Source organism: Rhamphochromis longiceps, linkage group LG19 (assembly GCF_057381845.1).
Source record: "Rhamphochromis longiceps isolate RC_006_pf linkage group LG19, R_longiceps_female_GT1.1, whole genome shotgun sequence".
In the NCBI taxonomy this organism is placed as follows: domain Eukaryota; kingdom Metazoa; phylum Chordata; class Actinopteri; order Cichliformes; family Cichlidae; genus Rhamphochromis; species Rhamphochromis longiceps.
In genome coordinates this window covers 26,210,048-26,467,557 of record NC_140575.1, presented here as the reverse complement: position 1 = coordinate 26,467,557, position 257,510 = coordinate 26,210,048, and the positions used below count along the sequence as shown (strand labels likewise).

At 40.7% G+C, this 257,510-nt stretch overlaps 16 protein-coding genes across 30 annotated transcripts; 7 read left to right on the top strand and 9 right to left on the bottom strand.

Moving 5' to 3' along the window:
• The first annotated feature begins 38,149 nt into the window (after nt 1-38,149).
• Nucleotides 38,150-40,665, top strand: LOC146646911 (uncharacterized). Its single transcript, XM_085391322.1, has 6 exons — nt 38,150-38,195; nt 38,300-38,347; nt 39,197-39,469; nt 39,908-40,048; nt 40,160-40,187; nt 40,280-40,665. Exons 1-6 carry the CDS (start codon nt 38,150-38,152, stop codon nt 40,392-40,394), a joined length of 651 nt encoding a protein of 216 aa, XP_085247448.1. The 3' UTR covers nt 40,395-40,665.
• On the bottom strand, nt 40,628-44,467 carry LOC146646910 (platelet-activating factor receptor-like). The gene is made up of 2 exons (XM_085391321.1): nt 44,346-44,467; nt 40,628-42,601 (listed from the first exon to the last, which is right to left on the bottom strand). The coding sequence occupies exon 2, from the start codon at nt 42,593-42,595 to the stop codon at nt 41,471-41,473; it is 1,125 nt and encodes a 374-aa protein (XP_085247447.1). The 5' UTR covers nt 42,596-42,601; nt 44,346-44,467; the 3' UTR covers nt 40,628-41,470.
• Nucleotides 44,468-50,250: 5,783 nt separating this feature from the next.
• On the bottom strand, nt 50,251-56,380 carry LOC146646909 (platelet-activating factor receptor-like). Of its 3 annotated transcripts, XM_085391404.1 has the most exons (4): nt 56,048-56,380; nt 55,450-55,654; nt 53,891-53,937; nt 50,251-52,299 (listed from the first exon to the last, which is right to left on the bottom strand). In XM_085391404.1, the coding sequence occupies exon 4, from the start codon at nt 52,291-52,293 to the stop codon at nt 51,067-51,069; it is 1,227 nt and encodes a 408-aa protein (XP_085247530.1). In that variant the 5' UTR covers nt 52,294-52,299; nt 53,891-53,937; nt 55,450-55,654; nt 56,048-56,380; the 3' UTR covers nt 50,251-51,066. The 3 variants fall into 3 exon arrangements, with proteins under 3 accessions (XP_085247530.1, XP_085247533.1, XP_085247531.1); XM_085391407.1 differs by lacking the exon at nt 53,891-53,937; XM_085391405.1 differs by lacking the exon at nt 56,048-56,380 and having other exon boundaries at nt 55,450-55,675.
• A 12,691-nt stretch (nt 56,381-69,071) lies between these two features.
• LOC146646908 (platelet-activating factor receptor-like) lies at nt 69,072-73,918 on the bottom strand. The gene is made up of 2 exons (XM_085392329.1): nt 73,812-73,918; nt 69,072-70,292 (listed from the first exon to the last, which is right to left on the bottom strand). The coding sequence occupies exon 2, from the start codon at nt 70,284-70,286 to the stop codon at nt 69,072-69,074; it is 1,215 nt and encodes a 404-aa protein (XP_085248455.1). The 5' UTR covers nt 70,287-70,292; nt 73,812-73,918.
• A 9,771-nt stretch (nt 73,919-83,689) lies between these two features.
• luzp1 (leucine zipper protein 1) lies at nt 83,690-137,696 on the top strand. Its single transcript, XM_085391232.1, has 7 exons — nt 83,690-84,021; nt 121,901-122,253; nt 122,371-124,597; nt 125,353-125,936; nt 126,021-126,140; nt 131,229-131,498; nt 132,137-137,696. Exons 2-6 carry the CDS (start codon nt 122,122-122,124, stop codon nt 131,460-131,462), a joined length of 3,297 nt encoding a protein of 1,098 aa, XP_085247358.1. The 5' UTR covers nt 83,690-84,021; nt 121,901-122,121; the 3' UTR covers nt 131,463-131,498; nt 132,137-137,696.
• Nucleotides 137,697-140,855: 3,159 nt separating this feature from the next.
• On the bottom strand, nt 140,856-156,368 carry kdm1a (lysine (K)-specific demethylase 1a). Of its 6 annotated transcripts, none has more exons than XM_085390824.1 (22): nt 156,268-156,368; nt 156,008-156,047; nt 154,175-154,459; nt 153,679-153,847; nt 153,407-153,567; nt 153,251-153,329; nt 153,065-153,157; nt 152,840-152,946; nt 152,617-152,698; nt 152,204-152,298; nt 150,644-150,661; nt 149,648-149,790; nt 149,476-149,566; nt 149,250-149,384; nt 147,797-147,870; nt 145,297-145,408; nt 144,981-145,113; nt 144,690-144,877; nt 143,596-143,710; nt 143,291-143,418; nt 142,722-142,868; nt 140,856-142,385 (listed from the first exon to the last, which is right to left on the bottom strand). In XM_085390824.1, the coding sequence occupies exons 3-22, from the start codon at nt 154,433-154,435 to the stop codon at nt 142,185-142,187; spliced, it is 2,532 nt and encodes an 843-aa protein (XP_085246950.1). In that variant the 5' UTR covers nt 154,436-154,459; nt 156,008-156,047; nt 156,268-156,368; the 3' UTR covers nt 140,856-142,184. The 6 variants fall into 6 exon arrangements, with proteins under 6 accessions (XP_085246950.1, XP_085246945.1, XP_085246946.1 ...); XM_085390819.1 differs by lacking the exons at nt 156,008-156,047; nt 156,268-156,368 and adding exons at nt 155,044-155,080; nt 155,759-155,849; XM_085390820.1 differs by lacking the exons at nt 156,008-156,047; nt 156,268-156,368 and adding exons at nt 155,044-155,080; nt 155,759-155,849 and having other exon boundaries at nt 153,679-153,844.
• Nucleotides 156,369-156,463: 95 nt separating this feature from the next.
• Nucleotides 156,464-160,896, top strand: tmem30b (transmembrane protein 30B). The gene is made up of 8 exons (XM_085390825.1): nt 156,464-156,616; nt 157,003-157,201; nt 158,351-158,458; nt 158,582-158,689; nt 158,848-158,938; nt 159,020-159,157; nt 159,270-159,479; nt 160,089-160,896. The coding sequence occupies exons 2-8, from the start codon at nt 157,013-157,015 to the stop codon at nt 160,265-160,267; spliced, it is 1,023 nt and encodes a 340-aa protein (XP_085246951.1). The 5' UTR covers nt 156,464-156,616; nt 157,003-157,012; the 3' UTR covers nt 160,268-160,896.
• A 3,918-nt stretch (nt 160,897-164,814) lies between these two features.
• dync1h1 (dynein, cytoplasmic 1, heavy chain 1) lies at nt 164,815-191,129 on the top strand. Its single transcript, XM_085392221.1, has 78 exons — nt 164,815-165,192; nt 166,278-166,365; nt 166,467-166,640; nt 166,766-167,021; nt 167,174-167,360; nt 167,462-167,733; nt 167,859-168,086; nt 168,190-168,843; nt 168,971-169,393; nt 169,502-169,681; nt 169,822-169,971; nt 170,104-170,250; nt 170,433-170,573; nt 170,743-170,919; nt 171,086-171,196; nt 171,295-171,414; nt 171,504-171,743; nt 171,914-172,069; nt 172,229-172,342; nt 172,448-172,558; nt 172,653-172,862; nt 172,967-173,113; nt 173,245-173,411; nt 173,605-173,778; nt 173,925-174,279; nt 174,381-174,575; nt 174,670-174,952; nt 175,042-175,142; nt 175,259-175,418; nt 175,651-175,891; nt 175,971-176,154; nt 176,299-176,511; nt 176,621-176,859; nt 176,964-177,120; nt 177,229-177,453; nt 177,542-177,772; nt 177,889-178,029; nt 178,124-178,357; nt 178,501-178,707; nt 178,812-178,933; nt 179,038-179,203; nt 179,303-179,466; nt 179,578-179,707; nt 179,852-179,985; nt 180,094-180,208; nt 180,288-180,449; nt 180,608-180,822; nt 180,918-181,122; nt 181,257-181,430; nt 181,540-181,659; nt 181,783-181,903; nt 182,125-182,320; nt 183,033-183,150; nt 183,238-183,453; nt 183,563-183,775; nt 183,934-184,061; nt 184,150-184,303; nt 184,493-184,639; nt 184,768-184,918; nt 185,029-185,282; nt 185,417-185,551; nt 185,641-185,735; nt 185,830-186,004; nt 186,090-186,165; nt 186,281-186,441; nt 186,524-186,635; nt 186,744-186,804; nt 186,889-187,012; nt 187,114-187,227; nt 187,321-187,491; nt 187,641-187,858; nt 187,942-188,045; nt 189,024-189,232; nt 189,497-189,650; nt 189,742-189,884; nt 190,011-190,179; nt 190,467-190,591; nt 190,719-191,129. Exons 1-78 carry the CDS (start codon nt 164,943-164,945, stop codon nt 190,845-190,847), a joined length of 13,923 nt encoding a protein of 4,640 aa, XP_085248347.1. The 5' UTR covers nt 164,815-164,942; the 3' UTR covers nt 190,848-191,129.
• On the bottom strand, nt 190,945-193,867 carry LOC146646903 (uncharacterized). Of its 4 annotated transcripts, none has more exons than XM_085392224.1 (5): nt 193,644-193,867; nt 193,384-193,453; nt 193,212-193,286; nt 192,911-193,003; nt 190,945-192,821 (listed from the first exon to the last, which is right to left on the bottom strand). In XM_085392224.1, the coding sequence occupies exons 2-5, from the start codon at nt 193,408-193,410 to the stop codon at nt 192,183-192,185; spliced, it is 834 nt and encodes a 277-aa protein (XP_085248350.1). In that variant the 5' UTR covers nt 193,411-193,453; nt 193,644-193,867; the 3' UTR covers nt 190,945-192,182. The 4 variants fall into 4 exon arrangements, with proteins under 4 accessions (XP_085248350.1, XP_085248348.1, XP_085248349.1 ...); XM_085392222.1 differs by having other exon boundaries at nt 193,384-193,439; XM_085392223.1 differs by having other exon boundaries at nt 193,212-193,283; nt 193,384-193,439.
• Nucleotides 193,868-195,014: 1,147 nt separating this feature from the next.
• On the top strand, nt 195,015-201,852 carry wdr20a (WD repeat domain 20a). Its single transcript, XM_085391823.1, has 4 exons — nt 195,015-195,287; nt 197,208-197,390; nt 197,825-199,168; nt 200,729-201,852. Exons 1-4 carry the CDS (start codon nt 195,024-195,026, stop codon nt 200,780-200,782), a joined length of 1,845 nt encoding a protein of 614 aa, XP_085247949.1. The 5' UTR covers nt 195,015-195,023; the 3' UTR covers nt 200,783-201,852.
• Nucleotides 201,853-202,888: 1,036 nt separating this feature from the next.
• mok (MOK protein kinase) lies at nt 202,889-208,544 on the bottom strand. 5 transcript variants are annotated; one of them, XM_085391825.1, is made up of 12 exons: nt 208,225-208,544; nt 206,408-206,522; nt 205,971-206,060; nt 205,830-205,900; nt 205,663-205,741; nt 205,530-205,578; nt 205,254-205,432; nt 204,923-205,024; nt 204,364-204,537; nt 204,056-204,215; nt 203,786-203,983; nt 202,889-203,550 (listed from the first exon to the last, which is right to left on the bottom strand). In XM_085391825.1, the coding sequence occupies exons 1-12, from the start codon at nt 208,406-208,408 to the stop codon at nt 203,473-203,475; spliced, it is 1,479 nt and encodes a 492-aa protein (XP_085247951.1). In that variant the 5' UTR covers nt 208,409-208,544; the 3' UTR covers nt 202,889-203,472. The 5 variants fall into 5 exon arrangements, with proteins under 5 accessions (XP_085247951.1, XP_085247955.1, XP_085247954.1 ...); XM_085391829.1 differs by lacking the exon at nt 208,225-208,544 and adding an exon at nt 207,753-207,984; XM_085391828.1 differs by lacking the exon at nt 208,225-208,544 and adding an exon at nt 207,791-207,984.
• A 62-nt stretch (nt 208,545-208,606) lies between these two features.
• On the top strand, nt 208,607-218,503 carry nemf (nuclear export mediator factor). Its single transcript, XM_085391822.1, has 32 exons — nt 208,607-208,799; nt 208,911-208,979; nt 209,809-209,911; nt 210,212-210,337; nt 210,455-210,603; nt 210,722-210,789; nt 210,885-210,974; nt 211,063-211,136; nt 211,208-211,278; nt 211,372-211,447; nt 211,542-211,682; nt 211,793-212,001; nt 212,094-212,267; nt 212,347-212,410; nt 213,309-213,397; nt 213,483-213,586; nt 213,667-213,729; nt 213,843-213,955; nt 214,874-214,931; nt 215,018-215,076; nt 215,162-215,282; nt 215,365-215,608; nt 215,699-215,741; nt 215,829-215,878; nt 215,985-216,132; nt 216,311-216,388; nt 216,499-216,714; nt 216,942-216,977; nt 217,106-217,212; nt 217,289-217,332; nt 217,418-217,497; nt 217,907-218,503. Exons 1-32 carry the CDS (start codon nt 208,741-208,743, stop codon nt 217,982-217,984), a joined length of 3,204 nt encoding a protein of 1,067 aa, XP_085247948.1. The 5' UTR covers nt 208,607-208,740; the 3' UTR covers nt 217,985-218,503.
• klhdc2 (kelch domain containing 2) lies at nt 218,163-223,845 on the bottom strand. The gene is made up of 14 exons (XM_085391831.1): nt 223,707-223,845; nt 222,815-223,096; nt 222,641-222,720; nt 222,372-222,489; nt 222,119-222,231; nt 220,917-221,001; nt 220,643-220,726; nt 220,353-220,433; nt 220,143-220,201; nt 219,846-219,955; nt 219,684-219,756; nt 219,503-219,590; nt 219,365-219,417; nt 218,163-219,286 (listed from the first exon to the last, which is right to left on the bottom strand). The coding sequence occupies exons 2-14, from the start codon at nt 223,076-223,078 to the stop codon at nt 219,163-219,165; spliced, it is 1,332 nt and encodes a 443-aa protein (XP_085247957.1). The 5' UTR covers nt 223,079-223,096; nt 223,707-223,845; the 3' UTR covers nt 218,163-219,162.
• Nucleotides 223,846-224,517: 672 nt separating this feature from the next.
• Nucleotides 224,518-230,399, bottom strand: pole2 (polymerase (DNA directed), epsilon 2). The gene is made up of 19 exons (XM_085391824.1): nt 230,241-230,399; nt 229,829-229,929; nt 229,664-229,739; nt 229,323-229,400; nt 229,075-229,168; nt 228,906-228,980; nt 228,703-228,786; nt 228,488-228,544; nt 228,354-228,402; nt 228,186-228,258; nt 227,431-227,603; nt 227,260-227,349; nt 225,881-225,935; nt 225,733-225,792; nt 225,565-225,642; nt 225,307-225,415; nt 224,954-225,130; nt 224,787-224,854; nt 224,518-224,679 (listed from the first exon to the last, which is right to left on the bottom strand). Exons 1-19 carry the CDS (start codon nt 230,309-230,311, stop codon nt 224,661-224,663), a joined length of 1,587 nt encoding a protein of 528 aa, XP_085247950.1. The 5' UTR covers nt 230,312-230,399; the 3' UTR covers nt 224,518-224,660.
• A 1,220-nt stretch (nt 230,400-231,619) lies between these two features.
• Nucleotides 231,620-238,923, top strand: LOC146646897 (kelch domain-containing protein 1). The gene is made up of 13 exons (XM_085391833.1): nt 231,620-231,843; nt 232,311-232,381; nt 232,619-232,736; nt 233,146-233,258; nt 233,853-233,940; nt 234,057-234,140; nt 235,773-235,853; nt 235,944-236,002; nt 236,118-236,227; nt 236,333-236,405; nt 236,507-236,591; nt 238,335-238,387; nt 238,754-238,923. The coding sequence occupies exons 1-13, from the start codon at nt 231,736-231,738 to the stop codon at nt 238,896-238,898; spliced, it is 1,188 nt and encodes a 395-aa protein (XP_085247959.1). The 5' UTR covers nt 231,620-231,735; the 3' UTR covers nt 238,899-238,923.
• Nucleotides 238,924-238,933: 10 nt separating this feature from the next.
• Nucleotides 238,934-241,450, bottom strand: LOC146646896 (uncharacterized). The gene is made up of 3 exons (XM_085391834.1): nt 240,697-241,450; nt 240,477-240,544; nt 238,934-240,110 (listed from the first exon to the last, which is right to left on the bottom strand). The coding sequence occupies exons 1-3, from the start codon at nt 241,204-241,206 to the stop codon at nt 240,008-240,010; spliced, it is 681 nt and encodes a 226-aa protein (XP_085247960.1). The 5' UTR covers nt 241,207-241,450; the 3' UTR covers nt 238,934-240,007.
• Between the last annotated feature and the right edge of the window lie 16,060 nt (nt 241,451-257,510).

Here is a 257,510-nt window from a genome sequence, read left to right as displayed (position 1 = left end):
CTTCCTTTGTAATTGTTTAAAGGAGCAGCAAACAAGGACTTGTGTATTTACTCATTTTGATTGCAGAGGGACCCACGCTGAAGCCAGTAAACTATACAGGAAGTTAGCTGGAACATTTTTAGAGGTACAAAATGCAACAAAGGCCCATAGAATGACAATCCACTGATAATTCAAATGTTTAATGCTGGAAAAATGTAGTTTTGGGAACAATTTTCAATTATTAGGTGAAATAATGAGGTCAAGTAACTTGTGCAACCATGAATGATGCACATGCAAATTCCCAGAAAACTCCCCACTTGCCTCATCTGTCTTGACAAACACACACACACTTTCACACAAAATAAATTGAGCACTAGAGTGTTTTAATGAGCATAATCCTCCATGTTTGAATCTAACAGCCTAGTAAAAGGTTTGGCCACCCAGTTTCTCTGCTTTCCAGCTGATTCCAATTAGATGCTCCCATTAAATAATATTGTAATGCAGTGGTTTACTGAAAAGAGACCAGGAGCGAGAGGAACAGAGCGCATTAAGAAAGCTTCTCATCTCCAGAGGTTAATCTTCCATTTTCAGCCTAATTTACAGAGCACCGGGAAACATGCATGCAGCGAGAATGCGAAAGAGGGGGAGAAAAACCTAGAGGTAGTGCGATCTCAGAGGGGAAAGCAACAATACAGCAAAAGAGAAGACGAAGAGCAAGAAACTATACAGATATTCGCTGTATTTACAGAGGAAAATAAGGGAAGGGCCTCTGTGCCTACTGGATCCTAACCATGCACAGCACTGCATGTAGCAGAGACATTTCATTTGCTCTCTATTTGAGTGGAAAATGATTGGTTGTGATCCAATCAGACTGCCTGTCACTGCAACGTCTGAGTGAGCGAGGGAATATGAGGAAACATACACGGACCAGCCTACCCTGCTGCAAGCATCAATCTCCACTCTCAGATTAAACACACTGAAATGAATCCAGACCAACTGGTCGATATGCAGATCACACTGCTGTATGTAAATGATGGAGCGGCTGCCTCAAAGGTGGATGGGAAATCTGGCATTTGCTTATGACCTAAACGGCTATCGATAACTGGTACCGTTTGGATATATATGCCTCGGTTGTTATGTCACGGGATCAGATGTTTATTTCTTGTAAGACAAAGAGGATTTGCAGGGTGAAGGCATCATAGAAATGTAAAACGAGTCAACAGTAACATTGTGAATATGCTGAAATGGGTCAAGCTGAATGCGGCTGATCTGAGGTCTTCACGCAGCGTGTTGAATCGCAGCCATGAGGAGACATCGTCTGCTTCAGACACACCAACCAGGATGAGGCTTTGTTTCTGGATACACAGCACCCCCTAGAGGATAATCCAACCAAGGCCCACCCCTTCCCAATCCTCCAACCCCCCTTTTGTGTATGCAAGCGTGTGTGAGACAGATTGAAAAAGGGAAAGCAAGAGTGAGGAGATTTGTGTGTCTGTGTGTGGACGCTAAGCGTTAGACTAGGCTGAGCTGAGAGGGAGACTCGGTGACTTTATACTCCTGATAATCTGGATTAAAACCCTCTGGGACAGCATTAAACACTGCCGGCTGGGCATTACATGCACACAGACACACAGTTACACACACATGCTATATCCCTGTGTGTGTTTTAAGTCCACACTATTTCTCTCCTGCATTTATGTGAATTAAAATGAAACATATTGTGACTCTACATATGCCGTTTGATCTGAGTCTTGTAGTATTGAACCTTCACTCCCATTTCATCCAAACACCTCAAATAAAAAGATGTTATTTTACAGAGCAAAACATTTCCTCAAAAGCTTTTTGACATGGGCGCTACACCCTCCAGTGCCAAATACGTAAATCCTTTCATACACTTACACCGCTTTGACGAGGAGATTCCACCTCTCAGAAGTGCCGAGCGATGTTGGTGTTTGATGAAGCTGATGGGGGGGATGGCGGGTGGGTGGCTCTTGCTTGGCCCAGTGGGAGTATTAGGTTTGATTGGATTGGGGTTGGGGATTTGTGTATTAGACTGAGATTACCATGTGATCCAGTATTTCGCAGGGAAATCCACACAACAGCGGGAGACAGAGCTTGCGGCGGGAGTCGGCTGACCTCCTCTAGGCCGCCTGATTCCATTTCTTCTGTCCTGCCCTGCCGGGCTCTGGCTTTGTTTAGTGTTTACTTATTCTTAACATTTATTTATTCTGTCCTTGGCTTTCTGTTTTCTTCTGTGGCATCCCTGTTTGTATATTTCAGTCCATTTCGCTTTGCTCCGTTTTAATCCGCTGTATGGCGATCTGTTCTGCTCGACAACATACTGTTTTGGTCCTTCCCTTTTGATTCTGCTCTCCTGCCTCTATCCACTCCAGTCTGTTCCATTTCATTATGCTCAGTTTAGTTCAGTTCTGGTCACTTCTCTTCTGTTATATTACATTTTCATTCCATTAATCAGAAAACCAAACGCAATTCAGCCTGATCCAGTTGGTTCGGAAAGTCATTGCCTTTAAAGCCTTCAAAATGATTACAAATCAGCGCTGCAGAAAAAGAGGGAAATGCATTTATTTGCTTTGTGGCAGTGAGTTATTTGATAAGAATGATACCCTCCCGCTCACTTAACTTAGCACAAAGACTGGAAAGTGGCATGTAAGCCCTGCAAAGATGGCAAACAGCAGTCCAGACCTTTATGCTCAGATATGAAAGCGTATAATGAGTTTCTCATGTGACGCCTTACAAGAATGCCAAAATCCATGGGTTTTTTTTTTTGGTTTTTTTTTTTAAATAGCTCGGACATGTCCTTTGAGGTTTAGTGAGAGCATCATAGTTACAGGAAAAACTTCAGGGAGGAAAAATCCAACAAGCATCACAATCTCCGATGTCAGTGCGACATTTGTTCACCCGTCCGGCCACCATGAAGTGTTTCTCTGTGAACTGTCTTGGCTCTGCAACAAAGCCACTACTCTGCCTGTCCTTACTGCAGATAAGCCTTATCATTTCAGGCTTTGTGAACTGCATGTAAAAATGTGATAATTTTAAGAGGCCTTTCTTAAAACAAGTAACGATGTTTCGACCAGTTTCAAACACAGCAGGGAATTCTTATTACAGCTGAGATTCAGAGACATTTCATCTCACATATGCATACTGTATTCAGCACATATTAGCAATGCGATGTACACTCACTAGCCACTTCATTACCAGTACCTGGCTGGACTTCCTTTTGCCTTCTGAACTGCTTCAGCTGGGGAGGGTGCCACCTGCTATGGTCTTCTGCTGCTATAACCCATCTGCTTCAGAGTACTTGTATTAAGAGATGCACTTCTGCATACTTTATTTGTAATGATTGGTCAGCTGGGTTACCAATGCCTTCTTGAGCTCAAAGCAGTTTGGCTATTCTCCTCAGAAACTGTCATCAACACAGCTTTCTCACTCAGAGAACTGTCGTTTGGATCTGGATATTTTCTCTTTTTCAGTCCGTCCCCTAAAAGTGTAGAGATGGTTGTGTGAGAAAGCCACAGCAGGTTCTGAAGTACTCACACCAGCAGCAACAACCATGCCACATTCAAAGTCACATAACTCATCTTTCTTCCCCATGCTGATGCTCTGTTTGAGCTTGTTTTGTCTCCATACCTAAATGCATTGTGTTGCTGCTGTGATTGACTGATTAGATATTTAATAAAGTGTCCAGTGATTGTGAGTCAATACATGTACAGAGGCTCTCCCCACTCGGGTTAAGATATCCCCTATTGTGTGTTTTTTTTCCTTTTCCCCTTTGTTCTGTATAGCCAATTTTGCTGTCGAATCATATTACTTTTGCTGCTGTACCCAACTAATTCCCCCATAGGGATCATTAAAATTTCATTTTATCTTATCTTAAAATTCTAATTTAACTTTGAGTCCTCACACCTTCACTGCAGATTTTCACACAGCTCCCACGTGCCTTGTCTCAGACTCAGCAAGAACCACAGTTGACTGCCAGAATGCAGACAAGACAGTACACAATCTGCACTTTTACTGTTTAACTCCGTGGAACTCTTCTTTCCATTTTCTTTTATTGTTTCTCATCTGTTCTGTTGCCCAAGAAGCGTCTTTAATGACTAAAGTTGTGGGTAATCTGATTAACCTGACCCCAGTGGGGGAACGTTAGACTGCAAGTCTCTAGCTTAATGCTTTTTTAGTAGTGCAAATGGTGTTGTGCATCTGGTGTACTAATTTGTGTGCTCTCAAGGTTGCGTGCAAGCATGAAAGCCCAGGAAGATTAGAGTCCACAATGGAAATCAAGATTCAGAGACAGGAGATGTGTGACAACTCTGTCATAAGCCCTGCACATGAATCCATAGTGTTTACTGTGGGTCAACCTCGCTCTCTCCTCCTCTCTCTCTCACTACATAGAGGTGGAAGTATTGGGCCTACAGAGTGGGTCATTGATTTTCTGTCAGCAACGCGTGGGCTGAGCCCCTATTAGGCCAGGACCAGACAGACGGACAAATGTGCGCACACACGCTCGCACACATTTGATGTGCCACCGCATGCATCCCAATCACGTCTGGGATACAGTTTAAGATTTTCCACCATGCATTTCTCGTGTTGCAGACTTCTGAAGTTTAAAGACTGCCACACCAATTTATTGTAACAGCTTGAGTTCAGGTTGGGTACTTGAAAAGTAACTTCATATCAGACTATATTTCTCATTACGATCTCAAGCTGCAGTTGTTTTTCACCCGGTAAAACACAGATAATGTGCACCTGTAATCTCTTTTTTTTTTTTTTTTTTTTTTTTTTTTTTTCTAAATGACATCAGAAACAGCAGTATGCGACATTACGTGATGGCAGAGCTTCAGTTCATCCTTTGTCATTTTTTTTTTTTTTTTTAATAAATAGGACAGGGGGAATGAATGAGAGAGAGAGGGGGAGAGAAAGAAAGAAAACCAAAGGGGAGAAGAGACGGTGAGAAGGGGGGGGAAGAGAGAGAAAAAAAAAACAAAACTCCTGGGTCACCTGTATGGAGAAAAAACAAAACAAACAAACAAACAAAAACAAACAGAGGAGACAGCAAACAACAAAGAGCAACATAATAATAGAGAAAACAAAGCACCATCACAATAAACTAGCTAGTCATAGATATCAGTATTTACTAAGTAATAAACGATATTGTGCAGCACGCAAGATAGACAGCGCACAGTGTGCTTTGAGGCAGCAGCCAAGAAAGCTTTAGTCCGCGTCTGTGAATACCCATGTGTGCATACCTGTGTGGATCAGCATGCTTGCATTCCAAAGGTTTCTCCATGTAATGATCTGCTAGGGAGTGTGGGGGGGCCACAGCCCCGTCCTCCAGGGTGTGAAGCGGGTATGGAGGAGATCAAAACTCCAGACATCCAGAGGCCCCCAGAACACAAGAGACCATGGAAGACCAACAGAGGGGCAGCCGCGCCACTGTCCCAGTAAGAGCTGAGGAGAGTCCCAGATGAGGGCTCGCCCAGCAGCCGCGGAGCAGAAGTCAGGGGGAGTTGCAGTGACGCGCCCGTGAGCTCCGCCGGCCCCCAGCTGCGCCTGAGTGACCGAGCCCTAGGCCGAGAGGCCGGGGGCACCCCACCTCCAAAGGGGCCCGAGCGAGCCCCAGGCCCCAGGCCCCGACAAGCGGCCGCCAAGGAGTGAGCCGGTGTGCACCCGGACGCCCACCCCCAGACACAAAGAACCACCAACACACCGACACCTGAGGGAGTCCGCCACCGGCAGGGGAAGTGGTGGTGGGTGGAGATAGGCCTCCAAACCTTGGAGGGCCTGAGGTGTCCCCAGAGAGGTGGCGTCTGATACCCAACCTGACATATAGACACAGACATACAGGCACACACAGACACAAACATCCATTCCCACCCTCATGCTCTCATATGCACTCACTCCACACTCAACCAACGTGGAGACAGACATAAAGAGACGCTGTACACACAATCACACTCCCCAAGCGTACTCTACAAACCGGGTCTAGGTACCCTTGCCCCTGGAGGGGGGAATTGCACCCAGACCCAGGTGGTGTTACCCTTTTCCCTGCGGTGGGGAGAGGCAGACCACCCCGACTCCGCAGCAGCAGGGAGGCCCCACACCCCAGACCGCAGTCGGACGGCCAACTCCTCCTACTAGCCCTCCCGCTCCAGCAGGCCGCAGAGAATGCACCTGTAATCTCACCAAAACAGTGACCTCACTGGCACTGACACTGTGAGGTGGGCTACTTTTACTCCACACTTCAGATTTGTAACATGGTTTGAGCTAAAATGAAGACTTTTATTGAGGACCAATCTAGGTCACCCATGGGTTGACCCTTAAATCATTTTCTTAGACCTGAAAAAGCACAATTCAGGATCACAAAAGACCTTTTTGATAGGATGTCTGCAACTAGTAATTTTATGTCACCGGTTGCTAAGTGATAGCATATGAACCCTGCTTATGGGTCCAAACTACTCTGCATTCATTAACTCTGTTGTCTTGTGTTAGTGTTTTAATGCTTTATATCTTGATATATTAAAGCTGAACAAGCCCCTACAAAATACTCAGTGATCACTGTTGGCTTCTCTGGGTTTTTAGTAGCACAATTCATCTGTAGCATGTTTTAAAGTTCAGTTTTTAAAACCTTACGATGTAACTACTGCCTAACAGCTCATGGTTTGATGGTTTGCCAGACACCAAATACTTGATCACATCAGGAAAGAATCACTCTGAGGCTAAAAGAGATTTCAGGAATTTTTCATAATGAGTAATCCAAACCATGCAGCAGTATAATAATGACTAACCTCATATTGTGGATAGATTATCTCAGTTGATCTCCTAACTGAAGTCTGGTCTGTTTAAAGCATCTTTTTCCTGTAATGCGATTGCATTTGTCTCTCTAACCATCGAGAACCCTCATGTTACCTTTTATTGAATGGAAAATAGTAAGCTAACCATGTATCATACGCTAGCTGCTGCAACTTCAGTAACCCTACAAACATCACTGATATTTCGTTTTCTGTCTTCATTTATGTCCGAAGTGATAGCAGAGCTGTACGTTTTTATTTTTTAGAAATCCCTCAGTCAGAACATGGTATATCATCTTTGGATGGGAACTAGCGAGCTAACTCCCTGCTAACTTCTAACTCTGTTCATCTTCACAAGTCCTGTTTTCATGGATGCTTGGATGTTAAATATTATTGTTACACCTGGAAGAGCAGCCAGATCATTTTATTAAAGATGAAAGAATTTAGACAGTTTTTAACTCTCAGTGATCCCACACTGTTTGTTTGACATTGGGAACAGAGGAGTTTGGATCTGATAACAGCGGGCAGACTTAAAGAGCAGATTGATGGAGAGCCCTTTGAAAATGATTGTAAATATGAGCAAAACCCCCCCAAAAAGTTGCATGTATTTCCATCCTCAAATGTTTGACACAGTAATGCCATTTGATACATTGGCATGATTCAAATATAAATGCAAATTACATATATTATGATCTAATTTATTGTTAAAACATTTTCAGAATGTTAAAAAACACTTGTTTTTTTTAAATAGAATTTTGTGGCATTTATTTCATGGTTTAGGCTTTAAAAGGTTAAATTGATAGTCCTGCACTGCATCACGTCATTCTTAATCTCTAAACTTCAAACACTTTCAGTCTCTCTCTCTCTCTCTCTCTCTCTCTCTCTCTCTCTCTCACTCTCTCTCTCTCTGAAGGACATTTGGTTGATTGATGGTGGTCCAGGCGTTTGTTAAGAGGCTCCAGGTGGAACGCTGTTATCAGCTGTAGGCCACAAGATTACCTCCAGCAGCTTTCTGCTCAAACTTCTCCCCTTTAAATCCTCCCATTCACAAGCTGCTCCCAAGATGGCACACAAACATGCGCACGCACACGGCCACAAGGCTCGGCGGACTTTCACTAACTCATACACATAGAGACGCAGATGGCGACATACACCCACAGAACAGATTTTGTCTTTGATATTTTTCCATTATATTTAATACTCTTTTTTTCCCATCATCTTTTTCTGTTCTCCTCCATTACTTTTCCATCCCTTAAGTCAACAGCTTTAAGTCAACACTGCAATGTCGAATGTTGACTTAAAAAAAAAGAAAAGAAAGAAATCCTGAGAGTAGACTACTTTGGCTCAGCTCTCTTCTATGTATTGACAATTGGATTCAATCTGCTTTACCTGTTCCTGTCACTCTGTCTGATCTCTAACCATTAGGGCCGTTAAAATATTAACAAAGGGTATTTTCTATCTTGCTCTTTGAGCACCGCTCTGTGACAGGTCTGACACTAGAATATGAGAAGAGGCTTACGCCTTTAAAGAATTTGGCAGCAGCCGCAGCGAGACCCAGCGTAGTCGCACCTTTCACCTCCAGCCTGCTTTTGGCAGGATTATTCAATGCAGTGGAGGAGAAGGGAAGACTGAATGGCATTTTATAATAGAATAGAATAGAATAGAATTCAACTTTATTGTCATTGCACATGCACAGGTACAGGGCAACGAAATGCAGTTTGCATCCATCCAGAAGTGCTTTAGTGATATAGATATATTACAATATATATTAGCAATAATATAGATATGTGAGTATATTACAGAAATGGGTCTATTATGGTATGTTATAATGTACACGGTATGAAGTATGTTGTGAATATTCTATAACTATAAGTATGTACAGGCTGTAGTGAGTACAAGCTATGTACAGGATATGAACAGGATATAAATATGAAAAACTATACAGAATATGAAATAAATAACTTTACAGAATCTGGGATATACAGCTATACAGAAATGGGAACTATGCAAGTTGTAAACAGTTGTAGGATTAAAGATTATCGAATGTACAGAATGATTATTTACACAGAGCTATACAGTAGTGCAGTTAAGATAAGTGAGGGTGTAGATAGTTTCTACAGAGGCTATATAAAGTGCTAATAATCTATCTATAAAAGCAAAACTGGCATCTTTTTGTCAATTAAGGTCAGATTTCTATTGTCAAATAAGAGCAAGGTTCATTTTTTAAATGTTGTCACTTTGCTTGGGTTGTTGGCGTCACTCAGATTCGTTATTGTCTTGTCTGTGTGCAGGCAGGCAGGGAAAAGGACCCAAAATGCGGACTCACGGAGGCAAGGGTGAAACTGAAAACAAACAGCTTTATTGCCAGTTGCAGATTAAACAGGAGACAACTATACTGGGAAAACATAAACTAACGGGCAGGCAAACAGGTTAACGGATCACATGATGAAGGTTGATTTTACAATGCGACAACGAGCAGGGAAAGACGCGAATACAAGAGGTGAACAGAGCTAAGAGGAAACAGCTGGGAGACACGGCTGACACTGATTACACTGACGAGACAGGGAGAGCACAAACAGAACACACTGACAAAAGACACAGACCTTCAAAATAAAACAGGAAATGCACAGACTGGACTCTGAGATGCGGTACAGACAGAACAGAGGGAACACATGAGCAGACACAAAACAGAGGGAGCGCAAAACCAAACCTCTTAAGAACCAAAGGGTGTAAACCCAAACACATAAACAAATCAACATAAACTAGAACAAAGGATCATAATAACAACAACAAAATAATTTAAAAAATAAATAAACACAAAACACTGGGTCAAATGACCCATGACCATGACAGTTATAAGTATGTCTTATTTGGGACTTATTCTAAGCTCTTCACATAATGTCACTTCCAGCATTGAGGAGTTTCTGTTAGTCAACGCAGTCTGCAAGAGCTGAGTCTGAGAAAGTGAGTCTGACAGCCTGGCGGAGACACAGAGAGACCTTGCAGGCTGCTAAAGGGCAAAATAGAGGGGGCTGCAGAGATTGGCAGCAAGATGGATACACGAGCTATTATGCAGGCAAGGGAGATAAAAGCAGCCAGGTTGAAAGACAAAAGTGCTATGAAGTCAGAGGTACAACTGTATGAAGGTGACTGGCAGGTTATAGACAAAAAAAGACATAAGACGTGTGAATAGCCAAAAAAAAAAAAAAAAGAAAGAAAGAAAAGAAAGGGCTATTTGTTCAGTGTGAAATGGTATTTTTATGAGTATGGGGTTTGGGATTCAAAAAGATTAAAAAAAGATTAGGAACAAAGAGGGCAGAGGAGATGAGAAAGTGAGCATTAAATGGCTTCATGCACCTGTTTTGGAAAATGGAAAAAGTTTGACAGGCATGCATTGTATTTCATATTGAAAAGATGTCAATAGGTAAAGTGCAAAGATCTCAAGGACACAGCTAACCCATTCTTAGTCCACGGTCTGCCGATATCTTTTTAGATAATCACCAGTTTTCTTATTGTTTTGCACCTCTAAACAGCAGCGCTTGGACAAAATAGTTCCAGAGGACTGTCTCAGAGTAAGTACCCACTAGCGAGGGTTCCTCTGGGAACAATATACTGTCTTTTTTTTCTCTTTCTTTTCCATTTCCATTTGCATTGCTAATAGGGACTCAGGAGTTATGTAATAGCCAGCCAGCAGCTGTTAATGCAAGATCACCCCTTGTTGTGGTCTTTTGCGTTCTTGTAATCCTGTTTCAGCATATAGTGTGCGCTGGATGCTTATAGTAGTATTTACATTTTGCTCTGAGAGAGTCAAAATCAAGGTCAGTCTCTGAAAGAGATGCACTTTTCCAGTATAAAACACAGTCGCTTCAGTGGTCAACCATAGAAGTCACAAGGACATTTTTCCCAACCAGTTTTCCCTAGCGACAAGTAGTTGCCAAGGGGGTCACTGGCCAGTCTGGGCCTCTGATTGATGCTTTAGAGATCATTTACCCAGCAATTGCCATAAACCTCTAACAACCACTCGCAACGAGTTTGGAGTACTGATTTTTCCCTCATGCCTGAAAGTTGTCTAAATTGTTGGAGACTGCTCTCTAGGCCTGTGTCACTGAGGCCTTATTCATTTGATCCTTCATCATCACCATGATTATCACTCGTTCCAAATAGCGGACGAGTCAGTGCTGTTAGGTGGTAAGTGGTCACTCGTCTGTGAAACGTCAGTAGTGCAAATTATCTTTGTACAGAGTTGACCTTTTTCTTTATCATGTGCTCATTGAATCAGCCTCAACCCCAGCTGTTAGCTATCCTAGTGGCGTGTCTGTAACAGGAAATGTAGGATGGACTGTCATCCTAAATAGGTATTTGTGGTCAGGTAGGCTACCAGCAAGAGTATTTCTAATAACTGCGACAAAACCTGCAAAAGTCTTTGCAGCAGAAACTCACAATGATTCTATTTTAAATCTTCTACAGCCAGACTTATTTTAGGACGCTAGACCTCAGTAGGCCACATCTCTCAAAGGAGGTGATCCCTAAAATTGGACACAGCATCTGCGTCCGTCCTGCTCTCTCTAATTTGCATGCTCTTCACTGCTCTAACCTTGATTCGGCTTCAGCAGTGACTCAAACCTGGAGGAAGGTTGAGCACGAGTAGGTAACAGACAGGAACAAGAGGGGGAAAAAAAACAAAAGGCGAGAAAAGGGAGACAGAGAGAGGGGGAACTGATGACGAGAGGAGAGGAGACATACGGACAGACACAGTCCAACAGATGGAGAGCTATGGGGATATTTGGAGGATACATGAGGCAGTTATCAACCTATTTGGTTTCTTCTACAGGAGCGCCCAAGTGTCACTAATGGCAAAGTAGGGGCTGGTAAACACATTTCTGTGACAGCACGACACTGCCGAAAAACAAATCAAACTCTCTTCTCGCATTTCACACCCTCTCAACCCTTTTCTCTCTATCTCCCTCAATTACTCATTTCTTGCCGCTCTGCCTTTCTTCCTCTCTCTTTCTCTTTTTCTTCCAGTCTGTCTTTGTCTGGTCATCTCTATCTCCTTCTTCCTTTCTGTTGCTTTCTCCTCTTTACTAGCTTCACCATCTCCTCTCCGCTGTGTACACCCAAAAAAATGAAAAACAAGGCCATATGTGTGGGGACAGCAAGCAGAACTGCACTCCTGATGTTCCTGTGGAGGCAGTAAAGCGTCTCTCTGCAGGCCGCGCCCACTTCAGCCGTGCTCAGGACATGTGGACGGTTGGCAGGCTCGGCAGCGCCGACCGGCACGGTGGCTGCTTTCTGGCTGGGTGTACTGTGATGAGACTGGGAGTATAATGAAGCTGCTGGGTCCTTGTGTAGACTCGCTACCCCGTGTACAATGGCTGTCTGAGCTGCTGGTGCAGAACAGGATGGAAAGTTTGTACGGTTTCACTTGCAAGAGACTAGGATAATTTGAAATTCTAATTGTCAGAGAGTTTTTATGAAGGCCAAATTAAAATGGCCTGACTCGCGACTGATTATTACATGCACAATATGTAGTAATAACATTGTGCTTTTAAGCAGCCCAAAGGTAGCTCTAACTTAGCCCTCAGTAGCCTCAAATATTTTTTAATACCCTATATGTCCGATGGCCTCAAAGTAGTATATCAACATCAGTTGGAAGCATCAAAGCCAGTGTTAGCCGCTCCTGAGACTTCTCCTTTCCTCAAAGCCTTAGCTTGGGTTAAAATCATTTAAAAACAGGGCTCACCTCTTTCTGACCTCTCCTTCAGGAGCTCTTTACACACGTGTGCGTACGTGTCACTTCTTTTCACACTCATTCCCTGTTGTCCTTCAACTTATCGATCTAGGAGTTACATTTTCTTTCTTTTTTTTTCTTTGTGAGGGGTCAGAGCACAAGGGCTAACTTACTCGACGGTCTAAAGAGAGCACTGGTATTAGATTAGGAGGACTTTAGATTAGGTATTAGAGACTTATTAAGGGTGTCACATGACATTGCTTGCATTTTAGATTTCTGTTTTCACAGAGCAGACTGTTTTAGTAGACTGTGCCCTAGTGGCAACACATACAAACAATATTTTTCTATAAAGAAACCACTGGAGCAGCAGATTAATTGGATTCATTCATTAACTGGCCAGAGGTATGTGATATGACTGTATATACAAATTCTGGAACATTCTCAGAATAATGTTGGTTAACGTAAAATTATGAAGACTTCCCACATAATAAATAATATCATCAAAATGTTTAGAGAATCTGGAGAAATCTTCACGCTCAAGGGAGAAGGTAGAAAATCAGTAGTGGATGCCTGAGATCTTCAGGCCCTCAGATGGCACTGCATTAAAAACCGGTATTAATATCTCATGAAATCACTGCATCGGTTCAGGAATCAGTGGGAACACAGTTCACCATGCTATCCACAAATCCACATTAAAGTCCCATCGTGCAAAGAAGGAGTCATATGTGAACATGATCCAGAAACACTGCTATCCAAAGTTTTAAAATAGACTGATGGTGTGGGGCACATTAGTGCCTATGGACTGGCAGCTTCCACATTTGGAATCACTACATCAGTGCTGAAAGGTATAGGACAACATATGCTCCCATCCAGGCAGCGTCTTTTTCATCGAAGGCCTTGCATATTTCAGCAAGATAATGATATCGTGCATACTGCATCCAGTAGAAAAGCACGGCTCCATAGTGGAAGGTGCTGAACTGGCTTGCCCGCAGGTCAGACCTTTCACCAGATGAAAACATTTGGCACATTATTAAATAAAACATGACAAAGAAGACCCAGCTAGAATTTTATATCAGGCCAGAATGGGACAATATTCGTCTCCCAAAAGTTGAACAGCTGGTCTCCTCAGTTCCCAGATGTTTGCAGACTATTGTTAAAGAAGAGGGCTGCTACACATGGCCCTGTCCCAACTGTCAGACACATTGCTATTCAAAATGAGCAAATATTTTTCTTAAAATTGTGCACTGGAAATAATTGATGGGATTCTGAGATTTGAAAAGCGTTCTTTTCTGAACATTTTTTGGGAATTCAGGTTGCATGTGTAATCTATTTAGTTTTATTCACATGGTGCTGCAGACATGACTTTACTGTCAGTTCAAGGTTTTTACTTTTGAATGTAGTCACATTAATAGTATTAGTAGCAGTCCTGGTAATTTGTGCAATTATTACTGGGTTGCCAACAAGGCAAAGAAAGAAACTGCCCGTGGTTCCATCTGGGATCCATGCAGTTTATTCTGTCAGTTCAATATCTTCATATATATTGCACATTTGAAATCATGTTGTTCAGATCCATGAGGTGTGCTAGGGTGTCTCAGCATTCACTGCAGTCTGTGGGAATTTGTATGCGATAGGGCACATCCACATAGAACAAAGGTTGGGAGGTCACAGGTGTGTCAGGTATGGTTTCTCTTTATGATTGGGTGCCTCTAAGTAAGTTATTTTTGCTGTGAGCACCACAGGAGACAAAGTGGGCTCTATTTAGTTGAGTTCTGATGTTTAGTTATGACATTAAAAACATCTTAGAAATTCATCCGCTGTCTCCATCTTCTTTCTTTCTTCTTTAACAATTATCTTTATCTCATACAAACTTTGATGCTGAACTATATTTGTCAAACATCTTCAGTCAAACACACTTTGGGATTTAAGCCCAGAACTGAGCAGTGAACAGAAGGAAGACTCTCAGGCTGGACGTTTCACTAAATATTCAAATCTAATGTACAATTTTGATGCCGTGCTTACCAGAAGAGGCTTAAAAACAGTTGTGAGTTTCATAAAGTATTTAGTCACAGAAAATCTATATTATTGCAGTGGAAATGGAGTTCCAAAGCCACAAGAATGCCAATTTATGGCACACGTTAAAACACAGCTCAAATGCTCAGCTGAGGCCTTGTGCTGGCACTACTTTACTCTAATTCTGACGGCGAGGCACAGTTGCTATTAGCTCCAATCTCTCACATCACACCCTGCATGCATTCTGTTATCAGGAAAGGTGTCAGAGGAATGCGCTTAACACTTCCACCGAGCGGTGTGTATATATGTGCGTGCCCATATTTAGCGAGGTGACACTTTGGATCGACCGTGCGTTACTACTGGGACCGACGCCGGTGTGTGAGGGGTTACATGGGTCACTAAGTCACTAAATACTGCCGAGGGAAAGTCGGTAGGTGGTTGCTGATGTTTACAGGGGCCCTCGGTAACACCTACTCAGCTGACAGCGCGATTGTGCGTATATGAGCTAGTGTGATTGTCCTAACCTCTTCCTGGACTTCCATTCTTCCGAGGAACATTAGTAACAGACCAAAACACTCCCATCTGCCACTGCGCAGTCCTCGGATCTGCCTCCCATCCTTTCTTCTCCCCTTGTTTAATCATCTCAGCTTCTCCTTCTTGTATCGCTTTCCAGTCATCGACTCTTGTTTTCATTTCGCTTTCAAGGTTTCTTTTCTGTCTTTTGAAAAAGGTCCAGTCATGCTTTTTGTTTCTTTTTAATGTCCCCTTTTTACATTTCCTGCTCTCCTCATTCTGTCACTCGCACCACCTGTTCTTGTTGAGTTGTCCCTTTGTAGGCTACTGCCATCCACTCTTGCCTCTCTCATGCACACACTGCTGGCGCTTTCATTTCCTCGCACATTTTAAACTTCCATATCGGATTATAAAACGCCGCCACTTGTGAGTGCTCCCCTCACTTCTGCCTCTGTCTTCACGTCTGAACATCTGTCTCTCTCCCTGTTTCTTTCCCTCTCACCCTCTCGTTCGCATACACAGCAGCGCTGCCAGCGTGGGGAATGGCAAAACCGAAAACAATAAACGTTATCACAACAGCCACTGAATTCAGAGAGATAAGAAATTCATTAGGCGCCAGCTTGCTAATGACGTGCAAAGGGATGAAATTATGGCAAGGACAAAAAGGGTGTAAGGGATGGGGGCTGGAGGAGGAAGGAGGAGAGGAGGTGAAATGAGGAGGAGCGCGGGGTAGAAAATGTTCCTGAGGATGGTACACCATATCGTAATGCGCCAGCTCGATTGGCTTGTGACCTCTGCGAGTCAAACAATGAAACAAGGCTTCACTTGTATGACAACAAGCTTTCTCTTTGTGTTAGTCTCCGTCCATCTTCTTCCCTGCCTCACTGTGCTCATGCTCACATTTACTTACTCTGCTTATGCCTGCTACTCAAGGTCGAGCTAATTGAAGGCCTTCGTTTACCAATAAGAGAAGTTCACAACCCTTTGCCTTGGTTCAGCACGGACAGGGAGACAATGAAAGAGAATCTGGGTGTTTCATTTGAGCACTACTATCCACCTGCGTTTTGTGCTGAGGACAATAAAGTAGAGGTCCATCTGTGGCACATCAAACACAGAAAACCATAATCCCAATGTCAGAACCTCAGCTTGCTTAACATTCCCTCTAAAATGCACACACACACACACACATCATGCACACACATCCACCATCTGGTGCCAGTCCTGCCCCATGTTCAGACCCCCCTCTGTCCTGTGCTGGATTACCCTCCCAGTATTTACATCTTCCAAATCCAGCCAGCAGCCTCTGATAGGGGCCATCTGTAATCTGAAGGTTGTATTTGCTGCATGTGTGTGTGTGTGTGTGTGTGTGTGTGTGTGTGTGTGTGTGTGTGTGTGTGTGTGTGTGTGTGTGTGTGTGTGTCGGCCTGTAATTTGTTCCTGCTCAGCATGGGGACAGTATCAGCGTCCGTGACATCTGTTCAACACAGGGCCTACACGGCAGAACTGAGCATATCATCTATACTGTGCAGCACAGGGATAATGCAGTCTCACACACACACACTTACCCAACATGTGCAGAACTCAACAAAAACTGGAGTGTTTCACAGGTGTTGCATGACCTTTTTAACGTTTTTCCCCCTCTTTGCTTTGCTCGATTCTCCTTGTGTGAATTAGTGTCTACTAGGATATTTACTGGAACTTGATCTGTCCTCTCTTTTCTTCCTTATTCCAATTAAGGATGAAAAAGAAAAGCCAAAATAGATAAAAAGGGATTATTATACTTGTGATTCTAGGAAACATCAAGAAGAAAACTGAATAAATGTGATTTGGTTATGGAAAGATAATTAGACTGCCATTTGCTCTCCTCTTTAAAAAATATATATACATATATATTTTTTGTTGGTTGGTTGGTTTTTGGGGTTTTTTAAAACTCAAGACCCTTCTGGCTAAATGAAGGTCAAATGACATTACACAGATTAGATTTGAGCATAAATTTAGTCATCCATCTGCTTATCCTTCTCAGGGTCGCGGGGAGCAATGGAGCCCGGAGGGAACCCACACGAACACAGGGAGAACATGAAAACCACACAGAAAGCCCCCGGCTTAATGGTGGAATTGAACTCAGGACCTTCTTGCTGTGCAGCAACATTTAATTTACTATTACACTTACAGATGTCTACAGACTAGAAGAGATTCAAAAGAGAATGTTGATGTGCAAAAGATACTTCAGTAAAAGGCTCAAAATAAAATCAGCAGAGGCCAGACTTTTATTTTTTAAACCTACTGAATCCTATATTTCCCAAAATACAGCTAAAAAACATCCTTCATCCTAACCTTTCTGCCTGCATGAAGCTACTTTCGGCTGCAGGTATCTTTCTGACTCAACCCCCAAAGGGATCTATATCTCCTCCCAGAATCAAACCGGGGATCTTTCACTTGTTTGGCAACCATTAAAGTCCCTAATCTTTAAAACTCCATGCCTAAACAAGATATTATACCTCTGCACCATTTTTAGCCTCTACCTATTTGGTAAATTATAATACAGTAGCTTCATATATGCATCTGCCTTGAAAGGCAGGGATTGCAAAAAGATAAGCAAAGGCAGGATAGTCAGGAGTTAAAACGGTGAGGACAAACATGCAAAAATTGTTTTTAAAAATGAATCAGATTTTCTAAATAAAGCTGAAAGAAAAAGCGTTTGAAGAAGTGATTTTTAAAAGAAATCACTTTTTGGACTTCTGCCTGATGGGGGCCCTTTAAAACAGCCAGAAGGGCCTTGTCTGAAGATCAAAGTTCATCATTTCATTTTTCATATTTAACCCCCCCAGAAGTACTTTAAAAGTAATCATCCATCTATCCATCCTGATGCTTGTCTAATTCAGGATCACAGGTGAGCTGGAGCCTATTTCACCTGTCACAGGGTAAGAGGCGGGGTAAACCTTGGACAAAGCCAAAAACTGATCAGTAAATTATTCAAATCAATTCTTAAACAATCAGGAAGCCATGGAAAGTGGTCAGACTGAGGTGATGTTGCTGTCTGCTAAAACCAGCAAGAAGCCTGTCTGAAGCAGGGGGAGACGAGAGAGTGACTTCACCTGTTTTACATCTTTTATTTTCCTGTTAAAGCTCGAGCTGACAGTACTTGCTAACATAAAGAGCTCCTCTGCACCTGCAGAAAACATTTCTTTAGGCATAAAAATAGTGAACTGCTTAAATTACATGTTTACTTGAAATCGTTTTCTTTTTCCTTTTTTAAATATTATTATATTTGCAAGAATGTTTGCAGATCATTCATGTTGCATCCATGTGTATGCAGATGAGTGTGTTTGCATGATAGCCCTGCCACTGTGCACATCTGTGTGTGCTCTGACGGTAAACTCGTTCCCATTCCGTTCAGAGAGAAGCTGCAACAGGCAGGGGAAAGGTTCCGAGACTAAATATTCACGTTTGAAAGTCCGCCGCTCCTCGCTGATGTTGACAACAACTTGAGCAGAATCCATGCAGAGAAGGAGAACAAAAAAACGGGAATAAATTTACAGCTCAGCCGTCGGATGTTTCGGAGATGAAGTGATGTTCTCTGCTGAGATGAAATATGACGGCGAGGGTGCCTAGTTGCATTTCCTGCCTGGCACAGGAAGAGCCCATCTGGAGTTGAGCGCTAGATGTACTCTGTTGTTGTGTTGCATGTTGCTGTAATGGCTCTTCTCACTTCTGCTGGTGTTTTTAATACTGTTTATTATTATTATTAATGAAGCAACATGCAGGCCAGCTTACAAAGACACGTGAGAGGATATCGTTCTCATGATTTAAGATGCTCTGCCAAAGATTAGATGGAGAAATGGAGAAAAGGTAGGGTGTTTATCATGTGTACCGGGGGGCTGAAGAGCAGTGAGACGCTGGCTGGCAGCTGCCCCATATGACTGTCACATCCCACCCACCACCCGCCAGAAAAGCAGAAGGAAGCAACTCGTCATCACTGTGACAACCAACGCGTGACGAGAGGAGGGAGGAAACTTATCCATCAAAGAATGATGCAGGGATGAGTGCACTGATCGAGCTTTCTGCGCGTACACGCACACATGAACACACACATAATGCTTTCATATTTCATTTGGGTCATCAAGAGCAACTGTCTCCGAGAGGAAATCTCTGACTGAATCTCGTGCTTTCTCCACTCAACAATACAGTAATGTATTTCCCTCCTAATAAAGTGACTGTAACCCCCCCATCGGGCAAATGTTCAGAACACAAAGACAAGCAGGGGGAAGCATTAATTCAAGTGCAAGCTAAAAACACCCAAAGCCAGAGACAATTTGAAGGCAAGCGCATGAATTCATTTGAAGAAAATTAACCTAGAAGCTTAAAAACAGCTGTTTTATACATTTGGATTTTTTTTTACTGATAAAACTGCATGGTTACAATTTGATTACTGCTACACTGCCATACAAAAAGATTCTTGTGTTGTTGCAGTCTTCTTCATAGTTGGAAAACCTGCCTGCCAGTATGTAAAAGATAAAAAAAATCAAATGAAGAGGTTTTTTGCTGAGGCTTTAATACATGTAAAAACAAGGTGTATAAACCCTGAGCATTGAGCACCATCCAGTGGAAGCATGTGTGTTTAGCACTCACTGAGAGACTTGAGCTGCACAAGGAAACTGGAAAACATAATGCATGAAGGCACTTAATTATAAAAGGGTCTCAAGGGTTTAGTGTTTTGTAGCCGTAAACTCTGCTTTACTCTTAAAGCTGCTCTAATCCATTATTTTGTAGCACGCAAAACTGTATTTACATAGCACATTTCATTCCACAGAGTGCAGCATAACATATAATGCACGGCTAAATCCACTAACAGACAAGTCGGTGAATTAACAGAACAATTAAGAAACAGTAATCTCTCATAAAAAGCAAACAAAAAAACAAAATAAAGAAATAACACAATTTTTAATCCATCCAATACAAGTTTAACCCATAAAAGAAGTGCGAATTAAATAAGACTCATTAACCTCCTAGGACCTGGCGTCCACATATGTGGACATCACATTTTGGCTTATTTAGACCAAAATACTGAATTTTGCTCAACAAGGGCCTGATATCCACTTACGAGGATGTTATCCTGCTACTGTTCTATCAAAAGTTTAAACGAATATCCTCATATTTGGCTCTTATTTTTCTTAAAAACAAAAATAAGGTTAAAAAAAATCTGGTAATTCTTTGTTTTTACATTCATCGGGCCCCAATATGACCAAATATCAAAGAGAAATTAAAAATGCAGGCCGTGGAAGAGTTCGGGTCTTAGGAGGTTATAACCAACAAAATCTTTTACAAATAAAAATGAAGAAAATTATAATTTTATATCTCTCGGCTGGCCTGGGAACGCCTTGGTGTTTCCCCGGATAAGCTGGAGGAGGTGGCGGGGGAGAGGGAGGTCTGGGCTTCTCTGCTTGGGCTGCGGCCCCGGATAAGAAAATGGATGGATGGATAATTTAAACTAATTAAAAGACCTGTAACATAAACATAAATAAGGTGAAATAATAATAGGTGAGAAATTCATCACTTTAATTTTGTTACTACTCGACTCTGCCGCCGCCAAGTGGCCAAAGATTATTATACCCACATGTTACAGGTATAAGTTCAGACTGTGTGACGTCTGCCATTAATCTGAATATGAAAAAGTGAAAATCAGTTTACTTATATAGCGCCGAATCACAACAACAGTCTCCTCAAGGTGATTTATACTGTATGGTAAAAACTCCACAGTAATATTCTAGGAAATATTTAATCATGCTGTGAGTAAGCACTTTGCAATGGTTTGTTGGGAAAAAAAAACTCCCTTTTAATAAAAAGATATCTTCAACAGGTTCAGGGAGCGGCAGCCATCTGCTGTGAGCGGTTGGTGGGTGAAGGGAAAGAGAAAAGAAACAAGAGCACAGCAAGAAAGACAAAATTTAATGACATGCTATTGTAGAGTGATATATGAACAGAAAGTGCTAAGTGCATCACAGTGTATTACAATAAATCTCACAGCAGTTTGAGCCTATAGCAGTATAAGGGTTCGGGGTAACTTGATCCAGCCCTAAATGTAATCTTTAGCAACCGGGAACATTTTAACCCAATTTCAAAAAAGTAGAGAGGGCGTTGCCTCCCAAGTCCAAAATGGGAGTTGGTTCCACAGTAGAGCGGCCTGAAAGCTGAAGGCTGTGCCTCCCATTTTACTTTTAGATACTCTAAAAGCATAAGTAAGTGCTCCTTTGAGGTGATGTGGTACTATGAGGTCTTTAAGATAAGATGGGGTCTTGTTATTCAAGATTTTGAATGTGTGGAGAAGAATTTTAAATTAAATTCTGGAGTTAACGGGGAGACAATCAAAAGAAGCCAATGTGGGAGCAATATGTTCTCTTTTTCTCTACCCTTTTGGCACTGTCGCTGCAGCGTTGTAGACTATCTAGAGACTTTTTAGGAACAATTTGGAACAACCTGAATAAATAATTACAATAGTTCTGCCGAGAGGTAGTGAACGGGTGAACTAGCTTTTCACCTACACTCTGAGACGGGATAAATAGAGCTCACTGGAGACTTTGGTTTGACTTCCAAAGTGCTTCATGTCCCGATCCCTGGGACTGGGCTGGTTCTGGCCATGGCACAGAGGTGTCAAACTGTTTTGTGTTTGTAGAATGATTAGCGGGGCTAAAACACCTTCTTTAAAGTAGAGTCTCAGGGTCTTCTATTATTCCAGTTTTAGTTTTGATGAGCTTGTGTAAATTGTAGCTTCAGTTTCGCGTTCTTCTGTTGCTTTAGTTCATCTATTGAAGGTTGACCTAGGTTGAACTTGAGCAGGTTGTCTTAATCTTGTCAACATGCCTAAATTACTTGCTGCCATGTGACTAACTGTACAGATGCAAGCAGGTGAATCAGTGTACCTAACAAAGTGGCCATAGTGTACATGGACTGGCTTTAAAATTCTGCTTTTCTTAATGGATCTCTCAATTTTTGTTTTCTGTACACCCAAAGTAGAGAGATGTAAATGCTTTTCCTATTCAGAGAAGATGACTCATTCAATCTTCCAGAGATTCACGTGACACACAGCAACCAGCTTCGTCAACCACTGGGAAGATGCTGCCCTCTGCAGATCAGTGAAATCAGCATAATGAAGTGTTTAAATCTTAGTTTTTTTATGTCCACGAAGATAAAAGAAAACAAACTATGGTTTGCATTAGCGCAAATCACACATGCTTCACTACAATATTTTATCGCTATCCTGTGACAAGAAGACTACAATTATGGATGAAGTGAGAACCAAAAGGTAACGAATGCAGCCAGAATAATGAATGTGTGATGAATAATAGAAGAATAATGAAGATAATGGCTTTGAGGAAAAAAAACAAACACAAACTAATAGGCGCACACATGAGGACAGATCATTTCAGTATCACCATTTGCCTTTTTTCAGAGAGAGACAGCAGTTCAGCTTCATTACAGTTTTTTCTGATTGCTTAAGCACATTTTTTGTAACCATTGGCTAATTTTGCAAAACTCTTCACACAAATAAGAAAACCTGTCACCCAATCATCAAAACATTGTAGTTCTCTTGCAAAAGCAAACACAGCTAGATTAACTCTTCACACCTTCGTAAAAATGGTGTTTCCGTATCAAACAGTACACACAAGCCATCATCTACTAAGCACACAATGCGCCAACTGCACACTGATGGTATGAATACAAAACACATCTGGCTTTTGCTTTCTCTGTGCACAAGGTAGGCTATGTCAGTTTGAGCTCATACTTCTGTCATAGATCCATAAGCATAGAGGGATCCAAACTTCAAGTACTGGTGTACTTGAAACACATCAAAACAAACACAAGTGTTTATTTCCAAGTATAGGATTATTTGCAACCGCCATAATGACTATATGGGTTACTTGGTCTGCAGTGAACATGCTTCCTCTGCCCCAGCATCTGGTCATCTAGCAATTCTGTAAAGTAACAATTTCAGTATTTTTACATCAATGGTATTGGTGTGTTTCTCATTGGCATATGGCAGTGCTACAAATCTTTGTGCGAAGTGACTGTACTAACCGATTCTCATTTCAAGATGTCCTTATGGTACTTGCTACAGTGTAGCGGCTCGAGTTAGGCTGGACCCGTTGGCCAGCTACCCTCAGGGTCATTCCACGGTTGATTACATGGTCCACTATTGTAGCTCTGATGTCATCAGCAATTCTATTTCTTACTCTTCCTACCTTTCCTCTCCCCCCTCCTCGTCTTCCTCTTGCTCCTCCTTGTCCTTGTCGTCCTCTTCATCCTACTTCTTCACCTCCACGTCCTCTTCCTCGGCCTCCTCTACTTCTCACTCTTTCTGCTCCCTCCATTGTACTCCACACACAGAGCTTACCTGTATTATAGTGCTTAGGCTGATTGCAAAGTGAACTAATTATCTAAGAAAGTTTTGACATGTGAAAGTGTGCCAGACAGTTGGCAAATTAGTGTTAATGATAGCCATACATGTGTATACTTTTGCTAGGAGTGTGTTGGAAATTTGGTAATTGAGTGTTGTGCAGTGAATTGTGCCTACAGTTTTGCAAAGTGTGTGTTACAAAATTGCAAACTGAGTGCAAAGCAGTTTTTGTGCTTTTAGTTTTGCAAACTCAGTGAGTGGTTTTGCTATAAGTCTGAATAGTTTTAGAGATAGTGCTACAGGAATCACAGTTAGGGTTTAAGCATTCAGAAAAAACTGTAAGAGGAAGTTGTAGCTGGCCAAAGGGCACGAGTGGATCGCAATCACACATCCGGTCTTTTGTTACATTAGAAACAGAAAAATAGTGTTTAAGTCAGCAAGAACTTGGTTTAACCTCTATTAAAAATAGCACTGCATTGGACTCCTCCATTGGCATGGCATTTGAGCATGGGGGGCTGTTAAGTAATGCACAGTTTAAAAATCACTCAGAATTAAGTGAATGCATACTCACAGTTATAACAGTTTAAGCTATGAGTCTTCTCTTGAAACATGAAGCTTGACTCAAAGGAGTGGCATAACAATAAATTAGAAAGCACATCTAATCATCATCGACTTCTATTTTCTTTGAGTCTGTACTTCTTCAGTAGAATTCAGGGGGAAGTATTGTGCACCGGATAATTTATGTGACAACTTGCAGCTTATCAAAGACTGCTTTTTTATCTGTTACCTAACATCTATCAATTATTTCTAGTAATCCGCTTTTCTTGAACCTTATAGAAAGGAATACTAACGCACCACAAAGTGAGTTTATTAAGTTTGGCTCCTGTTCCTGTTTGAGGTTTGTTTGTTTTTCTTGTGCTTTTAGTTCCCTCTTTATGTTCCCATTTAGCCTCCCTCTGTTCTGTCTACCCTTTAATGCTCCAGTCCCCTCGTGTTCCCTCCATGTTTAGTGTGGTCTCTGTGTCTTAATCTTATTTATATTATGGTTACTTCCTGTTTCACTAATGGATTGTTTTCCTCTTTCTAGTTTTACTTCTTGTTCTTTTTTCACTTTGTACCCTAATTGTCTCAATTCTTGTGCTATTCTTCTCATAATTAGTGTACTTGCATTACATTCACTCTGTCTATCCAGTGTTCCTCATATTGCTTAAGATTTGTGTATTTTTGCATTTTCTCCTATTCAGTTTGTAGACTCTTTGCCTGTTCTTGGAAGTTTCAGTTTCTAAATTGTTTCACTTTACTGAATGCCTTTCTGTGCCCAGGCCCCTGCCAGTATTAAAGATTTGATTTTGGATGTTACTTTTTTCACATTTTTTCTGATCCAAGTAGTGGACTCCATCCATAATTAATAGCCTTAAAAGGTTTGTTTACAGAAAGCTCAGTGACAGACAGTTAGGACAAGGGGCGGGTTTCAGTCACAACTCAAGTATTCTGCGCATTGGAGCAGAGCTTGGGAGGGGGTGTGGTTTAGGAGGTGGCGATTTAAGATGAGCAGTGTCATTACCCCACGGTCCTCCTGTGTGGTCCTTCCCCTGCTCTTGCTCTCTTTATACTAAACGAGAGACACAACCTAAGAACTAATCCCTCACAAAAAATAACTGAAACATAGAATAATACTAATAAACAAAGCATGACAAAAGGATCAGAATACAAACCATAATACAAAGGAATATAAGAACTGAAAATGCTGGGTCAAAATGACCCAGGACCGTGACAGATACACTAATGTAATGCATCAGTCAAACTTTTGGACACACCTCCTAAGTTTATAGGTGTTTCTTTTAAAAATGTAACTGTGGGAAATTTCAAAATTTCAACAACTTCAAAAGTTTCTTCGTGTGCAAAATATTTGAATTCCATTATAAAACTTTAATAAGTCACTTTTACCACAGAGCATACATTTATTAAAGTTACCAGTAACTGGCATATTAACCCTTTATTGACCATGGGCCCACCGGCAGGCCCATTTTACAGGTAAATTTGAAGAGCCGGTCAATAAAGGGTTAAAGGTACTTAAAGGCATCAATGCTTGGGAGAGTTTAATAAGAAGACACATGTTAGCATTAGCAGTTCAGGCTAAATCGACCTTCAAAGTAATCTCTATTGACAGAGACTAATATGAAGAAGAGTTTAAAAGCAGCAACTACTTTGGCAAGAAACATCAAAGGAGTGGACTTTTTCTTTCCTGTGTCTGTCTGAGGTGCAGAGAAGAAGAACTGATAATCTACATGTGGTTTCCCCTCTGACGTTAGTGGGAGGTGGTGGGGTGGCGTGAGGTGAGAAAATATTTTAGTTAGCAGAAATGAAAATAAAACTTACACTTTTATAAAAACAAAAAATCAGTATCAAGGAAAATATCTGCGTTTCTACTGTAATGTAATGTAATTTCCTAGAGGACAGGTTTCAGTCTTTATCACTGCGCTTGCACAACCCACGTCAGTGTTATGATATTTTGATACCACGGTTAGCATTTATAGGATATTGTTTTATACAGGAAAACTGTTACTCAATAAGGTCCATATAATAGTTGTTTTTCTCTTTCTCTGTGACCCAAGAATTAATGTGTAAGACTCACAGGCTGGTACCCCAAGGTCGAAAACACCACAGAGATGAGACCACTTCCTTACTCCCATCCTCCCTTCCTTATCTCTTAGAAAAAGGCTCGTTAAAGGCCAGGTGGTTTGTTTCAGAATTCACTAATGAAAGAACTCTGTATTTTATGTCTAGGAGTGTATTTTGCTGGGATGATCATAAATTATAGCTGAACTGATAAACTACACAAGGGATACTTTGCTCAGAAGGCAGGAAGACGTTTCCTTATTTAGTCTGTACCGGTTTGAACTGGGAAAGCTGACACACGAACCTTTTTTTCCTCTATATAAACTGCTGTGTATCAAATAAACCTTTGAGTTGATTTGGGAAGGCAACCTGAAGCAGTCTGTGTTTCCTTGTTCTCCCAAGCTGCTCCCGGCGCTGTAACTAACCCAGCTGAACGGCATACCTGAGTGTTACTTTAAATAATTAGGAATCTTAGAAGGAAAGGACAAAACTCTGCTTATCGCTCACGCCACGGAGGAAACCCGGGACGGCAATTTCCTTCAGTCAGTATACTTGATTAGTGAGAATTGAGTCAGCTGCTTTCAAAAGTGCTCGGTTTTATTGCAAAGCTCACTATGAACTTCTGAGAAATACACCTCTGATAAAATTCACAATTTAACCGCAAATGATTTCCATATTGTAATAATGAAGAACCCCCTCCACGTTCTTGCAACAATGCGAAGCTTTACTCAGAGAACAAAACGCACTTGATCCATCAACATTCACAACATTTAGCAGTTACACACCACCCAAGCTGTTTTGTGCTTAGTGGGGCCATTATTTGTCTTACAGCAGATTAGGCACCCTAAACGCATCTCCAGATTAGGGCTGGGCCATATTATACCGTTCACGGTAATACCGGTATAATGTTAGGCAACGATAGGAAAATGAAATATCGCGATAGAATGGGAGTAAAACGCGCATGCGCAGTGCCTTTGTTTTCATACACACATGGCCGATTGTTGGTTTGTAAAAATGGTGCAACTTCCGTGATGTGGAACTGGTTTGGTGTTTGTCCGTCAGATACACAACAAAGCACATTTTTTTGCAGAACATGCAAGCGGCCGTTGTTATTGTCGTATTTGTCGGACTAAGATGCTCTTAAATCTGGGAGTAATCTGGGTCCCAAACTCCGTATATTTGACTTCAGGTCAAACAACACTGCAGCATCACTAAGAGTTGAAAACTGTCTAAATTCTTTGATCTTTAATAAAACGATCAGCATTGCTGCTTTACCAGGTGTAACTATAAAGTTTAACTTCCAGGCATCCATGAAAACAAAAGTTATTACATTTAACGGAGTTAGAAGTTAGCAGGAAGCTAGCAGAAGTTAGCTCGCTAGTTTCGCTAGTTACCCAAGCATGATATAGCATGTTCTGACTGAGAGATTTCTGAAAAAATTCAAACGTACAGCTCTGCTATCACTTCCAACATAAATGAAGACAGGAAACTAAACAGCAGTGACGTTTGTAGGGTTACTGAAGTTGGGCTAGCTGGTATATAATGATGTGCTACGTGATCGCTAGCGACACAGCTATGTTAGCATAACATAAACAGTGAAGCTGGAGGAGGAACACTAACACTTTTCCACTTATAAAAGTTAACGTGAAGGTTCCTCATGGTTAGAGACAAATGCAATCGCATGGCAGGATGCTGTAAACGGACCAAACTTCAGTCAGGAGAACAACTGAGATAATCCGTCCACAATACGAGGTTAGTCATTAATATACTGCAACAACATGGGAATAGAGCAGCTGCCAGAGAATTCAACATTAATGAATCAATGGTACAGAAGTGGAGGAAGCAAGAAGAATGAGTTTGATTTATCTGACTGTTTTGTTTCGCTTAATGTGCCTTATAATCCTGTGCACCTTATGGTCCGAAAAATGCGTACTACACACTGCAGTTTAATGTTGCAAAGCACCTCTTTTTAACTTCAGTGGATATAATACATGGTTATGCTCAGGATATGTCAGCCCATTTCTACTGGAAATGCCTTTGGGTTAAACTTTCAGCAAGGAATTTGCATTTGCACTGTTACATTTTTATAAAGCTTTAATGTACATAAAAACCAGCTTCTTGTTTACGTGAAAATAAATGGAAGGTTGTCTTTTTGCGCTAGTAATGTTGTGGAGTTGTATTTTGTCTCGCATCAATTATATCGTCAGTTATATCGTTATCGCAAATTTTCAAATATATCGTGATAAATATTTTTGGCCATATCGCCCTGCTCTACTCCAGATGATCACATGGTTCTGGTCAGCTCATCAGATCACCCATCAGATTAACATGAGATGACTTGAACAAACTACAGCTGGGGGGGTTTTTTTGTTTTGTTTTAGCAACACTTTTAATTTGCAACTGAAGCCACTTCCTCCCACTTAAAACTGCAGGAAAACCTCTGACACCAGAGCTAACCAAAACAATGGCAACGATTACGCACACAAAAAAAAGTTTTAAGTAAAAGTTGTCTATTTTGAATAAAGTAACGTTTCAGGCACATTTCCTCTCTCTTTATTTACCACATACCTCCCAATATGTCCTATTCATGTATTTATTTTCATTTAAACTTTTTCATTCATTTTCTGGGTGACACGGTGGTTAGCACTGTTGCCTCACAGCAAGGCAGTCCCGAGTTCAATTCCACCATCAGGCCAGGTCTTTTGCATGCTTTTGCATCCTCCCAAAGTCCAAAGACATGCAGTTAGTGGGGTTAGGTTAATTGGAAACACTAAATTGCCCATAGGTGTGAATGTGAGTGCGAATGGTTGTCTCTAGCTGTGTCCCAATTCAGGTAAAGGTCTGCATCCTGTACGTGGGCCAGGGCCTCCGAAGACTGAGAAGGCCCGAAGTGCAAGGCTGTGAAATGGGACGGTCTAACCTTCAGATTTGCGTCACCAGCTGTCTCCCTTGCTATCTAAAATATAACAGGACACTGGGACAAATTCTAAATAATAATTTAATTAATAAAGTATTGAAAAGAGAAAGAGTAATAAGAGTAATATTACAACTAAGTAGCTGCTGCCACTTGTTGGAAACTGGAATTGGCTATGAATTCTGGGATAGGTTGAGGCACGAAGGATACACCCAACCCATGCTTTAAATTCAAGGAAATGAATTTGTTGGTCGCATTTGGTGCAGCCGAATTGGAACAGCCTTCATCACCTGGCTGTGCCTGGCTTCAAATGCAGCCCCTGAATTGGGACACAGCTTATGTATTAGCCCTGCGACAGACTGGCAACCTGTCCATGGTGTACCCAGGCTCTCACCCAAAGAAAGCTGGGGTAGCTTTATGAATTTAGAATTATTAAGTCATTCTTTCCACTGATGTGGATTTTAAAAATACTCCATCTGGCTCTTTCGATGTTTTTGTTGTGCAGAAATGATCTGAAGCTCTTGCTTTGTTTTAGCAACAGATAAGTTATGCAAGAGTAACCACTTCCTATTTCAGAAGCTTCACTTTGCAAAAACAATGCATATACATGAACCTGACAGTCAGCTAATTTCTATAGCACTTTGTGTGTAGAACTACACTACCAGTAGGGACAAAGATCAACAACCAGTGATGAGATAATGGATGTGGGCCATTGAAGGTACAAAAACAGCAGTACCCAGATTGAAACGCTTCAAAATACATTTAGAAAATAGCTCATGTGACTCATTATTATGGTATTATAAGTCATGGATTAAAATAAAAGCAACATTTTTGAAGGTGTAAGTCATAAGTAAGTACTATTGATGTCTTTGGTCATCTCTTGTTGTATTTTGCAAGGAACTAGGTGTGATTTATTGAAACAGGTGCAAGCATACAAATAAATACAGTATATGAGGCAAAAACAGCATTTGTTATGACTGCTTTTGCTCTTCATTTCTGTATTCTCTTTCTTCATATTCTATATTATTCTTCATTTCGTCTGAGGTCTCTTAGGCAAGCTTCTTGTAATATATTTCCTTCAGACTTCATGAACAAGCTCTTCTTCAAGAGAGTTAGAGTGGGGCCTCATCTTTCCTCAGCCCTCAGCCTTAACACCGGCTCTCCACAAGGCTGTGTACTGAGTCCCCTACTGTACACTCTGTACACACATGACTGTGTTAGTTCCCACCCAGACAACGCAGTCATCAAGTTTGCAGATGATACCACCGTGGTGGGGCTCATCCCTGGGGGAGATGAGACGGCGTACAGAGCTGAAGTTCCGAGGCTGTCAGATTGGTGTGTAGATAACAACCTGGACCTCAATACCACCAAGACAAAAGAACTGGTAGTTGATTTCAGAAGGAGGAAGTCTGAGCTGCAGCCTGTCAGCATCAACGGGGAGTGTGTGGAAAGAGTCTCCAGTTTCAAGTTTCTGGGTGTGCACATAGACACAGACCTCCAATGGAGCTCTAACACCTCTGTGGTTTTAAAGAAGGCCCAACAGCATCTCCACTTTCTGAGAATCCTCAGAAAACCTGAAGAACGAGCTGCTGACCGTCTTCTACACTGCAAAAACAGCTATACTTGAAACAAGCCAAATATTCTTAAATCTGACAAATTTTTCTTGTTTTGAGCAAAAAAATCTGCCAATGGGGTAAGCAAAAGTTGCTTGACTAGAATTCTTAAAACTAGCAAATTAATCTAACTGCCATATGCCTTTTAACTAGACAAAATTGTCTAAAATGTATGCTTATTTGAAGAAAATGTGACTTATTATAAGTAAAAGACACTTTGATATTTAGAAAATCTGCACCTAAAATGAGTATTATGCTTTCTTGAACAAGCTGTTTTCAAGAATTATTTGCTTACTTTAAGATTCTACACCTTAATTTAGATTTTTCACATTAAAAAAAACACCTTACTATAGGACAAATTTTCTTAAAACTGAATTGTTTCTTTCTTGATTGAGCTAACTATAAGAATTATGTTTCGACTCTGAGAACAATAATCAGCAAAAATTCCTGAGAATAAGACACCATCTCTTCAAAAAGCTACTAAAAATAAGGGAATTCATCTTAAATTAAGACAGCAAAAGCACTCTTAGATTTTGCGCTTTTATTGACACAGCAATGGGTCAGTAACTCACTCAGGTGGGCTGTACCAACTCAGGAGTATGGGGTTGTGTACGGAAATGGTTTAGTTCGCTCTTTTATACCTATAAAATGATATATATTTAAATATTTGACTATTTAGTTAGATTATGTTCTGTAAATACTGACGTGTGGGTGCTGTTACTTACTACAGCTGTTAAGGCACTGAATTAGGATAGCCATTCCTACCCCATAATGGAATAATCCTGGTTATCTTGACTTTATGGGAAAAGTAGTTCACAGACCAGTAAAACAAAATGATTTGGCGCTGTGTTATCTACATCGTTTTTGTGGGTCTGACCCTCAAATCCCTACTGAGTCATATTAATTCTGCACATAGCCATAGTCCAGATTTCCGTGAAGATTGTGGCATAGATGGATGTGTCAAAGAATATCGTGTTTACAGCTAATTTTGGTATCACATTCTTCGAACACACTCCGACCACCTTGCCAATGGACGATGCAGCGGATCGATTAGGACACAAAAATCTGTAAGGTGAGACTGACTATATACTTTAATATCTTTGAAAATAATCATATAAAATATTCATGTTAGATGTCTACTTGTTTTTACAGCTTAACAGTAGATATGTTAATGCTTATTCCTTATAATCCACAACAATGCTATCTATTTATAAAGAATATTCTGATAGTGTTTAATTTCTTCTACTAGAGAAAACAACATTTTGTATTTTTTTAAACTTTTGTTTTAAATAAACCGATTGTCATGGTCCGCAGTCTCCTTGGTTGTTTGTGTTTATTAATATTCATTGTGTCAGTTAGTTTCCTAGTTATTTGTTAATTATTTCCAGTGTTTAGGTGTTCTCTGTACCTCCCTTGTCTTCAGTGTATTGTCCCTGGTTCGATATTCGTGTTTATTCCTGTTTTACTTTGATAGTCCCTGCCCTGCATCGGTGTATTCTGTTTTGCTTCCTCCTGGTCTCTTCTCATCTGATTAGTGTCAGCTGTGTTTCGTGCCTGTCTGCCAATTCCTCGTTTCCTTTTGTGTGTGTATATTTAGTGTGGTCTTTGTCGGATCGTCTGTATTCTCTCCTGTGTTATCATCTGTGTTCCCTCCCTGATGTTTTCATGTCTTATGTTCCTTGTTCAAGGTTGTAAGGTTTTTGCAACATTTTCCATGTTTCCTGTGTTCTTTAGTTTAGCTTTCCCATTTTAGGTTTTTGAGGATTTTTCAAGGCTTTTAAACTACAGTTAAGCTGCCAAATAGCAATGAGCATTAAATGAATATCCATTTATTAAACTCAGCTTGAAAACATGCATATTTTAGAGTAAATTATAAAATGCAGTATATTTCTGACATTAAAATTTTTTAGAAATTATCAGTGTACCTTGTATTTAATTTCCTTATCCGCAACTAGTCAATTAATCAACCAATCTCAATTGCAGTTCTAGGAGGGAACCCTCATCAGCAGTGAACAGAAATCTGAGTAACATGTGGGCATACAGGACTGATTCAGTGGTGGAAAGCCAGCCAACAATGATATGATATGAGATTCCATTCCATATTACAGTTTCACACACAAAGATATGACATGTGCGGTCATGAAATATTACCTGGGTGATGTAATTGGACTACACGTGAGCTCAACATATGTTTTATAAAAGGTACACTGCTTTACATGCATGAACTGTATTTTCAGGTTATTGTTTTGGACAGTTTTGTGACAATTTTTAAAATGAAGTTGTTGTTTTCCTATAAATTCTGACAGTTGAATGCGATTTTAGCATTGCCATAGTATAGATATACTGATGCTGATCTATTATTCTGTTTGACATGGCCTAAAGTGAATGAGTTGTGCTGTTTCTGTTTTTCAAATGGGCCTGTATTTCATGTTTACCATGTGCTTTTAGTTCCTGCCTTTGTTCATATACTGCATATTGTGTCAAACTTGACAGCAATTATATTAAACTTTAGTGTCAATAAATACATTTCTTAAACTGAGCAGCTGTTTAAATGCCCTTACTCTTGAAATGAGAAGAATAATCTTATTTTTATTCTGGAAATTCAACCAAACCATTGTCATGCCTTGTAACTGGTAAATAAAGCTCAAGATGAGCTGAAATATCCTTTTAAGGAAAAGTTAGACATATTTTCCTAGAATAAGCTTTATTTTCTTGTCCAAAACTTGCTTGTTAAGAATATATTTTCTTTTTAGGCAAAAAATAAGAAAAAATGTCCATAAACAAGGTTTTTTTTACTTTCTTGAAAATCGTTTTTTGCAGTGTACCGCTGCTCCATTGAAAGTGTGCTGACATATTGCATCGGTGTGTGGTTCTCCAGCTGCACCACAGCACACAGAAAGGCACTCCAGAGGGTCATCAATATGGCCCAAAAAATCATTGGACATCCTCTTCCCTCCCTGAAGGACCTGTACAGCACTCGCTGTCTCAAGAGGGCACGCAGCATCCTACGGGACTGCACACACCCAGGACACGGGGTGTTTAAGCTGCTGCCGTCTGGCAGGAGGTTCAGGCTGCTGAGGTCCCGAACATAATAGACTCAAGGACAGCTTTTACAACAGGGCAATAGCCCTGATCAATGCAAATAGCTGATCTGACTGGCTACGTACCTGGACTTTTTTTGGGGGGGTTAACAACGGTAAAAACAGTAATAATAATAATATTTATATTTATAACAAGGTGCAATAATAATTAATGTGCAATAATAATGGCGTGCAATACAAATACACTTATTAATCTTTTTTATTACTAAGTTATTATACTGTGTTGTGTTGTTTGTGTTGCGTTGTGATGTGTCGTATCGTGTCGTGTTATGTCGCAAAATCGATCAATGTAGAGCAGTGTCACAAACCACGGAGGCCCCAGAAAAGTGCAATCAAACGTTGAGTTTATTAACAGCCCGGAGATAACATCAAGATATGCCTTCTGACCAAAATACATGTTGTGGATACTTATAAAGCAGTGGGGTACACGCCCCCCCCCCATGGCGTATTAAAATAGGTTCCAGGCATTAGTCACAGTTTATCGTACATCTTTACAGTTTTTACCGAATGCCTAAACACTAACTGTGAATCCTGTAGCACAATTTCTAAAACTAGTCAGACTTATAGCAAAACCACTCACTGAGTGTGCAAAACTAAAAGCACAAAAACTGCTTTGCACTCAGTTTGCAATTTTGTAACACACACTTTGCAAGACTGTAGGCACAATTCACTGCACAACACTCAATTTCCAAATTTCCAACACACTCCTAGCAAAAGTATACACATGTATGGCTATCATTAACACTAATTTGCCAACTGTCTGGCACACTTTCACATGTGAAAACTTTCTTAGATAATTCGTTCACTTTGCAATCAGCCTAAGCACTATAATACAGGTAAGCTGTGTGTGCGGAGTACAATGGTGGGAGCAGAAAGAGTGAGAAGTAGAGGAGGCCGAGGAAGAGGACGTGGAGGTGAAGAAGTAGGATGAAGAGGACGACAAGGACAAGGAGGAGCAAGAGGAAGACGAGGAGGGGGCAGAGGAAGCATGTTCACTGCAGACCACGTAACCCATATAGTCATTATGGCGATTGCAAATAATCCTATACTTGGAAATAAACACTTGTGTTTGTTTTGATGTGTTTGACTAAACACCAGTACTTGAAGTTTGGATCCCTCTATGCTTATGGATCTATGACAGAAGTATGAGCTCAAACTGACATAGCCTACCTTGTGCACAGGGAAGGCAAACGCCAGATGTGTTTTGTATTCATACCATCGGTGTGCAGTTGGCGCATTGTGTGCTTAGTAGATGATGGCTTGTGTGTACTGTTTGATACGGAAACACCATTTTTACGAAGGTGTGAAGAGTTAATCTAGCTGTGTTTGCTTTTGCAAGAGAACTACAATGTTTTGATTATTGGGTGACAGGTTTTCTTATTTGTGTGAAGAGTTTTGCAAAATTAGCCAATAGTTACAAAAAATGTGCTTAAGCAATCAGAAAAAACTGTAATAGCTATAAACAGACATAGAACTTCTCTTTTCTATAACACCTTCCATACAAGGCAATAAACTTCAAGCCCTCAGGGTCTCTGAGGCTAATTATTGACTCTGATCATCTGTTACCAAGTAGAATAAAATATAGTAAGACACCAAATGAGTTAAGGCCTCAGGCCGGACACATTCCTAGATTATATGTATTATATGTACTGTAAGCATGCATTGCAGTTATCCTTCTATGTTCTAGTTTCCCTCAGCATGTATCACCTGGACAGTCACGCCAGTGAAGCTTAAGACCCTTAATGAACCGAACATCAACTCAAAATAAGCACAGATATGCAATGTGTATAAAATATTTCAAATTTTTACTTGTAATAAAAGTTAACATAATGGTAGGATCCTCAAATGGACATCTTCAATAAACAACTGTAATGCAGTATCAATACTGTGAGAAATATTATTAGATGAAATAATGCTGTAAAGAATGTTATTAATGCAATTATAATGATGCAGATTATATGGCAGTGTCACGTCTGACACTGTGGTCAGCAGCACAGGAGCACCACAGGGAACTGTGCTGTCCCCTCTTCTCTTCACCCTCTACACCTCTGACTTCTGCTACAACTCTGAATTATGCCATATTCAGAAGTTTGCAGATGACACGGCCATCATGGGGTGTATCTGGGATGATCAGGAAGAGGAGTACAGAAGTCTGGTGAGGAACTTTGTCGCATGGAGTCACTCAAACCACCTGCAACTCAACACCTCAAAGACTAAGGAACTGGTTGTGGACTTCGGGAGGTCCAGAGAAGGTCCACTGCCGGTTCAGATAGAGGGGGTGGAGGTGGTCAACAAGTACAAGTACCTCGGGCTGTGGGTGGACAATAAACTGGACTGGTCATGCAACACAGAGCACCTGTATAAAAAAGCCCAAAGCCGACTGTACTTCCTCAGGAGGCTGAGGTCTTTTAACATCTGCAGGAAACTCCTGAGGATGTTTTACCAGTCGGTGGTTGCTGGAGTACTTTTCTATGCTGTGGTGTGCTGGGGGAGCAGCACAGCAAAGAAGGACTCATCCAGGCTGGAGAAACTGATCAGGAAGGCTGGCTCTGTGGTCGGCATGAAGCTGGACACTCTGGTGACAGTGGCAGAGAAAAGGACATTAAAGAAACTGCTGGACATTATGAACAATGCTGGGCATCCTCTGCACACGGCCATAAACAATCAGAAGAGTCTGTTCAGTGACAGGTTGCTTCTCCCCAAGACAAGAACTAACAGACTTAAAAACTCCTTTGTCCCACACGCCATCAGACTGTTTAACTCCTCTCTGGAGGGGAGAGGGAGGGGAAACAGGAAACAGGAGGACAAAGGAGGGGGGAACAACTAAGCTGTAGTGCCTCTTCACCTCACTGTACAATACCTTTTGTGCAATACTTTTTGTAAATAGTCAACAGTGCAATAGACTCAATACTTGAAATGTGCAATTCACTTGTATTTTTATTTTTTATTCCTATTTATTCTATTTATCCCCTTTGTATATTTTATTTATATTGTCTCTGTATTTATATATGTGTGTGTGTGTGTGTGTGTGTGTGTGTGTGTGTGTGTGTGTGTGTGTGTGTGTGTGTGTGTGTGTGTGTGTGTGTGTGTGTGTGTGTGTGTGTATATATATATATATATATATATAACAATTCTGTAACTGTAACTTCGGTCGTTGCTGTGCTTTTTTTTGGAAGTCGAATTTCCCAGAGGAACCCACCCGAGGGATTAATAAAGTTCTATCTTATCTCTCTTATCTTATCTTAAAAGAATTTCTGTATCTCCACAGTTACATGTAGTGCCGACGTAGGACAGTTTTCCAATTTCATTGTACTATTGTACTATGTATGACTGCGCAATGACAATAAAGAGTTATCTTATCTTATCTTCTTTCCACCGTGTGATTTTTCTGACACACTGTCACATTGTCAGTGTGTTCGGGATCGTTTTCATGCTGAAAGTGAAGATGTTGTGAATCACGCATTTTCCAGATCTTATTGCATGCTGGTTTCAAATCTTATTTACAGATATTTTGAAAATATCGCAAACACCACTGACACGGCCTACACCGTGTTTCACAGATGGCTGTAGACATTCACTGTTCAAACTCTCTTTCCTGATCTTCTCCGACAATTCGGGCCAGAAATTAAAAATTTGGATTGATCACTCCATTAGACCTCAGACTTTTCTCACTGTTTCCCTTCCTTAAGATCCTCAGCGACCCTTCCACTGAAAACATTTCACTTTCAGTTCCTGTATCAACTCTTTGCTGGATTTTTTGTTGTTTCTTAAGAACATGACTTCTAGAAAGTGTTCATCTTCTGTAAATAGGTTTTTAGGTCTGAAACTTTTTCTTTTGTCCTCCAATATTCCAGTCTCCAGGTTGACCAAGAAGTGCAATGTCTTAAAAATCATAAGTACTCAAAAAGCTGGATTAATGTAACTTGAGTTGAGATGTAACTTCACATTCAGTCAGGAAAAGATTGATGTTGCAGTCTCGGGCAGGGGGCTGCAGCTGCTCTTTATATGGATTTAAGGCTGTTGTGAGTGAGACCTGGGATTTTTTAATCAGTGGCTGCGGCTCAGGTGGTAGAGTGGGTCATCTGGCAGTCAGAAAAGCAGTGGATCAGTCCCTGAATTCTCCAGTCCACATTTCTGATTGGAAGCTCAAGCTTCAGTCCATTTTGTTTATCACTCTTCTCATTTGTGTTTATGTATATATATTTTTTTGTTTGCTTTTTGCTCGTATTGCCAGGCAGTGGAAACACTGCACACAGTTTCCCCTGTATGGAAGATTGAAGAGTCCAATTATTATTTCTCTCTTTTTGTTGATTATTTGTATAAAGGAACTTTAAACTTCCCTTCTCTCAGTTTGCCAGTCTTTTACTTCCCCCCCACTTTCACCTATATTTTAAAGTGCCACAGTGATTCATTTTTCTACCTGTTACCCAGAGGTAACTGCAGTATTTGCTTCTTGTTTATCTCAAACAACATGCTGCCTGTCCTTTTTCTCCTTTTTATTTCCTTTGAGGGTACAGGTAAGCACATTTCTTCCATTTAATTTTAAAACAGAATCTAGAAAGTGGACTTCTAATGCTTTGTCATGAATAATTTTTGCCTCTTATTTTGTCTGCACTTATAGCCCAAAACCAGACTCTGAGTTCCCCGACAGCTCCAGTGACTCACAAAGGTAATACAGACTCTGAACTTTTGGAAGGATAGATCGAATCAAATGATTGAAATTAAGCTGGTGGCTCTGTGAACCTAAACATTGCTGTGTACTGCAGTATTTTGAGCTGTTCAATAACATGTTACACCCTTCTTATGATTTAACATTTGATAATTAAAACTAAACATTAAGTGGAACAGAGGATCTGAACTATCTTTGGCATTGAAGGTAATTAAACCTGACCCAAAATATTCGACAAGACAAACATTTTATGATGACAATGGAAAGTTATTAAAGATCATCCTGTTTTAGGCATGCATATCCAAACTAAATGAGCTGCTTAACAGTTTTTCACATATTCAAATATAAACAACAAAGGGAAAACCCAGGAGGATCACCTAAGTTACTGGAATAAATCCTATGTGATCGTGTGCAGTTGACTTGCCATTCATTTTACCAGATATTACTGACATATTTTACTGAGTTTGGTCAACAGCAATGCTTTACAAATGGCACCACATTAAAAGCTAGAAGATCACTAAAGCAGTTAGGACTTCGTCTTCATCACCATGGCTTGCTTTACCTCTTATGAAGAAGAAGAGTTTTTGAATATTTCACTGGGGGGGAAAAAACTGTACAGTGGCACAAAAAGGAAAAAAAAACCATTCAAGTTCAATGACTTCATTCTCTGAATGAGTAAACCGAGTGACCAACAGACCAACACTGCTATTTCTAGAACTACATCGCTTTTGTGGTCAGCAAATAGTTTATATGTACGCATTCAGCATGCAACATCTATGTCCTGCTTAAAAATCTGATTGGTTACAGCTTTACCTCAACTTCCTGTTATTTCTGCACTCTCCTTCACAGAAACATTTCCTCCTCTATGGGTGGTGGCCACGCCGGACTACCCGGTTGCAGCAGGACAAAAAGTAAGCCTGTACTGCAGCAGTTCCATAATATCAGTGACTGGGACTTGGTCATGGGTACGCCTGCGAAATCAGACCTGGGAAAAAGAGGGAAACAGTAGGGAACTGATCCTGACCAAGCCAGAGCAAAGTGGGGAGTACCGCTGCTGTTCTTCAGTTGTCAACTGCGCAAACCAAACCCACACAGTTTACATCATTTCAACACAAACCACAGGTTGGTTATGTGTTTGTTCACACCCTAAACTTACTAAAATAAGGATGATCGAATCTGCTTATTTAAAAAATAAAAAATAAATATTAGAATTGCATAAATAGGACATAAATATATATTTATGTAGATAAATAAATGAAGAAAAAATAATAATTTGAATGGTACATTTAATTAAATACTCGACAATTTATTAATGTTAATAAATTTTAGGTGTATTTACTTGTGTTTTGAGCAATTTATATTTATTCCATAAAAACCTGGAAAAAATCTTTAAGGCTTTCACTTTTAAACTGAAATAGCGAACTGTAAAATGATTATCATACAATGGATAGCAATCATGACTGACTGGATTCATTAATCTTTTATTTATGCTGTGTGCATCATCTGGCTGTGAAGTTGCAAGTCTTAATGTCTCTTTTCTCTTTCCTCAACTCCCAACAGTGGGAGAGAATTTAGGAATAACAGCCTTCGTCTTTTCTCTTCTGATCTTGATCATCATCATCGCTGCTGTTATTTTTTTCTGGCTGGGCTTCCAAAGGACCAGTGGAACAGTGACCACCTCCAGCACTCCAGCAGTTAAAGGTATCTCTGAGCTCTTCTTGTATAGAGGGCTACAAGTATGGAGGGCAATGAGTGCCATAATCAGTATGAATTAAAATGTTTTGTGACTCTTTTTTTTCCTTTTTCTTTAAGATGTTCCTGGACCTGAAATCACACCAACGTAAGTCTTGAGAGAAGAATCATGCACACTTCAGTCATGCACTTTAACTCTTGCTACAAGCTATTCACAGATAATATTTCTGTTTACACTAGGGGAGATCTTCCACAGCCTGACACAGACGTGTACATAAACTACACTAGCCAAGGCTACGCCGACGTGGAACCCGCCAATGTGACCTGGGAGGGTGTGTACTCAAGTCTCTCGTGAAAGGAGATCGAGACATGCAGTGGAAAGTGGACTGATTAAAACAAGCCTGTTTTTTTTAACTCTATCTCTGGGTTAGTTATATGAAAATTGCCAGTGAGTTTACTTCCTGACTTATCAGATTTTATCTGTTGCGCAGAAGCTATCACACCATAAATGTGGTTAAAACCCAGAGAAGCTGAGTGCATCTACGCAGGCAATAGCGTTTGTACGTTTATATATTAACTGGAAGCTTCTTGTTTTTCTTCTCCTTTTAATCGTGACATTGCAAAACTGAAAAACATACAAAAGATTTTCAAATTTTAGGGAGTATTTTTGTTTTTGTTGTTTTCCACAATATATAATAACAAAAAGGTTCAAGTTAATAGAAAATACAAAATTTGCGACAACAAAAAGTCTCACATTAGAAACAATTCATTTCCACAGATACACATTAAATACACATACGTACGCTACTTCTGTCTGTTTCAGTGAATTATAAGATTTCAACACAAGACATAAATGAAGTGTCCCAACACTGAACACCAGAGAGGAAACGTACCCCAGGCATTACTGCTTTTGTTCCTTGGTGTCACAATACCTGATTTAACTTGCCTGATGAAAAAAAATTAAAGTTGTTCTCAGAGAGGACAGACAGTGCGATTACAACACATGTTGCTGACATAACATCAGACGTGTAGAGATAAGGTGTACCCACACATGTATGTTATTCTGTCATTTTCTCCTGCTTTTGTGTCCTAATGTTGTGTCAAACACCGCCACAGGATTTCTGTGAGAAGATGTCTTGTGTCATCATCGAGTGATGCTATTGTTCTTTAAAGATACATAAAGTTTTGGCTGCTTGCAAAACTTCTGCTTTTCGGTTTGTTCTTCACACAGGAAGTGCAGAAATTCTGGGGCAACTCAGAAGGCGACGTGTTCGAGATCACATGAAGTTAAACAGTTTATTGTCCCAGATGTGCATGCCTCAACGCCTTATTGTATGTAATCTTCGCCATCAGCATGAGAGAGTCACATGAGTTTGATAGTCAGATTTTAGACATGTATTGAACTTGTATGAATCACTCATCTCTGGTCAGCTAGTGCTCGCTTGGGAGTCTCTGACTTGGAATCCTGCTATCCATGGAAATCTGTGTGGTGGCCATTTGAGAGCATCCCTCTCCCTTTGCTAATTTTTTAATGTGGGCTGTGATGAACCTTCTAAACTTCCCTGTGGCAAAATAATAAACTACAGGATCCAAAATGCAGTTGAGGCCCATAAGAACCAGTGTGATCTGATGAGCGTCGTTCAGCAACTGACGAGTGGTCTTGCTGTACTTCACGTGGCCGAAGCCGTCTTCGATCTCCAGCACTGCCAGAGCCCAGGGGCCTTGAACTATATGGTGTGGCAGGAAACACAGGACAAACACTCCTACCACTGCCCACAACATCTGGAGAGCCCTCCGTTTCACCCCTCTGGGCCTTTTTAAAGTCGAGGATGCAGTGGACTTTTTAGAAAGAGCTGCTGAGGACCGAATTTCTGATTCTGGAGGCCTTTGAGAAATTAACACTCGAGCAATAAGGATATTGCATATCACAACGAGCAAAAAGATACCAAAGAACAATCCAATTATTAAAAAATGAGTGACAGCCACTTTTTTCTTCTCATAATTAGTTTCACCCTGGTATCCCTCAAAGCAGCGAAGGATCTTCGTGTTGTTTTTAAAGTGCTCGTTGGTCCCTGGACTCACCAGATAAGGGACAGACATCGCCAGAACAAATGCCCAGATAAAAACACAGACGATGATTCCACGAATTCTGTGGTCCGAAGAGGCTGCGTCTAGAGGCCGAGTCACCGCCCAGTATCTGTTGATGCTGATGGCTGAAAGGAAGAGGATGGTGCCGTAAGTGTTGATGAAAAAGAAGGTGCCTGTCACCCGGCACATGACGTCTCCATAAACCCAGTCTCCCTCACGGATATAGTAATCAATCCAAAAGGGAAGAGCACACACAAACAGAAGATCAGCGATGGTCAAGTTGGTCATGTAGATACGGATTTCTCCCATGGCCTTGGCTTGACGAAGGCAGCGCAGGACAAACAGTACGTAGAGGTTAGAGATGAAGCCCAGGATGAAGAAGATGATGTAGAAAACCGGGATGAACACATAACGAAACTGAGAGTCCAGGAAAGTGGATTCATCGGTATTCCCTATAGTTTCATTCATCTTTGCCTGTGGGAGACAACATATATTATCATCAGTACAATGGTTTACTCAGACTTTTGATGCAGATGACAAAGGTAGGGTATATTAGAAAGTAGAATCTTTGAGAACAACTACTTTTTGTGATATTTCAATTTCAGTATAGAGAAAAAACAAAAAAAGTAAATGAGTAAGAAAGATTTAAAATAAAGAAAGAGGGCACTTTCCTTGCTGCAAGGACTAAGTTATCTATCACCTTTTATTGGCACAAATGTATTTACCAGATAAATAATTAGCCATTCCATACATTTATTGTATTAATTAATTTCTTGTTATCTGAGCACATCTTCTGAAATTGTCAGGTAATTTTAAACAGTCTGAGAAGTCTTAACATTTCTATGTGCTATGAATCATATGTCCCAAATTGATGTAATGGCACAGAAGCATGATAAGTTTTAAACTGGAGACCATCTTGCCAGGAAACAACAGAAGCATGAAATCACTGAGTTGCTGGACCGCACCCATATTTGAACATACGCTTCATGTGAAGTTTTGTGGCCGTGTTTTGCACAGCTGTAGTTTTATCATAGTAATATAATCTGTCTCCAAACAAATACCTCAACACTCTGTATAAAAGGGCCTGTTGGGACTTTATCTGCCATAGACTTCTTATTACTCATCTAAGATCTAACTCTCAGTCAAAGTCTTTATAGGTAGAGTCATTAATCGGCATCTTGCAGTAACACTATACATCATGAAGCCTTTAAAAACTCAGTTGCAGACCACGAGGGAAAGATTGAGGTTGGATTTGTGACTGTTTTATGTTCATTTTATCTTTGGTTTTGCCACTAAGACTAAAATGGTTATAGAACTTGAAGCTGCTGATAGTGATCACTCTGGCATGACTTGAATTCATTCAAAGACAAGCATCAGAATTAAAACTGAAAGTAGTGCAAAAGGTCAAAGATTGAAAAAAGATGTGGTTCTCAGACTTTAATCTGCTGTAAAGGAGCTGACACTGATTGGAGGTGCAAACTCTAAACACCTAAAGATGTTCGAGGAGAATCTGTCACTGAACAATGGGATTTCACTCGGTGGGGCGAATGTGTGAACAACAAATTACAGACAACAAGCTTGACACCCACTTACAATAAAGAACAGTAGTCCAACAGTAAATGAGCTGTGACGCTGTTTGATAAATTGACACACCCTTGTTACTGGGAAATAACTGACACTGCTAAATACTATCAGCTTGTGAACAAATTTAACTGAGTACCATTTTTACAGCACTTTTTTCTGAATAAGTGCCATAGGTGTTTATTTTATAACCTGTTTGGATCTGTCTTATGCAGATCTGTTCAGAGAAACCTGTTTAATGGTTTCCTCTGAACAACCAATAACCTCATAACCAGTCAAGGAGTGTGAAATACAAACATTTCCTTTTGTCAACTATTAATCATCAATTTAATATTGATTTAATTAATCACAGCATTGTAAAGACTGTGGACCCCCCCCCCCCCCCCCCCAAAAAAAAATAAATAAATAAAAGTAAATAAATAAATAAATCCATTTATAGATTTGAGTAGAGCAGCAGTTAATTCACAAACAAATTTTTTCCAAGCAAAATAAAAACTGAACGATTTGTGAAAATAAGGATGCTTTTACCTTTGCTGTCTTCTCTTCTTGACTAAAACATATTATTAGACCGATGATTAATATCCTCACTCACTTTGTCACGTAAAACGAGAAATAACAAGGAAAACTGTACACTTACACAACTGCTTCTTCTGTTTTCAGTCTCCTGATGCGCGTAAACACTTTGAATGGATTTACAGCTTCAGTTCAGCAACAGTGCGACTTCTCTGAGAGAGAGGGGGTTTGTGCGTCTTGTGAGCGTGTGAGTGGGAGTGTTCTCTCTGGGCAGAGCGGAGGAGGTGTCGTTTCAGTCTTCTTAGGAAAGACCCGAGTTGCGCAATACAAGGAACATTAAGCTATACGATTTCACGATTCCCGTGAAAAGGAATAGGAACCCCCGCTTTAATGCAACGCTGGAGTTTTAACATTTTTTTCCATAGAAACATCACGTGTGCGATATGAGTAAAGGAATCAGGAAACTATGTCCTAGGGGCTAATTAAAATCAGCAGAGAAAGAAAAGATTTTTCTGAGTTATAGAAATGAACTGCAGAGGAATTTCGTCATGACTGCGACATGCTGATGAGACATGAAGTGATATACAGTTATTATGTTATTATAAGTCTGCGTATGAAAACTTATATTTTACTCATGTATCCGTTCAAACAATGCAACAATTCCAATTTCAAGAATCACGAACTGGGAAGTCGCGTAGGCTGATGCTGCATTCAATGGATAGTTTATCTTGTTGTGGTTTTTAAATGCTTTAAATGTGCCCCCAATCTGATGTGAACAAGTGAGCAGACAAAAGAAGTTGCCTTTTTGTGTATTTATTTAGAATATTAAAAATGCAAAGTGAACTGATAATACTAGAATCTTGTTCCACATTTTCAACACACACTAGATTCCTCCATCTACATCCATCCATTTTGTCTTGAACATTTTGTACATAGCTACTAACGTTTTTCAATTAGTTTGGGTCGCAAAATGTGGTTGAAACATTATTTATTTTGTTAAAAAGGTTTTGCATTTGCTTTCATTTATCAAAATCACTGGCATCCCCAAACGTGGACATGAGATGTCCTTCAGCAGTGTTCAGTGTGAAAACCACAGCAAGACTAGACCTGTCCAGTAGTTTTGGTGCCTAAGCATGTCCCACCAGCTAGTGTGAAACAACGAAATACTGAGTGGAAGCCTGATTTCTCCATGTTTAGTTCAGCATCACTTTACTAAGAATAGTTATTCCCCTGCAAATCCTGTGAATGTCTTTTTTTGGTGGTGTTTGAGAAATTTGCAGCCTTCTCCTCTATTTGGCATTGTTTCTTTTACGAATTTCTTTAGAAAAGAGAATCTAATAGTTCTCACATTCACAGCCACAAGCCTCACTCTGCTGTACAAGGGCAAACAATGTTATACACTGGTGATTGTGATTGTTTCGTACTCAGAGTGCTCAGAGCTGGAAATATCAAAGTTCAAATACTGTTAGTAGAATTTTAGTAGAATTTTCAGGTATCAATATTGTACTTGAGTATTTATTTTTCTGACAGTTTTTTATATTTATTCCCCACATTTTACCACAAATATCTGTATTTTCTACTCCTTACATCTTCAAAATAGGCTCATTACATAAGTTTAACACGTTTGAGGAAAGTTTTTATTTAACAGAATGATACAGACACAACAGTGCAATATAATGTGCAAAAGACTGAGTATTGTGCAAAAAGTAACTAGTTGTATGAATGTGTGTGTGTATAAGATTCTGCAGATGAGTGCTTGGTAGTGACGTGTATGAAGGTATGCGTGTGTTTTTGTCATTCCCGTCACTGAGTGTTCAGCAGTCTGACGGCCTGGGGGAAGAAGCTGTTTCACAGTCTGGCAGTGAGGGCGCGAATACTCCGGTACCTCTTGCCAGAAGCCAGCAGGGTGAAGAGTGTGTGAGAGGGGTGTGTGGGATCCTCCACAATGCTGATGGCTTTGCGGATGCAGCGAGTCTGATAGGTGTCTGTGATGGCTTCAATAATCTTCTCCGCTGATCTCACCATTTGTTGTGGGGTATTGTGGTTTGATACGCTGCAGTTACCATATCAGACAGTTATGCAGCTGCTTAGAATGCTCTCGATAGTCGCTTTGTAGAAGGGGGTGAGAATGGGTAGTGGGAGATGGGCTTTTCTCAGCTTCCGCAGGAAGTAGAGACGCTGTTGGGCCTTCATTTACCATTACCATTCTTAATTATGCAGCTGGTGCTGAGGGACCGGGAGAGGTTCTCCGCCAAGTGAACATCAAGGAATTTGGTGCTCTTGACGACTTCCACAGAGGATCCATTGATGTTAAGTGGACAGTGATCTCTCCATTCTCTCCTGAAGCCAACAACCATCTATTTTGTTTTGTCCATGTTCAGAGACAGGTTGTTGACTCTACACAGGGGCGATCGTGGCTCAAGAGTTGGGAGTTCGCCTTGTAATCGGAAGGTTGCTGGTTCAAGCCCCAGCTTGGACAGTCTCGATCGTTGTGTCCTTGGGCAAGACACTTCACCCGTTGCCTACTGGTGGTGGTCAGAGGGCCCGGTGGCGCCAGTGTCCGGCAGCCTCGCCTCTGTCAGTGCGCCCCAGGGCAGCTGTGGCTACAATGTAGCTTGCCATCACCAGTGTGTGAATGTGTGTGTGAATGGGTGGATGACTGGATATGTAAAGCGCTTTGGGGTCCTTAGGGACTAGTAAAGCGCTATATAAATACAGGCCATTTACCATTTACAGGTCCGTTAGCTGTTGCACCTCCTCTCTGTATGCTGACTCATCGTCCTTACTGATGAGACCCACCACAGTCGTGTCATCGGCGAACTTGATAATGTGGTTTTAACTGTGCATTGCTGCGCAGTCGTGAGTCAGCAGAGTGAACAGCAGTAGGCTGAGCACACAGCCCTGAGGGGCTCCAGTGCTCAGTGTGGTGGTGTTGGAGATGCTGTTACCGATCTGGGCTCTCTGAGGTTTCTCTGTCAGAAAGTCCAGGATACAGTTTCACAGGGAGGTGTTCAAGCCCAGCAAGCTCAGTTTTCCAATCAGGTGCTGAGGAATGATTGTGCTGAATGCTGAACTGAAGTCTATGAATAGCATTCGTATATATGTGTCTTTATTGTCCAGGTGGGTGACAGCAAGATGTAGGGTGGTGGCGATGGCATCATCTGTTGACTGGTTTGGGCGATATGCAAACTGCTGTGGGTCCAGCGTGGGTGGCAACCTGGTCTTAATGTGAGTCATGACGAGCCTCTCAAAGCACTACATCATGATGGGAATCAGAAAAATAAGACGGCAGTCATTGAGGCAGGACACTGGGGACTTCTTTGGCATAGGAAAGAGGGTGGTGGCCTTGAAGCAAGTTGGGACAGCAGCAGTGCTCAATGAAGCTCTCACCCAGGGATGTTATCTGGACCAGCAGCTTTCTGAGAGTTAACTCTGCAAAGAGACACAGAACCTGACACACCAACACGCCATTCTGAGTGTCAAACTGTTCATAGAAGTTGTTCAGTGCATCTGGTAGGGAGGCGTCACCCTCGTAGGCAGTTGTTGTCTTCCTGTAGTTGGTGATGGCCTTGATGCTGTGCCACATGATGGAGTTACAGTCATGTAAACAGCGCTGTAAAATGGGCCTGCCGGCGGGTCCATGGTAAATGAAGAGTTAAACGGACAATTAAAACACATTTGCATGTATATACATATTAGCCACCTAGCTTAATCGTTTCTGGCTATTAAGGACCCTGGAATGTACTTCATAAATTTATCCGTAAGTTTGATCGTGCTACTTCTATAGCTAGCTAGCTCTACAGAAGAGGAGCAGGAATAAAGGGAGTATAGCTTTTTAAGTAGGAGCCCATTTTAGATGCAATGTTTCTTGAGATTAACAAATAAGAGCAAACACACAAACTGGTTCAATGCAGTTAATCTCCTAGTTTGTCTGATAGCTAAAAGTAGAGCTGCTGTAATTCAAAGTGAGAAAAGAGTGAGCAATAACCTCACTCAAAGATGGAGAGAGATGTAAGTCAGGAGAGGAAGAAGAGAGGTTATATTTAAAAGTAAGGACTGCTCAGTAGCATTTGATAAACTGGAAATTTAAAGCTGTGTTTTGTAAAACAAACTGAGGTATGCTAAATTTGTGTTGTTCAACAGTTGCATGAAAATACAAGGCAGTGTTGTGAAGGATAAACAGGTTAGTTTGCTGTTCTGTGGTGAATATGCAATGATGCATTGTGTTTTGTGACTGTTGCACAGCCATGGTCAGAGTTGATTAACAGATATCTCCCTGTTGATGTTGTACTTGTATCATCAAAATAATGTTGCTCCAGGATCAACACTGAAACTGACCAATCAAGTTGTTGTGATGTAATAGGGGGAAAAAGGACAAAATGCTCTTGTTTCTGAAACAAATGGTAAGCATCTAAAGTGTTTTCTTTATATACTTACGCAATATAACAAACATATTGTGATTCTTTCCCCCATGCTGAGCCACTGCAACCAATCTTAGAGTTGCCAAACTTTGCGTAGATATAGATGTAACACTGTCTGTGAGGCCGGATTTAAGAAATAAGTGCTTAAAATTAACATTTTTAGAACGTGTTTAGCACCATCTTGTGCTAGTACAGAACATCACATCACCAAGTGAAGGTTGGTTGAGGTTACTGAACTTACATAAACTTTGCTAACTAGTGATAGAACCAATAACTCAGTGGAAAACAAGGGGACTAAAACGAACAAGCACTCTGTACCGGCCCTGACTCCATTAGTTTTACGTTAAGAAACTGAGGATATACTGTCTCTTACTAAGTCTCTTACTTTCTTTCAAGATAAAGCAGGTCTTTAATTTGCCCAAATTAAAACCAGAGTCGCTTTAAGTTTCTGGGATGGGTTTTTTTTTGGCTGTTTTTTTTTTAATCTTCTGCATCATACATTTCATTAATGTCTGTGATTAATTTACAAGCTGCCAGGCATCTAATTTCACACGTTTCTGTCTCATCAGTGAGTCATAATTGAAGCTATTAGTCATAATGATGACAGTTAATCAGCTAGTTTAAATAAAGATCCGATTGATGTTTTGTTTGATTTCATTAGCATATTTTCATCACTCCAAATATAACACATCAAAGATGTCCACAGGCATTTTGTGGGACAGTTTTTGTTTCTTTGCCTTCATTTAATGTTGACAAAACATAAAAATGATATAGCAACATATACAAATTCACCCTGTACCTGTACATCTTTTTTACTGAGAGAAGTTCAGGAGGCAATTTATCAGTTCACATTATTTTAGGTAACAATTTAGAGATTCAGGATGCACAACTGTGGAGCTCTCAGTGTCAGGACACAGAGAACTGGAGAACAATTCGTAATTCAAAGCACATATTAGACACATTGAAACAGAAAACATTTGTGGGGAGAGGCCCTGGTTTAGACTTAGCGCTCCCTGATTTGTTCTCCTCGTAGTCCTTCCTCATGGCAATGGTCTTTGACCTCCAGTCAGGGATCCTGTCCTGTGTGACTCCTCCCTACTCTACAGTTGTTATTGTTACTGTAGTTTCATTTCCATGCAGTTGTCAGCTTTACCAACAACTATCATCACTACTGGAACAGGATGTTATCATACACCCACACACGGCTTGTAAGCGTTTAACAGTTTCACTTTCAACACTTCACACTCCTGTGTCTTAGTCAACCCTTCACACTGTGAGGGTAATGCTTTATCCTTCTAACAAGGAGTGTTTCCACAGGTTACCACAAGCATTCAGTTCCATCAAGTAACTCTTTTACACGGGTTGGGAACTCCAGGCCTCAAGGTCCGGTGTCCTGCAGGTTTTAGATATCACCCTGGGTCAACACACCTGAATCAAATGATTAGTTCATTACCAGGCGTCTGCACAAGTTCTCCACCCCTCCTCTATTAAGTGAAGAAAAGGTTAACCCTCATTGTAGGCATTCAATCAGAATGGAAGAAATTAATAAAGGCCGAGGTCATCTGATCAAATTAGATTTCATGTTTTTATTTACAAAAACTTTCAGAGAGAACAACTTCCACAAGATGATGTGTCATAAATGACATATTTCTTGTATTTATATTAAAACCAGTTATTGGTACAGGTCCGTTAGAGGTATAGGTCAATATGTACAACACTGTGAAAAAGTCTTGAGCTACAGCTTGTTTCCTTATATTTTGAAAAAGAAGATGGACAAGGGCAGAGGTTAATTGAAGTATGTGCAAATATGCATGAAAATACAGTATAAAAGGCAAAACACGAGTGTCCATAATTCTAACAACAGCAAAAGTTAATATTTTACAATACCACAATTATTCTTTAATACACCTTAAATACTCTTTAAGTAATCTTCAGGAATAGTTTCCATGTTTCTTCAAAACTTTGGATGTTGACTCTCAGAATGATCCCACATCTTTACGGGATGTTAGTGCAGTTTGAAGATCACACTGCTTTCTTTACAGCCACTGAGATAAGTGAGCAATACTGCATTTAAACCACATGATGGAGGCAGAGACTAATAAAAGCACAGTAGGGGAGTCTTTCAAGAAGGCTCTATACAGTGGATTGTGAACTGCGTGAACCACCGCTCTGACTCACTGTAGATTTAAGCAGCACCAGCCTCCCTCTGTGGTAAATGGTTAACTCCACGTGTACAAGCACACAACACCATATATCCTCCTCTCCCTGATTCCAGAGTATAATTCCTAGAATAAGGCTAACAAGCCTCTCCAACCTTTAATGTGGACATGCTCTCCATTTCATCTCTGTCATGAAATGGAGAGAATCTTATCTGAGATGTGGTTTGGTTCAAAATCCTGGATCAGTGAGATTTTTGAAAATACTTTATAAAATAACCAATGAGTTCCTCCTACCATGTTGACTTTGGTCCTCCACCCCAGCCGTTGTGGGTTTCCTATGAGGCCTCTGATTTGCTACCAGAGTGCAAACAGGTGATGCAGGCTGGTTTAAGTGGTAGCTCCGAGTTTGGGTGAATGTGATTAATTTTGTAATGTGGGCCTTGATTTGTCCTCTAAACTTCCCTGTGGCAAAATAATAAACTACAGGATCCAAAATGCAGTTGAGGCCCATAAGAACCAGGGTGATCTGATGAGCGTCGCTCAGCAACTGACGAGTGGTCTCGCTGTACTTCACGTGGCCGAAGCCGTCTTCGATCTCCAGCACTGCCAGAGCCCAGGGGCCTTGAACTATGTGGTGTGGCAGGAAACACAGAACAAACACTCCCACCACTGCCAGCAACATCTGGAGAGCCCTCCGTTTCACCCCTGTGGGCCATTTAAATATGGATGTCACAGTGAGCTTTTTAGACTGTGTTCCTGAAGACTGACTTTCTGACTGAGGAGAATTTTTACAAACTAAAATTCGAGCAATAAGGACATTGCATATCACAATGAGTAAAAAGACAACAAAAAACAATCCAATTATTAGAAAATGAGTGACAGCCACTTTTTTCTTCTTGTCATTAGTTCCACCCTGGTATCCCTCAAAACAGCGACGTATGTCAGTGTTGTTTTTACGGTGCACGTTGATCCCTGGACTCACCAGAAAAGGAACAGAAATCATCAGAACAAACACCCAGATACAAATACAAACAATAATTCCACGAATTCTGCGGTTTGACGAGGCTGCGTCTAGAGGCCGAGTCACCGCCCAGCATCTGTTGATGCTGATGGCTGAAAGGAAGAGGATGGTGCCGTAGGTGTTGATGAAAAAGAAGGTGCCTGTCACCCGGCACATGACGTCTCCATAAACCCAGTCTCCCTCACGGATATAATAGTCAATCCAAAAGGGAAGAGCACACACAAACAGAAGATCAGCGATGGTCAAGTTGGTCATATAGATGTGAATTTCTCCCATGGCCTTGAATTGACGAAGGCAGCGCAGGACAAACAGCACATAGAGGTTAGAGATGAAGCCCAGGATGAAGAAGATGATGTAGAAAACCGGGATGAACACATAACGAAACTGAGAGTCCAGGAACGGACTCTCAGTGGAATTAATGGTTGTGGACTCCACACTACTCATCGTTGTCATAGTAACTGATTGAGTCATCCTTGTCTGTGGGAAACAAAATACATTACCATAAATACAGTGTCCTGTGACAGATGAGCAGAGTTTTGATGCAGATGACAAAGGTAAAGCGTACAATGGAGGGAAAAGCCTTTGAGAATAACTTATTTTTGTTGTCCTTCCATTGAAGGCAGGTATAATAAATAAAAGCAACAAATAAGTAAAAACAACAGTAAATGACTACAATAGGTTTAAAATAATGAAAGTAACAAGCAACAACATTTCTCCTGCTTCAAGGACTAAGTTGTGTATCAGTATTTATTTGTAAAAATGTATTTACCAGTCAAATATTGTGTCCCTTTCATCACCTTTTTAGCCATTAAATTAATTTAAGATGTATTAATGTATACACCAATCAGGCATAACATTATGCCACCTGCCTAATGTTGTGTTCCTCCCCCTTTTGCTTCTAAAACAGCCATGAACCATCCAGGCATGGAATCCACTAGACCCCCAGAGGTGTGTATCTGGCACCAAGACAGTAACAGATCTTTGAAGTCCTGGATGAAGTCATGGATCTGACTTGTTTGTCCTGGAGAACTCACAAGATGCATGACTGGATTGAGATCTGGTTAATTTTGAAGCCAAGCCAATACTTCAAACTTGTTGTTGTGCCTCTCAAACCACTGCTGAACCATTTTTGTGTTGTGGCAGGGCGCTTTATCCTGTGTTGGGATGGAATTATTTGAAGTGCCTCAGTTCTATGCTTTATATTAACTAAAATGCCATATAACCATATAGCGTGGTATTAAGTGGACACGGCCCTGAAAATAAAGGCAATAGACTACGTGTCCTTGGGGGGTAGAACGCTGTAGACTCTTGCTCACGCTTGGCTGGGAGAGAGTACATAACGGGGACCATCTTCTAGTGGAAAGTTACTGAGACACTGTTGTTCAGACTAGAGAGGGACCAGCAGGCACCTAGTTTTGAGAAAACAAAACTAGGTGTAGTTTAATGTAATTTAAACTACAGTAGCTCACCACTGTTTAGTCTTCTAGTTTCTAATTAGTTGCCTGTTGATTTATGTGTGTCAATGTGCTGCTGGGACTGCCCCAGTATATTTTGAGGTTGGAGGCTGAGCTATGAAAATCCCCAGGTACATGTAATAAAATTAATTGATTGTTTATTTTGAGAAAAATAAGAATGGGATATTACACTGTTTTATGATGCATTATACTACTGATTTATAAGAAATACTGTTTGTGTAGAATCATGACCTTATTTCTCTGATTAGGGAGAACAATACATACTGCACAGGAAGCCAAGGTTGTAACTTAGGCTCACTGAGAGGGAGAAAGAATGTGAATGCTTAGCTATAAGAATGTGAGAAACGGTCAGGCACTTTGAGATTTTGCCGATTTTTCTGTTTCTGTGAAAGGTCTACATGGTCTGCAACAATGTTTAGGTAGGTGGTGCGTGTCAAAGTAACATCCACATGAATAGCAGTACCCAGCAGAACATTGCATATCTAACCATTACACTGCTACCGCCAGCTTCTTCCAGTTCATCCTGGGATTCTTCAGGTAAAGATATAAACTTATCCAGCCATTCATGGGATGTAAAAGAAAATGTGACTAACCAGTCCAGGGCATCTTCTTCCATTGCTCAGTGGTCCAGCTCTGACACCTGTGCATTCAGAGGATACACAACAAATTGACACTTTTCTATTAGGACCAGCACTAACATAATTTAAACTACAGTAGCTCACCACTGTTTAGTCTTCTAGTTTCTAATTAGTTTTTATTTTTAATTCATTTTGACTTTTTGCTTTAAATTCACTCTATTTTCCATTAGTTTCTATAGTGGATTTTGGTTTTTACTGTTTTTAGTTATTATTGTATGGAGGGCATATGTCAGAGGAAGGTCTTAGGAAAAGTAGTACAAGTATCCAAGTGTTTCCTCTATATTTGTATTTTATTTTAGTTACTTTTCCGAGTTCAACAAAATGTTTCAGTTAGTTTACTTTTTTTTTTCAAAAGTTTTCAAAAGTGGTTTTTTTTTCACAGATAATTATAATAGGCTACTGACAGCTGTACACCCCATAAGAGCTGCATTTCTAACTCAGTTGAATAACCATAAAAGGTCATCACTTGTTTAAATCCTTACATTTGCCCATTTTTCCTGCTTCTAACACATCAACTTTGAGGACAAAATGATCATTCGCTCCTTCATGTATCACACCCACTACTTTGTGCCGTAAGGAACAGATAATCATGACAATGTCTGATCTGTGTATATTTCCACTATCTTCTCTCCTTCTCATCTGTTTTCACTTCTTTTATTTACTTTTTAATTTTTTTTCTGTTCTCCCTTCTTCCATTATCTTAAATAATGTAATAAAAGGCTAGTTGAGCAAATTTTCTGGAGACCATCCTGCAATTGGATTCTCGGGCCACACCTATATTCGAACAAAGGCTTTGTGAAGTGTTGTGTTTTATCATGTTTATGTAATCTGTCTCCAAACAAACATCTCAACACTCTTTATAAAAGAGACTGTCAAGACTGTTAGCACTAGGTATCTGCCATAGCCTTTTTATTACTGAATCAATTAACTCTCAGTCAAACACTATAGGTAGACACACAGACTCATTCATCTGCATCTTATAATAACACTATACATCATGAAGCCTCAGTTGTAGACCATGAGGGAAAGACTGGGGTTGGATTTCTGACTTGTTTATGTTCATTTTATTGCTTACGCTAAAGTGATTACAGAACTAGAGATCTCTCTCACGTGGCCTGAATTCAGTCAAAGATAAGCGTCAGAATTAAAACAGAAAGTAGTGCAAAAAGGGTCAAAGGTTGAACCAGGACGTGGTTCTCAGACTATGAACTGCTGTAAAACAGCTGACACTGAATCACAGTGCAAACTCTTACAACCTAAATACATACAAGGAGAATCTGTCACTGAACAAGCTTGAAACCCACTTACGATAAAGAACAACAGTCCAACAGTAAATAAGTAGATAATAATCTCTGTTTGTTGTTAGTTTTACTGTATTTTTTTCTGAATATGTGCCACACTGAAATTACTGTAATTGCTTTATCAATGGTTAGTTGATGTTACATGACCTGCTGTGATAATATATCCTCTGTGTCATTTTAAAAGAAAAATTACAGAAAGAACCGTACACTTACCGTCTGCTTCTTCTGTTGTTTAATGAATTTACAGCTGCAGTTCAGCAACAGCATGACTTCTCTGACAGAGAGGGAATTTATGCATCAGACTGTGTGAGTGGGAGTGTTCTCTCGGGGCAAGACGGAGGAGGTGTCGCTTCAGTCTTCTTAGGAAAGCCCCAAATGGTCCAAAGTACGTAACGTTCACCTCCACAGTTTCATACACCTGACAATAACAAGCACCAAGAAGAACAACAACAAAGAAATAATGTTACCAAGTAAAGAAATGAGCTGCTTACACAGGAAAACTGGCCCTTAAAAAGGAGAATGTCTGGCACATGCTGATACGAGACATAAAAATGTGGGGGTTATAGTTGTTAGTTTGTGTATGAAAAGTCACTGCCACTATTCACAGATCTTGGTTACATGTAATTTTCTTTAAAAAAAAAAATGCTGCAAAATGTGTTACCGATTATTTTAAATCACCCTAAAATAAAACAGGAACCAGAGTAGGAGCAGGCCCTGTGTCGCTGTGCCATCTTCTTCCATCATATACATAAGCATAAACTTACAGAAAGAAGGAGGAATATATTATTTAGAAATAGTGTAAAAACTTTACCGTGAACAGGTGTATCTGCCAAACACTGAGCTTCTCTTGTCTATCAGGCCGTCACCTGCCGAGGGAATTCCCGCAGATCAACGTCACCGTTAATTACGTCCATCCGAAAGCAAATTCGAAGATTGCGACTGACACCCCCGTGTACTCGCTCCAATCCCTCTGTCCCGAGGCCCCTAATGTTATTCTGTTGGACTTTAATTACTGTAATTTGAAGAAAACACTGGGCACTTTCTATAAATATGTCAATTCTCCTACACGCTTCTGGATCTTTGTTATGGTTCCATTAAAGGTGCGTATACATCTGTGGCAGGCCCCGCACTCAGATCCTCTGACCAAAACACGGTGCATCTCCTGCCTGTTTATAGGACTGTGCTACGGAGAGAGAAGGCGAGGAAACACCCCACAAAAGTATGATAACGACGTCTCTTTAGACCTGCAGGGCTGCTTTGCCTGCACTGACTGGTCGGTGTTTACAGAGTCATCCGAAAACATTAATGAACTGATCAACGTTATCTGCAGCTTTTGTAGAGATATGATTATTCCTTTAAAAGTTGTGCATAGTTTTCCCAAATAACAAACCATGGTCTTCGAGGCTGATTCATGAAAGGAAGACAGCTTTTATTGAAGGGAATATCTCTAAGGTAAAAAAAAAATTACAAAGGAGATATGAGTTTGTTTCTTGGTGTTATCAGTCGTTTTTAAATTTCAACACCTTGAAAACTAAGGACATGGTAATTGAATTCAGGAAGCCATCCCCTCATCGTGCAATGAATGGTGCAGCCATTGAACTGGTGGATAGCTATAAGTATTTGTGGGTTATTCTTGTTATTGCTCTGTCCTTTGAGTCACATTTTGCTGCTACATTGAAAAAAAATGTCCAACAACGACTGTATTTTTTTAAGGAGATTGAGAGTTTTTAATGTTTCATCTGCAATGATGACCCTTTTTTATGAAAGTTTTATTGATTTAATATTTTGTATCATTGCTTGGTACCGATATTTGTCTTTAGACCAGACTTGGTCTGGACTCCAGAGCACTGAGATTAAGCTAACTGGTAGCAAGAGCCACCTTTCAAACTGACTCAACAGTGGACATCTAGGCATGGTGTGAGTTGTGTGCGTCGCTAAAGAACTGTAAGATTGATTCCTGCCTGGAAAGGACAGTCTTGAGCCTTTTATGTCATTTAGGAAATCAGCTTATGTAGAAGACATCTGTACTTGTGAATAAGCGAGCAGTGAAAAGAAGTTCTCCATGTGTGCGTCTTAGAATATTAAAAATGAGAAGGAATCTGATAATACTAGAATATGAATCATGTCAGCATAAAAAATGTTAAAAGTGGGAAAGCACAAAGGATACAGAACATCTTCTCATTTGTCAACACCAACCACATTCCTCCATTCATTTTATCTTTCAGAATATTACTATACTTACTCAACTGGCCCTCAGTTATCATCATGTGCTTTCACTGTAGGCATTCAATCAGAATGCAAGGAATTAATAAAGGCAGAGATCCTCTGATCAAATTTGATTTCATGTTTTTATTTACAAAAACCCATATACATTTCAGAGGGAACCCTGCAAATGTTTAAAGGTAAGAAAAAGAAGTCCTTTCTTTAAAAAAAGGTTTCACCAGTGGGTGACCATGACAATAAGATCCTCAGTGATGAGGAAATATTACAAAAAAAACAACATGTGATGCAGGTGAAAGGGAAGAAATGGCAAAGAAGAATGACAGAAAAAGCATGTGCAAATATGCGTGAAAATACATTATAAAAGGCAAAAATAGAGTGCCATAATTCTAACAGTAAAAGTTAATATTTTACAATGCCACATTTATTCTTCAATACACCTTGAATTCCAGGTTTCTTGTAGGCCATTCAAAACATATTTGGATGTTGACTCTCAGAATGATCCCACATCTTTACAGGATGTTAGTGCAGTCTGAAGATCACACTGCTTTCTTTACAGCCACTGAGATAAGTGAGCAATACTGCATTTAAACCACGTGATGGAGGCAGAGACTAATAAAAAATAAAAGCACAGTGTCATTTTAAGCTTCACCAGCGTCCCTCTGTGGTAAATGTTTAATTCCATCTGCATGTACAAGCACACAACACAATGAATGCTCCTTTCGTCTCTCCCTGATTGCAAAGTATAATTCCTAGATTAAGCCTCTCCAACCTTTAATGTGGATATGAAACACTACATGTATAAAGGCAAATTTACACCATGGAGCACTACTCTAAACAACTGTCATATATTTAACTCTGTCTATGGAGCTGGATATTTCTTAAAGGTTGAAGGTTTTAAAGCATGTTTAGTGCCACCTTGTACCAGTTAAGAACATGACATCACTGGGTTGGTTGGTTGCAGATGTGAACAGTGCAGAGGACAACCTGTCTGAGTCACCAGACAGGAAAGCTGGAATCCAACACACCAGCTTTTCACCAGGCTTGGAAAAATGTACTGTCTATTTTCTCTGTCTCTTTAGCGGTAAGTTGTTCTTCATTGCTTTTGTCCAACACTGACATCAATTAATTCCCCCTATGGACATGCTGATGAATCTTAGGATTCCCGATCGTGCATCGATAAGAAACTTAGTTATGTTTGTGGAATGACACAAATATACTAACCTGTTATGTTGTAAACTGTTTGGATGTAATTGAGAAAAAGATAATTTTATTCCATAAAATAGTGCTTATTGCATCTAGCGCACATCTGCGCTTCTATCTGATTGCACCGTTCGGTACACCCAACCCAACAAAAGAAAATCAGTGTCTGACTCTAGCTTGTCGGTTCAGTGAACCACCAGTGCACCTGACTATAACAGCCTCTCCTTCACACAGTCCTCATTTATAAAGTGGTCTACAAACTCTAGCATAACAGCTAACAGCTAGCTACCAATGAAAACTACTGGTAAATTGACAGAGTGAAAGTAGAAAGTACTTTTATTTTATTATCATCAGACTCACTGCTGCAGCCAGGGGCAGTACAAATGTGATTCCCTTAGACTGCTTTTTGATTTTAGTCTCTTTGTTTTCCTCTGAGTTTTTGGTTCTGTCACTAGTTAGCTAACATAACCTAATATAAGTCTGTTAGCGGCAACCAACCTACCTGTAAACATGCTCTACAAAATTTAACTTTAAACTATTATTTCCTAAATCCAGCTTCACAGACGTGCTACCTCATTGTTGGTTTTTTTAGAATAGGGCTCCACTGCATTACAGTTTTTCTCAATTGCTTAAACGCATTTCTTGAAACTATGCCTCGTATTCTCAAACACAGTAAACAACAAATTCCATAACATCTCACCCACTTTCCCAAACATAGTATTTTCAGGTCAAAATAAAGTTCTACTCCCAAAACCATTCACTCTTCCTGAAAAATCAAACTTTGCCCACAGACAGCACACTCAAGGCCTCAAAAATACAGACACTACAAGATAGTGTTACACATTGGTCCAATAAATTAAAAACAATATTTCCAAAACTGGCAAGTTATGTTGCTTGTGGTTCTTCCCCTCAAATACCTTTTCACATGATGAACACAAGATGCGATCAATGTACATACAGTGGCACGATTTTTATTCATGTACCATGCAGTACAACACACGCCAAAAACATTATTCCACCTCAGCATCCTGTCTTTGGTCTGGGTCAGGCCAGGAAATCTCATCCACATCAGAGGCTATATTGGCCCTAGCCAGGCAGCAGGGGGTAAAATCCTCTTGCATGCCTGATCCAACCCTGGCATGCATCTACTGATATGTCCAGGAAGGCTTCTTCAGTGGCCTGGAGGAGGTGAACACGGACATAAGGTTCCCTGTTGTACACTTTCCACCACCACGCTGAAAATAACTCCTTTATCGGGTTAAGAAAGGGAGAGTATGCAGGCAGGTTAGAAAACATTGGGTTATTGGTAAACCAGTCATGAACCAGAGCAGCGCGATGGAAGCTGATGTTGTCCCAAACAACAACATAGTGAGGCTGCTCTGGCTGTGCTGGTTCCCTGTAGTCCACCTGGAACATATGTTGTCTTACACCATCAAGAAAAGCAAGGCGAACCATACTGTTATAGGGTCCTAGAATGGCATGGCGGTGGAGTACCCTCATTGGCTGATGGCTGTGCACATAGTGACATTCCTTCCACGCTGACCAAGGACATTTACAATAGCCCGATGGCCAATTATGTTCCTCCTCCTCCTCAACCTCTTCCTTTGCATGTCTTTGGATCCATTGTTTCAAACCTGAATGAGCTGACTTTTGCCCTTTTATCTATCCATTAAAGTTTCTGATTGGTGTGTGATACATTTTGACTCCTAGTGTTTCCACTTGGTTAATTTGTAATGTTATGTTAATTAAAGTTACAGTTTTTTCTGATTGCTTAAGCACATTTTTTGTAACTATTGGCTAATTTTGCAAAACTCTTCACACAAATAAGAAAACCTGTCACCCAATCATCAAAACATTGTAGTTCTCTTGCAAAAGCAAACACAGCTAGATTAACTCTTCACACCTTCGTAAAAATGGTGTTTCCATATCAAACAGTACACACAAGCCATCATCTACTAAGCACACAATGCGCCAACTGCACACCGATGGTATGAATACAAAACACATCTGGCTTTTGCTTTCTCTGTGCACAAGGTAGGCTATGTCAGTTTGAGCTCATACTTCTGTCATAGATCCATAAGCATAGAGGGATCCAAACTTCAAGTACGGTGTTTATTCAAACACATCAAAACAAACACAAGTGTTTATTTCCAAGTATAGGATTATTTGCAATCGCCATAATGACTATATGGGTTACTTGGTCTGCAGTGAACATGCTTCCTCTGCCCCAGCATCTGGTCATCTAGCAATTCTGTAAAGTAACAATTTCAGTATTTTTACATCAATGATATTGGTGTGTTTCTCATTGGCATATGGCAGTGCTACAAATCTTGCTCCTCCTTCTCCTTGTCGTCCTCTTCATCCTACTTCTTCACCTCTACGTCCTCTTCCTCGACCTCCTCTACTTCTCACTCTTTCTGCTCCCTCCATTGTACTCCGCACACACAGCTTACCTGTATTATAGTGCTTAGGCTGATTGCAAAGTGAACTAATTATCTAAAAAAGTTTTCACATGTGAAAGTGTGCCAGACAGTTGGCAAATTAGTGTTAATGATAGCCATACATGTGTATACTTTTGCTAGGAGTGTGTTGGAAATTTGGTAATTGAGTGTTGTGCAGTGAATTGTGCCTACAGTTTTGCAAAGTGTGTGTTACAAAATTGCAAACTGAGTGCAAAGCAGTTTTTGTGCTTTTAGTTTTGCAAACTCAGTGAGTGGTTTTGCTATAAGTCTGAATAGTTTTAGAGATTGTGCTACAGGAATCACAGTTAGGGTTTAAGCATTCAGAAAAAAACTGTAACATTATTGAATGCTAGTGCTTTACCACATGGAGTAAGCAGTGAAAAATGTAGGGACTTGTGTGCAGAGTTTTGCAGTAACAGTTCGCCAAATCTCACTCATGTGTTAACATAATAATAATAATGGATTGGATTTATATAGCGCTTTTCAAGGCACCCAAAGCGCTTTACAATGGCACTATTCATTCACTCACTGGTGGAGGCAAGCTACGGTTGTAGCCACAGCTGCCCTGGGGCAGACTGACAGAAGCGAGGCTGCCATATCGCGCCATCGGCCCCTCTGGCCAACACCAGTAGGCAAGTAGGGTAAAGTGTCTTGCCCAAGGACACAACGACCAGGCCAGAGAGCCCGGGGATCGAACCGGCGACCTTCCGGTTACAGATGAAATTCCCAACCCCCTGAGCCACGGTCGCCCTATAGTGTTTATAGTTCAGGGAAATGGGTGTGCTTTTTGTAAAATAGTGTTATGGTTTTGAAATTTTAGTTCAAAAGATTGTTTATAATGTTTAAGCAATTGAGAAAAACTGTAATACAAACTGTGGTGTTTCATGGCCACCTTAATAATGTAACTAAGGATTCAAAATTATTCCAAGGTTAGTCACTGAGATTCATCTCAGTCATAAAATAGAGAGAATCTTATTTGAGATGGGGTTTGGTTCAAAATGCTGGATAAGTGAGATTTCTGAGAATACTTTATACAATCACCACTGAACTCCTTTCGATGTGTTGAGTTTCATCCTGCCCCCCGGGCTTTCCTATGAGGCCTCTGATTTACTCCTCGAGTTCAAACAGGTGATGCAGGCTGGTTTAAGTGGTAGCTCCGAGTTTGCGTGCATGGGATTAATTTTTTAATGTGGGCCTTGATGAGTCCTCTAAACTTCCCTGTGGCAAAATAATAAACTACAGGATCCAAAATGCAGTTGAGGCCCATAAGAACCAGGGTGATCTGATGAGCGTCACTCAGCAACTGAGTACCAAAGATTTCTTGCTTTTTTTGACAATATTTGCTGTTTGTGAGACACACGTCTAAAAATATAGAAAGCATGCAGTACTTGGTTGAGACGTAACATTTTGCAGATGTTTGCTGGAGCCACAGCCGTAAAAGCTGCTGGTCATTATGTTGGTTTGTTTATCTGGTGAGAGGGAAACATGAAGATGAAACCAGGAGATGTCCTTACTGAATCATCAGAGCTGAACAGGTGATGGAGAAACAGGTTTACCTTTTAGGTGACATGAATAAGTTAGAGGGAAGTTATGAACTGTCAAATAACATCAGGATCCTTTTCTATGTAGCTGACGGCTGGTAACTGTGCAGGGGTGGATCTAGCAAAGTTTTGCCAGGGGGCCAGGTGGGGCAGGGAAAGAGGGGCACAAAGAAATACTTTCTTATTCTCATTTAAAATGTCTGGCTGTTATTAAATAATTATCTGAAGCTTACAACCAAAGTTTTTATCTGACATAAAATGTATAGAAATCATACATATACCAACAACATTGTACATCACTGTCACAACAGCGTTTGTTTTCATTCAAAGGCTTTATGGCTTTAATACCTGGTGGGCCGGTCTCTAGTCAAAATGCCCGGGCTGTTTTTTTTGTCCCAGTCCAGCCCTGTGCACGACACGCAGTGAATTAATCTGAGAAGGTGCATCAAAAAATAAATGGCCGCACCAGCGGTGCACATCTCAAATCAGCTCGCATAGACACATTAGTTGTTCCTCTTCTTAATGACGGTATCTTAGCTAACAACCCCAACTATCAGATTCAACTTGTAATTGGCTAAAAATAACTTAGCCTACTGGTGAGAGGGACGTTGTTAGCTTTCCACATTCTGACACTTCAAAAGCTTCAGGAGCTTTCCGCTCAGCATCAGCACCACGGAAATACACGGATACATCCGTAGACTCGAGACACAATGCATTTTTGGGACTTTCAGGTGTTTGGACCGATGTTTTCTTTTCTGATCAAACCAGAAATCTTTAATGAGCAGCTAGATTTGTCTCGCATTAACTGGTTGAGTTAATGCCAGTTAATGCAACATCGAAGCAGCTGGAATCCACAGCTGTGTGTGTTCATGGAGGTTGCATTTTCAACTGCTGGACATCACTACCTGACAAGTTTGACTGTCTTCAGAACATTGCAGAGGCCTTATTGGCCTTACTGTCTGAATGCTGGACACTCGGAGACCTGTGTCTGTGAGTGGGAGACCAAAGATTACATTAACATTATTGGCTTAGTTTATTTTTCTTATCATTGTTGTGAGGAGACCATAAATAGCATTTGTATTTTCTGTTGTACAGTTCATTTGCTGTTATGGAGTTCTTGTTATGAATAAAAAGTGTCTTTTTTGTTTCAAAATAGCTGATAACTATTTGCTGATAGCTGCCAACATCTGCAAACAAATATAATTCTATAAAGTGGTTCAGTATATTGTGTAACTGTTAATATAGAGCGTTATTACATTTATTGCTAATGCAATCAAATGGCACACTGACTTCTGAGGAAATTTTAAATGGCATTCGCCATCAGAAAGGTTGCCTACCCCTGGTGTATTGTGATGCACACTCAAGATGCACTGTGTACAGCTCTCCACGGACACCCTTTATTGTGCTCAGAGTTGGAAGTATCAAGGTCCAAATTGTCACGGACCCAGCTCCGGGGACTCAGGGTCCGTGGGCAGTGTGGACTACTGTTATAATTATTGCTGTGATTATGTGATGTGTGTGTTGTCTGCACTGCTGCTGTTCTTGTGATTCCCCGTCCTGGTATGTATAGGCAAGTGGGTGTCTCTGTGAGTGTGGCTGAGTACTGGGTTTCAGGTAGGCCTGGTGGGTGTGTCCTATCTAGAGGATGGCCACACCTGAAGCAGATGATGACTCACACACCTGCAGCTAATGAAGCGTTGTCGGGGAGCTTCTTAAAACGGTGGCCGAGCGCTCCTCGGCGTGGGATCGTTGCGTGAGACTCCACGTTAGTGTTATTAATACCAAGTCCAGCGAGTGCATGCCCGCGGTAGTCGAGTGTCCTGACAAGTTGCTTCTTTGTTTTTTTTCTCCAGGAAGGAGCAGGGAAGACAAGAGCAGCGAGCACGGGGTGCGGGGACACACAGGAGCGGAAGAGCACGGAGCACGGACTTGTGGGTGAAGACACGACACGGAAGTCAAGGGGAGAACACGGGATTGATTCTGTGAACTATTTCCAGTACTGTAAATAAACGCACTGCCTTCATCACAAAGTCCTGCATCTTGGGTCCTCATTCCCCTCATCCGCACGGTCTGCCACACAGACCGTGACACAAATACTTTGTTACAGTGTTTAAGTAGAAGTTTCAGATATCTATATTATACCTGAGTATTTATTTTTCTGACGATTTTTTATATTTACTCGTTACATTTAACCACAAATATCTGTATTTTCTACTCCTTACGTCTTCAAAATAGACTCATTACTTTAAGTTTAACACATTTAAAGGAAAGTTTTTATTTCCCAACACTGTGTTTGCGGCTAATTAAAATCAGCAGAGAAAGAAACGAATGTTATCAGTTATAGAAATGAACTGCAGAGGAATTTCGTTCAAAAAGGAGCGTGACTGCGACACGGAGATAAGACCTAAAGTGTTGTACAGTTATTATACACAGTTATTACATTTGACTTATATATCTCTTCAAACAATGCAAAAGATTCGAGCCTAAGCTGATGCTGCACTCTATGGATAGTTTATCTAGTTGTGGTTTTTAAAATGCTTTAAATTCCGATTCACAAAGAAGCGAGATACCAGAATCGTGACAGACACAGTACATTTTGTTCCTTATTTTCAACACACACTAGATTCCTCCATCTACATCCATCCATTTTATCTTGAACATGTTAGATAAACTGAGCCAATTAACCTTTACTAAATAGCTACTACCGTTTTTCAATTAGTTTGGGTCACAAAATGTGGTTGGAACATTATTTATTTTGTTAAAAAGGTTTTGCAGTTGCTTTCATCTATCTCAAAATCACTGGCTTCCCCAGAGATGGACACGAGATGTCCTTCAGCATTGTTGTGTGTGAATACCACAGCACGACAAGAACTGTCTAGTCGTTTTGATGCTAATGAAACAATGAAATATTGAGTGGAAGAAGAAGCCACAGCCTGAGTTCTCCAAATGTTTACTAATGTTTACTAACTGTAGTTATTCCACTGCAAACCCTGCTAATCTGCAGTTCTGCGTGACTTTATTTGGTAGTGTTTGACAAATATGCAGCCCTCTTCTTTATTTGGCATTGTTTCTTTCATGAATTTCTTTAGAAAAGAGAATCTAATAGTTCTCACATTCACAGCATTACTTTGCTGTACAAGAGCAAAGAATGTTACACACTATTGATTGAGACTGTTTAGTATTGTGATGCACACTCAAGACGCACTGTGTACAGCTCTCCACGGACACCCTTTATTGTGCTCAGAGTTGGAAGTATCAAGGTCCAAATACTTTGTTACAGTGTTTAAGTAGAAGTTTCAGATATCTATATTGTACCTGAGTATTTATTTTTCTGACGATTTTTTATATATTTACTCGTTACATTTAACCACAAATATCTGTATTTTCTACTCCTTTCATCTTCAAAATAGACTCATTACTTTAAGTTTAACACATTTGAGGGAAGTTTGTATTTCCCAACACTGTGTGCCTTCAAACATCAAATCGATTTGGGCCTAAATTGAGGGAATAAGAATGCATAAATAGCAATGTTACTGATGTAGCCTCAATCACTGGGGTTTATCCAACCTAATATCATGTCAAATCGTGAAATCAAGCCAGTTCACTGTGTCTATTTCACGTTTTAGAGAGGCAAAGTTTTGATATTTTGTTTCAAGCCAACATGAAAATAATCACAGGAAAGTGTCAAGCATCATACCGCCTGAACTCATTTGGTAGTTTGGTACTCATTTTGGTAAGTGAATACCCTTGCCCTTTTTTCAGAATAACCTCAGCTTTCAATATCTGGCAATCATTTTAGATTATTATGATAAACTGGAAATTTAAAGCTTTGAAGCTGTGTTTTTCTATACTATATTTTGTATTGTGAAAGGTCCTGTAAAACAAATGGAGGTACGCTAAATTTGTGTTATTCATTGGTTGCATGAAAATACAAGGCAGTGTTGTGAAGGATAAACAGGTTAGCTTGCTGTTCTGTGTGGCCGTTACACATCCATGGTCAGAGGTGATTTATCAGATATCTCCGTGTTGATGTTTTAGTTGCATCATCAAAATACTGTTGCTCCATGATCAACACTGCAACTGACCAATCAGTTAGTTTAAATAAAGATCCGATTGATGTTTTGTTTGATTTCATTAGCATATTTTCATCACTCCTAATATAACACGTCAATGATGTCCACAGGCATTTTGTGGGACAGTTTTTGTTTCTTTTCTTTCATTTAATGTTGACAAAACATAAAAATGTAAATGGGTAAAAATTCACCCTGTACCACCATCGTTCTGTAGTCTAAGGAGCTTGGAAAGAAAAGTGTCTGGACTTCTTCAAGTTGCTTGAAGATGTTTCACCTCTCATTCGAGAAGCTTCTTCAGTTCTAGTGAGCTCAGCTCACAGCTTCAGTTCAGTAGCAGAGTGACTTCTCTGACAGAGAGGGAATTTACGTGTCTGTGTGAGTGGGAGTGTTCTCCCAGGTCTAGACGGAGGAGGTGTTGCTTCAGTTTTGTTAGGAAAGCCCCGAATGGTCCAAAATATGTAATGTTGACCTCCACGATTTCATGCACCTGATAATAACATGAAACAACAAAGAAATGATGTTACAAAGTAAAGAAAGAACTGCTTACACAGGAAAACAGTTCCTTAAAGGAGAATGACTGGGACATGCTGATATGAGACATAAAATTTGGGGGTTAATTATCCTAAAATAAAACAGGAACCAGAGTAAATGCAAGTCCTGTATCACTGTGCCATCCTCTCTGCATCATGTACATAGCACAAACCGAAAGGAGTGCAACAGTCACTTGGTTTTCTTGTTGCAGTATATAACTATCAGAAATGGTGTAAAAACTTTACCGTGAACAGGTGTGTCTGCCAAACATTGAGTTTCTCTCCGTCCAACAACATCTGTAGTTTTTCACGAGAATGAGAGTTTATAATGTTTCATCTGAAATGATGACCCATTTTTATAAATGTAACTGAGCACTGTCGAATAAAATGTGAAAGAAATACATTTAGAGAATCCACTTACGTAGAAGTGCAATGTTTATTAATCTGTTCACTATGTGGTTGGTTCATGCTGGTAAGGCTAGCTGTTATGTTATACACTTCTGAGATATAAGCTAAAATGATTTTGGTGTCCTCTGATGTAACATTATTGGGTTAACCCTTTCATTGCTCCTAATAAAACACATCAAAGATCTACACAGGCATGTGTGGCAGAGTTGCACATCTGTAACACTCCTGCACCTGATTTTTAGAAGAGTATCTTTGTATTGCTACTGCCACCACAGTTGACATCATCATATTTAAAATTGCTATACTTACTCAACTGGCCCTCAGTTATCATCATGTGCTATCATTGTAGGCATTCAATCAGAATGCAAGGAATTAATAAAGGCAGAGATCCTCTGATCAAATTTGATTTCATGTTTTTATTTACAAAAACGCATATACATTTCAGAGGGAACCCTGCAAATGTGGAAAGGTGAGAAAAAAGATGTCCTTTCATTTAAAAAAAAAAGGTTTGACCAGTGGGTTCCCATAACAATGAGATCCTCACAGATGAGGAAATAAGAATAAAAACATGTGAGGTAGGTGAGAGGGGAAAAATGGTAAAGAAGAATGACAGATAAAGAGTTTTCAGTACATAAAAATTGGGTTTTGCATATTGTTTAACAATTTATCTTCCATGAATCAACTTCCATTAAACAATCCATCATGTCTATGAGAATGTTGTAATAATGTCACAAGATAACAAAAACAGAGATTAACTTCCACAAGGTGATGTGTCATAAATCACAAATCTCTTGTATTTATATTAAAACCAGTTATAGGTACAGGTCAGTTAGAGGTATAGGCCAAAGGTACAACACTGTGGAAGTCTTGAGCTACCCCTCATTTCCTTATATTTTGAAGAAAAAGATGACTTACTGCTAAATTGACAGAGTGAAAGTAGACAGTACCTCCTTGTTTTATTATCATCAGACTCACTGCTGCAGCCAGGGGCAGTACAAATGTGATTCCCTTAGACTGCTTTTTAATTTTAGTCTCTTTGTTTTCCTCTGAGTTGTTGGTTCTGTCACTAGTTAACTAACATAACCTAATGTAAGTCTATCAGCAGAAACCAACCAAACCATAGACTTGCTCTAAAAACTCTAACCTAAAACAATTATTTCCTAAATCCATATTACCTCAATTACAGTTTGTTTTTTTGTTTTTTTACAACAGGGCTCCACTGAGCTAATTAACCTTCAAATGTGTGGTGTTTCATGTCCTCTTTAATAATGTAATTGAAGATTCAGAATTATTCCACAGTTAGTCACTGAGATTCATCTAAGTCATAAAATAGAGAGAATCTTATCTGAGATGTGGTTTGGTTCAAAATGCTGGATAAGTTAGATTTTTGAAAATACTTTATAAAATAACCACAGAGCTCCTTTCAGTGTAATAAGTTTCATCCTGCCCCCCGGGCTTTGTGGGTTTCCTATGAGGCCTCTGATTTCCTCCCAGAGTCCAAACAGGTGATGCAGGCTGGTTTAAGTGGTAGCTCCGAGTTTGCGTGCATGGGATTAATTTTTTAATGTGGGCCTTGATGAGTCCTCTAAACTTCCCTGTGGCAAAATAATAAACTACAGGATCCAAAATGCAGTTGAGGCCCATAAGAACCAGGGTGATCTGATGAGCGTCGTTCAGCAACTGACGAGTGGTCTCGCTGTACTTCACGTGGCCGAAGCCGTCTTCGATCTCCAGCACTGCCAGAGCCCAGGGGCCTTGAACTATGTGGTGTGGCAGGAAACACAGAACAAACACTCCCACCACTGCCAGCAACATCTGGAGAGCCCTCCGTTTCACCCCTGTGGGCCATTTAAATATGGATGTCACAGTGAGCTTTTTAGACTGTGTTCCTGAAGACTGACTTTCCGACTGAGGAGAATTTTTAGAAATTAAACTTTGAGCAATAAGGACATTGCATATCACAATGAGTAAAAAGACAACAAAAAACAATCCAATTATTAGAAAATGAGTGACAGCCACTTTTTTCTTCTTGTCATTAGTTCCACCCTGGTATCCCTCAAAACAGCGACGTATGTCGGTGTTGTTTTTACGGTGCACGTTGATCCCTGGACTCACCAGAAAAGGAACAGAAATCGTCAGAACAAACACCCAGATACAAATACAAACAATAATTCCACGAATTCTGCGGTTTGACGAGGCTGCGTCTAGAGGCCGAGTAACCGCCCAGTATCTGTTGATGCTGATGGCTGAAAGGAAGAGGATGGTGCCGTAGGTGTTGATGAAAAAGAAGGTGCCTGTCACCCGGCACATGATGTCTCCATAAACCCAGTCTCCCTCACGGATATAATAGTCAATCCAAAAGGGAAGAGCACACACAAACAGAAGATCAGCAATGGTCAAGTTGGTCATATAGATGTGAATTTCTCCCATGGCCTTGGCTTGATGGATGCAGCGCAGGACAAACAGCACGTAGAGGTTAGAGATGAAGCCCAGGATGAAGAAGACGATGTAGGAAACCGGGATGAGCACATAACGAAACTGAGAGTCCAGGAACGGATTAATGGTTGTGGACACCATACTACTCATTGTTGTCATAGTAACTGATTGAGTCATCTTTGTCTGTGGGAGACAAAATATATTATCATCAGTACAATGTCCTATGACAGAGTTTTACTCCGTTTTGATGCAGATGACAAAGGTAGTGTACAATGGAGGGAAAAGAAAGAAAGGGAAAGAATACATGTATGAATGACTAAATGTATATTTTTGAATGTTACTCTGACTGTATTATACAGGTCAGGGTGTTGTCAGGGTCAGGGTTCATTGATGATCCAGTCCAAAGATGGCGAGCACTCCGTCCAGGAGTCCTTGATATGATTGTTCTGAGAAGAAAGTTAAATTCTTTGGACGAGCCTTGAACTGTTCAAATTCTACTTAAGTGGTAGAACAGAATTGCACCTCATAGCTCCTTTGCACATTCTGCAAAGAGAACCCTTATTGGACTCACACTTAAGGGTGTGGGCTGACACGAGAGAGACTGAGTCAAATTCCCACAGGGCGTGTTTTGTTTATTATTTTTCATGATTGAGCCCCATTTTTCTTTCATGTAAGTAAAAGTAAAGTTAAATTTTATTTATATAGCACATTTTAAGATGAAAATCACAAAGTGCTTCACAGAAGCTGAAACAAAGATAAAAATCAACCAAAAGCAAGTTTAAAAAGATCAGTTTTTAGCTGTTTTTTAAAAGTGACCACTGAGTCCACAGATCTCAGGCTCAAAGGGAGAGAGTTCTACAGTCTAGGGGCCACAGTTACAAAGCTCTGTCACCTTTTGTTTTCAGCCTCGTGTGTTGGACAACTAGCAAGCCCTTGATCAGATGACCTCAGGGACCTGCTGGGAATGTATGGATGTAAAAATTCACTGATATATGTTGGTGCTTGTCCTTGTAAAAACCAGTGGTATAATAGTGCTTAACATACAAAAGTGTCAGAAGTAAGTAATAGAGAAAGATGAAAGCCATGGCAAAGTACCAAACATGCTAGCAGGTTAATGGCATTAAAAACACAGAAACAAAAGAAATACATATAAAAGCATAATAGAACAATATGTGTAAAAGATAAAGGAGTCAAGAAAAATTTTAAAATAGTTAAGAATAGAACGATAATTGCAACAAGCATTAAACTAACTTAACAAACAAGCATTAACTGGTAGAAAAGGTGAGGCTAAATAAACAGGTTTTTAACTGCGATTTGAAGAATTGAATGGATCAGACTCACGGGTGCAGCCAAGGCAAACACACGGTCACCTCTAGTCTTCAGCCGGGATCTCGGTGGTACCAAAAGTGACTGGGAAGATGATCTTAGTACTCTATCAGGGGTGTATAATCTAAGTAGTTCAATGAGGTAACTTGGCTCTTAATTGTTAATAGTTCTAAAGGTGAGCAGCAGGATTTTGAATTGAATACGGTACTTAACGGGAAGCCAATGCAGGTCGGCAAGGACAGGGGTAATAGAGACACGCCGCCCGGTATCAGTAAGGAAATGAGCCGCCACATTCTGAACAATTTGCAGTCTATGGAGAAAAGTAGAGTTAAGACCAAAATAAAGGGAATTGCAGTAATCCAACCTAGATGTCATGAAGGCGTGGAGAAGCTTTTCCAGGTCCCTGTGCGGGTCATAGTGTCTGGCCTTGCAAATAAGACGCAATAGAAGCAAGATTTGACAACAGAAGACACTTGTTTGCCGAATTTAAAAGAGCTGTCCAAAAACACACCCTCAGTGCAGCAGGGCTGTGACATGGGAGTACTTGGAGGACTTGGTCAGAAGCTTTGCAGCAGCATTCTGAACAACTTGCAGATGCTCCAAAGAGGCATTATATAAACTAGTAAACAAAGAATAACAATAAACAATGAATGAAAGATGAAACAAATGCATGAATGACTATTTCTAATTCGGAGCGCGATACAGTGGGACTCAGCTTAGCAATGTTTCTCAAGTGATAAAAACAGGAGCGGACCAGATATTTAACATGACCAAAGTCAGAGCTGAGTCAAAAGTTACACCAAGGTTCCTGATAGAAGTTTTGGTAAAAGTAGCAAGTGGACCCAAGTTTTCCATAACCCAAACAAACGAGGAGTTCAGTCTTCAACTCATTTAGTAGAAGAAAGTTTAGAGCCAATCAACCTCTAACGGAGTCTATGCATCTATGCAAAATCTGTAGCTTGGAAACATCTTGAGGCTTAAAGGAGATATATCTGAATATCATCTGCATAGCAGTGATAAGAAATGCCCTTAAAAGTGCTCAATAAGTGCTGGAGAGGTAAATACAACTTCCGCTCTACAATGCTATTTTTTCATTGTATATATATGTGATTATTCATTTGTGAATACAAGTTTATCAAACCAAGTTCTCTGAGCGTTTCATTAGTCATCCACTTTGCTCTAGCAGTCGAACCTTAGCTATTGGCCCAGCACACAGGTAAACATTCAAATCTCTATTCCAAGGATTGAAAGGGGTGTTACAAAGGTCTTAGTAAAAGCAAGCAATACAATAAAGTGATTATAAATCACAATTTGCAACTGTGTTTCGCAGAACTGTAGTTCTAATGTGTTAACAGAAACTGTCTTCAAACAAACATTTCAATATTCTGTATAAAAGGCATATAAGCCTTCCTATTACCTATTCTCTAATCTAATTCTCAGAGGAAAATGCTTCTGATAAGAGGACACATGAGTCTGCATCTTACTGTAGCACTACACAACATAAGGGTATTAAAAAGAAGTCACAGTCAGTTACAGAGCAAAAGAGACTGACTGGGGTGGCCTTTGTGACTGTAAAGGTTGCCACTGAAGACAAAATGGTTACGTAAGAGACGTTATTGAAACTAAAGTTGGTTAAGTACTGATAGTGATCTTTAGCACATGACCTAAATTCATCAAAAAGATTGAACTACAAAAGTATGCAAGTGGTTTAACCAGCATGTGGTTCTTAGACTATAACCTGCTATAAACAACCTGCTACCGAATGTTGGTGCAAATTGACTTTTTTGAACGAGCAATGACCAAACAGCCTGCTGCAGTTTGCAAGAGGTTTGCAACATGTTTCCAGTTTCGAGCACGCAATGAATGGTTTTAATTAGATCAGCAGCTACACCACAAACAGTTCTAAGAAACCAAGTTAGCAATTTTACAATTTTGATTTCAACTACTGATAATATCAAATCTAATCGCTTTATTACAAGTTAGTCAAAATGTAATAATCCTGTTATGCTATAATTAATAATAATAATTTGGAGTTCAAATTCAGTTTAACATTATGAGAAAGACATTACCTTCCCCAAAATATTCATTTTATACAAATATCATACTAAGAAATTGATAAAGGAATTTTATTTGAAATAAAGGTTTTGTTGATTTTATTTATTTATTTTAAAAACATTTTTGAAGGGGGAGGGGGGAGATGTCCTCGTCTAATATCAGTCCTGACACTAAGTAATTATTCTAATTATTATTAGTGAGTGGAAGACACTGCAGCCACTACATACAGCTTCACACTTTACATTAGACTTAGTTTTATCTGCATCTCTTAATAACCTCTATTTGACATATAAAAAAACAAATGACAGAGTTACTGCTTACCCGACTGCTCCTTCTGTTGTTTAATCGTCTTCTGTATGTAATAACACTTTGAATGAATTCACAGCTTCAGTTCAGCAGCAGCACGACTTCTCTGACAGAGAGGACAGTTATGTGTTTGACTGTGTGAGTGGGAGTGCTCTCTCAGGTCTAGACGGAGGAGGTGTCGCTTCAGTCTTCATAGGAAAAACCTGAAAGGTCCAAGACACGGAAGATTCGCCTACACAATTTCATGCACCTGAGAATAACATGAAGAGAAACGTCTACTTTGCTGCAACATTTTACTAACTTTTTGGCGATTCATAGAATTGTTTTCAAAACACCACCACGAAAAATGATGTTACCAAGTAAAGAAATTAGCTGCTTACCTAGGAAAACTAGTCCTGAAAAGGAGACAGACTGGCACATGCTAATATGAGACATAAAATTGGGGAGTTATAAATGTTAGTCTGTGTATGAAAAGTCACTGCCACTATTCACAGATTTAAGTTGAATTTCATTTTCTAAAAATGCAGCAAAATGTGCTACCGATGATTTTAATCACCCTAAAATAAAACGGGAACCAGAGTAGGTGCAGGCCCTGTGTCGCTGTGCCATCCTTTCGGCATCATATGCATAAGCATAAACCTACAGAAGGAGTGCAACAGTTACTTGGTTTTCACTACTCATTGTTGTCATAGTAACTGATTGTGTCATCTTTGTCTGTGGGAAACAAAATACATTACCATCAATACAGTGTCCTATGACAGATGAGCAGAGTTTTGATGCAGATGACAAAGGTAGTGTACAATGGAGGGAAAAGCCTTTGAGAATAACTTTTTGTTGTCCTTCCATTGAAGGTAGGTAAGATAAATAAAAGTAATAAATAAAACTGTCTTCTGTGAAAGGTGTACATGGTCTGCAACAGGTGGTGCATGTCAAAGTAACATCCACATGGGCTCCTCAGACCAGGCCACCTTCTTCCATTGCTTTGTGGTCCAGCTCTGATGCATGAGCAATCAGCTGATACACAACAATCTGACACTTTTATGCTAGAACCAGCACTAACTTTTTTTTGGTAATTCAAACTATCATAGCTCACCACTGTTTAATTTTGTATTTTCTAATTATTTTTTATTTTTATTTCATTTTGACTTTTTGTTTTTAATTCAGTTTAGTTTCTGTTAGTATCCAGAGTGGATTTTGTTGTTTCAGTTTAGTTTTAGTTCTTAGTATGTTCAGAAAACCTTTATTTGTCACACAAAGGTTACCCTCCGGTGAAATACTGGTAGTATTATGGAAAAACACAGAAAGTACAGTACAATGGGCAAGTGGAGGAGGGAAAAAAAGAGACCTCTACTCCTGCTGGACTCTGAGGAGAGCACAGAAATTATCACATTACAACACCATGAAGCACATGACAAGCAACAGGGGTGGGTAAGGGGCGAGAAGTAGGCCTATGTAGACACAGCTATCCGCATCTGCTGCCATCGGAGGGCGCTGAGCTGGACCCGCCGTCTAAACATCGGCCTTGGAAGTTAGCAGACCAGGTGTTGGAGATGGGAGATAAACACAGTCCTGTTATCAGGGAGAGAATTTGTTGTTGTTCAGCTCCAGCCTTGCAGCTTGCGGCGATGTGGTAGCCGCATGAGATGATGGTGGTGTTTTCCTTTAGTGCGAACAACTGCGTGTCAGTTTAACAGTTGATCTAAAATGTCCGTCACTGATCTTTCGATCTCGTTGTATTTTTGTAGTATTTTTTAGTGTTTAGTGTTTTTCTGTATAAAAGGCGTACTAGGACTCTGGTGTCTGCCACAGCCTTCCTATTACCAATTTTCTAATCTAATTCTCAGAAGCAAATACAAAAAAGAAGTCACAGTCAGTTACAGACCAAGAGAGACTGACTGGGGTGGGCTTTGTGACTGTTAAGGTTCCTACTGAAGATAAAATTGTTGCGAAAGATAAGTTGAAAAGTTGAAACCAAAGTTGTGTAGGTACTGATACTGATCTTTATCACTTAACCTGAATTCATTAAAACAATTGAACTAAAAAGTATGCAAGTGGTTTAAGCGACATGCGGTTCTTAGACTATAACCTGCTTTAAACAACCTGCTACCGAATGTTGGTGCAAATATTATTGTGCCATATATTTTTCTTTCATGTCCTTCAGGGTTTGTAGAAACATGTGTCTGTCTTACACAGATCTGTTTATATATTTCAGTGCTGACCTGACTGTGACAGCTAAGACACGTTTGAACCTGTTTAATGGTCTCTTCTGAACAAGCGATGACCAAATAGCCTGCTGCAGTTTGCAAGAGGTTTGCAACATATTTGCAATCTTGAGCAGGCAATGAATGTCTTTGATTAGATCAGCAATTGTACCACAAACAGTTATAAGGAAGCAAATTTTGGTCTTAGGAAAGACCTGTATGATACGGAACATTCGCCTACACGATTTCATGCACCTGAGAATAACATGAAGAGAAACGTCTACTTCGCTGCAACATTTTACTAACTTTTTGGCGATTCATAGAATTAGCAGTAAATTGGCCTGTTGTAATAGCCTCTCGATGTCATGTAATACAAGAGGGAACTGCTTCTGTTACATCCTGTGAGGCTGTGGGAGTGTGTGGGCGTGGTGTTGTCTTCTCCCTCTCCTCCTCCTTCTTTCTTGCCCCTCCCCTTGTCTCTCTCTGCCCCTGCCTTCTCCTTTAGGACACACCTGCTGCTCATCTGCCCTCGTTACCACCAATTACCCTCAGAGGTGATAAGCTGGAGAAGAGCAGTGTGGTGGTGGTGGTGTGGGAGAGGCGGCTGCTGCTGCTGCTGCTGCTGCTGCTGCTGCTGCTGCTGCTGCTGCTGCTGCTGCTGCTGCTGCTGCTGCTGCTGCTGCTGCTGCTGCTGCTGCTGCTGCGAAGGGAGGAGCCAAAGTTAGTTTTCCTTGTGTGTACTTCTTTAGAATATTCAAATTGTCATGCAAATTGATAATTGTGCTGAATCATGTCAGAATCATGTTAAAAGTTGGAAAGCACAAAAGATAAACTTCTCAATTTTCCACACCAACCTCTCCATCCATGCCTTTAATCCTTAGCTTTAGAACAACTACAAGTAATAAATGGTCAAATGATAGTCAGTTAACCTTTGCAAAATAGCTAATGTTTTTTATGATGATCAACTAAAGTGTGGTCTTCTACTTCTTCGACTTCTTCGAAAGTTTTCAGCTAACATCTCTGTGGGAATCACCTTGTTGGTGCATATATTCAACAAAAGAAATGGTAACAATTCATGTCTTTGCGACTGGCTGCTAAAATTGTTTTTTGCTAAGTTGTCTATTATGTGTAGAAACAACACTTGTTCTTCCCTTCAGCTAGCTGCCATTTTTATCCTTGAGATATTCATAGGTCAGTGGGGCTTAATGAACAAAACATTGTATATAAGATAAGTGAGCAATGCTACATTTAAACCACACGATGGCGGTAGAGGCTAACAAAAGGACTTTCCCTCCATTTCAAACAGTGCACAGTAGGTAAGAGTTTCAAGCAGGATCTATACGGCACTCTGTGAACTGCATGAACCACAACTCTCACTCGGTGTAGTTCAAAGCAGCACCAGCCCCCCTCTGTGGTAAATGTCTAATTCCAGGTCCTATGTACAAGCACACAACACAACACGTCCTCCTTTCCCTGGTGCCACAGTATAATTCCTAGATTAAGGTTAACGAGCCTCTCCAACCTTATTGCTGTAATTATGGCTTGGCAGTGGAACAAGACAGCAGAGCTTTTTGGTGGTTGTGCCCTTCATGACTGCCAGACATGCTGTGCCATTGCGGGGTATAAACTGTAAAAATCTTTTCACATGCAACTTGTTGCTCATGGTTTGGGTGTGGATTCAAAAAGATTCCACAGTAAGTCACTGAGATTTGTCTCGGTCATGAAACGGAGAGCAGCTTATATGAGATGTGGTTTGGTTCAAAGTGTGGATAAGTGATGTTCTTGAATATATTTTAAACAATAGCCAGTGAGGTCCTTTCAGTGTGTTGAATTTCAGCTTGTCCCCTTGCCTGTGTTGGTTTTTGCCATGAGTCCTCTGATTTCTTCCCAGAGTCCAAACACATGATGCAGGCTGGGTTAAGTGGCAGCTCTGAGTTGCATTTATGTGAATGTGATATTGAAGGCTTTGTCCTGCAGAGATCGACTCCACAGTCACAGCGCACTGGGACAATGGAGTCCAGTAAAATGCATAAAGGATGTCTCCATCATTTACAGTCCATGGCAGCGCATGGTTTGAAAACATGCTCAACAATAAGAAAATGGTGTCAGTTTGTTTTTCTTCCAGAGCTCAGTTCTCAAACTGAGTCAGATCTAAAGATTAATGGACAATGGATGGAACAGAATTCAGAGGTTTAATATCCATTTATTCTTTTAGATTCCCATCTTAAGATTTGAGAAACAAGTCGAAAAGGTGAGTAAGGTTGCAAAGGCAAACTAGATGATAATATGATTTCTCCATCCATCCATCCAATTTAGGGTTGTGGTTAAGTTGGATCCCAGCTGTTATAGGGTGAGAGGCGGAGTACACCCTGGACAGGTCGCCAGGCTTTCATAGAGCTAACACAGAGAGGCAGCCATCCACTCTAGCATTCACACCTGTTGCCAATTTAGAGCCAAATATTGCTGAAATGTGGATGTCTTTGAACTAGCCCCCAAGCTTCTTGCTGTGAGACAATGGTGCTAACTGCATTTCTTCTCAGTTATTGTTTTATTTCTTGGTCGGAAGCAGCATCTGCAAAAATCGGGCCCCTTATAAAGATGGGCAATTAGAATTATGGACAATAAGTCAGTAAGGTCACACAACGACAGCGTTTAGTTTTGGTCATTTTATTATATTCAGTAGCATAAAAGTATAATATAAATGTTTGCACAATTTGGCTCCCCGGGTGTGCAGTGAGCTTCCTCTTAAAGCTTTTTGTATAAATCTCAGTAACATGTGCAGCATCTATGGGTGCCATTGTGGAAATCGTAATTTCTGTTTGGAGTAGAGATGGACCGATCCGATATTACGTATCGGTATCGGTCCGATACTGACCTAAATTACTGGATCGGATATCGGAGAAAAATAAAAAATGTAATCCGATCCATTAAATATCACGAAAGCACCTCACAAAACTTGCAACACGCCGTAACTCACCTCAGAACGTTAGCACGTCGGAGCAGTATGCATCACGTGATAGAGCAGCTGTGGCATGCAGGACCTGTCGGTGGTCTGGATAGCATGTGGAGCTTCGCTAGCAACCTGGCATTTCATCTCCGACAAAGTTATCCCCGAGAGAAGTAAAGCAAGTGTGTAAGTCCATCTCTGAATGTTTGTAAAGCATTCCCACGTTAAGCTTAACAAGCGACTGCCTCTCCGGCTGCTACTTCAATCGTGAAACTGCTTAAATCAGCTGATCGGCTTTTCTGTCGCGAGTCTGTCTCTCTTGTTTGTTTTTGGTCCACTTTGCGCCAGAAAGAGCAAACCAGCGGCTGAACAACAGCAGCACGTTTAAGCTTGATAAGCTGTTGTTAGAATTTATTTATATTACTTTCTACACCAGGATCTTTTTCTATGTAGCTGACGGCTGGTAACTGTGCAGGGGCGGATCTAGCAAAGTTTAGCCAGGGGGGCCGATAGGGCATTAACTGGGAAAAGGGGGCACAAAGACATACTTTTCTTTCTTATTCTCATTTAAAATGTCTAGCTTTTAATAAATAATTATCTGACACCCAAAGTTTTAATTTGATGTAAAATGAATAGAAGTCAATTACTGTACATAGTGACTATTAAGTCTAATATATATACCCTAGTAAGCTATAGTACTTTTTACTTTGGGAAGGTACCATCTGTGCAGTCTGCAATTTTGTTGAAGAAAGATGTTGAATCTATTTAATATTTCTTGAAAAATAATTGATTTCTGTGTATTTTTTTTTCACACTGCATCAAATTAAGGTTGATTACGCCGATTAAGCATCATGAGGTGGCGCGTGAGGGGTGGTTCCCTATTTTTTATTTATTTAATTTTGTTGTTGCTGGGAGTTGGAACCCTATTAGTTAGGTTGCTTAATATTTACGCTAAGTACTCTTTAAAATACCAGAATAGGGAGGATGGTGTAGGTCTAAGTTTATTAGATTGATCAGTATTGCTGAACTATGAAATATTTTTTTTGTATACAGGTATAACAGAATAGCTTTAGTGTAGTTGTTGTTTTAAACTTGAGTATGAACTTGCAGACTTGCAAAATGCAGCAAGATATTTTAAAAAACAGTTTTGTTGATTAAAAAACACTATATCGGATTCATATCGGTATCGGCAGATATCCAAATTTATGATATCGGTATCGGTATCGGACATAAAAAAGTGGTATCGTGCCATCTCTAGTTTGGAGCGTCGACATGTGGAATTCCTTACTTACACAAATGAACCCAGAACTCCGTTTTGGATCATTTTAAACTCAAACTGTCATGAATAATCTGCTGCCTCTTGTTTTATGGCACTTCAGTACATAGTAGTTGCACTGTTCTGTGTTGCTTTTCTTTGTTTTTACTGTATTTGGCTTTTGTGTTTCCTAATTCATGAATATACTGTACACATTACATGTGCACACTAGCTTAGGAGGTAAATGCTGGGTGTGGCATGGTTCATGCCCATGCCCTACAAAAGTTCACAAATTATTTCACAGACTTTACACTGTCCGTTACCTGCAGGCCCTGATTCCTTTTCTCATGTAGTGTTCTCTGCACGGCCTTTAAACAGCCAGGAAAAATCAAAAAGAGTCCAACACAGATTCATGCAGGTGACCCCTGATGTTCTGCACTACTGCACAGGTCAGTCTAAGGAATCCTTCATCCCAAGATCCAGGTGTGCAAAGACAAATTTTAGGAACGCTGCCAGCTACGGCTACTTTCCACCTGTAAGATCTATGCACTCAAAAGTCGGTTTTAAATAAAGGACGGCGCAGCCTGTGTGAGGCTCCTCCTGTCCCAATTAACACCTTTTTCACAGTGGCTCCGTCACCACAGCTCGACCTTGAGGTAGTTCTCCTCTGGCAGACAAGAAAGACTTCTATTTTACACAAGATATTTTATTCCTGATGGCTCTGTGCGCTTGTCAGGAGAACAAAAGGCAAACATGAGGTTGGGTTTTGATAAATAGCCGCACGTCTTTCCTAGCAGATTGTTTTTGGCAGGCTTGAGAGAGTAGGTCTCTCTCAGGCAGATTTACTGCATGCCAGAGGCTGAGGATTGAGGAATGTCCCCCTGCAGTGAGAAAGAGAGGGCCATGGGAGGGTGAACAAGACAGACTGAGGCATCTGTACTTCCAGATGATATAAGACCTGACAGTAGGACATGACTTTTTTTAAGTATCAAAGGATTTGGAGCGCTCGCCCTCTCGCTCCTCTCCCATGAGACATTCTGAGTATTTCCAAATTAAGACTTCAAATATCAGAACTTAATAAGAGCCGTTAGATGTTAACTCTTATTGCTTTAAGTGGAAAAGACTGTTTAAGCAACTGCAAGCCACACATTATTATTATTATTATTATTATTACAATGAGGGAATGCCGTCTTGAATATGGCCCCTTCAAACACAACGGTTGCTTGATGGCAGTCGATTAGTGTTTTTCTACATGACAAGCTGCCCCACATTTTGATCCATCAGGGTTACATCTGTTTATACTGGCTATAACCCACCCTGAGAGGACAGTGAATTAAGCACATTAATCCTTATCCTCACTATAAAAAGGATATAAAGCAGGAAAGCTCCACCATAAGCCATATTTGCTTAGGCAGGAGATTCCACTTTGCTCTCATTTAATTTCTTTCATGCTTGTTTTGTAGTCAAATGCATATCATGGGTTGACTATTGGCCTAACCCTCACACTCCTTGCTACTGGTTGCTTGTAATTTTTAGTGTGCTACATGGGATTATCAGAGATTATCTGCTGTTGCAACTGCTGCAAGCTACTCTAGTTAAGATAAAATGCCTAACATGGGAATCACAAACAGCAAAACAATGCCGGCGTCTGCTTGGGAACCTTTTTCTTTTGTTTTTTGTTTTCTTTACTTGACTCAATTTCAAATTTTGCTGTTCACCCATAACTTCTGGAACAAAAAAGTTTCTGGCTGTTGAAGGGTGTTTGTGTTTAGGAAGGATGTTGGCTAGAAACCTGCTCTTCCTGAATCAGCTTGTGTCTGCGTGCTAGAGTCATGCGGTGTAGGGGATTACATTCCCCTGTAACCCTGTCCTTATGCATTAGATCGCAGTCTGTGCAATGCATTCACATTTATATCACTTGATATATTAAGGCAAATTCCCAAAATGACAGAAGCTTGTCTGTGCATGAGCCAACCCTCTCAAGATGGATGAAACATGACCGATACTCGTGCTTATAAAACAAGCCGTTTTCCATTTACTTACATGTCATCTCAGTTTCTATTGCCTTGATAGATTTTTTTAAAGATCAATGGTTATTTTAATGCGCACAGCAGAGCAGTAGCTCTTGAAAGTCAGAAATAAAACCATATCCTACAGGTTTTTATCATACTGTGTTATTTGTCTTTGAAGAAGACAAGTATATTGATATATATATATATGCAAACACCTATCAAGCGTATAAAAAATACATAGGCGCTCATGCATATTCAGGTACACCTGTGTTTGGCTTCTCATGCAGTGGCATTCAGGCATGCCCAGCTATGCCTCTGGATTTCAGCATCATCTGAAAGGATTTAATTTCTCTTTGATTCCTTGGTATCTCTGGTATCTTTCCCCACCAGCCGAGAGTGAAAACATTATTTACATCTCTCTTAGCCCATTGTGTCAAGTTACACGACTAGAATGACTTCTGAGACAGAGGTATGTTAGTGGGAAACAGCACAACCAATGAAAGAAGCGTGGGTTTTGTTTTAATAGTGTTATCACGTGCTGTCAAATAAAGCTACGCTTCTTGGGAATTATGCAAAACTGTTTAAGGAACACAAAAACAATCTCCTTAATGTGAGTGAGTGTTTGTGTGGGCATGACGTCACCTAATTGGCTGGCTGCCTATCACATTTTATTCATATTTTATCATCTTGCAGCCTTCCAGTGTCATGCAACTAAAACATAATAAACACCCAGTGGAGAATTCATGGCCGTGCTGCAGAAACAGAGCGAACAATACACCTCTGTTCCAAAACTTTCTGGGGAAAACCAGGACTAGTTTGTGTGTATTTGTCTAGACGGCTGTGACAAGTCATTACTATTGGCAAACAGTTACACATGGGGAAAAAAGAAAGCACAACAAACAACAATGCTATAGTATTCATTCAAGTGGCACCAGCGTATTAAACAACCACATTCTGAGAGCTGAAAGAGAGGGAATAGAGAGGTGAACTCATACTAATTATTCCCGTAAGGGAAGACTGTGGTCTTGACTGGTTTTGTATAATGGTTAGTCCATACATATTTAGAGACATTTGATAGAACCCAACAAGCTTATACTGTTTGGACATTTCATCTATATTATAGCCCCAATATTTTTTGTGGTAATCAGTACTTTCTTGGGGGGATCCTAATTATATGGATATGATCTTTGAAAGTGTTGTGGGATGCTACAGGTGCTGCTGAGCCCGTGACTTTTCTGTCACTTCTATTGCAAATGGTATAAATGCCATAAAACAATAGTTCATGCAGCGTTCACAGACAACTGGTTTTTATGATACGTTTGCTCAGACACAAGCAGTAGCCTGCATCTATGCAGGATCCAGCTCGGATTCATTCCTCCTCACCGGCCTGGCTTGTGTATGTTCTGTGGGAGAGAGAGAGGCGGGACCTTGACGCCGGGAAGGGCGTTCTCTTTGCGGTCAGACCGGGCAGAGTCATCCCGAGGGGTGGGTCCTCCGGCAACAGAAAAGGAAAACCCACCTTTTTTCATTGTTAAGGACGCGGTGGAATGTGATGGTTTGATCTCAAAAGGACCAGGGAGGGGAATATCCGAGAGGAAAGGACCAGCGAAAGCGACTGAGGGAAAGGGGGAAAGCAGAAAGCGGTTCCCCCCCTATCGCCTCCAACTCTCTGGTCTTGAATGAGAATATGCGGATGAACTTGTCCCGGCCGTGTCGGCTGCAGCGAGCCCTACCGTCCGCACGAGCTCAGCCCGCGTGAAGTTGTGGATTTACCGTTGCGTTTTCCGGACCCGGCGGTGGAACTGCTGAGGTAAATTTGAGTCTTTATTCTGTGTTTGAGGAAGAAGCGGAGTGTATATTTGGGGATTCACACAGCGGCTTGTTGAGACTCGAGGAGTCCGGACTGCAGAAGTCTGAACTGCGGCAAGTTTTTCAGCCCTCCTCCTCCTCCTTCTCGTCGTCGTTCTTAAGCCAAATTGAAGCATCCAGCTCTGCAGGAAAACCTCAGGTGGTTAAAATGTTGCCGCACATAAACCGTTCATATCTTCTTTTGGTAACACTTGGCATTTTTGTTATGAGGTTGCATTTATCTGCTTCTGCACTCGATACGTTTTTCTACTGCTTTACGCACATAGTAACGTCAGTCCTTTCAGACTGACTGCCCGGGCTGTAGGAACATGGAGTAGAAGTGTGGAGGCTGCTTGGACGTGTTCTTGACATTTGGTGTGTGTGTGTGTGTGTGTGTGTGTGTGTGTGTGTGTGTGTGTGTGTGTGTGTGTGTGTGTTGCATGTACTCAGACTTTTCAGAGTGTAGGGAGTAAATAATTGTGATATAAACACTGCCCCATGTTGGAGTTGTGTTGACAAGGGGATGTGATGTGGTCATTGTTTATTATCTTTGAAGCAATGCATTACACAAACTAGTTGTGAAATACATAGCCGAAAACATGTCTTAACTTTGCATGGCTGTCTGCTCAGCTGTGAGTACTCTGCGGCACAGTGCTGTGAATGTACGATGGTCTGGACTCTGCTGCCATATCGGAAGGTTTTTATACTGAACAATATGATGATATGTGATTGTTGAGTGCCATGCAAACAATATATATATTGCCTACGCTCAGTTGTAAGCTACATACTAAAAAACCACAAACTGGGCTCAAAGCCATCCTTGGGCCACATATAGACCAGCCTATGGTGCACACAGACCACCTACTGAATGAGCTTATTTTCAAGTTGGTAAGGAAAGTTTAAACTCCCTTGTTAGAATAGAGTTAATTGATCCATTTCACAGCTGTTTAAACAGTGGACAATCTAGCCTATAAGAAACATACAACCTATTTAAATTATAGACATTTTCTTGAAATTCTGGTCCAATCTGAGTGTCTTTTCTCTTTTTGTCTCAGGGAAACATAAAAATACGAATATATACATGACTGTTTTTTGGCAAAACTATCTAGTGTTACTCAAGAAGACCAATACTGACTGATAACAGTTTTTACCCAATTGTCTGGGCCTTTCTTAGACTGGAATGCAAATGCAAAATCAGGCATTTCCATCAACTAATATAACTGAAATTGCCACATTAAAGGACAACTAAAACAACTGCAATGTCCTGCTGCCCTCGGATGTTTTGTTAAAGGTACTAACATGACAATACATCCTTATTCTGTTTGAGTATCGGCCTACGCGTGTGAAAACAATGTGGTGCTGGTGGTGGTAGGGGCGTAGTCTGAACAGTGTGTGTCCTGTATTCCTTCACCAGAACGGTGACAGATGAATGTGTGCGCATGTGTAAACAGCAGAAAAGGTACTTGTGGTGGTGGAATACTAATCTGCCAGGTGGGGCTCATAAAGAGCACCGAGGGGAAGGGAGGAGATGGAGGGGACCTGCCTTGACCTGTTTGAGACATGAAGGAAACAAAAAAAAAAAAAATCCCTGATGAATTTCCAGTAAGGCTCGTACTCCCAGCCAGCTGTAGAACATACCAGCTGAGCTACCAGCTCGGACAGGCATTTGCAGGGAAGCTTGTCACAGTGGTAGATGCGCAAAAAGGGCTTATTTTGGTACTTCTGGGTGGGATTATTAAACCGCATGTGGAGGGAATGTTGGCAGTTTATGCTGTCAGTTTGGAAATGTTGGGGTGGAAATGTAAAGGGGAAAATCAAATGAGAGTAACAGCGAAGTGAGGAGTAAGATGTCTAAATTTCCCCTGATTAATGTCTGATCTCTGGCGCGTCCATTCCCCGGAAAATGCGCTCAAAGTTTGGTTTGGTTCGGTTCAGTTGGCTCTTGCAGGGGGGGGATATTTCACAGCAGATGCCCTCTTTGACACCACTGCTCAGCACAATGATAGTTGTTAATGTTGACACAGCAGAAGTGTCAGCACTACTAGCACCTGTTCTGCAATCTTTACAATGAATGCCAAGAAGTGAAAGTTGCACAAAGAGTTTGCAGCACTTTTTTTTTTTTTTTCCCTCTGGGGATTGTCGCCTGCCATTCGCAGTAATAATCATACCTCTTTCTCCTCTTTTATGACCTGAGCTATAGCACGCATGATTGGTTTTCCACTCCGCAAAGTGCTGCGACCGCCCTATGAAACTGCCTGCACTGCTTTGGGTGAAACCAAAAACTAATCATTATGGGTGTCCAATAAGGGTAATTATCAGACTAAGCACTGGACCTGTGGATTACGGAGTGGCTAAATAAATGCTCTGGGGATTAAATTAAAATATTGAGGTTTTCTGCCTGGGAAAATCAAACCACCGGGAATGTCAAACCCAAGCCTGTCGACGGTAATATTACTGCCACTCCGGACATCAGGGTTTATGCACACTCCCTCCTGTGAGTGTTGCGCGATCACACATCAGTGTGGAATTACACGACATTGGCACTGACGTCATGCGTTGCAAGTGCAAAGAAATAAGAACGCATATTGTCATTGCTGTGATTGATTGAAGGAACTACCGTACTATAGCTGTCAGTCCTTTTCCTATGATATCAAAAAATGGAGGGGGACAAAAACACAAAGTAGCAAAGTTCAACAGTTTATTAAATGAACATTGTTTTCATTGGAGAGCAGCTTATTATTTTTCCTGATTTCTAACATCTGGAAAATCATATATATGCACTTTATTGCGCCCCCCCCCCCCCCCCCCCCCCAGGCTGATTATTTCAGATAATTACATTTATAGTAAATGTGAAACAGCTAAGCCTCTTGTTGTTATTCCCTGTTATGCACATAAGAAACAACTCTAAAACCTATAGAATCATGATTTCTATTCAGTAACTGCATATTATCGTAGGTTAGACCCTTCTCTGCTCTGTGGTCTCTCTCTCATCACCCAGACTCTCGCCCATCTCTGTGTGTCACAATTAGAATTATAGCAGATTATAGCACTGTATTAATTGAGTAGGTCGCTCCTCGTGTTCCTCGTGGCTTCATTCAGACACAGAGAGAGCCACAGATTACTTGCAGGTCGGACACGTGCAGCTACGTTAGTCTGACCTGGTCAGATTGCGGTCTGAAGCTTTGCAAAGTTGTGTGAACGTGATATGATCAGATTAATGGAAAGCGGTGCATTTCTAGGAGTCCTCAAAGGTATAAATGGGAGAGTCAGCACCCACACGAGCAGCATAACCTATACATCCTAATATGCTGTAATAGATAGCTCGTCTAGAATTGGGACCGGATGGTGTTGGTTATTCTTAGAGGTAGACTCTCTCTTTCACCCTCAGTAACCCTCTCACCCAGGAATAGAGCAGCGCAGGATGCAAAGTGATGTTGTTACGAACCTACCAGGGGCCTACTTGAAGTAGTGGAAATGAATCATGATCTCTGAGCGCCTTCTGTTGAAGCCCACACTCATCCTGTGAGCACATAACATTTTATGAATGTGTGTGTTTTGTGATAATGCAATAAATGACTCCGTATCCGGGACAAGGGCTGCTGCTGATAATATGCAGGCCAGCTGGAGCTGCTGTCTGTGTATAAGCAGACTTGTAGGAAGATGGCTTAGTGCCACGATGACGGCAGCGTGAGGCTTTGACTGGACATTGTACATGTCGTGTGTCTGTGTGTGTGTATGTGTTTAAAGTAGAAAGAGCTGAAAGGAGTAGTAAATCAATCAGTTAGTCATCTGAGAAGATCAACATGCAGCTAATCTGACAGTTGACGGTGTCATTTATTTTCAGTGTTGGGAAGGTTACTTTTGAGATGTATTCCATTACAGAATACAGAATACATGCCCCAAAATGTATTCTGTAACGTATTCCGTTACGTTACTCAATGACAGTAACGTATTCTGAATACTTTGGATTACTTAATATATTATCATGCTTTTTACAACAACGTGAATGTACTATTGCCATGTGATTTATTACTATTACTGAAGGTCCGCGACTCCGAACTGTAGTAAAGGGACCTCTGACTAATACGGCGGGGTCCCTGTCGGCTCGTAGCCGAAAACTAGCTTTACTTTGTTGTGTGGGTCAACTTTTCTTGCGAGAGACAGAGAGAGGCGTTGAAAGACTGCTCCAACGGAACTTATTGTTTTCGGAGGAAAACACGAACACGGTGTACAGTCGAGTCTTAATAGCTTGGCTGAAGTGGTTATTATTATATTTACATGCTTCCAGCTCCCGTTTTTCCTCGATGACAACTCCAACCTTTCCACTCCCCTTTTTCTATCTCCCTCCTCGCGCTCACAGACCCATAACGTGTATGGCAGTCCATTCTCTCTGCAACACGGACTACACTGCCCATGATGCTACATTCTTTAGAGCTATGCTTGTAGCATTCTGCCTGTTAGCTTAGCACAACAACAACAACAACAACAACGAAAAGGCGCTCTCTCACCTAGGAAACACACAGTCGCAGAGAGAGAGAGAGAGAGAGAGCGTCGCCCTGTAACCATGGCAACCGTAGCGCTGCCGCCTGGAACAACAGAACGTAGCTGTCAAACAAAACCCAAACAGTCCTGGCCCGCGACAAAATGAAACAGGAAAGTACCGCAGTGTAATCCATTTATTTCAACAAAGTAACTGTATTCTGAATACCACCTTTTTAAACGGTAACTGTAACAGAATACAGTTACTCATATTTTGTATTTTAAATACGTAACGGCGGTACATGTATTCCGTTACTCCCCAACACTGTTTATTTTTAAAGCATAAATGATAAAACACGCTCAGCTTCCAGGATTTCCTTTGTGGAAAACCTGCGTTGTTTATTCCCCTTTTATGATCATAAACATCAGAGTGCACATTAAGAATTCATTAACTGAAAGGTTTCAGTCTTAAATTATTATTTAATTATAAAAATAAAAAACAAGCTGCGGATACCGCAGATGTTTACACATGTTTCTGTGTGCAGTTCTGTCTTTAACTGTTTGAACAGTGAATGAATAGGGGGAAAAATGAAAACAATGAACTAAAAGCAGAAGTTATAAACAGAACATAACTTGTCTTTTTCCAGGTGCTGAATTATTTTGATCTTGGTTTGCTTTTTTTGATTTTCAGTTGATTTTGATCAGCAGTGACGGGCCTGAAACAGGGCAGAGCTCTGTGATTCCAGCTGGAGTTCAAACTTTTTGAACTCTCTGTTTATTCATGGGCTCACTTTATGTGAGCCTACGCAGGTATTTCTGCATTTGAAGGTACTTTTGCTTAGTGCTGTCATCAGATCCTAGAGGCTGAGAGTGTCAGTCACTCAGCGAGCAGTAGCCAGAGGTACATTTTAGCCCTGAGTGTTCACACAACTTGATAATAACTCATACGCTGATACACTAATACATGCTCTCACTCTGTAAGAATGTCAAGACAAGAATGGATTCTGCTGATACCCCTTCTAGTGTGTGTGTAAGTGTAAACGAATCTCCATTGTTAGTCTTTCATAGTGTGCCAAACAGCCTCGCAACTCCTCTCGAGGGCTTTTTTATCATGTAGTTGAATGGCCACTTACGGAGGTTTCAATATTGCACTTATCTCATTTGTTTGCAGCTGTAGGTGTACGTGACTGTGGAGCATCTGCAGTACAATTTCATGCTAATGCACGATTTAAAGGTTAAAATCTTGATTGTATTTTGTCATGATTTACCGGTACATTAAAATCTCCACCAATCCTGCACGAATTTGTTTGTGGAATGTCGAAATTGGTTCGGAATTTTTTAATTTCAAAATAAAACTGCTTTACTTTTATTTTCATGCTTTGGATTTATCCATCCTTTGTCTGATCACAACTGAAATCAACAACTTTTGGCCATTTCTTTACTCATAACTCGTTTTATTTAACAGAATTATGAGTAGTAGGCCCGTACAGGTATTCAGACTCAGCACAAACATTTTTTTTATCACTGCGTCGGACCACAGTGTAGAAACGGTAGACAAAGGCTTGGATGTGAATTGGGTGTGCAGAAGCTGTATGGTCGTGCAAATGTCAAAGAAGCATGCAAGCATTTATAGATAGAAGTGATAAGCTTTGAGACATACAGTTCCAAAGAGCTGGAAAATTTGGAGCTGCTATGGGATTCCCATCCATTGTAGCAAATATCATCTAGCCCTGCCACTCATTTAACCCATTGGTCAAAGGAGCGTATCAAGTATTTAGTGACCTGTAAAAGATTGTGTTGCGTTACTGGGTGGTTATGAAAGTTTTTCCAGCAACAGGGGGTTAAGAAAGGAAAAATGTGCCAGATTGAGCAGGTTTAATGCTAAACCAGATAAAATATATGCATCAGTGAGTGCTGCCAGAGAACTGTGATTCGTCGAGTTTGAGGGGAAAAGGGGAGTTTTTCAAACATTTGCTGAACCCGAAGTCTGAGTTTGCAGGGCACGTTTCTATTTCCTTGTTTTCCACTCTTATTGGAGAGCTGCACCATAATGCTTGCCTTTTTGACCTAGTTTCTAGAGTCACCTTAGTAAAACATGCTATGCTGAGATATTAACCAACCAAAAAGGCGTGGTTGTGATCAGTATAATCTCAATAACAAATGCATTATTCTCACAGACTCAAAGACTTTTTCTTAAGAATTATCCGCAAGTTTTAAATCGCACTGCCATATTTCAGGTGTCCTAATTCATTCACGCTCATCCCCAAAACCAAGTAGCGGCCCTGATGTTGACCATGTGAGCATTCTTCACATGCAGCCACGGAAGGGAAACACAAATCCTCATCTGGTCCTCATTTAAGATTCTCAACCGTCTGCCAAATGAGAAGATGCATGTAGCATCCAGTCCATAACTGCAAACTGGAATGTAATCTATTTGTGGTTAACTTCATGCTGATTCACAAATTTTTACATTTGGCCTTTGTTCCCAGGGCCACAGTCGTTTGGTAGTCTGCAGTTTGTTTAGTCTTCAGATTTAACAGAGCCGGGTTTCTAATGCAAGCCAGCTTTTTAAAGTCTCCTATCTCGCTCCTTGTCTATCTTTTGCAAACAATACCAATAAATCTTGTTGCTGCTTATCACAGGTACACTGAAGATAAGTTGTGTCATAATGGCTATTTTTTTGACGTATTGATGAGCACAGTTGCCTCACAGCAAGAAGATTTTGGGACCTGGCGTGTTGCTCCAGCTATGGATCGGGCATGTTTTCACTCTGTGCTGTGTCTGCACGAGTTATCTCTGCATACTCCGGCTTACTCCAGCATCCGAAGGCATCTTTAGGTAAATGGGTGTAGGTGTGTGCGAGCAAGGGTGGTTCTATATCTGCATATTAGGACTAGACTCCACCCCTGCAACCATCCAAAGGACAGAGAAAGTTTAGCAGATGCATAGATGAGGGCATTTTAGTTCATGAAGAGGAGCTGTGGCCTTTCATGTATCTTGATATCTTCCTTTTGATAAGTCCTCTAATGTTTAATCAGCCGGCTGCCCCACATGGCTTGGAGTTTGGACCACATTCACTGATAATGTGGGTCACTGTGGTGGTGGTGGTGCTGCTGCTGTTTTTGCCTTTTACATGCTTTCAGGTTGACCTGACAGGGAAATGGTTTGCCTCTGGGTAATTTTTACTTTTTCCTACTGGTTCCTGCGTGGGATTACATTCCAGTTTCAGCCTCCAACAAGCTCTTTTACAGAAAGTCCCCTGTGAGCCTGTTCTGTTCCTGCACTGTACAGGCTCCTCAAAAAAATGGCTATCCTGTCGATGCTGGAAGAAAAGAGGGAGGAAGTGCAAAGGAAACAGACTTCAAAAGCGTGTAGGAAGCACAGCAAAGCGGAGGGAGGGAGGGTGGGAGGGAGTTGGAGGAAGGGACTGAGGCGTTTTAACAGGGGAGAGCTAAAGTTAAGACATAACTAGTAAATTCCTCAGACGCACTTTTATTTTTTCTTTCAGTTGTTCTCCTCGTTAACTGGCCAATATTTTGACTTTCCTTCCGATTGTTATCTTGTCTCACTCACTCACTCTCTCCTTCTCCTTTTCCTGAAGGGGGGAGAGAACCCCCTACTCACCTCTTTTTTTTTTTTCCCCTCTCACCCCCCACCCCACCCCTTCTTGCCCTGCCTGGTCCAGGAGTATTTTTGGAAGTTAATGAAAAGAGAAATCTGAACCGCTTACCCTTAAAAGGCATGTCTGGGTCAGCTGGGTGGAAACTTGTGTTATTAATGTCCTTAACATTTTTTATGCGAGTGGGTCATCTGTGATTATAAGAATGTGTGCGTTCGGAGCTCTGTAAAACGCAGGAATGCTGTGGGTTGGGGGCCGAGCAGGGAAGGAGGGTGGACTATGAAACAGGCTTACGTCCTCAGGAAAAGGGGGGGGGGGGGCGTTCAGAGGCATATTTGGCATATTTCAGGAGCCATTGCAGTCTGGATTCGAGACATGTTCTTCTTCCTAGAGCTCTGGACAGAAGAAAGGTGAACATCATGTTCTGTTTCAGTCTCGTGATGCTTCTGGTGGAAGATGGTGCACACTGCCTCGCAATGATCAAGTTAAAGGTTAAAAGCCACCAACGCAGGTGGTAAAAAAAGATGGGCAAACACCACCTCATGCCACCTACACACCAAACACAGATGTCTAAGTAACCAGCGTCGCTGTAACCTCAATAGTGTCCATAAAAGGCTAAATGTTGAACCAAAGTCCTTCACCCAGCAGTATGGTTTGTATGCTTTGGGTACCATCTCTACAATTTAATAAGTGTTTATGTGCTTAAAGCTGCAATATGTCTCTTTCAACCTCTTGTCTGTGGCCTTATAGTTACAGAAATCATAATATTTTAGTCTGGTATTTGCAGTCAATGGCCGCTGACTGACGTGACGGTGGTTGGTAGGCTTTTGCTATGGCGATACCGGTCCAGTTCACGGTGAGGTCACGAGTCAAGAGTGTACAGCTTTATTCTTAACCTGTAGCTTTTAATGACTTTAATTTGCGGTTGCCAAAATGTCCACTTGGTAATACTTTTAGGTGATTAAATCTTTTTCTCAGTTCATAATAACTCCTCTTCACACAAGCTAAGGACTGTGGATTAAACTCACAAGAGAGTGAATAACTTGTAATATCCAGTAATTATTTGTCCTCATACAGGTGCCGCCACATTAGGGCGAGGCCCCGAGAGACACTAACGAATGCGTGTGCCGTCTTGTCGTTTTTCTTTGATGTGCCGGGTGTCTTTTGTTTTGATCTCAGTCGTTAAATCTGGAATTGGGAACCTCCACGGCAGAAATGTGATGAAGGAAAAACACGAATAAACGTTCAGAACAAAGTGTTCGTTTTCAGTGTGAAAAATGCAAAATTTGTTTTTTTTATTGTTAGATATGAACCCAGTCGAATGTGTGCTAACACAAATGTGGGGAAAATGTTCTTCAGAGGAAAGGTGTTAACATCCTTCCAGCTTTAGAGTCCCAGCAAGCTGAAGAATCTGTACCAAGGCTCATTGGTTGCTCTGCATCATAATCAGACTTCATCAGTTATGCTTTTACTTTTACTTTACTCTGGGATATTCACAGATGATTGCCTATAATACTGCACTTTGCTGCTTACGATATCCCTTTTTCTCTAATTTGGACCTAACAGTTTGAAATGGAACCACTCCCTGTGTCTCACTCTCTACCTTTTTGTTTCACTACAGATTGAACAAACAAGATATCACTTGTTAATTAGTAATTTTGTCACATTTGGGCAGAGCCAGGTCAGCTGTTTCCTCCTGTTTCCAGCCTTTGTGCTTCCCCAGCTCTGATTGGCTAGCAGCTGTAGGCTTAAAGATACATTAGATTGGTATCGATCTACTTATTTTAGCTAAAGTGCAAAATTGCTTACTTATTAAAATGTAAAACTACTTAAATGCTTCGCAGTCTAGTTTAAAATATGTAGCTGCCTGCTTTTGCTTGCCAACTATATTTTAGTGTCAGATTCCTTACAGTCGCACATGAGATGACTGCGGTTAAAACAAATGGACTTTGGATGAGTGATAGCGGTATCAACGTCTTCAAAAGAAGAACTCCGAAATCAATTTTGGCTGAAGTGTAACCTCATATATCTTATGTGTATGTGTGTCGGGGGAGGTTGTGAAGTTTTGTTCATGTGATCATGTGTGACTTGAGCAGTGTGGATCCTCAAATGTTCTTCCTTTGCAAGCGATCTGCCCGGTGATACATGCGGTGTTTTCACTATTTAACACTTAAATCGTGACTGAGCGTGTGAGAGGAACATGTACAGTCTCGCCATCACACTCGCTTTCACACACTACTCCCTGGCCTGCTGTAGGCCTTGGATCTACGGGGCGGCTCTCAAAATAAAATTCCTCTTGCGGATTATTTTTCTTGTGATCAGAAAATATACATGTTCTCCGAGAGAGGAATGTTCAGACAGACAGGCGGGTTGTTACATACTTATCCCCTCTTCTGTGTCTCCTACCCTCTCCTATCCTTTGCTATTTTGTCTTGTTTTTAGATGTTTAGATACTTTTTTGTGCCTTTTCAGAAAGTTCTGAAATAAGTTGCTGAATGGAAAAGGTAATTAAGTTGTCACAATTTGATGTGTATGACCTTTGCTTCCCTTGCTTGGTGTCACATGACGTTCCTCCTGAGTTTGTTCTTTTGCTTTCACCCACAATATTTAAAACTGCTAATATGTGTTTCTTCCCCTCAAGGCATCCCTCCTCATATTCTTCCAGCCATCCATCTATTAACAAGTCTGCTTCTTTTTGGAGCTTTCGTCATTGTGGCATTGATGTATGCAGACTCAGACTGCTGGACTATTTTCAGCCTTTTCCCCCTCCTTTCTGCCCTTTCCCCTCTTCTTCTCTGGTTGGCTTTTACTTTTGAGAGGATCTCTACACTGCTGCCTTTTGTTAAGGGCCGCTGAGGGCCGGGTTTGCTGGTTTTCTCCTCCATGCCAACGTTGCTTTTGGAGCTCCTTCTCATGCTAGCTGCCCTGACCAGGGGAAGTGAAGCAGCACAATGCTGCTATGGTGAAGCCATAAAAATAGACTTGCTAAAGTGCAGCTTTTACTTCAAGAGCCATGAAATGCTTTTATGTCAGTTTTATGTAGTAAGTGGGAGTAGGAAAAAGAAGAATTTTGGCCAAGTAGAGCTACAACTAAAACTTATTTTGGGGTGTTTATTCCCCCAGTAGAACAGTCGATCTAGACAGGAAACAAGAGGAGTGTGTGACATGCAACCAAGTCAGGCTGGGAGACTGCTGGAAGTAATTTGGATATTTGTTTTGAAGGATGTGAACATTTCCAAGGTTAGTGCTTGCACCACTGTCACTTAAACACCAGCTTGTGTTCTGGAGTTACACCAGTAATGTATGACTGTCTCCATTTCCTTTCATGTCTGAGGGATTGTACAAAATCAAAACGGTAAGCAATATACCCTTATGGTCTCTTAACCAGAACCAGAACAGACTTTATTTGCTTGCTTTTAGCTATATCTAATTGAATTATACTTGAAAAATGATGTAAAGTGATAGCGTTTCTGCATTTGGCTCTCTATGATGTTAGTGAGAGCAGATTTGCTAACATGGTTGTCTCAGGCACACAACAGCCCCAACGACCCGCTGTTTGAATCGTATATTGGCATTGTCAGTATTGCAGACGATGGATGAAATGATGAGTTGCACCATGGCTCCAGTGTAAGATTAAGGATTTGAACTGTAAATTGTGCAGAGCTACTCTAACAAATTCATAGACTTGAAATGAAAGCATAATAGGTCCCATTTAAAGGTTATTTTACATGATTAAATGGATGATTAGTTGAAAAATGCCAACATAAAAGCCAATGATGATGCCATCAAATCAACAAACCAGTCAAAAAATTCTCTGATAATTTAATTGGGCGCCAGTCAATGACCTTCTAGCAACCACTGGTGCAAAAATGTTTATTCCCTAAGTGGTCATGAGTAGTTGGTGCAATCGATTCACACGGGCCTAGAGACCATTCACTGACTCCCTGGTAACCACCAGTGTTTCCCCTGACTTGTTTGCAAGTGATTATGGGAGTTTCCCGGCAGTTGCAAAGAAGGATGCACCAAAAACCTCCTTACCAGGTTGCCGCGGTCATAAGCAGTTTACGTCGAAGATGCTGACTTGTCTGCAGAGACTCAAAAACTACTCGCCAAGTGGCAGTGAAACTGTGAAAAGTAAAGTTGCATCAAATTAAAAGATGTGCCTTTTCACTGTAACAAGCACATTTTAAGAGGAACAACTTTTACATTCTTCATTTACAGTCACTCTTTTTCAATTTAGCACTCGGAGAATAAATGGCAAGTATTTGCAGACACGTTGGTGTCCTCCATGCACATTACGGATGACTGTGGGATTCTGTTAGCAATCCAAGCATTCATTGACCATTGTCACTTAGCAACAGCCAGCAACCACTTGCCAAGCATTCAGGGAATATGCGTTTTTCCCTAATGAACAGAGGTTTCCAGTGGGTCGCTGACTGGTCTGTGTGACTGAGGCCTTAATGTACAAATCACTTAAGGACTACGGCTGTGTCGAGTTCAGTGGGACATTCTCAGACCAGTTCAACATGTTTCAGATAATATGGTCATTACACACATACTCGCCCATCTGCTTAACTAAAGCAGACACGCACAGCCAGTCTGGCCATGCTCTTCTCCGGTGGTCCCTTCCTTCTAAGTCAACATTTGGATTACTATCAGAACTATCAAAAAACACAAGTAACCTGTTTGTTCTGATTTAATTTTGGTTGTTTTATTTGTCAGCATACGCTCATTGTTGCACGATACACTTTTAGACTTGAGCATGTGGCTCGTCCTTGGCTGAGGTTTTTGTGTGTGCCGTGTGTGTGTGTGTACATGTGGACACATTCAGACACTGAAGCCACACAGGAATCCCATAATATCATTCCCGAGTCCCTGAGTGGATCATTTGTGCACTGTGGAACATTGTGAAATACCAGGCATAATTTATGATCCAACCTTCAGCCGGCTGCCACGCTTTCTCACAGCGTCTGGTTTATTTGCAATACTAAGCTGGTTTGGCTGTCCCCACCCCCACCCCACCTCACAGTCTCCATCACTCTGGAGCAGAATATTTAGCATTTTAAGCTAAGGAGTCAAACATGCAAATTTGAGGCAATGAAATGCGATTTGGTCTCTCATCCTGGGAGATGTTTAGTTCTGTGTGGGTAGGCATCCATGTATATATGTGCGTGTTTACCCACTGTGGTGACGTGTTTTGACTGCCCAGTCAAATAAGGGCACAGCAAAGCTTGATGCCCCTGTCAAAGTGCTCACCCACTTGGCCAAACCTGTAGTCTTCACCTTGTTTTCATTCTTTAACCATAACTATACTTTTTTTTTTTTTCTTCTTTTCTCTTTCCAAACCAGCTCAAATCTTTCATATCCCTACTTCTTTTAAATACTCTCTCTGTCTCTGCCTCCCCCTTTCTCCCTAGGTGTGGACTGCGCAGAAGAATGTAGTAAAATTAGTGTTTTATCTCTCCTGCCAGCCAGCTGTACTCTCAGACATGCCAAGCATTTGAGACACAATTGACCTTAAAAGGAAACAATAGCAGCCTATCAATTCTGCTCTGCCAGTCAAGCAGTGGCTCATTCGTGCAAAGGCAGAGTCCACCTCGTGTGCGCAACACAAGGAAGTGTTTGGAAACTGAACTTTGGAACTGGGAAGTAGGAGAGTCACAGTGCACTCAGCAAAGAGTTTTCCTTTTAGTTTATGAAGTGAGTGTATAAGTCTTTCTTGTTTAGCGTTGTCAGTGTGTGCTTGTTGAAAATATAACGTTTGACTAGGACTACAGAATTTGTTTACTATGACTAACTCCACCCACGTAGCTAGTAATGTTTTTGTAGCAGGCTTACCTTTGTTCACAACCTGTTATGGTGAATCCAAAATGCTTACTGATATCATGTCACAATTTTTATTTTATTTTATTTTTTTTATTTTTTATTTTTTAGTTTGTTTGCTTTGTTGTTTGTGTTGTAATCTCTCAGGGCAGCAGTCAGTGTTTCGGGGCTTCCAGCACATATCCTGATGCAGGCTTCCTGTTCTGTTCATTGCTTACAGCCCATGAATGCAGATAAAATGTAAAGTAAAATGCAATTGAATGCTACGTCATTACCAGACAATCACATTTCAGCAAGCACATTTCTCCTTTACTCTTCATGCACACTGTTTACCTGCATACAATCAAAACCTGCTCAAAAACAACCGCTCAGCGTTACCCAGACTGCAAATGGGAAACTTCTAATACCAGGATTTTGAGGTGGTCCGAAATGAGTTTGCTATTTTAAAAAGCAAAATCTAGATTTTAAATGAAAGTGACAGTGCTTGTGTGCCTGAACAGATAATGTTTAGATAAAATTTCGGTTTGCATCTTCATATTAAAATCTGTGCTAAAAATCACCTTCACCTACCCGAGCATAGATATTTTATTTCGTTAAGAGCCTCGGTATGAGCAATCAAAGGATCCAAGCAGCTACATGGAAAATTCTTGAGACAAGTGAAAAAGAGAAAAGGTCTGATGTCCTGTTATATGATTATAAACAGTACAGTAAATGATATAAGTTCATTAAATTTGTTTTTTAATACCTATGATATAATATATTATTATATTGATGTATTTTAATATATATAAGAATGTATGTACACCTAATTATTAGTCCTTTTTTATCAGCATTACACTATATTTTCACTGCAGTTTGGGAGAAATTGTTAAGTTTAATAATTTATTTTATTATTAATATTTTGCACTGATACAAGCTATAATTTGTCATGTATTACTGAGCTGAGAATGAAAGTAACCGTAAAAACAAGGATGTCAGAGATTCCTTTGTTCCGACTAACATTTGGTAAATAAATTTTGAGGTTTAAATGGCTGTTGTTTAAAAGTGTGATGGTTTAAAGTAATTAAAAGGACGAGTACACTGAATCGGTTCATAAAATTAATTCCCTGCAGTATAATTTTTCTGATTCCTATAGCAGGAGCTTATTCTAACCAGTCAATGTGACCTTTAATGACCGACCCCCCCCCCCCATATTTTGCCAAGTTATCATGTCAGGAAGTTCCTGTCCTCTTGAGTGGTGGCGTGAAGCCAGTAAAGTCGTTCTGTGACATTGCTAGCTGTCATATTACTGTTGTTGGATAATGATTAATGGCACAAAATAATCTGCCCTTCTAGTGAGAAGTAGCTGTGAATGCCTCAGCTGTTATTTGTGGAGCAGGGAGGGCTGCAAGGCTGTAAGTCATTAGATATTAGGGCAGGTTCTGCAGGTTCATGGCGAAGTTAAAGAGGTGGATGATTTTCCATATGACAGCTCATCAGCCTGTTAACAAAATTCTTACTCCACCTTCCTGCTCCACTGGAACGCAAATAGCAGCAGGAACGCTGTTGGCAGCAAATTGAAAAACAGCCTCTTTTTCTTCTTTTCACTGCTGTTCCCTCTTCCTTTCTCTTGCTCGCTCCTTCTGTCTGCTGCTTTGCTGTTTCCCTACCATTCTCCATCTTTCTCCTCACTCCTGATTCTTTTTTTCTCTTTGTGTCTCTTTCTAGGCATCTTATTCACCATGTTTGATTTGGGCATTCCTTTCCCCCTTAGCAGACAAAACAACCTCGGACCTAACTGAACTGCAAGCCCCAATGTGCACACACATATACATAGACGTACACACACACACACACACACCCTTTTTCTAATCACACACAGGAAATGGGCTCCCGTGCAAACAAGGAGCGCCTGGCCGCTGGAACCCAGGATGGCGTTTGAGGACTTGAAATGTTCTCTCGTGGAAGAAACAGAACCTGAGTTCTCTTTGTACTTCTTTGGTTCTGCCTTGTTTCATTTATTTTAATCAGTTTATCTGTGTGTTGGTCATGTCGTCCATGACGTTTACATTGGAGTGAAACAACAACAACATGTCGTAAAGTTCGGGTGTTGAAAAATAAACTCACACCTCGAACTTTGGCATACTGCATGTGAAAGTGAAAGCCGAAGTTCTGAAAAAAATATCAAGAGATACTGCATAAATCATAAAAGGATGATAAAGGCACAGTAAATGACACATTGTGTGTTTATGAGGAATTTATTGGAGGAAAACCCCTTAACAGGGATTTCTGCCCTGTTTCACATAGTTAATGCTGTGTTAACACACTGTGCATGTAATGAAAACTAAATACATGCTTTTACTATTATAGTATGAGGGAAAATAAATAATCTTGGTCTGAAAAAGCAGATAAGGTAACATTAAAACTAATTTAATACAAATGTATCCTCACTTTCCACTTTAGTGGCGTTTCTGTGTGCTCAACATTAGTCATTTTAGAGGCTCGTGCTTACGGTGCTGCTGAATTGTGTCTTGTTTAACTGAGAGATTTTTCTAATATTTTGTCCATCCCATAAAAGCAAGTTTCCATAATGCCATAAATTTCAGTGGCTGCACGAAAGCTGAGTTTATTGCAGGGATTTTTGCAGTAGACTGCATTTACTGCATTGCAGTAGAGCTAGGTGTACTTTTTTTTTTTTTTTTTTTTTTTAATACAAGTCAGACATTTATAAGACATTTTCCTGATCCATTAAAAAGTAAAAAGTCAGTTTAAACTTGTGTAAATGACACATGATGTAAGGAAGGGGGAAAACTGTATTAGGAAGCAAGTTCAGTACACAAAGAATATCTTTTCCCTATCGGGCTTTACTCCAGATACGTTGATAATCCCACTGTTTAAGATCATAACAATATATTACAGCTTAAAGAACAATATAAGAAGTTGTTTTAACATTATTTGCAGCAAACAATTCAAAAATCAAGGAGTAAAGATGCTCCTAAAAATGTGTTTCTTTTCATGCAAATTAAACTTGATTTAAGGGAAAGAAAAACAACTGAACTGGGGTTTGTATTAGGAACCAAGTTTAGTATCCCAAGGCTATCTTTTCCTTATCTGGCTTTACTTATCTGGATAACTGTTTACAGATGATAACACTATATTACTGCTTATAGAACAATATAGGCACTTGTTTTACGATTACTTGCTGCAAATGGAGGGAAGAAAAAAATCACAGAGATGGCTCCTAAAAATGTATTTCTTTATTAATGCTCCTCAGCGAAAGCCAAAAAAGACATCTAGACCCTATTACTACATGCACAGTGAGGTCCATGGGCCATCGAAGGAATGAATTCACTATTTTAGGGTGAACTGACACTAAAAACGGTGTTACCTTGCTAACCCCCTAAAACTTCTTTGTAGTAGAGCCCTCAGGTGTCTGATAGGTAAGTCACCAACACGCATTCTGAAGGAAGTTCCACCTCACACTGTTTCACTTAATTCTGCTGAGTAGAATGATGAATTCTCCACAACCTGTGTGTATAAAGGGAAGCAAGTGGGTGTGATGGATGAGCAGGAGACAGCTGTTTTTAGTTTTCCTTGGTTATGGGCCGGCTAACCATCTGAACTTCCTTCACACACACGCACACAAATACGCAACTCAACAGCACACACAAAAGCAGACAAACATGGGTTTATAATTTCTTTGGGACCATAAAAAATGTGTCAAATCTGATCAGTGAAGTCATACGTTTCAATTATAATCAATTTCATTAATCACACACTCTCGTTTTGTTATGCTCAGCAGAATTACACATTTGGTTTACGGCAGTGCTGTAATGTCATGAATCGTGAGAATGTCAGATGATTCAGCAAAACCCGTGTTATACGGCTGCTTTCCTCAGTCGAACATGACATGGCTGAGCGCAGAGCTGCTGGATTATCTCCTTCCTCCGGAGTAAAGATGTGAAAGAACAAATAGACTCATGGAAAGGGGTTGAGAGTGGCAGGATCAAGTAAAAGGCAAGTGCTCTGTGTCTGTCAGAAGGTACATGATCAAACAGTATTTGAGTACATCACTTGCCACCCTTCCTTAGTTCAGCCTAGGTTAAATAAAGGGAAACTGCTTTACAGTCTCTTATATAAAGTGGTAGGAGAAGTAGTCTTTTTTTTTTTTTTTTTTTTTTTTTTTTTTTCCAGTGATGGCACCTGTCGCACTTTGATAGTTAAATCAAAACCGAAAACTTTTTCCTACCTTGGATAGTTTATCTTACTTTATCTTAACCAGCTGCCTTTCCGCCATGTACCTGCATCAGTAATTTCCATCCACCGTTTGCTCTTCCTGTCATACGGCGTGCTCTGAGTCACTTGTTTACATTTGGGTCGCGTGTCGGCAGCTGCTCGTATCTCCTCTTTACATACCTTCTTACCCCTGTTGCACACATTGGTGTGTTTTCCCCTTAAAGTGGTGAAACAAGTTTGTTTCCACCATTCCAGAAACAGTTTTTTTGCATATTTTGCCAACTACTCTGCTGGTTGTTGAAGTAGCTCTTTTTTAGGTGCTCATCAGCATGAGCAGAAGCTGACACGTGGCTCTCGGCCTCAGACATGCCTGGCCTTGTTGTTGTTGTTGTTGTTGTTGTTGTTGTACACGCTAACAAGCATAAAAGTATTGTGTCTGTATCATTGATATTGTGATGCTTTTGAAAACCTTTGTCATGTAAGGATACTGATGATATCGCAGATACACCAGTTGCTAAAATATATATATTAAAAAAAATGAACCTCGCTCAGCCATGGCCTTGAAGCTCCCACATCAGCATGTTGTAGCTCATTTTCTTTGATCCATTAGACCTAGACAGAGGGTAAACACAATAGGTTTTTTTTTTTTTTTGTTTTTTTTTGAAGCGTGGAATCATTTTCTTGCTAGAACAGGCATCCAGGAAATGAAAAGAAATATTGAGCGGGTGTAAACTTCTTTTTGTGCTTCTGGGGTGGTTCATGCTTAACAAAGTCTGAGAACCACAGATTTTAGAGGATTTGTGTTGTTCTTTTTAATCATTCATAAAAACTAGTGTCAACTACACAAGTATTTTCCATTTCCCTTTTTGTGGGCAAAACAGTTACAAATCAGAGCTTGCTTTCTTGTTTATGAGCCTGCTCTGTCTTCATCAGGATGGCATTTGTGAATTAGATTCTCAGACTTTACATTGTTCTTCATTTTCCATGTCTCGAAACTCAAGCTTGTTATGTCGTAAATAATGTTCCCTCTCTGATGTACAGTTACAAAAGTGAGCGTCCTGCTGCTGCTTACAGTTTCCAGCAGTGTTCCCTTTCTCTTTCGGCCCAGTCCTCTACTTCATTTCTCAGCCTTTCCCTCTCATCCTTTAAATTCAGTCCAGACTCAGGTCTTAAATCTGGATTCTCTGCGCTTAACCAAACATATGGAATGCTACTGTAGTGGAATGCTGTGTGTGTGTGTGTGTGTGTGTGTGTGTGTGTGTGTGTGTGTGTGTGTGTGTGTGTGTGTACACATGTTTTGAAGCAGATGAGAGCTTCTAGGATGATGATGATTATGATAATGGTGCGTGTGTGTGTGTTTACCAGTGCCTCCCCAGAGAACTGAATAGGGCCTTCTGTTGTCGTGGCCAAACATTGCTTGTCTGCTCATGCATGAGTCTATTGCAAAGCCTCAGAATGTGCCCCATATCTGAGCAGTTAGCTCATTCTTAGCCTCTTAGCTTGACTGTGAACGTTCTCCCTTACAGCGACTGCTTTGTCAGCCCGGCCGCCGGCCCCGGGCTTTGTCAAGTGCCAAAGATAACAATGGCGAAAGATTGCATGAGTGTGTGTGTTGATATAATGATGACCAGTGCTTCCATTTTTACTAACCTCACGCCCTCTCTGTGTGTTTTAACCACAGGATGGAGAGTTTGTGGAGCTTGATTTGCTTTAGAGGAAAGGATGCATCTTAAATTAAGTAAGTTGTGGGAAGTTCTTTGTGATTTTTAGGATTTCTGCCAGTGTGTAAAAGCCCTGCAGCCCAGCAGGCCTGCACTTACACTCCTGCCAATCTAAGCCGATTTTTTTTTTTTTTTTAAAGACATAATCTGTAATCAGGAAGTTGTCTAATATAGCCTCTTAACCCACTGTTCTTGTTAACTATTTTACACAAATAAGCATTGAGTGACCAGGCAGATGTTATGACCCAATACAGTTTTATCTATAAGGCTGATACGTCTCCACTTGTGTGAATAAAGTCAACTGCAATTTCGTGCTCTCCTTCTCGTCCTCTAGACATGAAAAGGAATGAACTAAAGTAGAAAATAAACTATTTGGTGTTTCTCTTCAGCCCTTTCCAGTTTACAGCTCATACAGCAGCACTTCTTCTTTGACACATAATTACCAACTGACATTATAGTGGATGGATAGCACCATTAGTTGAGTGCAACATTGAGTTGTGCCAAATCAACCTCTTCTGAGATTGTCAGGCTTGCTGTTTTCTCGCGTTCTCAGCAGCTCCGGGGACAGAAGTAGTGAAGTTTAGTTTATTAGTTAAGTTTGAAGTTGAGTCAAAACCTACCAGAGTATTGCAGTTGGTATTTAAATGCATTAGGTCACTAACCGTGTTAGACAGCTTCTCAGTTTCAGGCTAGTCTGGTTAAACTCTCACATCTTTCCCTTCACTTCTTCTCCTCATCCTCCAGTCTTGCCTACTTTTCTTCCCTTCCTTTCCCCCTCCTCCTTGCCTCCTCGCCTCCTCAACCCCTCCTCTACTCTTTTGTGAGTCTGTTTCCTGTTGGGCACAAATGCCGGCGCCGCATTTCCTTCCCTATAGCCTAAAGTAACACAGGAGTGGTACATACATGTACAGTTGCAAAAAAAAATGCAATTTCCAGTAAAATACGGTTTGATATTCACTGAGGGCAGCGGAAAGGACAAATGGTGTGACTAATAACACACAAGCACATAGAGGGATCACTCAACGTAAGTGAACCTCTAAATCTTCAAAAGCTACTGTGAGTCAGGTTTGAAATTAAAAAGATCAAACACAGTGCACAATGCAATGCTCACAGGAAGCGGGACCTGTATGAGCACCAAAACATGAAGAAAAAAAGATGAAGAATGCTGAAGGGGACAACTTCAAGGCAGCAGTCCCTTTTCCTGAAGTGGTTGAGAGGTCTGTCCACGGTTTAGTTTGAAATGTACGTTTTGCAATGGCAAAATCAGATTACTGATATTAACCCAACTGAGATGTTGTGACCTCAAGGCATCCCAGAAATCCTGCTGAACTGAAACGGCCTCGTAAGGAAGGATTGTGAGGGACCAAGCAGCCAAAGCAAAGAGGACACAAGCAAAAATATCTTCAAAAAGGGTTTTCTTTATTTTAACCCTCAAAAAGTCCAAAATTAACAAAATTCAAAACCATACTTAGCAGGCCCATAAAACAGGTCAACTAAATATAACTCTACAAAAAGTAATTTCCAAAAACTTAAACAACAAAATGAGACACAACTTAACTCACAAACTGACCTAATTACAAAGACACATGAGGGTAGCTTTTATAATGATTTGGCCAAACCATTTGAACACAATAGGGGGAAAACAAAACACACACTAATATTAACTAAGCACAGAATAACCTAACTAAACCTAAAACACCCCTGCTCCTGGTAAGCCCATGGTTGGTCCTGCTGAGCAGGCATTTTGTCCCCAGAGTCCTCAGCCACGCCTTTTGCCCAGACAGGAAACAGCCACCGCCCAAACCCAGGTAACTCAAAGAAAGAGAAACATAATTAATATAACAAAACATTTTAGAAAAACCACACAATGTTACTATGTGCGCGCCTCATAATACCAGTGTTAGGTTTAACCAAATGATTAATGAAGAAAACTGCAAAGCAAAATAATAAAGTGAAAAATGGACTAATTTACCCCTGTGTGGCTGATGCCATCACAAGGATGTTCCAGAGTTCCTCCTCGCTGTTGTGCAATTCTCATAAGAAGCTGCAGAAAATATATAAAGGAGGCTGTGTGAGTAACTCAATCCAAGAAATGATATCTTCTTTTTTTTTTTTTTTTTTTTTTTTTTTAAATGACATCAGAAACAGCAGTATGCGACATTACGTGATGGCAGAGCTTCAGTTCATCCTTTGTCATTTTTTTTTTTTTTTTTTTTTTTTAATAAATAGGACAGGGGGAATGAATGAGAGAGAGAGGGGGAGAGAAAGAAAGAAAACCAAAGGGGAGAAGAGACGGTGAGAAGGGGGGGGAAGAGAGAGAGAAAAAAAAAAAAACTCCTGGGTCACCTGTATGGAGAAAAAAAACAAAAAAAAAACAAACAAACAAAAACAAACAGAGGAGACAGCAAACAACAAAGAGCAACATAATAATAGAGAAAACAAAGCACCATCACAATAAACTAGCTAGTCATAGATATCAGTATTTACTAAGTAATAAACGATATTGTGCAGCACGCAAGATAGACAGCGCACAGTGTGCTTTGAGGCAGCAGCCAAGAAAGCTTTAGTCCGCGTCTGTGAATACCCATGTGTGCATACCTGTGTGGATCAGCATGCTTGCATTCCAAAGGTTTCTCCATGTAATGATCTGCTAGGGAGTGTGGGGGGGGCCACAGCCCCGTCCTCCAGGGTGTGAAGCGGGTATGGAGGAGATCAAAACTCCAGACATCCAGAGGCCCCCAGAACACAAGAGACCATGGAAGACCAACAGAGGGGCAGCCGCGCCACTGTCCCAGTAAGAGCTGAGGAGAGTCCCAGATGAGGGCTCGCCCAGCAGCCGCGGAGCAGAAGTCAGGGGGAGTTGCAGTGACGCGCCCGTGAGCTCCGCCGGCCCCCAGCTGCGCCTGAGTGACCGAGCCCTAGGCCGAGAGGCCGGGGGCACCCCACCTCCAAAGGGGCCCGAGCGAGCCCCAGGCCCCAGGCCCCGACAAGCGGCCGCCAAGGAGTGAGCCGGTGTGCACCCGGACGCCCACCCCCAGACACAAAGAACCACCAACACACCGACACCTGAGGGAGTCCGCCACCGGCAGGGGAAGTGGTGGTGGGTGGAGATAGGCCTCCAAACCTTGGAGGGCCTGAGGTGTCCCCAGAGAGGTGGCGTCTTCAATGAAGATCAGGTCACATTTTATTATGAGTCATAGCAGACAGCCAAAAGGATTCGCAAACTTTATCTTCAAACTTCATTCAGTGCTCAGTGGGTGTGTGTGGGTGTCTGCGTTCTTACGTCAGATTAGTCAGCAGACAGTGTTTATCACTGTCTTATCACATCTCCTCTGCTGTCTGCTCCCACAAGTGTATAAGGTCAATATGTGGCCAGGGCGTGTTCTGTGTGTCTAAACCGAGCTGCCATTAAACATGTTTATTATTCTGAATGGAAATCCTAAAACTGACCATTAAAACCAACATTAAAACAGGAAACTCTGAAGGCACTTCCCCATCCTATTAACATCTCTCACTTACAGGAGCATGATTCTTTTAATTTATGAATGATTTATGCTTTGCACTCAGTTTAGTTTATCATTTGTTTTTGTTTTTTTCCTTGATGTACTTTTGCAATCTGCAGTCACACGCTGCTCTTAGTTAGAGCGAGACGATCTGTAAGTACCGCATCATCCCACGGGGACGCACATCTCCTCTGAAACACATCATCATTTTACCTTCTGCTACATCTCCTCTTCTCCCTCTTTCTCTCCCCTCTTCCTGCAGCCACTGCTGCATTCCTGCTGCAGTAATCCACTCTGTCATCTACCTGCTCTGCATTCTATACAGTCATTCCCCTTGTTTCTCTCCCTCTCTCTCATCTTAATCTGCTTTTTCTCTGTCGCTCTCTGTCATTGCTTCTCTTCCATTATTGCACACGTTTCACTCTGCACATTTATTTCGTCTGAGCTCCTCTGCTGTGTCTCTTCTCCCTGTGTCTTTCTTTTTCTTCTTTCTCCCCCTTCTCATCACAGAGCCACTGAGGTCTCCATTCAGCCGCAGCGGGCTTCTAATGCCAAGGCTCAGGCTGATGAAGCACTGCCAAGCTCTGCCAAGCAAACTCTGTGTGTGCGCAGGGCGCACACACAGGATGGGATGGGATGGGATGGGAAAACGGTGAATGAACAGGATGCGGAGCAGAAGGTGGAACGGCTGTATGTTAAGAGCTATTGATGTGTCTGAATGAATTGACCGTGATTGTCTATTAGCTACCGCGAGGCTTACGCTCAGAAAATTTCCAATTCATAATCGCAGGAGACTTTGAGGATCAGCTGTCATTTCCCCCTCTTGTCAGTGCAAGGGGAAGGACACAGAAGTGCAGCAGGAAAGCAGGGGTAATACAGTGAAGGTGAAGGGAAGGAAATTGAAGGAAAGCAGTGACAGAAATGGGCGACTGGGGTGGGACATTTAGAGGTCACATGAAAGCAGATGATGGTAGCAGAGACTGATGACAAAGGAGAACAATAGCTGGGGTGATGAAAGAAAATGATGTATAGTAATCAATTATTATTGATGTCCTTGGCCTTTTTGGAGAAAGGACAATTGCTGCCTCTGTAGATTAGTTCTATTCATATAATTTCTTCATTAGTTTCATTAGTAATTGTCAATCACTTTGAGATCAATTCATGATTTCTTTATTGTGTAATTCCTTTATGTGAGTGTTTACACCACAAATCTTAAATGGAAATGCATTTTTGTGGCCCTCCCTGTAACACGTGGTGCAGAGTTACACGTTGCTCAGTTTGTCTAAAGACACTTTCCTCCCAGTGACACTGCAGAGCATTAAGTGCTATGTAAATATTTAAGTGTGTGAGCAAGGGAGGGCACGAGACCAGTCTGTGCCGAAACCAGTAAGAGTTAATATGGTTGACTAATTATCTCTTGTACTTCAGCATAAACATCAATTACTGGTATTTAAAATGTTAACAATGTGTTTTGCTGATAGGACACAGACTGTGTTGAGACATCCTCAGAAATGAATTAGTAAGGTTGATTTCTGTTCATCTGGACGCAACGTTTTCAGTGGGAGAAACGTTTCATCACCATTCTGATTCCTTCAGTCACAGCAGACTTCAGGTTTCCTCAGCCTTATGAACAGTACAGCTGCATAACAATCAAAACCAGCAGCACTGCATAACACTGAGCCACGAGATCAGTTTCATAATCATTGATAAGCAAATTGTTTTGACCCTTAATCAGCGGCCATGAGTGCTGTTTTCAGAGAATTGGGGAGAGGCTGCAATCACGCGATGGTCCGATAGTGAAAAGTGTGCTGATCCTTTGTGTCCGGAGGGGCAGAACAACCAAGACATGCATCTCAGTGGCTTACCAACCCCAAGGAATGGGTCCCTTGGTACTAACAGAGCAACAGTAAATGAATTTAAGTGCCAATAGGTAGAGCTGGGCGATATGAGATTTTTTCATATCACGATATGTTTTTTTCATTTCAGTCGATAACGAGATCTATCACGATATAAGCCAAATAACTATATTTGTAAGATTTAAATGTGCCGTTGCTCACAAGTAAAATGTGAAATAATCAGCAGCTTGTTTTGATTTAAATATTTATTTCTCATAATAAGTTCAACAGGGTAGATGTACTTAAGGAACATGAGACTTTTTCAGATAAATAAAGGCAAATATTGCAAACTACACAAAAGGCAGCCGCTAAAGCGTTTAAGTTTCAAAACAGAACAAACGAAACAGACTAAATTGTCAAATCCACTTAGAAACAAAATATTAATTCTAAAAATAAATCTTAGTTTGTTTTACAGAAGAACAGACAAAACTGACTAACTTTTGTCAATATCAAATAAACTGAGAACTAAAAGGAAATTCTCAATCTCTCCTTGTTGTATAGCTGAGCTTTTCAAACAGTTTTAACAGTTACTTTAGTCTGACAAAAGCCGAATGACGAATTAGTGCTTCCATTCAGAGACTGAGGCTATGTCCACACGTACACGTACACGTGTGGAAAATCTCAGTTTTTGAAAACGGAGATTTTCCGTTTTCGTTTTAAAAAATAATCCCGTCCACACATAAAGGCAGAAATGAAGGAAAACGCTGCTATGAACATGCCAAAGCAGCAGGTGGCGCTAGATTCCTAACCGTGCAGAAATGTTGGCCAATCAGAAGTCTAGAAGCCTCGGTGGGAAAAAGTAAACAAAGCTGGGGCATAGAAGCAGAACCGAGTCGTATGTGTGGACGGACAGTAACTGTGTGTATATGTAAGCATTTAAACACTGCAGAGAGTAGAATTAACAGTAACAGTATTGTAGAAATTCATTTCACCGAAACAATAACGTGGCGCACAGTGTGACGCATGCACCAGTTTATTGTATTTCCAGACTTGTTTTCGGCACAATTTACAGTGCACGCTACTCTGTTTTTTGTCAGACTTGAAATAGCCGAAATACCTTCACACTACGGAACTTCTATGGCTCTTCCGTTCGACAATCTCTCCGGCGTTGGAACCATCATCTGTTTTCTCTTCGGTCACGCTCGGTTGATTTTTCTAGTAGGCACACTCATTTCCTCCATTACCCGCTGGCTGCTTCCCAAACAAACACACGTGCGGCTTGGCACTTGTGCTGTACGTAACAAGTCACGCGACGTGACGCTGCGGCTGTGATTGGTTCGGCTCTGCGCTACTTAATTTGGATTGGCTGACCTTTTTTTTTTAAAGAGGACAAGAGCGGCGAGGTCTATCGCGATAGCTTAATTTCTCTATCGAGTAAAAGTTATATCGCGATACATATCGTTATCGTTCTATCGCCCAGCTCTACCAATAGGATTGCAGGGAATTATACATCTGGGAAATTAAACAATCACTGGCTAAACGGATGAGCTACATTGTCAGACTGGACGCCTCAGTCTATTTACACCTACAGGCCAGTGGCCACTCTTTCAACTGATGAGGATTTGTACATGCTGGGCATGAAGGATTGCAGGTTTGCAGTTCATAGCCAATGTATGTGAGAAATGGAACGACCACTTGAACCCAGGAGCGAAGCCTAAGAGTACATCTTTAGCTATTTACAATGCTGTGATTCCAGTCATTCCCCATTTTTCTGTGAAAAGTACTGATGGCCATTGGTAAATACTGATGACAATTTGCATCTCAATGATGTTGAAACTGAGCTTGTGGGTCATTGTTAGGAAATGGTGCTAGTTTCAGTCATTATGCAATTGTTCTGTTTTTTAAGGTTAGGGAAACCTGTCAGCTGATACTCAAGAAGTCAGCCCAGCTGTCTCCAAACACAGTGGTAATGTGTATTTCAGAATAACACCACACAAGGATAGTATTTTAGATTTTGTAACATGTTCAGTTAAAGTTACTCAACCTTAATTCCAATCTTGATGTTGATCTTTTAAGTCATGCAGTTAGTTGAGATTGTATCCTTCTTCTTCTTCTCTATGTGAAATAGAGCCTGATCGATATATATGCTCATTGCTGGTCTGCATATATAATGGATCATATATGAAGCAGACGAAAACAGAGTAATACAGAGCATACACCAAATAACACTGCTCGATTCTCCAAATGTTCAGTAAGCAGATGGATTCAGTTCTGTATCAGCAGACGAGGGAGAAAATACTTAAAACTTAAAGTCTAAATATGGAAAGAAGAAATGGTATTCATGACTCTAGCTCTCGCCTAACTTCTGCCTCCACTCATTCCTTTTCTGCATTGCTCACACTTGTTCACATAGTGTTGTCTCTTAACAAGTGTCATCATGTTGTGATGTTTTCACGTTCTCTTATCAGTGTTAAACGCTGACACAAACGCATTCCTTTAGCAGCAGTTCATCGTCACACACATCTTTGCGTATTCGCACACGCTCATTGCAGCATGAGGATTTTACCTGTGCGTGCTGAAATTGTTTGAACATCTGTTATTCTACCACAAAACTGCAGTTCAGCTCATTATAATCGAGGCTGATGCTTTAATGCTGCTATGACCTTTAGCCCCCTTGCTCTCAGGTCATGTATGCTATCAACCAACTGTGTGGATGACCCGTTGCAATTTAAATACTGAACAAACACCGAGAGAAAGTTGTGAAACTAAAGTGACTTGAGAACCGGAACTGATTTCAAAAAAGAGATTGAAAAAAGCACGAGAATAGGTTTGCCTATTAGATGTTTATTCATGCTATGCAAGCTTATTGAGAAAGCTCCTCTTTCTCTGTCTCTGTCTCTTTCTGTTCTCTAATCATCTAATCACAGCTTATACTAATTTCATAGTATGGTTTCACAGTGGCCAAAGTCTTCCCGTCACTTTACAAGTGGGACTTTCTAAGGTTTCATTTTCCTACGAGCGGCACACCCACACACCAATACAGACTGACCCATAAAATCTATTCCCTAATTCATTTCTGAGCATGTGGATTCCTATAATGGATTTCAGAATTAAAACATGCTGTTATTATCTTAATTAAAAGCTGTTAAATGTGTTACACAAAACTTCAGGAAAAAGTCGACAGCATGCTAACGTTTCAGACTGGTGGCCTTTGTGTGAGAGAGAATGGATATGTTGTTTTCAGTGCAGCAGTTTGGCGAGTATTTGATATTCACCATTTAAACTACATTATAGTGGTTTAATAGCACTGAATTAAATGAAAGGTGTATTATAACTGGATTTAAACACAGTTTATGACTCAGGTGTGCACAGCTCCGTTTCCATGTTTCTACGTTGTCGCTAGTTTAGTTTGGAGTCCGGCCTATATAGGATTTGTGGGACAGATATTGTCGGCAGTTGTTTTTATTATTATTATCATTATTTTGAAAACAGATTTATCGGCTGATTTGTTTCTTTAAGACACACGAGATGTAAATGCATTTCTTAAGATTTGTTATGTGTTATTTATTTACATTCTCCCCAACGCTGCTCACATCAACTAGTAGTTGTGTTTGTGGTGTTCTAGATGTTTGTGTTTCCAACAGTGACATTGTCAAATGCCCTCTGGTGGACAAACTATGTAACGTCAATGCTCATAACATGGCTGAAGGGTGTTTCTGCCATCTCTTCTTTACTTATTTTTATTTATGTCGTGTTTAATGGCTAATATCACAGACAAATCAGCAGCAGCAGAATCCACTCTCTTCATAACAATGCCTACTCCATAAAAGACACTGGATCACATAGGAGTGCTATTTGGAAGGGTTGGTGACCTCTGAACCCAAGCATGGAGGATAACATGCTAAGGGCATGATTCCTTAGAAGTAGGAAAATATTTCTCTGGAACTATGTGGCAACTCAAATTGGACATAAATTTTGACCAGAACATCAAAATGAAGGTTTTTCTAAGCTCGCCTTTGTCTGAAATACAAGTGTCCATACACACAGCTATTTACATATGTCAGTGATTTAAGGCACTTTCTAACTTTGGAAAAAATTAAGTATATGTTCTCTTCAGCTGGGTGTGTGTTTAATAGTGCTCGTGGCTATTGATCAATGGTCTTGATCAATGGTCATGACAATTTGCATATTAATGATCAAGGAACTGACCTCACAGCCCATTGTTCGTTCAGTGGGCTAGTTTCAGCTAACGTATCTCCCGCTGAAAATGCTACGTCCAGATGAACAGAATCAACTTTTTGGGATTTACTTACCTGGATGATTGAGCAAGACAAAGAAATATGTTGGGTTATACAGATGTCTATCAGAGTGTCTGAAAGTTAGTCTTTAGTATCAAAGGTCTTTCGTATCAAAGGACTTTACAAATCAAAAAGTTGGACTGGGAACAAGTATGCCACACTTTTTCTTCATAATAAGAATGTACCACGTGAGCAAAGTTTATAGAGTTGATAAGGATCTTAAGGATATTAGGCTCATTGACGAATAGGCAGGCTATGGATATGAGTTGATGCACACAAAGCAGTTAACTTTAATGCTCATTTTCTGAATGCTTTTTGTGAAGGACTAAATACTTTGAGCAATTCTTCAACATACTGAATCTGTTCTGAAGCTGAGACAGAAATGGGATCGAAACATCCTCAGTTTAGCTTTTCTGGATCATGGATCATGGATCACCCATGTGGACCTGCATGTGCCTGGCTAAAGCAGGTTAGCATGGTAAAAGCTGTAATGTTCAAAGCTATCTATCGCAGTTACCTCCTTTAGATTATAATGACAACATTCATCAGTTGGGGGTAGCGTTTTGCCAATGGGCGTTTTGAAATGTAACTTTTGATACTACTTTTTATAACTGTACCTCAATTTCCCCACCGACCTCTGCCTTTTTAGCAGGTCACCATCGAAAATAATGGCTTCTCCGGTTAAATAAAGGTTACATTGATTGTCTTGTGGCATAGTGTGGTATTGAAATGAAAGTACCACCCGGTTCAGCTTCAGTTGATATCCCTACAGCACATTACACAGTGGACATAAAGTCATACGAGTGGTTTCTTCTGCCGTTAGCTTGAGTTAAGAAGGTTACAGACTTTTTTTTTTTTTTTTTTTTTTTTTATAAACACAATAATTTACAAAAAGTGCCTCCTGAAGATCATTCACGTAACGAGTGAACGGAAAATATATTTTTTGTTTTGATCTGATTATGATCAATTTATCAGGTCTGCGGTAAAGAGATCTTTTTTTTCCCCCCTGTTTTTATTCTTCCCCTCTAAAGAAAAACCGAGGTATGAACTGAAACCACATCCCAGAATTGAAGTATAAACTGACCAGTAGTTTTGGAGAAGCCAGTCGGCCAGTTGGCAGATGTATCATTGTGGCCTTTTTTTATTAGAAGCTGCCTGATCGGAGTAGGCCTGGTTCTTCTAATTTGTCAGCACTGACACTGATTTATAGCAAGTAAAGAGACAGCTCTGTTTTTAATATCCGTGTGCTCTTGGGGATCAAAGAATCCATGCATTTTTGAGATATTTTGTGTTTCTGTTGAACTAACTAGATTTAAGTTGCTCCAGATCTCCTTGACTGCAGATCTGCCCGAGGACAAGTTAGCTACTGACTGGCTAGTATTTTCGGGTGCTGAGTTTTAAATAGAGCATCAAATATACTTCCCCTGCCTCTCTCCTTCTGTGTTGCAGCAACAGTGACTTGTGGATGTAATCCTGATTTCTGTTGGAAAACATGCTACAATTAACTGTTTGGCCATAAAGATTAGGAGCAGAGCCGAAAGAAAAAAGCTCTGGGAGCTTTGAGTTGAATTCAAAGGCACAGCTTCAATCAGGTCATAACCAGAGAAGCCAAAAATGTAGTACATGTTTGGAACAGCAATACTCTTCCAACGAGTCTGACAACTCCTCTTGCTTTTTTTCACTCACCCTGCCACATCTGTCTTACCCTCTCTTCCACCTCTTGTGGGCTTTCTCATCCACATCCTCCCTCTTTCCCCTCCCTCTCATCTTCTTATCATGCCCATCCTCACAAGTGTAGTGGTGGTTTAAGCCCCAGCAACAAGGCCCTTGATGTAGACAGGGGAGGGGAGGGGATAAGAGACCTAGAAATGGGTATGGGTTACTAGGCTCACAGGGAAGAGGATGGTTACTTTTCACCAAAGCTTTCAAGCTAAAACTGACGGACTGAGAAATGTGGGTCACAACCATAGACTGGTCACAAGCAGAACTTTTACTTATCTTAAGCATAACTTTTGACCACCTTTCAGCTGGACAGACCTGATACTGATACTCAGAAAAATACTCGATGCAATTTTTGATACCAAGGGGGATAAAATTAAGTAATGGGGGTTGATTAAACAAAGATTTGAACAACAATTGTCCATACAGATGTTATAGTTGCTACAGTGTTGTTTATTTTCTGGTTCTGTCTAGTTGCCAGTAAACTTTTCTCAGCTTCAATCTGGCGCTTTAACTGAAACATAACACTTTTTGCAAACAAATGATTGTGTTATTCTGTTAAAATAACAGTCTGTTGTGACTGATAGGATTTTCTGTTTAGCTTCAATATTAACATTATTGTTTTATTACTAGCCAAAGCCGCTGATGATGACCTAATAGATTTATTGTGGGTAACTGCTAATCGTTGCATGGCTAGCATTAATCTGTTTGCTGGCCACATTAAGAGTTATGACAACGGTTTAATACTTCAGTCTTGTTGAAATGGGAGCTTTACTGACCTCTCGAAAGGCCTTATAAATGCCAGGGTGTGAGTCTTAAAGATGCTTCTAGTGTGATAGCATTTTTTATTATTATTAATTAGTAACAGACTATTAATTTTTCTAATTATCCTACTCTGTACACATGCAATCTATAGTACCTGCACTACTGGGGGACAAAAGTAATACCATCCCATTTTATGAATTTTGGTATCAAAAGGTAACATAAGTATCTGTTCTGGCGATATCGCTATAACCTTTTTATAGTGTGACAGATGGCAGATTATGCATTTTTAGACTTCTTCTGTCCTTTCCTTTTTTGTTGCTCTCCATCTAACTAACAAATGTTGGTTTTTCACACTATCCAAAGTCTGTGCAACTTGAAGTTGAAGTTAATTTTACATCTTAAGAAAAAATACATTTATACAGTTGCTGAGTAATTCCATCACCTACCAATCTTTGGAAGAATTAAAAAGAAAAACCTGACGTATCACCTTACCTTGTTTTAAGGGGATACAAAATCATCACTAAGATGTGTTTTAACATTGAGTGATGTTCTCCTGACATACAGACAGCATCTGCTTTGTCTTTATGGTTGTGGTTAACTGCCATGTCCCCTTACATAAACATATCTATTTTTCTACTAGAGACGACGTTCTCTTTACCCACTATTTCACCACATTTCAGTACTTATACTGTAAATTGCCATTTCACTCTGGCGCTTAAGGAAAAATCCAACTTGCTATTCCCATCCCACTTCAGCTTTTCCTATTGAACAAGCTACACCGACCTTAGCTCCTTATCCGTTTTTCTGCTGAAGAGCAACACTGCCTTTCACTTCTTTACCATTTTTCCAGAAGTGGTGCAACACTGAAAGGGTGAAAGAAATGGAGAAAAAGCAACATGACAGCACAGGAAACCAAACATTATGGGATGCCGGTTTTCTCTTTCTTGGAAAAACGGAAAAATGCAGGCCAAGCATCAGGTCTCTCCACCATCTTGTGGCTTCCACTCCTGCGCCAGCATCCTTCCACTGCAGTTGTCCTTTCACTCACTCACTGGACACACAAAATACACGATACATGTCACACATTTAAATATTCAAACTGGCAACAACCCCCCTACATGAAGATGTGGTTGAGGCATTTTGATTGGACTGGAGCCCTTCTTTAACTACCGTGTATGAGGCAGAGAAGCTTCAGGCCCATAAGTTCCAACCCAATGTCAAGTGCAACAGAGAGGTGATTTTTTTTTCTTTCTTTCCTTCCTTCTCTTTTTCATGGAGAGAACAGAATGTACTGAAGGCAGCAGGCAGGCAGGAAGAGAGTGGCTAAAGCCTTAATGATATGGTGTATGATTGTAACCTTGGAGTGTGTGCGTGCGTGTGTGTGTGTGTGCATGTGCGTGTGTGTGTGTGTGAGCACAGGCAGAGTGTGTGGACCTCCTCTACAAAGCTTTACTTCTGTATCCTTCTGCTGTTCTGTGACTCCTCAGAACAACAGTAGTCCTGGGAGGCCCCTCTGCTTTCACCTCTTCTTTTTCTCACCCTCTTCTCTCGTACGTCACTGTTCGGCCCTCCCATTGCATCTTCATTCGTCTGTTGAACTGGACTGATTCTTATTTTCTCTTCCTTGTTGCTCAGAAATTGATCATCATCAGATGCAGATGCAGCTTAGGGCTGCTGGGTTACTAATACGCTGGTGCGAACCTAGGCGAGGAAATAAATAGTTACTATAATTTTTACTATTGACAAATTTTTCCCTTTGTTCCCCTTGTGTAATATAAAAATTATGCTTTTTTTTTTTTTTTTTTAGCTGTATTCCCTGCAGGTGGCTGAATTGTTAAGATAGAAGAAGCTGTTCAACTTCTTGCCATTTGATTGCAGAAATTGGCACATTTAATTCTGCAACTTACAGTTATGACGTTTCTTGCCCATTGAAGGCACAGGTTTAAAGCCTGTATTGGCTTTAAAAAAGAATGGTCTCTGCTACAGTTGTGCGTGCATTGTGTGTTGTTAATTTATGTGTATTGATAACAATGCCTTGACCATTTCACTTCCTGGTCAAATTCTTTGTCAGTTTACTTTGTTAAAACCTGACCAGTTTTCAGAATGGGGAAAAAAATGTCCTGTGTAGCTTCAGAGCTGTCAGAAAACATGCTGGCATTAAGAAAGGGAATTGATCAGCTTGTAGGTCTATGTTTACGGTGTTTCACTTGAATCCCATATACCCTGAGGGCTGAAGGTAACTGCCTGCTTGAATTGATTGGTAATTCAGTCATGCCTTGGTATCAGTAACACTGTGACCTTGGGTTTTTACCTTCACATGTTCCTGGTTTATTATTCCTTGCTTTCCCAACAGCTATCCCCATTTCACCGGAACCACCTTCCATTCATTCTTGTCCGTTTTAACACTAACTCTCTGACTTCCCTTTATTTCTAAAGAACCTCAGTGACTTATTCAGATGGCGTTTACGGTACTCGCTGAACTCGTGTTGCAATCAACAGTTTCCGTGCCCTCATTTTTGTAACAACAGCAAAATAGAGCATGAAGGTCAAGTAGTGGACATCCTGTCCACGTTTCAGGGAAGTGGAAGAGGCCGGCATCATATAGCGACTGGTTGAGCGCTCTCCTCATATACAGTCCTATATCAGAATTGGGTCAGATAGTTGCAGGAGTTACCCAGGTTTATCATGTAGTCAGAACAATGCAACCATTGCAGAAGAAAATGAATGGGAGGAATGTGTTCAGAAACCAATGACTGAAATATCTGGTTACCAATTGTTCCGATTGACCTGATCATCTGAGCAGACAGGCTTTTAAATATACTCTCTGTGGCTGGGCCGTAATTTATAAACCGTGTTCAACTTAGGAATACACTTCTGCGAAAAGAAAGAAATGGCCAAGGACAGCTTGTCAGTGTCCCGGATAGGAGCAGACAAGGTAGCATGAGGGACTGCCAGTGCCCTGGTTAGTCCATCATTAGGAATGTGTCTACATAAAATGGGTCAGTTTCACTGCCTCAAAGCTCCTGCCCCCATCTAGGTTTTCCATAATTGTCAAACAAAGCACAGAACAGGGGAATGAAACTTGGAGCTGAGTTCAGAATACCTCAGCAGCCCCACTCCTGCCCTACTTCCTTCCCTCTTTATCCTCCCTTTAGCATGTTTTCATGTTCTTGGCTGTACAGAATATCCTACTGACTTATGAGTAGCCAGTTGTGGAAAAACAAAGGAATATAGAGACATAAATGGAGTTTTAAAAGTGCTTATCTGATCTGGATCTTGGATTGCAAAAGAAGGAATGCATGGTCTTTAACTAAATACTGCTTGGATTCTTCTTTTTCATTCATTCATACAGTAATTTCTTTAGTGCTCATTTTTGGCTTCCCCTCTCTTCCTCATCTTGTTTCTGCTCTCCGCCTTTCACCCACTAGCCTTTTCTTTCCCTCTTGTCTTGTCCTGAACATGGATAATGAGGCCCCAGGCCTGCCATAAGTGAATCATGTATGTTGATTGGTTTGGCAGAAGCAGGCCCTTGCCAGAGTCACTTTGCACGCACTGCCACCCCTTGAAAGCGTTCTGTTGGCCGTGCTGGTGTGCGTGTTAGAGAGAGATGAAGGGGAGACATGAGGGAGAGAGGGAGGTAGAGAACTGGCAACGAAATAAAGAGTGAATGAGAGGAGAGCTAGGCAGCCTGCCAAGACAGGAGTGTCTGGATCTAACAAAACACATTTATTAAGCAGGACAGGAGCTGCTTTTCGGGACCAGATTTGGACACTAAGTCAGGATTTGGGATTATGTTAAAGATAAAGTTAAAGATAAAATTATTTTTAAAAAAAAAATAAATGTGTTGGATTGTTGGTCATGATCATAGGATCACCAAACTGGTCATATCTACCTAGTTTTGCTGTCTAGAGCCTGAGGCGCAGAGTGTCATTTACTGGACTTCTTGTTTTTAGCTAGGTTTATCTTTCCTGCTTTGTGCTGAAGTCTACAGAGTTGTCTTGAACCTAAATATTTTTGTCAGAGTGTCTGCTCTGTTTTTAATAGATCGATGGGAATTTCTCTGTAATTTTACTCTGCTGGAAGGGGATCAGTCGGGACAGCTTTGGAATAGAGCGACTAGCTCTAGACAAGAGAGATAAATTGGTCTACAGCTCACTTAACAAGCCACAGCTGAGTAATGTCAGTGCATCAAAAGTGACTTATAGAGTAAGGTGTTTTGGCATTCAAATAGACAGCTAGGCAAGCAGTTTTCGCTCCAAATTCTTCCATTTGTCTTCCTTCATACTAAGCCCATGTTCTTTATTTCCTCAGTGTCTTACACTCCAGAGAGAAGATTACCAAACCACTAGACCTCATGAAAGTGAAAAATAATTAAAACCCTACAGCCAAAGCCTTTGAGTCCACATTGTGCTTTGTCATTAAGTAATTTTTGCTATACTGACTTTCAAAGCTTACTGCTTTAGTTTATGTTCAACAAGACATTTTATGAACTGCGGGCTGAGCGGTTTGGGTTTTTTACACCATCTGAAACTATAGAAAATATATTATTCTGTCTTGGCGCAAACCACTACGACATGTTTTACCATACTGTATACCATCCACATACGTGGTTCAAAGAGGTGAAATATGTTTGCTGAATTTACTGCACCGGTTGATGTTTTGCAGCAGTAAAAGTTATCTGCTTCAAAAGCAAACTGCAGTAGTCTTTTTATGTAGTGGTGTGTAGCTTCAGACGGGCTGCCTGAGCTGAATGTGGGGTAAGGAAGAGAGACTGCTGATTGTCAGGGGATTAATAAATGATGATGTTGTGCCCTGCCCTTAGGTCGATTTTCTTTTTTCTTTTTGCCCTGGTCAGAATCATTGGGGGGGAAGGGACGTAATAGGGTCTAGAAGCACAAGCAGGAGAACTCACTGCTTGAGTCATGATTGACTTAAGTGTGTTGACAGTTAGATTAACCAAGACTCTGCCTACAGTCAGACTGTAATGTGCTAATATTCTGTGTTCTCATCGCACTGAGCCATGCTGAGCTTGCAGTTAGGACTCCCACTCTATTTTTACATCTTTGTACTAACAACAGAAAGGCAAAGTGATGTAAATATCCCTATTGGCAAGAATTACATTATTTTTTAATTGTCTAATCTGCACTTATGTTGGAGATAATCAAAACCTCCTTGTCATAGTGTTCTCTTTTTAATCGTTACTGTCTGAATGGACTATGAATGGTGTAGTGTTGAGACAGACCGGTAATGTAGTGGAGGACGCTGGTGTTATTGAGATATGCCACTGTCAGCAAAAGCAAGCAGGCAAGAATCGATATACGGTAGGATCAAGAGCAGGGACTCAGCATTGTTTGTGTGGGTGTGGGAGCATGTGGAGATGTACTAAAAACCTTGTCATCCACTCACATCCTTTAAATTATGGGCAAGATGAACTGTATGGTAGTTTAGTGGCAAAAGGGAAGGGAGGCATAGTTATGGATTATGTTTGATTATCAAAGTAAGGAAGTGTATTTTTGACACAATTTTTCAAATATGAAAAGATCAGCTGACTTTATGGTTATTCAGAAAAAAACAATTTCTCATTATGTTGCACAGTTGTTATATCGACCTGTAAGTGTGAATTAGGGGGTGTGTGTGTGTGTGTGTGTGTGTGTGTGTGTGTGTGTGTGTGTGTGTGTGTAATACATGACTTGTGTGTGGCCTGTCCTTATATGGTCTCCATGTGCGTGTGGCACAGGGTTCAGTGAGCTAATTTCTATGTTCTCTGACTTACTTCCTGTACTTACTGTGTTACTTTTGAGAATACAAATGGTTGTCATTGTGAAATTAGAGATGACTAAGTGTTCTCTCTGTGCCTCCTACAGATGAGATTTGTCTGCTGAAAACCACTGAGGGAATTTTGAAGTCTTAAAGAGACGGTGGCAAAACGAATCAGAACAGCCTAACAAGAAAAAGGAGCTTTTCCTTGACAGCCTAAAGAACTTGGTAGCACAACGGCACAGATGTGGACTCCCCAAGAGATTTTCATCAGATAATCTGGACAACATAGAAACTTGGTCGATACAATAGAAAGAAATCTGGAACCATGTCAGATCATAAAGACATGACCCATCGCCACCTGAAGCACAAGCTGCAGAGTCTTGGCCGAAGACTTGATGAACTGGAAGAAGCAACAAACAAGCTACAGAAGTCTGAGGATGAGCTTCTTGACCTACAGGTAAGTTGTTGTGACAGTGTGTGGAGGGTTGTGTGTGTTTGTGCATCTCAAAAGAATGACTGAAGTGAAAAAGAAACGCAGTACATGAAAAGAACTGTTGTACTCTCTCCTCTGCAGGACAAGATTATCCAGGCAGAGGGAAGTAACTCGTCCCTGCTTGGTGATGTGGAAGCCCTGAGAAAACGTCTCTTGAAGATCCAGGGGAAAGATGAGGAGGTACGTAAAGCTGAGGATCTTTGCCGCACAGTAAGAGAGAAACTGGAAGAGGAGGAAAACCTTACGAAAGAGCTAAAGGCAGAAATAGAACGTCTTCAGCGACGGATGGCTGAACTCGAGAAACTGGAAGAAGCTTTTGGGAAAAGCAAGTCTGACTGCAGCCAGCTTTGCCTTAGCCTCAATGAGGAGAAGAACTTAACCAAGAAGCTCTCATCTGAGTTGGAGACACTAAAAGCCCGTTTGAAAGAGGTGGAGGGGTCTGAGACAAAGCTGGAGAGAACGGAGCAGGCCTTGGCTATGGAGCTTGAAAAGCTCAAGGGATTCACCCAAACCTTTGTGAATGAGCGTAAGAGGCTGCTAGAGAAACAAAGAGAGGATGAGAAGACCATTCTGAAATTGGAAGAAAAGCTGGCGCACCAGAAGAATCGCTTTGGCATGTCAACGGATTCTGGCAGAGCAGATTTCATGAGCTCAAGAATTGAAGATGAGCTAACATCCACAGCACTCTTAACAAGTAAGCTGGCTGGACAGAAGAAGAGCCATGACTACTCAAAGCTGTCTGAGAATGAGAAAAACAGCGGTCTTGAAGGCTCGCAGGAGGACAACAAAGTAAAGGAGTTGACACAGGAGGTAGAACGACTGAAGAACCGCCTTAAGCAGTTGGAGATTGTGGAAGAGGATTTGAAGAACTCTGAGTCAAAAAATGGTGAGCTTCACGAAAAGTTCCAGATAGAAAGGGACCGAGTTCGAAAGTTAAATGAGCAGGTGGAACACCTCAGGATGCAACTGTGTGGAAAAGGCGGAATCAGAGGAAATGGAATTGGTAACTTGGATAAACACGGCAATGGAAGCAGCACTGCTAAGGTCATTGAAAATGGCAAAGTTGAAAATGAAGAGACTATCCTGAAGGGAGGGTTTAGACAAGAAAAGCCTAAATATAGAAGTGCAGCAACTGTCCCAGAGCCAAGTTCCCCAAAACATAGGAACAGAGATTTATCTCCTCAGCATAAATCTTGGAACAAAGATTTCAGCAACTCTGAGAAGGGTTCTCCCAAGTCAGTGAGAAGAGCCCTGAGTCCTGCCCAAAAGAGAAGGACACCCAGAACTACAACTACCACAAATTCATCTGATAATGGAATACGAGATACAGTGCGAGGAGCTGAGGAAAAGCCAAGAGGAGCCACATACAGCTCTGTGAATACAACTTCTAGTGATACCAAGAAGGTGTCCGTCCTTAGTCGATACCCTCCAGCAGCTAATGACCAGAAGCCACTAAGGACAGCTCACAAGCATACGGATGACATCAAGAAGAGCAGAGAAAAGTTCTCAAAACTGTACGTAGGTAGTGACAGTGAATCTAACAGCTCTGATGTCGTGCCTGACAGTACCTCCAGTACCATGAACAGCATCTCTGCTCTAGAGAAGGAAACGGTGCCTGTGTCCGAGCAGGAATCAACAGACCAGATTCAGGAATCTGTATCTTCTTCTATTTCTACTATATCCAAAGCCAATGGCTCATACACAGCCTGCAAATCTCACATCAATCCCTTGCTGCCCAATGACCACGGGTCAGAGGGTCATTCTTCTGCCTCAGAAACAGAATCTACTGGATCAAGGCCATCTGAGCTGGACCCTACAGCTGAAGCAGCTGAGGCAACTAGCACAGCTGTAAGCAGTAGGACTGTAACCTCCAGGTATTCTAGATACCCTCAAGTCCAGGACTCTCATTCAGAGGGTTCCTCCTCCAGGAGCTCTTTTGATGAGGAGCTGCACAGCCGGTCACAGGGAGCTGAGGGAGGTCACCAGGGATCCATGCATACTCCAGCAGGGATTGAAATCCAACGAGTATGCAGTCCTAGAGAGGCACTGAGGTCAAGAGCTGTGATCAAGCCTGCTATTGTGGAAATTGACAGAAAGGAAGTAATGATTTCAGAACCCTTGCCTACAAATGGGAAACCCAAGATCTCGACCAAACCAATAGTGACTACTACTAATAAAATCACCAGTAGTATAACCATCTACCCAAATGATCCAAGCTCTTCCAGAACCAGCAGTCGCAGCAGCAGTGTGTCCAGTGAACCTGCACCTATTAAAGGACGCCACACATCTACCAGTAACATCGTTATAGGTACGTGTCAACAATTTAGAATGATCTAGTTAAACTTATACTGCATTTTTCAGGACAGGATCTAGATACTAATTCTAAATAGTACAGTAAAGACAACATTTTTATTTGTTGTCACGTGAAACCTTCTAATTAGTGCTCACAACTTGCAGCACTCACAAAACTGTAGCACACCTTTTGGACAGGCTGTTAGGGTAATTAAACCTGCTACAAGCCCCATTATTATATGTCCAGAAAGTGGTGCATGGTGAACACCTATCAGTCATCAGCATCTGCTTCCCCAACATTAAACCTCAGTAAAGGTTTTTTTGTAGCAGTCTGTAAATGTGCTTTTGTCTTCTATAGGATTGGGTGTTTTAATGTAATTAACCCCTAGTCATGTTGGCGGCAGAACCATCTGTCTCTCTGCAGAATGAAATTGTGTTCCCTGAGATGATCATCTTTATTCAGTTCAACTCAGAAAATCCCAACAATCCCCCCCACCCCCTGAGCCTTGTGGCTCAGGGATAGGCAGCCACCTGCCTTGACTGGTTACAGATGAGGGGAAAGAAAAGAGAGCCTAGTGACATGGTAATATTTGCTAACAAGCATTAAACACAAACTTAAGCTGATAGGATGTTATTTGTTTTTGTCCTGAGCCAAACTGTTGGACCGAGATTAATTTTGCACCCCCCAAAAACTGATATTTTAAAGCACATGTCAACTTACTGTCAACTTGTTGCATCTGTATAAATGTATCATTTTATATATATTGCCAGGCCCAAACACTGATCATCATGGCAGTATTTCCGTCCCATATGAGATCTCCATACCCAAGAGTGAGATCACTTTGCGGCCATGCCAGGACCAGGACTGTGGGCCACACAGCCACAGTGATTCATCATCAAGGTCTAAACTCCACAACTCTTCCAGGGTGGAGACCACCACCAGCCACCTGTGCTGCCAGCGCAGCAACTTTAGCCTCCAGTCCCCGGACGTCACTTCCTCAGACTTCAACGACACAGAATCAGGATTTGAGAGCAGCAGCAGCACGACCACCGTCACCAGCTGGAGAAGCCAACGGCAAAGCCAACCGTCACACGAAGACAGTTTGCCAGATATGAAGAATGTGACCGTGAGAAGCCCCTGGAGGAACAAAAGCGCCATGTCTGTGGACGAGGGAAGTCGAGGAAGGAGTACGAGAGCAATGACAGATGGCGGGTCTGAAGATGAAACCGAAACTGCAACAACGTGGAGGGCTTACAGGGCAACCACCTTTGACACAGAGGACTCTGTAAACAGTGGAAACGGAGGCGGCGGAAATGCTGCAGCACAGAAGGGAGCCAAGCCGTCCCCTGCTGAGGTGGGGAAAGTTAATAAGTGTATATCAAAGTAATTTCACACACAAAGGAAAAAAATAATAGAGGGAATTTTCTCTTTGTCCCAGGTGTACATGCGTAAGATCTCTCAGTCTCCCCCTATGGAAACAGGAGGGTTGGGAAGGGCCATACCCCATGCACCCGTTACCTCTCAGTCCTGGAGCCGATCATATTCACAGCAGCCACCGGTAAGGAAAACTGACTTCAGGTTGTTAACACTTTCCTGTAGTAGATTCAGTTTTATAGGCTTTTGTTTTTATCAGATATGATATAAAACACGTGGCTATTGGATGCAACTTTATTTTCATTTTTGTTCTGCTTTGAAATATGCTTAATGTTCCTTGAGTCTGTTTTCTTGGTACATTTCTCAAGCATTTGTAAATTTAAAAAAATGAATTGGTGATACTCAATTAATAAAGTTGGTATTGCGCTTAGAGTATTGTTCTCTGCAAATAGTTTTAGCATGAAGATAAAGACTCCACACAAAGTGCAGCTGCAGGCCTTAGCTCCTGGTGTGTCCACTTTGCATTAGAGCTCAGCTGGTATTTTTCCCTGACGCCAGGCTCCGTGACTTCAAGCTTAGCACAGCAGTTCTGCAGGCCCCACTCCTGCTGCCCCAGTAAGCACAAAGAGAAAAGGGTGGGACAGAAAGTAGTAAGGATGGAAATGAAAAAGACCTCAACAGGGGGAAAAGTAGGTTAGAAAAACCTCAAGGAGAAGAAAATAGCTTTCTCCTATGTGAATGTTCTACCACATCAGTGAGAGACTCAGTTTGCTATTCTGGAAGACACCATGTAATAAGCAAAGGTGTCTGTTAAGGTCTGCGACTTTATTTTATGACTTTGTTTTGTACATAGTATGTTGTCACTGTTTATAAGAGCTTAATTTAAAAAATTTCAATTTAGGTGTGGCAGACTTTTCCACTGTTAGCACAATGTAATATGTGAGGCTATGTGGGCCATTGTGATTATATTGTGATATCATGTATGTGAGATCATAAAAAATGGAGTGTGAATATTTCACATGTATTTTGTATGTAGTGATGCTGCGATTTATAAATACATCGTCATGGATCGCTGTCATGCATGTTCAGTAACGTGTCAGGGGAAATCTGGGGTTTTGGGTCTTTCAGTACAGCTAACATGGCCTTGGAGCTATAATTGCCTGCAGGACTCCTCCCTAGTCATTATCATCAATGGGCTTAATGAAATCTACCCAACACTGAGCCCCAACCCCCAAATGCCCCCTTTCATCACTGATATTTAGCAGACTGGTAGAAAAAGTGTGAAGGGCCTTGCTCTTTTTCTTTATCATAAAACCCTGGCATTAACAAAATAACCTTGAGTTTTTGTTTTTTTTTAATGCTCCCATTATGCAGTGCCCACTCAGTGCCACTCGGCCTCGACCTTAGCTCTGCAATTTCACAACCACAACTACTTAAGATAAGCCTCCTGTCCCACATCACTGATGCTTTGTGGTCCGGGAACCCGGAACCATCGAACAAGTCCTGTCTTCGTTGTTTAAGATCGGCTGTGAACTGTTAAACCACCGTCCCCCTGTTCATTTTTTTGTCACTCGTGCACTTTTTAATTTTATTGTAGGAATTTCCCAAATCCACTGTGCGGTAGAACCTTGTTCATCATGAAATTTCATGCATGAACTGGTCACTCGATTTGGATAGCAATTATGTGCAGAAATTACCCCAGTGCAATAAAAAATAAGTTTCTTCAAAAACAAAACTGGGCTTTGAAGCGTGTCTTGGAGCAAAGCCGATCATCTTTGGTTTGGATTTGTAGAATATTTCAGCGGTCTGAACTGCGTCCGTTCCCAAGAGGCTTGGATAAATACAGCTGTACTTAGGACAGTGGAAGGTTGGGATTAGTCTGTGTTTGCAGTGTCAGGGGTTGATAAAAGAGGGTTGTGTTATTACAAGGTTGCAGACGGAGCCGCTCTCAACATCATTAACTGACACCCCATCAGTTGTTATTCAGCTGGGTGGGCATCTGTGTTCCTCTTGATTCATCAAAGTTTGTTTTTGTTTGACATGTTTGCTCCTTGTAAAATTGTCTTTGAACCTTAAAATGATGAATGAAGAACATTTAAAAAAATCTAGTTTTTCTTCTAGAGATTTAAACATCAGATTGTTGTGACTATCTTTCATGCCCTGGTGATGGAAGGAGAGCAGACTGAAAATCAGCTTTCTGTGGACCAGTGAGGACATATTGGTCGATAGGCATTAAGGAGGAGAAAACACTCCCAATTCCTATAAGTACCCTCAGCACCCTGGGCAGACTGATAGCTTATTGATTAGCTTTCACTTTTGAACCTCATGTATAAATTATCTAGAGGTTATTTATAATAGAGACAGACAGACATCTTTTCCTCCAGTGAAAGGTCATGGTCATATCTAGTTTATCTGAACCAACACTTTAGCAGCGTGACTAAACTATCAACTGCTTTGGCTTGTAGTGATGGCATTTATCGAGACTCATTCAATCTTTTATCCTTTTAGAGCTTCTACGATGTTCAAATTTGTGCAGTGGCATCAGTTACCCTTTGTACTACAAGTATGAGCAGATGGCTTGATGGTTAGCATTGCTGCTAACAATAAGCATGCTAGCAAGGAAAGCTGAGTCAAGTCTGTCCCGTAGTCAAGTCTGTCCCGTATTCAGTAAGTGAAAATAAAATAAACAATAAAAGGTGAATCAAATGGACCATTACGGCAAGGCTGGGATGGTCAATTTGGTAAAGTAAATCTGTTGGGCATCTTTCTTTGCCTTTAGACAACAATTCTGATGGCAAAAGAGCCAAACGGGACAGGCAAAAAAAAAAAAGAAAAAGAAAAAGTTCTTTACCAATTTTAGTTAGTGCAAGAGAGTTTCCACCACCGTGCAGACTTTGACGTCGTCCATTTTGATGTGGCGAGCAATCAGCAGCCGTTGAATGGATGGAAAGAAACGAGGGGTGAGGAGTCTTTTTCTGATGCTGTAATAATTTTCAGCGTAAAAGTCATCAGCCACCACTTCAAAACCTTGTACTCCCTCTTCGTCCACCCTCCGCCCGCGAACTTGTGCCGAGACTGCCGGTGCATTTTCCGCAGTCTGCGTCTCCCTCTTTGCTCATAAGAAAGAAGTTTCTATGAAGATTTAAGCTTTGTCAATTGCTAATTAGGACACAAGTTCTTGTTTTAAGTTTAGTTCGGGCATAGAGGGAACACCTTAGTTCTTAGAATTTTAGTAATTTAGTAATGATGTATGTCTTGATGTTTTTTGAAAAATAAAGTTTTGTTCATGGTTTCTCATCTATGTGGTGTTCCACATTTGACAGTCGGTCCTGCATGCTGCACAACAACATCCAATATTAAGAGAAGGAAAAAAAAAAAAAAAAAAAAGCAAGGAAAGCTGTGTGTGTGCCACAGCTCCACAACACACGTTCACACATACACAGCCGCTTGCATTGCATTCCAAGCACACTTGATTTGAATTGCCTAACAGGCCGGCATTTAAATAGGGGTTGCTTGTTTTCTGTGGCAGTCACTCCACACCTTAGACTGCAAGAGCAGAATGTCTTTGTAGTACTTCCATCCCATTGTAGCAGTAGGAAACTTCAGCCTGCACTCGAATGAGCTGTGAATTTACGTTTGGCCAAGGAGCGAGGCACCAGAACATATTATACTGGCAGTAAAGTGTGGAGTCAAGAGTTGATCCACTGTTAACTGTCCTCCTGATTTTTAAAATCATTACCAGTGAGATTGTCGGAAGTTCCACCTCTTGTGAAACAAGTCATCAGCAAACAAGAAACCACAAACAGAAAAAGCTGATCTGGAAGAACTCGAATGCACTATTGTATTTATTTCACAAATCTGTTGGCCATTAGTTCATCAAAGAGCAAAATTCATCCTCAGACACACTTAGTCATATTTCAGTATTTTGGCCAAGATGCTCCTTCAGTTGGAAGCGCGGAGAGAAGCCATTCTCATGTCAGTGCCCCAGATAAAAGCTGAAGCAGGTTAAACAGCTATGCTGGCTTTGTTAAAAGGACATTCCTGGCCAGTTCTCCCTTGAAAATTTGATTAAATCTCGAGGGATTTACTGGGTGGAAAAAGGTGAAATAAATAAATAATCCTGAAAACGTAAAACTCACAAAAATACTGCAACATTTCCTGGTTTAGTCTGTACAAAAAGTGTAATTTGATGTGGACAAAGACTCCAGAAAAACCTGTTTCAACCTTCTTTTTTTTTTTTTAGTCTGGCTTCATATTTTTCATAGATATGTGAAACTTTAGACTATTTCCCAAAAGTCAAACTAATTTTCTTAATATCTTAGAGTATGTGGCTTGTTCATTTGACATATAAAAGCTGGTCAAAGAGCAGCACTTTTGTGCAATGTGTGTGTATTTGGGGGGTTTTGTTGCAGGTTTTATTTAACCAAGCATTATTTTAATTCCACTGCCATGTGTTGTACGGTACAAACCTCCCGTTGGGTGTAGGAGGAACTCTACATCCATTTCGAGGAAAGTTCGTGAAAACTCCCAGTCTTGGAGCATTAACTTACCATAGAAGGAGAATATGCCACTTGACGGTTTCCTCCCACAGTGACTGAAGCAGGAAGTGACCACACTGAGCACACCCACTTTGGCAGCCTTCACTGGTGACTGATTTCCTGTCTCCCCCAGGAGACTGTGAAAGGCAGACCAGCAGGGCTCCATTAAAGCCAATTAGCAAGAATGCTTTCTAAAACTGCACCAGAAGCCAACTCCAGCCCACCAAATGTCACTAATTATGGTGCTTTTTTAAAAACTGAAATTACAGGAGTGGGGTGCTGTTTCTGTGTGCTTTAAGAACTGCATCGTCATCCAACTCTCGCTTTCTTAGAGAAGGGTTACTGAGGTTATGAGAGAGGACGTGCCATTGTATCCACCACAAACTAGAAACTTGGGGTTTGTTTTCTAGTGAGCCCGCCAAATTATAAATCTCTCAGCTTGGGGTATGTTTGGGGTTTTTGGTTGGGGATTTTTCCCCTGGCAGAAATCCACATGGCAGACTTTACTTGTCGCACACCAGTTAACATTAACGGCATGTAGTCAATGCCCGCATAAGACAAAGGTCCGAGCAAGGCCCCACAAAATGCCCAGAGCTCCTATAGACAAACTCCAGAGTTTGGCATTAAATTTCAGCAAAGAAATCCAAATTATTCCTCTTAAACTTGGAAAAGCGCTTATTTCGGATGCCAGTTAATACAACAGCCAGTTTTTAAATGTAATTTCTTTCTTCCAGGCTTCTGATAACTTGGACCCCAGTCCAAACCCGAGTCACAGCCCAGCCTCTTGGAGACGACAGATACCCAGTAGTGATCTGGGGACCTCTTACGATCGGATAAGCAGGACACCTGGAGCCTCTAGAGGAGGGGAGCCCTGGTCCAGTCGGGGGCAAGGCTTAGGAGCCAGAGCTGAGGGGAGGAGCGGAGCAGGAGGCAGACCGTGGAGCCAGCGTCAGTCAGAGCAACATTAGACCAAGTGAGGAGCAGGATTGAAGCAAGTGGGGCAGGTAGGAGGTGGCTGGATTTTCTTTTCTTTTAACTCCTGATAGTTAATTAAAATATACAATTATTAATTACCCCTTTTGGAACAGCGTCTCATCTATAAAGGGGCTTTCTCCTTCTATTTATATATTATCGTCATAGCGACAGTGATGAAATCTTTGCACAAGGCAGTTTACAAACTGTGCTGCAGCAAAATTCTCAAGTTTAAATATGCTTTTTTTGGTGACTTCCTCTGGAAAGACCAGCATAATTAGGGATAAATTATGGAAAATGAGAGAAAAGCTCACTTTGAACCCGGATAAGCATACAGTAACTTCATTTAGGATTGGAGACCTCATTCCTCCATCATACTAATGATATTCACATTTTACATGTACAGCTGATTTGCCGTAAAACACTAAAAGACTGGAAATTAAAAATTGTGATTTAAATTGGAAGTGTACCAATGAGCTCGGTCTCAATATTTTTCCCCAATAATTGCTTGCAAATTATCTTGTTCTTTCTGGCAAACTTTCCACGAAATTATAAGGAAATTACAGACCAGTCATGTTTCTAACAAAGATGAATAGTTACGATAACATTTTTTAAAAATGAAGGATTAAATGTGTCTCTTTTCTATTCATTTTTTCCCCTCCCATAACAGCACTCCATTAAGCTCTCAACTGCAAAATAAGGGCCAAGCGCTAGTTTCCCATCAAATGACGGCTACATAGATCACCACCACCTCCAGCAGACAACAGTTTTGCAGCCACACTGAACAACAAACCACCGACCTGATGATGAGTGTACGCTGAGACATGGACGCTTCTTCCTATTCAAAACTGTTCCAGAAAAAGCCGTGCATGGAAGGTCAGCGCCTGTACAGTGTTTTTGGAGGTTTCCTCACCGGCCAGTGTATTATCTTCTGCTTCTTCTGTTGGATGTATTATAGTGTAATCCTGAAACTTGACAAGGGAGAGGCTGGCACGCTGCGCAGGGCTGGAGATTTTCCTGTGCGCCAGAGTTGGAGGAAAATAGACTCAAGAGAGTTTGTTACAGTAACCTCAGAGTAGCTGGAAATGTCACTTGTGCTTCAGAACTTCAACTTTTCTTCATCACTGAAAAGACGAACCCAATCCTCAGTCAACAGCAGCGCATCTTTCTCTCTCACAGGGCTGGATTTTCCCGTAGGATTCTCTATAAAACCAAACGATCGCTACTTTAAATGTGACCAAAAACAGGAAGCGAATTCCCCTCGGTTTTGTTTCAGACTCGTTTTTCCTTCTGAAAACCTTCATCCAATCCCATCCCGTCCCCCCTTCACCAAACACAAGCCATGCAAACGTATCCACAAAACAAGAAGCAAACACATCCACATTTTTAACGTTCGGTTTAATTTCAGCCCATATCCCGACTTTCCAGCACGCGGTAACCTCAAACTGGATTTAATTTGAGGTCTTAGATGCTGAATGAAGATTTGCATGTTTCTAAGTAATAAATGAAGAACACTTGAAAGATTGTGACTCAGCATGCTTAAAGGGTTGCCGGTTGGCTGGATTTTTAGGTGCACGCACACACACACACACAAATACAAATACAGACGTACACACAGACACATTTTTCTTTTTTCTTTTGTCTTCACAGGCCAGGACCTTGTTTATGTTTTTCTGTTATTTTGATTCTTTTGTAATTCGCTTCCTGTTCTGCATCATCCTTTCGCTTTCTTCTCAACCGTGTCATTTGAAAAAAGAAAGTGGACTGCACGCAATGAAATGGAATGCACATGCAAGAAGAAAAAATAAATAAAAAACAAGAGGATGGGGGGTGGCATTGTTTATAACCTCAAACCATGACACAGTTTCCATGGTTCAGTATTTTACAGCTGTTGCAACTGTCCTCATCCATGTGTTTTGAAAGAGCCATAGCAAAAATGGAGTTTCTGTTTGAACTGAACTTTGGACTTTCGATTACCAGCAACCATGGCCTGGCAGGGTGGGACATTTTTTAGTGATGCCATAAGTAATGTGTACACACCAGTCATAGGAACGACCCAAGGGCGTTGGACTTCTAACCAGGAAGTGACAGTCCTGCTTGTACGTGACTTGGTTCGCCGTGCGAATCGTGCTAGTGTCTCTCTTTCTTATTTCTATAGAGGTGTATTATTTTGTTACGACGATAAACAACACCTGGTGGGTTGGTATGTTGGAGCAATCACTCATTGCCAGGGGCCACTACGGCGGAGACTGTGCAGTAGAATTCAATTTAGCCACCGGCCAGTAATAAAATGAGGTGTTTTTTTTGTTTGGTTTTTTGCTGAGGTCATCAGAAACCCTGCTGACGTATTCAAGTTTCTCCATAAAGTCTATCAACAGGCACCGGCAGGATCTTGAGACCGTTGCAGAAGATTGACTGCAGAACGACAGGCTATGTAAACTTTTAATCCTAGAACAAAATTTATGAATGTTGCTCAGGAGGAATGCAGCTGAGAATGACCAATTGCTCGATGGCTTAATGCTCCGATCCAACACGACTGCATTCTTTGTCTCTCGCATCTGTTAAACTGTAGACGAGGGGGGGGAAAGAGAGAAAAACAGAACCATAACTGTGACAACTCTGGACCAAGTTCTGGATCTGTGAAAGAACTTGGGACTTTTTAAAAGCCTGCTCTCCATCTGGCTCCTCTGCTGTTGTGGATTTTAATGCTGTGTTGTCGGACCCTGCTGGGGATGATCTGGTTCACTTATTTTTTTTGTTTGTTTTTTTTTTTTTTTTTTTTTTGGTCTCCTGTATTCTACCAGCCACCATCAAGCTGTAATATTTATTAGTCTCCACATATGTGCAGGTTCTTTTATTGTGAAAAGATCTGCCTAATGGCAGGACCTCTGTCTGTTGCCACTTTGTCACTTTACAGTTTATGCAAGCAGGAGATTATATGCAATTAAACTGTCCCCCCCACCCCCACTGCAATATCTGTAACCATTTCAGCCGTCATCGTGTACAAAAAGAGGTGATGACTGTGTAAGTGAGAAGTTTGCTAGGTTAAAACTAAAAGTTTACCTTTAGGAGTGCACATTTTCACCAGTCTGTCTTTCCATTATGTTTACCTTCTTGCAGTAATATCTACAGCATGTTCGTCTGTGCCTTGAGATGCGGTATAAGAGGTAAACTGTCCCAACAAATTCAGACCATCGCACAATTTCCTTACACTTGCAGTAAACATAAATAACATGCAATACAAACATGTAAGGTTTTGATTTGTTCCGTTTGCATTTAATTGCATTTTTCTTTTATTTGAGAATAGTTTTGGTTGACATTGTAAAATTATTTTTAGGGGAAATCCTCCCTGAAACTGTTAAAGGACACGAGTCACGCCGCTGTGTGGATTTGACTGTCAGAGTCACAGGGTGCAGCTCCGCCTCTGAAAGGCTTGCTTTGTGACTAGCCGCCTCCGCCGGCTTTATGATGGCGCAAAAACGGACCAGACGCACTGTTTAGAGCTCTCAGTGCACAAGCCAAGACATGATGATCATGTAGTCCTCCTGTGCTCCCTCTGTTATTCTTCTACTTCTCATTTACCAAGAGAGAATGCCCTCTCGTCCCCAGTCTCTCATCTTTTCGGCCAATTTTAACTTTCCTTTTAGGATTTTGCTAAAAATCAAGTGTCCCTTCCTCCTCCCTCTGTTTCTCTGTATTTTCCTTAGATTCTCACTTCCTAAAAGGAAAACCTTTGCCCTAAACAGCAGTGATGTATGCTACTGGTGCAGAGGCTCGTTTTATTGAAGGCCAGAGGCCTGTCACCAGAAAATGATGGGCAGTTCCCTGAGTAGCTGAAAGGTGAAAGGTCAGGTCTGGGTCTAATCCTGTCTCTACATCTTGATTTCAGGGCTTCTAAATACAGGAGCGTCAAAAATGGCCAGCTTGGCAGTGACGTGCACATGATGATAATTAAAACATCCGGGGGGGGTATCGAGTTTCAGTTTCTCCCACATATACACGTGCTCTTCTCTTAGTGCGTTTGTTGCTGTTGTTGATATGTCAGCGAGGGTTCTCATTTAAAGCTCAAGTGGCGTCTGCAGAGCCCTGAGTTGGCTGGAGGGCGTTTGTGGGTCAGGATGGTGATGCAAGCACCTGAGCCACAGCCCATTATCCTGCCTCATGGGCCATAAAGTTCTTGTTACTGTTTCCCTCCAATCCAACGTGATGCTCCACCACCGATCCCTAAGCAGCACCACTGTGAAGCATTTCTCCATCTGTGAGTTGTTTCTTTTGAATCTTTCTCGTCCTTTCTTTCCCTAAAGAGTGTTTGAGTTCGGGGTGGGGGTGTTCCAGCTGTCAGAAACTGTAGGTTTTACGATGCGTGGCAGGTTTCTCCTCCTCAAGGTCGGGTTCAAAGCAAGCCGGGCTGGGTAAAGGCCAAAGTTGAAACTATGCGATCCACCTTTCTTCCTTCTAAGGCCCCAATGTTCCCAAACGCTACTGCTAAACCTGATCGAACATCCACTCCATCCAGTGAGACTCAGCTGGACTGTCCCAGCATGAAGACCACCCGTGGCATCTGTGTGCGCTTATGTGATTGTGCAAAATGCAACTGCTCACAGGCGACAGGTCTTACTCAATGCTTCGGTGAAAGTTGGTGCAGTGTTAATATGGTGGAATGTAGTAATTGGTTTTTGGGGGAGCTGCAGTGATAATTTCACAGGTTTTAAGGATTCCGGGGCTGTTTTCTTTTCCTGATGTCTCCTCTGATTTGTGATTGATGGTTGAATGTGGACTGAATTACAGCAATGGTGTAATAGCTGCTGTTTAAAAACAAAAAGAGGCTGCTTCTGCTTTCCTGCTAGGATACCAGCTAAAGAGTTAAGAGAAATCCTCTGAAGATGTGTTGGTATATCTATAAACATCCGTTATTTTGTTTTTCCTTTTATAAAAGTAGACTAGAATGTACTTAGTGGAGATTGGAGGAATGTTAGCAGGCCCTTGTCCTCAAATGCCTCCATTGTGAAGCCAGGGTTATGGTGTCATTGGGGTGTCACAGGCTGTAATCTGCACTTAACCAGCACTTAAACAACTAATGCCCCCTTCAAGTCCCCCATTGTTAAAACGTTTTCTCTTCTGTGCCCCCAAAATTGTCCGTAGCTGTTTGCTGAATGTACCACAGCTGGTTATGTAGGGTTTATTATCTGTTTCTTTTCAAGAATCATCTCAGCAGGTAAAGGAAATTGGCATGCACTCAGTGAAAAATCATGTTTGCGTCTCAGCCTTTTAACAATGTGCCAAAATCATTCCACAGTATTTACAGTTTACAGAGATGGTGCAAAAGTTTCCCCAGGAGGACACGGTGTCTCTTAAGGTTCTGAAATAAAGGGGAAATATAAGTGAGGTTTGTCTTTTCTCTGTCATCTCTCTTCTTATGTATTTTTTTTTCTCTTTGTTAAACAAAAGATGTCTTATTTTGGAATCTATATTGGATAGATTTTATTTAAGGAAAAACTAATTTTGTAAAGTGGGCCTTATTACTGAAATATATAAAGTATTTGTCCATCTTGACTTAAAGACTTTTTTGTTTTTCGAGGTAATGTATCTCCTTTTTCTTTGTCACACTCCTGGAGAGTTCTTCTTCATGTATTTTGTGCTTGGTAGTTTTAATGCAAGACGTTTCTCACAACTTGGAGACATGATGACGCACCGTGGATGAGGAAAAAGAGAAAGAGAGAAGCCAGCGTCGAGCGATGGTCTTTGAAGAGTGAGAGTCACGTGCGTTTTATCAGAGCTGAGCAGGTCTCCGATGTTGAGCGGTTCAACATGTGTCGACCCCTTTTCTCTTTTTTGGTTTCGTGTTTTCTTTTTAAATCGGGGACCATTCACTGCTCCAGCCTCTCGCTCATAAATTCAGGGTTTGTACATCTTCTGTGCTGTATGTTTGAAAGTGCTGCCAAAGAAAGAAGGGTGCAGGTCCCCAGACATGTGTATATATTGAAAACACACAATCTTAACAGGAACAATCGGATAACAAATTAAAATAATACATTTTTGTTTAACTGGATGTTCTCTCTCTCTCTTAACGCTGATTCATCCACATCTAAGAATTTCTGAACTGTACAAATGAGGCGTTTATTTGTTTGTTTATTTGGGTTTTATTAATAGATGAGTGTATATAAATGTGTGTGCAGAACAAGGAGACTGACAGACAGAGGTGTCAAACACAGACGTATATGTAATTAAAATCAGATCAAAATTGTTTTATGATTGATTACTGCTTCTCTGTGTCAGCAATGCCAGGCGTACTGTGTGGGGAGGCTTTTTTTTTTTTTTCAATTTAAACTTAATACATTGTGCATGTTTTAACCTTTCTGTGGCTGGCGCACTCTGCATGTAGGTCTCTTGAAGCTGTACAGCAGACCATATGTATTCCAATAAAAATAAAAACCGACCTGTTTGTAAAGCGTCTCCGTGTTGGAACCTGTGTAAAAATGCAAACGTGTATGTTAATCTCGTTTTATGTTCTTTGTCCAACAAGCTCAGCAAGTTTTGATTTCATAGCGGTACACCCATTTTGTGCGTGCGTGGTGCGCTTGTGTGTGTGTGTGCGTGTGCAAGAGAGAATCCTGGTTTAAACGGAGTGGAGAGAACCGCACCTGATGGTATGCAAAATGAGCAGGGAGACAAATGAGGCAAAATTGGTCAGGTACAAAGGGGGGGGGGGAAACCGCAGGCTGCTGTGGAATGCAAAGTCAGCACACACATCTTTCTCTTAAACAGCTACGCCTTGCTTTGTGAAAGCCAGCATTTCTTTTCCTGCAGCTGTAGGTTGCTTTGAAATAGCCCCGTCTTACTCAGTAAGTCACTCTTTTTATGATGATTACCATAAAAAGACCAAGTCTCAGTTATTTTGGAAATCATGGGTAACACTGGCTGAATCCCAGAGGAGTTGTAATTCCTATTCCTTTTCCAGCTTGAGCTGCATGGTGCCAGTTTTTTGCACCTCCAGAGTACAAGCCTCAACACGTTCAGTCGAGCTGCCAGGCTTTCAGGTGCAGGACTGAACTAAAGATGTCTCATATAATGTACCATAGACCAGGGATATCAAACTCCTTTTACATCACAGGATACATACAGCCCACTTCAGATGAATGAAATTCCCATTTCTGTCAATGTAAAGAAGTGTGACTACACATTTAATCCCTGCATAAGAATATATGTTAGCAAAAGGAAAAAAAAAAGTGATTTCAACAATCATCTCAGTTTTTCTACCTGACAATGATATGCTGCTGTATTAAAGAATTAATATAATATATATATAATAATAATAATAATAATATAATTCAATAAAAAATACACTTTTATAGTAGATAGTGAAAACTGGAGTTTTTCTCTCTTATAATTGCTTATTTATTCATTATGCTCATTGGTGTAGTATGAATGTGTATGGGGCATCCCTTTAATCAGGAGGAAAAGCTGTGAAAGTTTATGAAAGTGCAGTTAAGTTCCAAATTTATGCCCTCCTTCACATTTTCCAAAGCCATCGAGTGTGCGGGGCCATTTCTGGCCCCCTGGCCTTATGTTTGACATCCCATAAATTTGTATAGATGGTGATTATGTAATATTGCTTTAAGGTTCAATCGTTCCATCAGCCACATCATTGGGTTTAGTTGCTTATTAATGCAAACATCAGCTGACATGGTAGCATCACATGACACAGGAGGGTTGTTAAACATCTTTGAGCTGATGGGAAAGCAACAGTAACTCTACAGACACTCGTTACAACAAGGGCATGCAGAGGACCACACTGGTTACTATTCCTGTCAGCTAACAATAAAAAACTGAGGTTACAGTTTACATGGAAGAACAGATGATAGGATCGGAATCTGCCCTACCAGCTCTGACCAGAGTGCACACATCTTCTGATGACTGCTTCCAACACGATAATGTACCATGAAGGTGTTGAGTTCACTGTACTCCGATGCACCTTTGGGATGTGGTGACTGTGCATCCAGTAAATCAAAAAGGGGGACCAGTTAAGTACTGGTGAGATGTACCTTACGTGTCCAATGAGTAGGTGTTAATTGTGAAGATATTTTAAAATGTTTGACATGTCACAGTTGAAAAAAATAGTAACAGTTGCTTATTTCCATTCAGTTTCATAGTCCTAGTGTTAAAGAGTCACTGCTATTGTCAGTCACACCTGTGGTTTTGCTTCTGCAATGTGAATAAAGAGACAAATAGTCACATCTAGCAAACCCGCAGGAATCAAACTCGTTGAAAGTCATGGGTTAACCTGCTGTTGTGGTTTTAATCTGCCCCACATTCAGATGGATGGGAGGTGGTGCCTGTTTGGACCCTGGTACTTCTGAGCCTCAGCTCTGATGGCTGACCTGAATTAGTGCTGTGAAGTCAGCCGTAGAAATGACTCAGTGGCACTCCAGGCGAGCGGAGGAGTGAAGCAGGATAGAGATCACACATTACAGCAGGTGTGAAAAGAAAACCGAGTGGGATGTTTACTGAGTGAACATGCAAAGGGTCAGAGGTCAATTGTGCAGAATTATATAAGTTTTAGAAGTGGCACTAGAGTGATTTTTATTTATTTATTTTTTGTACTTAATTTAGACAACCATGAGTGATGGGAAGATAATTCGTTGTACTGGTATTTAGTCATAAAAGTATACTAAAGGAGAGATGTGATGAACAGCACGTGGGAGGTTTTGTACCTGCATTAGCACACATTCCACCCAGCGGCTATGGAGCTGTAGTTACTTAAAGACTTTTATAATACTTTCTGCCTCTCTATAAACCAATCAGTTGATGTGGGCTACAGGCTATTATAAAAAATAACCTCACCAGTCAACAGTTACACACTGCTCTGAGTCTATGGTTTACCAGGGAGGTGAAAATATCTGAGTGCAGCAGTCCAAAACCCCAGCTCAAATTACTGTTGTTACATCAAACATCTCCTTTGGTCACGATAATAATAACCACAGCTCTGAGGAGGGGAAAAAAAGGCCCATGACGCTCAAGAGTGCATGGAAACAGAGGGGCACCGAGCCCTGAAACTTCAGAAAAAAACCTCATAGCTCAAGGCTGACCATTTTAATCTCCCCCTTCATTCATCAGATCCCCCACTATGTGGAGCTGCTGCCAGGGACCCTCCTCTCTCTCTCTCAAAAACACAAACAGTACCACAGACCCTGGGAGGCGGCCAGACCTGCAATGAAGGAGGGTCACCGAAGGGTCAAAGCAGATGCAGCCATGTTACATGCAAATGAATGTAAAAGCGCAATCACGACACAGTTGCAGGTAGTAGAAGCTCAAGAAAAGGGGGGGATGAATCCTGAAATCTGACAATCTACACATTTAAATCTAAGATTTTCCCCCCCAAAAAAAGAGTCTTTAATATATGTCTTTTCTTCTTTTAATAAAAGAAACTGACAATACAAAAAAAGTGTTGATCACAATAAACAAAAAAGTTAATTCTTTGAATAGCTCTCTTTAACTTGTAATACAAGTCTTTTTCAATACACTTTCCAGCCTAAACAAATGAAATTTAACAGGCACACAGTTACAGTATATAGTAACATGTTAAGCTTTAAGACAACAAGACAAAAACAAGTCTTCTGGAGGAACAAAAGAACACATAAATAAGACATTCGGCTCTGATAGCTCCACATCGAATCACTCCAAGTACCGAAAGTAATTCCATGCCGGCAAATCTAAAACAACAACAACAAAAAAGATTTTTCCCCTCACGGTTCCCTAGCAACCCAGTCTATGTAGTAGGTCATATCCTATTCTGGTAGTAGTTTGTAGTTGTACTATCTGCATATTTTCACATTTTTCTGGGACCTCTTAAGAGCCAAACTATGTCTGAAGAAATGGTCTAAGGCAAAAGAATCTTAATTAAACGCATGTCCAGAAAACTCTAGAAGTCTCATTATTTTATTCTAATAGCAAAACTTATTGGGGGATTTAAAAAAAAAATTTCATGAGCCCCCTTTTATTTTATCCACTACTTTCTATCAATCTGACGGCATCCGCACATGTCTGGTCACTTTTCTGTAAAACTCTGTCATAGTCGTCTATCTCACTAGGTCTGAAAGATTATTATGATAGATCCTTACTGGGGAAGCGTCTCCTGCATCTTTGTGATTTTATCAGCTCAGTGGAGACTATCCCACAAAGAAATAGCATGTACATAATGACCCTGTACCTAACACCGTTTCTAATGCAATTGAATGAATTTCACAATTTCCAAATACAGAAGAGAAATTTCTGTCTGTGTGGACAGGCACAGACACAAATCACCATCACTCTGGTAGGTTTTGAATGAAGCTGTGAGGAACATTAAGGTTTGCCCTAAGTTTGAATGCCATCGTTATTTATCTATCCATGTCTAAAAGGGACTTTAGACCTTACAGAGCTTTGACCAAGAGATTTATCTAGAGTGTGAAGGGAGAATTCACAGCAGATGGGTGTCACCTGTCCTGCCTGCTGGATGCTATACCCAGACACCACCCCTCATCAAAACCAACATTTCCTGTAGTGAGAATGCATCCGTCCCTGCTGTGTGTGACTAGATGCTGTCCAGAGTTTGTGTGTAAAAAGACCAATCCAGAAATGTCACCAGTTTATGGGTTAAACCTTGTTTTGTTTTTACATTTTAATCACAAATTGTCTTAGTAGATCCAGTCCTGAGTAGGGAGGAACTCAAGAGAAGCTTTTCAAACGGTGGCGGTGGGCGGAGTTTGCTGAGGGTTGCTGGTGCCAGTGGGAGTGGCTTGTCTGGGAAGTGTGTACATGGCACCGAGGAACTGATCTGCGATGCGGCCGGCCTCTCGAAGACCACTGAGGAGTGCCCCGTGAACTGTAGCGGGATAGTTTCTGATGGTGTGCTCACCAGCGAAGAAGAGACGAGGGACAGGCTGCAAAAGAAAGAAAAAAACGCTTTGAGATAAGCTTTAAAATGTTCCGCCGTTAGAGTTGGTTAAAAGTAGACGGGATTGGGAGGGTGGGGGTGGTAGTAAATTGTTGTGGCTCATCAGTCAACACATACATGCGACTTGTTCACATCAAATCAGCACGCCAACATCAAAACAGCCCAAAAACATCTGTGCTGGGAATAAACCGCTCTGCTTTGGTTTGGTTGAATATTGTGGGCAACTTTTCCTCATTACTTTCTCGCTCTCACTCACACACACAAACACACACACACACACACACACTCCTGAATAATAAGCAGCCGTCTGCTGAGCACTTACCTGGGAGGCTCCTGGTATCGCTGGGCCAGGCGTGATGGGCTGCGCCATCAGGTCATAGTCATTGCCTGAAGAACCTGCTGCTACATATGAGTAGGATCCTCTCGCCCAGGGGTCGGCACGCCAGCGGGTGACCACAGTTTCCTTCGGCTGCCATGACAACACACAACAAAAACAGCACACGCTTTGTAAGAATTTTCCATGATGATATTAGAGGGACCTGTAAACAGCTGGATGGTGCACAGCTCCAACGCTGGCATGCATGCATGTGATTTTATCCCATTTGAAACCATAAGCAAATGATTTATAATGAAAGGTGGTTTGGATGCGACTCCCCCCCATTGCGGGCGCTTTCACATATGCTCGCTCTGTTAAGTTTTGCTGGTTATGGGGGTCAATTCAGGAATGAATTTGACATTCCACTTAAAGTATTGGAAAACTGAGAAAACCCAAATGTTTGAGCTTGAAAAAAGCCCCAACCACTACTTCACTGGAGGCTTCAAACATAATATTAAGATGTGTCTGATCAAAACTAGGGGACAGAACAAAAGACGACACACAAAAGGCTCTACCTGTGGCACAGCGCTACTTCCAAATATTCCTTTAAGGATGGCCAGGCAACGTCCGACTATAACGTCATCACTGATGTTCTCCATAATGCCAGCAGCCTCGCCAGCCATCAGAGCGAGCAGGATCGGGGCTAAAAGAAAGAGTCACAATTCGTTATTTAGACCAAAATATGGTTGGGGTTTTTTGGTTTGTTTTTAAAGAAGCAAATTACTCATATGAACAGCTCTTAAGTAAACGTAAAAGCCCTTAAGAAAGTACTGAAGCAGTAATAGCATCAACGGCTAGAAATATGTGATGTGTACACCACCTTTGTAGAGGTTCCAGAAAAGGAATAGTTCGCCCCGACTTGCAGTGGTGGAGCCGACGTGACCGAACAGGTTAACGCTCGGATCCCAGAACACGCGGTCAAAACACAGCACCACCTTCAGAAACAGGGAGGGTGATAAATTAAGAACAGTCACCTAACAATCAGGCAGCTTATTTAAGACAAAACTCAATAATTTGTGAAGTACATCTAATGCTCAGCACATTGACAGCTCAGAATAGGTTGGGCCATGTGAATGGTAGAGCTCCTCCTGCTGGAGTAACTGCGCTAGTAGCAGCTCAGATTGCATAATAATGCAGTACTCTCCTCTGTGATGCAGCAGAATTAGAAAATAAAGTACTCTGCTGCGGATGATGCACGACAACAGAGGGAGTAGAGGAGCTGGTGGGGGTCAGGAGTGACGCAGAATGAGCACTCTGATCGGATTACTAACACGGGGCAAAAAGCATCTTTGGTGTGCACGCCATCCAGCTTTGTTCCACCTACACATACATGGCTCTCCTCTAGTCACCACTCATCATCTTCCAAACTAACACGAGGAATAGAACAACAATAGCATAGACATATATAGAGAAAATTGGAATCCTAGACTGATTTATGAAATTAATTAAATAAATAAATAAATAAAAAACACAAAAGAAATCAGCTCACTACAGCAGAAGTGCAAGCTTAGCAATTTGAGCGCAGAATAACAAACCCCTCGGGACTACAATCAATAAATCCTGAATAATGATTTTGCTTTAAATGCAATATCCCTCCAGCAGCTGAAGGTCAGGTTTTCAGCATAATTATGCTGCAGCAAAAACAGAGGGTCAAACCAGCTCCTCAGTCCTGCTGAAAACACGCTACATGATTTAAAATAGCTTGAGCGCTGAAGCTGAACATGACAACATGTGTTAGGAGTCAAGCAAAAGTTGGGCACATCACATGTGTTACCCCACTGTGAATGAGTTTAAAATTAAAATCTTTGGACTCCAGCATAAAAATGCGACTCCGTTTTTATGAGTAGAACCTAAACAATGCAGAGTTTATCCTTTTCACTTTAACAAATGCTTATCCATATATTTAAATCCAACCTTGTTGAGGTTGCCGAAACCCATCCTCTGTATAGCTGATGTCTTCCACTCTGGCAGCGGGGGAACAAATTGGACTGCAGGGGGCTGCTGCTTCAGCACCCCGAGGGGTAGCGTGCACAGCACAGCGTCACACTTGTAGATGAATGTCTGAGTCGTGGAGCGAGTGTTCACAGCTATAACCTCACAGCCTGCAGAATCAACAAGAGTGCTCCTTAAACATTCTGCATTTATATGAACTGCAATACTGAGTTCCTTCAGTTCCACTTTTGCCAAATGACATAAGACACATACCAGATGCTGTATATCGGACCTGCCGCACCGCTGTGTTTAGTTTGATGTCCAGGCCCTCAGCCAAGGCCACAGGAACACACGAGTAACCATTTCTTACTGTTAAGTGGCTGCCAGTGAACTCAAAATCATCATCCTGTGGAAACATTAATTTAACATTTTATGTCAGCACAATAATAAACTTCCCCAAAAGTATTTCAAAGCAACAATAGCTTATTGAGCATATGAAAAAGCCAAGAACCTCGACTGTCTTCATTAAAACCAACCGCAGTCTTGCATTGCACAGTTAAGTCTTTTCAAAATGTGTTCGTGTACATACCTGATCCCAGTGTTTGAGAGAAAGGGTGGAGAGGGGTGTAGCGTTGGCAAACTCCAAGTTGGCAAAGTGCCAGTCTAGGATCTGCCGATCCCTGGATGACAGGTAAACATCACTGTGGGAAAGAAGGGGAAGGCAATGAGAAGTGAGGTACACTGACAGCTCACGCTAACTCAACTCAGGCTGCTCTTTCAAATGAAATTCTGAAAGAGTTGGGATGCTGTGTAAAATACAACTAAACACAAAAATATAACTAAAAACACAAACCCGTTATCTGATAAACTGATAACAGATAGAGCCCTTTCTACCACCGTGTCCGTTGATTTTTGGTCTTGTCTCATGCGTGCAGAGTAGGGCTGAACGATTATGGAAAATAATCTAATTGCGATTTTTTGCCCCAATATTGCGATTGCGATATGCGATTATTTTTTAAGGTCTTTGTCTTCTGTATTATTAAACAAAGACAAGCAATACATCATATAGTATGGCCAATACTATATTACATTAATTTTAAACTGTTCTTTCCTGGAAGACAGACCTCTGTTATGATGACATGAGGTGATGCATGAATTGATGACTGACATTTTTATTTAACTTCTTCAATCACAACAGTATATTTGAACATACACAATAGTTTATTTTTAGCTTACAAACATCTGAGCATAAAGTGCTGGCAAGGAACCCTGGTGTAAACATTAAAATGAAAGTCAGTACAATGTGCAGATTGCAGAAATATACATAAAAAAAATCAGTGGCTTTACCACACTCAGTTTTTCGACATCTGTGAACTACTAGACAGTCATTCAATTAAAAAATAATATTAAATAAATAAAACTAATAAATAAAAAATACACACATCTTACTGATCTCTGCAGTCAGTAACATTACACATAAAGTGCAAACATAATAGCAATTGTATAAACACACACACAAACACGCCTTTAAAGTTTAAAGGCGTGAAATTGGACGGTCTAGCCTTCTGATTAGCGTCACCGCTGTCTCGGTGGAGTTTAATAAACTCGGCCGTCTGCTTCTTGCTATCTAAAATATAACCAGACACTGGTGTAAATTCTCGACTGTCTCATACTTCTGTTTAATAAGTTTTCTGTTTGACGTTTAGTCAGCTGTGTGAAAACCAAGGAGGAACCCACCCGGGGGATTAATAAAGTTTTATTTTATCTAATCTAATAACTTTAATCTCAGCCAAACCGATTTACTCACGAACAAACAAAACACTGAAAAAAGCCCAACAATAACATTTTTAGGTTGTCTAAGTGACTTATATATTACGTTTAACCCGAGCAGCGAAACTCCGCGGTGATCTGAAAATGATGTGCCGGGAGTTGTGCCGTTCTCGGCCGCATCAGTAACCCTCGAGCTCCCGGCTAGCTGTCGAGCTGGTGGGTAGCAGACGCCTCTGAAAACGTCGAAGCACTTTTGCAAATATGGGATATCTTGATAAACCGAGCAGATATTTGATGTTTACACAACTACTTTCTCGCCTGAAAATATGTTAAAAGTTTATTTTGTGACCCAGAAAGATTAGTATGAGTAATTTTAAAACTTAGTAGCGGCCGCCATTGCTGGAAACTGGAGTTTGGCTGGGCCGCGCTATGAATTCTGGGATATGGTAGTAATTTGGACAGCCTTCGGCGCGTCGCTGTGACGTAATCGGTCTACAAAAGCGGCCTCAGGAGGATGCAGCCCATGAATTTGGACATGTCCAGAGTATAATCGCAGCCTTTGCGGTTAGAAAATTGCACTTGATCATGTCGCGATATTATCGCAAATGCGATATATCGTTCAGCCCTAGTGCAGAGACGTTTTGGAAACTGCTGAACCTTGTGGTGCTCATTTTTACTTTTCTAACTCTGCCTCTTTAAAAAGCTCTTTTTATACCCAGGTTACTGACGCGTCGCCAGGTAACCCAATTCATTTTCTTTTTAGTAACACTTACTTTTCCCGCCTTTTGTTGCCCTTTCTCTTATAAATACTGCTTCATAAAATGCAAATCAGTGTAATCACTTTTTATTTATGTCTTGGAAAGCATCCCTTAATTTTTCGTGACTGGGTTTGTATTTTTAAAATATTTCTTTAAACACACAGTGTTGTTTATTTAACCAACAAATTTCACTCAATCCATATTTAGCAAATGATGCTTCAACATAATCAGTCCAGTATTTTTACTTGTGAAAGCCGCTGAAGATTTACATCAGTAATGACATCGCAGGTTAGTGTTGCAAACCCAACTGTGACTTTCATTAAAGGACCAAAAAACAATTGCTTAATAATAAATCACCACTGTAAACCTGGAAACAGGATTTACTTTGCCACTAAACACCAAAGTGGTACAAAGTACAGCCAACTCTGGGTATTTGTTCTAGCTCAGAACTCAAATGTAAAAACAACATCTCAGTGTTTAGAATCGTTTTTTTATAACCCCCCCCCCCAAAAAAAATCCAAATCCTGTTGGGGTTCTTTGGGATGGAGGGTGGGGTCTTACCTGGGTGGATTTGCTTCCAGCTCTTGGAGTTTCTCTTCAAGTTTGACCTGCATCTCCACCAACTCATCATACTCCTACAAACAAACAGCACAGTCATGTAATGTAGATTTCATTCAGTGTCACAAGGGATCACAATCACAGTGTAGGAAACTTCTTATGCTTCCAGATACTGGGAATATTATCACAAATACATGATTTTTAAAAGTGTTTTTATAGTCTGGCCTCGATCACTATCTTAATAATTTTTTACTTCAGCTTGCATTTAGTATGCACTTCAGGACCCAAAATTAGCAATACACCAGTACTTCTGTCAAACAACAGACTTTTGGAGATTGAGTTTCACATGCATGTACATGTGTGTACACGGTACACACCCTGAGGGTTTCAGGTCATGCAGAAAGGACACGCAGCTTTGACAGAAAGAGCTGACTTAACCTGTTCAGTTCACCACAAGAGAAAAAACTAGGACAGTGCAAAGTCTGGTATTACCACGTAGCAGTCGAAGCTCCAGGCAAAGCTACATTAAGTCTTAAGGATCCCTCGCCTCTAAACTAGCTGACCTGAGGAAACACAAAAAGTGGCAAGACTACCACAGAATCTCTCAACAAAAAGAATTTCACTGGCTTTAAAATCTTGTTCTACAGTGCAGTCAAAAAAGAATATAATGTGCATAAACACACACACACTCTCTTAAAAGCCAAGTCTGTCTTGCTAAAAGTGTATGTATACACATGTGCAGACAGAAAGACTGTAAGACAGTGATTCAAACCCTTGAAGTGGTCTCTCAGAGAGCGGATGGGTCGCAGACAAATCCAGTTCAGATACCAGCTGTGTTTAAACTAAATCTTCCCCTTTAAATACACACACAGCAGTAGTGGAGGTGATTTATCCTCACCAAAAATAAAACAGCGGCACTCACTCTAATATTACGTCCAACTGAGGCATTAAACCACTTAAACACAGCCTGTCTGGTTTACTTAGACAGCACAGCATTAAAATTCTGCGAGGCATCCACCCTGAACTAGTGGTCCATAAAATATCCCCTTCAGATGATAGTACTTCTTTAGCACTATAATACTCTTAAAATCACTTGTTAAATATTGAAAGTTCTTTCCTACACACTGTGGTGGGTCAACTTCCCGACCAATGAATGAACCTTATAATAAACCTAGAATGTCTAATACTGCCTCATAGTAGCTCAACCTACAGAAAATAAAAACAAAACACAGACACTATGTGACACTAACAAAAGTGTAGGATAGTGTAAGGAGTTGTAGCTATAATGCTCTTCTATGACACTGATTAGTGATTTTTGGATCATATCCAACCATCCATCCTCTTCCCCTTATCCCATGTGAAATACATTTGCTTTTGATCTGAAATAGTGTTAGACTGGCGATCTGTCCAGTGTCTATTTTCCATTTCTCAAAAAACAAACAAACATCGAACTTACTTTGCAGAGTGCGGTGAGGTCTCTGTGCTTGCTCTTCACCAGGAATTCAGCTGTGATATCTCTGGGGGGTTTTACTTCACTTGCTTCTTTATACTGCTGATGGAGCTCCTTAACACGTTCCTTAGTGGATACCATCTGAAAGGTGGAGAAAAGAGTTGAGGTAGGTAAGCAGAGCGAGGGGAAGAAAGTGGCAGCTAAGGAAATTGATAAAGTAATTTATGCTCACCTTATTAAGAAGATCTCTGAGCTCTTCCTGAGTCTTCACAATCTTCTTCCAGTGTTCTATCTGCTCATCTTTTACATGCTTCTCCTGCAGCCTACACACATACAGACACATTAGAGGTGTATTCAAGTACCTATAAGCATCTTTGATACTGATACCAGATTCTGTTACTCACTGTATGACCACCTCCAAAGCCTGACCCAGAGACACTGGTTTGTTATTGAGGAAGTTAAAGTCCAGCTGGTGGCTGAGGTAAGAGGTGGCCTCCAGCAGTCGGTTGAACTCTTGCTCCACCATCTCATCTTTTTCTTTTGGTACCTGGACACCCAAGCAATCGCATGAGGAGAATTTCTCATTGGTGGCATTTAAAAGACAGCATAATAAAAGTACAGGCACACGAGACATGGCACTAGTCAAATAAACAAAACTACACTTAACTCTTTTGATGTTTAGGAATAATGGAATCAATACTGACAAAAAAAACTTTGATTCACTAATAAAAGTTATTCATGTCTCCTTAAAAAATACTTAGAAATATTACAGTATTTGATGCCTTGATAAACATGCAGAAAGAGATTTATGACATGTTTCAAAATCACAGAACACAGACAATGCAAGAAAAGAGTTAGATCTATGGCTAAGCATTAGTAGAACACATTACACATTATGATTGGGGTGAAACACATGAGGATGCTGTACATTTATCAAAGAATGGAGCTTTCTTTATTTGATTTGATTAATGCATTGAATATTTTTCACAGCCAGCCTCGTCTACTGCAATTTAGTAGAAATATAGCCAATGATATAACTAGATTTTCTGCATAGCATTGTTATTAAAATGAGCTAAAATATCGTGTTTGTAATGCGTCTTTTGCTAACCAAAGTTACTTTTTCACAAATTGAAACCAGAAACATTTAAACTGATTTCGTATCAACTCACTACTTTAAAAAAATAAAGGCTAAAAATGTTAAATATAGTGTTTTGTCATTTTTTATCCAAACACAAAAGTTAATGACACTTTGCTTATTTGCTGTTCTCTTTAACTACTACAGGGATTTAAAAAAAAAAGTTACATGATGTGAAGCTCAAATGGATGAGCAGCAATATTTAGTTCTAAAATTGGTTAAAAAGGAAGTAAGAGAAATAGTATGCAAATAAACAGATACATACACTTGTGCACCGTTCACCCTTTAGTAGTTCACCAAAAAGATGAACATGGCAGGAGAGAGGGGAAGAGAGAGACAACATATTAAGTAAACATTTTCAAAGTCAAACGGTTTTGCACAAAAGTAAATCATGTACACTTAATTTGCCTTTTCCTGCAGGGGGGGAATTAGTTACATGTGATGTGACTGCTTCAAAAGATTTCAAAATAGAGCCTTGAAAAGGATCCTAAACATCCTACTAATGTTGCTGCAGTTTAATGGGCAGAACACAAACTAAAGGGGGAAAAAACAATTTAATGACATTAGGCTAGATCCGTTTCTAGGCTGTTCAGTTCCTAGAGGAACTAGAGCTGTTGTTGATCAGACGCAACAGTATGTAGTTAAAAACTCTACCACCATGTTTCGGTGAATCTTTGAAAGCCATAAAAGGGACAAGTACCAGCTAGGAATGCAAACACAGCACTTTAATGCCAAGAGTTCACCTTTTCTGCAAGCATCAAAAGAAAGAAAAGAAAAGAAAATCCTAACAGAATGTTCTGGTTTACACATCTGTACATGTTAAAAGCAGACTCTGTGGCGCTTCCGACATTTATGCATGAATGTGTCTAAAAGCATGGCCATACCCTCGTTTAAGTTACAAGTGCAAACACACAATCAATTTCAACAAACTCAGAAACCACTGACTTGTTGTTGGACATAATAAAAAGACTCATTCAAACATTCAGAGTGAACCACCAGACCCACAATCAGGAACAGAAATCAAATAAATAAACCAGCATGGAGGTGGGTTTTGAGCAGTGGTTATCAAACTGTGGGGGATGATGGGGAACAGCCAGGTGAGAAAAAAAACATAATAAATTGACCCTGTGATGCACGGTGAAGCTACTTTGTGATTTGAACCCTTTTGTTAGTAACTGATAAAAATTATGGCTTCCCACGTGTTTGTTTTCACGAGACATTTGCCAACTTTAACCACATTTCCACATCAATTACTAAATGATTAAAGCTGCAAACGATTACAAAATCATCTCCTAGAGTTAGGTAACCCAACAGAAATCATGTGAAATGACCCCAAGAAAGGCATTCATTGAAAACATCTTCACAAGACCACTGAGCTGAAACAGAAAACACAGACTTTAACATGTCTACTGAACATTGTGTGGGTCTGGTCTGGAGCTATGGCGAACATAAGTTGTACATGGAGGTTATCTGTGTTATTAAATCAAATGGTTCACATAGTTCTGTTACCATCACTGGGAATGTTTAATGGGTGTGTCAGTATGAACAGCAGCATGGTTGAAGCAAGCAGACATATTTCACACATCAGCATGCATGCCTCTATTGCTGTTAGCCTATTGCCACATCGTGGTTTTGTAACAAAATTTGGATTTTTACAAAAAAAAAAAAAAAAAAAAAAAAACAACAAACACACACAAAAAGTTTGTTATTAAAATTAAATCAAATATATATTTACAAATATCTTAGGAGCCCCACTGAGTTTTGCTGCAACAGGATAATAGACAAGAGGCACCTCAGTATTATTAAGATCATTCATTGTACTTACAGCCTGTCCATTGGCTTCATATAGTGGACACTTCTGTTTGATCTTGGCTAGCTCCATGTTAACCTGCTTACTGACAACTGCCATAGGATTTCCTCCTGAACAAGTGCACACACAGACCCAAAATACAATGACATTACACAGGCTGTTATCACCCTCTACAGGTTAATCAAAGTAAAACTAAACCAATATAAAAAAAACTATAATTAAAAAATAGCTCTCTTAACACTGTGATCTCAGATCATGTGACACTAAAAATTATTTGCATCTTGAACACATGAACGCTTCTGAGTTTTGGAGTATTAGGAATTGTATACTAAAATATATACACCTCTACAGCACACAGATGCTAAACACTTACTAAATGCAAAAAATGATTAACTTCAGCATCTCAACAAAAAGAATCTGATTCTTACCCAGCCCTGTCACTACCATGGCTCCAAGATCTGCAACATAGTTGCCCTTCCTGAATGTGGCCACTCTGCCTCCAACACGGTCCTGCATGAAAAGATTAACATTTCAAAAAGAAATTTAAAAGTATACATGAATAGAATTTAGAGGCTTGTTATAGTGAGCATTTTAAAACCTCAAATGACTTATACCAACATCTGATTAACAGAAATACTGTTAGTAATGTACCCTGGCTTCCAGCACAGTAACATCCATCCCAAAGCTCTGCAGCTGCCGGGCTGCGGCCAGGCCAGACACACCTCCACCAATGACTATAACCTTCCCAGTCTTCTTTGCTGCAGGACAAGGCAGTATTTTATTTTTCAACTCAAAGTCATGTAGAAAACATAAATGTACCAAAATTAGGTTAATTGCTAGTGCTATTTCAGCAGTAGAATAACTGGATGAACTTACTGGGTAAAGGCTTGACCCTCTTGTAAATACCAAAGTTAATGAGACCATGCCTTTCCAAGTAACTGTGTATCCTGTGGACCAACACAGCATCACCTACAAAGAGAACAAATGGACATCAAATTTCTCTTTCTGTATGAGGACAAAAATAAAAATAATGGGGAAAAAGTGTTTTATTTAATTCCTCACTGTTATATGGAGCTTCAAGCTGCTGCGCTGTGGCCTCAAAGGTCAGCTGTATTTTAGGGTTGTCTAGCCACAGTTGGAGCTGGATGAGAATAACATGAATTACAGTACTGCCCTTTATCTAGAAACTCAAATTAATCCATTTATATGAATACATACCGTGCGGTTGCGAATGTACAGAAAGACCTTCTGAGTCTGTTGGGGACCACTGATGATGTCAGGGAAGCAGGCTGCTTCCTGGGATGTCATACGGTCATGAGGAAGACGGCTCTGGAAAGCAGCACCTTCCAAACCTAAAAATAAACACGCATATTTCTTTTCTGTTGAAATGAAGTCTAAGATCAGTTTAACACGCCACTCAGTTAAGAATTGCAACCAATTAGCAGAACATGTCTTCTTTTACTGCTCTAACATGCAAGTGTTTCACACACCAGACGGTTCATCTGGTTCACTGTCATTCTCTTCCTCCACAGGTGGGGGTGGAGGAGGGATGACCTGCTTCCTTTCTTTCTCTGCTTTGGCATTCCTCTCCTCCTCTGAGTAGTATTCATCCTCCGAAAGATTAGCCAGGCTTTCGTCCATCTCGCGGTACTCCACCTGCAACAGTAGGCACAATAAAAGCATCATTAAAACCGGCGTTTGTGTAAATCGTTCATTTACTCCCACTTCTCTTAGAAGTGCTGAAATATTTCTCAGGCATAACCAACAACTGCCAGAAATATCACACTGTAAACACTGGGAAACAACTGCCACTTCTAACTTTTCACGGAGGTGCAGACGCAGAAAAATACCTGTGTCTTGGGATAATGAACACTCCTCGGATAATGAACGCTCCTGAAGCACAGAATATAATCAATTCTCATGATGCCACAATAAACTTATTTCCTTTCCTTCCCTCGTGAGCATCTATAAACCTAAAATATTTACTTTTGCTCGCTTGCGTCGACTCGTCCTACGGACTTCAGCAGAGTCCTGATCTGCCCCTCCGGGGCCTGACTGGTGTGACAAAGAGGCTCCTCCATGTTCCCCACTAGGGGAAGACCTGTCCTTTTTCTTTGAATCCATAGCTCCAGCCACTGAGGCTGCAGATCCCGTCTGGATGTCAGAACCCGGGACCCTATCACCTCCCGCTGCAGAAGACGAAGAAGAGGAGGAGGAACCCGCATCTGATTTCTTGCTAGACAGCATTATGGAGGATGTTGGAGGCCTCTCCTAAACAAAAAAGGGAACAGGAATGAGATGTACTCCTTAATGATGATGCTTACAACAACAAAAAGTGAAATGGTTGAAATTTAGATGTTAGCAACAGTGTAACCAATAATAATAATAAAAGAAAATATTGGATGAACATGATGATGTGGTTTTGAGCACTGGGTAAATAACTGTGTGCACACATTACTGCACTTATACTACTGCAAAATATATGAAAATTAAAGATTTACTTTAAAGCAACATATAAAAAGTACAAAATCCATAGGGATAAGAAACAATGCACAAGGGCCTGCAAGTCTTTGCACCGTCAGTCCAAAAGCCCTTGTAAGTGTAATTCTCAGTAATTGAAGGTTTGGTTAACAATTATTTTTCATCATAAACATTTGAACATCCTCCTGCCATTTGAAGCAAGAACTGCAAAATACTGCCTGGTGTTTGAAAATACATCATCCCAAAATAAAGACATTAATTCGTTTTTTTTTTTATTTCTATAACTGGATGATTTAAACAATGTTGCGTGTGCATGGATGTCATGACTTTATGAAATGAGGGCACCAAGGTACAGTAACCTTGTCTTGTTTTACCCATTTCTCCGTGCACCTGGTAATATCCATTCAAACACTAAGAAATAAAGACAGAACCAGAAATATGGTTACGAACAGGACTGTTTGATATCGGCCTTTTGTGTAATTTTAAATTGATTTTAACTTAGCTAAATTACTTCGTAAAATACTGAGACCCTGCGTGGGACGAAGGTCTTTCACAATGTCTGTCGATCAAGTCGAAATATCTCCTGAAGAAAACAGGAAATGGCTTGCCGTTTGCCCGTCTGTATCCTACTTTCTGATTAAATATGCCCAATCCCGTTAGTCAGGAACCGTCTTTCTCTGACTTGTTTCAGCTAGCAAGCTAACGACAAAACTAGCTTAGCAATCATTTGCCAACAGCAGGTTTTCTTCTGTTCAAAGCCTTAAATGCACCATATGAATTTCATATCGTAACCATTTAACGCTACTGCTAAACACGCAATGTACTGCAGCCATATAGATTTAACTGAATTTAATATATTCCTTTCTAATTTCTCATTGGCGACCATGCTAGGTTAGCCAATGCTAACAATAAGCTCCGGCTAGCACCAATGGTAGCATAAGAGCACGTACGCCGGTTTGTTTGGAAATTAATGCGTATTGATACACTGTTCGCGAAATCGTTTGCAAACGTTCTCACACTACTCTGCACTACACTGCTACTGTTTTAAGGCAACCGGAAATTATAAAATACTGAAAATATTAATAATACCTCTCAATCCCCCAGAAGATGTCAACACAAAGACTCCACACTATTAGACCTTGCACAACGAACTTCTCTGTGATTGGTGAATGGAAAACGTTACGCAATTGCCGCCCTGTGTAGTTAATGGTTGAGATAACTGCCAATCTAAAACAATGCCGAGCCTTTGAATAGCTCCTACTGTTACTGCCATTACTCGAGGGCGCTTTTCGTGGTTAAATGGATCATAACTACTGCAATGGATGAAATATTGTTTACCTTTAGATATGAACACTATGTTGGTGCTCTGGAACAGCTTCTGAATCCAGCACGGAAAGAGCGTTTTAAAGAAAAGAAAAAAATCATTTATTACTAAATTACAGCATATGTTATACTGAGTCAAAATTACAAGTCAGTTTATCATTTTTTTTAATTAAGTCAGCCTTGTAAAGCCTGATTCAAAAAATATTTGTTGAATAAAAGTAAATCATATCAGTTTGCCCATTTCGGTTTTAATTTGCATAATTTTTGCTACTTACGGCATTTTTTGTGGAGTTTATTCACACAAATCTCAAATATGATACCCTCGGAGTTTCAAATTTGCATAGGCCTAGTTGACATAGTTCAACCCAGTATCACGGCTTTTTATTTATTTTTTAGTGGCCAAAACAAGCCTGCAAGTTCCGCGTTTCCGTCCTACTTTCTGTCCGCAAAACCCCGACCCTGCAAACAACTGACGTCATCCCTAGAAAAGAAAAGAGCAGGTGTGGCAGAGTAGGCGGGGTAAGCAGGTAAAGGTGTTCCGCTCCGTCGGGCTCACGACTCAGGGAAGCATATCGATGTTCTGCTTTTGAGGCTTTTGTGTCTTCGTTTTAGAGCTGATTGCACGTAAGTGGCTAAACATATAAACCCAAGTGTTAGGCGTGAATATAATGATAAAGCATTTTGTTTGGGGTAAACTATGTATCTGAACAAACCCATTTAAAAGTGAGCGAAAACTCAGTGGTGTACTTTTAACAATCTGTATACCGTTGGGGTCGGGGTTTTAGATTTCGTGTGTACAGTATTACAAAGGTTTTCGCTGTGTTTTATGTCGAGCTGTGCTACAGTGTTTTGTGACGTCAGTTGTCAACACACCGTATAAATCTTTGGTGAACAAATGAGCTAGTATACTTTTAGTAGGGGGTTCATACATTGCCGTGGATGTGATAGACACATTTGCAATGCTATAAACTGGATCATACTTGTAAACCTATAATGATTCAATCCAACAGAAGCGAGAAAATGGTGAAACAAGAGTCAGAGTCAGCCAACCGGCCAGACAACACCGCCTTCACCCAGCAAAGGCTTCCGGCATGGCAGCCTATACTTTCTGCTGGAATTGTAATCCCAGGATTTGTCCTCATTGGGCTGGCCTTCATCGGCATTGGAGTCGCTCTCCTTGTCACTTCCAGGAGCATCCAGGTGTTAGAGGTATGACCTCCACACTGAAAGCATATGCCTAGGATGAACAATCAAATGACAACTTTTTAAAATAATTATAATTATTAAACAGGGGCGGATCTAGAATGGTGGCATGTGCCACCCTAAAATGATCTCTTGCCACCCCAAGTGTCACCCTAGTTTTGCACATGACAGTGTTGTTTATTAAAATAAGATACCATTAACTTTGAATTTATTGAATAGTGTTAGCCCCCTACACCAGCGGTCCCCAACCTTTTTTGCGCCACGGACCGGTTTATGCCCGACAATATTTTCACGGACCGGCCTTTAAGGTGTCACGGAAAAATACAACAAAATAAAACTAGTACCGGTACTGAAAAAAAGAAGATTTATTCATAACACACGTGAAAAGACCCAGGAAAACCGAGTTAACGATAAAAACGATAACAAAATAACGCTGAAAACCGATTAAAAACCCTGAAAACCATACATTTCACACCCGAGCCTCAACTCTCGCGGCCCGGTACCGAACGACTCACGGACCGGTACCGGTCCGAGGCCCGGGGGTTGGGGACCGCTGCCCTACACCATTAACAAATGGTTCAGCTCATAGCAGGACCGGCTTTTTTCTTGTTTTCAGCAGAAAGCCATGCCTATGATTGTGCCAGAGCACATTTTGAACAACACCGCTCCATGTTGTGTAGCTTTCTGAATTTTATACATATTGTGCTATATATTTATTTATTAAACTGGCTATAGAGTACATAGAATCAAAATTCACGTGTTTTATGTGGATTCTATGTGAAACTAACATGTTTAATTATGTGGGCTACAGAAAATAATTAAGTTATAGACAATATTTATATGAAAAGCATGTATATTTACTGCATTTGAATCATTTTAACCATATGTCATCACCTGCATATGTGTTTGAAAAAAAAAAAAGGCTTTGATTTTGCAACCCCATTTGATTTCTCTGCCACCCTCATGCCACCCTAAGAAAATTTCTTTAGATCCGCCCCTGTTATTAAACAGTCTTTAAACATTAAAATTGATATATGGGATCATTCTTATAAACAGTTACTGACCATGCTGTCTGCTTACAGACTTGATTACAAGAATAAAAATAGGTGTTTTTGAGAAGTAAGAATTCATACTTTGATGTTCTTTCCCACACAGTTGGACTACACTGGGGATAGCAACGGATCACCATGTTCTAGCTGCTCCCAGTCAGTTATAGCAAACTGCAAGTGCTCACTGAACTTCACCCTCACTACTCTGTTTCAGGTTGGGATGGATCCTTATTTTATATAATTTATGCCAGCATAACTGTACTCCTGCCTCTCAATTCAGTGGGGTTTTTTGGTTATTGCTTTTTTTTTTATGTGGGTTTTGTTTTCCTTAATCCAGGGCCCTGTGTTCTTTTATTACGGATTGTCAAACTACTTCCAAAACTACAGAAGATATGGGGCATCCAAAGACGATAATCAGCTATATGGAGACCTGAGTTACTTTACAGTGAGTTAAGAACACACAGTATTTCACAGACATGCACAGACTTGGATGTGTAAAAACATGCAGTTTCTAAAGCTGTGCTGAATTTACTTTTACAGTTCTGTAATTCATGTAAATCTTACAGACCATGAATTTAAAAAAAATGTCTGTATCTCTTGAAGAGCCCCAGTAGTTCCTGTTCCCCCTATAACTACGACAGCAGCAAAAAACCAATTGTGCCATGTGGATCAATAGCAAACAGCATGTTCAATGGTTTGTATGGGATCTCTAGTAATTGTGGAGATTAAAGTATCTTCTATAAAAGGAAGTGTTAATTTTTTTTTTCTTTTAAAGACACTTTCACGCTGACTTGGACCGTCAATGGGACAACAAATAACGTGACCTTGGATGGAAAAGGAATAGCGTGGTGGACAGACTACAACATCAAATACAGAAATCCAAGCGTTACACCTCTGAAGAATGCCTTCAATGGTAGTACCTTTAGTTTAATTTTATCTTAAGTTGTGTTTAATAGAGGGTAATAAAGTGCACATTCCAGGAACTTAACATACTTTGGTAAATGTTGGCCTACTTTGACTTGCAGGTACTGTGAAACCCATAAATTGGGCCAAGCCTGCTTATGAGTTGGACGCATCAGATCTTAGTAACAACGGGTTTGTGAATCAAGATTTCCTGGTGTGGATGAGGAGGGCAGCACTGCCAAATTTCAGAAAGCTGTATCGACGAATCAATGCAAGCGGGGATTATCAAAAGGGTCTCCCAGCTGGAAACTACACGATTGACATCACCTACAGTATCCTTGTACTCATTACAGAATATACGATGATTTAAAGGATGATGCATATTTATAATATATGTATTTATACACATGTATAAATGATGATATGAAACCAATGATATTTAACACTTACAAAATAGCCTGCTGTTTAAAAAATAAAAAATTCCACGATTTAAAGATTTACGAGGCTCCAGTGTCGTGTTACAGCCACAGCAGTGTATTCGTAACCTGTTCAACGGGTTGGGTGTGTCTCTGTTCACCAGAGCACTGGCTTGAGCACAATGACTCAGGAGTTCTTTAAGGTGACCAAAAAAACAGGCAAATCTTCTGACATAGGTAAACAAGCTAGGCAAATAGCTTTTGATTGTCCTGTGCCAAGGCAGGACTTATGTAAAGTTCTCCATATCGCCCACTTTAGAAAACAGGGCTGTAAGTTTGAATACTTTCAATACAACATTTAAATATATTTGTTTGTTTGCAATACAAGCAAGACAGATTTTTATGGAATGAAAAATGTACTTTTTGATATAACTTATGTCTTTTCTGCTTTAGTGTTATTGTTTTCCACAACTGGTATCCATTTGTATCTATTCTCAGTGTATATCCTTAACACTTGTGCCCCAGACTATCCTGTTCGGGCTTTTAATGGGGCGAAGAAGATTGTGTTCAGCAATGTGTCCTGGATGGGTGGAAGCAATGAATTCCTCGGCATTGCCTACCTCGTGATTGGTTCCCTGTGTGTCGTGATGTCCGTAGTTATGCTCATCGTCTATGCTAAATTCAAGTTCCCCGATGAGGAATGAGCATCTTGTCATGGACTTCAGCGGATGTATCGACTCGATCAACGTTTTCAATTATCCTTTCCGTCTTTTTGGCCTTCATTCGATGAGGTGATCAAGGTGCGGTTTAGTCCTCATGTGAAATGCTCAAATTACGTATTTTATCCTGGGTATGAAGATTTATCTCCGGAGGTGCAGACAAAGTCTGTTTTTAACTTTCAAAGGACTTGATGCTGATGTTACTGTATTGATTCCATGCAACTAGTGAGCTAGCATAATTTATTTTATTTTTTTTAAATGTTGGTATATATAGTTGTCCACCGGCACATCTGTAAACTAATCCTTTACTTGTCTAGCCAACAAATAGTCATTGCCAGCAGACCTCTTAAAAACATGCTTTTGTCATCAAAAACTGAGCTGCATTCTCACTTTAACTCAGTAACAATATTAAAGCCATAAATCATTGAAAAGCTATTTAATCTGTGGGGTGTGTAATAGAAGTTGCAAATGTTGCTGTTACTCAGGGATGCGGTGTATAGGCTAAGCCCCTAATTATATTTTCTCTTAACTTGTTCCAGTTTGAACTGTTTACTCTTTGAAACTCATGCTTTACTTTATGTTGGTATTTATTTAAATAAACATGACCAGAACGATTGTGTCCTACTTCTTATTCTGCATATATAATCATACTCAAAAAGCTCAATTTGGTACATGACATTTTATTTTATTATCAAATGTGTAATATCATGTGCTGGTGGGTCTGCCTTCTTGATGAAAAGGCAAAGGGAGATTGAGATGTGATCTTTTTTTTTTTTTTGTCCTGTGGGTTTGTGGGTGGGGTCTCTGTAGAAGGGACTTGTTCCGGCTCTTTGTCCTGTTCTTCCAGCAGTTTCTGAAAACTTTTTGGGGCGATACTTCTCACATTGTCCTGCCGGGGTGGGGCCCACTCATGACACTTGATTTAAATGTGATCCCATGGAGTGCCGATAGAGCACATGTCCAGAGGCCCCATTCCCACCATGCCACTATTACTGTCTAACAATGGGATGGAAAGAGTACTTTACTCAAACACACTTTTCATATAGTTAAAAATATGCTAGGCTACTTTCTTTTTCTGCTCCATTTTGAATGCACATGCTGTACCTTGTACTCCATAACATTTATTTTAAAGCTTTAGTTATTATTTTACAGAACTTTAGATACAAATCTACACACAAAAGGAAAGAAAGTTTAGCTAACTTGTATCTGCAGTTAAAGTATATAAGTTAAAATCTATCAACAGGGGCACACATACACACACACACACACACACACACACACACACACACACACACACAATTTTAATCACATATATACAGAATTACATAAAAAATTAAGCAGTCATAATGAAATGAATGCTCACAAGACGAAGTCCTCAAAATCATTTTTTTAATATATATCATGACTAAAGATAGAAATCTATACAAGTTTTCAAATTTTGGGGAAATATATTCCAGTCATTAATTGCTTATTAGGAGAGAGCTGACTGCGCAAAAAATGATGCATTACTTAGGCACACCTACATGGCGGTCCTTGTTGCTATACTCATTTGCCCAGAACAGGCTGGATAAATCTCGTATTGTATTCAGATGTACTAAATGCATATCTGAATTCAATAGTAGAATGTGTTTGTAAAGTGATCTGATGAACTTTAAGTCAGTCTTATTCACCTGTGAGCAGCATGACATGCAGAAATGAGAAAGAAAGAAAGATTCATTGCATTCAGATTTCCTGTCTGTCACCTTATTTATGGAATTACCACAACAACTTTCATGTGCCAGGGAATATACTTTTCTCGCTTTTGAGTTTGATAGTGTTGAGAGAATCTGATTCATTTTCACATCATCTGTGTGGTTAAAAGTCAAAATATTTGTGCTAGTTAAAACCAATCTGGGACTGCATTTCTGGAGGACTAGCACTAAGCTCTAAAAACAAATTAATATGAGGTTATATATACTTTTTTACATTTATAACATTTTGTATTGTCCCATTTATGGGTACACTTTTGAGTTCTCTTTTCCTAAGAGTTAATCAGTCCTTTTATAGATCTGTTTAATATTTTCTTTCGTCTGTGTTATGATCTCAAGGAACAAATTTTATTTGGCCTTCCCGTGTTGTCCTATGACTTTATTTTGAAAACCTTCAATTAATTCAGTCAATTGTATATTTTAGATATTGGGCAAAGAATGTTAAACATGGAGCTGCCGTGCAGGCGGAAAAGAGGAAGACCACATTGACAAATCATGGATGTAGTGAAGGACAACATGCAGATAGTTGGTGTAACAAAGGAGGATATTAGGGATAGGGTGAGAGGGAGAATAGGATGACCAGTTGTGGCGACCCCTAGCGACAATAACCTGAAAAGAAGAAGGGAGTATTCACTTTTTATATAGGTGTAATATAGATTATTAAATATAAGCAACCAATTTTTTTTAAAGTATTACCTAACAAGGATTATAACTTTTTCTTGAGTAAAGACTTTAACACAAGTAATTCAACACAAAACAATTCTCCACGTTTCACGTACTGATAATAAATATGTAGTAGGTCACAGGGTTGCACATTATGGAGGGCCCAGAGTGCCAAAGGGAATTAAATAAATGCATAATTAGTATGTGAGAATGCTGTTTGTAGATTACAGCTCAGCATTCAATACCATCGTTCCCTCGAAGCTGGACAGGAAACTGCAGGATCTAGGACTGAGCAGCTCCCTCTGCAGCTGGATCCTTAGCTTCCTGTCTGACAGACGCCAAGTGGTCAGACTGGGCAGCATCACCTCATCCCCCATCACACTGAACACTGGTGCTCCACAGGGGTGTGTACTGAGCCCTCTCCTGTACTCACTCTACACCTACGACTGCACGGCCACTAACAACTCCAACATCATTGTGAAGTTTGCGGACGACACTACAGTGGTGGGTCTTATCACCAACAGTGATGAGACAGCTTACAGGGAGGAGGTCAGCGCCCTGACCCACTGGTGTCAAGACAACCATCTCACCCTCAACGTCGCAAAGACAAAGGAGTTGATAGTGGACTTCCGGAGGTGCAGAGAAGTACACACCCCCATCACCATCAACGGCGCTGCTGTGGAGAGAGTGAGCAGCTTCCGGTTCCTTGGTGTACATCTGGCTGAGGATCTTACGTGGTCAGTACACACAAACAAAACAGTGAAGAAGGCGCAGCAGGGCCTCTTCTTTCTCAGGAGACTGAAAAGATTCGGCATGAGCCCCCGCATCCTCAGGACCTTCTATCACTGTGCCATTGAGAGCATCCTCACTGGATGCATCACCACCTGGTATGGCAACAGCACCGCCTACAACTGCAAAGCTCTCCAGCGAGTAGTGTGGTGCTCTGAACGGATAATTGGAGGTGAGCTTCCCTCCCTCCAAGACATCTACAGGAAGCGGTGCCTGAGGAAAGCGGGGAGGATCATCAAGGACTCCAGTCACCCCAGCCATAAACTGTTCAGACTACTTCCATCAGGAAGGAGGTTCTGCAGCATCCGGTCCCGTACCAGCAGACTGAGAGACAGCTTTTTCCATCAGGCCATCAGACTGCTGAACACTTCATAGACACCTCAGCTTCACTACTGGAACTTTAACATTATGCACTCCATACTGTACAGTAACGCCACTGTTTTGCACATGTCTCACTCTGTATATTTTATTTTATATATTTTATTTATTGTTTACTCTATTTAATTTGTAAAATATGTGTACACACACACACACACACACACACACACACACACACACACACACACACACACACACACACACACACACACACGTAGAAAGATATTTAGTATACACATCCAGAAATGCATATACTATTATGTATTGTACATATATTTATTAGTTTCAGATGTAGCCATTCTTGTATTTTGCTTGTTTACATTATTGTATTTTGCACAACTCTGTTGCTTGTGAAGCTCGCACACAAGAATTTCACTCACATGTGCTGTACCAATGTACCTGCACATGTGATGTGACAATAAAAGTGATTTGATTTGATTTGAATTAAATGAATATTAAAGTGTGTCATTTAATAATTAAAATAGGAAATAGTTAATCAACTAAATGAGTAAATAATGAATTAATGTCAATTAATTTCTTTAAAACATTCCATAAATTCATTTATTCATTTTTTTCAATTATAATTTATTAATGGTACATTTAATTCATTAATTATCTATTTATCAAATTTATTTTGGTACTCGTAGTCCCCAATAGAACATGGGCCTCAACATGCCTTTGATTTTTTAAAATTACATTATTATTGAATTAACAATAGCACAAATCAAAGTTTGTATTTTAAAAGCTATTTCAGCTGCATCATTCGAGACAACTCCCTTTCTCCCCCTATTTGTCGCACATGGTACTAACAAAAGGACAGAAAAAAAACTGATTAATTCAACTGCATTATGGGTATTGTAGTCTTTGACGACCACAGCTCGGTGAACTCCCCATTTAAGGAACGACAAATACCATAATCCTTTGCGCATATAAAACAGATTGCGTCAGTTGCGACGTTTTGACAGCGGCAGTCAGTCAACCTATGACCCGCTGGTAGAAGCTGCAGTCAGCTTGTTACCGTCATCCTTTTTTCTTTGTTCACTTTCACACAACACCTAGTCGTCGTTGACGCTCTTAGAAGGATGTCCGACGGCGGGGGGACGGAGGAAAACTCCGGCACTATGGAGGTGTCGGCCGTTCAGACGGTGGCTGATACCTCGGTGCTGCAGAAGCACATTCGGAAGCTGGTACCGCTGCTTTTGGAAGATGGCGGAGAGGCCCCGGCCTCGCTGGAAACCGCCCTAGAAGAGAAAAGCTCCGTGGAGCAGATGAGAAAATTCCTGGCCGATCCCCAGATTCACACCATCCTGGTCGAGAGAAGCGCTCTGAAAGGTACGTCAGAGAACTCGACTAGCTCACAAATATGATTTTAATAGCAACACTGTTTGTTCACCCAGTTACTTTAGAATAAAGTCGGCGTCTTTGCAAATTAGCTTTTCTTGTTAACCACCTGCCAAATAGTTTGGAAACTCATCGTTAACTGCTGCTTTTACAACGATATTAACAGATGTCGCTAAAGCTGTCCATCTACTTACTAAGATAACTGCGCCGCACTGGGTGGGGACGATAAAACAATCAATCACAACAATAAAAAAATGGAGCTGTATGTTGACGTAACTCCGTTATTTTTGTGTTCCTTCTGCATTTATATAAAGCTATTATATATGCATATCACGTTGAGGCCTGGTGCACAAATAACGAGACAGATACACAGTCATAATAAAAACATGAAGCATAATTATAGGAATTCAAAGAGAATGGCTCCTTTGTCATAGCTGTAAGTCATTTTATCATGTGAACCAGCTTGTGTCAATAAACACATTATCTTCAGTTTCCCCAGGCAAATTAATCCTCAGCTTCTGAGCTGCTTTCCTACTATATCTGTGCTGAATCTTGATCCTTTGATACCACACATGACCAGTCTTAGCCTGGAGGTTTTGGATTCCTAGCCCAAAGAGTCACTTCCCCGGCCTATTCGCGGTTTTGCATTAATAATACTGATACTGCAATGCAGCCCACTCATCACTTGTAAGGGAGGGTGTGGACATGAATAGCTGCACCATCATCTGCTGCAGCATTTCTCATTGTGCACATCTATCTAGAGTCCAAATAGTTTAATTCTTTTTTAGCTGCATTGCAACTTCACTGGCCTTAAGGAGTCAATCATGCATGTCTTTAAATAGTTTGAAATAATTTAAAAATAAAAGCAGTCACATGCCCTACCTTATTGTACATGAGGCAAATGGAAATGTAATAAAGCAAGACTATTTGCACTTTGGTGTCCTCATATTGACATAGACAAGGTATTAATGTGCTACTTTGACCTTGTTTTACACCTAGTATGAAGAACCTGATGCACACATTCAATGATGGGTCATCTGTTTAGTTAATTAATATATGTATTTGTTTCCTCACAGAGGAGGTCGGAGATGAAAGTGAGGAGGAGAAAGAGTGCATCACTTATAATGTTAACATTGACATCCACTATGGGATCAAGTCCAACAGGTAAATAATGCACTGGAAAAAGTAATACTGCATATGATCCTTCAGTTATTTAAATTCTGGCTATTCTGGATGAATACATTCACCTTTTCTTTACTCTGTAGCTTGGCTTTGATCAAGAGGACAGGCGTCATTGATGCAGACAAACCGATATCAACCCAGGTGCGAGTGCTGACTTTGAGCGAGGATTCTCCCTACGAGACGCTTCACTCTTTCATCAGCAATGCTGTCGCACCTTTCTTCAAGTCCTACATTCGTGAGTCTGGGAAAGCCGACAGGTAATGTTACTTTGCAAAGCCTTCCTTAAATAAACTAAATCCTGAACTTGCATTGAATTGTAATGGATGGAAATGTAATGGAAGGAAAAAACATTGTAACATTGTTATCTGTTACAACTTTCTAGAGATGGGGATAAAATGGCCCCCTCTGTCGAGAAGAAGATTGCTGAGCTGGAGATGGGCCTTCTCCACCTGCAGCAAAATATTGAGATTCCTGAAATCAGCCTGCTCATCCACCCCATCATCACAAATATCGCCAAGCAGTGCTATGAGCGTGGGGAGAAGCCCAAAGTCACTGACTTTGGCGACAAGGTGGAAGATCCTACTTTCCTGAACCAGCTGCAATCTGGAGTTAACCGCTGGATCAGGGAGATCCAAAAGGTAAGAGGAATTTCTATATATTTGTCCCAATTTAAAAGTCCATGATGGAAGTATATAACAAAGCAAAACCAGTCTTTGGAAAAAAAAAAAACCTCTCTAATAAAAAAACCCTTGATTTATGGTTGCTATCATCATTGCTCGCGCCCTTCTAGGTGACTAAGCTCGATCGTGACCCGGCCTCGGGCACAGCCTTGCAGGAAATTAGTTTCTGGCTGAATCTGGAGAGAGCCCTTAACAGGATCCAAGAGAAGAGAGAGAGCCCAGAGGTTCTTCTCACTCTGGACATCCTGAAACACGGGAAACGTTTCCATGCTACTGTCAGTTTTGATACAGACACTGGTAAGTTATAACTTTGCTGTTTTTACTTGGCTGGCTCAACACATGTTTGCATTTAGAAAAGCGCGAGTAAATGTTCACTTCTCCTCTACTTCTTCCTGCAGGTTTGAAACAGGCAGTGGAAACGGTCAATGACTACAATCCTCTGATGAAAGACTTCCCTCTTAATGACCTGCTTTCTGCCTCAGAGCTTGATAAGATCCGCCAGGCTCTAATGGCCATATTTACTCACCTGAAAAAGATCAGGAACACAAAGTATCCCATCCAGAGAGCACTACGCCTAGTAGAGGCCATCTCCAGGGACCTGAGCTCCCAGCTGCTCAAGGTGTTGGGTACCAGGAAGCTCATGCATGTAGCCTATGAGGAATTTGAAAAGGTTGGTGTGGTTTTTTTTTTTGTCTCCAGCATAAAATAACACCCACAATTACACACAAACACACACACCTTGGCCACTCACAGTATTATACATTTTCCTGAATGCCCTTACGCTTCTCTGTGCAGGTGATGGTGGCTTGCTTCGAGGTGTTCCAGACTTGGGAGGATGAGTATGAGAAACTGCAGGTGCTTCTTAGGGACATCGTGAAGAGGAAGAGAGAGGAGAACCTGAAGATGGTGTGGCGTTTGAGCCCTGCTCATAGGAAACTTCAGTCCCGACTGGACCACATGAGGCGTTTCAGAAGGCAGCATGAGCAGCTGAGGGCTGTCATCGTCCGTGTGCTGAGGCCTCAGGTAAACCTTTAAATAGTGTTTTTTTTTTTTTTTTTAAATCACATCTTGACTAAGAGATTTAATGTTATTCTTCTGTTGTTGTTGTTTTTTTGTTTTTTTTAAGGTATCTGCAGTGCCTCAGCATGCCCCTGGAGAGACAGTTGAACCTCAAGATATGAAGGTGGCTGGAGTTCTCTTTGATGCTGCTGATGCCAATGCTATTGAGGAGGTCAACCTGGCATATGAGAATGTGAAAGAGGTTGATGGCCTGGATGTGTCCAAGGAGGGCACGGAGGCCTGGGAAGCCGCCATGAAACGTTATGATGAGCGCATTGACCGCGTGGAGACCCGTATCACGGCCCGCCTGCGTGATCAGCTGGGTACTGCCAAGAATGCCAATGAGATGTTCCGCATCTTCTCCCGCTTCAATGCTCTCTTCGTGCGCCCCCACATCCGTGGTGCCATCCGGGAGTATCAGACACAGCTCATCCAGCGTGTGAAAGATGACATCGAATCGCTGCACGACAAGTTCAAAGTGCAGTATCCTCAGAGCCAGGCCTGTAAGATGAGTCATGTCCGGGACCTGCCTCCGGTGTCTGGCTCCATCATCTGGGCCAAGCAGATAGACCGTCAGCTGACTGCGTACATGAAGAGGGTTGAAGATGTTCTGGGAAAAGGCTGGGAGAACCATGTGGAAGGGCTGAAGCTGAAGCAGGATGGAGATAGTTTCCGGGCTAAACTCAACACTCAAGAGATATTTGATGACTGGGCCCGGAAGGTATTTTATTCAACACCGATTCAGACATTTGGAAGAATATTAGATTGTAATTCTTACATATTGCTTCCTTTGTTTTGGGCTAATTGCAAATTCAAAATATTTGTTATCCCTTTCTTTTCTAAATCAGGTTCAGCAGCGTAACCTTGGTGTGTCTGGTCGGATCTTCACCATTGAAAGTACCCGGGCCCGTGGAAGGGGAGGAAACATGCTTAAGCTTAAAGTCAACTTTCTTCCTGAGATCATCACCCTCTCCAAAGAGGTCCGCAACCTCAAGTGGCTGAGTTTCCGTGTTCCTTTGGCCATTGTCAACAAGGCCCACCAAGCTAATCAGCTGTACCCATTTGCCATCTCATTGATCGAGAGCGTTCGCACCTACGAGCGTACTTGTGAGAAAGTAGAGGAGCGGTCCTCCATCTCCCTGCTGGTTGCTGGACTTAAGAAAGAGGTTCAGGTTCTCATAACTGAGGGCATTACTCTCGTCTGGGAGTCTTACAAGCTGGATCCCTATGTTCAGAGACTAGCTGAGACGGTCTTCAACTTCCAGGAGAAGGTCTGTGTGAAATAGATGTTACAGATATGCACGAACACAGACTCCAAACTGTCATTTAACTTTTAAATGACAAGTTGTATCAAACAATTTTGTCTTATTGTTTTTCAGGTGGACGACCTCTTACTGATTGAAGAGAAGATTGACTTGGAGGTTCGTTCTCTGGAGACCTGCATGTTTGACCACAAGACCTTCTCCGACATCCTGAACCGTGTGCAGAAAGCTGTGGATGACCTTAACCTCCATTCTTATTCCAATTTGCCCATCTGGGTCAACAAGCTTGACATTGAGGTCTGTACTGAAAGTTACATATTGTTCTGTAACGAATATAAAGTAATAGAAATACTTGGAATGTTTTGGTGTATAGTTGAACCTTTGTTTTGTTTTATAGGGTGCTTGTTGCTATGTTATTAAAATGGATGTTCTTTTAGATTGAGCGTATCCTGGGAGTGCGTCTTCAGGCTGGTCTTAAGGCTTGGACTCAGGTCCTCCGTGGCCAGGTAGAAGACAAAGCTGATGTGGACATGGACACAGAGGCTCCACAAGTCAGCCACAAACCAGGAGGGGAGCCCAAAATCAAGGTGAGAGTTGTGAAGTGGTACTGTGTTGCTTTGTCACGCTTTTCAAATGTTGATACACTTCTTTTAACATCTTGGAAAACCATGAACATCTAAGCACAGCTTGCTGTTTTATTATTATTTCTTTATTCTTAGAATGTGGTCCATGAGCTGAGGATCACTAACCAGGTGATCTACTTGAACCCACCAATTGAAGACTGTCGCTACAAGCTCTACCAGGAGATGTTTGCTTGGAAGATGGTTATACTTTCTCTGCCCAGGATCCAGAGTCAGAGATACCAGGTAGCCATCTTAAAACAGTTGTTGTTTGCACTGGTGAATATCTGGTGTAGGTAATCATGTAGTGTAAAACCACTTTTTAGACAAAATGTCTTTATTTTACTCAGGCAGGAATGATATTTGATGGTTTGGCCTATTGTACTTTGTACTGTTTTTATTTAAGCCACTCTGTCCCTCCTTGTTAGGTGGGTGTTCACTACGAGCTTTCAGAGGAGGAAAAGTTCTACCGTAATGCCCTCACAAGGATGCCTGATGGACCTGCGGCCTTAGAGGAGGCCTACAATGCTGTGGAAGACATCGTCAATGAGGTGGAGCAGTATGTTAAGGTAAGGGGCACCTATTTTAAAATAAAACATTACCTTACAAATTGATAGCTATTGATTATTTATTTTTTTTATTGTTTGTCTTTAGCTTTTATGACTCTTCAGACATACAGGATATACATTTGTGGTTATTTCACTGTTTATATGCTTTATTTTTGTTACTGCTGTTCAGGTTTGGCTGCAGTACCAGTGCTTGTGGGACATGCAAGCTGAAAACATTTACAACCGTCTTGGTGAAGACCTCACAAAGTGGCAAGCCCTGCTGGTCCAGATCCGCAAAGCTAGGGGAACCTTTGACAATGCTGAGACTCGAAAAGAGTTTGGACCAGTGGTCATCGACTATGGCAAGGTAGTAATGACTGATGGTTCGCAGTGTTGTGTTTAAGTAGGAGGAGGAGAAATACATTTCCACATTAAAATTTCCCTTATTTGTTTCGTGCAGTTGTATTTTTGACAATCCAGAACCCCCATGTGTTGGCTATACATTAAATTTTCATATTTCTATCTGATAACAGGTCCAGTCTAAGGTGAACTTGAAGTATGACTCCTGGCACAAGGAGGTTCTCAGCAAGTTTGGTCAGATGCTGGGACAGAACATGCAGGACTTCCACGCTCAGATCTCCAAGGTAACGTATGGTTTTACCAACATAGTTGGATGGATCACTTTCACACAGGGTAATAGTTATTCAGGACAGATGACTCATGCTTTGCTGTTCCTCATCAGTCCCGTCAAGATCTCGAACAACATTCTGTGGACACGGCTAGTACTTCAGATGCTGTCAACTTCATAACATATGTCCAGACTCTGAAGCGAAAGATCAAACAGTTTGAGAAAAATGTGGATGTAAGTACTCCAAACTATGTTTTTTGTTTTTAAAATCGGTTAAATTAAAATCATTTTCTAATCACAATCTCCCTCCTTTTTACCCGTAGTTATTCCGTAACGGACAGCGTTTGCTGGAGAAGCAGAGATTTCAGTTCCCTCCTTCTTGGCTCTACATTGACAACATTGAAGGCGAATGGGGTGCGTTCAGTGACATAATGAAGCGCAAGGACACCGCTATCCAGCAGCAGGTGGCCAACCTGCAGATGAAGATTGTCCAAGAGGACAAAGCTGTGGAAAACCGCACCACTGACTTGCTTAATGACTGGGAGAAGACCAAACCAGTTGCTGTAAGAAATATTTATCTTAATAAATTTAGTTTTCTATTTATAGCACATTTAATGCTAGATGTAGTTAATATTTTTAGATGCATAACTTCATGATGCCTTAGAAATGGCAGATAAATTTGACTTACATTTTTTTTTTTTTTTTTTTTTAAATGTCTGATCTGTTCCCTTAGGGTAACCTGCGTCCTGAAGAGGCCCTTCAGTCTCTGACCATCTATGAAGGCAACTTTGGTCGTCTGAAGGTTGAAAGGGAGAAGTGTGCCCGTGCCAAAGAGGCCCTGGAGCTTACTGATACTGGTCTGCTCAGTGGCAGTGAGGAGAGAGTGCAGGTAATGCCAGCGCACATTTACATAAATGGTTAAATTACAAAATGATAAATGTAAAATTCATTCATTATGTTTTCTGGCTGCATTTCATTATCCATAAACTAAAAATTAAACCATTAACTGAACATTTTGAACCATTTCTGTCTTTGTGGTGACCTGTAGGTGGCGCTGGAGGAGCTGCATGACCTGAAAGAGGTGTGGTCTGAACTGTCGAAGATCTGGGAGCAGATTGACCAAATGAAAGAGCAGCCATGGGTTTCTGTACAACCACGCAAGGTACCAAAAGCAGAGCAAACATTTAGATTAAATCCCTGTGCCGTTCTGTATGATCCTTAAATTCTTCACAGAATATAACATTAGTTGATTTATTTGTACATGTAGCTCCGTCAGAGTCTTGATGCACTTCTGAACCAGCTGAAGAACTTCCAAGCAAGGCTGAGGCAGTATGCTTCATACGAGTACGTACAGAGGATGCTTAAAGGTTACTTGAAGGTCAGTAAACTAGTTTCACTCAAACTAATCAAAAGTTCTAACTTACACGACAAATTTACATTTTACATTTCCTGTGGTTTCCTTTTCACTCCAGGTCAACATGTTGGTGATTGAGCTTAAATCAGAGGCTCTGAAGGACCGCCACTGGAAGCAGCTGATGAAGCGCTTGCATGTGAACTGGGTCCTGTCAGAGCTGACTCTTGGACAGATTTGGGATGTGGATTTGCAGAAGAATGAGATGGTGGTGAAGGATGTTCTTCTGGTAGCCCAGGGAGAAATGGCTTTGGAGGAGTTCCTGAAACAGGTAAAGAAGATTTGCAAGAGATGGGCAGTTATAGCCTACATCATTAGAAATAGCTCTGTGGTTTGTTATGCTATAATTGTACTTATGCTTCTTTTGGTTTTCAGATCCGTGAAGTGTGGAACTCCTACGAGCTCGACCTGGTGAACTACCAGAACAAGTGCCGTCTGATTAGAGGTTGGGATGACCTCTTCAACAAGGTCAAAGAACATATCAACAGTGTGTCCGCCATGAAGTTGTCTCCTTACTACAAGGTAAACAGAACTATACGTTTAGTTTATTAAGGTGGCAGTTGAGCTTTTTTTTTTTTTTTTTTTTCCTTTATATTTCAGCCAGTCAGGATGGCATACATCAGTACCGTGTTTTTCTTTCCGTTTTCTCCCAGGTGTTTGAAGAAGATGCCCTGAGCTGGGAAGACAAGCTGAATCGAATCATGGCTCTGTTTGATGTCTGGATTGATGTGCAGCGTCGCTGGGTCTATCTGGAAGGTATCTTTACAGGCAGTGCTGACATCAAACATCTTCTGCCTGTAGAAACTCAGAGATTCCAGAGGTAAGTCTTTCTAAATGCTGCCAAATCGTGTCAGCATTTTAAAAATATTAAAAAAATATAAGTAAAAAAAATATAAGTAAACTTTAAGAATCATAACCTGATTTATTTGGCGCACTCATGTTTAGTCCCCATTTCCTTCCATAAAAATATTTTCTACTAACTTCTTGTGTAATCTGTCTCTGTCTTTTTCCAGTATCAGCACTGAGTTCTTGGCACTGATGAAGAAGGTGACAAAGTCTCCTCTGGTGATGGATGTCCTGAACATACAGGGAGTGCAGAGGTCCCTGGAGCGACTGGCTGATCTTCTTGGAAAAATCCAGAAAGCCCTTGGCGAATACCTGGAGAGAGAAAGATCCTCATTCCCCAGGTATGAAGGGCATACTAAAGCTGAGCAAACAGAAGGAGGAATGTGTAACATGTCTTCAAATGTATTTTAAAAGTGAAAGAGTGTATCGGATATTTTGAATGCATTTATTAATACAATGATTTGATCAATTACTTTCTTGTTGGCAGGTTCTACTTTGTGGGAGACGAGGACCTGCTTGAGATAATTGGCAACAGCAAGAACGTGGCCAAACTCCAGAAGCACTTCAAAAAGATGTTTGCTGGTGTCTCCAGCATCCTCCTCAATGAGGACAACACTGAGGTGCTGGGAATCTCATCACGTGAGGGTGAAGAGATTATCTACAAGACACCAGTCTCCATCACAGAGCACCCGAAGATAAATGAGTGGCTGACACTGGTGGAGAAGGAGATGAGGGTGACCTTGGCCAAACTGCTGGCAGAGTCTGTCACAGAGGTCACTACTTTTAACAAGGGCACAGCCATTGACCTGAGCCAATACATCAACTGGATTGATCGCTACCAGGTTGGGATTTAAATAATTAATTCCATACTGTTTTAATTTCGATACACTCTTGAAATCTGGAACTGTGTTAATGTCGCCTTATCTTTATTCTCGTTTCACAGGCCCAGCTGGTGGTCCTGTCCGCCCAGATTGCCTGGTCTGAGAACATCGAGTCTGCCTTGACCACCATCTCTGGTGGTGGGGACATGACGCCACTGCAGGGAGTTCTGTCGAATGTGGAAGCCACACTCAACGTGTTGGCTGACACTGTGCTGATGGAGCAGCCTCCAATCCGCAGGAGGAAACTGGAGCACCTGGTGAGTTTGGACTTTTTTTTTTTTTTTTTGATATTTGTGAAAAATTGTTGTTGGATAAAAATTGTCTAAAATCCATTTCGCTCTCCATTCTTAGATCACAGAGCTGGTGCACCAGCGTGATGTAACCAGGACTCTGATCAAGAACAAGATCGACAACCCCAAGTCCTTTGAGTGGCTCAGCCAGATGCGCTTCTACTTTGATCCCAAGCAGACAGATGTCCTGCAGCAGCTGTCCATTCAGATGGCTAATGCCAAGTTCAACTATGGCTTTGAGTACCTGGGTGTCCAGGACAAGCTTGTTCAGACCCCACTGACTGACCGTTGCTATCTCACCATGACCCAGGCCCTGGAGGCTCGCCTTGGTGGATCTCCATTTGGTATGGAACTACTATTTAACTTTTTGTTTTACAACATGGCAAAGAGGGAAACAACCCCCCAACCTTGACTGAATTTGTCCTTTATCTAGGTCCTGCTGGCACTGGGAAGACTGAATCAGTGAAAGCCCTCGGTCACCAGCTTGGACGCTTTGTCCTGGTCTTCAACTGTGATGAGACTTTTGACTTCCAGGTAAATTTATCATTTTAGCAATTTTATAACAGGACACCAGCATACCATCAGAGATTAAACACTGTGCTCTGTTATTGCTTATTAATTCAGTGACCATTTTTCGTTTTCTCCTTCAGGCAATGGGCCGTATCTTCGTGGGTCTGTGCCAGGTAGGAGCCTGGGGCTGCTTCGATGAGTTCAACCGTCTGGAAGAGAGAATGCTGTCGGCCGTCTCCCAGCAGGTCCAGTACATCCAGGTCGCCTTGAGGGAGCACAGCAACCCCAACAGAGACAGAAGTATGCATAGTATTTGTGAAAGATGGCTGTCCTTTTAATGAGAAATATCCAGACTTAGACATTTGTGAGAATAAAACGCAGCAAAGCAAATATTCTTCAACACTTCATGCTGCTGAGGAAAAATATCACCAGAATATGCCACTATATTCATCACCAGTGATTAGGTTTTTCCAGGGGAGTGTATTATAAGTAAGTCTTTTTTCCTTCTTTTTCCTTTTGGTCACTTTCCTAGGCGTACCTGTCACTACAGAGCTCCTGAACAAGCAGGTCAAGGTGAGCCCAGACATGGCCATCTTCATCACCATGAACCCTGGCTATGCTGGCCGTTCCAACCTGCCTGACAATCTGAAGAAGCTCTTCCGTAGCTTGGCCATGACCAAGCCTGACCGCCAGCTCATTGCACAGGTCATGCTCTACTCTCAAGGTTTCCGAACAGCTGAGACCCTTGCCAAAAAGATTGTGCCCTTCTTCAAGTATGTATTGTTTTAGTTAGTAACTTTGACAGGACTTTAAGTCAGAGGTATGACAACTTAATCTTTTGCTTCTTTAAAGACTGTGCGACGAGCAGCTCTCCTCCCAGAGCCATTACGACTTCGGTCTCCGAGCACTCAAGAGCGTGCTGATCAGTGCTGGCAATGTCAAGCGTGAGCGAATCCAGAAAATCAAGAGAGAGAAGCTTGAGCGTGGAGAGGATGTTGATGAGAATGAGATTGCAGAGAACCTTCCAGAACAGGAGGTATGTAAAGTAGACTCTTGGACATGGAGGTCATGTTTATTCAGGGCAGAGTTTTTGCAAGTATAACAAACTTATTTTAGAAAATGAGTTGTTTTATTCAGTCTGTCTGTCATTTTTTTTTTTTTTTTTTTTTTTTTGTTTTAGATCCTGATCCAGAGTGTGTGTGAGACCATGGTTCCCAAGCTGGTGGCAGAAGACATCCCTCTGCTGTTCAGCCTGCTGTCGGACGTCTTCCCTGGAGTTCAGTACCATAGGGGAGAGATGACTGCTCTGAGGGAGGAGCTGAAGAAGGTCTGCGGAGAGATGTACCTCACTTATGGAGATGGGGACGATGTAGGCAGCATGTGGGTAGAGAAGGTATGAAGCTGAGTGGAACTGATATACTTTAGTTCAATGGGCTTTAAACATTTTCCTGTTATAAGATTCATATATACTGACATTTAACTTGTCGTTCAACCTTTTCCAGGTGCTCCAGCTGTACCAGATCACACAGATCAACCACGGTTTGATGATGGTGGGACCTTCAGGAAGTGGGAAGACCATGGCATGGAGGGTGCTGCTCAAGGCCCTGGAAAGGTTGGAGGGTGTGGAGGGCGTGGCCCACATTATCGATCCCAAGGCCATCAGCAAAGACCACCTGTACGGAACCCTGGACCCTAACACTCGTGAATGGACTGATGGCTTGTTCACACACATCCTCAGGAAGTGAGTTCTGTAATAATTGAGTAATTACACATCTTCCAAGCTAGTCTAATTGTTGTAATTAATTTCTTTTTAATCTTTAAATGAACGATTTCTTTCAATTTCAGGATCATTGACAATGTCCGAGGTGAACTACAGAAGCGTCAGTGGATCATCTTTGATGGCGACGTTGACCCAGAGTGGGTTGAAAATCTGAACTCTGTTCTGGATGACAACAAGCTGCTCACCCTGCCCAATGGAGAACGTCTCAGCTTGCCACCAAATGTAAGAGCATGGCAGTTTATACACAAATTTATTTTTCTCTTTTCTTAATGAAGTCTGTCCTGGAGACTTCATTAAGTATTCAACCCAAATTATTCTTTTTCTGTCCAGGTGCGTGTGATGTTTGAAGTGCAGGATCTGAAGTATGCCACCCTAGCCACTGTGTCCCGGTGTGGTATGGTCTGGTTCAGTGAGGATGTTCTCAGCACTGACATGATCTTCAACAACTTCCTGGCTCGCATTCGCAGCATCCCATTGGACGAGGGAGAGGATGAAGCTCAGCGGAAGAGGAAAGGCACAGAGGATGAGGACGAGGCTGCGTCACCAATGCTGCAGGTAAATCTAGAGAAGAACACATGCTGTATTTAAAAACAAACAAATAAAAAACACACTAATGCTGTCCCCACTTTCTGCTTTAAACTAGATCCAGCGAGATGCTGCATCGGTCCTTCAGCCGTACTTTACCTCCACCGGCCTCGTGATCAAGGCCTTGGAGCATGCCTCGAAGATGGAACACATCATGGATTTCACCCGCATGCGATGTTTGGGCTCATTGTTCTCAATGTTGCACCAGGCCTGCCGTAATGTGGCTCTGTACAACAACAACCACCCCGACTTCCCCATGCCCATTGATCAGCTGGAGAAGTACATGCAGGTAATGTTCTCCTTTTTCTTGCTCTGTAATGAAAGAAGTATAAATGCTGAGGTGTTGCATCAACATGATTACTGTGCTTTCCTAAAACTAATTGTTTTCATGGAATTTCTTTGCAGAGGTATTTGATCTACGCTGTGCTCTGGTCCTTCTCTGGTGATGGAAGGTTGAAGATGAGGGCAGAGCTTGGGGAGTATATCCGTCGCATCACCACTGTGCCACTTCCCACTGCACCCAATGTTCCCATCATTGATTATGAGGTACATCCTTTCTTTGTCAAAGAGTTGCTGCTGCTATTAATTCCCTATATCCACTTTTTTAGAGATTAATTATTATGTTTTTATTTGTGTTTAGGTGTGCATCTCAGGGGAGTGGCAATCCTGGCAGGGCAAAGTGCCCCAGATTGAAGTGGAAACCCACAAGGTGGCATCCCCAGATGTTGTTGTTCCTACCCTGGACACTGTTCGCCATGAAGCTTTGCTTTACACATGGCTGGCCGAGCACAAACCACTGGTGCTGTGTGGACCACCTGGCTCTGGAAAGACCATGACCCTGTTCAGTGCCCTCAGGGCTTTGCCTGATATGGAGGTACTGGGCTATGAAATCATTTTCACGTTAATTGCCTGATCTTTGAAATATTCACAATCAGTTCTAATCAGATATTGGCATTATTGTTGTAACTAAGCTGTTCCCATCTAATAGCTAAAATGTCTACTGCTGCTTTCTACCAGGTTGTTGGTTTGAACTTCTCCAGTGCCACCACACCAGAACTGCTGCTGAAGACGTTTGACCACTACTGCGAGTACCGGCGGACTCCAAATGGTGTGGTCCTCGCCCCTGTCCAGCTGGGGAAGTGGCTGGTGTTGTTCTGCGACGAGATCAATCTGCCAGACATGGACAAGTACGGCACACAGAGAGTTATCTCTTTCATCAGACAGGTATGACAAAATGATTCTGTGTTAAGCCCTTTGTACTTTTAAGTATGTCTAAGCACTTCATTTAAGTCATTGCTGCATCAAATTGGGATCCTATGTCTGTGCAGATGGTGGAACACGGAGGCTTCTACCGCACCTCAGACCAGACTTGGGTCAAACTGGAGAGGATTCAATTTGTTGGAGCCTGTAATCCTCCCACTGACCCTGGCAGAAAGCCTCTCACACACAGGTACAGCTCTCAGACTGAACATCTGATTAGAACTGTAGTATAATTAATGTTTAATGCAAAAGGCAGGCTCTAACAGTGGTCATATTACCACATAATCTTTCTAGGTTCCTGCGTCACGTCCCTGTGGTGTATGTGGACTATCCAGGCCCAGCCTCCCTTACCCAGATTTATGGAACCTTTAACCGTGCCATGCTGCGCCTTATCCCCTCTCTGCGAACCTACGCTGAACCTCTTACAGCCGCTATGGTTGAGTTCTACACCATGTCTCAGGTAAAGATGATTACATTTCTCTTAATATGCATGTTTTATTGGAGACTTTTTTTTCCATATAAATAAAAATATTGAATATTATTCTTTTTTCCACTTCAGGAGCGCTTCACCCAGGACACACAACCCCACTACATCTACTCTCCCAGAGAGATGACCCGCTGGGTGAGGGGTATCTTCGAGGCCCTGCGGCCACTTGAGACTCTTCCTGTAGAAGGGCTCATCCGCATCTGGGCCCACGAAGCCCTTCGTCTCTTCCAGGATAGGTGGGTGCTCACTGATGTGAGGCTAGTTGTGCTTGCTCTGCATCAGCTATAAAGTGTAACATTTTTGATAGTAACGTTTAAAATGTGATCATATCTGATTGTGTCATTCAGGCTTGTAGGTGATGAAGAGAGAAGGTGGACAGATGAAAACATTGACACGGTCGCTCTCAAACACTTCCCCAACATTGATAAGGAGAAGGCTCTCAACAGGCCTATCCTCTACAGTAACTGGCTCTCCAAGGTACATATGTGGCCATATGTACTCAAATATGATGGCCAAACTCTGATCCTGCTGCTGTTAAGTTACTAAAGAGTTGTAAGAATTGACTTCATCATTAATGGCTCTAGTAAGAATTTTACTGAGTTTGTGTTTTTGTGTATGTAGGATTACATCCCAGTGGAACAGGAGGAACTGAGAGACTACGTGAAGGCCCGTCTGAAGGTCTTCTATGAGGAGGAGCTGGATGTTCCTCTGGTGCTCTTTAATGAGGTTCTGGACCACGTCCTCAGAATTGACCGGTGAGTAAAGGCTTCTGAGCGTTGTCATCTCAGTGTTACTTTAATTATAAATGACAAAAATAAATATTAATTTTGGATTACATTTTTAAAATCTTTATCCTTTGTTAGAATCTTCCGTCAGCCTCAGGGACATCTACTGTTAATTGGTGTGAGTGGAGCAGGAAAGACCACGCTGTCCCGCTTTGTAGCCTGGATGAACGGATTGAGCGTCTACCAGATTAAGGTAGATACAAGTGATTTGTAGTCATAGAACATTTCCCTGCCTTTTGCATGGATTGTTGAGCGTGTTTTTGTGTTTTCAGGTACACAGGAAATACACTGGGGAGGACTTTGATGAAGACCTGCGTACTGTGCTGCGTCGCTCAGGTTGTAAGAACGAGAAGATCGCCTTCATCATGGATGAGTCCAATGTGCTGGATTCTGGTTTCCTTGAGAGAATGAACACACTTCTGGCCAATGGAGAGGTAACTTACAGCTAGTTTCTTATTTGTGGTGCTTTATTCATTTGAGTGTAAAGACAACACCGCCCCTAGTTTTCTGAGGTTAATGTATGTCCATTGTTTTCTGGCTTTTATTGTGTTAATGTTACCCTTCTTTTTTTTCTTCTTTTTTTTTTTAATAGGTTCCTGGGCTGTTTGAGGGAGATGAGTATGCCACCTTGATGACTCAGTGTAAGGAAGGAGCCCAGAAAGAGGGTCTGATGCTTGACACACATGAGGAGCTGTACAAGTGGTTCACCAGCCAGGTTATCAGAAACCTTCACGTGGTTTTCACCATGAACCCCTCATCAGAGGGCCTGAAGGACAGAGCTGCCACATCTCCTGCCCTGTTCAACAGGTACAGACACTTAGAGTGGATGATTGTAATAAATGTGAGGAAAAAGAAAACTGCACTGAGTTTCCGTGTTTACTGAAAACATTCCTCTGCGTCAGGTGTGTGTTGAACTGGTTTGGAGACTGGTCCACAGAGGCCCTATATCAGGTGGGTAAGGAGTTCACCAGCAAGATGGATCTGGAGAAGCCCAACTACAAAGTGCCAGACTACATGCCCATCGTCTACGACAAACTGCCCCAGCCACCATCTCACCGAGAAGCTATCGTCAATGGCTGTGTGTTTGTACATCAGACACTTCATCAGGTAGAGCTGTTTCCAGCAAATGAGCTACTTTATTGTTATTTCAACAGCAGTTGCAAATTTGCAAACGTTCTTGGATACAAATGATTGTAAAATTTACTGAGACGTACATAAATAATACTTTTAACTTCTTTCAGGCAAACAACCGTCTGGCCAAGCGTGGCGGTCACACAATGGCCATTACTCCTCGTCACTACCTTGACTTCATCAATCAGTATGCCAACCTGTTCAATGAGAAACGCAGCGAGTTGGAGGAGCAGCAGATGCACCTCAACGTTGGTCTCCGCAAGATCAAGGAGACTGTGGATCAGGTGAAGTAGCCTTTTCGTTTCATGAAATCTTAAAAAGCCATCAGATTAGTTTCTCTAATGAAAATTTTGTCAGCTTGTTAGAAGTGCTTGTGTTTGTCTCCTTTCACAGGTGGAGGAACTTCGTCGTGACCTGAGAATTAAGAGCCAGGAGTTGGAGGCAAAGAATGCTGCTGCCAATGACAAGCTGAAGAAGATGGTGAAAGACCAGCAGGAGGCCGAGAAGAAAAAGGTAGGAAGGCTGAACTTTGAAATGACTAGTTTTTAAAGACTTTAGACATTGTTGCTTAGGCCTGCAATTACGTGTTTAAGTGTTTAAGATTTTAATTTATTTACTCTGTCATTGTGATTCAAGGTGATGAGCCAGGAGATTCAGGAAGCTGTGTACAAGCAGCAGGAGGTGATTAAGGACAAACAGCTGAGCGTCAAACAGGATTTGGACCAAGTGGAGCCAGCTGTTATTGAGGCTCAGAATGGTACAGTGATTCTTGTTCATTTATTCATCAGTGTCTTTAAAAAAAAAAATTAATTTAAGATTATTCTTTCAGTCATTTGATGTCATAAAACCAGCAAAACCAGTACAACAGCACTTGAATTGTTATGTAGACTTTGTTAACATCTTCTGCTTACATCCTCCCATCATCATGCCCCCTTCCCTCATCATAAAACCTCATCCTTGCTCACCTGATGTTGATAGCTGTTAAGTCCATTAAGAAGCAGCACCTGGTGGAGGTGCGTTCCATGGCCAATCCACCCGCAGCGGTGAAGCTTGCTCTGGAGTCTATTTGTTTGCTCCTGGGAGAGAGCACAACGGACTGGAAGCAGATCCGTTCCATCATCATGAGGGAGAACTTCATCCCCACCATTGTTAACTTCTCTGCTGAAGAGATCAGGTGACATGAGAGAATCTTTGTTTATAATTGTTTACTAAAAATTTCCCCTTCTGTCTCCCTCTCTCCCCCTCCTTCATGTTTTTCTGTCTTTGCCCCCCTGAACCTCTTTCCAAATTCTTCCCCCCCCCCAAACACTACTATTTGTATCTTGCAAACACATTCCTCCTTTCACTTAACTAGCCGTGAGTTCTATTAAGCGGCAGCACCTAGTAGAAGTACGGGCTATGACCAACCCCCCAGCTGCAGTCAAACTGGCCCTGGAGTCTATCTGCCTTATGCTGGGCGAGGAGACAAATGACTGGAAAAAAATCAGACAAGTTATTATCAGGGATAATTTCATCAGCAGCATAGTCAACTTTTCCTCTGAGGAAATGAGGTATATGTGTCAGTGTGTTTTGTTTTTGTTTTCTAATGGAAGCACAAATGCCATTTAATCAGTACAAGTGGCACCTGTGATTAGCAATCAGTGTTAATCTACTGGAACAAAGTGTAATCGGCTGGTTTTAAATCTAAGAATAAGCTGATGGTAAAAACTACTGTGCTTGTGATTTCTTTCAGCCAGAAATTGGTAGAAATTGTTCCCATCCCCACCTCCAAACCCAATTCAAAATAATCCTCCACACTGTTCCACAAGTTTGATTTTCTCAATGATTATTGACTGCACAGAGTGCTGCTGTATTGTAACTCCTTGGACTATTTCAACTATTTCCAGCGACTCCATCCGTGAGAAGATGAAGAAGAACTATCTCTCCAACCCAAGCTACAACTATGACCAAGTGAATAGGGCATCATTGGCCTGTGGACCCATGGTGAAATGGGCGATTGCTCAGGTAGAGAAGCCTGAACAATATGAAAATAAGGACTATAACTGGGTAATGAGGGTTTTCGTCTAATGTACACTTCTACCACTCCTCTAGCTTAATTATGCTGACATGCTGAAGCGAGTGGAGCCTCTGCGTAATGAGCTGCAGAAGCTTGAGGATGATGCCACGGACAATAAGACGAAGGCAGAAGAGGTGGAGCAGATGATCAGAGACTTGGAGGCCAGCATTGCTCGGTACAAGGAGGAATACGCTGTCCTTATCTCTGAGGCCCAGGCCATCAAGGCTGATCTGGCAGCAGTCGAGGCAAAGGTAATTGTCCATAAAACATGCCTGGTTCTGTTCAGATCATCTGTTCAGGACTAAACAGAAGTTTCTTGGAGGAAAAAAAAATCTCATTTCTTATGTTCTTTACTCCCAGGTGAACCGCAGCACAGCCCTGCTGAAGAGTCTGTCAGCAGAGAGAGACCGCTGGGAGAAGACCAGTGAGACGTTCAAGAACCAGATGTCCACCATCGCAGGAGACTGTCTGCTTTCTGCAGCATTCATCACGTATGCCGGCTACTTTGAACAACAGATGAGGCAGAACCTGTTCACTACATGGTCTCATCACCTGCAGCAGGCCAACATTCAGGTATTTCCTACTCCAGTCCACATGTCCAGTCATTTTTGATCAACACGTCTCCAAATGTCAGCCTCATTGTGATTACTAATATAAACCATAGTCACCAGCAAGAGTGCTGTCAATAGATCAAATTTCAAGGTGCTCACTGACTTGATTTTCTCCTGCAGTTCCGCACAGATATTGCTAGAACTGAGTACCTGTCCAATGCAGATGAGAGGCTCCGCTGGCAAGCAAACTCTCTCCCAGCTGATGACCTCTGTACTGAAAATGCCATCATGCTCAAACGGTTCAACAGGTCCGCAAACCTCACCTATCTCCTTTAGGCTGTGTGTTCAGTTGAACTTACTTCTAAACATCTTTGATCTTTCTTTATCTCTTATTAGGTACCCACTAATAATCGATCCATCAGGCCAAGCCACAGAGTTCATCATGAATGAGTACAAAGACCGCAAGATCACAAGAACCAGCTTCCTGGATGATGCCTTTAGGAAGAACTTGGAGAGTGCTCTGCGTTTTGGAAACCCACTGCTGGTTCAGGTAAGAGCTACCTTCTCCAACTGCCAGTGTTTTCCTTGTGTGCTTGCTGCTTGATAATTTTCTTAAAGCTGCCATAATCAAAGGACTAGTTTGTTTAGAGTTTTTTGGGGGGGGGGGGTAATAAAAAACAACTTGGAAAATAGATTTTAATCTCAAGGGAGATTAAATTTGAAATATTTATTTCCAAAGGACGTAGAAAGCTACGACCCCATCCTAAACCCAGTGCTGAACAGAGAGGTCCGCAGGACTGGAGGGCGTGTTCTCATCACCCTTGGAGACCAGGACATTGATCTGTCACCTTCGTTTGTCATCTTCCTCTCTACCCGAGACCCAACGGTAAGGGCACTGTTTATTGTATCAGTATTGATCAACTAACATTGTTATTTGCTTTGTTTAAAAAGTACAAAACAAAACAGTTATACAAAAGTGTTTATCTGCATTGTTATGGTCTCTTGTGTCTGCAGGTTGAGTTCCCACCAGACTTGTGCTCTCGTGTTACCTTTGTCAACTTCACTGTGACACGCAGCAGCCTTCAGAGCCAGTGTCTCAACGAGGTCCTAAAGGCTGAGAGACCTGACGTGGATGAGAAACGCTCAGACCTCCTTAAACTGCAGGGTGAGACAGAAACATTGAGATTCTGTGATAAAATGATAAGACACAGGTGGTGGGAAAAGAGAGTGGTGAAATTTTAATGATTCAACTCTTATATTATGACTGTCTTTCAGGCGAGTTCCAGCTGCGTCTTCGTCAGCTGGAGAAATCTCTGCTGCAGGCCCTCAATGAGGTTAAGGGTCGCATCCTTGATGATGACACCATCATCACCACACTGGAGAATCTGAAGAAGGAGGCAGCTGAGGTGACTAGGAAGGTGGAGGAGACTGATATCATCATGGCTGAGGTGGAGGCCGTGTCACAGCAGTACCTGTCTCTGTCCTCTGCCTGCAGCAGCATCTACTTTACTATGGAGGCTCTGAACCAGGTCTGGGCACATCTCATTTGCTCTTTAAACTAGTACTGTTGGTAGTATTGTCTTCTTTTCTCAAAATTGCTGTAACATCAATGCACACAGAGATAGGAACTCAGAAATAAACTGAGCAAATGTTCTCCCTTCAGATGCACTTCCTCTACCAGTACTCTCTTCACTTCTTCTTGGACACGTATCACACAGTGCTGTATGAGAACGCCAACCTCAAGAACATTAGTGATCATTCACAGAGGCTTGCTGTCATCACCAAGGATCTTTTCCAGGTTTATAACATAACTCCTATGAATAAGGGTTGTTTTGGGGGGGTGAATGTAACAGTCATGAGCTTTATATGTGATTTGTGTGGCATTAGGTGGCGTTCAACAGGGTTGCCAGAGGTATGCTGCACCAGGACCACATTACATTTGCCATGCTGCTGGCTAAGATCAGCATAAAGGGCATGACCAGGTAAGAGAACACCTGAGTTACACTAATGGAGCACAAGCAGTCATGGCATACTGCATGAAGCACCGTTACTTATTTATTTTCTCCTTTTTTCCAGTGAGCTGCCATATGATCCAGAGTTCCAGCACTACTTACGTGGTAAGGAGATCGTACTGACAGGCACACCACTTCCCAAGGTGAAAGGTCTGACCGCTGAGCAGAGTGAGGCCATGGTTCGTCTCAGCCGCCTGCCAGCTTTCAAAGACTTGGTTGAAAAAGTCGAGGCTGACGAGGTGAGTAATGGTAGGCCGATGGGTAGTTTGTAGTTTGACTCTTAGAAACTCTATTAGTAATCATTTGTTTTGCTTGTTACTTCAGCAATTCTTCATGTGGATTGAGAGCAACACTCCAGAGCTGGCTGTTCCATACCTGTGGTCAGAGGAGAAGCAGTCCAGTGAGTATATACATTGTGTACAAACATTAAGGCCAAGCAAAAAACAAAACAAACACACTACAGTGTATATATTTGTATAAATTATATCTCCCTGAACTGTCCATTATATGTTCAGCTACCATTGGCCAAGCTCTGCACCAGCTCCTGCTGATTCAGGCCTTCCGTCCCGACCGTCTCCTGGCCATGTCACACATTTTTGTATCAAAGGTGCTGGGAGACACATTCATGAGCATCATTGAGCAGCCTCTTGATCTAGCTAATATCATCGACAGTGAGGTAATGATCACTTATTTATTTCAGATCAATGACCTTCCCATTGTCACTCTTGCTGATAATTCTTATTTTTTTGTGTCTGTAGGTGAAGCCCAGCACTCCAGTGCTGATGTGTTCTGTGCCAGGTTATGATGCCAGTGGGCTTGTCAGAGATCTGGCTGCTGAGCAGAACAAACAAATCACCTCAATTTCTATCGGTAAGAAGGAAATAAACGTAACTTTTGGTTTACCAGTAATGTAGATCAAGTGCTTAATGAGAAATTTTGAGGATATTGTAAATAACTGCTTACTGATGTTTTCCACAGGTTCTGCTGAAGGTTTCAATAAGGCTGACAGAGACATCAATACTGCTGTCAAGTCTGGCAGGTGACTAATGTGGTTTCTTTGTGTTTGTGAGACTGTACAGTTTGTGTTCTTGTACTGATATCCTGACTGTTCCTTGTCCTGCAGGTGGGTGATGCTGGAGAACGTCCATCTGGCCCCTGGGTGGCTGATGCAGCTGGAGAAAAAACTTCACTCTATGCAGCCTCATGCCAGCTTCAGGCTGTTCCTCACAATGGAGATCAACCCCAAGGTATATCACATCATTCATTAGATTTGTCATTTAGACTTGGATTAATTCATTGTCAGTTTTCACTACTTCCTGTTTTTCATGCCGCTGTGTTTTACCACCAGGTGCCAGTGAATCTGCTTCGTGCTGGCCGTATCTTTGTGTTTGAGCCTCCTCCCGGCGTCAAGGCTAACATGCTGAGAACTTTCAGCAGCATCCCAGTGGCTCGCATGTGCAAGGTAACATAATGGACACACACAAATGTGAAGAATAAACGATCAGTGCTGTCCAAACATTCTCCATGTAAATCATGTTGTCCCATATCCACGCAGGCCCCCAACGAACGTGCGCGTCTCTACTTCCTGCTTGCTTGGTTCCATGCGGTCATCCAGGAGCGCCTGCGTTACGCACCACTGGGCTGGTCCAAGAAATACGAGTTTGGAGAGTCTGACCTCCGTTCTGCTTGTGACACGGTTGACACCTGGCTGGATGACACTGCTAAGGTTGGAGAATTAACACTTTAAATGTTTTCTAGTTTTTGTATGACTAATCCTTTCCTCCTTGTAGCTGTTGCCTAAATCTATTAGATAATGGTCAGTTTTAAATAATATGACCTTGCTCCACTCCAATCGTTACACTCATGCACACACAGGGTCGTCAGAACATCGCTCCAGACAAGATCCCCTGGGCAGCTCTGAAAACCTTGATGGCCCAGTCAATCTATGGAGGTCGGATCGACAACGAGTTTGACCAGCGGCTGCTCAACACCTTCCTGGACCGCATCTTCACCAAGGGAAGCTTTGACAGCGAGTTCAAACTGGCTCTCAAAGTTGACGGACACAAGGACATCAAGATGCCTGATGGCATTCGGTCAGTATCTGATAAGTTTTAGCTTTTGTTGTTCTCTGATAAACATTCTCTGTTAAGCGTCTGATCATTTTGATTTGTTACAGACGTGAGGAGTTCATGCACTGGGTGGAGATGCTTCCTGACACTCAGACGCCATCTTGGCTCGGATTACCGAGCAATGCAGAGAAGGTCCTGCTTACCACTCAGGGTATGCTGCTGTTGCTGTTACTGAACGACAGCTTGTTTTTCATCTGTGTTCCATTTATACTTAACAAGTTGAGATTGAATATTCTCACTGGGTAGCTCATTAACCAACTCTCTCTCTATTCTAGTGTCATAACTCGTACTTTGGCAGGCTGTCGCCGTGCAGTGAGAGGTCGAAATCTTAGATTTAGTTGTTTTTTGCGTCTACTTTGGACAGAACACTGTGCCGGGTGTCAAAAAACATGTTAAGAACATTCCTTTTCCTCATCTCTCATCCTTCCATCAGTTCTCTTCCCTCTTTACCAGTTAGTTTTCAGAAGCAACCTTCTGTAGCATAGCTATAATGTGCAGCGTAGCTGTAGTCATAGCCATTTTACTTTAAAGGTTTTCTTCCCAAAGGATGGGTGTGGGTCTCCTCACCCTTCAGCAGCTGTATTTCACAGCCATCATGTTGCTTTGCTTAGATGTTATCTTGTCCCACCTGCAGATTAGGACTTCAAACATCCTACCATGCCTGCTTCCCATCCTTTCACTCCCCCTCTCTGACCTCCACAGTCATGGCTGCCAAAGCATCCATCCCTTGAGCACATGGTCCAGTCTCCCCTTCCTTCATCCCCACTCCACCACAAACTTTCTCCCTTAAAACCCGCCCCTTTTATTATTTATTTATTTTTTTGGGGTTGTGCTGATTTCTTTTACAGATCCAGTCATTCAGAAATGTGGATCGTTATCCACTTGGCAATTTCGTTTAAGGTTACATGTGTTGGAATTATTGCCTGAAGCCTTGTGTATTTTGTCTGACCCAGTGTAGTCCTATTTTTATTTTTTTTATTTTTGATAAAACAAACCCTTTAACCCATCCTTGAGGTAAGGTGTTTGTTTCTTTTCTGTGATTAATTTCTTCTTCCCTTCCTACATCCCACCATGGCCTTGTCTTCCACCTCCCTCCTTGCCCAATCACTCCCTCTGCCGGGCTGCGCAGGCACTGACATGATGGGTAAGATGCTGAAAATGCAGATGTTGGAGGATGAGGATGACCTTGCCTACGAGACTGAGAAGAAGGAGCGCACTTCATCCACATCTGACACCCAGCCAGCCTGGATGAGGACCCTCCACACCACCGCCTGCAACTGGCTGCAGCTCATGCCACAAACGGTTAATCCTCTCAAACGCACAGTGGAGAACATCAAGGTAATGACAGAGAATAGAGGACTGGCAAGCAGGCTTGTGCTGACAATATCCTTCTTTCATTTATAACCAAGGAATTGTTTCACCGTCGGGTGATTTTCAATCTTTGTGCCTGAAATGTGAGGTAATCGGGTATAACGGACTTTAAAAAGTTTGATTTTCAGTAAATGAACAATTTTTCTTTTTCAGTTTCACCAAAGCACATCTGTCTGGCTTCTAATTTATGGTTTTGTTTTGGCATTAATATTATCTTTGTCCAAATACCAGGACCCCCTGTTCAGGTTCTTTGAGCGTGAAGTGAAAATGGGAGGTAAGATGCTTCAGGAGGTCCGTCAGGATCTGTCCGACGTGGTACAAGTGTGCGAGGGCAAGAAGAAGCAGACCAACTACCTGCGAACACTCATCAGTGACCTTGTCAAAGGTTCTTCACTCAGACTATTTGATGTACTTTAATGAATTTGTTTATTTGTTTGAATACTTTATATACCTGTGGTATACACCTGTCTGTTCAGGAATCCTCCCTCGCAGCTGGTGTCGGTACACAGTCCCCGTCTCCATGACTGTAATCCAGTGGGTGTCAGACTTCAGTGAACGTATCAAACAGCTGCAGCAGATCTCCCAGGCAGCTGCCAGCGGGGGTGCAAAGGAACTGAAGGTACTGTTTGTGCACACATTCAAACAAGCTTTGGTTCTTAAATAGTTTGGTTAAAAATGAAAACAAAATGTGTTTTCATTTTCTTTTTATTTCTACTCCCTTGTCTCTTCCTCTCATCATTTCCAGAACATCCATGTGTGCTTGGGCAGCCTGTTTGTGCCAGAGGCTTACATTACCGCCACCCGCCAGTATGTGGCACAGGCAAACAGCTGGTCCCTAGAAGAGCTGTGTCTCGAGGTTAACGTCACCACTGCTCAGGGCGCCTCACTGGATGCCTGCAGCTTCGGCATCAAAGGTTAGACTTAACACATATCATCTGATCTAGTTGGCGGCAAAAGCACTGCACAAATCAGATAACAATGCGGCCTTTAGACTGAACAGACAGCGTTGTAATTAAATCATATCCATATGAATTTAACATGTTTTTTTTGTTTGTTTGTTTAATCTGGACTGAAATCTAACCTAAAAAGGTGTTCGCAGGACTCTAAAACATGCTACTAACTGTATTTGTGGTCTAATGTAGAGAGTTGTTAAGACATGAATTTCTTTTTCTCATTCCAATCTTGCTTGCTGCACCCTCAGGTCTGAAGCTTCAGGGAGCTACTTGTGCCAACAACAAGCTGTCTCTGTCCACCTCCATCTCCACTGAGCTGCCTCTCACTCAGCTCCGCTGGATCAAGCAGAGTAATGCTGAGAAGAGACACATGGTAACCCCCCCCCCCCCCCCCCCAAAAAAAAAAACCCCCCCAGCCCCATTGGGATCTAAAAAGCTAGATTTTGAAATATAGCTATGGAGTTGTCCTTCTCACCTTTTGTGTTTTCCTTTCGCTGCAGGTCACTCTACCCGTGTACCTGAACTTCACCCGGTCTGACCTAATCTTCACCGTCGACTTCGACATCGCCACCAAGGAAGATCCTCACAGCTTCTACGAGCGTGGAGTTGCCATCCTTTGCACAGAGTAATTGAAACGAGACGTTTCCTCACTTTAAGTCTTGATTATAATCAAACCACATTTAATCACTTACATTCATTACCCCATAATAGTAGTTGTAGTAGAGATGTTTGTGGAACTGCAGTGAACATGTAACAGTTCTTAGTGTTTAGAAAGTGTTTTGGAAGGTTGAGACGTTGTCTGATTAATGAAAAGAAAATGAAATTTGGAAAGGAAAGTTGGAAAAAAGATGTTTTAATGGAAGAACCAGCACGTTGTTGTATTTAGATGGAATAAAGCTCACTGGAATGAACTGCTTGGTCTTTGTGTTTTAATTAATGTCGTGCATGGTTGTTGCTATGGAGCTCTTTTCTTCTTAGGAGCCTGTTCAGACTGGGAAGTATTCTAAAGGAAATGTTTAAGTGAATCACACACACATGCCAAAGGAAACATCAGTGACATAATGTTCTTTCTTGTGAAGCTGCTATGGATTGTCCCAAATGCAATATCAGCATTGTAACTTTAGACAGTTTTTTCCTGAATGATTTTTTTTTTTTTTCCAAATTATATAAAGACATCTGGACTGAACATGAGACAAAAGCAAAGTTCAGCAAGAAATCTCAAATGTAAACTTGTTTTTTGCCCTCTGTCACAGTCCTCCTTTTAGTTACTTTTTTTTAATGAAATGTAATGAAACCTTCACTGAGCTGCCAGGCACAACTATATAATTATCCATTACTGCCACCTGCTGGTTGGAGGGGTAAGTATATTACCAAAGTTTCATGACAATATGCATAAAATATCTGTTACAGCAATAACTGTTTGGCAAAACCATTTTTATACACTCACTCTCTTTTAGAAGGTCAAAAGTAGAAGACAATAGACTGACAAGGCCAGGTGAGCCTAGTTTCCCTGTTACTCAAACCTAAGGAGTCAAATCAACATAACCATCTGGTTAAAAGGAAGGAATGCACAGACCAGCACAACACCAAAAGGCCATGTTTTGCTAAAACCCTTTAAGTAAAGCTAAAGATTTGCACTTAAAATCACATATTAACTGTTTGAGGTAACATTACATTGTTCAAATGCTTACTGACCTAACTGCAGACACTCATTGAACCTCCATGAACCACTGGAGACTTAAATATTTTACTTTATTCATTCATTTGGATTTAAGCAGCTCATTTGAACAAAAATTAGGTTTTGATGAGTCACCTGTGACTAAATTTTAAGCAAGTGATAACCAAATGCCACCTTAACGATCAGGAGGTGCTCAAAGTTAACTATTCATGAATAAACAGAGTGCAATTCCAAATAACTATTTACAGTATTTCAGTCCACCTTAAATCTCAACTGTTAAAGAACTCTAACATGGTTCAGATGCAGAATTGTTTCCTTCTTGTTCATCGTCCATGTTGAAGACACACTGCTTCTTCCTGTGTCCCAACTCAATCATGTCTGTTCCAGGGAGACTCAGCTTTCTCTTGTACAGAGATCCAAGGTTACACAAGCAGGGAGATCTCTCAGAGAAGCAACCCAGCATGTGAGATGAACTCCCCTCCACTGAGCTTTGAGGTTTAGGTGGGTGAAGTGTGGAGGATCTTGTAATACGCAAGCCTGAATCATCAAGCTGCAATTCCATATCAGAGATTTGTCTGTGTGTTACTGAATCAGTTACCCTTTCTTCTGGAAGATTTTTACAAGCATCCCTGTCACTGTTAGAGGGAAGAGTGTCCAGTTCGCAGACCAACCGGTCAGAGTCACTTCCACATTTCATCTGGACATCCAGAAGATTCGGCTGTTCTCTCAGACAGTCTTTGTCATTTTTTGTCCCTTCTCTGAGGGCAACAGAAGCAGAGTGATTACAGATACATCGCCTGCTTCGGCCCGAGAGTCGACATCCTCCTTTTCCACCACCTTTTGCCTGCTGCCTCGATTGCCTGCTGGAGACATTGACATTTGACTCGTCAGAATCCTCAGAGCTCCCATCGTACGGGTCCAAATCCTACAATCATAACAAGCGCACACATTTTAATTCATGATCAGCAATGTGCATTTTCAACACAAATGGATGAATGAGAGGAGAGTGCATACCAAAGAATAACAGCCATGCCTTTCTGCAGGCTTAAGCGTTAATGGCAACGCCCTCCTTGAGGCACCACTCTCTGGTGCACTGCTCACACATCCCTAAACACAACCACCAGAGGTTCAACATCAATAAGTTGGCAGTTATTTTTTACAAAGATCGGTGCATGTCTGGCTTTATATGTTAAATGATCACTAAAACTGTTTTTCCCCTACTATTTGAAAAATGCTTAAACTATACTATATACTTCCAAATTTGCTTATTATGTCAGTGTGCATGTATTGCCCAATTGATGAATTCAAGCAGTACCATGGTACTGGTGTCGGACCATCTTGGACTGATTTCAGAGTCAGAATCTGTGCTGGACTCCATGTTGCACATCTCCTAACAAAAAACAAAGGTCATACTAGTCCAACAGTATGCAAGTGGTCTAAGAAGAATGCAGAGCACCTGCAGATGGGCATTGGGTAAGTATTCTTACCATGTAATTTAAAGTAAGCTGGTCCATACTGCTGGGTGCTTGTCTATCAGTGCTGTCTGAATGTAGAAAACTATATGTAGGTTACATTGCAATAATGATTAAATCAAAAGACAGCCAATAACATATACAGGTGATTTATTTATTTTATTTATTTGGAAAAGATTGTGCACATGTTACGTTGACACCACAAATGAAAATGAATTAACTAGGAAAATACCACGTCTAAGGAGAAAAAACAATTAAATAGTAATCACTGATACCTGGAAGTGGACGTTGTGTTCTTCTTCTTCTGTGTGCCATGACATTTGGCGCGTGAAACAAATTTTCTTTGGAAATAACGCAAATAAGTCGAGATAAGATGGTCAGGAATGCTGGCAGCTTAATTAAAGAGCAGGTGCCTTGAATAAGAAACAGCCAAGTGTGGCCACAGTCAGGTGAGCAGTCTACACAACTGCACTGTCACAAGTTTTAAACACCACAGACTTGGCTAATTTCAAGATTGTGACAAAATAATACGTCCGGTTGTTGCTTTTTCAAAATAAAACGTGTACCGGTCCTGCGTTTTTTTAAGTTTTAAAGCTTATTCTAACTAAAATGTAAACATATATTTTTTTTGTATGAAATATATATTGTAAACTGTACTTTAAGAAAACAAAAACAGCAACTTGATCATAAGCTTAAACGTGTGGTTGATCGAGTAGTAACTTACTATATATTTATATATAAACAGTGCAAATATCTAAAACTTGTATTTTTTTATTTTTCAAAATGTATTTTTTTTATTTTTTTTTAATACAATCAAGCCTAGTTTATGGGAGCTTGTTTCCGTCTCTGAAAAAAACTAAAAACAACAAAAATAAATAAATAACATAAATAAACCTCCTTCCATCAGGAAGGAGGTTCTGCAGCATCCGGTCCCGTACCAGCAGACTGAGAGACAGCTTTTTCCATCAGGCCATCAGACTGCTGAACACGTCATAGACACCTCACCTTAACTACTGGAACTTCAACATTATGTATTACTGTACAGTAATGCCACTGTTTTGAACATGTCTCAACTCTGTATATTTTTATATATTTATTTATTGTTTACTCTATTTAATTTGTAAAATATGTGTACACACACACACACACACACGTAGAAAAATATTTAGTATACACATCCAGAAATGCATATACTATTATATATTGTACATATATTTATTAGTTTCAGATGTAGCCATTCTTGTATTTTGCTTGTTTACATTATTGTATTTTGCACAACTCTGTTGCTTGTGAAGCTCGCACACAAGAATTTCACTCACATGTACTGTACCAATGTACCTGCACATGTGATGTGACAATAAAAGTGATTTGATTTGATTTTGATTTGATAAATAAACTTATTCCTGAGTATTTGAAATTTCGAGATATGTAAATGTTCACTCACGGGCGAAAATTAAAATCAAAATTAAAATCTGTGGCTGAATCAAACTTCTGTGTTAAGTTGATAATGCAAGGTCTTAGATAAAGCTGTCACAACTTGTTGAAACCAGTCGCATCCCTTCCACCAGTTCCACCGTGAGCCGTTGGGGGGAACGGGAGAGTCGGAACGGCCGCTCACATCCGTGCGTAAGATCCGGCCTGGGGGAAAGGGATGAATGTTAATTTCAAAGATGGCGGCGGAGGGAGGAGGGAAGGAGATGAACGAAATTAAAACTCAGTTCACCACTCGGGAAGGCGTCTACAAACTTCTCACTCACTCCGAATACAGCCGTCCTAATAGGGTGCCTTTCAATTCACAAGGCTCCAACCCCGTCAAGGTCTCTTTCGTGAACGTCAACGACCAGTCAGGCAACGGCGACAGGATCTGTTTCAATGTGGGCCGTGAGCTCTACTTCTACATCTACAAAGGCGTTAGAAAGGTAGCATGCTAATGTGGCTTATGCCTGAGGAAATTCGCTATGCTGCAAGTTAAAATGCCACACTGCTGTGTGAGGTGTTGCAGGAGTTTAGGCGTGTCAAGTCACTCTGACAGGTGCTTGACTTTGAAATTAGCTGGCAGCTAGCTACTTAGCTCAAAGCTAGCCTATTAGTTAGCTAGCCAGCGTAACTGGCTAACGTTAGCAAGCCAGTAGCTACCCCGAGGCCAGGGGCTAAAACTCCCGTCTCCTATCCGTCACTCTCTTTACACTTGATGGCGGGTTTTTGTAGTTTTGCAAATATCATGTTGGTGAAGTTGACCTACTGTAACGGTTCAAGTTGACAGAGCTTAAATGGTGTTTATAACGGGCTTGGTTTGTAATAAAACTGTCCGTGTCAGCATTGACAGATTTACGTTGCCACCCTTGACACCTGTAGAAGACCTTTTGACTGACAGATATCGACAATCACGGTGATGCGGATTCATGTGGCTAACTGCTGCCGTAATGGCACTCTGATTTTGGCTTAAGAATTCTTCTTGAGAGGCTGAGCTAATCAAACTGAGCTGATTTGGTATATTTTTGGTATTTAATAACAATCAATGGGCACATAGTGTTATTGTGATCTGCTACCCCATAGTTGAGCATAATGTGGAAATCACATAGCAATTAATATGAATACAGGTCTTCGCTGTCATTGAGTATCAAAATTAACTGTCCACGTTACTGTTGATAAAAAATATGTTGTCGCACCTTAATGTGGTTATTAACGGATACCTGATTTGACATCACAGATTGAATGAGCTCTTTGTTCAATTGAACCTGCGTATAAAAGCATTTTCCATATTTACACACAAACATGTCATGTGTAGCCATTTTTTTTTCAGAGGGAAATAGTTGTATCCTGGTTGAAGGTCTGCCATATATTTGAGCTGTTTGAAGCAATTGGGAAAAGGAAAAAACTCGTGTGACCTCAGGGTTTTTAATATGTGCAAGTTAACATAGTTAGAAAATGTTAAATGCCAGGTTACTACACAGTTGGCAATTACTTCAAGTCATATATTTTGGAAGGCTTGGTAAGTAAGAAATGTATTCTGATATATTGTAGCAGACATACTTTTTGAAAACAAAAAACACAAACTAGAAATGTACAGTAGCTAGAGTTGTACAGTAGCCATCACTGTTGGCACATACTGGTTTTTGGAAAACATCTGCATGTCAGCCCTCAAGCCAATGTGTAATACAGCAGGTATGTTTAGTTGTATTGTAACATGATGAAGTTTTCTTTCAGCCTTTGTTTCTGCCATTGTGAGGCAGAAGTCTTGTGATTTTGTACTTTTTAGTGGACTCTTGATCAAGACCTCCATTGACACGTTTGCTCTTTGAGGCAAGACAAAAACAGTCGCATGTCATGGAAATGGAGGAACCCCTGAGTCATCACCTTACCCTGAAAAGAATTTTCCGTTCTACCAGTTGTTCAAACTGTTAATCATTAACAAATTTAACTGTTGTGTTATATTAACTGTCTGCAATGTATTTACTGCAGCTTCTTTACAGTAGTATAATACTGTTTCCTTAAAATGGCTAAAACAACTGCTTTTTGATCAGTTTCTCTATAGAGAAAAGGCATGCCCTTGCTCTTCATGCTCTTCTGTGTGTTTTTCAATGTTTAGTATTTTGCTTCCAGGCACTTGTCTTATACGCGGTTCAAGATGCTTGATTTAAAACGCACTGCCTCAGTCTTAAAGGTTTGATAGTTTGATATAAAACACGGCACTCTCAGCTGCTATGGTTTATTACTGGTAGTGTGACTAAGTATAGACTTTGCCATGCAGTAGAGTAGTTGGGCATTTTAGATATTTGAAGGTTGCTGCAATCTGTATGCATTCATTCCCCCCTTGCAATCTCGGTCTCTGTTTTCAGGCCGCTGACTTGAGCAAGCCCATAGACAAGCGCATTTACAAGGGAACGCAGCCCACGTGTCATGACTTCAACCACCTCACAGCTACAGCAGAGAGCGTGTCCTTGCTGGTGGGTTTCTCAGCAGGACAGGTACAGCTCATTGACCCTATCAAGAAGGAGACAAGCAAGCTCTTCAATGAGGAGGTAAGTCTAAAGGACACAGGTTGGAATAACATCTATGTACTATTTTTGTAGTACTGTTTAAGGTTGCACCTTACCGTCACCGTACATATTTTTTTTTTAGGAACCAGGAAGTGACAATATGGTGCTTGCATGTCATCCAATCCCACAGAATTGATTATCTTCTACTCCACAATTAATTTACAACTGATAAGATTTTTTGTGTGATTAATGCATTGATATTCTTATGTATTTAATGCATCTTAATGAAAAAAAAAGTCAAGTAAAAGTTACTAATAACATTACCAAATGGCCCAAAGCTTGTTGTATTAAAAACTTAAAGCTTGTTGAGCATACCAACGTCAATTTTACTGTATTAAAATTATTATTTTTTGTCTTCCCCTTCTCTTCTGCTCTCTCCTGCCTCTCAAACCTCAACCTATTTTTTCTCCTGACAGAGATTAATAGACAAGTCCAGAGTAACATGTGTGAAATGGGTGCCAGGCTCAGAGAGTCTGTTTCTAGTGTCTCATGCCAGTGGGAATATGTACCTGTACAATGTGGAGCATACCTGCGGCACCACAGCGCCACACTACCAGCTACTCAAACAGGGAGAGAATTACTCTGTGCACACTTGCAAGAGTAAATCCACGAGGAACCCTCTCCTTAAATGGACTGTAGGAGAGGGAGCTCTGAATGAGTTTGCCTTCTCTCCAGATGGGAAGTTCCTCGCCTGTGTAAGCCAAGACGGCTTCCTACGGGTGTTCAACTTTGATGCTGTTGAGCTTCACGGCACCATGAAGAGCTATTTTGGTGGTTTGTTGTGCGTGTGCTGGAGCCCTGATGGAAAATATATAGTTGCGGGTGGAGAGGACGATCTAGTGACTGTGTGGTCGTTCTTGGACTGCAGGGTCATTGCTCGAGGTCACGGCCACAAGTCGTGGGTGAGTGTGGTGGCTTTTGACCATTACACCACAAGTGTGGAGGAGAGCGACCCGATGGAGTTCAGTGGCAGCGATGAGGACTTCCAGGATCAGATGATCCACTTTGGACGAGACCGGGCCAACAGTACACAGTCTCGACTTTCTAAGCGTAACTCCACAGACAGCCGGCCTGTTAGTGTTACATACCGGTTTGGCTCAGTGGGGCAGGACACTCAGCTGTGCCTATGGGACCTCACTGAGGACATCCTTTTCCCGCATCTTCCCCTCTCACGGACACGGACACATACTAATGTGATGAATGCTACCAGCCCTCCTGCAGGTGCTACAATAATCACTAACACCTCTAGTAACACTACTAATGGAAACAACAGTGGTGCCAATACTCCTGGCATTAACTCCATCGCTACTACTTTACCACGTTCCAACAGCCTTCCCCATTCTGCTGGCACCACAACAACGACGGCAAACAATACCAACAAAGCCAGCAGTGGCGGTGGAATCAGTAGTGGTATTATGGACAGCGCCATCGCTACAGGTGTGAGTAAGTTTGCTACACTGTCACTCCATGATCGGAAGGAGCGCCACCACGAGAAGGACCACAAACGCAACCACAGCATGGGTCACATCAGCAGCAAGAGTAGCGACAAGCTCAACCTGCTGACAAAAACCAAAACAGACCCTGCCAAGACTCTGGGCACTCTGCTGTGCCCGCGCATGGAGGACGTGCCCCTCCTCGAGCCCCTCATCTGTAAAAAAATAGCACACGAGAGACTGACTGTACTCATATTTTTAGAGGACTGTTTAGTGACTGCTTGTCAGGAGGGATTTATTTGCACATGGGCGAGGCCAGGCAAAGTGGTAAGTTCTTTTTAATGTAGGAAATGGGAGGAAATTTGAAATGATGGCGCTTATGAGTCGATAAAGCAGTTAAGAAACTAAACTTATTTTGAACGCATACGTTAAACTGTGGATATTTGGAATACGATTTATAGCTTTTATAGTCAAATTGCCACTGAAGTAATAAACATAAGTTATAAGACTTGGTTTAATGTACACCTGCTTTCCAATGCCCAAGTTTCAGTGGGAGAAAAAAAACATCCTATGCTATGACAATACAGTTTGTGGTTATATAATAAGATAGAATTTTCTGTGGACCTGTCAGGTGAAGGAAGACATAAGATGTATTCATTGGTTCGCCATAATGATCTCGCAATGCATAGCCAACAAGTCATTTGCATATGTGGTCACATTCAGAGGGTTATGGTTGGGTTCTTGTCATCAGATGCATTTCCCGTTCAACAAGATGGTCAAATTTCATCAAGCTCAGACACTCTCAAATCTCGTGCACACTTGTTTTTGCTTTTTTCGTTTTTATCTCTTAGAGTTTTTATTTCCCATTAGCAAAGCAATGATCAAATCATGCAGGTGATATAAGCAGCTTCTCCGTTATAGCTAGTGCTGACTGTTGATTTCTCCAGTTAAAATGACTTGCCATTAGTGACACTTACTTTGTTAATTCTGTAAAGGCTCCGTTTAAGCTGTCTCTTGGTTAATGTGCTTTCTTCAGTCCACTGACTTTTTTGTGATGAAGACATTATCACTCTGCAACCACTATTTATGTTGATTTTTGTTGCCCAGAAGACAATTATCTATCAAATTAACATTTTGAGCAAGTGAATTTTGTGGTGTCGGTATGTTTGAGCTGTGATATCAGTTATCAACATTAGATCTTATTTTCAGGTTTGAGATGCAGGTTGTGAACAGGTTGGCTTAATCATTGTTAGTCTTCATTAAAGCTGCGACCAGTTTAGGCCAGCTGATCGGAGACCTAAACTGAAACTGTTTGGATTTGATAAACTGCTATTGAATCCCAACCCTGCTCATATTTCACCCTTTATGCTAATAGCTCTGTATTTGCCCAGGCTCTCTGCACTTCCCCACACGCTTACAGCAAAATATGTTTGTGCACACTTGCATATCCAGAATTGCACATATAGTCTGGAATATGCAGCATAACTAAAAGTCTTTGTATTGAAAAGACATATGGTTAAAAAATGCTTTAATGCTGAGGCTGTGGAAAAGTTATTTTTTTAATACAAAACCCACGGCTACAGAGAAGTGTGCTGTGTTAAGGATCCAGGTGCATTGTAATAAAATGTCAAATGTTCATAAAGGTCCCATCAGGAGGGTCATAAGGCTAGTTATAAAGTGAAGTGCCTTTATCGCGGATGTTATTACACCAAGCATTTATTTAAACCGCTGTGCACAGGCTCTTCATTTCTTGCATCGGTTGGAATATGGAAAGATGGGACGCATTTTCTAATGAGCTGTTTGTTGTTTGATTTTTTTTTTTTTTCCTTTCTTTGCTTCAGTATGTGGACTTTCCCAATGCAAATCTCCTTGTTTTCCTTTTTTCAGGGTTTATTGTCATCCCAAAACCAAGCCAGCTCTCCCAGTGGAACAGTAGTATAGCCACAATATTTCTGCTGCTAAAGAACCCTGCAACCCAGAGTCTGATGCTGCTCTTCACCCTGCAAGCATTGCAAGTTTTCCTTTTCTTTTCTACCCCTCCCTCTCCCAGTTTTGTTAATGGCTTTTCTGTTGTTTTTTGTTTTATCACTCACTCGACCTAGAGAAGGAATGGAACAGGAAAAGGTGTGGTGCAATTGTGGACTATTGTGCTTTTGTTCTCGAGTTTTAATACATTTTAGAATTCTTTTTTTAAATCTTTTTTTTGTTTGTTTGTGCGTGTGTGTTTGCGTGCGTGTGCGCGCGTGTCAAATCTCATTAGGCTTTTCTGGAATTAATGCTTGGCTTTGTTAGATGCAAACCAGACAACTGTGGCTTGAGACTAAAGGGATAGTTCATTTAATTTTCATAATCATCTTTTTTATTTTAATGTTGTCATTTAACCCAACTCAGGGTTACTGACTAAAATATAAACTTTAGAAGAACTATCCTTTTATGACCAAGTGCGTAAGCATCTGAAATTTTTGCATCCATCCACATTCACCCACCACTTCTCTTTTCTTGAATAGAATCTCCCCGTTGATGACTTTGCACTGATTTTTGTTAGCTACTTTGTCGTTTTTTTGTTTTATAACTTCTCTAATGAAACAAAAAAAGAGAGTTGAGGATTGCCTGGTTCCACTTGGCTTTACCATCCTCAGTCTTGAATTCTGAATCTATATAGCTGGATGCTGCAATCATAGTCTTTTTAAAGAAAAAAAAAAAAAGGTTTGCACTTAAATTAGTTTATAGAAGAATATGGCTTTACATTTTTTGGGTGTGCTCAGAACTCACAGATGGCTAACAGTAGGTCAAGAAAATGATAAAAAATACAATTAAAACCTTTATCTATTGAGCATTTATTTTAATATTATTTCAGATTTAAATCTGCTCTGTATCATAATGTGTATATTGTAATTAATTGATTTGATGGGGGCCTAAGCAAACTACCATTACTCCAGTGGAAGTTTTGTCATTGATAGTTATATTTCTAAAGTATACATATTAATAATATTAAAATAATCTTGAATACACTGTTTGCCGTTTTCATTCATTCCTGCACTCACGCCTAATTCATTTGGTATAACAAAAAGCTGTAATGTGTGTTGTGTGGAATTTCCAGTGGAAGTCTGGCAGATACTTGAATCTTAATGCTGCTCAACTTCAGAACTGCTGTTTTTAATTTTTATTATTTTTCTCCAGATTGAAATTTTAACTAATGAAAGACGAAAAACAGACAAACACAACAAAGGAGGAGGCTTTTCCATTTGACAGTTATGCATTTTTAATGCACTGATAATAATGCCATAAGTGACCCCTGCATTAGATGGAAAGCTGATGGAGCTTAAATTACCCACTTTCTCATCAGTTTATTCTGTCAGCACATCAGGAGTTTGTCGATAATATGCGAGCTTTGAGCAGTGGTTAATACAACATTATACAAATGGTGCTTGATGAGTTTTTCTTTTTACTCCAGTAATGTTTCACAATGATGTGCAGACTGAGTCAGTCTGATTTAAAGAGCTCACAGCTCTGAGAGAAATGAAAAGCAACAGTCCCTCGAGCGAAGGGGTATGGAGGTACTGGCCAAGCTACATTTTTGCATCCAACAAACATTCAAATATCCTTTTTAAACCTAATCTGCAGTCAGTTTCTAAGCATAACTGTGCAAAATCTGTTTCCAACTACAACACTGATGCTGAGGACTGTTTTAAGTTCTTGTTCTTGACATTTGTACAGGAAGACTGGGCTTTTTAAAAAATTGTTTATTTCAAGGACTTCCATCACATCTCTAGAAATAAAAAAAAAAAATAAAAAAATTAACACCACCTCTGAATGTTTTCACATTTATTACTTTTTACAACTTTGAATCCCAGCAGATTAATCAAAGCTACTGTGTGGAATGTGAAGATTTCCAGGTAAGGTAGTGCACTCTCCAACTGGACCTCTCCTATCTTACTGGGGGGGAATTCCCTGATCTCAGGTTTTCCTCAAAAATATTTATGTCAGCTTCTGGAAAAATATGAGTCAACAAAGTTAGTGGAGATTTGTTTGAAATGTCCCTTTGTCTTAAAAAAAAAAAAACCCAGCTGTTGAAACTTCCAGAGTATTACAGTGAAGTCAAACTATAATTATATAGAGGCAGTCTCAGTCTCATTCAAGTAACGTTTTAAACTTCTAAAAGTGGTTTTTGTAAAAATAGCTGGGAGGTCAGAGCAGGGTAGCAAATTGAAGACATCTGTGTGCACTTTTCTTTTTTGGGGGGGGGGGGATGTTAAAATTGGCTTAATCATTTGATTCAAAGTTGTACAATAATAAAGCTCAAGCCCAAGTGGCTGCTTTTTGCAGGTGTCGTATTGCTTTACAAGAAGTTCCCACTGTACAGTGTGTTCAATTTTTAAGAGTAAAACTAAACCTCCATGCTCTTAATCCGCGGCATTAAAGAATATGCCGTTTATGAATTTCAGTTGTCAGTTTGCAGTTGAGATAACAGGTTTTATGGTCTTCTGTGACTCGCGTCTCAAGCACAGTTGTGATGTTTTACAGACGTGTCTTCTCAAGTTATCCATTTCAGTACAGGTCTAGCCAGTAGCTTTATTTTTTCTTTCTTTTTTTTTTTTCTTCTTAATGTAATACTTCCTGTTTTTTGGCTCTCAGCAGCCTCCATGTTTTCTATCCAGAGGTGGCATATAGTAGGTCTTGAAAGCTGCATGGTGTGAGTCATCCCGGGGCTGTGAAGAGAGTAGATGCAGCCAAATGAAAGGCCATATCAAAAAGCATCATCAGGGCACTTGGTTAGTGGTATTAATTTGATTCTTCACATTTTTTTCTAGTGACCATTAATATGCCTTTTGTTTTTTTATTTTACTGCATTTGTGTAATGCTCTTGGTAGATGTTATTCCCAGAAGGTATAATGAAGAATTCAAAAATGTGAAAATCCTGGTGTCTGTCATACTGGTGTTTACCTTGGCCAACTGTGACTGGCACTTTTTGGATGTGATAGTTGGCAGTGTGCCTCTGTGAGTGACTGTAAATGCAGGCATAGTGGAGACTGGGAAGGAGATCTGCGGTCCCGGTACAACCACGTTGAGCTTGGGCAGCTCTGCTGGATAATGAGGGATGTTCCGTCGGATGAGGGTGTCTGCTACATGCTTCATGTTGTGCTGGAAATAGAGAAAGTATCAGATGTAATTTGGTGGATTTTATTGGAGCCAACTTTTAGAGCTTTAGCTTACACTCATTAAAGGTGTTTGTCTTGTGTGTCTCCCTCTCAGTTGTTTCCCAACTCGAGCTGGTCGACAGATATGGTCAACTGAGTTTTGTGTCACACAACTTCCGATTACATCCATAGTCCCAGAAACTCTGTGAAGACTCTCGGCCTTCTTATCTGCCATCCTAGGAGAAGAAACACAAGAGCATATTTATTTAAAACCCTTAAGCAATACACTCAAACTGTGACTTTGACACTAAGGAAGGCTATAATTTAACTTCTGGAAAATATTAGTTATCAGTTAAGATACATAAATACAATTAAGCACTTCACCTTATTTCCCTAAAGTATGTGTGCCTTAGGGCTGTTTCAGCAGCGATTCGTTCATCGGGGTCATAGGCAAGCATTTGATAGAGGAGAGACAGAGCTGGAGCTGGGCATCTGGGGACTAACCGTGAGATGCCAGTGCCTTTTTTTGGAGGGAAGTTGAAATGCATCGCTCTAGACCTGCACAGACATTACAACACCGGGACAAGCATAGCTGAGCACATTAAACTTCTGTACTGATTAGCTGATTTTTTGTGTAATAACCTTAGCATATTTAATGAAGCCATGCAGAATTTTGTGATAATTGGAGTGGGTATAAATTTGTGTGTGTAATTTGGATGAAGTTTGTAACAGAGTTTAAATGTATTTTCAGCCCTAGCTCCCACCCTAGTGTACTTGGAGTACTTCATTACATTTCTTAAAGTTGTAAAAAAAATAAGCTGAATCTAAAATATTTATACAGTTCAAGCATTAATGGAAGGACCTGTATTCACAATTTATTTGTGCCGCTTTCGGTCACATGTAATTACCATAATGAACTGTAATAAACATAATGACCACCTACTGCTTGAACTTTTGGAGCAGACTTTGATCTGGTGTTCCCAAAATATCATGAATCTTGGCAATCTGGTCCAACTCGTTGGTTCCAGGGAAGAGAGGATTCAAGCTGAAACACACAGGTATTATTGACACAGCAAAGCCATTCACACAGGTTTCATTTCACATTTGTTTATGCTGGGGGTGGGAAGACAGGAGGTCGAATTACACAGAAAGCTGAGAATGCAAAGAAGGGCAAAGGCAATGCTCTTGTACAAGGAATGAAGTTTAATTGAAATGCAATGTCCTCTAGCCAAACTTCAAGTATTACAGGTGAAATTCTGTGCTGCACAGGATACCTCATGATTTCAAAGAAGACACAACCGGCGCTCCAAATGTCCATCTTGAGGCTGTAATACCCGTCAGTGAGCAGGCACTCTGGGGCTCTGTACCAGCGTGTGGAGATGTACTCTGTGTGCGGGGGCTTCGAGTACACGCTCCGACACGAGCCAAAATCGCCAAGCTTCAAAATGTTTTGCTGCAAGTTGCACAAATATATGTTAAAAATGACACTGAAAATAAAAGTGCAACTATTACATTCTTGTAAGTCTGATTACTGCAATGATGCATCTCACCTTTATAAGAATGTTTTCTGGTTTTACATCTCTGTGAAAGATCCCACAGCTATAAAAGAGAACACAGCCTCAGGATACCCAAATAATGCCTTTATTTAATCATTTCATGTGAACTTGAGTGTTTCCTTTTTACCTGTGCATGTGTTCAAGCGACTTGCAGAGCTGGTACATGTAGTGCTTTACTGTATGTTCGGGCAGAGGTGTTTTTCTTCCTGCAAGGAATAAAAACTGTTTTGATCCTTAAACAGCTACAAAGTGAGCCTAAAAGTTAAAGTGACTCCCTGCCAGATTTAAACTTACCTTGTATATACTCATAGATATTCATTTCCATCAGCTCACAAATCAAAGATACCCTTCCAGTTTCCTTGTCACTGAAACATTTTGTTAAATTAACATGACGTAACATATCATATATTTAACTACGTGACAGGCAACACTTACAAAATCAGTTCATGTAGCTGGACAATATTTGCATGAGGGCTCAGTCTCTTCATTGCCTGGACTTCCCGCAGATTGTTGGCCTGCTCAAGACTTAACAACAGAGTAAACCATTAGCACATTTAATATGACAGAGGATGTACTTTTTTTTTCTTTTCTTTTCTTTTTTTTTTTTAGCTTTTATTGCGATAATACAGGAACTCTGGGAGGGAGTGCAGAGGAAGACACTCAGTAAATGGCCTTGGGGCGATACCCCTACATATATGGGTTGCTTTCTTAATTCAGTGAGCTACACCAGGCTTACCAGATTTAATGACCGTAATTGGTGCATTATTGTGAACAGAATACTCAACTGCTGACTTATGTATCAATTGCCCTTACAAAGCAGAGTATGGGGGAACTGCACATTACTAACTGACAGCTAGTTCCAGAGTACATACCTGTTTATTGTCTGCTTCATGGCTTTACATGCATAAAACTTCCCATCTTTTAAGCTCTGAGTTTTCAGGACCTCTGAAAATGTGCCTTCCCCAATTTTCTTGATTATTTTGTAGCCTGCAACAATTCATAAAAAAGACATATAAAAGGTTTTCAAAAAACAAGAATACATTATTTCTCATATTAATATTATGAATAATTTAAATTGTGTGTGTAATTGCACAGGAAAAAAACAAGTCTGCCTAATCTAGAGGGGAATCCTGTGCTCCACAGACAGTAAAAACTAGAACACGCCCCATTGGACAATAAAGCCCATGATAATTTTGGTGGGAGACAAGGAGCTGTCATTCTCTAATTTATAGCCCTCAACATCCAATTGAAGACATTTTGTCTTAAAACTGTGAGAAAACAATGAAGACTATTAATTTATCAAACATGTAAGTTGGTATAAAATCATTTTTTTTCATACATCCAACAGTCAAAAACCCAAAGATAGTCAGTGTGTTATGAATGCAGAGGTCAACCTATTACCCATATAGAAACTAGGGTCTTTCAGAATTTGTTACTTACAAATGTAGCTTTAATTTTAATGATTTTAACTAACTGGTAATAACTATTTTACTCCTTCTATCACTTCTCTCCACCCTGCCTGAACTCTCTTGGTCACCTCTTGGTCACTGCTCCTTGCTTTGGACGCTTGATCCCAACTCATCTACCTTCACTACCTCTACTCCTTGCATCCTCATCTTTTGTACCAACTCATTTTGTATAACAAAAGCTGTAACGTCTGTAGTATGGAAATGTCAAAAGTGGAAGTCTCGCCTTTTGTATCTGTCTTTTTCTAATTCACACACATAATAAATACACGAAAGAACCCACAAGAGCAAAATCACTTCGTGTCGTCTATAAAGGAGATTTACTTTTGTGTGACTGCAGCTTTGACAATCTGTATAGCTAAATTCAAACCAGATAACATCATTTTTTAATGCTCTTTCTTGCTAAGAAAGCTGATTTTTAATGTCTTAACTATCCAAAATTAATAAGAAAAGTATTTTTTAATATATAGGCTGTCTATTTTTATTTTTTTATTTTAATTACTGACTACTGTTTATAGTCTCTCTCTCTGTCTCGCTGCATGTCTGGCAATAGAAATGGCAAATACGGGCGGGCGTGTAGGTCAACTCTAACGTTACCAATTATCGGTATAATGCTGATTTAATGTATGGGGAAAAACATATAACTAACAATAACATTTACTTAGTCAGTTACAGTTAAAACAGCTCATAGTTAGCAAATACACAAAAGACATTTGTAAAGAAACGTAATCGATGTGTAACCCAGACAGACCTGTCATCACTCCGCTCAGCTCCTAACTAGTTACTTACGATGCATTCCTTTGAGTTTTAGACACCACTTATGCGTCGACTATCCACAACATGCATATGTGGATGCTTCATTTCGCTCATAAGTTAAAAAAAAAAAAAATATATATATATATATATATATATATATATATATTTTTTTTTTTTAGCGTACTGTTGCGTCAAAAGGACATTGAAGTCGCATTGAGGGTGCTAGCCTAGCGCCGTTAGCGTGAATCCTGTTAGCTGACCGTCGCCCTGGTAACGGAGCACGCCTTCGCCCTCCACTTTGACCTGAAGGAGGAAACTGGAAACTCTAGCTGCTTCCCTCACATCAGTCCGAACATGGTTTGAATTAAAAGAAACAACAAAATATGGCCTGTCACGTATGAAAAGTGCCACTCGAGCTGAATTATTCGCAGCAGGCCCAGATATATAGCTGCAAATCGATTTCTTACCTTTTTTCAAGAGATGAATGGCAGCTGCTAGTTCGGATGCTTTTTCGTTAAGATGCGGGTTGTTATTCTGCATGTCCGCAATATTCCCCCTCTTAATCCAGTCGGTGTTAGGTGGTGATTTGTACTCATTTCGAAAGCTTGCCCTGTTTTTTACGTCAATGAGCCAGTTTGAGTAGTGCATCATTGTTGCACATTTATTGGTAAAATCTAGACCATTAGCTTAAAAGCATACAGAAACAAGTCCCGTTGGAGCAAAGCAGCCGCTTCACCTACATTCATATAACAAGAATAACGTTACCAGATAAGAGTCCTATTCACTCACGACCACTGTGCGCAAAAGGCGTGGACCTGATCATTTTTGTGCCTTACCAGTTTCCGTAAAACTGCCATATGTGCGCATGTTCAGGAATTACTTGCATGTTTTCTTTGCCGATTTTGCTGTAGAAATGTGAATATTTTCCCTATCACTTTGAACAGTTCTTTTTTGTTGTTGCTGTACCCTGAATTAAAATCACGATGAAAACACGATTTACTACTGTGGATATCAGGGCCGTTATTGCCGAGATCAATGCCAAGTAGGTGCTTGTTGTTAAGCTAAGCTAAAATTAACTCTCGTCTGACTGGCTGTCCACTGCATATTCACACACTTTTAGTTATTCATGAAGTTTTACCTCTTTCTTCCGCAGCTACATTGGCATGAGAGTCTATAATGTGTATGACATCGACAACAAGACGTATCTCATCCGTTTGCAAAAGTAAGAAAACTGTCCTCTGAAAGTTTTTCTCTTTTATAATGAATAAAGCTAGTAAATACAACAGAAACATCACAAAACTAGCTATGCAGCAGAATGACATTGTTAGGTTTTGCATTTCATTTATGCTAATGACAATTGATGCATTCATACACAAGTTGCCACATTTCAGTGAATGCATCGTCTTCGGAAATATGTTTCAAGTGTGTCCCAGTCAGTTGCTGTTCATCTGCTGTAGATAGTTTTTTTTAGACTTGTCAATTCTTCTTTTGTTCTTTTGACTAATAGTTCCTTAGTAATCACCTTGTTAGTGGAAAAACACAATTTTATGCCCGTCAAACTGTGATGTCTGTATTTTGCATAGCTTCAGCTACAGAAATGGGGACAGATGTGTGCTTTTGTGGCAGGTTGCTAGTAACAGAGTTAAAAATAGAATTTAAAATTGATTTTAGACACATCACTCATTTATCCTTTGAGTTATGTGTTGGCCTGTTAGATCAGTGTCAAGTGCCTAAAAAAACAACAACAAAAACCAACATTCTTGTGAAAATGGTCAGGTACAAGGACTGAACTGAAAATAAATAACAAGGCAACCAGTCTCCAAGGGAAACTTTGAAAGAGCCTTAGGTCAGTCAGTAAAGTCTGATATACTTGGAAAAGTATATAGAAATTAGGGACGGCGCAATACATTTGCACACTTATGATATTTTCCTTCCTACCAGAGCAGGAAATGGAAGTACTCAAGTAAAGTACTTTAAAATTAAACAGTAAATTTACTGAATTGTTTCCAGCACTTTGAATCAGTGAGAATAACAGAGTGTTGCATCGGCAGGCCTGACAGCAAAGCTGTTCTCCTGATCGAGTCTGGGACTCGTATTCATTCCACAGACTTTGAATGGCCCAAGAACATGATGCCTTCAGGATTTGCGATGAAAGTAAGACTATTTAAAAAACATAAAATAATATAATTGTGTTGATATTTTAGGATATTTATTGTGATGTAATGAGTTTATTGTCCCTTTGGCTTCACTGTGGATAAATAATTTAATTAGTATCCTTACTTGCACAAATTCAGTGACTGTATTGATTTGCCTGTCCCTAATAGATGGATCTGTACAGTAAATGTCATTACAATGACTTGTGGTTGTTGTGATTTATTTATATACTACATTTGTGTTTGTTTGTTTTTGGATCACTTGTTGTGATGAAACTGATGTTAAAGAGGTTTTTTTCAGTGTCGAAAACACCTGAAGACACGCCGACTGACTCAGATTAAGCAGCTTGGGATTGACCGGATTGTCGACATCCAGTTTGGCTCAGATGAAGCTGCCTACCACTTGATTATCGAACTATATGACAGGGTCAGAAAACATTTCAGATGCTTTTTACATTTCATGTTCATATTCAAAACCTGTTACTTACGTGCAACCGCATATCTGTTTATGCCTATTTGTCGGGGTGTTCATCTCCATTTTCAGGGTAACATCATCCTTGCAGATCATGAGTACACCATCCTGAATCTGCTGCGGTTTCGGACAGCAGAGGCAGAAGACGTTAAGATTGCTGTGAGAGAGCGCTACCCTGTGGAAAGCGCCAGACCCCCCGAACCTCTCATCAGTTTGGAGCGGCAAGGACCTCTTTACTAGTTTCTGGATAAACTGAACATGGTTCAAAATTTAGTTAAAAAAAACAAAACAAAACTCAGAACCTTATATCAGTGATTTATTGTTGTTGTTTTTATTTAGGCTGACTGAAATCCTTAGCAAAGCACCAAATGGGGAGCAAGTGAAAAGGGTCCTGAATCCTCACCTTCGTAAGTATCCAGGCAAAAGATACACAAGTTTAATCTTTTGTTTCAACATGTAGAAAGACTATGAATCTTTTTTTCCTTTCCTAACGCATCCACAGCATACGGAGCCACTCTGATAGAGCACAGTTTGATAGAAGCAGGACTGTCGGGCTCTATCAAAATTGACAGTCAAGTTGATTCTGCCCAAGGTATAGTAGGGCAGTTAGACTATTTTATTTCTCTTATATTTTTCTATAAATCTCCAACTAAATTTGGTCTCCCTGCTTTTTTCTTCAGTTGCTCCTAAAATCCTGGAGGCTCTGCAGATTGCAGAAACTTACATGGAAAAAACTGAGAACTTCAGTGGCAGAGTAAGCAGTTTTTAGATTAAGATTCTGTAGTTGTCTGATTGAATTCACTAACTCTTCTTTATTATAACAAGGGTTACATCATTCAAAAGACTGAGAAGAAACCAAGTTTAACTCCTGGCAAACCCAGTGAAGAGCTTCTCACGTATGACTCTGCTTTTACATCAAGGTGTACCTTTTTTCATCTGGTTGTGAAGTAAAGGATTGTTTAGCTCATGTGTATGATGTCTACTTGCAGATACGATGAATTCCATCCATTCCTTTTTGCCCAGCATGCAAAAAGCCCCTATTTGGAGTTTGATACCTTTGACAAGGTACATGTTAGCGCAGCTACATACCTGGGGGATCATAATTAAGTTATTTTTTCAAGAAAAATAAAGACTAATCCACCACAATAATCTGACACAGGTGGTAGATGAGTTTTTTTCCAAGATGGAGAGTCAAAAAATTGACTTGAAGGCCTTGCAGCAGGAGAAACAGGCTCTGAAAAAGCTGGAAAATGTTAAGAAGGACCATGAGCAGAGGTTGGAGGCCCTGCACCAAGCACAGGTTAGCAGCAAAGGCTTTACATAATAATTCTTGCTTGTACGCACAAGGAGATGTTGAGGACAATAACCACTCAGCTGATCGTGACTGAAATCTTGTTCTGTGTGCTGCAGGAGGTGGACAGAATAAAGGGTGAACTAGTGGAGATGAACCTGCCTGTGGTGGAGAGGGCGCTGCAGGTGGTGCGCAGCGCACTGGCCAATCAGGTGGACTGGACTGAGATCGGTGTTCTTGTCAAAGAAGCACAAGCTGCTGGAGACCCCGTGGCCTGTGCCATCAAAGAGCTCAAGCTGCAGACCAACCACATCACCATGCTTTTAAAGTGAGATCACCCCAAAAAGCAATGAACTTAAATGTCGTAATTTTTATGTGAAGTCAGATTGATATACGCGTGTTGTGTTGTGTCACATCCAGGAATCCATATATTTCTGAGGAGGATCAGGAAGAGGAAGAAAAGAAAGAAATTGTGGAAACGAAAGGGAAGAAAAACAAAAATAAAGACAAAGGACAGAACAAGAAGCTGCAGAGGAACAAACCCATGTTGGTGGATGTGGATCTTGGGCTGTCTGCTTATGCCAATGCCAAAAAGTAGGTTGATGTGTGATGTGCACACAATAATGCATTCTGTGGGGAAAGTTGATAGACTTTATTATTGTGTTTTTTTTAGGTACTACGACTCCAAACGCAGCGCTGAAAAAAAGGAACAGAAAACCATTGAAGCAGCAGATAAAGTAAGAAAACTGTCTTTTCATTTTTCCATATGCCATGATGTGATTGTACGATCAGCAGGAAGCAAGATCCAGATCTGTTCTTCTAAGGAACGTTGTTTTCTTATGCATTAAAAAACTCTCCTGTGGAACAAACTCCCAGTTTTTTTATGCGGGGGAGCCAAGACACTTTCTCTATTTTTAAGATTAGACTTAAAACGTTCCTGTTTTAGTAAAGCTTATAGTTAGGGCTGGATCAGGTTACCCTGAACCATCAACTAAGCTTTGTCCACACTGGAAGCGACCACTGACTGTACAAAGCGCATGATACCACTGGTGATGGGAGGTAGGTGTGAGATACATTTTTATCTCTTCTGAGACGGGGCGACTGAAGCGACCACCACTAAATAAAATGCTACCATTGCCTGGCATATGACCTGGAACTAATTGCAGTGGAGAAATGAATGTACTCAAGCCGACTAGCCGTCACCTTCAGCTCTTCTTCACTCATCTCTTTTTGCTTCCCACGTGTTTGTACACCACTGCTGTATTTAATCATAAGTTATCACTAAACTCTGGGGCTCTCTCTCACAGTTTCTCTCTTGTCCTTTTTCTGTTTGCTCTTTTTATTTTCCCCCCATACCCCCAACCAGTCACGGCAGATGGCTGCTCTTCCCTGTACCTTGTTATGTTGGCGGTTTCTTCCTGTTAAAAGGGAGTTTTTCCTTCCCACTGTGAACAGTGCTTGCTCACAAGGGGTCAACTGATTGTATGAGTTTCTTTCTACTACTGCCAGGTCTTCACGCTACAATAAAATGCCTTGAGGCTACATCTGTTGTGAAATAACAGAATAACATACTTTATACTCTTATACTTAAATTTAGATTTTACTGATAATTTTTCTAACTTAATGTCACTAAAGGCCATGAAATCAGCTGAGAAAAAAACACAGCAGACCCTGAAAGAAGTCCAGACAGTGACCACCATTCAGAAGGCCAGGAAAGTCTACTGGTAAGACATGGATGTGTATGTGTGGGAACTTTATAATGTGCTTGATCTGTTGAGTCTGCTTTAACTGTCTGTTCCCGTTTGGCAGGTTTGAAAAGTTCTTGTGGTTCATCAGCTCCGAGAACTATCTCGTCATCGCAGGAAGGGACCAGCAGCAGAACGAGATGATCGTTAAACGGTACCTCCGGGCTGGTAAGGAAGCTTCTACACACTTCTCTTGGAAAATAAATACCGTCAAAATCTGGTTTATCACTTGTTCTATACTTTCTCAGGTGACATCTATGTTCATGCTGACCTCCATGGAGCAACTAGTTGTGTCATCAAAAACCCCTCAGGTAAACTTAAAATGCAGCTTTCAATGCATTTCCCCCCACTAAACTAGTTTAGGTTTCTCTGAGTTAAACTAGTTTCTCCTTACACCCTCCACTTGCTCATCGTCTTGCTCCAGGGAATCCCATCCCTCCCCGTACTCTGACAGAAGCTGGCACCGTGGCTGTGTGCTACAGTGCTGCTTGGGATGCCAAGATTGTCACCAGTGCTTGGTGGGTTCATCATCATCAGGTGAGTCTAGAAAACTCTTCATGTTTTTTATGTATGTATTATCATTGAGGAGAGTGATACGATTCATCCCAATGAATCATGACGTTATCATTTTGGAATATACAGGCGCTATCAGAGAAGGAAAAACTTGGTGATTCAGTGCATTTAGATAGTCAGCTGGCCTCATTGGTGAATCTAGACCTGACCAACTGAAACAGCCTCAGATCATAACATTTTCCCACAAGCTTCTGTGGTAGGCACTGGGCACGATGAGTGGATCACCTCATCCGCCTTGCTTCTTACCTCGACGCACCCATCACTTCAGGACAGGTCTTATCAGACCACATGACCTTTTCCTCATTGCTCCAGAGTCCAATCTTTATGTTCCCTAGCACTCTGAAGACTCCTTTCCCTATTAGCCACACTGATAAGTGGTTTTCCTACTTTAATTCTTTAGTCTCCAGTTGTCTTTGCATTGTCCGCATGGAAATGTTCTTACTTTCACTATTAATCAAAGCTGTGAGCTCTTCTGTTGTATTTTTCTGATTTGATATGCGATCACTGATTACAATCCCTCTTCCTAAGAGATGGTTAACCACTAATCTCTCCAGGTTATTGTAGTTTCTGTAGTTTCCTTACTTGTTTCCTTTGCTTGAAGCAGGCCAATAATTACGTCTTTTGATATATTTTGATATGACTTTGGACATGGCTGTTTAAGAAATGAGAAGCTACTCACAGATATGTTAGTTTTAAAGCAGCCATCCTGTTAGCAGTCAAAGACTGCAGTAATTAAATCAGGGATACACTCACAAAATTGCTCCATACTAAAGTCTAAACACTCTCTGGGACCTTTGAACTTACAGGCATGTGGTGTTTTTTATAGTATAATTGTTTATTAATAAATTGATAAGTGGTATTATGTGTTTTGTTCTCCCCCAGGTGTCTAAAACCGCTCCCACTGGCGAGTACTTGACAACTGGAAGCTTCATGATCAGAGGTATCAAAGAGCAGAATTCGAATGCACGAAAGACCGACTACAAAGAGATACGATGGGACTCATTTTTGTAATTTTTTTTCCCTTAGGAAAGAAAAATTTTCTGCCACCTTCTTACTTAATTATGGGCTTTGGGTTCCTCTTCAAGGTGAGTACCATCACTAGCTGTGAGTGTATTTTCAAGCCTTTATCATTTTTAAAGAATTCGCTAATGTTTCTTCTGCTTTTTACAGGTGGATGATCAGAGTGTGTTTCGGCACCAAGGGGAGAGGAAGGTGAGAACCGTAGAGGAAGACATGGAGGAGGCCACATCCAGAACTGCCGAGCTATTAGATGAGGGAGAGGAGCTCATAGGTAGGAAGAAGCCATCAGTGATGTAATTTCTGTCTATATCTATCTATATGCATTTGTTGAGCCATTTCTGCTGCCTTTCTAGGGGATGACAGCAGTAATGAAGATCAGGGTGAAGAAAGAGCAGACGATGGAGAGACCAAGGAGGTGGAGGTGAAAAAGGAGGATGACACAGAGGAGGAGGATGATGGCGCGAGTGGAGAAGTAGACTCTGCAGCAGATACAGGAGCGAAGGTGTCAGAGCGGAGTGACAGTGGTATGGAAGAAGAGAGTGAAGAATTCAGCTTTCCAGATACGACCATCACCCTCTCTCATTTACAACCCAGCAGGTAGTACCACTAACCAAGCAAAAGAAAAGCCAAACAGATGTATATTTGCAGAATTAAAAGTACTTTAATAACATTTCTCCTTATTTCTAGGAGCTCCCAGAATTCCGGCTTCAAAAAAGAAACAACTGCTCAGGCAAATATTACCATCTTTGGACATTTAAGTTTTTTCCATCTCATTTAAAGTACAATAAATAGCAATTTTTTATTCATTGACTTTCAGGATGACGTAGATTCACAGGGGAAAAAACACATGACTGCCAAGCAGAGAAGGTGAGCGTATAACCCAAATGAAAATCCTGTTTTATATTACAAGCGGATGATGACAGCATGAGCAGAGAAAGATGACCGGTTGCTGTGTTTTTGCCTCCTCCCTTAGAGAAGAGAAGAAGAAGAAGCAGCAGCAGAAACAGGAGGGCTGTGAGACTGAGGAGAAGCCTGACAAGTCATCCGGTGGACCGGTGGGGGATCAGGGGTCCAAAAGTGGCAGTGGACCCTCTCAGCAGCCGTTAAAGAGAGGTCAAAAGGTGAGACGGACGGATGAAGTTGGCATTTTTTGTGCTGTGCAAGCATCAGAGGTCTTAAAACCTTTTAGTATTTTTTTTTAATTGAGAGCTGAAGTTTTACTAAATGAGAAGATTATAAGATTACATTTAGTTTAAAAAATGGGCTAAAGGTACCAGCCACACTCTTCTGTCATTACAGAACAAACTGAAGAAGATCAAAGAAAAGTATAAAGATCAGGATGAAGAGGACAGAGAGCTGATGATGCAGCTGCTTGGGGTGAGAATGAATAGAAAAACCCTTACATGCAGCTGGCACTAGTACTTGCAGCGCACGTGGTTCTCGATGGTGTCGCAGTAAATAACATTTCAGCTGCTTTGCTTCCTTAGTCAGCTGGTTCCACGAAGGAGGAGAAAGATAAAGGGAAGAAAGGAAAGAAAGGGAAGGGGAAAGAGGAGCCCGTCAGGAAACCGGCCGCTCAAAAACAACATCAGAAAGCTCGTAATGTGGAGACTGCTGGGAAGAAAGCAGAGCAGGGTGCAGGGGAGGAGGAGGAGAAGAGGCAGCCCGGAGAGGAGGGAGGTGCTGCAGAACAGGAGGATAAGGTAATGAAAGGATTCAGTATGTGTATGTATAATAATGTTTACAAAGTTATCTGCATAAAAAAATAATCAAAGTCTGCCTCCTTAGAAGAAACATATAAAGAAATTAAGAGTAGCTCAAGACTTTTACACAATACTGTATTTAGAACAAACCTATCTGTGGCTGTTTGGTGACTCATGGCCACAGACCGGTACCTGGAAAGGTTCAACAAAGCTTTCTTCTCTTTCAGGAAGATGAGGTGGACCAGGACAATCCTGGAGCAGAGGTAAGTTTGCAGTATAAATATTTAAATATGGATTATTAATCCTAAAAAAGAAATCTGTATGCCCTTTAAAAATACTACTAAAAAGAATAGCTTGATTTTAAAGGATTTATTTTTGTCTGTTACTTTAGGAAGCAGAGAATCTGCTCACCTCTCTAACAGGCCAGCCGCATCCGGAGGATGTGATGCTGTTTGCAGTGCCAGTCTGCGCTCCGTACACTGCTCTTTCCAACTACAAGTGAGTGGTATCAGCTTTTCCTTGTATTAGTCAAATTGAAGAGACCAAAGCCTAACTGCTTGCTTGTCTTCTGCAGACACAAAGTGAAACTGACACCAGGTTCTCAGAAAAAAGGCAAAGGTAATTCGGAAAGCTTTTGACTGACATTACTGTAAAGATAGTTTCTTTCAAGCTGATGGTAAATTCTTGTTCGTGCTCCTACCAGCTGCACGCACTGCAGTGTTCAGCTTCATGAAAGCCAAAGAGGTGTCACCAAGAGAAAAAGACCTGTTCCGCAGCGTCAAGGTACAAAAAACCTTCTTGCCTTTAAAGAGTGCTTTCTGTTAATTTGTGTTGCTAAATTTACATAGTTAGTATCCATTAGAAAATAACTACAATCCAGTCATTTATCAAGGAATGCTACACAAAATAAGAAGCATTTTAATAAAGTCGCCTCACTTGTAGCCATTTCATGAGATTAAAATGAATGAACTTCAGCACAGTCATCTCACCTGTTGCTGAATCTTTATTGGATTACGTTTAGGGTCAAACAGATGTTTCAGGGTTTTTTTTTAACTTCACATTTTCCACCCAACAAACTGTAAAAATAGAATAATCTTATCGAAAACTGTTTGAAACTGTTACGGCATGGAAGCACAGTTTTCCCTTGTGTTACAATTCAAACTGTCCCTTTTCTCACGACGCTCTGCCGCAGGATTCTGACCTATCCAGAAACATGCCAGGAAAAGTCAAGGTGTCTGCTCCAAACCTGCTGGCTGCCAAGAAAAAATGAAGGATAGAAGACACGAGCCGGAGAGACTTTTGAAATTTACAGCATTTCTTCAGCACGGAACTGCACCTCAGTCCGGTTCACTGAGACTCTGCCGACTTCACCTATATTTCAGACATGGGTGGTTATTTTCTCAGAATTCTTGAGATTGTATTTGGTGAACCACAACATGTAACAAAGCTGAATATGTCATGTGTTTATTTTCTGAGTACAAATTATGCATTGCAGTAATAATATGCCTTTTTAATCCCACACTTAAAAACAAACAAACAAACTAAATCAATCAAGGGAATTTTGTGCAAACCAGGCAATTCCAAACAAAGCCGCAGCCCCAATAAACTTGCAGTGAGTTATTGATTAAATTAAGTTCGTATGCTACAGTAGCCACTTTCAACAATTTATTTTCTCCAATTTCAGGCTTTAAAAACCTCTTTGAACGTACAGAATCTCTCTCTCTCTCTCTCACACACACACACACACACACACACACACACACACACACACACACACATATATAAATAATCATATATACACATAAAAACTTAAAGTTAGCATTTCTGTGCCTTAAAGTAGATAGTCATGTGTAGCATCAAGCACGAGTTTTAGGTCTGTGAGAACTTCGGAAAATCATTCAACATCAATAAACACTGTATTCAAGATATTCTCAAAAATTATAGTAATAATTACAACAAACTTATTTTTAATTTGTTCTTTGATACAGAATCACTGTCTTAATGAATTTAAGTTTTGTTTTTAGTTCACGTTTGTCGTCATAAGACTCATCTAATCTGGACAGAAAACGACGCCATCATTTAAGCTTTTCATCACTACTGTCGAAACGACTCATCAAAATTAAGATGGGCAAAGAATGTTTAGAGAGAAAAAAAAAAAAGCTAATCCCAAATGTAGTGAGAGGTTTCTCCTCTGTGCTATCGCATCACCACCACCACTCAACAATGATGGTTGTCCCGGCAACATCTATAAAGGTGATTAACAGTTTTGAGGATGGCCTGTGAACCATCATGCGTCAGGCGGGACCCATTTCTAACAAATCCGAAGCCGTTCAGCATTCCTTGGAGAGGTTTTTATGTATGAAAGTATCCACTGACATGAAAAGGACTACCTGCTTTCAGAAAGCATGTATCCCTTCCACGCATACATATTGTCCTCTAATTGTCCTCTTAAGAGCCCAGTGTGTTGACACGTGCCATTCTCTGTTTGAGGCTGTGCAGGAGGTGTTTAGGCAAACAGTCCCAGTAGCTAGACAAACGCTCCCTGTGCTGAAGGATGGTCTCCATGCAGAACCTGGAAATTGGAGAGTTAGATGAACACGACGTGATGGCAAAATAAATTGAAATGGATTTCAAATCTGTATGCACTCACCGAACTAATGATTTGGGCTGAACATTGAAAACCAGCAGGTCATTGCTGTGTGCCTGTGAAGTGGAGGAAAAAATCTAATTCACCAAGTGAAAATTTGCATTAACTGCAGGTTAAATTGAGATATGATGACCATCTTACAGCTCTGTGCTGCGACAGCAGGTTGTTGGCACACCCTCCGAACGCAAACACTTCGCCATCTGGACCAGCGCACGCTGTGTGCCACAGCCTAAAAATCACAAAGTCAAACATTGTCCACATTTTAGCTCAGGAAAAACTGCCAGCGCACTGCCAGCTGTTCACAGTAACGTGAGATGGTCACCTGGGGCTCTCTGTGTGACTGTGTTTGAAAGGCTTCCATTCATTTTTGCTCACACTGTACAGCCAAGCATCACCTAAAAGACAGAAAAATAATCTCTTTGAGATCAGGTATTATTTTAGGACCTCTGATTATTTGCTCCTTGAGGTCGAGTGTCTGACTCACTCAACGTCTCCCTGTCTGTGGTGAAACCTCCAAATAGCAAGATGTGGTCTGGTGACACAGGAGTGAAGGAGTGCCAGGAACGGCCCACTGGACCCTGCTGGGGAACGCTCCTAGAACAAGGCAGAGTGGGTCACAGGGGAATAATCGGATCAGATAGTCTTGCAATTAGAAACGTGATATAAAAAAAAAAAGATTCAATTCAAAACCTTTGCTATGATCCGTATAATATGTATAATCTGATTAATAAAAACCTTTATAGTGTGGATTACATACCACAGCACATTAAGAAGCACTTACATTTCATGCCACTCCCACGTGTCCAGGTCAAGATAGTACAGGTCATTTAATCTGTAGTTCTGTGAACAAAACAAAAGTACATTTGTTTATTTTGAAAACATCTTCATCTTTAAATGAGTGCACACACTTATGCACATAATTTAGGAGTGGAAAAAAAAAAGAAGAAAAGTGATGCTTTGATTTGAAATTTCACGTTTTGCCCATGCTTACCTTGTATCGGCCACCAAACACATAGCCTCTGTTGCCAACTGTTGCGCAGGCATGAGCTGCTCTGGGTGAAGGGGTGTCCCCCTGCATCAGGCCAAACCAAGACAAATTGAAAATACTGTTTAAAGATCACTAAGATCTCTCTTTTTTTTTTTTTTTTAATTAGAAGAAAAAGGGAGAGGCTGTTTGATTACAGAGGATGTTTCCAAGTTTTACTGCAGGGCAATGTGACACACGCATTTGTGTGTATGCATAAAATCGAATGTGCTGAAGTTGTAAGGAAGTGTTTTTACCGTGGTAATTGGCTGACTCCACGTTGACGTCTCCAGATCCAGGATATGGATGTGGTTGTTCCAGCCTCGCCCAGGGCTGTCCCACTGTAGCGGTGAAAACAAAGAGGACAAGGCAGAGGGATACATTTAGATATTAAGCCGTAATTATTCAAGAAGCTCCAGCTATCAAAAGTACATTTAATTAGCAAAAACAGCATCTAATGGATTTCAAAACAATTTTATAATAGTTTTGTTTAAATGCATCATTTGTCATAAGATTTTTGTTTTTACAGACCACAAGAGAAGAGGATTCATCATATTCAAAAGTCCCTCGATGAGCGCCCTGTGCAGCGTAGCCATAGCCCCCAAAGTAGATAATTCTGCAATCATTCAGACAAATTACTTACATATTTAAAATCTTACAGAAATGATCTCTCTTATGCATTTCTCATTGTGTTGTGATCAGAAATGACCACAGATTTATCATGAGCATGAACTCTGGACTTTTAATGATTTCTTTGGACTGTTTTTCCAGCGTGGAAGGATTGTACATGTGTCTTTAATGACTTAAAAAACAAACAAATCTCTAATCCACACAGTGTCAAAAGCATACATACAAGCTCAAACATATATATAAACTCACTTAAATCTTTTAATAAGTGGCTCTGAAGGCAAAGGCCTCATTAGTGATCGTGATTGACTACAACGGGTAGTTTCTATGTGCAGCATTGAAAAGGATTTGCCTGACAGCAGTCATTGGATTGACCAATACTCAGAACAATGTGAAACTTCAAGAAGATATAAGAAGGAAAATTTTAGATTCACACACATTCAGATGTGTCACCACTTTGTCCAGTGTCTAGAGGAAGAACCAAACTGTCACCTTCAGATAAGAGGAAATTGGTTAGGATGTTTACGAACAACCCAGGAACCACCAAGGCTCAAGCCTGCCATGAACTGGAAACTGCTGGAGTGCTAGTGTCACCAACCACAATGAAGCAAGTATTGATGACTAGAAACAGCATCTAGTCAAAGGAGAGTTTATCAAATTTTAAGCGGGGGTGTATGTATGTATTTGACCCTGTTTGGATTAGAGGAAATCCAAAATAAATTCAAACTTGTGCACTCAGTCATTAATGATGTCTGCCGTACAATCATTCCATCCTGGAAAAAGAAATCATTAAAAGCCAAAAATTACCACAACATTCATTTCTACAATTAGAGTATGTAAACTATACAGTAATAAAACTTCTAAAACAACGACCATCATTGTGTCAAAATTAATGCCATTTTACTTTCAAGTAAACTCAAGATCAATCTATTGTTTTTACTCTTTTTATAGGAAAAAAAACCATTTCACAGTTAATCTAAAAACATGTTTGTCAAAAGAAATGAAGGATTGGTGAAACTGAGCCTTATTTTCTCAAGCACAATGAGTAACTACATTAAAAAAAACCTCCAAAACAAACATACAAACAAAAACCCTTATCCTGTTACCGGTTTTTCTGAACCCAGCAGCCCAGCTTGTCCTTGGATGATGGCGGAAGTCCTTTAAGATCCCTCATTTCCTCCCACACAAGGCTGGGAGTTCTCAAGGGCAAGCGGTAAATCTATACGAGCAAAGACGTTTTGTAAAGACTGTCCGCTCGCACAGCTGGCTGATATGTTTTTAAGGTAATGTGATGCAAGCACCTATTTAAAAACACCAGAAGCAGATAGGAAATTTAGTCTAACCCTAGTCACACCCTACCTTGTTTGTGTTTCCCCGGGCGTGATGCCCCCCAAAAAGGTAGAGAACTCCATCAACACACACCCCACAGCTGCCTGACATCGATGTGTGGAGGCTACCTCCAGCTATATGCTTTGTCCTGTAAATAGAAAAAAATAAATATATATATATATATATATATATATATATATATATATATATATATATATATATATATATATGTTTATATTCATTTTTGTACACAATTACAAAGTAGAGGTATGATTGGCTTGCAAGCCAGATGCCCTCACCAGACTCCTGACTCCATGTTGTAGGTCCAGATCTCGTTTCTCGGCAGATACAAGTCGAAGAATCCATGGTTTTCAGCATTCTTGTTCAGGAGGATGAACACAGTGAAATTTAGACAATTATGGAGACGGCAGAAAGATACAGAAACATAATGGCAATGCAGTTTAGGAGCATACCTTGTATCCACCCCACACATACATGATGTTTCTGTCAACCACTGCTATATGACCACTGCGCTCAGCTGGGGCGTCCTGCTCAACTGCTTCAGCGTCTAATAACTGCTCATCGTCCACTTCCTCATCTTCCTCGTCCTCATCCATATCTTCATGTAATATCCAACCAACTAATCTGTTATCTTCATCTCTATCCGAGTCGTTGTCATCCTCTCCGTTGGGCAGATCTCCCCTGTCTTCTTCCATCTCTGCCCTTCCCTCTGCCATGCCAGCCTCTTTTGTTTCCTATCAAAGCAAGACGTAAGGTACTGAGAAATCGACTAGGTTATTGCCAATAGGATTATTCTATTAACGCATTAATCCCGGGCCAAAAATAATCTTTAAAACAAGCAAAAACAAACAATCAAGGAAATGACCCACATTTAAAACAGTGGAGGTGAGCAAAATTAGCCATAAAAATAGAACATGCTCTCTCTGTGTCAAGTAGAGATTTGCTTGTTTCTAGGTCAAAGTCACATCATCATTTACCATGGCAGCGGATTGTATCATGTTAGCAAGTAGCACGACAAATGCTGACCTACTTTTCTACCTTAACTATTTAGGCTACTAGCCCAACGCTGGCATTTAAGCATACCTCTAATATTACATGGAAGACTTACAGTGAATAACAGCTTAACAAAATGCTGTTAATTCATATATTTGTCTAAAATTCTCTTCATTGCTTTGCTGTAATTCGTGCTAGCAAGCACCAAACAGTTATTTCCCTCTGCAGAAGAAAAACACACCGAAAACTGTGCGCTAAATATCGCTCAGATATATCTACCTCGTTTATGTCTAAACTAACCAGAATTCAAATATCCTACACAAAATCTAGCCAGTCCTGTCATCGCTTTACCTTATCAGATACTAGGGTTCCTTGCAAATTTCAGTAGCAATGCGCCATTTATGTAAGGTCATCACAATCTTCTGGGGGGCACGACCGGAAATGACAGACTTTTTAAATCCACCATCTTTATAAGGTCGGAATTAACGGGCTAGGCCGTCCTGCGTTGTATAAAGGTTTTATTATTTATATTATTATTGTTATAATTACTACTACTACTACTACAAAGTCACTACTGCTACAGGACAACTCTCATATAAGAAACAGGTACACACAATTAGGTCAAAATCAAATGGAGACGTTTTTCTTTTCAAAATAAAAGTCTCCACATTTAATTGTTTTCATTAATAGTAGGGTGGAAAAGTACCCCCAAAATTTAAGACTCCCAAACGCAGAACAAAGCGCAACAACGCTTTTCGTTTCGTTAAAGTTTCATATGAAATGGATGTTATATAAAGATAAAATTATAAAAATAAATAAATAAATTGCCAAGCTGAATGGGAGAGGCTACAGCAGAACTCAAAGCTCTGACTGTGCTGAATCCAACAGCATATATGCCTGTATCAGGGACAGGATGCATTTATCACAAGAGCCACTCTTTGGTATTTACCTTGCACATTAATTGAGTAAAATTGGTTGCACATATAAAAATGTGTCGGTCCTTTTGAAACAATTTTAGAAAAACATATTTCACAAAGCTACGATATAGTGACTATAGAGGGTAAAACAGATAGGAGTTGATAATGTTATTAACTTAATGCTACTGACTACTAAGGATGGTTCAAGTTGCAATTCAATGCATAGACACAAAAAGGTCAGAAAGTTCAGTACAAAGCATAAAAACTTTATTATTCCTCATAGAACAAAGACTCAAAGACCATAAAATTATTTGATTACCAGTCAATTTTCAACATCTAATATCATACAAAAGTAATGTACAGTCAAATTGCAAATCCGGGATTTTCTTCACAGCCCTTGAAGTTTGCTGTGAAGAAGAAATAAGAAAACTGTTTAGTTTGAGCACAATCACCATTAAAACCACCATTGTCACTGTTAAATACACCAAAAACAAAGAGAGAGGAAAAACCCCACCTGTCCTCAACTGTCCTGTTGGATGGATAGTACACCTTGAAACTGAATCCACTTTTTGGGAAGGAACCCTGACAAAGTAAACAGGTTAAAAAAAGATATTGCTTACTTATATTAGAAGAAAGCATCCTCTACGATTTTCTGACAAAGAATCTGTCATTCATTCATACCGGGTTGACACAGAGGCAGTCTGTGTTAGTGATGCTGAAGGGGTCGTATTTGTCTGCGAAGACGATGACGTCAGGTACCGGGTAGACTCGTAGGGAAAAGTCATAGGCCCAGAATACAGGACTGACATACAGAGGCAGTGGAGTCAAGTGACCCTGGGATAGGATTGTCCTAACAAACTGAGAAGAGAAAGAAAAAGAAAAATACTACTATCACTACTAAAAGCTACTTTTTGCTTTAAAAATATTAGCAAAAAATGATTAACAAAGGCTTATAAACCTCTGACAACATGATAAATGCTGAAGTGATGATTCTTCCTGTATGAACAGGTTTGTTAAGAAAAGTTGAAACTCACATGGTTTGGAATGTCAAGATTGTTATTGGGCAATCGGACACAATTCCTACATATCTTGTTGACCAGGTCCTCTCTGATAATGATAATCTCCTGGCTGCAGTACTGAATCCTGTCAGAGAAATATGCATCATTACATTATGTGTCTGCATGGTTTTAACTAAAACTATTCAAAATCATATCTAAAACCTGTACTCCAAGCTTAATTAAACACACTAGCAGATACTTGTGCATCAAATAAGAGCCACATGTTTGTTTCACCTGCATGGATTAGTTGTGAACACAGAAAATGGCACTCTCTGTCTGAACTCCTCTGTGATGTGGTCTGCCAGGGGAGGTCTGAAACATAGTTTACCCACATTTGTTCAAACCACTCGAATCAAAATCTCACAGAATAAAGTTGAAATCTAAGCGTCTATTAAGGTTTACCGTGGCAGGATGGTGCCTGGACCAGGGTCTTCAGGACCGGGAACAAACACAAAGCGACTACTGCGGGTTTAAGATGAACACACTGAAACATGAGTAAGTAGAAAACAAAACAATAGCAGAACAGAGTGAAAAATCTATTAGAGCTTACCTGCTATGAATGCTGGGGTATGAGCATATAGCATCAGCAAGGGCTTTCAGTGACTCTAAAAAACAATAAACAAAATTAATAATAATAAAAAAATGAGTAAAACCTCTGAAAACCTTTGTCTTTGTCCCTTTATTAAATTGTTCAGATGTTCTACAGATTTTAGCATTGACCGATTATATATGTATAGCTATTCAAAATATCCATCTAATCAGCCAATCACATGGTAGCAACTGAATGCGTTTATGCATGTGGAAGCATTTAAGACTTAAACCATACAACAGAATAGGGAAGAAAGGTGATTTAAGCAGATGTGATTGTTGGTGCCAAAAAAGCTGGTCAGAAACTGCTGATCCACTGGGATTTTCCCACACAACCAACTCTGGACAAAACTGGCTTGTTTCCTGATGGGCAGTCAACAGTAACTCAAATAACCACTTGTTACAACCCTGTATCCTTAAGAGCATCTCTGAATGCACTACATGTCAAACCTTAAAGCAGACGGGCTACAGCAGCAGAAGATCTCTCTGATTGCTACTCCTGTCACCTAAAAACTGAACTGAGGCTACAATGGATTAAAATTGTATAACAGAAGATTTGAAAAATGTTGCCTGGTCTGTCGAGTCTCGATTTCTGCTGTGGCATCAACTTTAAATGCCACAGCCTACCTGAATATCATGCTGATCATGTCCACAGGGTATCCATATTCTGATGACTGCTTCCAACAAGATATGACTATGAAAGTGAGTTTACTGTACTCACATGACCTCCACAGTCACCAGGCCTCAATTCAATAGAGCACCTTTGGGATGTGGTTGAATGGGAGATGTCCAGCCAACAAATCTACAGCAAGTGTGTGATATTATCATGTCAATATGGACCAGAATCTCTGAGGAGTGTTTCCAGCAGCTTGTTATTCTTCTTATCGTTTTAAACAAATAACACTGGCTTGTGGCTCTTTATTCACTCTCTGTTTCCTATAACAGTTAATGACTTGCACAGCAGCCATATTTGCTCCATAAATAACGTGCACTGAAGTATGAGATGGTCAGAGTATGCAGTATGTCAGGGGCACTAATGTTTTCATTCCACGGAGGAATTTTTTGAGGACACACACCAGGATTCAGACACCAAAATAATAGCGGACAGCAGAGGACACGTCGTTTCACAGCTGTCTTGTTTAAATAAACATTCCTGGAATTGTCACAGGACATACGTGACAGGAAATCGCTGTGCTTACGTTCAGCGTGAGCTCCATATCACGGCCAGTCAATTGATCCATACAGTGTTTACACAAAAAACTATGTCAATAAAATTTTAGAGCATCTGTCAAAACTCACAAGCAGAGATTTCAAGATGTTCAGTGTGTTATGAGACTTTACCTTTGAGTGATTTGAGCTGTGTCTTCCCATACGGGGCAGAAGAGAAGTTTCCACAGAAAATGAAGCAGGTGGGGGGCATGGCAGCATATCCTGCAATTTAGAAATGACATCAAAAATGTTACTGGTGTCACGCAAAAGTGTACTGTTGACTTGTAAAGTTCACTATCAGACCTGAGAACATGATGTTGAGCTTTTCCATCACTTCCACACTGTCCAGCCAGACATCGGAGACGATAACAAACATGGCGTCTTCATTCTCCTCTTCCAGCTGCTTCAACTTTGCGGACGTTTTCACTGAAGTGGCAGATGGACCTCCAAAAAAGTTAATGTTTCCGTAGTATGCTCTGGAAATAATATAACAATTACACCAAGGAATCAGAATCATTTTCTGGGGACCTCATATAATAGAGCCGTAGTTATCAAGGAATTCAAGTAAAACATGAAATAATACTGTGGACCCAAGCAGGACAGCCCAAATCCACAATTGCTCATCGTGTTCTCATAAGATGCTGTTTCTTAACAATCCCCTGATGGTAACTGAATTAAAATTATACACTTTAAAAGTTTCCTAAAAAAACATTTTTAAGTCCTGCATTCTGACTACAATAAGGCTGGGGAACTAAGCCCTCCTGTAACATACTGTGACTGTATTCAGTCTTTATAGTCTGCTGTTGAGAAGTGTGATCTTGGCATGTCTGTGTAGCTTATAATGACGATGATCTCCAACTTAAAGAGTATTTGCCTTCATATTAATTCAGTGGCATTTTCACAAATTAACAAGGAAGACAAGTTAAACTGACTTCACTTCACTGGAAGCTCCTTAACTTTTAGTCTGAACATGATCTCACACACACAGAAACTCATACTTTATACTAGAATGTAATGTCAAAATGTATATTTTGTAGTACAACTACTCTTCCTCTGACCTTGTGGCTGATGAAGGCTCTGTTGGTGGGAACCCGAAACCATTGACGTGGAACACAGAGTCCTCGTACCAACCTAGAAAACAAACCGTGAGTTGCAAATTCACAAATAGGCTTGGATGTGTGTATAAAATCCACATTTTGCCATTTTTACTAGAATAATTATCTTACCTTCTGCCAGTACAAAGCAGGATTCTGTGTAGAGGCCATTATGAAACTGGTGAGAGTGGAGCTAAGGAATTTATCTTTTATATTCCATGTGATTTTGCATAATATGAAGGACTTTTATTAACATCAAAGGATATTGCTTTGGACAAGTCCAGCTGTATTGTTCCACTTGGGTCCTCCAGGTAAAATTTACCCTGAAAAGAATGGTTTTCAAATGTTAAATGAACCAGATTAAACAACAACAACAACAACAAAATCCTCAAACTGAACATAAAGTCACAATTTTCATCGCATTCAGTGAAATGGAAAACAAAACAAAACATAATCTCTTATATTTATCTGGATCACTAACCTCTTTCAGTTGTGTGATCATACCAAGTACAATCACCTCTCCCAGTTTAGCTGTGCTACCAAGCAATGCTTCAACCGTCTTCAGCTAGGAAACACAAATAATGCTAAAAATGGTTAGTTAAATTTGTTTTGTTTTTTTAAATAGCTGACATGAGGTAATACACGTTTAACACAGTGTCCATTACAGTAGCTTAGATGTGATACCTGAAATTTGTTTTGACCCTCTTCAACAGCAGCTCCTATCGCTGGCGGGGTGAAGAGTTCATGGCGATGTGTTCGCTGCAGAAATGAATACGACATGCACACTATACATATTAAAAATGGCAGCAAAGACAGCAGGTCAGCCTGGAATCATGAGACAGATTTTACTGACTTGCTGAAGGATTGTATAGCGCTCCCTGAAGAGTTCAGCTTTTTCTCTGGCCAGGCCACACAGACTGGGGGCTGGATGACTGGTCATACTGATGCTGGATGGAAGTCAAAAGTCAAAATAAAAGCTTTACAATCTTTGCCAGACACACTGCGGTCTGCAAAACGGCAGAAACATTTATATTTAAACAATAATTTACATTAACTTTAAAACAAAAGAGAAAAAAAAAAAACCAAAGTTGTTTTACTCACGGTACAAATTTCTTCCTCTCCACACTGTAAATGTATCTGGGCACATCAAAGGCTCCAATTATGTTGAAAACATTATCTCTGGAAGGGACGACTCATATAAGTAAACAAGTTAATCCCAACCTTACTCTACAAAGAACCTGCAACTGAATGATTTCTGTCCCAGCATTTAGTTTTTACCGGCATTCATTATATTAAAATGCTTTATGATCAATTAATTAAGCATACTGTGTCAGCTTCTACATGAGTAATAAGTCCAGTGGATATTTCATTTCAGTCGATGTACAAAGGACACCCCGAGTCCTTCCAAAAATATTAGAACAATGCTATTTTTTTAAACTTACATTGTTTCGTCACAAGTTTGAGTGCAATCCTGCACGGCACTTTCCACCACGGACATCTCGATCATGCTGGAGGACACTGCGCGAAAAATCAGTACAGTCACAGTCTGAAAAAACTCACATGGGAGCACAAACATAGGAGCACACAACAAGCTGTACTGCACTCACATGGCTGTTTTTCCACTGCATCCAAGACCCTTTCAATAATATCATCAAGTTCAGAATGACTGACGGACTCCAGCACCTCTACAAGGTACCTGCTGGCCTCACTGGAGCGCAGAACAAGAAGAAGCCAATCAACAAATAAATAAACAAAGATAACAACTACATGACTAAACACGGTCCAACTACATCGAATTATATGTGCACATCCAATAAAAATGAAGTCTAACAAAAGTGTAAAAAGCTTTCTTTGTTCGTTTTTAAAAACATTTTTTCTGTATTTAATAAGGCAAAGTACAGAAGGCTTGCACAGCGAGCTGCCTGTTCGTAACTTCAAGATGAAACAAAAGACGTCGTTGTGTTTTCGAAAGTTTTCAAAGCAGAAAAAAACCATTTTTATCTACACAAGAATACATACGGGCGCAGTATAAGTCCTCTCATCTTGAAGCCAGAAGACACTTTCGTCTTTATTCTGCGTGCAACATCCATGATTATTTCTGCTCCGACTCAAGCTTTGGCGCTAAATGTCAACTTCCGCAAACTTCCGCAAGTGTCGTCACTTCCGTCTTAGGGGCCGCCTCTATTTTATTAAAAAAAGCGAACTTGAAAACAAATCTGCCGAATCATTTTCACAAAATTATGTTTTTTTTGACTGTGAGTTTCTCTTTTAAGTCTATTCTAATTTCCATTATTGTGTTTTTTAATACAGGCTAAAGATGCATAAAACATCACCTAGCTTTTTAAGGATAAATTATTTATGAATAACAAAAATAATAGCAATAATAACAGAAGTTATCAAAACGAAGCGCAAAAGGTGTTACATTGTTTATATTGTATATTTCTTAGCATGTTAATAGTGATTTGACAAAACAGAATACAATTACTCTATCACGTGTCACCTTATATTTTACTGCCATTTATAGACTGTGATAATTATATAAAACATAGTAGTTTCATTATTTGTCAGTAAGCTACCATAGTGAACCATACGTTAGTAATTGTTTATTGCCACAAATTAACTGTATCGATGACACAAACAATTCTGCTCCAAAACTGTAGATTTGTCTCATGGTATTTTTTGATTTCGAAATTGATTTTGGAAAATATTTGTTTGTTTGGCCTTAATTCAAGTTTATAAAAAAAATCCTTTTGAATATATTACTGACTATATAGTGTAATTAGTCATAAGTACTGGTTATTAGTGCTTATGAATGGATGGACAGAGAAACTGTCCATGTTGTACAAGCTGAACAACTGTGCCTTTCTGGGTCTTCTTTTGAAACAAACAAAACCAAAACAAAAATCTATACAAAAATAAATAAATAAATAACAAGACAAAATGCTGTCCAAGAGTAAAATTCTTGGCTTAATATCTCGAAATTTTGACTCAATAACTTCAAAATTCCGAGTTATTGTGAGATAAAAACAAAAACAAAAAACAAATAGAAATTTTATGCTGGAAGAGGTTCACCGGAAGTAGTATTTTATTTTGTAGCTGTGTTTACAGTATTTGGCACCGAGGCTTTCTTGTCCAAAATATGTAGGTTTAAAAACATGAAGAAATAATATCCGACAGCTAACAGCGCGTTGAGTATGCACTAAGTATGGTTATTTAAACGTTAGTTTTTCAGTGTTTTTGTACTGTGGTTATGTATTAACCTGTTCCGAGCTTTTGTCGGTTGAATTAGTAGACTACCATTTTTTTCTTTTCGCATACCCAAATAATAATATTTAGCATAAACCGAAGACAGTAGGATGGTTCGAGTTTCTACTCACAGTTAGCTGTTGCCTTTGTTCTCGTAAATACATATAGTTGAGCATAGGTGAGACATTTAGACATTTTTTCCTTTTTTGTGTGATTTTTAGGTTCAAGTGCATGCCTTCACGTCTCTGTGTGTAAATAGCAGTCAGTTATGGATTCCGCCTTTGAGAGGCACTGCTCGGAGCTGGTCGCCCGGGAACGAAGCGGACATACTGCTGTGTTGCATGACAATCTCCTGTATGTGTGGGGAGGCTATATGGTGAGAAAACACTGAAACATAAAAGACACAAATGACAAGGAAGAGAAGGGAAATTTCTCCAGTACTGTATTAAACATGTGATATTTAAATGGTGGCATTAACTGTATATGCCAATTTATACCTAGTAAAATTAAAAATAAAAATACATTCATAAATAAATGAGGACTGCTGTGCATTATTATATGTAACAGCTTCTTGCTTTTTTTTTTTTGCTTTCATTTCCCAAACCACATGACCTAACTCCACCACCTGCACCTGTATTATAATGCTTCTTATATGTTAATAAGTCAGTAGTGATTAAACATCTGTTAATATAAAATATTTTTTTTAGTTTAATTTAATTTCGTTTTGTTTTTCATTTCTGACTCAAACACCTGACACTTCTCTGGAGACAGATGAAAATATAAAAATGAAATGAGACGTTATGCTAAAGTGCTTAATTTATTTAATTATTTTGTTCTTTCCAGTCTGTTGCTGAGGAAGAAGTTTTCTTACCTAATGATGAAATCTGGGTGTATGAACTAGACGCAGGTATTTGGTAAGAAGACTGAAAAAATTCCTGCTTGCTTCTGTTTGCAAAACAAAAAATACCAATGCCTGTTAAGCCCTGACTTTCACTCTGTTTTTCAACTCGTGGAAATTGTGTTGGAGTCATATGACATTTCAGCTATGTTTGAACTTACAAGCACTCTCCTGGGGCTGTTTGACTTCTGAGTTGTGAGTGAATATAAGCAGTTTTTCTGCATTTTTCTTTTCTTTTTCCATTTTTCTGAAGGAAGGTGTGTCACATGGATGGGGACGTCCCTCCCCCCATGTCTGGGACCTGCAGCTGCTACATGAATGGACACATGTACATATTTGGAGGTTGTGATGACAATGGACAGACCAATCAGGTTTGACTAATATCTGAGGAAGTGACTGTTAATGACACGTGTTTTTTTTGTAAACATAGTTATGTTTACATTGTGTGAATGCTTAAGGTTTAGCAAGCACTCCCGATGCTTTCTTTCCTTATGTAAAATTTGCAGAGATAGTGTTTTAAAAATAATGTACATTTTATGTTTTTTGTGTCCATGATCAGTAGCTGGAAGTATTGATCATTTAAAGATTACTCTGTAGTGCCTCTAGTGGTCAAAAACTCCACATAAACCTTATAATGTTGTGCGAAACAGAAGTATCTATGGGCATGAACTTAAGGTGGAAAGACCGGAAAGACGCTGAAAGAAAATGTTAAATGTTGATAAATAAATGCAGCAAAGAGATAAAGGAATGAAGATTTGATCAGTGTTTCTCATCCTACAGATGTACGGCGTCAACCTGGAAGATGGGAAATATACATGGAAGAGGATAATGCATGAGTTTGGCTCAGCCCCCTCTCCCCGAGACAAATTGTCCTGCTGGGTTTACAATGGACGGTGAGCACAGTGAAATTTTAATCAAGTTTAATTTTCAGCATTTTGTTACCACATAAATCACTACAGGAAATCAGTAGTTGTGAACTAAAATCTATTTTTAAGATTACTTGTCAAAAACTGGTACTAAAGAAATTTTGAGGATTAGATACTGAATTTTCCCCGCATGACGCTGGTTTGGAAAAGTGAAAGAAAATGGACAGATAAATAGATAAATTAGGTTTCCGTGTCTTTTTCATTTTTTAAATTGAATGCTGGGTGTTTGATCTTACTTTGATACATGAAGTGAAGAGGCTATCCATGTGTCTTTGTTTCCTGCACCAATTTCCGAGCAGATTTGGATGTCCACACAATCAACATTTTTTGTTAACAAGTTAATCTTGTAATCTTGGTTTTACTGTTTTTGGATTTGACGTTAAATCCAGGTTTTGTCAGGCTTTCAACATCTTTTTAGCATTCTTTATCTTAAAGTCATCATCCGAACAAAAACACAACCTGTGTTGAGTTTTGAAAACTATTCAGCGTTACGTCTGTTCTTGATTGGATGTATAATTTTATGTTAATTGGAAATTATTTTTTTGTGTGATATTTTTCCAGGCTCGCCTACTTTGGTGGTTATGGTCACAAACTACTGAGTGATCTCGACCGGAGGAGTGGAAGCTTTATTGTGGATGAAACTTCATGGGTAGGTTTTTTGTTACTCACTACAAGTCTGTTAGCTGTCTCTGTGAGATTTTTTTGAAGGTTTTTGTTAGAAAAGTTAGCTTCTTTACACCTGCTTAGCTCTTTTGTTATTGCCAGGTGGGAGATGTCTTTTGGGGATGGAACAATGAAGTTCACATATTTGACCCCATGCAGTCCAGCTGGAGTGAACCGCGGACCCACGTGAGTCAGTTTGAGATTAATTCATGCTGGTATTGACTGAAGTCAGGAATTTCATGTGTGGGATTTTTCCCCTGATGCTATAAAACTTTAATTAGTAACTTCACAAGTGGAAATATAAATAAAAGATAATTATTAAGACCTAAGGCTAGGCATGTTTGACTGTTGCTCTCAAAATGTTCCAAAATTGAGCACATGCAATCTTTATACAACACTTTGATGAGACAGTGTATAAGAAATGTGGAACATCTTTGACTGCAGCTCCTGCAGGGCATGCTTACACAGCTGAACAGAAACAGCTGATGCAATATTTCATCATCACCTATGCGTGTTGTTCTTATCCAGTGCAATCTGTAAGAAATGCTACCATGTACAGTGTGAAAAAGGGTTTGCCCTTTTGCTGTTTTTTTTGCATATTTGATTTACTTTCATATTACATGATCGTCATTACAGATCATCAAACAAATTGGAATTTCAGACAAAGATAACCAATGTAAACGCAAACGGCAGTTTTTAAATTATGATTTCATTTATTAAGGGAAAAAGGCTATCCAAACCTACCTGAAAAACAGAATTTTCCCCTTTTTAAAAAGGAGTTAACTGTGATAAACCGCAATCTGAGTTCAATTTCACTATCAAACCCCAAGACCTTTATACCTGTTGGCTCAAGAAATCACTGAAATATAGTCTGTCTAACAAAGTGAAGTTGGCTAAAAGATCTCAAAAAGCTACAGAAACAACTGAAAAGTCAAATTATTGACATATGTCAGTCTAGAAAGGGTTGAAAAGCCATTTATAAGGCTTTGGGAATCCAGTGACCCACGATGAGAGCCATTATACACAAACGGAGAAAACTTGGAACAGTGGTGAACCTTCCCAGAAGTGGACAGCTGACCAAAGTTACTCTAGGAGCTCATTGATGACTCATCCAGGAGGTTAGAACAGAAGTCACAAAAACATCTAGAGATCTAGAGAGAGAGGCCAGCCTCACTAGCCTCAGTTAGGAGTTCATGATTCAACAATAAGAAAGAAACTGGGCAAAAACAGCATTCATGGGAGACCTCCAAGGAGAAACTTGATGAGCTCAAAGATGTTTGGTAAAATATTCTGTGAGACAAAAGTTTAACTTTTTGGAAGGTTTGAATTCCTTTACATCTGGCATAAAACTAACACAGCATTTCAATACAGAACAGTCAAAAATGGTGGTGGTAGTGTGATGGTCTGGGGACTGGGATGACTTACCGAAATTAATGGAGAGCAGATTGAGTAGAAAATGTCAGATCATCAGTTTTGTGCACCAAAGCTCAAGCATACTTGGGTTATGCAGCAGGGACAATGATCACATTAGAAAGTCTATCACTGAATGGCTAAAAAATAAGTAAATGAAACAAAATCAGGTAGTACATTTCTGTGTTCATAATGCTATCTATTTTGAAAACACCATTGGTTGAAATGCTCTTAGACACTCAATGTTGTACAGAAAAGGTAACTTTGACTTTCAGAAAGTCTGGAGAACTCATCAAGAACTTTAAAAACAATTCCAATAACATCTGGGTCCCTGGAAGCAAAAAAATAAAGAAATGTTGGAGTAGCCTGAGACTTTTGCACAGTACTATACACTGTTTTTGCTTGCAGGGCCGAGCTCCTGCTCCAAGGGCAGCCCATGGCAGTGCTGCGCTCGGTTACAGAGGATACATTTGTGGAGGTAGAGTTATGGTAAGAGTCCCAGTTGGTTTTCGATGTAGTGTTTATGGATGCATGTTGTGTTGATCAGAGAAAGTTACTTGTGCTGTTTTTTAAATGCAGGAAACCAGGACAAATGACATCCATTGCTTAAACCTTGAATCATGGACATGGTCAGAAATGTATGTAGCCATGTGTCATTGCTATACTGTACCTTGTCATGTGGTGTATGCAGAACCTGAGCTCACAGTGAGTTTTTAAGTTAACTGTGTGTATCATGCCAAATCGGTTTTCCAGAATCCCGTTGTCCCCAACTCCGGTGGGGAGATCATGGCACACACTCACAGCAGTATCAGACAACACCTTGTTCCTGTTTGGAGGTCTGAGTGTTGACTGCAAACCAATGAGTAAGAAAATGCATCCTCTTATTCAAGTTTATTTCCTTTGCTGCTTTGGTCCTTTTATGTCCTCTAGTTGTTTTCTTCTTAGTAAAACAAACCTTGCTCGATTAGGTGATGGGTGGTTGCTTGATGTCGAAACAAAGAAGTGGAAAGAGTTAGAGCATCCCTTTAAGAATAAGCCAAGGTAACAACTTATGAATGTAATATTTATTACTCTGAACAAACGTTATAAAGCGTTGCTGTAAACTGTGATCAGATTTTAAGTGGTACCTTCTCCTGTTTAAGGTTGTGGCACACAGCTAATCCAGGCAAAGATGCTGATGTGATTGTGTTTGGTGGAAGTTGTGACTACATCTTGCTTGTCGACACTGTAAGTATCAGAGGGAGACGCATGTAGAAGCTAAAAACAAAGGTGAAGTTAGTTTAATTTTCCACGTCTTTGGAAATCATGACACAGGTGCAACATGAAAACTATGTTTTTGTTTACATGTATGTTATGTAAAATTTAAACAGGGTTTACTCTATACTGCAGGGGCTTGTACTTCGAAGCAAGTTCAACGTGCACAGTTATCATTTGCTTATCTGGCTTCACTTCCACTGACACAAACAAAGGTGGTAATTAACTAAGTCAACCCAGCGCTTCCAAGCTATGACATGAAAGACAACAATCGTAGACATGGACAAGTCTGCTGGTAGCACAGTGGCATATTTCAGAAAGAAAGGGCAAACTTTTTCTTCATATTAGGAAAATATGAAAAATCTGAACATATAATATCGGCTAAAGGTGACACAAATGCAGCCGAAGCAGCACTGTGTAAGTGGGTTTGAATGGCTGCAGCCAATGCAAATTAGAGCTTGTTTTTGACGATCTATGTTTTTTATTAATGCTTATAACAAAAAAACATAGACTTTAAACAGTCTTTTTAAACTATAGATCTGCCTTTACATGGGCTCTTCCAGGAATGGTGACACTGTTTTCCAGAGAATTGATTTGTGATCAGGTGGTATTTTTGTACTGTTTATCTCTTAACTGAAACATAACCTGCAGAGCAGGTCAGAGTGCTATATGAGGTAGCAAGTTCAACACAGCTATATCAGAGGTTAGTTAGTTTGTCTGCAGATCAAAGTGAAGCAGGTTTTATTGATTGAATAAGTGTTCCTGGTTATAAAAAGCCTGAACAGTTTCTGCTCTGTGTTCTAGTAGCTGCAATTCCAGATGTGTAAACGAGTGTTAGCAACTGATTAAAATCGACTATAAAATATTTGTAAAATTTCAGAATCACCAGAATTTACATTTCATTTAATGCTTTATTACTTTGAGGCTCCTGTATTTTAATTCATTATTATCAGGTTGCCCCAAAAGCTCCCTGAAAAGCCAATTGATCCAAAGTGGTGCAGAGAGTGTACTGACAGGGACTTGAAAGAGAGACCATATTTCTCCCTTATGAGCTGCCCTATATTGGCTCCCTTCTAAATTTCCCCTCTCCCTCTTCTGGTCATGGTGGAAGGGTCACCCCTCCCTACGCCTGGTTTCTGTCTGAGATTTCTTCTTCTTAAAAGGGAATTTTTCTTTCCGACTGTCGCCACATACTTGCTCATAGAGTGTTGTGGGATTGTTTCTAGTACACTAAGTACTTTATATAAATAAAACTGAAGCAAACTGAATTAATAGAATAGGGAAAAAATTGGAACTTTATGATGATTTCAAACCGAACATGTTCCTGTCTGGGTGTTTTCAACATAGATTACTAAAAAAGTCAGCCCATTTCGAGACTTCGCAAATTAACCCATTAATCCTGATTTGTAGTACTCCCCTTAGGTCTGAAGTACAAGTTACCGTGGCAGTGTACCCTAACATGAAGTGAACTGCCTTTCTAACACTGAAAACTCAGCGTTAACCATGAAGTTAACTAAGCCCTTAATCTTGCTTTGTAAGGCATCAGGTCTCTTTCTCTCTACAGAGCAGTCTACACCTGACAATGAGGCATTAAAAAACCTACGGAGAATGTTTGCTAAAGGAACTGATCTAATGAACATAGTTTTGTGAATAAATGAAGACTACAAATATGTCTATGGATGTGAACCTATGTAAACCTTGTGCATTTCTTTTCAGGGTCACTGCAATGATGCACTTGTTTTTCAGACGCAACCATATCCCCTGTTTAGGTAAAAAAACTTTCTGTGATACCTTTACCAGCAAGATGTCAAAAAACTAAGGCAAGAAAAGTAAAAGCGAGATCCCTTGTACGACACAGAGCATTGCAGCACTTATTAAGTCCGATGCAAAATGAATAGGATGTAAAGTGGGATGGAGGCGGAGTTTTCACAGGCGCCATCAGCCTTGCCTGACCTACCGTGATTCTCACTTTATTGCTACAAACAAGTTTGTCCTGCAGCAGATCTGTTAGAGACAAGTAAAATATCTGCTGTCCTAAGTATCTGCTGCTTTGTAGGGCACGTTACTTTAAATATGCATTCGTCTCCCAAAATAGAAATGAGAATTGACAGGCTTTTTTTTCCTCCTCCTGACAGGATTTGTGAGGATTACATTGCAAAGAATGTGAGAAACAACGAGGTGCTCCGAAATCAACTTCCTCTCCTGCCTCGCAAGCTACTGAAGCTCTTACAGAGAAGGATCTCTTTCTACAGGCCTTCGAAAAAGCAAATGACTAGCTAAAAAGACCTTGAATGCCATGCTGTTTAAAGTGCTATATTTCTCCTTTATTGTTTTACAAATTAATATTTTATTTTGTACAGTCTGCCTACAGTCCCTGCGATGACTGCGCTGAATAAATGACAGATTGACACTTTGATTTGCCTGATGCAGATTATTACAATACGCAGATAACTCAGTCAGCAGAACAGAGCAGCTACAGACACGTTTTCTCCCAGAGTAGTCACATGACCAATAACTCGACATTTTCTGCTTTTTTATTTCAAACACACACAAATTTTTTTTAACTCTGCTTCCAAATTTTCATATTGGAAATTTCCTCTAAAAAGTTTGATAAAATTTCACGTTTGTATTCATGCACACAACTTCTGCATTCTGCCACTAAGTGGCAGCAGGCTTTTATTTTGAAGTGTTTCAATGGCTGAATTGTGTCAGCAGAAACAGACTTTGCCCAACTAAAAGTCTCTCTGTAGCCACATTCTCGCAGGGTGGAGAAAGTGCAGGAGCTGCGGTCAGGAAGGAAATGTTAGGTAAACATTCTCTGCTCATACCTTGGCAGGGTTTGCTACATGAGAAACTAAAGCCCTGAACACTTTATGCTCACACAAAACCGCTGGTGGAAACAAGTCCATCTTTACTGCTAAAAGATCACAAGCATGTACCTCTCCTGCTGACATTTACAGAACTGGCAGAAAGGGTCTGTGTTGTCTCATTAAACAGACATGTTAAACCATGTTAGTAATAGGTAGCAAATGAGTGCTCAGTAGGAGTCGAGCTGGACAGTAACACCCTACCTGCTTCAGAAACCCAACCCTTGTGAGTGTGAGGAGAACTTCCTGGCACATATTCAAGCTGGTGTTTTAACTCTGCAATTACTGCTGCATCTTGTTAAATAAGACTTGGCTAAATGCACAGACTGGGAGTGATGCTGTTTTAAGTTCAACACAGACTGTGTTCATTATTTTTTTCCTGGCAACCCTGCATAAATATAGATTGTGCAGCCTTTCCAGCAAGCAGGAAATTTGTCAGAATAAACCCTGGTTCCCTTTCTTTGAATACAAACGGTTTCCTGTCATGAGAGCTTGCTAAAAGAGCTTTCTTAGCTCGGAGGGTCAACTAAACTCTCTTTCAATGGTATCCATCAGCTCCTCTTCTGATCCATCGTACAGGATGACTGGCGTGGTGAGAGAAGAGCCATGGCAGCTATCAAACGTCCTGGGAAATGTAGAGACCCACATCAGGAAGGTGAAGATTACAAACAGAAAATGTGACACATATTTAAACAGTTTAACCCAACGCTCAGAGTGTAGAGGCCCAAACAAAACAAAACTAACAAAACAAAAATGGCGCTGTGAGAAAGTTGGAATAAAGTTGGAAATATGAATGTTTTTCTTTTTGGCATTCTTCAACAATAGACACTTGTCTGTTTCTCCCCTGCTTGCAAACATCTGGCGTATCTGATACGCTCTGAGAATAATGGATTTGGTATTTCGATTCCTTTAAGGTGAATTTGATCTGGCTCTGCGCATTTTTCCTCCACTGAGGTCAGGAATGAATAATTTATTTAAGTTGCCTACTTACGGTTGTTGTTCTGATGTGGGGACGTCTTCCGACAAAGCCTCTGTTGTCAAACAGCCCTGTGAGGAGGACTGACATAAAGCAGAGAGGGAAGGATGGATATTATGTGTTTCATTCAATAATAACTCGCGGTTATTGTTACTTTAAAAGCATACTTTTGTTCTCATAAACTGGATTACAATCTGGCAAAAGTACTTAAAAGTAGAAATTTAAAAGTCCTTACATTGTGCTCGGTGGTACACCCAGATGTGTGCTTTTTAACGTGTGCGAAGGCAGAGTTGCCCTTCTTGTTTACATCTCTTGACACACTGTGTGCGACACGTGGCTCTTGGTCTCTTCCTGACGCTCGGAGCCTCGGAGCAGAGCTGAAGTCGTCTTCAGCGTCCTCCTGGCTGAAATGACACAGTCCGTATGTTTTGGATCTGATGAACGTCTTCTTCGGAGGGGTCTTCTTTACCGAAGCGCTCTCTCTTTCTGTGTAATCTGCCATAACTGTGTCCAGTTCTCCATCAATATCCTCCTCATTCCCAGAAAAGTCCGAATCCTGCCCTTCGCTGTGGCAGTCAGGTTGCGCGCGGTTACGCACATTGCGCAAAACTGAGTGAATTTTAAGAGGCTTGAACAGACGGCTGTCCTTTTGAGGTGAAGCGACATCGGTCCCCGTTTTGGTCACGTTTACCTCGCTGACACAAGCAGGTGCGACTCTTTTTCCTCGGCTTGTACCCGAGCCCATGTCCGTGTGTCTGGGCTGCTAGTGTAGTCTCATTTCCAAATTGCTCCTGAGGCACGGCAAGCGCTTTTGCAGTTGAATATTAACCAACAAAAGCGTGGTCCTTGGCAGTGGTTAAGGTCAGTCTTCAATTAGTTTTACGATAGGAAGGCAGTTCTTTGGCAAAAAACGAAGCTTTTCTTTAAAATGTTTCTACAGACAGGTTGTTAAAATAAACGGCAGTAAACTTTCGAGTAACTCCAAATCAAGATGAGAAACTGTGTATCCCTTACATAACCAAAGTTTGGCTCAGGACCCCAGGGAGAAAACTCCGCCTTCTTATAGGGGGAAACACACATCCTCCATTGTGTCTACTGCTAAAAAAAATAACATCTGCCTGTGTATTCTCATGGATTTAAGCAACCAATCCCCAAAAAAGGGAAATATACGTAAATATTCACGTGTTCCCTTTAATGATAGGGAGTCATTTTGAAAGGCTAACAGGAAGAATTAGTCCAATTTGTCTGTATCAGAAACATGACCAGCCTATTTCCCTTCTTCACCTAATAGATTTTATTGGGGCCAACAGTGAGTGAATTCCTGTCACCCTGATGCAGGAGCCCCCCTCCTCCAGTGAATGATTAAGATTAAAGTGCTGGACCATGAGAGAGGGCATTCCTTTCCAACAGCTCAGGCTTCCCAGAGATTCCTCAATAAGCTTTTGTTTGGTCCACTTGCGCATACAAAAGACATGACAGGAGCACCTCAGTGCCAAAGCTGTCCAACAAAAACCCAGAGTGCACCAAAGCAAAGAAAAAAAACTTGTTTGCCATCTTTCATTAAATGCCTAATTTTCTCTCTCTCTTTTCTTACTTGTGTGTGTGTGCACATGCAAGTGTGTGCCAGACAGCTGTGCAACCTGTTCTCTCTGGAGGCTGACCAAGTCAAAGACACCTGTCGTTTAGGAAATTGGCAATGTGAGAGTAGAAAAAAAGCAAGTCGGCCTGCAGGTCTCAAATGTCTCATTGAGGAAATTCCTGTCTTGGTCACTGATTATTAGAGAACACACGCAGCATGTCGGCAAATCTTACTTAACCTGCAAACTTTTAAAAGTAAAATGATACTGAAATATAAAAATAGCTCTTCTTCCATACACTCTCAGCTGCAGTTAGCTACATCTCATCATGACAGAAGAGCCTGTGTGGCATCCTGATCACATTTACAGTAGTATGAAAACCTCCTACTACTGACTCTCTCCATTTCAGTGATGCTGTCCAAAGATTGGATAATCTCAGAGATTGCCTTTTAGGGGAAAAAAATGGAGATTCAGAGCTAAGCTGGAAAACTGAGACATCTTCCCGATTGTGCAATAAATTGCATGTATACTGCAGATGTTGCCTCTCTCTCCCAAATGTAAATTAAATCTCCTTAAATGAAAATAAGTCTTGTTTTTCGACAGTAGTCAAACATAAAACTTAAACAACAAGCTTACTTTCCAGCCCTGCTTCTCGAGCAGTCTCGTTTATGTTATTTTCAACCTCTACTTCTGTTAACTCTCCGCCTGCACTGCACTCTGGTGTATCATTAAAGAGATCGGGCCGCCACATCTGGAGAAAAATTCAACAGCTTCCAGACGAGGGGGAGGATCTGCCACAAAATAGAAGCCACGGCCCAGCTCGCTACATAACTGTGGTTTTTCTTACTTCTTCCAGATTCAAGAATATTTCTCCAGTATGGATGAAGTTTAAAAGACTGGGAAAAGCATTTATGAAACGCTGACCTTGGATTTAGTTTAGCTTTGTACATCATATCCTATGCAAACTCTGAATCAGCAGACATGTGAGTTGTTTTTGCAGTGCTGTGGAAACAAACGTCCTTTGTTCCCTCCCAACAACAGAACATCATATGTGAAAAATGTTAATTATTATGACTCAGCTGCTCCATTTGGAGGACAACAAATAAAAGCATTGTTGTTGTGTTTGAGTAAAAAAGGAAACAAACTGCCATATGTTTGTAAAAAAACAACAACCCCAAAACCAAATCTCTGGAGAGTATTTAACAAGCCAGCTGCCCGCTGATAGGCATTCCAGTAAAACTGCCTGGACCTCTTTCCTCAGTAGACAAGCATTAATAGGACAGGGTCAACAGGATCTACACACCACAACATTGTAAAGCAATTTATTCCTTCTTATTTTTTCATAGCCTAAATGATGTCTTAATGGGGACCACATTGAATCAGACCCTTTTCTTTAATAGAAAAAAATATGATTATATAAATATTTCCCTACAGCCTCACAAAAGACCACACCCGTCTTTGGCAAGACCACGTCATATAAATTGATTCATCATCACGATATAAAAAAAAAATCCTCTTTTTTATATAACTTCAGATTTTGCCTCACAATAATCAGATCCAGACTTCCTTCAGTGACAGAAAAATCCACATGTGTATATGGGATCTTATGCCAACATTTCCAACATAAGCAAAATACTGAGGCACTGTTATGCTTTTACTGTTTTAGAAGTAAATTTAATAGGTTTAAAGTATAGCCTAAACAAGTGAACCAAACGCACTTCTTAGTTGGATGCCTAGGACTTGGTTAAGGGGCTAGAAAATATATCACACTGCTGAATGTTCTCACAAAGATAGACAAGAAAATGTGTGTGTGTGTGTGTGTGGTGAGCAGGTCTTACTCATGTTGTGGGGACCTCATTTTGTTTACATTGTTACATTCTGGGCACATGGCTTCCTTTCATGAACATAAACAAGTCGCTATAACATAAATCCTTAAATTTAAAGGTGACGGCATGCCTTAAGGTTAAGGTTAGGGATGTAGTAGTTCCCTAGATTAGAGTAAGTCTGCAGGAAATGAATCCAAGGCCATATAATGCCTCTGAAGTCATGGATAGATTACAGATTTTCTACAGGGAAAGGAAGCCAAATTGGTTCACAGTCAGATAAAAGGGCCGTTCAGGGTCACATACTGTAGACGTAATCAGCTGAGCAGATGAGCGGAGCTGAGACAGAGGGATATTGTAACTTTCACAGGGTGACATAAGGTTGTCAGGGCAACAGTTAGTGCAACCAAGAGGAGTTGAAGTGCAGTAAAAGAACAAGGAGCGTCTGTATTTATCTTTGAGCTCTTAATCTGCTACATTACCAAGCATAAATTAAAGCGTTTGCTTTTGTGATAGCGGTAAAAGTACGTCACAGAGATGAAGCGGCGACAAGCCTGCAAACCTTTAAAGTTAACGAATTCTCCTTAACATAAGAGTCTGACAGGTCGCTGTAAGGGAGGACTGCCTGCTGATATCTAGAAGTGGTGAAACTGTAACCAGCAGATGGAGCTAGTATTCAACAAAAGCAAATTAGGGTGTCTTCCATGCCGATCCATGCACAGGACAAGTTGTTACTCTTCATGAGCTAAATGCATTTTTTATTTTTAAAAAGAACAAAAAGAAAAGCTTAGAGCTCCTTCTATGGGATTTCACAAAATTATACCTTTAGTAATAGTATAGTTATTTAAGAAAAACAATGCATTTCACACTATTTTAAACAAAAAAGCAAAATTTTACCACTGAAATACTGAAGCAGACACAAGGAAATAGACAAAAAAGAAAGGAAAGGACAAAAAAAGAACTCTATAGTTTAAAGTGAAAGTATGTGAGTGTAACAGTGACACAAGTAACCTGTCAGATTATTATAAATACCAAACTATTGGTCATATGAGAGCAAATAACAGCAAAAAACATGACTTTAATAAATATGAAAAAGTATATAAGTTGCATAAATGCTACTTCATGTTAAAAGCAAAGCATGTTGGCACTTTATACAGCCACGTGTTTTACATGTGGACGTGAAATCAGCTTTGGAGATCCTCTCACTTCCCCACTATTAACTGTTATAACAGTGTCCTGGAAGGTCTTCTCAGGCAAGCCAGTGGTCACTGCTGCAGTGACCCATTTTTCTGTCAAAAGGCCATGTAATCAACAGAAAACAATTACTGCCTCTCTCTCAGGCGCTCGGAGCGCTCAATACTAGCATCTGCTCACTTCCTAATTACCTGCTCGGTAAGAAGCTTCATTTGGAGAGAAACACACGGCAATCAATCCCTGCATTAAACTTGGTTTGTTTGTCAGCATCCTGAAGTGTCACGCTGAAACCTCTGTTCATTTCAGTTTTGTTTGATTAACTTCTGCTTGACCTACATTCTGTTTATTGGATCTTGTATTTATTGCTGTTAATTCCCTTTTAAATGTGCCTCTTGTTCATGTTTATATTACAGTTCCCTCCTTTTACTCACTCTTTTGCTCCCAGGCTAGTGCTAACCTTTTCCCCCTAGAGCATGGGTTTTAAAAGTGTATCCTTTGTTTAGTGCTTTTTTCCCTCTGTCTTTTCCAAATTTCTACATTCTACAAAAGATTGCCTATTTTGTGGAAAGAATGTGTCACCCTAAACACCCACTCTGGTTTTTAATGGTCCCATTGCATGTCTTTGTGCATTTGAAAGTATGCTGAAAACAGTCTTCTTCTTCGTTTCCACTGTTCCTTTTAGGACTCCCCACAGTGGGTCGTCTGCCTTCATCTTACCCTATCGTACTTTTCTGTCACACCAACCCTCTACATGTCCTCCTTCACTACATCCATGAGCATTCTCTGTGTCAACTTCCTTTGTATCCACTATTTATTCATCTCAGCCAGACTTCACTCTGATGTACTCGTTTCTAATCTTGTCCATTCTGGTCACTCCCAGTGAAGATCTTAGCATCTTCAACTCGACCTCCTGTCGTTTTGTTAGTGACACCATCTCCAAAGAATACATCATAGCATCAGCATCTTATAAATCTTCCCTTTCACTCTTGCTACTATCCTTCTGTCACAAATCACCCCTGACACTTGTCTCCACCTGCTCTACTTTGCCTCTCTTTTCCTCACCTCTCTTGTGCACTGACTGTTGCTTTATATGGTTGATCCCAGGTATTTAAACTCATCTAACTTCACTACATCTACTCCTTGCAGCTCCACTGTTACACCTTTCTTTCTATTATTCACACATGTATTCTGTCTTGCTCCTACTGACTTTCATTCTTCTTCTCTCCAGAGCATGCCTCCACCTCTCCAGGTTCTCTTCCACCTGCTCATTACTCTCACTACAGATTCGCAATTTCATCTGCGTGGAAATTTCCATGGAAATTCATCCCTGAGCTCAGAGATGATCCCTAATGTAACCGTATGCCCACCTTGAGCCTATCTGTAACTCATACCACACACCTCACCACTGCCTCACTGTTCTAGCATGCTGTAAACAGTCAAGGGTAAAAATCAAGGCCATAATGGTGGGAATTAGGAGGTAAATTCTTTAAAAAAATCTTTGCAATCTTTTATGGACTGCTAATAACTTAACTGCAGACATCTTTCGTGGAAAGACTACAGCATCCATCCTCTTCCACTTATCCAAGGTCATGTTGCAGTGACAGCAAACTAATCAAGATATTCCAGACAAATTTCTCGTCAGCTAGACTTTCCACTTCCTGCTGGGTGAGGTGTTCCCAGACCAGGCCGGATAAGAAATATAATCTCTCCAGTGGGTTTTGGATATATCCTGGGGCTTCTTCCCAGCTGGGCATAAAGACTACAGTGATTTACCTGTAGTCCAGGACGTACCTGGATTTTTGAACACGCATCAAGACGTTTTAGTGATATGCTATGCTAACATGCTAAGCTATGAATGATAAAAATGGTATAAACCAACTAACATTCTCACACATTCATAACTTGCTGAAGAGCAGTTTGGAGCAATTTGAGGTATGCATGTGTATGAGCAGATGGGGAACCGAACCACTGAGCCACACCCACCCCTACTAATCGGAAAGTCAGAGGTTTGATCCCGAGCTGCTCCAGTCTGCATGCTGAAGTATCCTTGGACACCTAAAGTTGCCCCTGATGCATTCATTAGGGCAAAAGTGTTAGAATGTTAGCTAAAAGCACTCCAACTGGAATGCTCCAGTTGAGAGAAAAGCACAGGTACACAAGTGTCAGTCCATTTACCTTTTCTTGCTATGATTCTATTTCATACAGAGTTATGTGTGGCGTTTTGTTGCACAGATCGGGTACTTGGTCCTGAGCAAAGTCATGGGCATGTTTTATACTGTCTTGTAATCTTAATGTAATATTTATACATGTAATTATAAATGCTGAAGTTATTATTTATAGGTTGACAAAATCAAATCAGCCTTTGGTTACTCCAAATGTGTTACTACACATTTCTCCACATAGCTGTGGAGAAATAAAGTCTTGAAGGTCCTTGATCATGTAGACTTTTATTCAAGTTTTATTTTCCCAAATAGTTCTATTCATTGAACTGGTACTTAATTCATCCAGCTTTCAGTGAACTGCAGATAACAGTGGAATAATGACAGATTCTTAAACATTTCAGTTTTGCTTCATATTTTGCTTATCTCCTGTGTATTTCATCAGCATTTGCCTGCTTCATCAATGCTTTAAATAATTCTTTAAATGGTAAATGTAACTACCTTTTCAATACAGAAAGAGCCTCTATTGCTGTGATACTGAACAGGACCCTGAAACGTTTCTGTCAGTGATTTCCTGCCTTTTCTCTTTTACTCTCTGACAAAACAACAGAGAGAATGTGAAAGTTGATCTGATTCCATCCCCAGGTATTTCACTTCCAAGAACTTTTTGAAGGTACAGAAAAAGTACAGAATGCCCAGTAGAGGAAGCAACACCAATTTGATGCTGTCCATGGTCCTGAAAGTACCCTTTAATTGATAAAACCCAGACAGCTACGTATGTCACATCTTTCATGCCTTAGGAAAAGCCCACAGGCCTTCTTCACAGACCTTCCTGGATCCCTAAATCCTTTAAAATGTATGTGCATTGTATATTTGACAGATCGTCTTGCCTTTTGAAAGTTTTTATGAAGCAAACTCTTGGTTTTTAACTGATCTGGCATAAAAAAAAACATTCACAGGTGGCTGAACACTAAAGTAACATCCATGTTGGGCTTTGCTGCAGAGTTGCCAGACAACATAGTATGTGGTGGGTTGCTGAAAGATCGCTTTTAGCACTGCAGTGTGGACGCAGTACACAAACACACAGCTCAGTGTTTACTGTGCATGTGAAGGCTTGTACCTGTCCTCAAACAAACCTGCCAGATATAGAAAAATATAGTGTGGTTTTGGGGAAAAAAAAGTGTCACGCATGTGCAACCGCCTCTCCCTGTCCATGTTACATAATAGGCATAATAGGACTGTTGATGGCTGGCATCATTATCGGCCCTGTCTATGCCAGTCTAAAAATATGGTTCAGGGTTCCAACAGTATGTGGCATTTATGTAAGTGAAGAGAACAGGAGAAGGGTTTGGATCACAAGCCGTTTCTGTGACAGTCCAGAGCCGATGTGACAGAGAGGACGAGCGAGGAGAAAAGATTCAGACTTGAGTAAAAAGGGAGCGGGAGGTAGCGTGTGGGAGTGTGTTGAGCAGAGAGCCACAGAGAGAGTAGCGGTGGGGGTGTGGAGGCGGCGGAGGTAACTCAGCTCCATTATCATGCACACTTCAGATATCCCTGCAAGGGCCACTTGCAAAGAAACTTTCACCCATCTGCAGCGAATTTCTTCAAACTGTGATTCATCTATTACAACACTACGCTGCATAAACAGCCTTGTGCTGTTTAATTTTATAGTCCTTAAAGGTATTATTCCAATAAAGCGTATTAAAAACTAATACTACTCTCACAGATATTGAGAGAGGAATTCAATTAAATTTGAACATCTAAGAAAAGTTTCACAAATTAAAGGAAGAAGAAAATGAAAAATTACAATCTTTGCTTTTAAAGCCCCCAAAAAGCATTTTTCTCATTCAGCTTCTTTTTCTCTTAGTTTCATCTACGTCTACAACTAATGAAGAAGTCCCCCCCCCCCCCCCCTTGATTAAACAAGTAAAGCATTTTTTATTATGCCTAAACCTTGTGAAACTTCCTCCACCTGTCAGAGTTTAGCATCAGCTGAACCATGGTCCTGCAGCTGTGTTGTGTGCCTAGGACACTTCAGGCATTAATCACATCTGAACAAAGCAATCCAGACAGTTACTGAATTATCAGCTAGTAATACTGACATTGAACTTTCCAAAACACAAACTGGACGGTGAATTGTGTATGTATATTGCCATTTCAACCTTTCTCAAAGTACAAAAAACACAGGTGCAGAGATGTAAGATACAGGTTAAAGGTTATGTTTGTTGGATAAACACTACAGGAAAGTAGCAGCCTAACAGTACTTGCAAAGCCAAAGAGCACAGTTTTTACCTACTCCATTATTTTGTTGTATCCCAGATTACACCCATCTCCAACAAGGGATAACCTCTATATTTCTGATTTGTTCACAATATCACAAATATTAGGTGTTAACATGACAAACTTCATTCTTATGAACATGTTTGAATTGGGGAGGATTTTACGCCATATGCTCTTACTAATGCAACCCTCCCTATTTATCCAGGGTTCGGCTTCGTCACTGGGAGTAAACTGTCCCCCCGCCTCCTGTAGCTGCGTTTATTAGAGGGTTTGTGTGACAAAGGAGTATGCTAGGGATAAGGTGAGATGGAGGCAGATGATCTGCTGTAGCAATCCACAAAGGAAGCAGCGGAAAAAGAAGAAGGAGGAGGAGAAGAAGAAAGGTAAACTTGGCAAATCTGATCTGTGATTCAAGCTAAAACCTCATCATTTTACCTTATGGTCATTTCTCTGCAAAGAAAGTAAAAGAGAAAGTAATTTCTCTGCATTGTTTTCTGACATCATCACACATACAGTAAATCGTCACCATCAGGTAGCAGCGTGCAGATATGTCGAGGTAATTCCTTGTTTATCAGAGTGACAGTCTTCTCTGCTCCCTCAGCTGTGTTGTGCTTACAGATCAGACTCCTTGAAGGGAATCTACTTAAGATTAGAGCAGCATTGTTGGCTGAAAGTTTCCCTTAATTAGCATGCAGTTAAAGTCAGTGATAAGACCTTACTGTCACTGCAGCATCCCTAAGCCCTGAAGATGTTTTCCCTACAGTTAGTGTTTTGTGAAGATAATAGGGATGATTTACCTCCTGACTGACTCCCTGATTGGCTCATTCTGCAAAAAATACTTGACAATTCACACACAGTTACGCATATTATCAGCTTTTTATTTGAATCTTGGTATTTGCAGTCCTTTGGAGGGCAGCAGCGCAGGAAGTTATCATAGACTGTCTTGCACGTGTTGCAATACCACATTTTAACATACAGAAATCTGCAAAATGCTACTCAAGGAAATATTATCTGCAAACCCGAATCGTTAAAATACAAAAAAACACCCCAAACAAACAAACAAACAAACAAACAAACAAAAAAACCCAACAACGACTTATCACAGCTGAAAATACAGAAGAAAAGCCTGGACTGTCTTGTCTTGGTCTCGATGACATCTCTTCCATGGCCTGATGTAGTGATGCCACACTGAACATTGAGCCCTATCGGCTGTAGCACGCCACTGAGGTGGAAGGGCGCACGCTCTGTGTAGAATAGAGTTACCCATTCTTGACAAATTACACCTGGTAAGCAAGTCTGAAACACGTTACCTCAGTGTTTGTAAGATTTATGAGCACGTCTGCATCCACATCTAATTCACTTGGATCTGGCAGACACGGCAGAAAGTCAGCAATGAAGAAAAAAAAAGGAGATTTCCTCAACAGTTTTTTGTGAAGACGTGTGCACTTCCCCCATCATTCAAAAGAGGTTGTAAAAGTTAACAACCTCTGCATATAATAGGAGTGCAGTAAACATACTCTGACATATGGCAGGTTATGCTGATCAAAGCCTTACGCTGGGGTGTAGACGAGGAGGACATTTAAGCTTTTTTTTGTTTGCCCTTTGCTCGTTTAAAAATTAGGAGGAAGGATTTAATACCACTCTAATCAGGCTGTAACATACAGATCTAAGTATTGTCTTTATTTTGCTCACTTTGAGCATTTGCACGCACATTTTTTTGATTTGAAAACACAAGTGAAGCTAACTGACTGCACACAGGGTGCAATGCATTGTCCATATGAAGCGATTCACTTCTCCGGCTGCACAGAGCCCATATACTGCTGTTGTTCTGCTCGTGTTATCAGAGCTCAGTGGACTTGGCTGAATTATTCAACGCTCCCAGCAGCATCTCTCTCGCTCGCGCTCTCTCTCTGCACCGACCTAGTTTACATCAGGAGTTTACACACTGGGCAGGGGGCTGAACACTTGCAGCTCTGTAGTCTGGACTATAAGGAAGAAACTCCTGCATTCACCGCTCTCTTCTGACAGCCTTTTTTTCAGCTAGAATGTAGAATTCAATTTTATTGAACGTGTCATATCCGTGGAACACTGAAGATTCCTAAACGTATCCATCATAGTTGATATAACAATAGCGCTCATGGTGACAAAAGGCAAATAGGTTGCAGGACTTAACTTTGAGCTCCATCCAGAGGCACAGTGTTGGTTCAACCACCTGCCAGGCTGACAGAGGATAAATGTTACGCCTGTTAAACAGACCACCAACATCCCAAAAGCTCTGCTCAGTGACAAGTCTGATGGTGCTTACAGCTCTGCTTTGACCTGCCAAGACTGTTGAGCCCAAATGAGCTTAAAACGCAGCGTGAAACACAGGCTGTCGACGCTCGTCTGCAAGCGGGAGGCTGCTCTCCGCGAGCTCTGGATTCATGAGTGTTTGAGAAGTGACAGTGCAGATCTGTCACGTAAAAAGTCATATTTTGGAAGTTGTCAGAACCGCACATGTAAATTTAACCTTCTCACATCCCTCTGAGTACTGACAGAGTGCCGTTTGGAAAAACGATGTTGACTTTAGCCGTGTTTTCTTTTTTGCCCCTAACTAAACTGCGGGTAGGACCGCAGATGCCAACCACTGGAAAAAAAAAAGAGTTAATGAAATTTTCCCTAGAGAGAGAGAGCGAGAGAGAGACATGAGAATCCAACAGAGTAAAATTGAATTGGGCAGCTCTGAGTTCAGGGAAGCCAAGGTTAAGGAAATGCAACAAAGTAGTGTAGTGTTTTCATAGAAAATCAATACTGTGCTTCTCATTATTGTCCTCATACTGCTGTGTACAAGGCGAGTCAGATTCACTGAAGGAAAAAGCTCAAACCCAGCGCAGCCAGGTTGTACCAGAGCACCTGGCAGCCACTTCAGGCCAGGAAAGGGAAAAAAAAGGTCTGTTGTTACAAAAACAGCAGTTGGGGACATCATTTATATTTTCTCCATTTAATGCGCTCCTTTAACTTCAGACTTTCCACAAACTATGTTTAGTTTTTGGAGACATTTGGAAACGTCATTACTCTCACATCCCATATTTCATGGCATGGCTCACACTTTCTTTTAACCTCTGGCTGACCTCCCGTTACCTTCAGCTCTCACAGTGTGACACGGATATCACGCTTCAGGTTAATATTCAAATCACATCTTGAATGTGGTGAAGCGGTCTATCCTGCCAAGTGTCTGCTAATCTATTCTGGGCAAAAATGAAGTCTTTTCCACTATTTGCCAAAACACACACACACACACACACACACACACACACACACACACACACACACACACACACACACACACACACACACACACACAAATAACAATAACTACATAAAAACACACAAATGTTATTATGTAAGTATATAGATATTATAGATTATACACTATTCAACAACATATTATTGTTGTTGTTATTACTAATAATATCATTAATAATAATACCACCACCACAGCTACTATTACTACTTCTTAATAATCAGAAGAACATAAAATAAAATAAATAAATGAAGATAAATGACAATATTATTGAAAATAAAAATAGAAATAATGATAAAAGGGATAGCAGGAAGCTGGGAAAACTATGACCTTGGACTGTGGGGATGGCACAGTGTGATCCTCATCAGGGTTACCGTTTCATAGCGTTTATATGAAAGGTAATTTTCAAAGATAAGGGATGTTCACCAAGTAAAGTTTTATAAATGTAAATTTAAATCATACACATAGTGTCCTGATTTATTTTAGAGATTTTAATTTAGATATTATATCTACATAATGTTGCTGAATTATGCTTTTGTAAAATGCCTTCTTAGAACCAAACTGAAGGATATTAATTTTGTGTTAGTCAAAGGTTTTATGAAAATGAGCTCGGCAGCTTGTACAGTTTGGTGAAGGCTTAACTGGTTAGTTTCCCGTATTGTGATTACGTTTCCTGTACTGCACAGGCTTTTGGACAGGATGTGGTATTCACAGTCAGTATTAGGTTACATCAAAGGTACCAGACAACCAAATGTTAAGATGATGGTGTTGATTAGATTCACATAACCAAATGTTACCTTTTATACTAGCTTTATAAAGCAGGGCTTCATGAGCTTTCTGACTTTTGGGGTTTTTCCCTGAGAGGTCAAACCTACTGCAACTTAAGAAATATTAAAACGCTGCTAAAGCACACAAACACAACAGAAGTTCAATAAAACAGAATGGAAAAAAAAACTAAACTAAAAACAAACAAAAACACAACAATTCACAAAACAGAAGTGTTTTTGGTGACACAATATTGTGATGGAACAACTGCAGAAGTGACAGGTTAACAGTAACAAGCTAACATTAATGATCTGATTGAAACACACAGTTCCTGCATCTTTTTCGCCCTCACAACACCGATGAATCATCGGCTTCTTTTAAGAGTGTCCCAGCTGTTCTGTTACGTTATTGTTGCCCCAAAAATAATTTTGTTTTTTTTCTACTTTGAAGCATTTTTGATTCATTGGTGTTTTCTTAAGTTGCAGTGTGTTTGACCTCTCAGGGCTAACCTAGCTTTAAGTAGGAGGTGTCAGAAAAGTTATCACAAGGATAATCGACTAGCAAACCCAGTTTTTGATGTCACCTCTTGCTGTGAAGCAGAATTCACCAAGCATTAGTGTTACGGCCCAATGGCCACCAGGAATATGGACTCAAATGCAGACAGCACACGGAAGCATGGGGAATGGGTGAAAGCAACACTTTATTTACAATTAGTGAACGAGCAATAGTGTAACTTAAACTACACAAAGGAGTCTTAAACATGAGCGATGATGGCCTAAACTAACTGAGGTTAGCAGACAATCTGGCGAAGAATGATTGTGAGCGCTGGTCTTAAAAGCCGGCAGCCAAATTACTTCCAGGTGCAGCCTGTCAGTGATGATGCGTGACTCCGCCCAGAGGAGGAAATCACTGGCACTGTGGAAAAAGCCAACACTCACCGGGACCATGACAGTTAGATTGTTCACCCACTAAAAGGGAACATGAGTGACCTGGGTTTAGACAGTCCTGAGGCCCATTAGTTTTACTCTAGTGATGTATGTTTATTTATATAAGACCAACAGGACTCAACCCAACAAAACCATTAAAGTATATGTAGACAAAATTTATAATGTAAGTGCACAAAAGCAACTAGCATGTTTTGCTAATGCCATTCACATGTATTGTTATTCTGCAATTGCCAATGCAGGTTGACGGCATAATGAGCAACACCTCTGCTGCTAATAAACACAGCTGAAGGTCAAACTACCCCTTGTGCTCACGTCTCAAAACAAAGGACGACATGTTACCTCTTTAAGTGCAACCAACAATATGTCACACTAAATTAAATTTCCGATCCACGAAGGCCGGAGCTGCTGCTTGAGCCCCCTCAGACACTGACCCTCTTTGCCGGTCAGTGCAGCCAGCTCGGGGAATGAAGTGAACGAGCCCCAGCCGCAAAAGGCCAGCCCTGCTTAGCTCTGATCTGTGCTGCCAGAGCTCACATCAAAAGGTGTTATTACCATATAAATGAGATAAGGTCTGTGGTAATTGCTGTCTGAAATTAAAGCGAAATGACCGGCTGTGGAGACAGTTTGTCTGCATGGGAGGAAATCGTGATGCTTTACAGTAAAGTGACTCCTAGATTAACGCTCTTTTTTCTGCAGCTATTTGTTGAAACATGTAGAAATCTACTGTACTACGTGAAGCATCTTGTTAGAATATTTACATAAATATGTTTCTATTCTAAAATATTAACCATTAAATGACAACATTAACGCTGGTAAACTGTCAATCCCACTGAAAGACCAGTCACATTCAACTTAGTCCCCATATTAGCAGTCAGTAAATTAGAGCTTTTTTTAAGTGCTAAGTGCTTGATAAGTAATTACATCTCCTCTGAGGTGTGTGTCATTCACTGATTTGTTGTGTCAGAGTATGTTATGGTGCTTTGGTGCTGAGAGAGGGGCATTGGCATTTATTGGTTGATGGAATAGCCCACCTGGGATAAAAGCAGCCATGACATTTCAGCAGTGGAGCAGGGCAATTACCCCGGGTGTCAGCAGCAATAGAGCAAGCAACAGCCTTCTGTTGTAGTTCAGCTCATCTAGTCTTTGATTTGTACATAGATTTCTCTTGTTGGACATAAAAGAAAATCATTTTTTGTTGTATTTTTAGGCTAAAAAAATGAACAATTTAGCTGTATCTACTGCTTTTTCAGCATCATACCAAAAAAATATACATTTCTTATTTTTTTGAATATGTACTTTGCTAGCATGTGCAAAAAGGGGCTAGCTGTTTGCACAAATTTCTATTCTTCATGGGAAAAAAACAAACAAAACAAAAAACTCCAACATTAAACATAATTAAAATAAATAAACGTATAAGAAAACACAACATTAATATGTAAAAAAAAATTACAAAAAGTTTAAATAATTTAGTTTTTCATGGTTTTATGTTTGCCCTTCTCAGACGTGAGAAGGGTTTTTTATTCCAGCTAAAAAAATAGACTCACTGTAGAATAACCTTACTTAACCCTGACTTAAGGCTATGCCTCCGGAGGAGTGAATACATTTAAAAACATTAGGAGCCCAGGCAATTCAGGCATTTGACTATCTCTTGATAAGAAGCAAGCTGTGAACTATTGATCATATAAACTTTAGTTCCATATAAGGTCAAAAACAATTTCCCAGGACAAGTTACGGGATGTTTAACACTTTAATTGAACCGTATCTTTAATTTTTAAAATCTAAATCTTAAAATCTTTCACTTTTTGCAGTGTTTTCTACCTGTGATACAGATTAGACGTTACATTGTAGCCTTGCAAGGCCTAAGATCTAAATGAATAACCCTGGCTTTTTTGGCGACCTTTCACTGCCATGAAGCCAGGAATAAATACTTCCACTAATCATGGCCCCATGTTTCAATTACCTCCACATCATAACGCTGCGCTCCTCTTCCCAGAATTCTGAAGGTCATGGCAGCTTTTTACTACCACATGCTGTCTAGGACTTTTTGTGCTTGACCTTTCACTGTCTGTCACTTTGCAGGATAACACCAATCACTCCGATTGCATGTAAGGTTACAAAATGAAACCTTAGCTATATTTTGCATGGTATCCATGGTGTAGTGGTTTACATATTTACATCACAAATAAAGGTTCCCTGGTTTGGTCTCGGGAGGAGACACCAAACCTCTTTGAGGTTGCATCAGGAAGGGGATCCTGTGTAAAAAAAACATGCAAAGCTATCAGCTGTGGTGACCCCTTGTAAATAAAGGAGCTGCAAAAAGTAGCTTCTTTATGTTAGCCACACAGTTCACCTTCAGTGTTGAGTCTATCATTGACAGACTGAAAGAAAGACAAGTTAGCATGTTTTTTTAAAAAAAGCAGGAAAGAAAGAAGGCAAGAGACTGATTGTGCCTGTGATGAGCTTTACTTGACTGATTCGCTCCTGACAGGATCTACTCATTAATCGTTTACATCTTGCCTGCGGTTATCATTACTAAGAAAATCGTAAGACTGTCTTCCCTTATTTTGACAGAGACACTTACTTTCATCTTCACTACAAGAGGAGAAGGAGACTTGTTGTTTACCAGCATCCCACCCACCTCTGAATTTCTGCTGTGTTTAGCAAGTCCTCCACTGAGAGACGTCTGGACTGACAAGCACCTCCTCTCTACTTTTGTTTTTGGAAAATGGGAGCTACAGCTTTATGCCCTGATTGCACCAAAAAGTCATGCATTTGAACGTGTGTGGATAAAATCAACGTTGGCATTAAAGCATTTTTTTTTAATTAAATAAGCTGACATTAAGGTCATGATTCTATGATGTAAAGATGTAATCTTTTCATTTTACTCATGGCAAAAAACACTCACAAGCCAGGTTTAGTTTACCTCTCCTGCTAAATCCCTAAACTACGCAGTGGGATGCTGTTCAAGACAAATAACATCAATGAAGGCAAAATAAAATAAAATTTGATAATATGATTATT

Bases quoted from the DNA above. Each gene is read 5' to 3' on its own strand.
- mok (XM_085391825.1), bottom strand. From the start codon at position 208,408: ATGATGCACTACTCAAACTGGCTCATTGACGTAAAAAACAGGGCAAGC. The intron at 206,061-206,407 runs GTATGTACTCTG...TCTGTTGTTAAG, and splicing joins ATGAAGCAGACAATAAACAG to TCTTGAGCAGGCCAACAATC. The intron at 205,579-205,662 runs GTAAAAAGGAAA...TCTCTTTTATAG, and splicing joins TCGCTTGAACACATGCACAG to CTGTGGGATCTTTCACAGAG.
- LOC146646910 (XM_085391321.1), bottom strand. From the start codon at position 42,595: ATGAATGAAACTATAGGGAATACCGATGAATCCACTTTCCTGGACTCT.
- tmem30b (XM_085390825.1), top strand. From the start codon at position 157,013: ATGGTGAAACAAGAGTCAGAGTCAGCCAACCGGCCAGACAACACCGCC. The intron at 158,939-159,019 runs GTTTGTATGGGA...TTTCTTTTAAAG, and splicing joins AGCAAACAGCATGTTCAATG to ACACTTTCACGCTGACTTGG. The intron at 159,480-160,088 runs GTATCCTTGTAC...CTTGTGCCCCAG, and splicing joins CACGATTGACATCACCTACA to ACTATCCTGTTCGGGCTTTT.
- LOC146646908 (XM_085392329.1), bottom strand. From the start codon at position 70,286: ATGACTCAATCAGTTACTATGACAACAATGAGTAGTATGGTGTCCACA.
- luzp1 (XM_085391232.1), top strand. From the start codon at position 122,122: ATGTCAGATCATAAAGACATGACCCATCGCCACCTGAAGCACAAGCTG. The intron at 122,254-122,370 runs GTAAGTTGTTGT...TCTCCTCTGCAG, and splicing joins ATGAGCTTCTTGACCTACAG to GACAAGATTATCCAGGCAGA. The intron at 126,141-131,228 runs GTAAGGAAAACT...TCTTTCTTCCAG, and splicing joins CATATTCACAGCAGCCACCG to GCTTCTGATAACTTGGACCC.
- pole2 (XM_085391824.1), bottom strand. From the start codon at position 230,311: ATGGATGTTGCACGCAGAATAAAGACGAAAGTGTCTTCTGGCTTCAAG. The intron at 229,401-229,663 runs GTAAGTTTAAAA...CGTCCCTTCCAG, and splicing joins CAAACTTGTGACGAAACAAT to AGATAATGTTTTCAACATAA. The intron at 227,350-227,430 runs GTCTGATAGTGA...TCTAAATTGCAG, and splicing joins GCTCAACATCATGTTCTCAG to GATATGCTGCCATGCCCCCC.
- wdr20a (XM_085391823.1), top strand. From the start codon at position 195,024: ATGTTAATTTCAAAGATGGCGGCGGAGGGAGGAGGGAAGGAGATGAAC. The intron at 197,391-197,824 runs GTAAGTCTAAAG...TTCTCCTGACAG, and splicing joins GCAAGCTCTTCAATGAGGAG to AGATTAATAGACAAGTCCAG. The intron at 199,169-200,728 runs GTAAGTTCTTTT...TCCTTTTTTCAG, and splicing joins GGGCGAGGCCAGGCAAAGTG to GGTTTATTGTCATCCCAAAA.
- kdm1a (XM_085390819.1), bottom strand. From the start codon at position 155,073: ATGGATATTACCAGGTGCACGGAGAAATGG. The intron at 153,158-153,250 runs GTGAGGAATTAA...TTCTCTTTGTAG, and splicing joins GCTTGAAGCTCCATATAACA to GTGATGCTGTGTTGGTCCAC. The intron at 149,567-149,647 runs GTGAGTAACAGA...GTATGTGTGTAG, and splicing joins GCTTTGGAGGTGGTCATACA to GCTGCAGGAGAAGCATGTAA.
- LOC146646896 (XM_085391834.1), bottom strand. From the start codon at position 241,206: ATGGGCTCGGGTACAAGCCGAGGAAAAAGAGTCGCACCTGCTTGTGTC. The intron at 240,545-240,696 runs GTAAGGACTTTT...GCTTTATGTCAG, and splicing joins GGTGTACCACCGAGCACAAT to TCCTCCTCACAGGGCTGTTT. The intron at 240,111-240,476 runs GTAAGTAGGCAA...TACATTTCCCAG, and splicing joins CCCACATCAGAACAACAACC to GACGTTTGATAGCTGCCATG.
- LOC146646911 (XM_085391322.1), top strand. From the start codon at position 38,150: ATGCTGCCTGTCCTTTTTCTCCTTTTTATTTCCTTTGAGGGTACAG. The intron at 39,470-39,907 runs GTTGGTTATGTG...AACTCCCAACAG, and splicing joins CATTTCAACACAAACCACAG to TGGGAGAGAATTTAGGAATA. The intron at 40,049-40,159 runs GTATCTCTGAGC...TTTTTCTTTAAG, and splicing joins CAGCACTCCAGCAGTTAAAG to ATGTTCCTGGACCTGAAATC.
- LOC146646903 (XM_085392222.1), bottom strand. From the start codon at position 193,683: ATGGCACACAGAAGAAGAAGAACACAACGTCCACTTCCAG. The intron at 193,440-193,643 runs GTATCAGTGATT...TTCTACATTCAG, and splicing joins AACACAACGTCCACTTCCAG to ACAGCACTGATAGACAAGCA. The intron at 193,004-193,211 runs GTACTGCTTGAA...GGTTGTGTTTAG, and splicing joins GGTCCGACACCAGTACCATG to GGATGTGTGAGCAGTGCACC.
- LOC146646909 (XM_085391407.1), bottom strand. From the start codon at position 55,503: ATGCTGTTGCTGAACTGCAGCTGTAAATTCATTAAACAACAGAAGAAG. The intron at 52,300-55,449 runs GTAAGTGTACGG...TGTTTCCCACAG, and splicing joins AACAACAGAAGAAGCAGACG to ACAAGGATGACTCAATCAGT.
- klhdc2 (XM_085391831.1), bottom strand. From the start codon at position 223,078: ATGGCAGAGGGAAGGGCAGAGATGGAAGAAGACAGGGGAGATCTGCCC. The intron at 221,002-222,118 runs GTAACAGGATAA...GAATGATTGCAG, and splicing joins TGCTGGGTTCAGAAAAACCG to AATTATCTACTTTGGGGGCT. The intron at 220,434-220,642 runs GTAAAAACACTT...GGCCTGATGCAG, and splicing joins GGAGTCAGCCAATTACCACG to GGGGACACCCCTTCACCCAG.
- nemf (XM_085391822.1), top strand. From the start codon at position 208,741: ATGAAAACACGATTTACTACTGTGGATATCAGGGCCGTTATTGCCGAG. The intron at 208,980-209,808 runs GTAAGAAAACTG...TTGCATCGGCAG, and splicing joins TATCTCATCCGTTTGCAAAA to GCCTGACAGCAAAGCTGTTC. The intron at 216,715-216,941 runs GTAATGAAAGGA...CTTCTCTTTCAG, and splicing joins CTGCAGAACAGGAGGATAAG to GAAGATGAGGTGGACCAGGA.
- LOC146646897 (XM_085391833.1), top strand. From the start codon at position 231,736: ATGGATTCCGCCTTTGAGAGGCACTGCTCGGAGCTGGTCGCCCGGGAA. The intron at 233,259-233,852 runs GTGAGCACAGTG...ATATTTTTCCAG, and splicing joins TGCTGGGTTTACAATGGACG to GCTCGCCTACTTTGGTGGTT. The intron at 236,592-238,334 runs GTAAGTATCAGA...ATTTCTTTTCAG, and splicing joins ACATCTTGCTTGTCGACACT to GGTCACTGCAATGATGCACT.
- dync1h1 (XM_085392221.1), top strand. From the start codon at position 164,943: ATGTCCGACGGCGGGGGGACGGAGGAAAACTCCGGCACTATGGAGGTG. The intron at 177,454-177,541 runs GTAAATCTAGAG...GCTTTAAACTAG, and splicing joins CTGCGTCACCAATGCTGCAG to ATCCAGCGAGATGCTGCATC. The intron at 190,592-190,718 runs GTAACCCCCCCC...CTTTCGCTGCAG, and splicing joins ATGCTGAGAAGAGACACATG to GTCACTCTACCCGTGTACCT.